This window comes from Bos grunniens, chromosome 8 (genome assembly GCF_055505025.1).
Source record: "Bos grunniens cultivar Pamir isolate PY7600 chromosome 8, Bosgru_T2T1.0, whole genome shotgun sequence".
Lineage (NCBI taxonomy): Eukaryota > Metazoa > Chordata > Mammalia > Artiodactyla > Bovidae > Bos > Bos grunniens.
The window spans coordinates 58,865,952-59,147,260 of NC_141172.1; the positions used below are offsets into that span (position 1 = coordinate 58,865,952).

Consider the following 281,309-nt stretch of genomic DNA (forward strand, 5'->3'; position numbering starts at 1 on the left):
ACTCTATATTGACAATGACCAATCAGTGGATGTGTGCTGCCTCTGGGAAGGGAATGTGACTTTGGGTGAGTAAACTCTCTTGGACCAAGGGCAGGCCAGCAGAGGGACTCACTGTCAGCACTCTGAGCAGCTGAGGCTATGAGAGCTTCAGCCCGAGGTAGGTGAGAGTTGGGTCTGAAGGAACACCGCACATCCACTGTATACTCTTTATATAGAGAGATATATTATTTGTTTATTTGGCCATGTCAGGCCTTAGTTGCAGCATGCGAGATCTTTGTTGCGTTGTGTGGGATCTTTCAGTGTGGTGTGAGAGCTGTCTAGTTGCGGTGAGCGGGCTTAGTTTCTCTGCCACATGTGGGATTCTAGTTCCCGGATCAGGGATTGAATCAATGTCCCCTGCACTGGCAGGTGGATCCTTAACCACTAGACCACTAGGGTAGTCCCCCACTGTACACTCTTAACTAATACTTCCCAATGTGTACTATGCATATGAATTACCTGGGGAATCTTGTTAAAATGTAGATTCTAACTCAGTAGGTCTGGAATGGGCCCCAAGATTCTACATGCCCAATAAGCTCCCAGGTGTTGCTGATGCTGCTGCTCCATGGACCACACTGTGGGTAGCATGGCTCTAAACTGAGTTTGCCCCTCACCTGGCATTACTTCGCATTGGGATTTTCAAGTGACAGTCATCAGAGTGTGCAGATCATATCATGGGACACATCCCACAATCACTGAGTGGAGTGTTTCTGAACCATGAGGTTCTTCACAGCAGCCTTAACATCTTTGTTCCTGAGGCTGTAGATTATGGGGTTGAGCATGGGGGTCAGAAGTCCATAGAAGAGGGAGATGAGTTTGTCTGCAAGTTCCTGTTTGTCTGCCCCCAGGGGGTTCTTGGATTTGGGCTTCCCATACATGAAAAGAATAGTCCCATAGAAGATGACCACCACAGTGAGGTGGGCAGAGCAGGTAGAGAAGGCCTTTTTCCTCCCCTCAACTGAGGGGATCCTCAGGATGGTGGTAAGGATGAAGATGTAGGAGACAAGAATGAACAGAACTGGGACCCCCAGGAAGATCACATTGGCCACCCCCATACTGACCACATTGATGGAGATGTCAGCACAGGCCAACTTCAGGACAGCCAGGATCTCACAGATGAAGTGGTTGATGACGTTGTCCCCACAGAAGGGTAATTGTACTGCAAGAGAGATCTGTACCAAGGAGTTAGCTCCACCAGCCAGCCAGGAGCTGGCAGCCATGGACACATAGACAGCCTTTCTCATGACTATGGAGTATCTCAGGGGGTTGCAGATGGCCATGTAGCGATCAAATGCCATCATGCCCAGAAGCACACACTCTGTGGCTCCCATGGCAAAGGAGAGGAACATCTGTATGGCACAGGCTGAGAAGGGGATAGTTTTCCTGGGGGTCAGGAAGCCATCCAGGACCAGGGGGACTGAGGAGGTTGTGTAGCAGATGTCCAGGAAGGAGAGGTTCCCCAGGAAGAAATACATGGGTGTGTGCAGGTGAGAGTCAGACACAGTCACCAGGATGAGGACCCCATTGCCCAGCAGGATCACCAGGTACATGGACAGGATGAGCACAAAGAACGTTTTCTCTAGTTTGGGGTGGGCAGAGAGGCCCAGCAAGACAAACTCTGTCACGCTGGATTGGTTGGATGCTTCCATTTCAATCTCTCTTTTTCATCTCTAGGAATACTGAAGGCAGAAAATACATGTTTGATTTCTAATGGCTTGCTTATGTCAATACAGGGGGATCATAATATGTATCATGTCTCTAATTTTAAGCCTACACTGTAGGATTCAACTAAAAAACCACTTATCTAAAAGCCAGGTTGTGTTTCAGTCAAAATCATGAAGAACAGACTAAAAATCTCATGAAACTTAATAAAATGAAGGACATTTTTGTGTAGTCAATGATTCCTAAACCAATGTCCTATGTCTATATATGTTGTGTATATCCAGAACTTACCTGCAAATCAAAGGCTTCTGAATAACTTTCTTTGCCATGTAGTTGGGGTCCTCAGGCTATCACAGTTCAGTGATTCTGGCCATTAAGGCCACATGGCCCATTCCTCCAGATCTAGTTCCTGTTTACATACCAAGTTTCTATTTTAATTCGACTTCCCAGATAGTCTTATAGGGAGAGATGTGCTGGCTTAAAAACATGAAGTTTTTCATCTCTTGAGCAGGTTTATTTCTTATACAGTATCTGTTTTACACTTCAATGTTTTGTGAGTTTAACAAGTATGAATTAGTTCATTTGATTTTAACCTTCTTTGAAAAATCTGATGAAATTGAATTTTTGGAGCCTGTAACATAGAGTGTCCACCAGAGTCTCCAGAAATTTGATCCGCAGAGCAGGTCTTGTGCATTGCCCGCATAATCATACCATGCCTGCACCTTGGCTGCTCTCAGACTTGGCCTAAGGGAATAAAACCTTACCTGACAGTCAGAGCCCACTCAGAATTCACATTCCCAGCCTACACTGAGTGGGACCTTGAGTCACAAGCTGTCTAGTGCCATTTAGATGTTTTTCAGACATTATCACATGTAACTCTACTCAGCCTCTCAGAATATCCAGAGTCACACTGTAGATCATCACAACTTCACTGCCAAAGAAATTAGAACACAGATATCACCACACCCTGCTGCATGGTTCCCAAAACAACATGGAACTGGCGGTCTAATAGCTGCCTGAGTGCTGGTTACAAATATAGATTGCTGGGATACAAAATTAATATACAGAAATCTGTTGCACATCTTTACGCTACAAATGAAATATCAGAAAGAGAAAGTTTAAAAAAATCCTGTTTAAAATCACATAAAAAAGAAACATAGGAATAAACTTTGCCAAGGAGGTGAGAACAGTATGCCGAGAACTGTAAAACATTGACAAAGGAGATTGAAGATGATTCAAAGAAATGGAAAGGTATCCCGTGCTCTTGGATTGGAAGAATTAATATTGCTAAAATAGCAATGTTACCAAGGCATTCTACAGATTTAATGCAATCCCTATCAAATTACCCATGGCAGAAGTAGAATAAATTACTCTTAAATTTATATAGAACCACAAAAGACCCAGAATTGCCAAAGCAATCATGAGGAAGAAGAACAAAACTGGAGCCATAACCCTCCCAGACATCAGACAATACTGCACAGGTACAATAAATCAAAACAGCATGGTACTGGCCCAAAAACAGACACATGGATCAATGGAAGAGAATAGAGAGCTCAGAGATGACCCTCCACATCTATCATCAATTAATCTTTGTCAAAGGAGAAAAGTATATATGATGGAGAAAAGACAGTCACTTTAGCAGGTGGTGTTGAGAAAACTGGACAATCACATGTAAATCAATGAAATTAAAACACTCCGTCATACCATATATACAGTAAATTCCAAAATGGCTTAAAGACTTGAATATAAGACATGACATAAAACTCCTAGAACATAGGAAAAACAATCTCTGACATAAATCATTGCAATATTTTCTTAGTTCAGTCTCCCAAGGCAAAAGAAACAAAAGTAAAAATAAATAAATGGGGCCTAATCATATTTATAAGCTTTTGCACACAAAGGAAACCATAAACAAAAGGAAAAGGAAAAAAAATGAAAAAGCAACCTTAAAACTGGAAGAAAATGTTTGCAAACAATGCAACCAACAAGGGCTTAATTTCCACAATATACAAGTAGCTCATACAGCTTAATCTATTTTTTAAAAATTCAATCAAAAAATGAACAGAACTTAAATAGACATTTCTCCCAAAAAGACATACAGATGGCCAACAGGCACATGAAAAAGACGCTCAACATCACTGATTATTAGAGAAATGCACACCAAAACTACAATGAGGTAGCTCCTCATACCTTTCAGATTGACCATGATCAAGTAGTCTACAAATAATACATGCTGGAGAGGGTTTAGAAAAAAGGGAATCCTCCTACACTGTTGATGGGAATATAAATTGGTACAGCCACTATGGAAAATAGTATGGAGGTTCCTTAAAAAACTAAAAATAGAGATATTAAATGATCTAGCAATCCCACTCCTGGGCATAAATATGAAAAAGATGAAAACTCTAATTCAAAAAGATACATGTACCCGTGTTCATAGCAGCACTGTTTACAATAGCCAAGACATGGAAACAACCCAAATGTTCAAGAGGTAAATGGACAAAGAAGATGTGGTGTGGGTGTGTGTGTATGTGTATATACATATATGAAATTGCAACATATATATATATGAATTTCCTATATATATATATATATGAAATATCCACATATATATATATATGAAATATCCACATATATATATATATATGAAATTCATATATATATATATGAAATATCCACACACACACAATGGAATATTACTTAGCCATAAAAAGAATGAAGTATTGCCATTTAGAGCAACATGGGTGGGCCTAGAGATTATCATACTAAGTGAAGTATGTTAGAGAAAGAAAAATATTATATGATATCATATATATGTGAAATCTACAAATAATACAAATGAACTTATTTACAAAATGGAAAAAGACTCACAGGCATAGAAAACAAACTTATGGTTACCAAAGGAGAAAAGTGGGGGAGCAATAAATTAGGAATATGGTATTAACAGATACATACTACTATATATAAAATATATAAAAGGATTTACTGTATAGCACAGGGAACTATAGTCAATATTTTATAATAACCTATAATGGAAAAGAATCTGAAAAACAATATATACATATATATTCATATCCATATATCCATATGGATATATATATATCTGAATCACTTTTCTGTACACCTAAAACTAACACAATATTGTAAATCAACTATAGTTCAGTTGAAAAAAAAAAAAGGAAAAAAGAATGGCAAACCAAAAAAACTGAAAATACAGTGAAAGAAAGGACATATTGCTGAGTCCTGCCTTTACAGATGGTCTTAAAGATCAGTGTTTGTTTTTCTGTTTTAAATAAATGCTCCCCATGTACTTACTTCTGATGTACATCAGTCTCAGGAATCACTGACCTCTTGATTTAAAGGTGGAGAAACTGAGGCCAGGAGAGAGATTTGTGGATTGTACTTGGACCTGAAGAAGAGGTGCTTTTTTTCTACTTGGTGATGATACAGTGTCCAAAAGAGGTTATCTCAGGATACCAGGAATGAAGGGATGCAGAATCCTTTTTAGAGAAAGGCTCCTTTACTATTGGCGGGTGGTGGTGGTGGGGGTGCCAAGATTGGAAGCTTGGCAGAATCTTCAGATATTAAATCAATCCAGTCCCCTCCTCTAACCCACCTGTTACAGGGGCCCTGTCTTCAGGAGGTGATTTCTCGGCCTCTGCTTGAACATTCTGAATAATGATGGCAGCGCTCATGGCCTACAGTGTTGTTGTCGGGAATCTTGAGTTGTTAGTTATTCAGGGACCTGACGTGTACCCTTTCCTCCCTTCCTCCCCTGGTCCTAGGAGAAGGCAATGGCAACCCACTCCAGTACTCTTGCCTGGAAAATCCCATGGACGGAGGAGCCTGGTAGGCTGCAGTCCATGGGGTCTCGAAGAGTCCGACACGACTGAGCGACTTCACTTTCACTTTTCACTTTCATGCATTGGAGAAGGAAATGACAACCTACTCCAGTGTTCTTGCCTAAAGAATCCCAGGGATGGCGGAGCCTGGTGGGCTGCCGTCTCTGGGGTCGCACAGAGTCAGACACAACTGAAGCGATTTAGCAGCAGCAGCAGCCCCTGGTCCTAAGCCAGCCTCCTGGGCACATCCAAAACTGACGAGCTCACTTGCGAGAGTAACAGCCCTCAGAGCTTTTGGAAACAGTTGTCTTGTCCCCCTAGCCCAGTCCTTCTCCCTGCCCCAGCTCCACTCAGCCCTCTTTGCCTGAGACTCCTGTCTTTCCTCCCAGGTGGTGAAGTGTACATGCTCAGTCATGTCCAACTCTTTTCGACCCCATGGACTGCCCGCCTCTGTCCATGGAATTTTCTAGGCAAGAATACTGGAGCAGGGTGTCATTTCCTTCTCCAGAGGATTTTCCTGACCCAAGATTGAACCCGAGTCTCCTGCATTGGCAGGTGAGGTTCTTTACCTGCCAATGCAGGGAAGCCTCAGCTGGTGAAGAACTAGTCCTGAAGGTCATCCAGCACTTACCCAGTATGGGACCCCATGAAGGCTGGGTCTATTGCTGGCAGGGAGGCAGAACATGGAGTAAGCAGGCTGCCAGTTTACTGGGGGCCAGGAGAAGTGACTGTCTCTGGTGTCACCTGCCCATCTGGGTGCTACCAAGCCATAACCAAGAAGGCCATACAGGCCATAGCCTTCCGAGCTGCTCTGGCAACAGCTGGACATGTGCTGTTAACAGGAACACATACCCTTTAACTGTTGTCTAATGTCCTAGTGTCTCCAAGTGACCCTGGGTGTAGAAGGCTCCAAAGTTCAGCCACAGCTACTCAGAGTGCCCTTGCCTGCCTTTGGGGCTTTATGAGACAAGGAGACGAGGGCTGACTCTCAAGGCTGAGGCTCACCCAGGTACCTCCAGCCTGGAGGAAACTGCACCACAGTGCCAGCAGGCAAGCCATGCCCAACCCCCGCCCAGTACCCTCTTCTCTTGTGCTCCGCCCTGCTCTCCAGAGGGTCCCACGATGACTCAGGAGTTTAGATCTGGGTTGTTTCGGGGCCAGGCCCTGTCCCAGAAGCAATTTAAAGTTTGGTGAGAGACTCAGAATTTAGACTTCGCCTCATAGACCCAATTAGGCAATGCTGTACAGTCTACCCAAAGCTCGTCTCTCACTGCAAGGAAATTCCAGCTTAGAATGTTCTCTGGCCAGGTAGTCAGAGTTCTCCCAGGCTTTGATCACAACAGTTGCTCCAACAATTGGTCTAACAATTGGCTCTGTCATTGACTCTCAGAATTGCCTAGAAGGGAAAAAGCTAACCCTCAGTGCTTTGAATATTCCTGGGGATTTTGGACGGATTCCTGGCCACCTAGGCATCTCCTCCCCTCCACTGGGTGACGCAGAGTGCACACGGGCAGGCTCTCTTTCTTTCTCTCTCTCTCCCCTACCAGCCTGCCCTCCACTCTGAACAATCTCTACACTACAAACATGTCATGTGTATCAGGCCTTGTGCCAGGTACCAGAGGTTAGGGGTGGGTGGGGGACATGATGGCCAAAAGTGGGTCTTTGCCTTCAGAGAATGTCCAGCAGAGTGGGACCAGCCAGAGACTGAGACATGTCTGAGAATGTCACAAAGCTGTCCAGGGGGCTGGGCCTGGGAGGGGCAGGCAGAATCAGCCCAGGATGACAGTAACAGGGTTGGAGGAGACAGTGGCCCTGGGAGATATTTAGAAGGAAGAAATTATAGAATTTAGAGATAGATCGGGGTGGGACATGCAGGAGAGAGAAAAATGAACAGTGGTTAAAATCCCAGATCTTGAGACCTGGAGGAAGTTAGGAGAGGCTGTCTGGGCTGGTGGGGGTAGGGTGGCTACACGGTTGTCTCTGACATTTCTGTGTATAGTTTCTCTACTCCTCTGTGCCCAGTTCCAGGCTAGTTACTAGAAATAGAGATATGACTAAGAGATAGTTTCCGTGATTGAAACTGTTTACGGCAGGTTGATTTGTTGTATTTGAGATAATGGTGAGATATTACTAAGGGTTGCCATTAACTTACAGATGTTTTCTAAATCGTATCTAGTGCTCCCCAAACCCCATGAGGCAGGTATGAGGGATGCTTGGATGTGAACAGCTGGAAGGACCCTCCTTTCCTGGGCTGTAGTAACTTGTATTCAGAATGTCTAGCATTTTTAACCTCTGCCCTCTAAGTGCCGGGAGCCTCCCCCTCCTTCACACCTGGATTTCCTCAAGGGTTAGGGGATGTTGTGGGGTTCATGGGGGCAGGGGTGCGGTGGCACCACTGGGCCTCATGGTTAAACAGGCACTGGCCTGTCAATCAGGGTCTGAGTGGCTCCTGCTCATCCCTGCATGGCAGAGTTCTCTGTCCCCCAACTCCTGGGGGTCACTGCCCAGAGTCCGCCATGGTGGAGACTCTGCCACTCTGGTGCAGAGCCTGGAAACAACGTAAGGAACCCCCTCAGAAGGAGAACATGAGACTTCCTGGGACAAAGCGGTGAATCAGACAAGTACTGTTTAGATGACCCAGCGTTCAGACACAAGAGATTACACACTCGCTTCTCCACTGAGCTCTTGCCGCGCGAGTGGGCTCCCTCCATGAAGGAGCAGCGCTTTGGCCCCTCCCTCTACCACCCCTTCCCTTCCCTTCAGGAAAGTTCTGTCTCTCTGACCTTTAGAGCACCTGATTCCAGCCCTGGGATCATCTCAAAATGGCAGTGCTGCTTTTCTGCCTTCATAGAGACCGTGCTGTTACTCCTGATGCCTGACAGAATCTCCAAATGTCTTGAGCAGGGATCTGGTTACAGGCCTTGTGAATTTCATGGGGGTGTCATGTCCACATTTGTCCTCAGAATGTCACAATAAACAGAGATGTCTCCCCAGGGGATGCTGGGCTCGCTGGAGTTCAGACTACTCCTTCAGTCCACTTCTTTTGGCAAACTCATTTACACACAAACACACCTGCAGAAAAGGAGATTTCTGACACACAGCGCTCCCTCTTGTCCAATTAAAACCCAACATCCCCTTGGCTGGTCTGTCCAAGGCTTCCCTAGACAATGAGGAGTAATGAGGAGAAGCATTTTCAGTAATACCTCAGATCTCAATGCCCTGAGACCCCACACGCTAAGTTAGTAAGAAGTTTAGCCCCGGACTACTCAATGTGATGACAGAGGGCAGCATCAGCATCACCTGGAAACTTGTTGATAATGCAGATTCCCGGGCTTTTCCCTGGGCCTACTTAATCTCTGGGGGTGGGTCCCAACAACCTGCTTGTGCACCCATGAGTATGTGTGTTTGTGTGTACCTGTGTGTTTCCAATCTGTGTTTTAACAGGTCCCCTAGGTGATTCTGATGCATGCTACTGCCTGAGAGCACTGGTCTATCTAGACTTCTACAACTGGGGTCCCAGTTATCCCTTTAAGGCCTCCCAGAGGAAGGAGGGTGTTTTTATGCATGGTCAGAGCAGCTGCTTGTAGTTCCTCTGCTCTGGAGTCAACTGCTCTTCCAGTCCTTGCTTGCCCCTCACTCATGAATCTTGACCCTCGACTGTCCACACCCCTGCTGACCTCCTCTGGGCCACTGGTCTCCGTGGCCTTATTCTCTCCCCTGCCAACAAGGAGTTGCTTTTCTATCCTCAGAAATCCACTTCCTCAGAAAGTTCTCATAACAGAGCAGATGGGTCCTTAGTGGCCCAGAGGTCGAGGAAACTGTAGATAGTATGACTGGCACTTCAGGGGTCCGCCAACAATCTCCCATGGCAGTACAGTTAGACTTGTACCTACAGACAGCAGAGCAGTGCCAGCAACTCTCCCTAAGTGATGGATAAGTTGATGAGTCTTGAGCTCAGACGTTTCCCCCATATCTTTCTGGAAGTTCCTCAAACATTCTATACTCCAAAATGAATCATCTTCTCCCCGCAAACCATCAGCTTGATCAATATTCTCTACCTTGGTGATGTCACCATCATCCTCCCATCATCTGAGCTAGAAGCATTGATTCTATCCTCTTTCCTGTCTGTCACATCCAACCAAAATCTACTATTGTCTTTTGTATCTACCAAACATTTCTTGCATCTTCTCATCTTCACCGCTTCATCACTCCCCAGTCAGTATTCTTATCTTCATTTGCCTGAAGTGTTTCTCTGTCTCTTTAGACCTTGTCCTCCAGCCTGCCCCCAGTGTTCTCTCCACTTTGTGACTGGAAGGACCATCCTAAGATGCAGATTTCATGGTGTCAGACCCTTACTTAAGATCCCCAACTGCCTCCTCATCTGCTACAGGAGAAAGTCCTAGCTCCTCAGGATGTCCCCAAAGGTCAGCATGGGTCCAGCCCTGCCTTCCTCCCCATCCAGCCCCTTTGTGCTCTAGCAACACTGCCCTGCTGGCCACTCCTTATTCCAGGGGCTCCTTCTCGTTTCTGTGCCTTGATTTATGCAGCCCTTTCTGGCTGGAATGATTCCCCACTCCCCTTCATCTGGCAGACGGACACTTCTCCACACCAGTGGTGTGCTGACGAATGTTTAACAACCACATCCCCAAGTCAGAAAAAGCCCTGATCTGGAACATTTGCTGATTTCTGTGGTTTAAACACTCATAGGAGGGCCCATTTCAAGCTACCAACAGTCACTGAATGGGAGTTGGGAGGAGATGTACACAATTGTGAGCCAGCACCAGCACACCGAGGACCTTGGGTTACCTCCTCCAGGAGGTCTGGCCCTCGCCTCGCTCTGGGCTATCACGTAAGCGTGGGCATTCTCCCTGGCCTGTGCTTCCTTCCTTGTATGGTAGCTTTCTTTTCACTTTCCTGACCCTGGTTCTTGGCACATGTCTGCCTTCTGTGTAACAGTACACACTCAATAATCATTTGCTGGATAAAGGAAGGTACCCTTTTTCTGGATCCATCCCTATTCTAGGTCGCATCCTATCTGGGGTCCCTATAAGGTCTGGGAGCACATGAGCAGATGATAGGATGCTGAAAGGGCAATGGCTGAGATGGATGCCAGGAGAGGATTCAGGAAGAACATGGTGGGATACTTCAAGGGCCCTAATGCCACAAGTTGAAAATTTGGAAGAGAATATGTCTTTCACTCAGACCCCTATACACCACTGCATAAGCACAGACTTGTGGAGAAGGGAATGGCAACCCACCCCAGTATTCTTACCTGGAGAATCCCATGAACAGAGAAGCCTGGTGGGCTACAATCCATGGGGTTGCAAAGAGTTGGACACGACTAAGCGACTAACACAACATACAAGCACAGACTTGGGGTGATGGGGCTTGACTACAGCGCAGGAGAAAAGACTTGGCATCTGACTGAGTCATGTAATCATTGACCAGCAGGCTGCTGGACTCTATTAATGGGATTATGATATTAAGAGAGAAGGAAGGGAGGGAGGGAGAGAAGGAAGGAGGGAGAAAGGAAGCAGGCAGTAAACTTCCTCCTATGTCTTCAACATAATTGGATCTTGGGGATGTTATCCCAGAAGGATACAAAGTTTCTAAATGTGTCAACTCACTTTCCAAACTTTAAATGACTTCAGGGACAAAATGGTCCCAAGGAACAGACTGGAATTTAAATTATCTTCTAAGGGTGATGGCCAGTCCTTTGGAAATTGTACCCTGAGTGCTGGAGACACAGGGCAGACGATTGGCTGGACCCTTCACCTGTCACACATTCTGAACCCTCACCCTGATACTTCCCACCTGGCATTGCTCTTTCTGATATGTGGCCTCTTCCCAACCCTTAGGAAGCAGATCCTTCTTGCTCACCATGTCTCTGATAAAGGTAAGCGCAGGATTTGGTGACACCAAAAGTTTCATCAGTGCAGTGGCATTTCTGCTTTCAGACTTGACCATAATGGAATAGGGTTGAGAAGCCAAGGTAGGAAGCCCTTCATGGATAAGGTGTTATTCTCACAGAGGTAAATAGACCCATCAAACTGCAAGAGTCTCTAAGGTCATCTAGCCTCACCCCACTTTGTGTAGAGAGGAAAGGGTTGCCTGGGACTCCACAGCTCATAATTTTTTCTCACACAGTTGTCCCTTCTTGATTAAAACTGTGAGGCTTTTTCTTCTTTTGTAGTTAAGAATCCAACATCCAGCAATAATAATGAGCCACGAATCTGGATCTAGTGATGATGACATGGAGGGAATATTTTCTTCACAGAATCCAGGTTTGGGGAAAAGTCTGGAGGGCTGGCTGACATAGAGTGAAAACCCAGCCTGGTACTGATTTACTGTCTCAGCACAGATATCCAGGTGGTACTGTGTTCTGGGCAGGTGAGCCATGCTCAAGTCGGGGGCCATTCTCAGTACTGACCAGCCTATGTAGTCAGTTTCTGGATGGTACATTTGCTCATGAGAAATATGTCTGTTTTAAAGTCCTGGGAGAAAAAGGGAGATGGACTCTTGTTTATCTTCATGCTGAAGCCAAGCTATTTCTGGACATTTGGAGGGCTGTCTGTGGAAGAGGGATTAATGTTGCAAAGAAGCAGATTTCAGCTCAATATCAAAGGGGAACTACTTCAAAGTGAAATGAGCCTCGCCAGGAAGCACAGCACCCCACATCATTCAGGGAGCCAAAGACAGGCCAGAGGGCCACGAGGAACACAGCAAAGGGCTTTCCGCATTGGAAAGGGCACAGATTGCGAAATAAGTCCCAAGGCCTGTTGTCAATAGTGTTAGAGGCATTGTTCTGGTCGAGGATGACATAATTACTTGTGTGTGTGACTATGTGCGTGACTGTTTCCTCTGTTAGGTTTTGAGCCCCTTGAGGTTGTAGGCTGTGCCCTTCTTTGCTGTGATCCCAGCACCTAAAATAGTGCCTGCCTCAGCACAGATGCTCAATAAATATGTCAGCCTGAATTGAATTACTGTGGTGCTGTCTTGGTCACAGCTATAGTGCTGGGCACCACCAGAGAAATGTCTCAGAGCTCCCCAGGCAGGAAGGTTCCGTTATAGTCGAGGCAGGGGCTGGATGACTGAGAACATTTGAAGAGGTGGAGATATGGGAATTCATGAATATTTTAGATACAGAGCAAATAAAGGCAAATGCCCAACATCCTCAGTGTTACCTACCTTTTTTTTCCCACTGGTCCAGAATAAATCCTAGTTTGGGGAGCTCTTAGAAGTCTGAGGGGAGATTCAAGCTTCCCAGGAAGAAGGGCTGACAGGGCAGGACTCAGAACTGTGGAAACAGTCTCAGGGAGAAGCCAGTGCCTCTGGTGAGGCAGATGGAGAAAGAGGAAAAGAAGAGACAGTCCATCAGACTCTCCTTCAGCTTGGCCACAGTGCACGAAAGGGTCACTTGTGCCCCAGGTGTACCAAAGTGTCAACAAGAGGTGAAGGCCTTGGCACTGTGTCTGGGTTAATTCTCTCAATAGGCAACACCAGGCCAGAGCAGCTGTAGTCTCTCACCTTCCCCTAAGAAAGGAGGCTTGGTTTTCTGTTTTTTCCTGTTGTCAGTTTTCATTTATGTTGTCTTGTCTCCTGTGTGACTTACTCTTTTTCAATGTGTGCCAGGCGTTGTATTTGCAGAATTATTTGTGGACCTGATTTAGAGGTAGTGATGATGTTGCCTTCCTTCAAAGTAGATTTGTGTTTGCTTCTGGTAGGTATTTGGAAGCATCAAAAATTGGGGACCACCTCAGTCCAATTTCAGAGCTAGAGAAGATTTGAAGATAAGCTGCAGCACCTGTAAACACCTGTTTCTTTCTGATTAACTCTTATTCCTATGGTGTTGCCCTTTGGTTTGTTTCCAAAGGGAGGAGGCTTAGTTAGGGGTCCTTCACAGTGGGCCTTGCACTTCAGACCTGTTTCTACCTCCAGGAGGCTGTGAGTAACACTTCTTGGTCTCTCAGAGGCCACCTCCAGAAGGTGCAGATGCCCCAGCTGACACATAGCCTCAAAAGCCGGATATACTTCTCCGAATTCCTTTCTTCCTCCTGAATCCTGACTCTGTGATTCCTTGTCATCTTATCTGTCTTGCCAAGTACTTTACACAAAAGTTTTAAATCATTTGCCCAATTTAAAAGATTTTTCATCTGCAGATGAGTTAGTCCAAATTAACTCTTCATTCTTGCTGAAAAGAGAAGTAAAACACCGATCTCTATCATAATTTTTCTAGAGCCCCTTAGACATGACCAGATTGTCAGAGCTCTTCTCCAGTTGCTCAACAGGGCAGAGATTTTTGCCCTTATGCCCAGGCACTTTTGGAGTCAGAGAGTGCTGAGGTTGACTGTAGAGAGTCGCTGCAGGTGACAGAGCAGAGGCACTATGGACAGGTCCAATCAGACCTCCCCGCTGGTGGAGTTCATTCTCCTGGGCCTCTCAGCCTACCCAACGCTGGAGAAAACACTCTTTGTGCTCATCGTGCTCATGTACCTGGTGATCCTGCTGGGCAATGGGGTCCTCATCCTGGTGACCATCCTTGACTCCCGCCTGCACAAACCCATGTACTTCTTCCTGGGGAACCTCTCCTTCCTGGACATCTGCTACACAACCTCCTCAGTCCCCCTCATCCTTGACAGCTTCCTGACACCCAGGAAAACCGTCTCTTTCTCAGCCTGTTTTGGGCAGATGTTCCTCTCCTTTGCCATGGGAGCTACAGAATGTGTGCTTCTGGGCATGATGGCGTTTGATCGCTATGTGGCCATCTGCAACCCCCTGAGGTATCCTGTAGTCATGAACAAGGTTGCCTGCAGGCCTATGGCTGTTGGCTCCTGGGCAGCTGGTATCACCAACTCTGTAGTTCAGACATCCCAGGCTGTGAGACTGCCATTCTGTGGGGACAATGTCATCAACCACTTCACCTGTGAGATCCTGGCTGTCCTGAAGTTGGCCTGTGCTGATATCTCCATCAATGTGGTCAGTATGGTCGTGGCCAATGTGATTTTCCTAGGAGTCCCAGTTCTGTTCATTTTTGTCTCCTATGTGTTCATCATTGCTACCATCCTGAGGATCCCCTCTGGAGAGGGGAGGAAAAAGGCCTTCTCCACCTGCTCTGCCCACCTCACAGTTGTGGTCATCTTCTACGGGACCATCCTCTTCATGTATGGGAAGCCCAAAAACAAGGACCCTCTGGGGGCAGACAAACAGGACCTTACAGACAAGCTCACCTCCCTCTTCTATGGGGTGGTGACCCCCATGCTCAACCCCATCATCTACAGCCTCAGGAACAAGGACGTGAAGGCTGCTGTGAGGAACCTGGTGAGTCAGACACACCTAACTGAGTGACCATCACAGATTCCCAGGCTGCCAGAGTACAAGACCCCCAAATTCCTCATTGTCTTCATGGGGAAATGGTAACCCAGGGATGTCCTTAGGTTGTCAGTGGAAAGAGCCTTTTCATTTCTGGTACTGCTGGTCAGCTTCTTGGCTTCACCCAGAAACATACTGTATCATATCACAGCTGTATTTTGCTGCCTAAGTCTGAAATCCTCTGATACCAGAATTTGGTAAATATCCATTAAGAAGTTATAAATATAGTCAAAAGAGACAAATGGAAATTTTAGTGGTACTGAGACTATCAAGTATTTTGTTTGTTTGTTTGTTTTCTGTGTAGAACTGTTAACCAAAAGTGAGGTCTGGCTGCTTGTCGCTCAAAAGCCAATAAAGGGGCAAGTTGGGTAGGAAGGAAAGATTGCTTTATTTTGAAGTTTGGCAACTGAGGTAGGGGATGGCAGACTCCTGTCAAAGGTCAATTTCCACCCCACTCCCCCAACTGACAATCAGTGGGCAAGAACTTTTACAGGTGGGGAAAGGAACTACATGAAAAAACAGCACTGTCATCTCTTGACAATTGTCTTGAAATTGATAATGGGGTGGTCTAATCAGCATCACCTTGATTAAGTACAGTTAGTCTTCAGCTCCAGGGTCCATTCATTCTTATTTCTTTAAGGCCAGTTCTTGGAGTTGTGGCAGCTTATGTCATGGCTACAGTCTGGTCATCAAATTAACTTCTTCCACCTGGTAGGGGTTTTAGTGTCTATAAAACAGCTCAAAGGATATGGCTCAGAATATTATCTATAGCCCTTGAGAAGTAACTTTTAGTTACTTACAAGGGCTTTTAGCCCTTGACTTTTTTTTTAATGATGAAACTATCATTTTTTTGTCCTGTTTGTTTTCCTTGTATCAGTTTTCTCTTCCTGTGTAGCAAATCACCACAATATAGCAGCTTAAATCAATGCTCATTTATTAGTTCACAGTTCAGAAATCCAGCATGACATGACTTGGTTCTTTTCTCAGGGTATCAAATGGCTAAAATCACAAAGTGTCAGCTGCATTAAGTTTTCATCTGGAGGCTCTGAAGAAAAATCCACTTTCAAGCATATTTATGTTGCAGAATTCAATTTTGTGTAGCCATAGGATTGAATTCCCCATTTCCTTTTTGCATGGCCCCTCCATCTTCATGTCAGTAATGGTGCATCAAATTCTTCTAGTGCTTTGAATCTTTGGTTTCTCTTTCTGCTACTAGCCAGAGAAAAACTCTCTGCCTTTATAGGATTCATGGTTAGGTCAGGCCCACCTGGATAATCTCTATGTTAAGGCCAATTATGTCATCATTTTTTACAGTCCTGGGGATTATACAGAGTGTGTACACCAGGGAGGGAAAATCTTGGGGACATCTTAGAATCCTGCCTTCCACAGGTGTAACCCCTGTTCTTCTGGGCTATGCACAGTGGATTTCCATAGAATTGGAGAAGGTCTGGGGCAGAGAAGCAGAAAGATGGATGGTGTTTGAAGTGGAATACTGTTAGCTCAAGGTGAGTCTAACTTGCACAAACTGTCCACACAGCTGTGGCTGAAATCATAGTGGGACTGAAAGATTGGTAAGTGAGGTACTGTAGCATTTGCTAATTATGGATAGATGGATGGAATCAAACTCATATTACATCATAAAGATGCCATAGAGCTTCCTCTATACACATTGCTTCCAAAGGGATCTATTCCATCTTCAACCCAGTGACACTTGCAGTTTTCCTGTAGCCATAGTTCACTGGACCGGAGCAACTGTGACCCCAGATGAGGTTATCTATAGATTTGAGAGTAATATATCCGACTGAGGGCTTCCCAGATGGTGCTGGTGGTAAAGAACCTGCCTGCCAATCCAGGAGACATAAGAGAAATGGGTTCGATCCCTGGGTTAGGAAGATCCCCGGAGGAGGGCATGGCAACCCACTCCAATATTCTTGCCTGGAGGATCCCATGGACAGAGGAGCCTGGCAGGCTGCAGTCCACAGGGTCACAAAGAGTCAGACATGACTGAAGTGACTAAGCATGCATGCACTCACATATAGACTGAAGCGAAAGGGTGAATTGGGCTAGTTAGTGTGATCTTTTCGGAACTTGGAATTAAGAAACAGGGAGACAAAATCAATTTGCTGCTGCTGCTAAGTCACTTCAGGCATGTCCAACTCTGTGCGACCCCATAGACGGCAGCCCACCAGGCTCCCCCGTCCCTGGGATTCTCCAGGCAAAACACTGGAGTGGGTTGCCATTTCCTTCTCCAATGCATGAGAGGAAAAGTGAAAGTGAAGTCACTCAGTCATGTCTGACTCTTAGCGACCCCATGGACTGCAGCCTACCAGACTCCTTCATCCATGGGATTTTCCAGGCGAGAGTACTAGAGTGGGTTGCCATTGCCTTCTCCCAAAATCAGTTTAATGAGACCCAAATCAGAAAGGACCCACCAAAGATTCCATGAGGTAGGGTTGATATTATGGTGGTAGGGTGGGAAGCAAAAGCTATCAGTCAGCAGATGAAGCCCATTAGAAAAAAGAAAAGAAAAACAAAAGAGAAAAAAAAATGTAGAAAGTGTCTGTCTCATTAGTAGAGGAGATTCAAAAGGTGAACCCATGAATTCTGTTTCTGGGTTTCCTGGAGCTTCTTGCTATCAAAAACATTCTTGAACTTTCCTGGCAGCGCAATGGATAAGAATCTACCTGCCAATGCAGGGAACATGGATTTAATTCTTGGTCTGGGGAGATTCCACACGACATGGAGCAACTAAGCCTGTGCACCACAACTACTGAGTCCATGTTCTAGAGCCTCCAAGCCGCAACTGCTGAGCACACAAGCCACAGCTACTGAAGCCCAGGTGACCTAGATCCTGTTTGCTGCAACAGGAGAAGCTACCATGATGAGAAGCCTCTGGACCATATTGAAGAGTAGCCCCTGCTTGTCTCTGCTAGAGAAAGCCTGTGAAAAGCAACGAAGTCTCAGTGCAGCCAAAAATAAATACATAAAATTTTTAAAAAGAACATTTTCCATTTCTCAATCCTTTCACTTTTCCCTGTTAAGAATCTTGTTCTTTGATTTATATAAAATTCCATAATTGCCCCCAAATGCATCTTTTCTTAGAACCACCACCACAATAGAACTTTCCCTGAGATAGCCTGAGTGGATCTTAGTTTCTTATAACCAAAAGAGCAAACCTAGGTCAGGATAAGAGTTATTAAGAACCCAGCTGCTCACAACCAATTCTGGCTCCCAATAGGGATACTCAGGCTGATCTGCTTGGTTGCAGTTAATGCTGGTTCAGTGTTCCCTTGAGAATTAATTTAGAGGACCCTGAATATTATGAGGAGGAGACTCTAAGTATTACAAGGAAGAGGAGAAGAGAATGGGAGGTCCATTAACCATCCCCAAGTAAATTACTACAACAGCTACTTCTATCCCCGCCCCCTCAAATTGGCAGGTGGCTGTTCAGGAAGGTAGACATGAGATAGGTTTGGTGTCTATCAGACAACAGAAACCATCATAGACCAGACTGATTCACTTGCCCTTCTTTGTTCCAGTAGAGGAAGTCATATCCCAGACTATACAAACAAGAGCACCAGTGCCTTTTAGTTCTGCCTCTAGCATAATATACTTGCCTCATGAATGTATTGCTATGATTTATGTCAGAGGTTGTTCTGTTTGTGTTTTCTTCTAAGACTTTTATGGTTTCAGTATTACATTTAGGTTTTTAATCCATTTTGAGTTTATTTTTGTATATAGTGTGAGAAAATGTTCTAATTTTGTTATTTTATATGTAGCTGTCCTGTTTTCCCAGCACCACTATTAAAGAGACTATCTTTTCTCCATTGGATATTCTTGCCTCCTTTGTCATAGATTGACCAAAAGTGCATGGGTTTATTTCTAGGCTCTCTATTCTGTTCCATTAATCTATGTATCTGTTTTTGTTCCAGTACCATACTATTTTGATTACTGTAGCTTTGTAGTATAGTCTGAGTCAAGGAATGTGATACTTCCAATTCTGTTCTTTCACAAGATTGTTTTGGCTCTTCAGGGTCTTCTGTACTTCAATAAAAATTTTAAAATTATTTATTTTTGTTCTTGAAGAATGCCATGTGCATCTTTTTAAAAGATTGCTTTAAATCTGTAGATTCAATTCAAAACATTTCCTCTGGTATCAGGAACAAGACAAGGGTTCTCACTCTTGCCATTTTTATTCAACACAGTATTGGAAAACCTAGTCATGGCAACCAGACAAGAAGAAGAAATAAAAGAAATCCAAATTGGAAGGGAAGAATACAGCTGCCACTGTTTGCAGATGACATGATATTATACATAAAAACAAAGACACTGCCAAAAAACTACTAGAGCTTATCAATGAATCCAGTAAAGTTGCATAATACAAAATTACTGTACAGAAATCTGTTGCATTTCTACACACTAACAATGAACTATCAGAAAGAAAAATTAAGGAAACAGTCCACTTATAATCACATCAAAAAGAATAAAATACCTAGGAATAGGCTTGCCTAAGGAGGTAAAAGACCTGTATAGTCAGAAAACTATAAGACATAGTTGAAAGAAATTGAAGATGACATTAAACAGATGGGAAGATATACTGTGTTCCTTGATTGGAAGAATTGATTGTGTTAAAATAACCATACTACTGATATTATCCTGCTAAAAGAAAATCTGTGTTGATCATTTTTTTCCCCTTTATTGGAGTAAACTCATGACAGATTGACATGAAAAAAAATCTGAGGAAATAAATAATACTACCCGAGGCAAATCTACAATTCAGTAAATTGCCCTTAAAAAAAAAAAAAGTACATTTGTACATCCCTTGGCTGAGTAATCTGAGAGCATTTTAATCCAGCTCCAATTTGCCAAAGATTACAATAAGGCTACTATTATGAGCACATCGGTTTTAGCTGTCAGAATAAGATGTCTCTGATGAGAGGCCGTTGTCGTCACCCTTTGTTCTCACCCAGCCAACGCCAACCTCCTTCCACTTACATAAACATTGTTATAAAAAGGCCAACTGTCATACTCCATCCTTCGTTATGGATCTGTAATCAGTTTGCACTCACAATCCCAGATATATCTTTCCTTTGGCTCTACTTCATAGTGATGAATGTGATTCCTGTACCTGGGTTCTACATTCAATGAAGAATCTGCAAAATTCACATCACAGTCATGGGTTCATCCATATTTTCCTTTGGTCTTTCCCATCCAGTAAGTTCTCCTCTTGTACCACTTTGTCTAAATTTATCACTTATATGATGAAGTTTTAGAAGTATGTGCTGGAAAAAGCATTCAAGTTCCTTATGCTATTCTTGAGTTAACTGAAATACTTGGTTCTAGTGTCATTGGAGATCAGTTGTTGCCCAGTATTTTCCCACATCTCTTGGTACTGTTTTTGTTGCACTCTATAAGTTTTGGCATATTGTATTTTATTTTTGTTTGTCTTGAGATATTTTCTAATTTCCTTTTTTTATTTCTTTTTTGACCCAATGGTTGCTTACAAGTGTGTTGTTTAATTTCCACACATTTGAATTTTCCAGTTTTACTTCTGCTATTGATTTTAGTTTCATTTGATTGTGATCAGAAAAGATACTTGGCATAATTTCATTGTTAAGTTTGTTAAGACTTGTTTTGTGACCTAAGATATGATCTATCCTGGAGAAAGTTCCAGTTATACCTGAAAAAAAACATATATTCTGCTACTTTTAGGTAGAAGTATTGTATTGATAAAAGATATCGAGACTGAGAAGTCCCATGGTCTGCCATCTACATGCTAGAGCACCAGAAAAACCAAGGTATGATTCAATGAGAATCTGAAGACCCAAGAATCAGGAGCTCCAATGTCTGAGGGAAGAAGATGACATTCCAGCTCAAGAAGAGCCATAATTAACTTTTAACTCATTTTTCTCAATACAGAGGGTGAATGCCCTGAAGACTGAGCCAGTGTGTTACTCCTCTACATGTGGCTGCCTCCCACTCCACCTTGAATAACAGTGTCCATAGTGATGGTCTCTCATGGAGCCTCAGGGCTCTGTACCCATGCCTGGCCTGTGTTGTACTGCTGTCAGTGACTCAGATGAAGAATTGAGGATGCACAGAGGAAGGAAGCTGAAGGATCCAGAAAGAACACAGCATGATGCTTCATGGAGCCTAACCACTCTGGGGATGAGTAGTCATTCTAAAATCAAACTCTAACTCTCCTTCCAAAACTGCTGCAAGTCCAGGCTGAGGGTGACAGAAGCAATTCTGTCACCCTCCTTTCAGGGGAAAGGACCTGGGGGCTGAGTGAGCTGCAGGATGATTTGCCATCAGGCTCCAGGCTAAGGCTGATGTCTTTATCAGAATATGTTGACCAAAGAAAGGAGAAGAAGACATGAAAAGGAGGGAGGGAGGCAGCAAGCAAAAAACCTTCTTCAGGGCCTTCAGTGTAACTGGATCTTTGGGGTTTTATCCCAGAAGAATACAAAGCTTCTAAACTGAGTACAACTCACTTTCCAAACTGTAAATGACTTTCGGGACTAAACTGGTCCCCAAAAGGAAACTGAGACTCAATTTCCTTTCTATAGGCAATGGCCAATTCTTTGGAGATTGTTCCTGGAGCACCAAGGCAGGAGGACTGGGGAGGCCTGGACCTTCACCAGTTGCAGGGCCTGACACATTCCCACTCTTCCTGCACTGGGTGCCTTGGATCCAGTGTGGCTATTTCTGACAACTGGCCTGTCCCCAACCCTTAGGAGAGTGATCACTCTTTCACACCATGTTTCTGATAAAGGTAAGTGAAGGTTTTGATAAAAGGACTCAGATTCTCATTAGCACAAACTCATTTCTAAGAATAGATTGTTTTTAAAAAATCTTTTGGGGTTGTTTTTTCTCCTTGTACCTTTAAAAAATATTTTATGTATTTTTTTTTTTTTTCTGTGCTGGGTCTTCATTGCTGCCTGGGCTTTTCTCTAGTTGCAGCAAGTAGGGGCTACTCTCTAGTCGCAGTGCATAGACTTCTCATTGTGTGGCTTCTCTTGTTGCAGAGCATGGGCTCTAGGGAGAGTGAGCTTAAGTAACTGCAGCATGTAGTAGGCTCAGTAGCTGTGGCTCCCAAGCCCTAGATCACAGGCTCAATAGTTGTTGAGCATGAGATTAGTTGCTTTGTGGCATGTGGGATCTTCCCAGATCAACCTGTGTGTCCTGCATTGGCAGGATTCTTTACCACTGAGCCACTAGGGAAGCCCTAAGAATAGATGATTGTTCAGTGGAATAGGTCTCAAAATGGGGGGAAAGAGATGATTTCAGTGGTATGGCAAGTGCTGGATGCAGCACAATCCAACCTGGTGGAACATAATATCCAGAAAGATATCTCATAATTATTCAGAAACTGTGGACAGTTCCTCTAAACTATATGACATTTTTTTTGGATGCTGTAAGAGTAACAAGATTGGTTCTATATCATCTTATTGCCAAAACCAACCTATTTCTAAATATTTAGAGGGCATGGGGAAAGAACCAACTTTGAAGGCTGCAAAGGGTAGAACCAGATGGAATTTGTAGGGAGGCAGAACTGTCTGTCTATGGGAACTACTTTAAAATGAAATAAACCTCAGCAAGCAGAGAGCCTGCTTCACTCAAGTATTCCAGCTGAGGCCAGAGCACCATAATCAAAGAAGTAGTGGACCTGCATTCTTTGAGAGTGGGATGGGGAGATTGGTTTATTTAGACCCTTAGGACCCTGCAGCACCTGGGTCTACAGTTGTCTGTCAAAATAATGAAAGCCAGAATTGAAGGATGGCCAGTATGGTGTGTTTTAGGAAGCCCTGAATAAGCAGGTAGCTTCCACCCCATAACTGTTTCTACAACTATTTTTGTGCATCTATTTAAAAGACATTTACTCCTTGGAAGAAAAGTTATGACCAACCAAAGTTATGACATTACTTTGGCAACAAAGGTCCATCTAGTCAAGGCTATGGTTTTTCCAGTAGTATGTATGGATTTGAGAGTTGGACTATAAAGAAAGCTGAGCACCAAAGAATTGATGCTTTTGAACTGTGGTGTTGGAGAAGATTCCTGTAAGTCCCTTGGAGTGCAAGGAGATCAAATCAGTCCATCCTAAAGGAAATCAGCCCTGAATATTCATTGGAAGGACTGATGCTGAAGCTGAAACTTCAATGCTTTGGCCACCTGATGCGAAGAACTGACTCATTTGAGAAGACCCTGATGCTGGGAAAGATTGAAAGCAGGAGGAGAAGGGAATGACAGAGGATGAGATGGTTGGATGGCATCACCGACTCAAAGGATGTGAATTTGAGTAAACTCCGGGAGTTGGTGATGGACAGGGAGGCCTGGCGTGCTGCAGCCCATGGGGTCACAATGAGTCAGACATGACTGAGCGACTAAACTGAACTGCACTGGAAGAAAGTATTTTGGAAAATCTTTTCAAACATGAATTACTTCCAAATCAAATTTATTGGGCTTAAGTGATGGAAAAGGGAAACATTCCTCATCTTTATTCTTATGACAGGAAGGAGGAGGTTGGAACCGTGCTTCCACTCATGAATAAACCATATGTCTTCCTTCCTCCAGGGGAAGAGGAGCTGTTCAAGGGGATTCATAACATCCAGCCCCTGGGTCAGAGAGGGACTCTGACCTCAGAGGTACAGGGCCCCTGACAGAGTTCCTGCAGACCCCACCTGTGTGGGGAAGAGATCAGGGGAGACAGGCAGTCAATCATTTATGTCATTTAAGTCATTCTGACCTTTGCATTTAGGGGCAGAGGGTATAATGTGACTGGTAATAGGGCCTCAGAAATGCCCAAGGAAGGTGAAGATGGCTTGTCTTCAGAACCTATCACTGAATATTGCTTATTTCAGGAAAGTCTTTTGATCAAGCAAATGTCCGGCAAGAAATCACGAAAGTCTCTAAAGACTTTGATTTGTTTGTCTGTTGGTGTCTGTTTTTTAAAAGTCCTAAGGGCAGAATGGAATACCTGGGATACAAAGTTAGGATCGTGTTCTCAACTTTGGCCAAACATTGAAGCCATCTGGGGAGTTTTAACAAGACCTGATGCCTGGATTCTATCATAGACATTTGGATTTTCCTGGCGCAGGGTATGACCCAGGAAAAGAGGAGAATTAAGAGAATCATCTTTATCTTTAGATCTCTGATGAGCTATTATGGGGCAGAAAGGGGTGACATGCTGTATGTGTCCCCAGAGAGCAGAACTAGAATTAGAATTAGGAAGATATTAAGAGATTTGACCCAAGAGACAAAATTTTCAGATGATACAAGATTTATAAAGCTTGAATGGGCTTCCTAAAAAGGTAATGAGATCTTCATTGGTGGACAGGAATATTGCTTAATAATCCTGTTGGATTATTGGATGTAGCTTGGATGTACAATGAAAAAATCAGTGAGACTAGATGTTTAGAATTCTCTTTTCTAAGGTTGAGGTCTTCAGAGTCAGGGATGAGGCATTAGCCTGACTTCAGTGGCAATGGACTGAGAAATCAATCGGGGAACTGGGGCTCTCCAGAGGCTGAGATGGTGGCTGTTAAATGCAGCCTGGTTTCCCGGAGCATCAGTTCAAACTGGCCAGGATGGCACTGCAGCCAGGGGGATGATTAACATCTTAGAATGCATCCATACTCCATAACACAGCTGCCCAAATCCAGCCCTCACCCTCCTTACCTTCCCCAGGTGACCTTTCTGTCCAGCCTGCCCTTTCAAAGTGACCCATCAGTATCCTCTCCCTGGAACTGTTGTCTCTTTTGGAGCCAGTGCATCATTCCTGAAAGGCTGTGGGGTTTCAGAGTCAAGTGTGAGTGAGTCATGTTGGCTGATGAATGGAGAGAGGAAGACAGGATAGGGTGAAGGGACAGATGAGAGATGGCCTGGGGCCTGGTTGTCTATTACAGGAGGAAAGGGGAAAGTCAAAAGATATTTCTATGAGGATACCATGAAGCAAAGAAAGCCTGCCAAGAGCCGTGGCTTCAGGGCTGATCATTTCACCAGCCTTGGACACCAAGGGAGAAAAGCATGAAGTGAACCTGGTCTCACTTTTCTGACAAAGATTTTTTTTTTAATTTATTTATTTTTAACTGGAGAATAATTGCTTTACAATGTTGTGTTGGTTTCTGCCATACATCAACATGAATCAGCCATAGGTATACGTATATCCCCTCCCTCTTGAAACTCCCTTCCAACTCCCACCTGCCACCCCATCTTACCCCTCTAGGTTGTCACAGAGCACCAGATTGAGCTCCCTGCATCATACAGCAGATTCCCACTGGCTGTCTATTTTACATGTGGTAATGTACATGTGGAAGCAAACTGTGGAAAGCTCTTAAAGAGATGGAAATACAGACCATCTTACCTGTCTCCTGAGAAACCTGTATGTGGGTCAAGAAGCAACAGTTAGAACCCTGTATGGAACAACTGATTGGTTCGGGATTGAGAAAGGAGTATGGCAGGGCTGTCTGTTGTCACCCTGTTTATTTAACCTATATGCTGAGCATATCATGAGAAATGCCAGCCTGGATGAGTTAAAAGCTGGAATCAAGATAGGTGGGAGAAACATCAACAACCTCAGATATGTGGATGTTACCACTTTAATGGAAGAAAGCAAAGAGCAACTAAAGAACCTCTTGATGAGAGTGAACGAGGAGAGTGAAAAAGCCAGCTTAAAACTAAATATTAAAAAAAAACTAAGATCATGGCATCCGGCCCCATTACTTAATAGCAAATAGAAGGGGAAGAGGTGTAAGTAGTGACAGATTTCCTCTTCTTGGGCTCTAAAATCACTTCAGATGATGACTGCAGCCATGAAGTCAGAAGACGATTGCTTCTTGGCAGGAAAGCTATGACAAACCTAGACAGTGTGTTGAAAAGCAGAGACATTACTCTGCCAACAAAGGTCCATAGAGTCAAGGCTATGGTCTTCCCAGTGGTCACATATGGTTGTGAGAGTTAGTAGAGCACCAAAGAATTGATGCCCCTTTGAACTGTGGTGCTGGAGAAGACTCTTGAGAGTTCCTTGGACAGCAAGGAGATCAAGCCAGTCAATCTTTAGAGAAATCAACCCTGAATACTCATTGGAAGGACTGATGCTGAAACTGAAGCTCCAGTATTTTTGTCTCCTAATGCGAACAGATGACTCATTGCAAAAGTCCCTGATTCTGGGAATGATGGAGGGCAGAAGGAGAAGAAGGTATAAGAGCATGAGACGGCTGGATGGCATCACCAGTACAATGAACACGAACTTGGGCAAACTTCAGGAGATGGTGAGGGATAGGGAGGCCTAGCACACTGCAGTTCATGGGGTCGCGAAGAGTTAGACTCAACTGGGTGACTGAACAACAATTTATGTTTCAATGCTACTCTCTCTGACCAAGATTTAACAAGAGAAGTCCACCATCTAGGATATTTCAGTAGAAATGAGTATGTCTGATCAGGTAAGTTAAATCACCACAGGGGCATCTCAGATGTCTCTTGCACAGAGGGTGGCTTAAGATGACAAACTAGATTCCTTCTAGTCCCCAGAATCTTACTGAGAACCGCAGAGAAACCATCATTGTTAAAGTTGTTTTCCTCTTGCTCAGCAGAGAGGGCATTCCTCACTAGCAAGCCAGCACTTCAATGAGAGAGTGCTGAGGTTGAGCTTCTGAGTTCCTGCAGGTGACAGAGCAGAGGCGCTGTGGACGGGTCCGATCAGACCTCCCCACTGGTGGAGTTCATTTGCCTGGGCCTGTCAGCCCCCCCAGAGCTGGAGAAAGCTCTTTGTGCTCATCCTGCTCTTGTACCTGGTGATCCTGCTGGGCAATGGGATTCTCATCCTGGTGACCATCCTTGACTCCCGTCTGCACACACCCATGTACTTCTTCCTGGGGAACCTCTCCTTCCTGGACATCTGCTAAACAACCTCCTCAGTCCCCCTCATCCTTGACAGCTTCCTGACTCCCAGGAAAACCATCCCATTCTCAGCCTGTGCCATGCAGATGGTCCTCTCCTTCACCATAGTGGGAACAGAGTATGTGCTCCTGAGCATGATGGCACTTTACCGCTATGTAGCCATCTGCAACTCCCTAAGGTACTCCGTCATCATGAGCAAGGCTGCCTACATGCCCATGGCTGTTGGCTCCTGAGCAGCTGGTATCACCAACTCTGTAGTTCAGACATCCCAGGCTGTGAGGCTGCCCTTCCGTGGGGACAACATCATCAACCACTTCACCTGTGAGATCCTGGCTGTCCTGAAGTGCCATGGCTTGTGCTAACATCTCCATCAATGTGATCAGCATGGGGATAACAACTGTTATTTTCATGGGCATCTCAGTTCCGTTCATCTTTTTCTACCATGTGTTCATCATTGCTACCATCCTGAGGATCCCTTCAGCAGTAGGGAAGAAAAAGGTCTCCACCTGCTCTGCCCACCTCACAGTTGTGGTCATCTTCTACGGGACCATCCTCTTCATGTACGGGAAGCCCAAAAACAAGGACCCCCTGGGGGCAGACAAAGAGGACCTTGCAGACAAGCTCACCTCCCTCTTCTATGGGGTGGTGACCCCCATGCTCAACCCCATCATCTACAGCCTCAGGAACAAGGACGCGAAGGCTGCTGTGAGGAACCTGGTGAGTCAGAAACACCTAACTGAGTGACTGTCATAGATTTTCAGACTCCAGAACACATGGTCTCCAAACCCCCATTGTCCTGGTAGAGAAGTGAGAACCCAGCAAACAGAAGGGAGTCTCCCAAGGTTCACATTGTAGACCATGTGACTAAAACTAAAAAGTAGACTGACCATTATGCCTTTGTTTCATAGGCAATGGAAGCTCCTATTTAACAACCTAGAAGGAAGGAGCTTTGAATTTCTAGAAGTGCTGGCTAGAAATTGTTGACTTTGTGCATAACCACAGTGACATCACATCACAGCTGCTTTATGCCAATGAACTTGGGTGGCCAGAGGTGTCTCTGGATACCTGTGCCTGCTGCAAACCTGCCATCTGGTGGACATTTCTGCAAGCTCCTGAGGTCAGTACTTGTGAAACCTGAAAAGGTTCCTGAGTCACCTGGGGAGGTTGTGAAAATGCTGATTAAGATTCATTGAGTCGGAGGTGAGGCTGGAGATTCTGGATCTCTGCCCAGTTCCTAGGTGACACTGCACCTCTGAGTAGTAGGCCCTGCAAGACTGGGGACTAGGGACAAGGGACTGAGGAGAGAGGCAAGGAAGCAACTCCTGCAGGTACCAAGTCCTCCAGCATCAGCAACCCAGGCTGCTCTCTCCAATGTGGGGGTAGCAGTTTGCCCTGTGACCTCATTTCTCTTACAGGTCTAAGAAGAATTATTGGTTTATCAATAAGTCTGTTCAGATTTTTGCTTGTTAGTACAGTATGGCATCTCCCAAGCTTCTTCCATGCTAGACCAGAAACCAGCCATTCCCATTTCAAATAGCACTAAAGTGCAGTCAAGTGCTGCTGCTGCTGCTAAGTCACTTCAGTCGTGTCCGAGTGCAGATAGATATAAATATGTTGTCAAGTACAAAATAAGAGGCATTAACATAGCAGAGGAAGAAACAGATGTCAATTTCTACAGAAAACATAATGATTGTATTTCTAAGTATTAACTAGAAAAATATTATCAGTACTAAGAGTTCAGGAAAGTTAAGAATATAGAAATAACTTCTCAAATGTCAATTGTATTCCTACATTCCATCAATATAGAGCAAAAATAAAAACAGAAATAATATCTTATTTACACTAGTAAAAGTACCAAATAATTGGGAACAAAAATAATTCTAGACATGACAGACTGTGTCAAGGAAAAAATGATGAGTGTTTTGGGAGTATAAAGGAAGGCAGAGTGATGGACCAGGGGCTTGAGAGTATAAATATAAGACAATAACCTTAATTTTTAAGTTGGAAGCTCTCAAATTGTAACAGATGGAAGAACTTCTTTAATATTCACATTCCTGGTCTCTGCTGCTGCTGGCTGCTAAGTCGCTTCAGTTGTGTTCGACTCTGTGCGACCCCATAGATGGCAGTCCACCAGGCTCCACCTTCCTTGGGATTCTCCAGGTAAGAACACTGGAGTGGGTTGCCATTTCCTTCTCCAATGCATGAAAGTGAAAAGTGAAAGTGAAGTCGCTCAGTCGTGTCTGACTCCTAGAGACCCCATGGACTGCAGCCTACCAGGCTCCTCCATACATGGGATTTGCCAGGCTGGAGTGGGTTGCCATTGCCTTCTCCATCTCCTAGTCTCTACCCTACAACAATTCAAATTTCACTGTTTCTGTGGTAAGACCAATAGGAAAATTGGGCTTAGAAACAAAGTTGTTTAGTGTTTTTAATTCCCCAGAAGATTCTACTGAGCTTATAAAGTATAATTGAACAAGGATCTTTTGAAGGTAATGATGTTGGAGTCTTCCTGCCAGATTTGAACTTACTAAAATATAACAATTACTGAACAATAGACCATTGGCTTTTTTTTTTTAAGTGTTGTTATTTTTTTGTGTGTAAAATCAATGGTTATGAGATACCAGAAAATTAATTCCAACTACAAGAATTTAATACATATACACATCAGGTCAAAATTAATAGCATGAAGAGGAACCAGTTTTTAATAAACAGTGGGACAACAGCGACATTCAACTGAATGAAGGTTTTTCCTTTGATCCATACATCACACCACACGCTGCCAGAAACAGGATGGATTAGAATTAAACGTAAACACCATCATGATTATACAAAGCAAAAAAAAGACAACCGAATGACATATTTATTCCAGCTGTGGAAGAGAGCATGATTCATTATTTTGGAAGGGAAAGAGGGTATCAGAATTAAAACAGACATGTTCCAATATACAAAACTCTTGTATAAAACTCTTGAATAATATAGTCTAACCAAGCAAGAATCAAGCTGCTCCCAAATGGAAGTTTGTTGGGCTCTACAAATATTTGATTTGAGCTTCTTTAATGTATAATCTAAATAACTAAATAACTTTTAAGTAAGACCATGGACACACACAAACTTGCATTTTGATTTTTGACACACAAGAAACCACTATCACAAGTATGTGTGTTGTTGAGTTGATTCCTTTACATAGACCTCAGAATAAATCTTTTCCTACCGTCTCTGCATATTTCATCTTCTTTGGATGTGTCCTTGATTAGAAAAAGTGTAAATCTGCACTGATCATTTCTCAAATCCAAGCCTACGCTCAACTGCTTACGTACAGTAGTACCAAGGAATACAAATGTGCACTGTTTCCAATTAAGCATTGGTCAAAGCTCAGAATCATCTGCCTGGTGCATGTTCTCATCATAGTGTCATAGCCAATTGCACAATGACAAAGGAACATGTAAGCGGTCACACAGTAATAATGTCACATTATATATAGTATTGGAGTTAACTAGACATTTGGGGGTGTTACTTCTCTGACTACATTTATGATAAGGAATTTGAGCAATTATCCAAACTTTATTAGTGAATCAATATTTTTTAATTTTTAATGTCGAACTGGCATTTTAAAAATCAATACAGTTTGTTTTTTAGAGCAATTTTAGCTTCACAGCAAAACTGGGCAGGAGGTACTGAGAGTTCCCATATGCCAGGTCCCCCTCGGCCCACATCCTCTCGGACTGTCAACATCCACCAGCAGAATGGTATCTCTGTTACAATGGTATCAGTGAATCTATATTGACACATCATCACCCAGAGTTCATAGTTTAGAGTTCACTCCTGGTGTGTGGGTTTGGACAAATGTGTATATTAACATGTATCCAGCACCCATTGGAAAAGACTCTGATGCTGGGAGGGATTGGGGGCAGAAGGAGAAGGGGACGACAGAGGATGAGATGGCTGGATGGCATCACTGACTCGATGGACGTGAGTCTCAGTGAACTCTGGGAGCTGGCGATGGACAGGGAGGCCTGGTGTGCTGCGATTCATGGGGTCGCAAAGAGTCGGACACGACTGAGCGACTGACCTGATCTGATCTGATCTGATCTGAGCATTATAGTTTTAAACAGAGCACTTTAACTGACCTGAAAATCCTCTGTGCTCTGCCTCTTCACCCTGCCCTCCCCCTTTAGCCCCTGACAATCCCTAATCTTTTTATTGTCTCCATAATTTTGCCTTTTCCAGAATGTTATTGAGTTGGAATCTGAAGGTATGTAACCTTTTCAGATTGGCTTCTTTCACTCAGAAATATGCCTTTTTAAGTTTCATCCCTGTCTTTTTGTGGGGTGTTTTTTGCTGTTGGTATTGGTTTTCTTTTTTTTTTTTCTAACATTGTGATTATTATTCTGTTCTGTTCTGTTCAGTTGCTAAGTTGTGCCTGACTTTTTGTGGCCCCATGGACTGCAGCATGCCAAGCTTCACTGTCCTTCACTGTCTCCCAGAGTTTGCTCAGACTCATGTCCATTGAGTTGGTGATGCTGTCTAACCATCTCATCCTCGGCTGCCACCATCCCCTTTTAAAAATAGTGGTTAGACGCCACAAAGTAGGTATCAATGCCTTAACCATCTGTGTGTTGTCAGGCCCAAGGGCCTCTTCCATCCTTGTAAAGGCGGGTGCTAACCTTCTCTCCTTCCATACAACACTCTGTGGTTTGACTAGCTCATTTCTTTTTATTGCTCAACAATCTTCCATTGTATGGAGGTATCACAGTTAATTTAACCACTTACCTACTAAAAAACATCTTGGTTGCTTCCAAGTTTTAGCAGTTATGAACAAAGCTGCTATAAATATCCATGTGCAGATTTTGGTATGGACATAAGTGTTACTGAATCAGTATTGAAACAAAAATCTCTCAATATTTCTTTTTCAAGGTACCATGTTAATTTGAACAAAGAGTAGTCAGAGAATGCAAGGTGGGCTAATTCAAAAACCAAGACCCTTTGCAAACTACTCATCTGTATGAAGCAGGATTTTCTCTACAACAGGCAACCAAAACAAAGTACAGAAATGGAAGCCAAAACTGGTATGACTGCAATTATCATGTTGTGCTGTGCTTAGTCATTCAGTCGTGTCCAATTCTTTGGGACCCCATGGACTATAATATAGCCTGCCAGGCTCCTCTGTCCATGGGGATTCTCCAGGCAACAATACTGGAGTGGGTTGCCATGCCCTCCTCCAGGGGATCTTCCCAACCCAGGGATCGAACCCAGGCGTCCCACATCGCAGGCGGATTCTTTACAATTTGAGCTACCAGGGAAGCCCAAGGATACTGGATGGCCTATTCCTTCTCCAGGGAATCTTCCTGAGCCAGGAATTGAACCGGGGTCTCCTGCATTGCAGGCAGATTCTTTACCAGCTGAGCTACCAGGGAAGCCCACAATTATCATACATAATTCCCAATTGCAAGTTTTTGTGTTCATCAAAATTTTATTTATTATCTGAATTCTCATTTATTGTCTTTGAACCAATTATTAATTATATATTTGAACTGAGAAAATAAATGTAGCACTGAAATATAGCTTTTTTAATTCTATTTTATATGGTAGGACTCTGTAAGATTTTGTTGGGAAAAGGGTTCCATTGCTAAAAAATAAAAATAATATTTTTTAAATTTGAAAATTGCTGAAGTAAGCAAGCAAGGAAAGTAGAGAATGGGGACAATTTCATACTCACAGGCTCATATGTTTAGAGGGCTTACTGGACGCTGGCAAGATATTGTACCAACATCACAGACTGAGGTCACAATGTTAAGTTTTATAATGTGTTCTTATTGAATGACTTTGCGTTAGGGCTTCTCTCTGTCCTGTGAGATCTCAATATAGGGGCAATGGGACTGTCAAATACACTGATTCTGCTCCAAGGCATGGGATCCTTTGTTCTCCAAGGTTATAGTCACAGGCAGTAAACGAACAGAGAACATGATAGCACTCAGAAAATGTTTGCTCTGGCTGGGCAGTTGCTTCTAAGCCACAGTTTCTAGCAGGGCTGCACAAATCTTGATCAACAGCTACTTGTCTCTGCAAGTCCCCTTCCTGCCGAACAACTGAAACTTAATCTCAGTCAATTCAGTAGGATCTCAGCTGAGTCAAGGCCTCTCCCCAACCCCCTCCATAGTTTTGAGAGGAAAATACATAGAGTCAAACCCACCAGCTGGGACTGGGGAAGAAGGCAGGACATCTGGTCCTCAGTTGTCATAATCAATCCCCATTGGTACCTGCATTCTCATCTGGCATCCAGTTGTACAGACCATGCAGATACCAGTTACAGCCTCCTTGTTCTGATCTGGAGGCCTCTTTGGGGTCTCAGCTCTCTCAGCTCCTGTTTTAGTCACTCAGTTGTGTCCAGCTCTTCGTAACCATATGGACTATAGCCCGCCAGGCTCCTCTGTCCATGGAATTCTCCAGGCATGAATACTCGTTGCCGTTCTCTTCTCCAGAGGATCTTCCTGACACAGGTATCGAACGCGAGTCTCCTACATTGTTGGGCAGATTTTTTACCATCTGAGCCACCAGAGACAGAAAACATTTAGCTCCTCTTCTGTGTCATTCTCGGTGGGGAGCAAGGAACAGGACACATTTGCCACCAAAGGGCAGGGGAACATTATGAGGTGTCTCTCTTCTCTGAGCTCCATGAGACAAGGCTCAGATCCCCTCTTATCTCATATTTTCAAGCCCCTCTGGGGTTCCGTGTCCCAGCCCACTACAGCCTCCCTTTTCCAGGGGCTTGCCTCCTTCCCCATCCCAGTGAGTCAAGTTGCTGGGGACTGATGGGAGTGGAGGGACTGTCTCTGATTGATAAGAAAATGTGTTTAAGCTAAATAAACCTAGAAAAATGTGGCATTGAGGCATGTGATGTGAAGTGTCATGTGTGAGGCGGGGTGCCAGTCCGGGTTCGGTGCACGGTGCTGGATGCTTGGGACTGGTGCGCTGGGATGGCCCGGGGGGATGGTGTGGGGAGGGGGGAGGGAGGAGGGTTCGGGATGGGGAGCACGTGTATACCTGAAATTTAAAAAAAAAAAAATTAAAAAATTAAAAAAAATTAAAAAAAAAAATAGAAAAATCATTTCCATTAAAAATTAACTTCAGAAATGAATTAATAGTATGCATAAACCCCTAAAACCAATGTCTGGGGTCCTAGTTAATTAAAATCAGCAAAATCTGCCATGTTCTTAATCAAAATATTTATCTTCCTCTAGATACCAAAGAGAAATCTGGAGTTACATAAAGAAATGAAGAGCATCAGAAATGCTTGACATATGGGTAAATATAAAACCCAGTTTCTCATTTTATAATCTCGTAAATAATTGACTATTTAAAGCAAATAATAACAGAGCGTGGAAGCAAAATGTATGATAACGTTAGCACAAAAGATGGGAGGAGAAAGTGGAAGTATATTGGTGTCACATCTTACATTTGACATGAAGTGATAATTATTATTTGAAGGTGGACTGTAATAAGTTAAACTGTATACTAAACTCTAGTGCACCTACTGAAAAATAAAACAAAGAAGTAGAGCTGATAAGCCAATAGAAGAGATATAATGAAATAATAAAAACAACACTCCAAACACTTTATTATTCTGAGAGAAGGTAGGAAAAGTAGGAAAAAGGAAAAAAGAACAACTGGAGTAAATAGAAAACAAATTGCAAGATATATTTAAACTCAACCATATATCAATAGTTACATTAAATCCAAACACTCGCATTAAGAGGCAAATATTATCATATTAAATTTTTTTTAAAAAAGCAACCAACTATATGATTTCTGCAGGAAGCTTACTTGAAATACTTTATAAAGAAACAAAAGTAAAATGATGGGGAAATCATAGTACACAAAGATGAATCAAAAGATTTGATGGGTTTTATTTATCTGAAATATAGAAAGATGTTTTGAGCTCAGGACAAAATCATTGATGAGTAACATTTTTAAAAGTGCCACTTTAAAGATGCTCTCTGAGCATTAACCTTTGTTTAGAATGAAAAGTAATTACACCAGCACTGTACAATAGAACTATATGAACCCCAAAGTGAACCATATACATGATTTTAAGTTTTCTAATAGTCACATTAAAAAAAGTAAAAAGAATAATGGTGGCTACATGTCATTATACATTTGTCAAAACCCACAGAATGTGTAAAGCCAAGAATGAACTCTAAGGTAAACTGGGGACTTCGGGTGATAATGATGTGTCAGTGCAGCTTCATCAGCTGTAACAAATGCACCACTGAGGTGTGAGATGTTGATACTGGAGGGGTCTGTGAGTATATCGTATGTTGAAGCATGGGGTTTATGAAAAATCTCTGTAACTTCTGCTTAGTTTTTCTGTGAGCTGAAAACCACTCTAAAAAATAAAGTCATTTTAAAACAAAAACAAGTTTTTAAAAAAAGGTGAAATTAGTTTTAATAACATTTTCAGTTCAGTCGCTCAGTCGTGTCCAACTCTTTGTGACCCCATGGACTACAGCACACCAGGCTTCCCTGTCCATCACCAACTCCCAGAGCTTGCTCAAACTCATGTCCATCGAGTCGGTGATGCCATCCAACCATCTCATCCTCTGTCATCCCCTTCTCCTCTTGCCTTCAATCTTTTCCAGCATCAGGGTCTTTTCCAGTGCGTCAGTTCTTCGCATCAGGTGGCCAAAGTGTTGGAGTTTCAGCATCAGCATCAGTCCTTCCAATGAATATTCAGGACTGATTTCCTTTAGGATTGACTTGTTTGATCTTCTTGCTGTCCAAGGGACTCTCGAGAGTCTTCGTCAACACCACAGCTCAAAAGCATCAATTCTTCGGTGCTCAGCTTTCTTTATGGTCCAACTCTCATATCCATACGTGACTACTGGAAAAACCATAGCTTTGACTAGATGGACCTTTGTCGGTAAAGTAATGTCTCTGCTTTTTAATACGCTAGGTTTGTCATAGCTTTTCTTCCAAGGAGCAAGCATCTTTTAATTTCATTGCTGCAGTCACTGTCTGCAGTGATTTTGGAGCCCAATAAAATAGTCTGTCACTGTTTCCATTGTTTCCCCATCTATCTGCCATGAAGTGATGGGACCAGATGCCATGATATTTGTTTTTTGAATGTTGAGTTTTAAGTCAGCTTTTTCACTCTTTTTCACTTTCATCAAGAGGCTTTTTAGTTCCTCTTCACTTTCTGCCATAAGGGTGGTGTCATCTGCATATCTGAGGTTATTGATATTTCTCCCTGCAATCTTGATTCCAGCTTGTGCTTTGTACAGTCCGGCATTTCGCATGATGTACTCTGCATATAAGTTAAATAAGCAAGGTTCTTGTTTTCATATTAAGTCTTCCAAATCTGGTTCCATCATATTTCAGTTTGGAATTGCTATGTTTCAAGTATTCAACAGCCACATGTGGCTAGTGGCTACCGTATCAGCGCGACTCTAGGTTTTTTGACTCTTCTCTCCTAGAGAGGAGTGGGATGTAAGGCGAGATGAAACTGGTAAAGGTGATTGGGTTTAAATGCTGAGAGCCTCTGATATCATGGTGAATAACTGTACATCATTCCATCCTGTAAATAAAGAGGTGGTCTCTCAGAGAAGCAAGAGGGTTGTTGCCAGAGCAAACGTTTTAGAAAGATTATTGTAACTTATTCACATTTTCCTAAAGGAGAGAATATATAGAGACCTAAAGGACATACAAACTAACTCCTATACATGGACTTCGGTTGGCACTTGAAAACTGTAAAAGGAAATTATGAGACAATAAGGAAAATGTAAACACTGGATATTTAATGATATTCCATATTTAAAAATGTAACTGTGGTTATGTTTGCTTTTTGCTTTTTTAAGGAAGAGGAAAGGAAAAAATGTATTACATAATTGACAAAAGGAAAGGAGAGGGAGAGAAGGAGGGACACAGGAACGGGGTGGGGGTTGGAGAAAGCTTTGATAATAAGCGTACCCACCTCCAAATTGTCTCTTGAAGTCTAAACCCAGCCTGGCCTTCGAGGCTCTCCATATTTAGATAAACAAGCATTCTCCTCTCCACATTCTCCTGATGGCAACATCAGGTGTCCTTAGAACATCAAAGATACAGTGAGGCTACACGTGCAGAAGACGTTTGGTGGCGAATTCTTGCCTCGGGCTCTTGTCAGGAGATTGTCAGAGGCAGAGCCCCTCCGATTTCAGGGGAGGCGGAGTTGTCCCAGATGACACGCCCTCATGGGGTGTGGGGCAGCGTCGGGCAGAAAGGATATTAAGATCATCGAAGTACGTGAAAGGGACAAGTCCCTTTGGTTCAGCTTTGGCCTGTGCCCCAGTTCTCAGGAGAACTTGCGGTGTGACCTTGGGCTGATGGTCTCTTCGCTGAGCCTCAGTGACCGCATCTGCAAACCTCGGGAGGCCGAGGCGTTCTTAGGACCCTCCCAACCCTGACATCCTCTGACTCGCCTCTTGGAGAACGCCGGCTGCCAGATTCCGCCGCAGAAGCGGACAGATAGCTAGCTTGGCCTTAACAAAGAGCGGGGTCTCGGGCAGGTTCCCGCCCCCAGCAGGTTTTGGAAAATCCTTGCGGCCGACGGGCGGAGTTTCGCGCCGCAGCCAATCACCAAGGGTCCGGGCCACGGGGGCGGGGCCTCCGCGAGTTGCCGCGGCGGGCAGGCTGGGTCCGAGCATCAAGCTGCCCTGGAGCCCCAGGCCTGGACATGGCGACCGTCCGGGCCTCCCCGCGAGGCGCGTTGCTGCTTCTCCTGACGGTGGCTAGGGTCGCGGAGGTGGCAGGGGGCCTGGCCCCGGGCAGTGCGGGTGAGTAACTTCTGGAGCAGGGGTTCGGGGAGGTCCAGAGCGGTCGCCTCAGCGCTCCAAGATGGCGCGGAGCAGGGGGCGGGGGTGCCGGCGACCCCCAGACCCAGTCCAAGTCTGATGACCCAGGGTCGGGAGGTCTCAGCAGGCGGCAGGAGGGACTGAGGCTGGACGAGCAGGACCCTTCTCCACCCTCTCTCTTTCCGCCCAGATCCCCTGAACTGGGAGCCGTGACCTGGGTTCGAGGCCTTCCTCTGTCACCCACCGAGCAGGAGCCCTCAGCTCCTCATCCGGCTCGGGTCTGTGTCCGAAGAGCGCGAAATGCCTTCGTCCAGGACTGTCGCGAGGGTGGGACGGGATTTTGGAGGGGCCGCCGCCTTACCGCCACCCTGGCCAGTTACTGTTGCTTGTTACTTGACCCTCGGTTCTGAAAGGCCGACCTCGGACAGCGAGCACTTATGTGCTCTACACCCTGACTGACTTCTGAAGTCTCAGGCAGAGACTAGGTCCAAGTCTCCTAAACCCGATTCTGCTGCTCTTCGCTGTGGGTATGCAGTGTGTCCAAGACAGCGCTGGGCTATGCCAGGAGAGAGATTAGAAATCAGGGAATTCTGTCTGTGGGGGCTGACTTGAGGAGAGTTTTGTTCTTGCTCTGGAGAAATTAGACCACGAGTGGATAGGAAGCTGTTCAGTGCTTACTGAGTGTCTCCCACGTGCTGGGTTTTAGGAGTTGTTGCCAACTCCTGCCCTCCACCAGCTTTAGCTAGAGGGTGGGGTGCCACAAGACAGGAGCGGCTCCAATTCCAGGCAAAAGTATCCACATGAAGCGATGAGGGCTGTGAGTGCACACAGGGAGAGAGATGATGATGTCCACTCAGGTTGGGAAGATATAATTGAGTGATGCCCCAGCTTCGCTAGATATTGAAAGATGGCTGGGATTTATACATGCGAAAGTGGAGGAGAAGTGCATTGCTCACAGGGAGACACACCTAGAAAGAGCAAAATCAGCCTCAACAGGTTTCAAGGTAGCTTACAGAGTTAAAGGATTTTGTTTAAGTCAAGAGTATTTAAAGAAGGGAAAGAATTGTCAGGAGCCTGGGGTTATACAGTTAATTATAATTGAGTTCTAACAAAGCTGTCAATTAGACAAATCAAAGGAGAAATAAAGAATGTTGTATATTTGGGGCTAAATCAGCTTACTTTCCTGGACCCTATTTTTCTCAAGTTAAAGAAATTGAATTAAAGCACTTTCAAAGTTTTGATTCATTAGAAAACTGCTACTACTACTGCTAAGTCACTTCAATCGTGTCCGACTCTGTTCGACCCCATAGACAGCAGCCCACCAGGCTCCCCCGTCCCTGGGATTCTCCAGGCAAGAACACTGGAGTGGGTTGCCATTTCCTTCTCCAGTGCATAAAAGTAAAAAGTGAAAGTGAAGTCGCTCAGTCGTGTTGGACTCTTCTCGACCCCATGGATTGCAGCGCACCAGGCTCCTCTGTCCATGGGATTTTCCAGGCAAGAGTACTGGAGTGGGGTGCCATTGCCTTCTCCGCATTGGAAAACTAGTTGCCTATTATCCCACAGCTGGTTAGTTCTGTGGGAAATAGTAGAGTAGAATATAGTTAAGAATATTTGAACAAATTTAGTTAGCTTTATTCTTTGTGCTTTAATATCCACATTTATTGTATATAAAGATTCTCATAGATTTTTATTGTGATAATTGAGGTAATACATGCATATTAGCTATTAAATAAGTTTGGGAAACACTGTACACTGTACCCCTCTCTTATAAATTCACAAACAGGTTAGGTTCACAATAATTTGCAAAGATTCCTGTGGTTAAGAAACTTGTTGCTGGGAGAATGGAGAAATGGGGAAATGACTGCTGATGAATATGAGGTTTCTTTTCAGGATGATGAAAATGTTTGAAATTGAAAAATAGCACAATTCTGTGAATATACTAAAAATAACTGAATGGTACACTTTAAAAGGATGAATTTTATAATGTGTTACTGTTAAAAGATAGATGGGGTCATATTAAAATTGAAAGTTTATTTGAGCAAAAATTGATTTGAATTTGGACAGTGTCAAATGGGAAGTAACAGGAGCTCAGGAAGGACTTTTATAGAAAAGGTGGAGACGAAGCAAGGAAATATTTGATTGGCTATAGTTTGAGCAGGTGTCTTATTTGGGAAAGCCCAGGTGATTGTTGCTGATTGATTGTCCTTAGGATTCTGATCTCTTAACCTTGGGGGATTATAGGCTTAAGTTTAGGTTTACTTAGGTATGCTACTAGGGAACTGATGCCAACTCAGTCTAGTGGTCTCCTTGTTTTATTAATTTAACGTGACTTTTATTTCAGTAAAATTGTTATGCAAAGAAAGAAAGAAACTTTTTTGCTTAAAGAACTGTTTTTTTCTTCATAGCACCTCAATTCCAATTTAGGAAATTCTAGGCTAGCAGATTTCTAAAGGCCCTACCAGTTCAAAACGTCCATGACAACACAGAACTTGCATTGTTTGGTAAAAAAGGAAAACCCCCAAGTTTGATGTAAAAGTGAGAATTGTCTCTTGTACTAAATTCTTAGGCATATATTGCCTGCTTCCTTACATAAAAGACATTGAGTAATATAATGAACAAAGGCTTCCACTGTGGATTTGTATAAAGTGTGGAAAATGTTCCTCAATCCTAGACAAAATTAAGAAAACAATATTAAATGTGTTTCAATGAAGGCCTGACTTGTATTCCTGCTCAGTCTTCATTCTCATCTCCTTACCCCATCCAAGGTTGGGTTATCCTGTCTCCTCTGGTATAAAGCATTTTACAAGTCTTATTTGTTCTGACTTGGAGATTTCATTCCTGTTGGAGAGGGAAGGAGTGATTCGACTTGCTAGTTATTATCTCTTGTGAAGTTTGGCCACACCCTGTACACTGGAGTAACGCCACACTTCCACAGTGTACTTTCTGGTCTCCTTGACCCTCGGCTCTGCTCCCCAGCACCTCTAGTGTTTCCTTTGAAGGATGGGCTGGAACCCTGTGTTACAGTCTGAGAATCTGTGTGTCATGGCACCTGATACTAGCTCTGTTTCCATCTAAGATATTTTCTAATTGTACTAAAGAGAGAAAGATGTAACATTTAAGGTCTAGGTTTCAATAAGTTGACATTTAAGGAATTATGTAATAGCCTAGGATCCTGAAAAAGAATGTAATGAATTTTAAGTTAGAAAAAGTGACCGCCTATCTGGAGGAATGTAATAAGAAACAGATTCTCTTTCCTTTCAAACAGAACTGTCTTGGCCCACACTGTAAAAGGAGTGAGAAACCAGATATAACAGTTTATTCTAGTATGCTACTAAAAGTTCCTGTCTTACAGTCGTAGATTTAAACAGTCTTTCATTAATCATACCTTTCATCCTTTGCCACTTTTTGAAGAAAGTAGAATGATATCAAACAGGTGGTTTTTATATATTATAAATGTGGTTTTTTTTAAAGAGCAAAATAGATACTGCAAGAGTTTATTCCAAAAAACTTGCATGCTTACTATATGTCAGGCACTGTTTTAGGTTCAGGGTTACTGCTTTCAAGGGGCTTAGATTTCTAGTAGAGGGGGAATAGACTGTTATTCAGTAACTAAGTCATGTCCAACTCTTTGCGACCCCATGGACTGGAGCTTCCCTGTCTTTCACCATCTCCTGGAGATTGCTCAGATTCATGTTGATTGAGTCGGTGATAGACAATAAACAGATAAATAAAATGATTTCTAGTAGTGATAAATATGCTGTGAAGGAAACTAGAGGGTAGCATAAAGAATTGTGTGAGTAGTGAGGACTGGTTCTTTCCATAATGATGTCAAGAAAAGCTTTGAGAGGGTTAAGTTCTGAACTGAAATGTGAAGACCAAAGGTGCTGTCCTTAGGAAAGATCAGGGTGGGGACCAGAAAGTGCACAGGCCCTGAAGCAAGAAGAAACTGAAGGTCAGTATGGTTCCAACATCCTGAGCAGGTGAATTTGCCAGGGCTAGGAGAACCCCAGGGACGGGGAAGCCTGGTGGGCTGCCGTCTATGGGGTCGCACAGAGTCGGACTCGACTGAAGCGACTTACCAGCAGCAGCAGCAGGAGAGTCAGAAAGCAATAGAATGGGAAAGACTAGAAATCTCTTCAAGAAAATTAGAGATACCAAGGGAACATTTCATGTAAAGATGAGCACAATAAAGGACAGAAATGGTATGGACCTAATAGAAGCAGAAGATATTAAGAAGAGGTAGCAAGAATACACAGAACTATACAGAAAGATTTTCATGACCTAGATAACCACAATGGTGTGATCACTGGACTAGAGCCACATCCTGGAATGTGAAGTCAAGTGGGTCTTAGGAAGCATCACTTCAAAAAAAACTAGTAGAGGTGACAGAATTCCAATTGAGCTATTTCAAATCCTAAAAGATGATGCTGTGAAGGTGCTGCACTCAATATGCCAGTGAATTTGGGAAACTCAGCAGTGGCCACAGGACTGGAAAATGTCAGTTTTCATTCCAATCCCAAAGAAAGGCAATGCCAAAGAATGCTCAAACTACCACACAATTGAACTCATCTCACACGCTTGCAAAGTAATATTCAAAATTCTCCAAGCCAGCCTTCAATAGTACAAGAACCATGAACTTTTAGATATTCAAGCTGGTTTTAGAAAAGGTAGAGGAAACAGAGATCAAATTGCCAACATCCGCTGGATCATCAAAAAAGCAAGAGAGTTCCAGAAAAACATCTACTTCTGCTTTATTGACTGTGCCAAAGCCTTTGACTATGTGGATCACAACAAACTGTGGAAAATTCTTAAAGAGATGGGAATACCAGACCAACTGACCTGCCTCCTGAGAAATCTGTATGCAGGTCAAGAAGCAACAGTTAGAACTGGACACAGAACAACAGACTGGTTCCAAATCAGGAAAGGAGTACGTCAAGGCTGTATACTGTCACCCTGCTTATTTAACTTATATGCAGAGTACATCATGTGAAATACCAAGGCTGGATGAAGTACAAGTACAAGATTGCTGGGAGAAATATCAATAATCTTAGATACTCGGACAACACCACCCTTATGGCAGAAAGTGAATAAGAACAAAAGAGCCTCTTGTTGAAAGTGAAAGAGAGTGTAGTAGTTGGCTTAAAACTCAACATTCAGAAAACTAAGATCATGGCATCTGATCCCATCAATTCATGGTAAATAGATGGGGAAACAATGGAAACAGTGACAGACTTTGTTTTGGGGGGCTCCAAAATCACTGCAGATGGTGACCACAGCCATGAAATTAAAAGATGCTTGCTCCTTGGAAGAAAAGCTATGACCAACCTAGACAGCACATTAAAAAGCAGAGACGTTACTTTGCTGACAAAGGTCCATCTAGTCAAAGCTATGGTTTTTTCCTTGGTCATGTGTGGATTTGAGAGTTGAACTATAAAGAAGTCTGAGTGCTGAAGAATTGATGCTTTTGAACTGTGGTGTTGGAGAAGACTCTTGAGAGTCCCTTGGACAGCAAGGAGATCCAACCAGTCAGTCCTAAAGGAAATCAGTCCTGAATGTTCATTGGAAGGACTGATGCTGAAGCTGAAGCTCCAATACTTTGGCCAGCTGATGCGAAGAACTGACTCATTGGAAAAGACCCTGATGCTGGAAAAGATTGAAGGCAGGAGGGGAAGGGGATGACAGGAGATGAGATGGTTAGATGGCATCACCAACTTGATGGACACAAGTCTGAGCAAGCTCCAAGAGTTGGTGATGGACAGGGAGGCCTGGCATGCTGCAGTCCATGGGGTCTCAAAGAGTCTGACACAACTGAGCAGCAACTGAACTAAACTGAACTCAAGAGAGTCGGACACAGCTGAAGCGATTTAGCACACACGCATGCAGATAGTACTGAGCTGTGCAAAAACCCACGTAAGGATTGTGGATATTATTGTATGTGCAAATAGAAACCAATGGACCTTTAAGAGATGTATGCTTTCATTTCTGTTTTAGATCACACTGACTGCTGAATTTAAAAAAGTTATTGTAAGAGGGTAGGAATAAAAGCAGAGCTAATAGGCCACTGTAGTAGTCAAAATAGGAGATAATTCTTAGAGTGATGATGGAGATTAAAGAGGACAAATTCAGAATATATTACTAATGGATTGGATATGGAAAGTGAGGGAAGCAAGAATTAGAGATTATTTCTAGATTTTCACCTTGAGCAACTTAGTGGAAAATGTTGCTATTTACTGAGGTCAGGATGATGGGGAGAAGTAAGTTGGAGGTTTGGCAGGTGAGTCAGGAAGAGAATCAAATTTTCTGTTTTCATATATGTTTAAGGTAGATATTAGGAATAACTCCCCTTGGTCCATTGCTTACTAAATTAAATGTCATACCTGTAAGTATTCCATTCAGCAAATATTCATTGAGGGATTAATAGTGCCAGACACTGTGACAAGCATTAGGTACATAATGTGGTAAACAAAAACAGACGTGGTCTCTGCTTTCATGGGGTTTATGGTTTAGTGAGAATGTCAGACATTAAATATCACCAAAAAATGTGTATATCTGCATTACTAGTATTATGTAGTTATATTTGTACATATCCATTTATATTCTAAATCTGAATATATTTGAGGAAAAATCATACAATTTAGTCAAATTTGTAGTACATAATGTAGAGCACATAACTTACATCAAGAAAACTTCAAGAAAAGTGTAATAAGTATTAAGAGAAACATTTTCACCATGGAATATATCATTGGGAGCCAGACACAAATACTTTGAGATCCCTCATCTGATAGATGGGAGTAGATGGCATAGAATGGAGAGGGAATTATCTGAGAATACTGGCTATTAGCGTCTATGGAGTGGGGGCACATCTGAGGAGTCATTTGCTTAGTTGTTTCATAATAACGTATGATAATGTGTTTAGGGTCTTTGGACCCCCCCAAAGAACAGAAACTAAGGTAGCTCAGGAGTAGGGAGCTAGCTAGATAGCATCTAACAGGGAACATGGAAATCCAAGGATAGGAAATTGAGCACAACCTCAGGGACTGCTGTGGGAACTGGAAAGCTGCCAGGAACCAAGGCTACTTTTTTTTTTTAATTTCAGGTTTTTTTTTTTACTTACTTTACAATATTGTATTGGTTCTGCCACACATCAACATGAATCCGCCATGAGTGTACACGTGTTCCCCATCCTGAACCTCCCTCCCACCTCCCTCCCCATACCATCCCTCTGGGTCATCCCAGTGCACCAGTCCTGAGCATCCTGTATCCTGCATCGAACCTGGACTGACGATTCATTTCACATGTGATATTATACACGTTTCAATGCCATTCTCCCAAATCATCCCACTGTCGCCCTCTCCCACAGAGTCCAAAAGACTGTTCTATACATCTGTGTCTCTTTTGCTGTCTCACATACAGGGTTATCGTTACCATCTTTCTAAATTCCATATATATGCATTAGTATACTGTATTGGTGTTTTTCTTTCTGGCTTACTTCACTCTATATGATAGGCTCCAGTTTCATCCACCTCATTAGAACTGATTCAAATGTATTCTTTTTAATAGCTGAGTAATATTCCATTGTGTATATGTGCCACAGCTTTCTTATCCATTCGTCTGCTGATGGACATCTAGGTTGCTTCCATGTTCTTGCTATTATAAACAGGTCATGTGATGAATATTGGGGTACACGTGTCTCTTTCAATTCTGGTTTCCTCAGTGGGATTGCTGGGTTGTATGGCAGTTCTATTTCCAGTTTTTTAAGGGATCTCCACACTGTTCTCCATAGTGGCTGTACTAGTTTGCATTCCTACCAACAATGTAAGAGGGTTCCCTTTTATCCACACCCTCTCCAGCATTTATTGCTTGTAGACTTTTGGATAGCAGCCATTCTGACTGGCCAAGACTACTTTTAGAGACAGTCTCCCTCTGTCTCTCATAGCTTGACTCTGTACATCTCTTGCCTTTCCCATTCTCCACCACTAGCTTCCTCTTCTTACTCATGGTTTCTCTACACCATAAAACTTCCTCAGCTCCAACTCATCTTGACCTGATAGCTGTAGAGCCCACCACCCTCTGGGTACGTACCTCTGTGCCTGTGCATATGATTGGGTCCAGCCTATCTTTTGACGATGTTTGCTAAATTATGGCTTGGTCACCATGGGAAATGTGGTATGACAGTGGTACGTGGGAGAAATAAACTTCTCGTACATTTTTTTCTGATTAAAAATACATTGCATAAGTAGGAAATTATTACTTATTAACCAGTGAATAAGAAAATTTTTTGAGCTGAGCACTTTGCTAAATTGTGTACAAGAAGTCCCCATTCAGTCTGGAAATACCATTAGTACACACATGAAATTATTAGAGTTAAGTGATAAAGTTTTCAGTTCTGACTGGAATAGTAGGACATTAACCAAAAAAACAACATGGCCTGGAGTTGTTAGAGAAGAAAGGCTTACTTAGAGTTGAGATGGGGCTTAATTTTAAGCCTTGAAAGATGTTTGGGATTTATGTCAGCTGGAAAGAGGGCACTAAGCATGACAGTCAGAGGCTGTGTTCAAGGTATTATTATATAAATACAGGCTTTCCTTGTTAAAAATAATAGAGGATCAGGGAGGGGGAGGTAAGAAGACTTAAGAAAATTTAGAACTGAAATAGCAGGACACCATTGTGGACCCTTGATTAAAAGAGTGACATCATGAAAAGTAATTTAAAAAATTAACCTGGCAGTCATATTGATAACAGAAGAGAATGAACCTAATTGGCAGTTGTAGCATTACAGTTTGAGGCAAGCAGTGGAGGATGTCTGTAACTTGTAAATGAGTCAAGAAAAAGGTGCAGTGTTGAATCCAGGTAGTAGATATATAAATAATCATTTTACTCTTTGGCTCTTACTTGGCTGATGATATATTTTATCTGTATACATAGGCACATATCCATCTTCCAAGGGATAAATGTGACAATGGTAAGAATGCATTTATAAGTTAAAGTTGCAGTTGTCATTTAAATGTTTTTAAGGGATGGTCAATTTCCAGGCTGTTTTGGAAATAAAAATTTGAAAATAAGATTTTTTAAATTAACATACCTTTTTTATTTGGAATGATCTTTTTGCAGTATCAGCTCAGATTTAGTTTATTCCCTTTCAGTAGTGCAGGATATATATATTCTGTTTTAGTAATTCTCTAAAAATACATTAATTAGAAAGAATCTTTATTTTCTTTAGAAAAGAAAACAATACTGGCTTTTCATTAACCAAATTGAGGTTTGGGGAGGCTTCTGTAGCAAATTCTCTTTTAACTTCAAATATCCTATAATTCTATGAATATTTTAGTTTTAGATTAGTGTGTGTAATTGTTTTTTTAAATGCTAGTTGGTCTCAGAAGTTGCATTTTTCCCTTGTGGCTGGAGCATGTGCTTCCCGCTTACTTGCCTGTCTTTAGTAGGCACGTGGCCCAAACCAGCAGCCAACCCTTGATGTTTCTAATTACTGGGTAATTCTGCTTGAATATTTCTAGGTTGCACTAATACCCTCTTAAACCCAATATACATGGCTTTTAGTAATCAGTTTTGGGTTTTTATTAATTTTATATTTTCAGAGTTTAGAAATAAGAATGCAAAATATGACACTCATCCTTATGTCTTTAATAAGGATGATATCTGTGCTATTTATTTTCATCCTGTCAATATCAAGTGTTATTTTGAACTAATTTTCCTTTATCTGTTCAATTCCATTTTATGAAAATAACCAGAGTTTTAAACTATTCTTGAAGAACCAGAAATTAGGTTAGAATCAAATTATAAAAACAAAGCATTTCTAAAATTCACTGTCTTCTTTTGTATAAAACATTAGGCCTTGGAGAGTTTTTTGTACTCTAATAGTTGAATGACCCAATTAATCCATTTTAAAAGCTCTGAAAAGACAAAGACCTTTAATTGCCACATTAATTGCATTTGAATCCTTTGCCCTCATTCTTAATGAAGGCATATGACTTAATGTCTATATGTAGACATTTCTCTAAAAGTATGCAGTGTTTAAGAGTCTAGTAAGTTTTTGTTGTTTCAAAGAAATAAAAATGTATACAAATATAATGATGACTAAGGTTAAAAATGAAGTTTGGAAAACGTGATATAGCATAGGTCCCCTAGCCTGTTCTAGGAGGGTGGCAGTTCCTCTCGAGAGAGGAAATGTATTATTACAGAGGAATGCTTGGTTAGGAGGGGGAAGGGCATTACTACTAGAAGACTTCAGGCTGCTCTCTAACCCCATTTTGTCAGAAATTTCAGGCTTTTGTAAAGACTAGAAAGAAATATGTCAAAAATGTCAGTACATGTTCTGACAGGACAGTGGGAATATTAGATCATTTTTCTTCTTTTCCAGGTTTTGGGATTTCTTAATGAAAAAGTGAATCATTTAAAAAATTTAACTTTGGGGGTCACCCCACTATAAATTTGACCTTCACCGTTAAATAGGAAAAAATAAACCTTTATATTTTTAACAAATCTTTCATTGTTATTGGAGTTTTAATTGTGACATATTTCATGTTTCTGTTCTAAATAGACCTTTGCTCCAAGAAACTTTTTTTTCCAAAAATCCCTAGGCCCAAGTCAGACTCTTGCCTGCCTATTTACTTTTTGCTAAGCCTGTGCTTATGGGGATCATGTATTATCCTGAGTTATCTTTGCTTTCCATCAGCTGGATTTTCTGCCATCCTGTGACCTTTGTGTTAGAAGATAGTAGAAAGCGGCAACAACTTGAGCACTTCAAAAGATCACATTGATGTCACACAGAAGATCCCCGGCCCCACCTTTCTTTTCTTGCCTGTCTTCTTCATTCTAATGAGGCTGAGGACATAACAGGATCTTAAAAGGGCAGGGGTTCAACATGATGTGGCATGGCAGAGAAGAGAGGGGTGTTGTGAGAAAGTCTCATTAGTGATTGGGCCCATCCTTGAATACAATGCTTCTAAGAAGGTAGCTATAGCCTGTAAACAAGGAATTTTTTTCATTTCTGAAACTTAATGGAATTTCTACATACTGAAAATGGCAACTCACTCCAGTATTCTTGCCTAGAAAATCCCATGGATGGAGGAGCCTGACAGGCTACAGTCCATAGGGTTGCAAAGAGTCAGATATGACTGAGCAACTTAACTTTCATTTTTTAAGAATTTTTAAGTCAAATGTTAAAAGCTTAAGACACCTTTTTCCATATAGCATTAGAAAGCCTGCCCCACGATAGTGTTTTATGAAACTAAACTGTAGCAATATGTTAGTAATATCATATGCCCTGTTATTGTTTTATGGAGTAACAATATCAATTTTGAGCTTAAAAGGATGTTGGTAAGAGCTAAAAAGAACCTTTTTTATTCATTCATTTCTTCCCAATACCAATCTTACCTTCAATCAAAAAAGCTCTGCTGTCATCTGTTTTATATACTGAGATTATATAGATTTCATTTAAAGAGATTGATACACATATATAGGCATTGTATTGGATCTAGCTGCCTGAAATGAGATATTTTCATGTCCTTGTCACTTTTGATTTAGCACTCTATAAACAGCCCCTGACCAATTCAGCTTTATCTCTTTTCCCAGTTAGCTTCATTCTAGAATAATGACATGCCCCTGCTGATTATCTATATCACTGATTTATTAATTTTTCTGGGCCCATAATGCCGCTTGGCAACATTTTCCTTTTCTGTGATGTTTCTCAAATTGGCATGCTGAGATGTAAAATAAGTGGCATGAGAAAAATATCTTGTGCTCTGAGAAATCTGTCTACTTAGATCCTTTTTAGGAGATTAATGATGCATATTAATATATTAAAGGTTTCATAAAGTCCAGTAAAGAATTCTCTTTAAAGGGAACCCTTTTGCTATTGTTGGTGGGAATGTAAGTTGGTACAGCCACTATGGAGAACAGTATGGGAGTTTCTTAAAAAACTAAACTAGAGCTATCATATCACTCTGCAATCCCACTCAGGGACATATATCCAGAGAAAAACATGGCCTGAAAAGATACATGCACCCCAGTGTTCAAGGCAGCACTGTTTACAATAGCCAAGGCATGGAAAGAACTTAAATATTGACAGAGGACTGGATAAAGAAGATGTGGTGTATATATGAATATATCTATATACACACACGCACACATGCATATATGTATACATTGGAATATTACTTGGCCATTAAAAAGAGTGAAATAAGGCCATTTGCAGCAACATGGGTGGACCTAGAGACTGTCATAAGTCAGAGAAGGAAAAATATATGACATCCCTTATATGTGGAGTCTAAAAAGAAATGATACAAATGAATTTACTTACAAAACAGAGACTCACAGACTTAGAAAATGAACTTATGGTTGGGGGTTGTGTGAAAGAATAGTTAAGGACTTTGGGAAGTTATGTACACCCTGCTATATTTAAAATGGATAACCAACAAAAATCAACTGCATAGCACGTGGAACTCTGCCAGTGTTATGTGCCACCCTGGATGGGAACAGGGTTTGGGAGAGAATGGATACATGTATGTATATGACTGAGTCCCTTCACTGTTTACCTGAAACTGTCACAACATTATTGATTGGCTATTCAGTTCAGTTGCTCAGTCATGTCCGACTCTTTGGACTGTACTCCATACTCCATGGACTGTAGCATGCCAGGCTTTCCTGTCCATCACCAACTCCCAGAACTTACTCAGACTCATGTCCATTGAGTCAGTGATGCCATCCAACCATCTCATCCTCTGTTGTCCCTTTCTCCTCCTGCCTTCAGTCTTTCCCAGCATCAGAGTCTTTTCCAATGAGTCAGTTCTTTGCATCAGGTGGCCAAAGTATTGGAGTTTCAGCTTCAGCATTAGTCCTTCCAATGAATATTCAGGGTTGATTTCTTTTAGAATTGACTGGTTTAATCTCCTTGCAGTCCAAGGGACTCTCAGTCTTCTCCAACACCACAGTTCAAAAGCATCAATTCTTCAGCACTCAGCTTTCTTTATAGTCCAACTCTCAAATCCATACGTGACTACTGGAAAAACCATAGCTTTGACTAGACGGACCTTTGTTGGCAAAGTAATGTCTCTGCTTTTTAATGTGCTGCCTAGGTTGGTCATAGCTTTTCTTCCAAGGAGTAAGTGTCTTTTAATTTCATGGCTTCAGTCACCATCTGCAGTGATTTTGGAACCCCAAAAAATAAAGTCTATCACTGTTTCCATTGTCCCCATCTATTTGCCATGAATAGATGGGACCGGATGCCATGATCTTAGTTTTCTGAATGTTGAGTTTTCAGCCAACTTTTTCACTCTCCTCTTTCACTTTCATCAAGAGGCTGTTTAGTTCTTCTTTGCTTTCCGCCATAAGGATGGTGTCATCTGTATATCTAAAATTATTGATATTTCTCCCAGCAATCTTGATTCCAGCTTGTGCTTCATCCAGCCCAGCATTTTGCATGATGTACTCTGCATGTAAGTTAAATAAGCAGGGTGACAGTATACAGCCTTGACATACTCCTTTCTCAATTTGGAACCAGTCTGTTGTTCCATGTTCAGTTCTAACTGTTGCTTCTTGACCTGCATACCGATTTCTTAGGAGTCAGGTCAGGTATTCCCATCTCTAAGAATTTTCTCAGATTTGAGAAAGAAATTTCTCAAATTCTTAAGAATTTAAGATAGGCTATACCCCAATGCAAAATGTTTTTGGTGTTAAAAAAATAAATTAAAAATGGCATTAAAGTGTAGTCACTCAGTCCTTTCTGACTCTTTGCGACCCCCATAGACTAGCCCTGCCAGGCTCCTCTGTCCGTGGAATTCTCCAGACAAGAATACTGGAGTGGGTTGCCATTCCCTTCTCCAGGGGATAAAAATAAAATAATTTAAAAAAAAATTCTCTTTAACTTTTTAATCGTTTGTTTCCTAATTTATTTGAACGTGAAACATTTTCTCTTGAGGAATAGATATTAACACATCATGAAACAGTGTTTCACAGAAAAAAGTTTGAGAAACATTTATAGTTGCTTCCTTTGTTCTCCACAGTGACCATTCAGAGACATATACAATCTCACCTCAAGCCCTCAACTCTTTTTGTTTTCAAACCTAATCTCTATTTATTTCACTGAGATAATGGAGACTTACATTTAACATGTCCAAAACAAAATTCATTATCTTTTAATCATTTAACCTTCCTTTATAGGAATAATAATAGAATATAGTCCATAGAATAATTGTTGAGGATTGAATGAGATGATCTTAAAACAAGTAGTAAAATTCTGACACATAAAAAGTACACAGTACACAGTAGCAATTATTATTAAATGACAGTCTCCCCTGTTAGATTGCAAGCTTCTTAAAGGCCAAAATTGTGTCCTCAAATAGCACCATCTTTGACTTGAAATAGGTACACAACAAAGGTTTGTTGAGTTAAAATGGATAATAATAGTAATAATCTGTCGATAAGTGATTTGTGTAACCATCTGACTTAGCTTAATCATTGTGTTTTAACAGTAGGCAATATTAGGTGTTTATTTTTTCTCCCTAGGTGCTCTGTGTTGTAATCATTCAAAGGATAACCAGATGTGCCGTGATGTTTGTGAACAGGTAAGCTTGCATGATAATTATAGAGGATATCATTTAGTGTAATTGTTTCAGAGAAATCTGTTGGACAGCACTTAAATGGTCAGTTCACATCAGCAGTAATGGAACAAGTTAACATGAATCTGCAAACGTGGTGGAGCACAGTATCTGACATGGGATTCCTACCCAAAATACATAACCTGAATCCTGAGGAAACAATATGGCAAACCCAGATTGAGGGATGTTCCTCAAAACAACCGCCTGTACCCTTCAGAGATATCAGTGTTATAAAACAAAGGTCAAGAAATGTCCCAGGAATTCCTAGGTAGTGCTAGTGGTAAAGAACCCGCCTGCTAATACAGGAGACACAAGAGAGACGGATTTGATTCCTGGATTGGGAAGATCCCCTGGAGTAGGAAAAGGCAGTGCACTCCAGTATTCTTGCCCGGAAGATGCCGTAGACGGAGGAGCCTGGCAGGCTGCAGTTCCTGAGGCTTCAAAGAACACACAAGAAACTTCCAGATTAAAGGAAACTAAAGAGATGACAACTAAATGCAGTGTATAATTCTGTATTGGGTCCTGGAATTTAAAAAAAAAAAGACTGCTATAGAGGATGTGATTGAGATAAATTGGTGAAATTTAAATATGAGCTATAATGATATTGTACCTACCAGTGCTGTGAACTGAATCTGATGATTGTACTGTGGTTAGTTAGGATGGTGTCCTTATTCTTAGAAGATACATGCTGGAATTTAGGAATGAATGATCATGTCTGTAATGAATTCTAAATGTTTCATCAAAGTAATAAAAATAACATGCATATGTAGAGAAAGTTAAAGCAAATGTTAATAATGGGTGAATTTAGATGAAGGCTTATGTGGGTGTTCATTGTACTCAGTTCAGTTCAGTCGCTCAGTCATGTCTGACTCTTTGGGAGCCCATGGACTGCAGCACACCAGGCCTCCCTGTCCATCACCAACTCCCGGAGTTTACTCAAACTCACGTCCATTGAGTCGGTGATGCCATCCAACCATCTTATCCTCTGTTGTCCCCTTCTCCTCCTGCCATCAGTCTTTTCCAGCATCAGGGTCTTTTCAGATGAGTCAGTTCTTTGCATCAGGTGGCCAAAGTATTGGAGTTTCAGCTTCAGCATCAGTCCTTCCAATGAATATTCGGGACTGATTTCCTACCTTTGAAACTTTTCTGTAGTTCTGCTTGAACCTTTCTAAGGCAAGTTCCACTGAGACAATAGCTGTTCATAATGTCTTACCTTTCTTTCATCATCTTGATAGTGTAGTTGTAGCCTTACTAGTTGAGAATTAATGACCTCAATCATCTTTTGAGGAGTTTTCAAGTAATAACCTGGATTTTATTACTTCCTAAAAATGCGAGCACTACCTAACATAGATGAAAAAGATTTTTCAAGATACTCTAAGTATAACAAGATGTCTTACCTAAATAGCTGCTAGAGAATTCATGTCAAAACACTATAGCAGATTAAGTTTTCTGCAAATTTACTGCCAGAACAATAGCTTTTTAAAAGCAAAAATGTCCTCTTGATGGTGTCAGCATAAGAGAGCTTTTAAAGTAACTCTCCTACTTTTGGAAGCACTCCTTTCCTGACTTTTTGCCTTGTTTCCTCTTGTTTTTTCCACTAATGTTCCATAGGGTAAATTATTTTTGTGAGATACTTGCAACAGGCAAGGACTAATTTCTTAAAATCTAAAGTGTTTGAAATTCTATAATGTAGCAAAGTAAGTGAATACTATAGTCATCCTAATAAAAAAAATTCTTCCCTGACCAAGTTCTTCCCTGACCAAATTACTTTATTTCTGGTTACACAAATGCTGAATGTAGATAGCATTTATCTCTAAGTATGCACTAAACTCCAGATAGACTACTTACTTGCAGAGGAAGAGAGGTAAGAATTGGATTCACTTTCCCTGCTCAGACTCAACAATCAGGTAAGTCAGTCATCCCAATCACTGGAGGAGTGAGAGGCTAGGATGCTAAAACTGGCAGAGCTCACTGACAGAAGAATTGCCAGGAATAAGGAATCTTTAATTCTTCAACCAGCAAGGAATAGAGAAAGGGTATTCTACTGATATTTAGGTTTTGATTTGGAGTGAATACTAATGCACTTGATGGCTGTAGAAAGTTAGGAAGATGATAGTGGGGTAAGTTGCTGAATTGTCAGTGAAAACCACTGTGTGAAGGCAGTTAAAGATTTGGAATTAAAACTTTTAGAATTTGAATTTATATAAGAAGTCAGGGCTGATGTTTTACAATAAAGCACATTTATGAAGGGAAATTGGAAAATATTCTAGACAACTGATAAACCTAGAGGATAAAAAAATTTACCTCTTCCATTTTCTTATTGAAAAAATGCCGTAAAACTTTTTTTTTGTCAAGTAGATATTTTCCTCAAAAAGTGAATCGCGACTAAAACATCTGTTGCAGCGAGCCCCAGATTATTGCCCTGAAACAATGGTAGGTATTGTTTGACTTAACTATGGAAGTTTTTGTCTAATGAAGCACTCTATTGAGTTACTTTTGCTTTAACAAATTTTTCAGTGTGATTGGGGTTTGTGGTCAAAGTAAAATGTTAGATTTAACTGGATACTTTAAAAAGATCTTCATACAAATTGCTGGATGGAATATTGTCTTTCATCTTTTATTGTTTATGATGTAGGTATAAAAACAGTATTATATAAAAATATGTTCTAGTCTTTAAATTTCATAATAATAGTTTCTCTGAAATTGAGACTTTTACTTATTATTTTGACAATTTTATGAAAACTATAACTAAATCTTATATTTATTTTAATTTTTAAGAAGTCAGATTTAGGGTAAGGGAAAATGTGTAATTTCTCATTACTTCTGTCTTCTCATTTTCTGGTATACTAAAAATACATTGCATGCCTGTCTGAATCATGTAACTTAAAATGTCTCTAATGCATGGACCATCCCATGTTTGGGATGCTCATGGCCAAGCTAAAAAAGTCTGAACTGGCATGAGAAAGCCTGTTTAGATAAGGTAGGTTGGGTTAAATGGGAAAGTTGATGATCAAACAGTTCTGACTGACATATTTTACTTCAGTCACTCAACAGGCACTTTTATCTCTGTGCTTGGAAACAGTTATTCCAGTAAACATCCTGAGTAACCATACTTGTCCTTTGTATCCCAGATGGGAAGTTGAGACAACAACAAGCAGTATTTTTACATCTCATTTCTGTTTTTTCTTCCCCAAATAGCTGGTTGATGCTTCTAGATCATTGATTGTATAGAGACACACATAATCAAATTAGCTATACGTAATTTCTGTAGAAATTGTATTTTGTTTTCTACATTAAAATCTTTTGGTGATTATAATTTTAGGTTGACATTTGGAGTTGTATGAATTCATCTTTGCCAGGTAAGCAATAGTATAACATTAAAACTTATTTTGTGATTGTAAAATCTGTGTCATAGTCCTGTAACCTAATATATACCCTTGGATTTCTATCCTCTCCTTCTTGGAGGCATCCAAATTTTCAAATGTATAATTTATTCTCATTCACTCAGTCCTTTATGGTATTCTTGTTTCCACTTCAACTGTTCTGTTGAAACTAGGCTTTGAAAGATCACCAAGATCTCTTGGTTCCTAGATCTTACAGCTTTTTCTCAGTACTTGTTCTTTTTGACTTCCATGTAATAGTTGATACATTGACCACTACCTCCTTGTGACTTCACCTTGGCCTGTGACTTTGTCCTCTCTTATCCCCACGCACCACCCCCAACCTCCACACACACACACTATCACCCCTGTAACTACCATGGCTATTCCTGTGTGTGGTCCTCTTCCCTTCTTTCTCCACACTCACCCTGGTATCACATTCCTTCCCAGAACTGTTATCTAATCAGCTCTGAGAAGATAATTTTCAAATACAAGTTATTATTCATGACTTCGAGTCTTCTCTACTTGGATCTCTGCATCCAGGTAGCATGACTCAAAACCAAACTCATCTTATAATTGCTTTTTGTTATGAATGCCACTAGACTGGAAACCCTCAAGTCATTATCTCTGAATGTTTTTTCTTTTTAGCTTCGTTCACCCTCTTGTAAAATCTTGCATCCATCCTTGCTATTCCTAGATCAAGCCTTTATTATTACACTTTTGGGGTGGATTTTTGGAGTAATTTCATAACTCATGTTTCAACACACCATAGCTGTCTTCCCCACCCTCTTCAAAAAAACTCCCTCAGGGGCTATCCACTTCAGTCGGAATAAAGCCCAAACTCCCTGTCTGGCATTCCCGATCTCCTAGGATTAGAGCTCGTTTTCCAGTCCTGGTTAAAGCCAGTGCCTTGAAAAAAGGGAGTATAGCTTACATTTCTCTGAATTCTAAAGGTTTTCACACTGTTGAAAGTTTTCATTTCAAACTAATTGAACTATTTTCGTCTTGGAATTGCTCACATCCTTGCTTGTTTTCCTAATTATCCCTCTACCTAGTGTCTATAATTATATATGTGTGTGTATTGTTCCTACCAAACTGTAATCTCCATAAAGGGATAAATCATATATTTTTATCTATTTGTTAGCCCACAAAATACCTGATAAAGGGCTTTGTATATAGTAAGGGTTCAGTGAATGTAGTTGCTTGTTGAATAATTTAATATTTTCTAAGAGTAAGAGCTCCTTTTGTGGCTCAGATGGTAAAGAATCTGCCTGCAATATGGAAGACCCAGGTTCGATCTCTGGATTGGGAAGCTCCCCTCGAGAAGGGAATGGCAACCCACTCCAGTACTCATGCCTGGAGAATTCCATGGACAGAGGAGCCTAGAGGGCTTCAGTCCATGGAGTTGCAAAGAGTCAGACATAACTAAGCAACTAAAACACAAAAGGTACTGGATATGTGAAAATAGCAGTATACTGAATTATGGTATAAAAGCTCACAGATATGACCTACATTGGTTCCATTCAAAATTCTTTATAGAATATGTGCAATTCTGAGTAGCAAGCAGCAAAGATCAAGAGGAATCTATGCTGGGCAGTGGGACTAGATGGGAGTCTGCTGCCCTTTAATACCATTTAAACATATAGGGATATAGAATCTTATGATATGCGGTATTCTTAGCCAGTTTGAACAGTTGGAATGGTTTATGATTATATTTTGAGAGCTTTGTCTGTCCATGGGCCATTTGTTTGCTTTTGTTTGTTTTTTTAGTGGAATGCTTCTGTTTTTTATATTAGGTCTTGGTTTCGTATAGAGAACTATGTTACCTATTGCCTTGAATCCCTGACATTTTTTTCAAATGGAAATAATTTAATGTACATGTGAATTTGCAGATCTGTGTATTACATGGAAGCAGCATAAAGCATTTCTTAAAAGAGATAAGGAATTTACAGCATTCCTACAAGTAAATTTTTTCTTTTATCATAATCATTATTTATATCTCCTAATTTCATCTAGGAGTTATTCATTGACATTTATAATTGCAAAAAGGGATCTTAAAATTGCATTAGAACTCTTTATAATTTTACCACCTTTTGGTATCACTGTAATTTGGTTGGAGAAATAGCTACTGTGCATAAATTGCATCAGTGTAGTCATTTTGCCCCACAGTAAAGTGTACCTATCAAATTCAGTCATGGCTCACAAGAGATGTTCCTGTCTGTTTACTAAGTATCAGTTGTTAAACAGCATCATGGGTTTTATGCTATTCTAGGTATTTTGAATACAATAATACTCATGCCCTATTTTGTTTGCTTGCTTATTAAGTTATTAATAGGAGTCCTGCCTCTGGTTCACAGTCCAGAGGTGAAAGAAGTCATTGCTTTCCTTAACCCGTATGTCCTCTGGAGATTTTGTCCACCTTAGAGTGAGAATGAGCTAAAGAGAATTTAAGGTGAGCAGGGAGAAGAGACCCTGAGAAGACTAGATAGCATTGAGAGTCAGGGTGGGAGGAGGGGCTTCATACTTTTGAGACCCTGCTATCTAAGCTAGTTTTCTTACGGAAACTTGCTTTGACTTGAGTGGTATCCTTGAACCAGTTTGTTTTGTCACTTCTTATGACCAAAACATTTGAACATTTTGTTTTTAAGGTGTGTTTAAGAAGTCTGATGGCTGGGTTGGCTTAGGCTGCTGTGAACTGGCTATTACCTTGGAATGTCGACAGGCATGCAAGCAGGTAACACTTAGCAATGAGGCTCTTAAGCAGAGTGCAGTATAGTTTGCATTTTAGCTGTGTCCTGGATCTTGCCTATTTCTGGAGAGGTGACCCATAGCAGCTGCAAATTTAGCATTCCTTGCATAGAATATTTCCTTTTAGACATGCTGCTTTTTCAGTTATGTCTGCTGCATGTAAGACACTCAGCCTTCTCTTGTGCTTTAACTTTTCTCTGCCACACAAAGAAAAAATGTTATTGAAATCAAGGACTTTTGTACTCTGCCTATGGTCATGCTTAATCAGTGCTAAACAACTCCAAATAGTGGTATAAATTTCAGGCGTGCTTGGATGAAAGCAGTTGACACAGTTGGCTTATTTTGCTTTTATCTTCCCTCTGTCTTTCATCATGGATTTACTCTGTGTTCTTTATTCCTTCTCTGCTCCTCAGGTGAGCATGACTCCTACAGTGAATTATGACTCCTCTCTGATTTGATGTATCTCAGGTCTGAATCAAGTTAGACCCCTGAACTCTTCCTCACTATATGCTCATGGTGATTCGTCAGAGTGCTGTGGTAAAACTGGTCTCCAGGCTCCTCTAACTCCAAGTGGTGGGAGCACTCTTAACTGGGAAACTTAAGTGGCCCTGAAACTGCAGCTGCAAAGCCTTGTCTTATTTTCTTCTTCTAGTGACTGGTCTTTGAACAGGAGTATATGAGACACCTTCACTTTCATACAGACTACCAAACCACACTCTTTGGGCAGCACACAGCCTAACTATCTGCTGTTCTCCTGCAGGCATTGAGGTGAAACTGAGTTGTAAGAGGATTTGAACTGTAGTGTATCTCGTGAGACACAGAATAGTTGCCAGTCCATTCTGCTGCTTGCTTTCCCTGTCCTCGTCAGCTGATCTATTAAGAACTGCATGAGCCTAGGTGATAGAAGAGGAGGAAATAGAAAAAGGAACCAGAGCCCATGGCTCTGGGACTGTATTTCTGAGTGGAGACTGTTATCATGTAGAAGAACAGCCACCCCTCAGCAGATGTATTTTGGCTTGTTTTTTATGGAAAGTATATACTTCAGTAAATCACGTTGTTTCTCTGTGTGTCCGTTTCCTCATCTGTAGAAAGGTTAATTTCTTCTTCATAAACTTGTTAAGAAAATTACATAAAAATAACTTTTATTAATTAATTGCCTAGCATTGCCTTTCCTTCTTTAGTTGTCTCCTCTGTTAGGTACAGATTTTTTCTGAGGATATGGGTTCATATGGGAACTTAGAATATGAAGGGTTAAAGAAAAAGCAAACTATAAATGCCCTGGCAGAACTTCATAAGAAAATTCACTGCAGCAGAGCTTCACAAGAAAATTTGTTACAGAATGGAATTTAGACTTTTTAAAAAAAGTCCTCTGATTTACATTTCCTTCAAACTTATCTAGTTTCTGAAATAACAAAAGGACTGTGTTATTATGTGAGATTAAAGCCATAGAAGAATGAAATTCTAGCATATCTGGAGCTAATGCTTGTTTAAAAAATTATATGAGATTTGTTTGGATAATATTTGAGCATGAGGTTTTCCTTGATGAAGTAAAGACTGCTGTGCCAGCAATTACATATACTTATGTTTGTATTCTTTTTGGTTTCATACTGAAGAGCATGTGTAATAAATTAATTGAGGAATTTGTTATCTTTTAGGCATCGTCAAAAAATGATATTTCCAGAGTTTGCAGAAAAGAATATGAGGTATGCATTTTCACAAATGTGGATAAACGAATCAGATGTTATCAGAATTGATAGAATCAAGTTTTAAAAATGAATTCATTGTTAAATAAATTACCTTTTACTTTATAGAAAAGATAATCTTGAGAAAAATGTCATTTACTTTGTTTAGAAATGTTATGACTTTAACTTGTTGCAGTTAAGCATTAATTTGAAAGAAATGCCTAAATCACACATGTAGAAGCTTTAACCTGTGTTTTCATAATATAGCTACTGGTTGTATCCTAGGTTGTAAAATAGTTTTCCTTAGGTTCCATATCTTCTTTTGCCCCTTTTCCTATACCTTGATTCATCCAGGTATCCACCTTTATGAACTACTACTAATTGGAAGAAACAATCACATTGCTAGCGTGAGTAACTTCGTACTTTCCTAGCATCGTACATTGGAGGGGAGAGGTACATACTAAATTTCAAAGGCTGTTTAAATCTCGAGGGACTCTTCCTAGCAGTGGTATTTCAAGCACTGTAATACTTACTGATAGATTGGGTGGGGCATGGGGACACAGGTTGAGGAGGGGCAGAGGTATAGGAAGTATTTCATATCATGTAAGTATGTACAAAAGATTGTCCCTGATGTGAAATAAAAGCTCCTCACTGATACTAAAATTTGGTCAGTTTCTAGAACTTCATTGTTAAATGTGACAATGTGTTTTTTCATAGTATAAAGCTGTATACTCATTCATCATTTTTATATATAAACATTGGGATTCCTATTGCTTTTAATAGTCTGTATTCTCTTGGAGAAGAAAAATAGAACAGCCTCTTCACTGCTTCTAGATTATAGTTCTGATTTTTTTTTCTTTTCTCAAAGCCTATAAATAATCTCTCAATATTTTAGAATTGAAAAAAAGTCTTATTTATCTTTTGTTCCTTTATACTATTGCTAAGTTTTATCTGTTTCTCTGAAGACGAATTTCCAAATTAACTGCAGTTCTTCTCTGTTCTTATTGAAAAGAGACTTTCTACAAAGAAGTAGAAAGATCTTTCTTTTTTCCTTTTCTCTCTACCACTGAAGTAACTTTTAGTTTCTCTTAAACAAGAGACTAACTGTGACGATTCCTTCTTTTCTCCCACATGATGTCCATGACACTGACACTGTCCATCTCCTGTAGCCTGTCCTCCACTATTTTAGTGTGCTTCCTTCTCTTGTCTGGATTTCTGCATTGACCTAGGAAGTCTGCCAGTATGTGTTGATGAAGGACGGGACAGGAAAGGTAAGAGAGATAATCACTGTCCTATGAGAGAAATACTAAGAGTAGTTTCTCTTTTTCAGTCTCTCCTCCCTTATTTGGCCTAGAATTAAGCAACTATTAATATTTTCCAAAAATGTACATGTCAAGATGGTTTTTTCACATATATATAAAAATAAAATATATATGTAATATATATATGTAAAATATATATGTTATATATATAATATAATGTTTACATACGTAAAAAACTGTACACATTATCAAGATAATTTGAGATTCTATTTTATATTTTATATGCTATTTAGAAATAAAAAGAGAGCAAGAGCACTTAAACATGGAAAGAAGGTTCTGCATTATAAACCCCAAATAACAGTCACTCTCATTAGATTGTTAAACTCTAGTGTAGACGTAATGGCCATTTGTTATAAAGTGAAGTGGGTAACTTTGGTGTAGTGCAACCTATTTTAACTGGATCAGTTGTTTATCAACCTGAGAATAGTTTATAAAACATAAAACTAGGTTTTTAGTACCTTTTCCTTAACACTGGAGTGGCCCCTGGAAGTGAACTTCCAAATATGTAAGCTATTACTTTAGGTTTACAATTTTAGGGGTTAACATTTACTCTAAAGGATGGAGTTGCATAATTTGACTAGAGAGTCAGAGAATGAGTGGTCATTTTCGAAGGAGCTAATGTTTATCTTTACTGATAAACTGCTGCAGAATCCCCTTTGAGGAGATTTCCTGAGAAATGTATTTAAATGAATAAAGTTTAAAAATTTTAATGCCATTTAAGATTACTTTGTTCCAGCTAAGCTAAGATAAACTAGTTAAATGTAAAGCATTTTCATATATGATTTTGCAACATCTAGTTTCTTTTTTACACAAGTCAACAAATATTTATTGAATAGTGAGAGGCAATTTTATTATATTAGAAAGCAAACTTTTGGGAATTCCCTGGCCATCCAGTGATTAGGACTCCATGCTTCCCCTGCAGGGACCATGGGTTTCATCCCTAGTTGGGGAACTAAGATCCCACATAGCCACATGGCTTGGCCAAAAATAAGTAAAATTATATAAAAACTTTGGATCAGATCTAGGTTAGAATTATGGTTAAGCTACATATAGCTCAACTTCAAATACTAAAGAATTATATCTAATTGAGTCAAGATAATTAAAATATGTACTGAACACACAAGGGCTCAAGCAAATGAGAAAGCGGACTGAGCATGCTGGGAGTTATCAGGAGAAACTGCAAAAGAGAGGCCTGAAAGGATTTATATAATTTGGGTTAGGAGACTGTATCAAAAGCATGTTAGCAAACGTGCACATGGCTTGTACAGGGGGGTAAAAAGAAGGCAGGCCTATTTAGGGCTGAGAATTCTGCTTGGATAGGTAAAGTGGGACCAGATCCTGGAAAAATTATATTTTGGGGGTCAGTCATTATTAAGTAGAAGGAGATAATAAAGATTCTGTGATAAGAGATCAGCATAACAAATAAGTCAATATTTTAGAAAGCTTTAAGTCTTGGGTGCAAGCTAAGTTTTAGATCCCCCAAATTTCTCTAACTTAGCTAAAAACAAATATGGCCCACAACTAGGATGATAGCAATGGAGTCAAATATTTGGGAATAAATCAGAGATTTGAAGATAAGAGTCCATCATTCAGGATTTGTTATGATGAACTGAGTATAGGAGATGATGTTCAGGGAAGTATAAGAAACAATTAATGAATTGGAAGATAGAACTAAAGAAGCTATGTGAAAAAGCAGCACAGTGGGATAGGCTGAAAGAGACTTAAGGGACATAGAGGATATGAGTGTTCTAATTGGAATACTAGAGGAAGGAGAAAAAACACAGGCCCAAGAAGGATCTGGCAGGATTTTTTTTTTTTTAATCCATACATTGCAGACATACTTCATAGCCAAAGATCTTAAAAACAGTCAGAAAAAAAAAAAAAAAGACATTGTCTTCAAAGGAGTTCAACAGCTGACTTTTCAAAGCAACAATGGAAGCCAGGAACAGTAGAATGATACCTAAAATGTTCTGAGAGAAAATAACTATCATATCCAGCAAAAATATTTTTCTAGAAAGAAGGCAAAATTAAGGTGTTTCTAGACAACAAAGACAACAAAGAATTGCTGTTACTGGACCGTTTCTAAAAGACCTTCTCTAAAGGAAGTTCTAAAATACCTATAATTATTTGAGATGCAAAGGAAAATGAGAACAATAAAAATACAAAGGGACTAAATTAAAACACAAGTTATATGAAAACAATAATAATATTGAATTTTTAAAAAAGAAAATACACAGCAAAGATAGCATGGGAAGGGATTTTAAAGAAATAGAAGTATATTGAGTGTTAGGTCTTTTTTAAATGTAAAAATTGCATATCTCAGAGGTTAAGTTGGACTTCCCAGGTGGCTCAGTGGTGAAGAATCTGCCAGCAATGCAAGAGATGTGGGTTCGCTCCTTGAGTCGGAAAGATTCCCTGGAGAAAGAAATGGCAACCCATTCCAGTATTCTTGCCTGGGAAATTCCATGGACAGAGGAGCCTGGTGGATTGCAGTCCATAGGTTCTCAAAGAGTTGGACACGGCTTAGTGACTGAGCACTCACACACGCAGAGGTAGTTAGGAATACCAGACTAAAAATGAGAGATCATGCCCAAAGTCAACCATAAAGTAACTCTTGAATCTCAAGAGTGAAGGAGAGCTCTGTGAAAGAGGAAGTGTAGAAAAAAGTGAGAGCTGATTTTGAAAATTGCATTTTTAGGGAATGGAAAGAGGAGGAGCCAATCCTCCTTCTGACATTCCAGTAGGAGGATCCTTTCTATGTTCATTGAAAATAGTGGATTGAGATATTCCAAGAAAAAGAGAAATTCTTATTACTGTAAGTGTTCAAGCAAAGATTTACTGGATAAACACACTGTGGAGGAGATTTCTGCAATGGGACAGGAGACTAGAGAGTCTGCAGAGACTTGTCTCTGCAGTTCTTTTATTCTGAGTAGTACCTGAGAAAGAATACTTCCTTCAGTATTTGAGAGTACTTCTTTCAGAATCACACACATTTGGTTAGAGTTGCCAGGATTAACCAGTAGCTTGATAACTCTATCATGGACATGTTCAAGTATCACCGGCATGCTCAGTTCTAGGTTCACCATACGTTTTCACAAACTTGGTCTTAACCCTAGAAGTATTGATCAGGCCACGTCTATTCATGTGTGATATTAGACCAGGGATGACATTTAAAATATTTAACAACTAGAATGAAAGCACTAATAATCAGAACAGATGGTGGATATAAAGTAGAGCCATACTAGTTTAGCCACAGTAGGGCAAATTGGCTGATTAGAACTAAAGTAAAAACGTAGTCATATTTTCCACAAGGTGTGAAACTTTATGCATAGTCTTTGTCTACAGGCTAGCTGAAAACATTTTCTTCTAGCCACCTAGATGGTGGTTAAAAACAAAAATTGGCTGTTGGTAGTTATTTTCTTGAATGTCAGAATAAACATCAAGATGATGTGAGGCTGGTATATTTCCAGAGACTTGGCAATGTCTCTAACATGATGAGACAAATTTTAGTTTTAGGTTGTTAAACCTGTGTCATGCCTTTATGTCAGACCTTACCTGACAGTCTCTTAACATAATGGCCATAAATACATATACCTTTCCATTTGCTGCATGAACTACTAAAATAGAGTGTTGCAAATTTGTCATCAGACTTTTATGCTTTTACTTGTTTATTCCTTCTTTCACAGATCCTTCTGTATGCTTTTCTTTATATCCTTATCAAAAATACAATTTTCAGTTCTCTATTTTCTTCCTAGCTTCCTTCACTCGTTATTTGCTGTTATTTCATTAAGGAAGGTGAGAAACTATGAAGGAAAGCCAGAAGAAGATATTTTTGTGAGGATTTTTTTTTAAGTTAAGCCATTTAAAGTTTTAAACTAAATTGTTGCTAAAGAAAACTAAAATAATGCTATGTCCTGGACTCTGGTTCTGTGGGAATACTGAGGTAAAGTTAAGACTCTAAGGATGTTAAAAAGAGGCTCTCAGAACCACAAGAACAAAGATGGTCAGCCTTGTGAGTTCCAAGCTCACAGCAGTGTCAGCAATGTCATATGAACACACAGCTAAATGCATAAGAGAAGAGTGCAGGTATGTGTTAAATTTCATTTTCTTTTTTTTAGTATTCACATGTTCAGAATTCAAAACCATATACAATAAAGTCTCTTTCCTACCTCTTACACCACAGCCACCCAGTTCCTAAAGTCACCAGAGAGACTTTATGCACATGAAAGTAAATATGTACACATTCTTTTCCACCCTTCTGTGCACAGATGGTAGCTTACCACACACTTCATGGTACCCCGAATGCCACTGTTTGGTGCATTTTTATGTGTGTCTGTATGGTATGTAGTGTATCATCAGGAAATGTCACAATAAATATTCTGCTTTAAAGATTTCTATTTTAATTTTATTTTGTTTCTTTTCTCTCAAAATAACTTTGATTCTAGATTTACTACCAGAAGCATAAAGGAAAAGGGATGAAAAAGTAGCTCCCAAAATTTAGAGCTGGGAGGGCAGGGATCAACAGTATTCTCTGGACAGCTCGAGGCCTTCTATGCCTCGGTGTGATTGGATCTGTGCTGCAGTAGTTCCAAGAATACAGTAGGCCTTCTTGAATGGCAGATAACAGCCTAGGCTGTGGACAGTTGACTTTGCGCAATTTTAACAATAAGAGTCATGTGATTACTTTGCCTCAGCAGAGCCTTTAGCACCTAAATGTAAAGCTTCTTTTAGTTAGTACCAAGGAAACGCCAAGGATTGTCAGAATATAATAAATAGAAGATGGTGAATGGGAGGCTTTGTAATGGTAAAATGCTCTACAGGTGTGCTGTATGGGACTAGATTTGAGCCGTTACCTGCAGCTGATGAGCTCCAAAAAGAGCGAAACCTATTAGGTCCTGCAGTACTGGCTTAAGATAGTATAAAATCTTGATTATTCTCCATTTGTATGCTCTTTGGTTTTGCCATATTTTGTATTGGGGAAGCTAATGGAATTAAATGGAATAGAAGCTAAATGGAATAGCTCCCATTTAGTCTGATGAGCTTATGTATTTCCTCATTAGTCCATTCTTCTCAGAAGTGAACTGAATAAGATCATCCCCAAAGGGAAATCTGATCAAGTCTGATTAGATTATGACCCCATCTAATCCAAATGGCCAGGTTTTTCTATCTAGGCAGTCTCATCTACTGCTGTAAAAGTGCTGCACTCAATATGCCAGCAAATTTGGAAAACTCAGGATTGGCCACAGGACTGGAAAAAAGTCAGTTTTCATTCCAATCTCAAAGAAAGGCAGTGCCAAAGAATGCTCAAACTACTGCACAGTTGCACTCATCTCACACGCTAGTAAAGTAATGCTCAAAATTCTCCAAGCCAGGCTTCAACAGTACGTGAATTGTGGACTTCCAGGTGTTCAAGCTGGATTTAGAAAAGGCAGAGGAACCAGAGATCAAATTGCCAACATCTGCTGGATTATCGAAAGAGCAAGAGAGTTCCAGAAAAACATCTATTTCTGCTTTATTGACTATCCCAAAGCCTTTGACTTTGTGGATCACCACAAACTCTGGAAAATTCTTAAAGAGATGGGAATACCAGATCACCTTACCTGCCTCTTGAGAAATCTATATGCAGGTCAGGAAGCAACAATTAGAACTGGACATGGAACAACAGACTGGTTCCAGATCGGGAAAGGAGTACATCAAGGCTGTATACTGTCACCCTCCTTATTTAACTTATATGCAGAGTACATCATGAGAAACCCTGGGCTGGATGAAGCACAAGCTGGAATCAAGATTGCCAGGAGAAATATCAGTAACCTCAGATATGCAGATGACACCACCCTTATGGCAAAAAGCAAAGAACTAAAGAGCCTCTTGAAAGAGGAAAGTAAAAAAGCTGGCTTAAAACTCAACATTCAGAAAACTAAGATCATGGCATCTGGTCCCATCACTTCATGGGAAATAGATGGGGAAACAGTGGGAACAGTGCAAACTTTATTTTTGGGGGCTCCAAAATCACTGCAGATGGTGACTGCAGCCATGAAATTAAAAGACACTCCTTGGGAGAAAAGTTATGACCAACCTACACAGCGTATTAAAAAGCAGAGACATTACTTTGCCAACAAAGGTCTGTCTAGTCAAGGCTATGGTTTTTCCAGGAGTCATGTATGGATTTGAGAGTTGGACTATAAAGAAAGCTGAGTGCTGAAGAATTGATCCTTTTTAACTGTGGTATTGGAGAAGACTCTTGAGAGTCCTTTGGACTGCAAGGAGATCCAACCAGTCCATCCTAAAGGAAGTCAGTCCTGAATATTCCTTGGAAGCACTAATGTTGAAGCTGAAACTTCAATATTTTGGCCACCTGATGCAAAGAACTGACTCATTAGAAAAGACCCTGATGCTGGGAAAGATTGAAAGCAGGAGGAGAAGGGGACGACAGAGGATGAGATGGTTGGATGGAATCACCAACTCAATGGACATGAGTTTGAGTAAACTCCGGGAGTTGGTGATGGACAGGGAGGCCTGGCGTGCTGCAGTCCATGGTGTTGCAAAGAGTTGGACACAACTGAGCAACTGAACTGAACTGAATCTCATCTACCCTGATTGCTTTGATTGCCCCAATAAATCAGCCAAACTAACTTATCTTCCCTACCTCTCCTTCCCTCCACGCTACTACTACACAACGCCACATATACACTCATCCCCAGACAAAAACTTACCATCTTTCTTATATTCCTCACTTGGTTGTTCAAGTACAGTCCTCCCAGATACACAAACTAAAAACCTAAAAGGTATTGTCTACTATTTCTTCTTTCTCACCACCTCCCACAAAAACAAAGAACAACTAGCCATAAAACCCTAAAGATTTGCCTGTGGAATATGTCTTAAATGGGCCTACTTTCCAGACCCTTAGTTATAGCCTGTTTCAGGCCTTTATACCACTTTGAGGAACTACTACAATAGCTGCCCAGGTAGCTTCCCTGTCTCTACTTTCTCCTCTTTTTTTTACTATCTCCACTTCTTCTAGGGTGACCTCTTTAAATATCAGATATGGTCATAACACTCCCTTCCTTGAAACTCTTCAGTGGCTCACCCGTAAGATATAGTTCATGTTCCTCAGCCTGGTGTACTTAAGCTTTTCTTGGTCCTAACTCTTCCCTCCTTGACAGTTCTACAGGTTACTGCTTATACTTCCCAGATTGGCTGTGTGTTTTGTTAGTTAGTTGTGGCTGTACCACCCATTGTCCTGGAATTCCTGCTCCCTGAATCCATCCTATCGTTCCCATCCAGTAGTAGGCTAGAGCCAACTCCTACCTGCTAGGGAGAACTGGTCAGTTGTTAAATATTCAGGAATTTTGCAAGCCAGTTTTTAACTTGAAAAGCAGCCATGTTGGGGGTATTTATGCCATACATATCAGCAAATATTACAAATCAGAACTCCCTTTTACCCACACGCCTGTGAAATCCCACCCTACCGCAGAATACCAAAACCCCTATCCAAATTCTGGCTTAGATGGTACCTCTTTAAAATCTTGTCTGCTTAGCCCTCTTCCCTCCACACTCAAAAATATTACTTGCTACATATAAACACTTTGCATACTTCATTGTAGCATTTTGTCACCTTATAGTGTAACTCTTCGTTTGCCTATCACTTTTTAATGCTAATTGCTTGAGTTCCTTCCAGCAGAGTCCATGTCTCACTTTTCTTTGCATCTGTCATTCATTCATTCCTTCAATGTTCATTGAGTTGATACATTTAATATGTACCAGGCACTGTTCTCAGAGTACAAAGATGGAAGGATCTTTGTACTCTGAGAACAGTAAGAAGTCCATAGCCTAGTCCTTGGGAGGAGGGAAATTCAAATAGTCCATTATAATACAAATCCAAGTACATTGCTAGAAGTCTGTATAAGACACCTTGAAGCCTGGAGGAAAAAAACCCTGCCCAGGGTAATGAGGAAGTCTTCACAGAGCAGGTAAGACTTAAAGGATGAACAGAAATCTGTTGCCTGTAAATAGGTGCTACAGTTAGTATTTTTATAGATAGAATTTTTAATAGAAAATTTTCCCACTCTGGGTAGTACACAAGGTTCTTTGTTTCAGAGTAAATAGCAGTTTTATGTGAAAACCCTGTGTAAATGTCTATGAATTAGTCATTCTTTGAATGAGCAGAGAAAGCACTGAATACTGTATCTGTAATCACAGTAATGTTGTGTAGCAAGCCATTCCTAAACCCCATAGCCGAGAACCATAACAATTTATTATTTCTCATGCATTTAGGCAGTTCTGATTTGAGCAAGCTGGGCCCACTTACCCATCTGCCATTACCTGGCAAATCAGCCAGGGCCTGGCTGGTTTAGGATGCCCTCGGCTAAGTCAGCTCAGCTCTATTCCATGAGTCTCTCCCAGCACTCTCACAGCCTGGGTCTGACAAGTTCCCATGGTGGCGGCCCAAGCCCAAGAGAGGAAGTGAAACCTGCAAGTATTGATACATGGGCAGGCCTCTACTTTCCTCACACTTAGTGCTGTCCCCTTAACTAAAGCAAATCACACGATTAAGTCCAGAGTTAGTGTGAGAGAAATAGACAGAGAAGTGTGAAAAATCGAAACCATTGCTGCAGTCAGTCTGCCACAGACACATACTGTATGTAAGCTCTGTTCTAGACCTTGTGTTACTCTGCAGGTGTTATAGTACTTGCCAGTGAATTTGCTTCCAGTTGGTTGGATACTCTGTGGTAATCATGAACAAACTTCTCTGAGTAGTCTAGACCTGTTAATCTTAGTTTAGGGTCTCATTTTTGTCCCACTATTGAAATGACATTATTTGAAATGCTGAAGAAATTGAAGAATCACTTGTTTAGTGATGTCCATGTTGCATTAAGGGACTTTCCTGGTGGCTCAGCAGTAAAGAATCCACCTGCCAATGCAGGAGAGACAGGTCCAATCCCTGGTTAGCAAAATCCCCTGCAGGGGGAAATGGCAACCCACTCCAGTGTTCTTGTCTGGGAAATCCCATGGTCAGAGGACCCTGATGGGCTACAGTCCATAAGGTCACAAAAGCGTCAGCCATGACTTAGTGACTAAACAGCAACAATGTCATATTAAACTCCTTTACGTGTTCTAGTCACTTAGATTTTTTTTCACTAAAAAGCCATGGTGTCCACAACAAGGAGAAAACATCTTGTAGAGGTTTAAAAAAACATGTTTTTAAAGTTCCGTTGTTGGGGAATTCCCTGCAATCTGATGGTTAGGACTCAGTGCTTTCACTGCTGTGGCCCAGGTTCAATCCCTGGTCAGAGAACTAAGATCCCACAAGCTGTGTGGTGCGACCCAAAAAAAAGGTCAAGTATTTAATCTCTGATTTAACATTTAATAAGCTAGATTTTTCATGCAAACCTTCAAACTGGGAGAAATTTCAGTCCATCTGTGCAAAGCAAACTGATTTTATTTATTGAGGTCTTCAGAACAAAATCAGTCCCTTTTACTTTTAACTAGTAGCCTTGGGAATAGGAAACATTAACATTTCATAGAATGTGTTCTTTTGGGTCTTTCTCCAGAAGTGGCTAAAACATCAAAGATTCAAGCTTGATTTTGTTTGTTTTTAATAAGATTCATATGATCCTTTTTTTTTTTCATCATCATCATTGGTGAGAATGGGAAAGGGAGCTGGAGGGACCAGTTATAGTAGAAAGGCAGTGGGACAGAGACAGGATTGAGACAAGTGGACAAGTGGAGAAATGTTAGAAGGGGTCACTGAAGTGGAAAAGCAGGTGACCAGGTCAAAAATAAATCTACAGAGCTAACTTATGAACAAGAAGTTGGAGCTGCAGAATGTGCCTCCTACTTGGACCCCAAAAGGAAGGTCGATGTGACATGAAAGATCACATAGGGTTCTTGTTGATTTCACTCTGTATCTTAGTTTTTCTACTAGGTTTGCCCACAGGTTACCTGCTCCCAGTACTAGGTGGAAGGGCTTATTGCAGTTCTCAAAAACCATTGAAGGTAGGGCAGGGAACTAGTTAATGAAAGCAGCTGCCTGAAGAAAGACTTCATGTTCAAAATTTTTTAAAGGATATAATAACCAAGAAGATTATTTTTTTTACAATTTAAGATGTTGATTTTAAAAACAGGAGACTGTTAAGATAGATCACTCTATGGACATAAATTCAGCTTTGCATTGGCTACTTTCAAAATAATAATCCAAAGTCTTCTCACAGGATAGTGTCATAGGAGAGCACAAGCAGAGCACTCTGGGTTCTAGCCCCACCCAGCTCTGCCCTTTGCTTACTGTGTATATCTGTCTTTCCACCTATATCGTGAAGGCTTTGGGACTTAAAGATCTTTGGGGACACTGTCAACTCCCACATGCTGGCTTGTTCTTTGGGTCTCTGAGGTTGTGGTAGGTTCTCACCTCAGTTACCCTGTAATTTTGATCTCTTCTAGAGTAAAATGAGTCGGGTGGGGGAGGTGTTTATATGAGTATAGTATTGGTGGCAGGAGGTCAAAAGAGGCTCCATATAAACCCAAGTATAAACCCTCAGTTACTGCCTGCTTTTGCCACTAGATGGCGATAAGATATTTGATCCCTTCACCAGACTTAAGACGAGTTTAGCCAAGACTCACAAGATTGACCGTTTAAAGAAATGAAGAAACTAAGCCGGTGCTGCAACTCATGTGTGTCCTGAGCCCTGTCAAACTAACCAGCAGTAGTTTAAGCAGTGAAGGGCTTCCCTGGTAGCTCAGCAGTAAAGAATCAACCTGCTACTGCTGGAGGCCTGGATTCAATCCCTGGGTCAGGAAGATCCCCTGGAGAAGGAACTGGCAACCCACTTCAGTATTCTTACCTGGGAAATCTCAAGGACAAAGAAGCCTGGCAGGCTACAGTCCATGGGGTTGCAAAGAGTCAGACACAACTTAGCAACTAAACAACAATAAGCAGTAAAAAGGCAGAGTTACTGGAACTTCTCTGGCAGTCCAGTGGTTAAGACTCTATGCTTATAATGCAGGAAACACAGATATGATCCCGGACCAAGGAACTAAGATCCCACATGCTTTGTGGCCCCCCTTCCCCGCGCCCCCCCCCCACCAAAAAAAGTTACCTATAGTTTATACTTTAGGTGTAGTTACATATGGTTAGGAATCTTATCAAAGAGAAGGATATGATAAAATCATGATGCATATAAAGTAAGCAACAGAGAATTGATGAATTTATCAAATACCAGTATACTTGAGTGAAGGACCATTCTTTTATTTTTTAATGTAAGTTTTAAATTTAATTTTATATTTTTATTGAAGTATAGTTGAATTACAGTGTTGTGTTACTGCTATACAGCAAAAGTGACTCAGTTATACATGTATATACATTCTTTTTCCCATTATGGCTTATCACTGAATATTGAATATAGTTTCCTGTGCTATACAGTAGGGCCTTGTTTATCAATTCTGTATATCCCAATTTGCATCTGCTAATCTCAAACTCCCAATCCAGCCCTCTCCCACACTCTCCCTCCTGGCAGCCACCAGTCTATTCTCTGCAAGGACCATTCTTTGAAACCTTAAAATTGATAAAGAAAGAGATGTAAACATGTTATTAACACTAGAGGTGCTGCCTTGCAGAAATATGAAAGTTCATATTTCTTTAGTTCAGTAAGTTAGAGTAACCGTATGCCTGAAAGGTCTATCAGTGAACATTAAGAGAAATGAGAAATGCTTAGGGAATATCTCTGAGCTCTGGATGTGACATCAAGAGAGACATCTGAGTCCTTCTATGTCAGGGGTTAGCGAACTTTTTGTGAAGAGTCAGATAGCAAATATTTTAGGCATATAGACCGTTTTAGGCTCACTGTCCATTCAACTCTGCCATTATTGTGTGAGGTAGCCATATACGATATGTAAATGATGGGTGTGGCTGTGTTCTAATAAAACTATTTACAAAAACAGGCAGTGATCAAGATTTGGCCCATGTGCCATAGTTTGCTGACTCATTTGTGGGTGAAAGCTAGGGTTCAGACTTTCTGGACTTCAGTCGTTGGCTTCTGTCAAATAAGGAATTGGATTAGATGATCTCTGCTGTTTTTCAGATTTTATGTCCTTTAGTACCTCTCGCTGAAGCTCAGTGATCCACAAGAGTGACCCAGAGTGGTATTTCTTTTATTTTTAAGATTGAGGTTTTTAAAAATCAAGCTTGAAAAAGTTTGTAAGTTTCTAGAGCACGATTTCTCAACCTTCACACAGTTGACATCTGGGGCTGGATTGTCCTTTGTTGTAGGGGAGCTGCCCTGCACATTGTTGGATGTTTCACAGCATCTCTAGACTCCTCTACCTACTAGATGTCACTTCAGTAGTGCACCCCAACCCCATGAGTTATGACAACCAAAAATGTCTCTAGACATTGTCAGATGTTCCCTGGGAAACACAATCACCTCCACTTCAGAACTACAGCTCTAGAGAATTTAAGAATAACTGGAAGAAGAACAAAAATGGAAATCAGGCCGTGCAACCTAGGGTGGCCACCAAGATAATAACCATACTTCCTTAGAAACAGGACCAAAAAAGCTAAAACCTAAAGGAACAACCAGCATATTAGAAGGAGAAAGACAATGAGAATTTTATTGATTTTATTTTAACCCAGTCAAGAGGGGCTGGAAAGTTGGTAACAGATGACTTTTTAATATTGATTTAGGTCATTTTATTGAAAGTGTTCATAAAACCATTGAACCAAAATTGAGGGCTACCTATAATAGGTAGCTAAAAAGTTAAACTAAAATACAGAAACATGGATGAAGAGAAATATAAAACAGACCACTACTAAAGAATACCAAAAATACTTACTTTTCACTATTTTATATTGTTTGATGAGGCCTCTAGCAGAAAGAAGTCATACTGAGTGAATTATTGACCCTTATCTATGGGTCCTAGTATTTTGTTTTGCTTTGGATAAGTCAAAGTGTGGTTTTTTCCTACAGTAGAATATTATATAGTAGAGAAAATGCAGCACAGCTTCATACAACTACATAGATGGATCCTTGAAGCTAAGTTTTAAATGTCAGTAAAGCTGGTCCCTTAATAAGTCCAGATCACATAGGCAGCTTGGAAGTTAGTTACAATTAAAAGCCAAAATCATCTGTATTCATTAATAAGGGTACCCTTGATTTCTATCTACCTTTTATTTATACCTATATGCTTTCGAACTGTGGTGCTGGAAAAGACTCTTAAGAGTCCCTTGGACAGCAAAGAAATCAAACCAGTCAATCCTAAAGAAGATCAACCCTGAATATTCATTGGAAGGACTGATACAGAAGCTCCAGTAGTTGGGCCACCTGATGCAAAGAGCCAAATCATTGGAAAAGACCCTGATTCTAGGAAGGATTGAAGGCAGGAGAAGGGGCAATAGAGGATGAAATGGTTGAATGGCATCCCCAACTCGGTGCACGTGAGTCTGAGCAAACTTCAGGACATAGAGAAGGACAGGGAATCCTGGCGTGCTGCAGTCCACGGGATCACAAAGAGTCAAGGCATGACTTAGGGACTGAACAACAACAACATATTTTTTTAAGAATTCATCCTCTTTCAAATGTGAGTGATATTAATCTTAGCCAACAAGCCCTGATCATCCGACTCACTTTCTACCAGAAATTTTTTTGTCTTGTTTCTTATTTTCCTTACAATGATTTTAAGCCAGGGTGATGTTTTCATGATCTAAGAGATCTAGTTACGTTAATTGTAGTCTCAGGTTCTAGTTTTGACTTGCTCTGTGACTTGGGGCTGTCTCTTCCTTGCTGAGGAAATGTTTTATTTATCTGTAAAGTAGTAGAGAGATCCCCCAACTGTGGTCCTTAGGATGGCTATAGAGGAATCATCTTTGAGGGCTTGTTTAAAATTTAGATTTCTGTGCTTCGTTCCTGATTTCAATTCTGTAGTCTAGGGTAAAGCCTAGGAAGCCCAGGTGAGTCTAGTGTATGGCCATGTTTGAGTATAATTAGAAGTGATCTCTAAGGTCCTTTCAACTCTTAAAATACTGTGGTTATATGAAATATATTAATGTATTTCCCTAAATATCCTTTATTATTTTCTAAAAGCTTTTTTATATTCTTAATGTATTTGAAGATGGTTTCTCTTTTCACCAGGATGCTATATCATAGTTTCTTTGTTCTCAATCTTGGATTTCGAGAAAGATTAAGTAGTTTGATATCCAGATTTCTGTATAACTATAAAGTGGAATAAAATTAGAAATTCTGTGTGGTTGTTAATTTTTTATTTGTTTTTCTTTAATTTACAGAATGCTCTTTTCAGTTGCATTAGCAGAAATGAAAGTAAGTATATTATCAGCAATACCAGCAATCCAAAGAGCAAAACACAGCTTACAGAATATGATTTAGCTATTATAAATATTGCCAACACTTTGCTGTTATAACAGACTGTTGCTAAACCATCTGAAGGAATGTGCACAGCAGGATTCTGATAGGCTGCTTCCTCTGGAGCGTCGAGCCATTCATGAATTCTAACAATTCCCATGTCTTAGTTGGAGATTTACAAAGCAGATAATAGTGCTGGGTGTTTTAGAGGAAGATCATGCCCCATTTGGATAACTTTCAGAAGTTGAGCACACATAATATGATGTAAAATAATGTAGCAGTTGCTGAGTGCTACCTCTCAGTTGCTTCCAGATATTCACTGACTGCTTGCCCTGCTTTGTGCAGGGCAGATACACATCTTGGAGGGCATAATCTGTACACAAAGAACCCTGGGACGTGGTAGGTATGGGCTTGAGTTACTGAGAACGTGCTGTGGGAGTTCAGAGGAAGGAGAGATCACCTCCTGCAGGGTGCTTAGAAGTAACTTTGTGGAGTTGGTATCTGAGCTGGGCCTAGAAGGACAGACATGATGTGAACAGTAGAGATGGGAGGAAGGACATAGGTGAAGGAAACAATGAGAGCAGTTGGAAATGGGGAAACGCAATCAAGGAACAAAGAGTTGTTTAGATGAGCTTGGTAGTGTGTGTATTAAAATACCAGAAACATTATCTGTCTGTACTTTATTTGCTACCCTTTTTGTATTGGGATTTAGTTCAACATTTCCCAGATAGTCTTTGACACATAATTTTATGTCCTCCCACACTGCAGGGAAGCCAGCCTCATGGGGGACTCCTCCTCCCATTCTCTCTTGTCTCTTTGTCCTCAGCATCCATCACCTCTACCCTCAGTTTTAGCCTCATTGAGGTTGACAGTGATAAATGTAGCTGTGAATGAAAACAGGCTTGTCTTGCTGTTAGTTTAGTACTAGTTTAGTTCATTTGTATATAATTTTATCATTATTATTATTTCTGGAAGCCACCTGAATTCCCTGTTCTATAGAAGTCACTGAAACCTGAGTCTGGTTCCTATATAACCATCCCTAATAATTATCAGAGATTTCCCATCTGCCTTTTTCTTAACCTTTTATGGCCATCCCTCTACCTTTTTGGCTCCCTTTGGCCTCCCACAGATCCCTTAGCCTTTCCTGTGAGGGCCTCTTGCTCCTCTTCATTATAAATCCCACATCTTCACCCCTAGCCACTCATCCTGGTCTTCCCAGATAAATTAAACAGTCTACTTTGATTTTTAAAAATATGTAAATCCAGAATCACTTATTTCAAATGTGGGTTTTACTTTTCAGTATTGAAGCAGGTCATATCAGTTATGAGTTGAGAACTTTCAATTTAGTCCTAATCTTGGAGATGTTTAAACAGCATAGAACTTTAGGGATTTTATTTCAAGATAGGCACATATAATTTGCAAATTTATGAAATGATCCTGATATCTCTTAGTTTTTATCGGTCCTATTTTATAAAGGAGCTATTTGGAGCTTTGTTGTTTTGGTATGTTCAATTTTTTTTTTTTTTTTTTTTTGCTTTGCTTTGCTTTGTTTATGAATCTCTACTAATCTGACATGGAAAGAAACTGTCTGGTGGTTCTCACCATGGGTGAGACAGTTTGATTGTATGAGACTGTCCTGTACATTGCAGAGCATTTAACAGCCCAGACCCCCATGTATTAAATGCCAGCAGATATCCTCAAGTTATTATGAAAACCAGAAATACTTCCACATGCATTCAAGTTCTCCCATGGGCTGGTACTGCTCCTGCTGAGGACCACTGCATTATAGACTATAAGTTGACAAAAAATGACTTTCTCAGACCAGTGACCACCTGAATGTCCCCATGGCTATGCTTACAGTAGTTCTGACTTTAAGTACATGTCTTCCATGGCATGGTTTTATTTCTCAAATTCAAAAAGACACAAATTGTTTCATCATTATTATGATGATTGAATGTTAGCGAATGGCTGATTTCATTTCACTGTCATCTTTTTTTTCCTCTAGTGGGATCAGTTTGTTGCAGTTATGCAGGTCATCACACAAACTGCCGAGAATACTGTCAAGCCATTTTTCGAACAGATTCTTCTCCTGGTCCTTCTCAGATCAAAGCAGTGGAAAATTATTGTGCCTCTATTAGTCCACGATTAATACACTGTGTGAACAATTACACCCAATCTTATCCAATGAGGAACCCAACAGATAGTAAGTAAAAGCCATATATATTCCTCTCATTTCAATCTTTGGTAAAATAATTTGTAAAAAGGAAATAAATTCTTGAAGATATCTATAGTCTGGGTCATTTGGGAAACCCAGATCTCCTTTGGTCTTTAGATTTGGCAGATTGGTCATTTTTGTCTTAGCTAAAAGATGCCAAGAAAGACAGAGCTGTTGAAGGTATGAAGGAACAGGCCCTCTCTATCCTGAAGGGGGAGAATTCATTGGTATGGGTGTTTTGGGGAGGGGGCCAGAATTTGGGCTATGACCATGAGCATTTCAAATAACCATACCTTTTAATCTAGTAATTCCATTTCTCAGAATTTGTCCTTTAAGAAAACACAAATTTGTAAAAACACATCTATTCATATAAAGGATGTTTACTACAACATTGCTATTAATAGAGAAAAACTAGAAATAACCTAAACATCCACCAATAGGGTGTTGATTAAAATTGATTAAATAAACTACATATCTCTATAATAACAACATTATACAACCTGCGAAAAGGGAGATGTATGTTATGTAAATCCATGAAGTTAGAATACTGCCTCCCACCATACACAAAAATAAACTCAAAATGGCTTAAAGATTTAATTATAAGACATCATGACATAAAACTAAAAAAGAATATAGGCAAAATATTCTTTGACATAAATCATAACAATGTTTTCTTAGATAAGTTTCCCAAGGCAAAAGAAATAAAAGCAAAATAAACAAATGGGACCTAATGAAACTTATAAGCTTTTGCAAGAAAACCATAAACAAAATAAAAAGACAACTTACAGACTGGGAGAAAAACATTTGAAAAAGAATGTGACAACAAGGGTTTAATTTCTAAAATATGTAGACAGCTCATACAACTCAATATCAAAAAATATAAACTAATCAAAAAATATACAGAAGGCCTAAATAGACATTTTTCTAAAGAAAACATACAGATGGTCAACAGGCACATGCAAAGATGCTCAACATTGCTAATTATTAGAGAAAAACAAATCAGAACTACAATGAGAGAAAAAAAACCTACAGTGAGGTATCACTTCACACCAGTCAGAATGGCCATTATCAAAAAGTCTGCAAATAATACATGCGGAATATAATATATATATATATATATATATATATAAAATACATGCGGAAGAGGGTGTGAAAAAAAGGGAAGCCACCTATACTGTTGGTGGGAATTTCAATTGGTACAGCCACTATGCAGAACAGTATGGAGGTTCCTTAAAAAACTAAAAATATGAACAGCAATTCCACTCCCGGATATATATGTGGAAAAAATGAAAGCTCTAATTTGAAAAGAAACATACTAGCACTTGTGTTTCATTTGTAGACAAAGACTTTTATAGACAGGTGCAAAAATAAATCCTCTTTTGCAACCCAGTACTCATTGTTCTGTATGAGATTCGTTACAGATAAGAAGCATCATGATACACAAAACAGATATAATGGGTGTCTTTTGGTGAATGTAAAGATTTTTTCCAGGGCTATAGAGCTGATACTTTGCTCTCATATATTAAGATTTTAAATTATTACCTGTATTGATCTAGTTGTTTGTTTTAATGTTGACATAAAACAAGAAAAGAAAAGAAAAGAAACATGCATGCCAGTGTCCAAAGCAGCATTATTTAGAATAACCAAGACATGGAAAAAACCCAGGTGTTCATCAACAGATGAATGGATAAAGAAAATGTGATAACATACAATGTAATATTACCCATAAAAGAGAATGAAATAATGCCATTTTCAGCAACATGCATGGAGCTAGAGGTTTTCATACTAACTGAAGTAAAAGAGAAATAGTATATTACTTTTATCTGGAAGCTAAAAAAAAATAATACAAATCAACATTTTATAAAACAGACTCACAGACCAATAACAAAATTGTGGTTATCAAAGGAAAAGGTTGTGTGGGGAAGGGTAAATTAGGAGTATGAGATTAACAGATATACACTACCATATATGAAATAGATAAGCAACAAAGATTTACTATATAGCACAGGGAGCTATATTGAATATCTTGTACTAACATGGAAGAGAATTTAAAAATATATGTATAACCAAATCACTCTACTGTACACCTGGACCTAACACAATTCTGTAAATCTACTACAATACCAGAAAAAAATGTATATTTATTATAGAAGTCCAAGATGTAATAAGCAAGGAAAGGAAGTTGCAGAACTAAATGTATATAGTAAGATTCATTTTTAGTTAATACCTAGTTGTTCCACATTGTTTGGATGTGTAATATTTGAATTTTACCAATGAACATTTGCTACTTTTATAATAAAAATATCAGTATAAATGAGATTCTCATACTTTTCAAAAGTCAGGGCCTCCTGATGAACTTGCACCTTATGGGATCTTCAGAATCTCAGCTTTGTAAAGCCTATAAATCATTTTCTTCATTTAGAGGTGATCAGACTTAAAGTAACTGACTAATTAAGCAAAACCGGCAAAAGGCTTGTAAGCCAGATGCCAGTGTTTTGACTTACACTGGGATATTCAAAGACTTGTTTTTGTAAACTCAAAAGCAGTGCTATGCCTTGTTTGGCCAGATTCTAACTAAGGCTTATGACATTTTGTGATTGTGTGAGGAAAATCAGAGGGTGAAGCACTTGCTGCAAATAACATTCATTTATTTTAAAGAGAGATCTGTCTTCACTGACATTTAGGCTATGGAGAGGTGCTGCTGAAGCAAAGTTGATAGCAGGTCAAAAGAAAAAAAAAGGCAGAAAATGTTTTAAGGGTAAAAGAACAACCATCTCAAATGTCTGTGCTAATATATAGGAAAACTGGAAAAGAAAGCTACAAACAGATATTCCTGAATAGGCTTCTTAAGAAGTCAAACTCCTAAGAAAACTACTTCAAAGAAGCCCTTTGAATTCTATAGTCTGGTTGAAAGTGTTCACTTGCTTTCTAGTTTTTTATAGAAAAGTATAACAAACTTATGCCTTGTCAGAGTTTGTTATTGTATTATTTAAATTACTACTTAGATTAATTTGTACAGATTTATAAATCTTTTTATCCCAGAATGTGATGAAATACAGTATTTGTGATTATTGCTATTAAAATTAGTCATCTTTCTCATTATGTCAAGAACATGATCCTTTTACGTAGTTGTTTCTAGCATGAAATAATTCCAATTTGACCTACTGTATCCTTTCCAGGAACATAAAACACCTTGCAGGTAAGGACCTCTTTGGTGTAAGAGGATATTTCATTTATCTAGGAATGATGCTAGAGAGCCCATGAATGAGCACAGTGGAGAATCTGATAATAGATACCTAGTCCACCTTTAGCTTTTCACTTGTTTGCTACACTGCAAAGCAATGGAAAGAGAATTTGGTAGGCTTAATATCCTGGAGATGTTGACATGACTCAGAGTAGTAATGGATTCCAGTATACTACTTGATTCTTCTGCCTGAGCAGTGCATGCTATAAAACCAGCTAATTAATCCACTTCTATTCCAAAACTGTAGGTTTGTATTGCTGTGACAGAGCTGAAGATCATGCTTGCCAAAGTGCCTGCAAGAGAATTCTGATGTCTAAGAAAACAGAAATGGAGATTGTCGATGGCCTCATCGAGGGTTGTAAGACCCAGCCTTTGCCTCAGGATCCACTTTGGCAGTGTTTTCTTGAAAGCTCACAGTCTGTTCACCCTGGAGTCACTCTGCATCCTCCTCCCTCTACAGGCCTTGATGGTGCTAAACTGCATTGTTGTTCTAAAGCAAACACTTCAACATGTAGGTCAGTATCTCATTTTCCTTTATTAAAACCAGTAGAAAATAGCATTTTAATTAATGAATTTAAGGAAATGTGTGTTATATTCTTGCACTGTGTAAAGAGTTCAGAAGATATAAAATCCCTCATTCTTTCATCCAGCAGGTGTTTATTGAGCATCATGTATATATAGAACATTGTTTTTGTACATTGAGCTAAAAGCACTATGTTTTAGAGTGAGAGGAATAGCATTGGCAGGGCATTAAATATTTAAAGATGATGCAATATGAATTCTACCCTCGAGGTTATCCTCAAGTAAGCCTACAATGTAGATGTTGTGACCTGACAGCTAAGAGATATTCTTTTTGTTAAACTATGAAACTTTGAACTTAATCAACTCTTTGTGTATATTGGTGAGTAACCTGAGTTGACACTTGTATCCGGAGTTAGACAGCAGTGTATTGGCATTTATTTAGGTGATACACTTAGGGATAAAAAACTAACAATACTATTTGTGTAGGCTTGAGGAAACACAATCTAGAGACAAGAATAAATGGAGATAAAGTAATGGTAGAACACAGAAGTTTGCTTTATTAGAGATATTTTGGGTGAAAATGTACCACATGTTACTGTAATATCCTGAATAAATATGACATACAAACAGTGAAGCAGTCTTTTGCCGGTGGTGGGGGGGGTGGGGGGTGGGAATCTTCGTTCCTGAGCATAGATCGAACCCAGGCCCCCTCCAGTGGAAGCATGGAGTCCTAAACACTGGACCAACGGGAAATTCCTCTGTGTTTCCTAAATTGGATAGACTTTATCAAAAAATTGTGCCTAGAATAGCTCATTAAACTTTGCCAAAGATATGAAAAACTTGGAAAACATCCAAAGAAAATTAACAGAAGGGCTAAAAGAGAAGTTAAGTTGGTCCTATAATTGGAAATTGGGTTACTGATAGGAATTATAAATGTATATATTTGGGAAGGATCCTGAATAATTCTTTGAGTGTCTACTAAAGAGTTGTGCCCTGTAATCAACTGGAGATTGGAATGGCTGTGTCATCCAAGAAGAATTTTGGTAAGAAACACTACATCTCTTATCTTGATGTAAGGTTTTATGGTTTACTGAATGCTTTCACTTTCATCTTGTTCATCTTCATGAAATCTGACAAGGCCGGTATCATCTTATGACTGATGTCAATTTGTGTTAATTCTTGTTTATATATAGAAAACTAACTTGAGATATTAAACAAGGTCCAAGGTCATACAGAAAGTAAGGACTAGAGAAGGTACTGATTTTCCAGATCCAGGTGCCTGTTGGATCTTGGTACCTCAAGGTACCTCAGCTTTCTCATCCCCATGATGTGTAAGCTCCACTGAGAGTAGGGACTTTGTTTCTTTTATTCACCACTGCATAGCCAGTGCCTTGAACAGGGCCTCACATAAAATAGGCATGCAATAAATGTTGGTAAAGTGAATGAGCAAACTTATAAAAGTAAAGGTACCCTCCTCATAGAGGTAATTATGAGAGTCAAAATGTGACAGAGGTGGAGAATTTTTACTTGTGACTTTGTACATTCTGGTAGTATTAAAATTTTATATTGCGTATTACTTTTTTTATACTTTTATTACATTTATCAGTGTTAAAAATTAATGAGTATAAAATGTGAAATCACTTTGGAAATGATCCTGATTCTGTTTCAGCTATATATATATGCACCGAAGTTGCTTTATAATTAGCGAGTACTGAAATAAGAATACATGCATACTACAATAATATATATAGTATATATTGCTATATATAATAGTTTATAGCAGCTTTGAAATTCTTAAAGCCTATATATATAGGCTGTCTTGGTATATCTTAAGGACTATAAGTTGCTTGGGATACTTTTTCAGGGAGAAGCTAGTGAACTTAAGTCTATAATGCTTCTTAAAAGGAGTCTGAGGATCAAGTTACATTTTTGCCTCATGTGACGAACATAAATATAGTGGACTATGTCTTGGTAGAAGCAGAACCATGTGCTTTACATTTGCTGCTGCTGCAAAGTAGCTTCAGTCGTGTCCAACTTTTTGCAAGCCTATGATCCATAGCCTGCCAGGCTCCTCTGTCCATGGGATTCTCTAGGCAAGAATACTGGAGTGGGTTGCCACGCCCTCCTCCAGGGGATCTTCCTAACCCAGGAATCAAACCTGCATCTCTTATGTCTCCTGTATTTGCAGGCAGGTTCTTTAAAGGTAAAAGAGAGATCAGAAATATAGAGGGGAATACTTGTGCCAAGAATAAGGATGTACAAATATGATTAAACATTAAATTGAACACCAAGCTTTCTAGCAACCATGGCAAAGAAAAGAGATCGATAATAAAAGAAAGCTAACTTTTTCATGTAAAAGATTACTTTTGGGGGCTCTAAATTCTAGAAGATAGGTCTTAGTCTTTTGATCTTTGTATATTTTTTTCATTTATGTTCTAAAGCACAGTTCATAGAGTTTAAGTTTTATGCAAATCAAATATTCATTTGGCTGATCTGTATGTTTCTGTATTTGTGCTTTTGTTTCAGAGAACTGTGTACTAAACTCTATAGCATGAGCTGGGGCAATACACAGAGTTGGCAAGAGTTTGATCGCTTTTGTGAATATAATCCAGTGGAAGTGTCTATGTTGACCTGTTTAGCAGATGTCCGGGAACCTTGCCAGTTGGGCTGTAGAAACCTCACTTACTGCACTAATTTTAACAACAGGTAAGAGCAAATTACTATACATGGAATGGAAGTATTTTGTCATTAATTGACTTATTTTTAAATAAGTGAAAAAAGATCATTTTAGCAGGAACTCTGCTAAAATGTTCCTTAGCAGGAGTTCCTTAAGAACTCTGATTTTGTTCCTGCTAAGTTAAGAGGAAGTAGTATATCTTTATCATTTCATCTTTAAAGGCTGTATTCACCTGGTAAATCACCACTGGGAAAGGAAGCACTGTAACAAAGCCACTTCTAATCTAAAGATGCTTCAGACTTCTAGAATGCAGAGTCCTTCTGCCTTCAATCTCCCATTCTTCCTCTCTCCCTTCCTCTGCATCACCAGTGAAAAAATAATTCAGTGCAGAGTAAAGCAATGTGAACAATTTACTCATCCAAATACCCTCTTATGACAGCTTGCTGTGAAGGACCTTCAGATTGGTTGAAGTTCACACTCAGTGAGTCCCCTATGACATACAAAAGCATTCTTTACAGGAGCAATTAAATAGGTGTTTTCCTGAGATATCCATTATGATAAGAAAAATAAGAGCCAAGAACTGAAGTAATGGCTGAAGAAGGAATGAAGAAAACCAGGAAAGGGGCATCCAGAAGCATACAGAATGCTGTATCAGAGAAGCCAGAGAGGGAGAATTTCTAAAGAAAAGGGGGCTAGTTGATTTGTGAGGCACAGCCCAAAGATCAGGAGGGCAAAAAGACAGAGAATCAATCAGTTGATCCAGAAGGAAGTTCATAGGATGTTTACCTCAAGCTAACACACCTCAAGCTAGTTCTATCCTCTTAAAAGTATTCAGATTATTATTTCAAGAAAGAAAATTGAGATATCTTTACAGCTAATATTAGCCAATAAAGACCTGGCTTAGAGGTTGAGCAAATTTGAGATCTATCAAATGTTTAAAGTTAAATTTGGATATATTCCTAACTTATGGTAATGGTAGAGCAGTTTGTATCAGACTAACACTCCTGTCAATACCAGTTATGGCTCTCATGGCGGGGTTGCTGAAGACCGCTGACCTTGTGGGATTAGCTGTATGTAAGACTCCACATGAGAGGCTAAAAATATTGTATACAAAGTTTCTTGATGTTCTTGGACAGATCCCTAAAAAATGCAGCATATAGGAAGTATACAGAACAGATTAAAAATGAGAAGCTGAGTATGGTTAAAGCGGAACCAGATGTTAAAAAACTAGGAGAGCAACTTCAGGGTGGCCAAGTAAAAGAGGTAATTCTTCAAGCTGAAAAGGAACTAAGCCTGATAAGAAAAACGGTTCAGTGGAAACCATGGGATCCTTTAGTGAAAGAGCCTCCTGCCAACCATGGAAATGGCCAGTATAAACAGCCTTCAATGACTTGTTTGTTGATAGGAAACTGATATAATTAAATATTTTTATATTTAAAAAATACCAATTATTAGCCCTATACAAACTACAAAAACATAATTGTTTTGAAGGCCTTTGAGAGTGACCTAATGCAGGAAGAACTACATCTCATGAAAGATAGAGACCACACTGAGTGAGGGCCACTTTTATCCAGTTTTTCCTTCATAGGCACTCTTAGTCCCCTGGCATGGCATATAGATTTCAAGCAAAAAGCAGCAGTATTGGACTGAGGAGTTAAGAGATCAGAGTTTGGGGCTGCCAGAGTAGCTGGATGTGGAAATAGAAAATCCCAGAAAGGAGGGAACTGCAAAAGGAGATGACATAAAATCTGCATACAAACTCCCCTTAAATCCTTGAATTTGACAGAGTCATAGGGTATAAGGTTAACATAAAAAAGCAAATTGTATTTCTGTTTATTAGCAAGAAACAATTAGAAAATGAAATTTATAAAGAAAATCTATACAACTGCATAAAAAATATGAAGTACTTAGAGATAAATTCAACAAAAGATGTACAAAAACTCTACTCTAGAAACTAGAAAACTTTGCAAAAAGAAATTAAAGACAGAAAATACATGGAGAGAAGTACTATGTACTTCTCTATGTAGATTAGAACATTTTAATATTGTTAAGATGTTAATTCTCTTGAAACCAATCTGAACTCTAGTCAGTGCAACCTCAATCAAAATCCCAAATGACTTTTTAAAATAGAAAGTGGCAGTCTAATTCTAAAATTCATATGAAAATACAAAGAACCTAGAATACCTAAAACAGTATTTTTAAAGACTAAATTTGGAGACCTTACAGTACATGATTTCAAGACTTATTATAAAGCAATAGAAATTAAATCAGTATGATATTGGCATAAATTTAGACAAACAGATCAATGACAAAATAGAAAAGCAATAGTATACCCACACTGTGCTGAAACTTGATTTTCAACAAAGCAAGGCAACTCAGTGCAAAAGTAACAGCTTTTCGACAAATAATGGTGGGACAGTTGAATATCTGTATGAAAATAGAAAAGAACCTTAACTTCTATCTCGCACCATAAACATTAATTCAAGATGGGTCATAGAAATAAAAATAAAAGCTTCTGGGAAAAAAAAATAGGAGAATCTCTAAACAACCATGATATAGACAAAGATTTTGTAGACAGGACACAAGATACTAATTATAATAGAAAAAAAATAATGAACTGGAGTTCAACAGTAAACATTTTTGTTGATTTAAAGCCACCATTTAAAATTTGAGAAGAGAGGCCACAGTCTGAGAAAAAATATTTCCTACTTCACAAAGGCACACATACACACACATAATCACACACAGATGCATTTGACAAAGGTATTATATCCAGGATATATAGATAATTCCTATAACGGCATAGTAAAAGTCAAATTGAAAAATGGGCAAAAAAACTTCCAAGGACACTTCATCAAAAAAGACATCAAAAAAAAAAAAAAAAGACATCAAAACAAACACTTAGTATAGAAAAAGTTCATTACCATTAGTCATGCAAAAATGCAAATTAAAACCCCAATGAGATGCTCCCTCACACCAAATAGCTAAAAGCAGAAGACTGCCAAGCATGTGCATGAAATGGAATTTTCATAATTTGCTGCTGGGAGTATAAGATGTGTTTAAGCACTTTGGAAAGTTTTCTTGCAATTTCTTAAAAAGTTAAATCTGTACCCTAGCAATTTCATTCTGAAGCATTTATCCAAGACACATGAAAATATATGTTCCCCCAAAAGGCTTACATAGCACTCTTATTCATAAGAACTCCAAAATGGGGAGCTGCTGCTGCTGTTGCTAAGTCACTTCAGTCGTGTCTGACTCTGTGCTACCCCGTAGACAGCAGCCCACCAGGCTCCCCAGTCTGGGGGATTCTCCAGGCAAGAACACTGGAGTGGGTTGCCATTTCCTTCTCCAATGGGAAGCAGGGGTGGATAAATAAAACATCCATCAAGAAGAGAATGAAAGAACATACTGTGGTATTTAAACAATAGAATAGCTAGTACCTAGCAGGAGAGAAAAAAAAGCCAAAGTACTGATAAACCCCAAAACACAGATGAATCTTATGTTGAGTGAAAGAAGCCCAACCCAAAACACATCCACATGTATGAGTTCAAGAATAGAAAAAAGTAATCATTAAGGATTAAGATCAGAAAGTCCTTGCCTCTGGCAGAAAGGGAAATCGCCTGGAAGAATGTATAAGGGAACTTTATGGAGTGACAGAAATGTTCTATATTTTATTTGGGGGTTGGATTATATAGATGAATATAATTTTCAAAACTTACTGAACTGAACTTTCAAGATCTTCACATTATATTGTATGTAAATTATACCCCAATAATATAGTATCTCAAATAAATTTTTAAAGTTAAAAAAATTTGTTCATCGAAAGACACCATTGAGAAAATGAAAAGGCAAACCACAAGCTGACAGAAAATATTTGTAATACATATGTCTGACAAAAAACTTAATGTCTGGAATATATAAAGAATTCTTACAACTCAATAGTAAAAAGACAACTTTAAAAAAAGTCAAACGGCTGGAAAGATGCTTCACAAATGAAGATATCAAAATGGTCAATAAGTGCATGAAAAGGTGCTCAGTGCAATTAGGCATCAGCAAAATGCAAATTAAAACCAGTGATATACCACTACACACAATTGAGTGATTAACTACAAAGACTGACAAGCATGTAAAGCAGCTGGAATTTTCATACTTGGCTGGTGAGAGCAGAAGATGATGTAACTACTTCTGGAAACAGTTTGACAGTTTCTTAGAAAGTTATAACCCAACAGTGCCATTCATAGCCAGGGAAAAGAGACATGAAAACTAGAAGCAACCTTAATGTCGCTAAACCAGTGAATGAATGAATAAACCAGCATTTCTCAAAGTGTGTTCTGTTTTCCCAAAACCCCATGAGATTAAAACTATTTTTATAATAATACCAAGACATTATTTGCCTTTTTCACTCACAAGAGTGAATAGTGAAGTTTTCCAGCTGCTTTAAGGCGTGATATAGCAACAGATTGAATGCAGGGGCACATATGAAAGTGCAGCTGTCTTTTTAAAGCCAGACATTAAAAGAGATTTACAAAACTGCAACAGACCTACCCTTCTCTTCCTTTTGTTATCGTGAAATGGATTTATCATTTTAAATGGATTAATAAGTACTTTAAAAATCTCTCAGTTTTGATTTATAATATGATAATGGGATATTGGTGTATATAGTCTACATAAACAAAAGCTTTTTGAGAACTCTGTAGTTTCAAAAGTGTAAATGGGTCCTGAGATCAAAAAGTTTGGGAACCACTGGGATAAACAAATTATGATACATTTATTAATAAAATATGACTGAACAATAAAAAGAATAAGCAATTTATATGCACAACATGAGTACATCTCAAGATTCTTTAGCTCAAGACACTAGACCCAGAAGACTACATACAGTATGATTCCATTTGAGAATTAATCTCTGGTGATCTGAATATGAGTGGTGGTGGCCTCTGGGGTGCAGTAGCAGGGAAGGGCATTGACTAGATGGGGACACAAGGGAACTTTTTAACAGGATAGAAATGCTGCTCATTGATTTGGATATGCCCATATGAATGTATATGTTTGTCAAATTGAACTAACCATAAGATCTATAAATTTTATTTTTATAAATTATACCTCAGTTTTTAAAACTTGAACTTATTTATTTTATGAGATGAAAGAAATAGTATGGTCTGAGATGATAGTCTACAGTGTTTTGAAGTTTTTAAGTGCCTCACAAAAATCTGTATTTTAAAGAAAAATTTCAATCAGAGTCTTAGTGCTGATGTCTACTTTGAATCTTCATACATTCAAAGCTGACATTCTTTGATGGGTTGTATGCACTTTCTTCTTTAAAAAAATATATTTTCCTGATACACTGGCATGTCAAGATTTTACACGTAGCTTCTTTCTAGAAAATAATTGCCTCTTGATTCCTTCTGGCCTTTTTTCTCTTCAGGCCAACAGAACTTTTCAGGAGTTGCAATGCTCAGTCAGATCAAGGAGCCATGAATGACATGAAGCTGTGGGAAAAAGGAAGCATAAAGATGCCATTTATCAGCATACCTGTCCTTGACATTAAAAAGTGCCAACCAGAAATGTGGAAAGCAATAGCTTGTTCGTTGCAGATTAAGCCTTGCCATAGTAAATCACGGGGCAGTATTATTTGCAAGTAAGTTTCTTTCATCATAATGACTCTCCAGTTTTGGTTTGGACCCTCTATGATCTCTACCCACAGCCTGTCTCTAGAGTCATCACCCCCACATGTCAGATGTTCTCCCAATTTTCCTTCTTTACTGAAAATACTCTTCCTCCTACCCTGTATCTGTACTCGCCCACTGCCTCTCCCTCTTCAGTTCAGTTCAGTTCAGTCACTCAGTGGTGTCCGACTCTTTGCGACCCCATGAATTGCAGCACACCAGGCCTCCCTGTCCATCACCAACTCCCAGAGTTCACCCAAACTCATGTCCATCGAGTCGGTGATGCCATCCAGCCATCTCATCCTCTTCTCCCCCTTCTCTCCCTGCCCCCAATCCCTCCCAGCATCAGAGTCTTTTCCAATGAGTCAACTCTTCACATGAGGTGGCCAAAGTATTGGAGTTTCAGCCTCAGCATCAGTCCTTCCAATGAACACCCAGGACTGGTCTCCTTTAGGATGGAATGGTTGGATCTCCTTACAGTCCAAGGGACTCTCAAGAGTCTTCTCCAACTCCACAGTTCAAAAGCATCAATTCTTCGGCACTCAGCTTTCTTCACAGTCAAACTCTCACATCCATACATGACCACTGGAAAAACCATAGCCTTGACTAAACGGACCTTTGTTGGCAAAGTAATATCTCTGCTCTTTAATGTGCAGGTCGGTCACAACTTTCCTTCCAAGGAGTAAGTGTCTTTTAATTTCATGGCTGCAGTCACCACCTGCAGTGATTTTGGAGCCCAAAAAAATAAAGTCTGACACTGTTTCCACTGTTTCCCCATCTATTTCCCATGAAGTGATGGGACCGGATGCCATGATCTTAGTTTTCTGAATGTTAAGCTTTAAGCCAACTATTTCACTCTCCTCTTTCACTTTCATCAAGAGGCTCCTTAGTTCTTCTTCACTTTCTGCCATAAGGGTGGTGTCATCTGCATATCTGAGGTTATTGATAGTTCTCCTGGCAATCTTGATTCCAGCTTGTGCTTCTTCCAGCCCAGCGTTTCTCATGATGTACTCTGCATATAAGTTAAATGAGCAGGGTGACAATACACAGCCTTGACGAACTCCTTTTCCTATTTGGAACCAGTCTGTTGTTCCATGTCCAGTTCTAACTGTTGCTTCCTGACCTGCATATAGGTTTCTCAAGAGGCAGGTCAGGTGGTCTGGGATTCCCATCTCTTTCAGAATTTTCCAGTTTATTGTGATCCACACAGTCAAAGGCTTTGGGATAGTCAATAAAGCAGAAATAGATGTTTTTCTGGAACTCTCTTGCTTTTTTGATGATCCAGCAGATGTTGGCAATTTGATCTCTGGTTCCTCTGCCTTTTCTAAAACCAGCTTGAACATCTGGAAGTTCACGGTTCACGTACTGTTAAAGCCTGGAGTGGAGAATTTTGAGCATTACTTTACTAGCGTGTGAGATGAGTGCAGTTGTGCAGTAGTTTGAGCATTCTTTGGCATTGCCTTTCTTTGGCATTGGAATGAAAACTGACCTTTTCTAGTCCTGTGGCCACTGCTGAGTTTTCCACATTTGCTGGCATATTGAGTGCAACACTTTCACAGCATCATCTTCCAGGATTTGAAATAGCTCACCTGGAATTCCATCACCTCCACTAGCTTTGTTCATATTGATGCTTTCTAAGGCCCACTTGACTTCACATTCCAGGATGTCTGGCTCTAGGTGAGTGATCACACCCTCGTGATTATCTGGGTCGTGAAGATTTTTTTTGTACAGTTTTCCTGTGTATTCTTGCCACCTCTTCTTAATGTCTTCTGCTTCTGTTAGGTCCATATCATTTCTGTCCTTTATTGAGCCCATCTTTGCATGAAATATTCTCTTGGTATCTCTAATTTTCTTGAAGAGATCTCTAGTCTTTCCCATTCTGTTGCTTTCCTCTATTTCTTTGCATTGATCGCTGAGAAAGGTTTTCTTATCTCTCCTTTTTATTCTTTGGAAATCTGCATTCAGATGGGAATATCTTTCCTTTTCTCCTTTTCTCTTCTCTTCTTTTCACAGCTATTTGTAAGGCCTCCTCAGACAGCCATTTTGCTTTTTTGCATTTCTTTTCCATGGGGATGGTCTTGATCCCTGTCTCCTGTACAGTGTCACGAACCTCAGTCCATAGTTCATCAGGTACTCTGTGTCAGATCTAGTCCCTTAAATGTATTTCTCACTTCCACTGTATAATCATAAGGGATTTGATTTAGGTCATACCTGAATGGTCTAGTGGTTTTCCCTACTTTCTTCAATTAAGTCTGAATCTGACAATAAGGAGTTCATGATCTGAGCCACAGTCAGCTCCTGGTCTTGTTTTTGCTGACTGTATAAAGCTTCTCCATCTTTGGCTGCAAAGAATATAATCAATCTGATCTCGGTGTTGACCATCTGGTGATGTCCATGTGTAGAGTCTTCTCTTGTGTTGTTGGAAGAGGGTGTTTGCTATGACCAGTGCATTTTCTTGGCAAAACTCTATTAGCCTTTGCCCTGCTTCATTCCGTATTCCAAGGCCAAATTTGCCCGTTACTCCAGGTATCTCTTGACTTCCTACTTTTGCATTCCAGTCCCCTATAATGAAAAGAACATCTTTTTTGGGTGTTAGTTCTAAAAGGTCTTGTAGGTCTTCATAGAACCGTTCAACTCAGCTTCTTCAGCGTTACTGGTAGGGGCATAGGCTTGGATCACCGTGATATTGAATGGTTTGCCTTGGAAACAAACAGAGATCATTCTGTCGTTTTTGAGATTGCATCCAAGTACTGCATTTCGGACTCTTTTGTTGACCATGATGGCTACTCCATTTCTTCTAAGGGATTCTTGCCCACAGTAGTAGATATGATGGTCATCTGAGTTAAATTCACCCATTCCAGTCCATTTTATTTTGCTGATTCCTAGAACGTTGACTGTCCGTCTTAGCCCCTCTTAAATTCCAGTCATTGCTATGGAATCTTCCCAGATTTCTCCAGCTGATAGTAGTTTATCCAAACTACAAATTTCTGTAGACTTTCATTTGTACTTTTCTCATGGAACTTAGTTCAAGAAACAGTGAGTATCTTCAATGCACTATTCTATTCGTTTACTTTAATATGTGTATTTGTCTTATATCCTGTTAGCTTTGCTCTTCTTGAGGATAAACACTCTTCTTTGAACCTCTTTTTTTCTTATATTTTCTCTCTTCTTTTTCTTCTCTTCAGGAATGAGCATAATCCTAAAGTGCAATAGATATTCCAGAAATGTTTGATGAGTGAAAGACTTAGTAAATATAGTCAATAGGGTCTGTTCCTAATAAACATTTCTGAATGGTTTACTTATTAAGATCTATTATAGGATAAAGTTTAAGGACCTATTGTATAGCACAGGGAACTATACTCAATATTTTGAAATAATCTATAAGGTAGAAGAATCTGAAAAACAGTGTATATATATATAACTAAACCAGTTTGTTGTACATCTGAAATGAACACAGCATTATAAATTAACTATACTTCAATTAAAAAATTAAAAAAAATTTAAGTAAATAGGAAGACAAAAAAAAGGGGGATCTGGATAAAATAAAGATGAAACTTTATAGAGGGGTCAAATTTCTATTGAAGACAGAAAATTTTAAAGTAGTGGGTTTTCCAGTTGTTACAGGCCAAACACTTTAATGTTGATATAAACAGATATTTAAAAAGAGAAAGGCAGGAAGGCAGTGAGGGAAGAAGAAAGGAAGCCCTGAGAGAAAGGAATATGATTTCACAAAGAGCACATCAGACTAGCCTAGGTTAATTTCCTTTCAATGACAGTGGAAAACCACATTGATAGTAGTGGCAGTAGGTATGAGTGTAAAATTTGAGCAAGGCTTTTGATCTCAGGTCAGAGAAAGTTAGGGCTGCTTTGATAGTGAAATATGTTACTTACTCTTCAACCGAAGGTCTGCTGTCACCCCTGTTCCTTTATCATGCACCTAACAAAGTGCGAAACATTGTTGAGTTGTAAAAACTCACTTTCTGAAAAGCTTCTGAAACAGAATTGATATTGGCTAGGCAACCTGGGGAGTGAGGAGGTTCCTCAAATCCTAAATTTGTGTGTATTTTCCTTTTCAAGATCAGATTGTGTAGAGATTCTCAAGAAATGTGGGGACCAGAACAAATTCCCTGAAGACCACACAGCTGAAAGTATTTGTGAGCTTCTGTCACCCACAGATGACCTGGAGAATTGCATACCTTTGGATACATACCTCAGTAAGTACTTTTTTTTTTTTAATTTAAAGGCTTCTCCCTTCTATCTCTGCCCTTGATGTTTGCTTTGCATGAGCATCTATCTGTTGAGAACATGTGGTTTAATGATAATATCTCATCTGCAGACTCTTACCTTATTTGCTTGCCCTTTTCAGCCCAGGAAAGAATTGTCGTCTTAAAATATATACACAGAAGCAACTATCATTAGCAGTCTGAGTGGGTAGTGAACTGTTGTCAGTCAGGAATTCTTAGTGATGAGTCATGTGTCCGCATTCTCAGATAACCAGCTCTTTATCATTGCTGTCTCCTTGCCATGATTTGATCAAGTAGAATTTCCCCTAGGGAGTCTTTAGCTTCTTGTCATCTAATATCAGTGGAAACTGAGCCAGGCATTGGCTTGGACTTACCCACCAAATAGGGAGTAAGGAATGATGGTCTGGGTTAGTACATGAAAATGGAGTTTTTCTCTGTACCAAATACTCCTACCAAGAGCTAGAAGAATAAGTTTGTATCTCCTTGATGGACTCTGAAGCTAAGCTTCCCAGCAGGAGGTGACTGTGTGGTAGAAACCAGGGGATAAAATTCATAGACACTATATAGTCAAGGGGCTTTCCTGGTGGCTCAGTGAAAAATCTGCCTGCAATGCTGGAGACCTGGGTTCGATCCCTGGATTGGGAAAATCTCGTGGAGAAGGGCCTGGCAACCCACTCCAGTATTCTTACCTGGAGAATCCCTGTGGGCTGGTGGGCTATAAGTCCATGGGGTCGCAGAGAGTCAGACACGACTGAGAGACTAAGTACATATAGTTAAGAGAAGTGTTTAGGCTACCACTAAGGGGCATTAGTGCTGTGAGCTGGCTCAAACTAGCTTTATTTTCCTGTGTTAAGATAGGATTAAGTTCACCTGCAAATAATAGAACAGATGGAAGCAAAAGAAAGCCCAGAAGTAAATAGTCTAGGGCTGTTACAGTGGAATCCAGGTTCCCTTTTCTTTCTCCACCATTCTTAGTGCTTGGCTTCCATCATCAAGGTTACTTTGTGTACTTTACCATCACAACATGAGTATTTTAATTCTAGCTACTTCATGTAAGGGAAAACCACCCCTCATTGTATGGGAAGCTGGGAAAGATTTTTTATCTGTGGGCCCATTGCCAACCTGGTAGTAAGTAAAAAGAAAAAAGTGGGTACTACATTTGCAACTCCCAATATTCACTATATTTTAATCAAGACAAACAGACTGTGTCCCTTAACCTTAGTGACAAGTGTGGAAAAAAAGAGAGCATTGGACTGACTAGAATCATAGGCCTCTCTGATTTTAAGCAGATGACTTCTGTGAGCCTCAGCTTTCCTATTTATAAAATGATTGGGCTGGATGAGATAAATTCTATAAGCCCTGATTCTCTATAGCCTTAGAGTCTAAGTCTGGCCTAAAATCATGTAAGCAAAATGAATGTATTCATAATCCTGGATGCCATTAGAGTAGTCAAATATATGTGTAAACAGAGACTGTTTTCAGTGGGAGGAAACTTAAAGAAATGCTTTTGTTTACATTTCAATACTCTTTTAAAATGTCACACAGAGTTTGCCCTCCATATCCACAGGTTCTGCATTTGCAAATTGAAAATATTCAGGAAAAAAAAATTCCAGAAATTTCCAAAAAGCAAAATTTGAACGTTGTATACCTGGCAACTATTTACATAGCATTTACATTTTATTTATAACTATTTACGAAGAATTGATGCTTTTGAACTGTGGTGTTGGAGAAGACTCTTAAAAGTCCCTTGGACTGCAAGGAGATCCAACCAGTCCATTCTGAAGGAGATCAGCCCTGGGATTTCTTTGGAAGGAATGATGCTAAAGCTGAAACTCCAGTACTTTGGCCACCTCATGCGAAGAGTTGACTCATTGGAAAAGACTCTGATGCTGGGAGGGATTGGGGGCAGGAGGAGAAGGGGAGGACAGAGGATGAGATGGCTGGATGGCATCACTGACTCGATGGACGTGAGTCTGAGTGAACTCCAGGAGTTGGTGATGGACAGGGAGGCCTGGCGCGCTGGGATTCATGGGGTCGCAAAGAGTCGGACACGACTGAGCGACTGAACTTACATAGTATTTACATTGTATTAGGTATTATAAATAATCTGGAGATAATTTAAACTATGCAGGAGAGTGTGCTTAGGTTATATGCAAATACTACACCATTTTATATAAAGGACTTGAACATTCTCAGAATTTGATATCCATGGGAGTGTTGGAATCAACCCCCCACAGATACTGAGGGATGACTGTATATTAAGTGAGATTTTTCCTTGGTCATTATTTAATAAGTTCACCAATATGATCATGGTATAGGGTCCATCTTACCATAATATATTATCATTATTTATGGTGAATGTGCTAAATTATCGCTTTTAGACATAAGCATCTATTTGACCACCTTATTTAAAATATATGTTACATTCCATCCCTTTATACTGCTTATTGTTATCTGACTTTTTACTTACATTCATACACACACACGCTCAGAGTCTATTTATTGTCTATTTCCTGACCAAAATGTAAACTCTAGAGAGATTTGCCTTTTTTATTCACTTCTGTATCTCCAGAACCTAGGACCTTGCCAGGCATTATCTTTAGTTCAGTCACTCAGTAGGGTCTGACTCTTTGCGAACCCATGAATCATAGCACGCCAGGTCTCCCTGTCCATCACCAACTCCTGGAGTTCACTCAGACTCACGTCCATCGAGTCAGTGATGCCATCCAGCCATCTCATCCTCTGTCCTCCCCTTCTCCTCCTGCCCCCAATCCCTCCCAGCATCAGAGTCTTTTCCAATGAGTCAACTCTTCACATGAGGCGGCCAAAGTATTGGAGTTTCAGCCTCAGCATCAGTCCTTCCAAAGAAATCCCAGGGCTGATCTCCTTCAGAATGGACTGGTTGGATCTCCTTTGCAGTCCAAGGGACTCTCAAGAGTCTTCTCCAACACCACAGTTCAAAAGCATCAATTCTTCGGCACTCAGCTTTCTTCACAGTCCAACTCTCACATCCATACATGACCACTGGAAAAACCATAGCCTTGACTAGACGGACCTTTGTTGGCAAAGTAATGTCTGTGCTTTTCAATATGCTATCTAGGTTGGTCATAACTTTCCTTCCAAGGAGTAAGCGTCTTTTAATTTCATGGCTGCAGTCACCATCTGCAGTGATTTTGGAGCCCAAAAAAATAAAGTCTGACACTGTTTCCACTGTTTTCCCATCTATTTCCCATGAAGTGATGGGACCAGATGCCATGATCATCGTTTTCTGAATGTTGAGTTTTAAGCCAACTTTTTCACTCTCCACTATCACTTTCATCAAGAGGCTTTTTAGTTCCTCTTCACTTTCTGCCATAAGAGTGGTGTCATCTGCATATCTGAGGTTATTGATATTTCTCCTGGCAATCTTGATTCCAGTTGTGCTTCTTCCAGCCCAGCGTTTCTCATGATGTACTCTGCATATAAGTTAAAGAAGCAGGGTGACAATGTACAGCTTTGATGTACTCCTTTTCCTATTTGGAACGAGTCTGTTGTTCCATGTCCAGTTCTAACTGTTGCTTCCTGACCTGCATATAGGTTTCTCAAGAGGCAGGTCAGGTGGTCTGGGATTCCCATCTCTTTCAGAATTTTCCACAGTTTATTGTGATCCACACAGTCAAAGGCTTTGGGATAGTCAATAAAGCAGAAATAGATGTTTTTCTGTAACTCTCTTGCTTTTTCCATGATCCAGCAGATGTTGGCAATTTGATCTCTGGTTCCTCTGCCTTTTCTAAAACCAGCTTGAACATCTGGAAGTTCACGGTTCACGTACTGTTGAAGCCTGGAGTGGAGAATTTTGAGCATTACTTTACTAGCGTGTGAGATGAGTGCAATTGTGCGGTAGTTTGAGCATTCTTTGGCATTGCCTTTCTTTGGCATTGGAATGAAAACTGACCTTTTCCAGTTCTGTGGCCACTGCTGAGTTTTCCAAACTTGCTGGCATATTGAGTGCAGCACTTTCACAGCATCATCTTCCAGGATTTGAAATAGCTCACCTGGAATTCCATCACCTCCACTAGCTTTGTTCGTAGTGATGCTTTCTAAGGCCCACTTGTCTTCACATTCCAGGATGTCTGGCTCTAGGTCAGTGATCACACCCTCGTGATTATCTGGGTCGTGAAGATCTTTTTTGTACAGTTCTTCTGTGTATTCCTGCCGCCTCTTCTTAATATCTTCTGCTTCTGTTAGGTCCATACCATTTCTGTCCTTTATCGAGCCCATCTTTGCATGAAATGTTGCCTTGGTATCTCTAATTTTCTTGAAGAGATCTCTAGTCTTTCCCATTCTGTTGTTTTCCTCTATTTCTTTGCACTGATCACTGAGGAAGGCTTTCTTATCTCTTCTTGCTATTCTTTGGAACTCTGCATTCAGATGCTTATATCTTTCCTTTTCTCCTTTGCTTTTCGCTTCTCTTCTTTTCACAGCTTTTTGTAAAGCCTCCTCAGACAGCCATTTTGCTTTTTTGCATTTCTTTTCCATGGGGATGGTCTTGATCCCTGTCTCCTGTACAATGTCACAAAGCTCCATCCTATCTATCAGATCTAGTCCCTTAAATGTATTTCTCACTTCCACTATATAATCATAAGGGATTTGATTTAGGTCATACCTGAATGGTCTAGTGGTTTTCCCTACTTTCTTCAATTTAAGTCTGAATCTGACAATAAGGAGTTCATGATCTGAGCCACAGTCAGCTCCTGGTCTTGTTTTTGCTGACTGTATAAAGCTTCTCCATCTTTGGCTGCAAAGAATATAATCAATCTGATCTCAGTGTTGATCATCTGGTGATGTCCATGTGTAGAGTCTTCTCTTGTGTTGTTGGAAGAGGGTGTTTGCTATGACCAGTGCATTTTCTTGGCAAAACTCTATTAGCCTTTGCCCTGCTTCATTCCGTATTCCAAGGCCAAATTTGCCTGTTACTCCAGGTGTTTCTTGACTTCCTACTTTTGCATTCCAGTCCCCTATAATGAAAAGGACATCTTTTTTGGGTGTTAGTTCTAAAAGGTCTTGTAGGTCTTCATAGAACCATTCAACTTCAGCTTCTTCAGCATTACTGTTTGGGGCATAGACTTGGATCACTGTGATATTGAATGGTTTGCCTTGGAAACGAACAGAGATCATTCTGTCGTTTTTGAGATTGCATCCAAGTACTGCATTTCGGACTCTTTTGTTGACCATGATGGCTACTCCATTTCTTCTAAGGGATTCTGGCCCACAGTAGTAGATATAATGGTCATCTGAGTTAAATTCACCCATTCCAGTCCCTTTTAGTTAGCTGATTTCTAGAATGTCGACGTTCACTCTTGCCATCTCTTATTTGACCACTTCCAATTTGCCTTGATTCATGGGCATTATCTTAGGCACCCAATAAATAAACAAATGAATGAATGTTTGTTTATGGAAATGCACAGTTGATCAGGAAATCCATTTCAATAACTCACTTGAATCATACCTCATGTTGTTGTTCAGTCCCTCAGTCATGTCCAGTCCTTTGCCACCCCATGGACTGCAGCATGCCAGGTTTCCCTGTCCTTCACTATCTCTCAGAGTTTGCTTAAACTCATGTTTATTGAGTTGATGATGCCAACCAACCATCTCATCCTCTGCCACCCCCTTCTGCTCCTGCCCTCAACGTTCCCAGCATCAGGGTCTTTTCTGTTGAGTCAGCTCTTCACATCAGATGACCAAAGCATTGGAGCTTCAGCTTCAGCATCAGTCCTTCCAATGAATATTCAGGGTTGATTTCCTTTAGGATTGACTGATTGGATTTCCTTGTTGATCAAGGGACCCTCAAGAGTCTCGTCCAGCACCACAGTTTGAAAGCATCAATTCTTTGGTGCTCAGCCTTCTTTATGGTCCAACTGTCACATCAATACATGACTACTAGAAGAACCATAGCTTTGACTATACAGACCTCATGAGCTGTCCATTTGTTTCAGATGTCATTAATTCAGACAATTTACAGACCTCTTCTACTCTTTTGGGTGTTTAAACTGATCTGTTTTTGTATTTTCAGGGCCAAGTTCTTTAGGTAACATTGTAGAAGAGGTGACTCATCCTTGTAACCCAAACCCTTGCCCTGCTAATGAACTCTGTGAGGTAAACCGGAAAGGGTGTCCATCTGGTGATCCCTGCCTTCCATACTCTTGTGTTCAGGGTAAGAGGTGGGATGGGGTGTGGGATGGGCAAGGGTATGTGCTGCTGTTGTTTCTTTATAGCAGTTATCTTTGGAATAAGATCATTTTCTAAATTATGTTTTTCAAATAAACGTGTATTATATATGTAAGCAGAGGAAGACAAAAAAATAATTTTCAGTAGTCATTTAGATTGTAAACTTATTTCACTTTCAAAACCAGATTCTCATAATGAGTCATAAGGTTCTTGACAACCAAAGGAAAAAAGAACCTTGGGCTAGTTTTTAAACATGGGAAGTAAAAAGGAAAAAAAAAAAAATTAAATAAGCGTATCTCAAAGGGCCACTTATAATATTTGTATAATACTACATAAGCTATAGCATCATAATAAATCTTGTTAAAATTGAAAATAAACGGGTTTTCCCTAAGTCCAATCAAGTATTCACTTTTCTTTGAATTTAAGATGTGTCTTTATTCTATCACTAAAAGTTTTCTGACCAGATTATTCTAAAATTACTCTCAGTTGCCATGTTACATTTAAAAAAATACCTGTGTTTTTAAAATATATTTGATAAGCCTTAAAAAATTTTAAGAACTACTTATCTTACAGCATTTTTGTAAGAACTATTTCTAACTTTGGGGTATGTGTCCTTTAATCACCACCACTTCACAGACTGAACGTGGAATTTTTGTTTGTTTGTGGCCAGTTGAACCAAAGCAATTCCCTAGTTTAGTGAAAGTTCTATTACGTAATCTTTAGTGGCCACACAATATCTATAAAACTTATGTGAAGTGTATCTGATATCACAAAACAATATCAGGGAACAGTACCAGCTCTCTCAGCTCATTTTTGTCCCTACAGGCTGCAAATTGGGAGAAGCATCTGATTTTATTGTCCGTCAAGGGACACTGATCCAGGTGCCATCATCTGCAGGGGAAGTTGGTTGTTATAAAATTTGCTCGTGTGGGCAAAGTGGACTCTTAGAAAACTGTATAGAGATGCACTGTATAGACCTTCAGAAGTCTTGTATTGTTGGAGGAAAAAGAAAAAGTGAGTCTTGAACTGTTTTTGTTTTTTTGTTTTGTTTTGTTTTTAACACAAGATTAGTTTTATTAACTTGGTAGGGAGAACATTGGATGGGTTCTCACCAGAGAGTAAAAGTCTACAAATCAGATATTCTAGGGAAGTATTTTTCAAACTCTATGGAACACAAGGACTTCTAAGGAACCTTCTTAGAAGCCTCATCAAGAAGGGACTACTAACAGCTGATAGTAACTAACACTTACTGAACTCTTTACTGTGTGCTAATACTGCGCTAAGTCTTGGCCTGTGTTATCTCATTAAATCCTCCCAGTTGTTTGATATGGGTACTAATAAGGAAGCTGATGCTTAGAGAGGTCACCCAGCTAGTAAATGACCAAAGCAGAATTCAGTCCTAGGCCTATTTGACAATAAAGCCCTTGCGCTCCATAGGCAAGGACACAGGTCTGCTCCTTCCCACCCCTTTCTCAACAGTCTGTCTCTGCTTTGCCCCTTTCCCAGAAGTAAAACCCAGAGGTTGACATCATGGAAACCAAAGGGATGGGAACTACACTGTTGGTTAGGGGTTGGGAGAGAGCACATTAAGAGTACCTCCCCGTTTGATCACCTTCTCTAAAAGTCTGAGGATCTTGCTTTCTCAGTGCTTCCTTAAACCATCTTTTGCTTATAGCCCTTAGTAACTCTTCATATCAATATATAACCTCAAAAACTGTGAAAAAAAAAACCACTTTTGAGAATGTGCTCCCCACCCCACCTGCTCATTCTGCTACCTCTACATCCATCCCCCTCCCCATCAACTAGAGTAGTTCAGCTTTTATATGCCTCTTGTTTTACTCTTCTGTGTGAGATCTTACTTTAAGAAGAGTACTTTTGACTAAAAAGAGCTTGCAAATTTCTGCTTAGACCAGCAAGTCAGGTATTCATTGCTTAGTCCATATTCTAATTAGCTAAAATGTAACATAGGTACCTTGAATCACAGAAAACATCAGAAGATAAACTCATTCTTTCCATAAACTTTCACTGAGTAAATACCTTTTCTGTACAAAAGAACCTCGGATGAGGAATTGAAGTCATGCTTTCACTGAGTAAATACCTTTTCTGTACAAAAGAACCTCGGATGAGGAATTGAAGTCATGCTTTACATGATAAGATAGGAGAGAATTTGGAGCAGTCTAGTGAGATGAGCATATTAGGGGTTTGGAGGGGATATGGTGGGAGGTCAATATGAAAATACCAGTATTACAAGTTTAATTCCCTAGTTTATATATTCAGAAGTCATCTTTTAAGAATTTCTATTTTAAAACTTTTTAAACTATGTAATTTTTAATTTGTGATTTATTTATAAATTCATGACATAAATTAGCATTTTATTTCTCTTTCTCTCAGGTCATGGAACTTCCTTTAATGTCGACTGCAATATCTGTTCTTGTTTTGCTGGCAATTTGGTGTGTTCTACCCGCCTTTGTCTCAGTGAGCACAGCTCAGAAGATGACCGTCGTACCTTCACAGGTAACCGTGGTCATCCAGCAGCTTTCCTCATCCTCTGTACCCATTTTCCCTTGAAGGCAGCATCTCATTAACTGCAAATGTTCACAGTAAAGTAAATACATAACCTGAGAGCAAGGTACTTTGCTCTCTGGATCGCTTCCTCCTCTATAAATTGAAGGCATTAAAGTAAGTGGTTTCTTAAGGTCCTTTTGGAATTCCGTAAGTCAAAAAGAACAGGGCCAGTGATTGGTATAGTTTTAGTTACATGGAGTTTTTCTACCTGCTGAAATACCCATTTGCCCCTACCACTATAGTCCAAAGTGTCCCTGTATTTTGTAAATTTGTTTCTGTGTTTGTTTTCTTTAACCATGTTCTTCCTTGTCCTACCTTGGCTTTCTGGATTCATATAGGCAGGGACCCCTATAAACAAAGCTACTGGAAGAAAAAGTAAAGAATGTTTCTCCCAATCTAGATATAAAATCTAGAATTTAGGTATGTCAAGTCTGGGAGTTTTCTGGAATGTTGAAGGGTGATAACAATAGCAAGACAAAGACAGAGGTTGTAAACACCTTACATAGATTCCTTCCATTCATATCTCCTTAGGGAGGGGGAAAACAGGAAAGTAACTTGGGAAATTATTGTAATTTTGAAACTTAATTTTTATGAACAGTCAATCAAGAATGTTACTTTCTTGACTTTCCTAGGCCTTATGCTGCTGGTATTATGCTCACATCAGCCACAGTAAGTGACAAGGTTAGTGAGATGAGATGCTCTTTTCTTGAGAAGAAACTCCAGTTGTCAACAGCAACAGCATAGTTGCCAGTATTTGCTGGTATCTACTTTTTTCCCAAATCTGGTTCTGGGCAAAGAGGAGTTAGGTAGTTGCCCTTAAACCATTTCTTCCTGTTGCAGCAGCAGCTTGACTCTGAGTTGGTATTACACATGGAATAGGGTAGGAAGAGAACAGAATAGGGTTTACCAACCTTGTATCTCCAGCACATTGGAAATAAAAGGGAGATCAGAAACAAGAAGTGAATGCAGACTGATGGGGAAGTAGAGGCAGGACCAGCTCCATCCCATCCTCTATCCACCCTAATGAGTACCAGGGTTTGCTACTTTATTGTCTTGTTGTTGTTGTCCTTTATTTTTATCCTTTATCTGCTGTGCTCTGATGAGGACAATTCATTCTGCCTAGAGAAACCGAAAAATGATGTGGGATGAGAAATGAGCTAAAGATTTACAAGGAAGACTTTTACTTATTTACATACATCACAATGTTTTTAGAAGTTAAAGTTTACAACTAGTAGGACCCTTTTTCCCTGTAGTGTGTAGCCCCTCATGTCCTGGGATAAGTTACATCAATGACTATTTAATGGGATTTCCCTGGTAGTCCAGTGAATCCCTGGTCAAGGAACTAAAATCCCATAAGGCATGTGGTACAGACAAAAAAATAAAAAAATAAAGAGTATTTAGCTAGCAGACTCTAAGGAGATTTTACTGGCCACAAAGTATACACATCTGGGGGACTCAAATAGGGCCACAGTCTACACAGGACTCAGAAGGAGATGTTCATAAAAATTCTTAAGTTTTAAGTTACAATATCTTTCCAAGTTACTAACTTCTTGTTCTTTCTCCTCCCTAAGGAGGTAGAAAGAACCTATGTGAGGTGTTTACAACCTTCATTCTTTGTCTTGTTTTTTGGTATTATCCTTGAACATTCTGGAAATCCCTTAAACCAGAATCAAACATCTAAATTCCAGATTCTATATATAAAATTGGGAGAAACATTCTCCTACCCGTAGTTTAGTTTGCAAGGATCTCTACCCCTGGGATCAAGATCTGGAAACCCTCAGTTAGCAGGCAATAAGTGGAACAAAGGAAAGTCATTGTGCAGACAAATGGCTTTTCAGAGCCTTGCCACCTTTAAAAACACTGAGATGGGAGGATATGCCCCCTTCCATTCAGCTCCCCATCCTCCCCCACCCCCCTGACCTAATGTTAAATTCTGTTTTAACCTGAGACCTCTGGCTGCTTGTCAGTGGTTTACCTTAATGAGGAAACAGAGGAAGGGGCCATACAAGAGCAGTTGCTGAGGTGCTGTCCCCCTGCAGGTCTGCCCTGCAACTGTGCAGATCAGTTTGTCCCCGTTTGTGGGCAGAATGGACGCACTTACCCCAGCGCCTGCATTGCTCGCTGTGTGGGCCTCCAGGACCATCAGTTTGAGTTTGGATCATGCATCTCAAAGGATCCATGTACTCCTAATCCCTGCCCAAAAAACCAAAGGTAAGTCAAATGCCTCCTTGTCTTTTTCAACTGAAGGTCACCACTTACTCTATACCAGACAGTGAAAATACAAAGATGAATTAAGATGCTCTCTCCCCTGAGAAGTTAGAGTCTCGAGGGAAAGATCCAGGTAAAGCTGCTTGGTAATATGCTGTGATTGGGGGCCCAGAGGTCAAGCAGTTGACACAGCCTGGAGGAACCTGGGAAAGCCTCTAGAGCATGTGGTAGTTAGCTGGGAAAACGAGGAGGAGACTGCCAGCAAGGTTTACGGTAGAGGAGAAGTGGTGTTCATGAAGGCAGAGAGAGTAACCAGAGCAAATCTCTTGGCTGCTAATGAGAGAGCATGGTGTATGCCGGAAGCTAGACCAGTTCTGTAAGACAGAAACAAAGTGTGAGGCAAGGAGAAGCGGCAGCTAAGACAAGAGAAATGGATGCATTCTTATTATTAGTTACTGATGCCTGGTAGTAATAGAAAATAGTCTACTTAAAACCTGCCTCCACTGTACGGATTGAACATGAGAAATCTCTGGAAGTGCACTTGCAGTATTTTATGAAGACATTTGTTTAGGGACTCCTCTCTCTGTGGTTTCCTCAGGAGCTCAGAGTGCAGTTGACATCACCTTAATGATGGATTTCTGCTTGTGGTCGCAGGTGAAGGGTACTGCTGATTCTCTTAGGTTTCAAGCTTCTGGAATTGAAGTTTTCACTGACTGCCTCAGACAGCTGAGTAAGACATGTCCCAGCACCACAGTCCTTGCCTTTTGAAGGTTTTGTGGAGAATAAGCAATTGCTTCTCCATCCCGAAAACCTTGGTGCAGTATGAAGGGAGAGAAGGAAAATTTTCTCTTGTGTTAAATTTATTTTAACAAATTCTCTTTTACCAAAGAGAATTGGTCCCTGTCTAGCAAAGTTTACATCATGAAAGCTAAGCCCAAAGAGTTGTTCTGCAAAGAAGATAGGGTGTTATGCATAAGAAAACATGATAAAGAAATAAGTCAAAAGGATAATATAGTTGTGTCGGGACATAGAATTGAGAGTTGTTTTGGTATCTGTTTATCTGTTTGTTTCCTTCTGTTTGGTAACCTTTCTGAATAAGATTGGCTTGCTTTTATAATAAAACCACAAATCTCAAAAATGGGAAGGCCTGGCTGGGTATAATACAAAATCAATATAAAAGAACAGTTTGAAAAATACAACTACATGAAAATGAAGTTTTGCTGCATGGTAACAAATGACAAACTAAGAGAAATCTTAAGAGAAAGGGATTTCAGTACAATCTCTGATAATATAAAGAACCCCTACAAATCAATATGAAAAAGATGAACAACTTAATATATTAATAAAAATAGGCAAAGATCTATAACCAGTGGAAAATGGACCAAGGACATAAACATAGGAAAAGAAATACAAATTCTTCTTAAACACTTAAAAAGATGCTTTTATTACTTGGGGGGAGCAACTCTAGCTACTGTATACAAACCCCCAAATATCAGTACTTCTACATAGTGGAAGTTCAACTACAGTCCATTTGGGTGGTCAGCAGGTGGCTTTCCACATGTGATTCAGAAACTTAGGATCTTTCCATCTAGCAACTCAGCCAGCTCCTACAGCCTCTAGTCCTCCTCTGTCAGGCAAATAAGAGAAGGGACATGATGGAGGTTGCTCCTGAAAAGCTTTTATAAGCCAAGTTAAAATTCATCTCTACTTCTAGCCACATTCCATTGTCTAGAACTTTTTCATTTGACCAATACTTCCAGGGAGGCTGGGAAATATAATCTAGATGTATGCCCAGGAAGAAAACTAAATGAATTTGATGAATGAGCTCTAGCCAATCTACCACAATGCTTAACCTCTCTCATATTAAGAGAAATATAAATTAAAACTACAGTTGTGTACCATTTTCCATCTACCAGATTGGTAAAGATAAAAAAGTTTGATAGCAAAATACAGAGAAATAGGCACGCCTATACAGAAGAGGATTGGGGCAAAGATTGGTACCTCCTCTATGGAGGGCAGTTTGGCCAAGCATATCAAAATTTTAAGTGCACATGCTCTTTGAATCAGCATGTAAAAATGCTTGTTCTTATATAAAATATCTCTGGAAGAATAAATAAGAAGTTGGTAATAAGTGATTACCTCCAGGGAAGGTGGCTGGGATACAAAGAATAGGCAGGAGACTTACTTTTCATTATATACAATTTTGTCTTTTCATTTTCTCCATGGGCTTATATTATCTGTTCAAAAAATAGTTGTTTAAAAAATAGAAATTTGAAAATAAATGAAGCTGTGTTCATTCATCAAGTATCTCCTGTTGTACTGATCTTTCTAATCACTAAGACACAGTAGTCAACAAGACCAAGTCCCTGCCCTGATAGTGTTTTTTGTAATTTGTTGCCCTCTCCTTGATTCTCAGCCTTTCCTGTTGATCCTCTTATTTCTGTGTATTCAAATTAGTAATGTTTTTTCTTCCAAAATTACCAAATTTCTCGTGATATTCTTTGTCCTCATTCCTTCATGTTAATAGATAGTGAAGTTCTAAATAGTCTTCTTTTTCATTTCTCTTCAAATGTCTTAAATTTCTATAAAATTGTAACTTAATGCATTCCAATTTCTTTCTTCTAGTTTTTTTGAGATAGACTTGACATGTGGCCCTGTATAAGTTTAAGGTGTACAGCACAATGATTTGATTTACATGCATCATGAAATAACTACCATAGTAAGTTTAGTGAACATCTATCATCTTGAAGAAATTGAAAAAAAATTTCTTCTTGACGCTAAGAGCTCTTGGGATTTAGTCTCAATAACTTCCATATATAACTCTCAGCAGTGTTAATTATATTTATCATGTTATACATTACATCACTATGTTATAACTAGAAGTTTGTTATCTTTTGACTCAGTTCCATTCAGTTCAGTCACTCAGTCATGTCCGACTCTTTGCCACCCCATGGACTGCCAACACGCCAGGCTTCCCTGTCCGTTCGTCACCAACTCCCAGAGCTTGCTCAAACTCATGTCCATTGAGTCAGTGATGCCATACAACCATTTCATCCTCTGTGGTCCCCTTCTCCTCCTGTCTTAAATCTTTCCCTGCATCAGGGTCTTTTCCAATGAGTCATTTCATCACATCAGTTATTTCAATGAATATTAAGGACTGATTTCCTTTAGGATTGACTGGTTGGATCTCCTTGCAGTCCAAGGGACTCTCAAGAGTCTCCTCCAACACCACAGTTCAAAAGCATCAATTCTTCAGCACTTAGTTTTCTTTATGGTCCAAATCCCACATCCATACATGACTACTAGAAAAACCATAGCTTTGATTAGATGGATTTTTGTTGGCAAAGTAATATCTCTGCTTAATATGCTGTGGTTGGTCATAGATTTTCTTCCAAGGAGCAAGCACCTTTTAATTTCATGGCTGCAGTCACCATCTGCAGTGATTTTGGAGCCAAAAAAATAAAGTCTGTCACTGTTTCTGTTGTTTCCCCATCTATTTGCCATGAAGTGATGGGGCCAGTTGCCATGATCTTTGTTTTTTGAGTTTTAAGCCAACTTTTTCCACTCCTCTTTCACTTTCATCAAGAGGCTCTTTAGTTCTTCTTTACTTTCTTCCCTAAGGGTGATTTCATCTGTATATCCGAGGTTATTGGTATTTCTCCCCGCAGTCTTGATTCCAGATTGTGCTTCATACAGTCTGGCATTTCACATGATGTACTCTGCATTTAAGTTAAATACGCAGGGTGACAATATACAGCCTTGACATACTCCTTTCCCAATTTGGAACCAGTCTGTCGTTCCATGTCTGGTTCTGACTACCTTCATCTAAGTCTCCCTCCCCTCACCTTTTGCCTCTGGCAACCACATATCTGATCTTTTCCTATGAGTTTGTCTGTTTTAAAGTATAATTGACCTACAACTCTGTGTTAGTTCCTGGTGTAAACATAGTGATTCAGTATTTCTATACATTTTGAAGTAAGTTTAGTTACTATCTTTCACCATATAAAGATATTACATAATTATCAACTCTGTTCTCCATACTGTACATTTCATATCTATGATTCATTTATTGTGCAACTGGAATTTTGTACCTCTTGGTCTTCCACACCAATTTCTGTCCTCTCCCCACTCTCCTCCCCTCTGGCAATCACCTGTTTGTTCTCTGTACCTACACATAGATACAGATACACATAGATGCAGTCCTTTACTATTCGTCCATTTGTTTCATTTTTTACAGTCCACACGTAACTGAAATCTGTCTTTCTCTTTCTGTCTTATTTCACTTTAGCATAGCGCTCTCTAGGTCCATCCATGCTGTAACAAGGTTTCATTCTTTTCTATAACTGAGTAATATTCCATCCTGTGTGTTCACATGGGTGGCATACATCACATGCACACAGAAGGGTTTCCTTTTCTCCACCTCTTCATCAAGACTTATTTGTTGTCTTTTAGATAATAGTCATTCTGACAGGTATGAGGTGATATCTCATTGTGATTCTGATTTGCATTTCCCTGGTTACTGAGGATGTTGAGCATCTTTTCTTGTGCCTTTTAGCCATCTGTATGTCTTCTTTGGGAAAATGTCTCTTCACATCCTCTGCCCATTGTTTGATTGGATTGTTTAGGGTTAGGGGTTTTTTTGTTTATTTGTTTGCTTGTTTGTTTTGATTTTGAGTTCTTTGCATATTTAAGATATTAACCCCTTATCACATATATCTTTTGCAAATATATTCTCCCATTCAGTAGGCAGCCTTTTCATTTTGTTGATGGTTTTCTCTGCTGTGCAAAAGCTTTTTAGTTTGATGTAGTCAACGTTTGTTTATATTTGCTCTTGTTTCCCTTGCTTGAGGAGACATACCTAAAAAATATTATTAAGACTAATGTCAGGGAGCATACTGCCTGTGTTTTCTTCTAGAAGTTTTATGGTTTCAGGTTTTACATTTAAGTCATCGATCCATTTTGAATTTATATTTGTGTATGGTGTGAGATGATGCTAAAGGTGAAACTCCAGTACTTTGGCCATCTCATGTAAAGAGTTGACTCACTGGAAAAGACTCTGATGCTGGGAGGGATTGGGGGCAGGAGGACAAGGGGACGACAGAGGATGAGATGGTTGGATGGCGTCACCAACTCAATGGACATGAGTTTGGGTGAACTCCGGGAGTTGGTGAAGGACAGGGAGGCCTGGTGTGCTGCGATTCATGGGGTTGCAAAGAGTCGGACACGACTGAGCGACTAAACTGAACTGAACTGAACTGATGGTGTGAGAAAGTGGTCCAGTTTGGTTCTTTTACATGTAGTTGTCCAGTTTTCCCAACACGATTTATTGAACAGACTATCTCTTACCCATTGTATATTCTTGCCTCCTTTGTCATAGATTATTTGCCCATATAAATGTGGGTTTATTTGTGGACTCTCTGTTTTGTTCATTGATCTATGTGTCTGTTTTTGTGCTAGTACCATATGGTTTGATGGCTATAGCTATGTAGTATAGTTTGAAATCAGGAAGGGCTCTGTTCTTCTTTCTCAAGATTGTTTTGGCTATTCAGGAACTTTTGTGTTTCCATACAAATTTTATAATTATTTGTTCTAGTTCTATGAAAAATGCTATTTGTATTTGATAGGGAGTGCATTGGACAGTTACCTTGGGTAACTGTCATTTTTAACAATAGTTCTTCTAATCCATGAGCATAGTACATCCTTCCACCTGTTTGTGTTGTCTTCAGTTTATCAGTGTCTTATAGTTTTCCTTAGTTATTTGTGCTTGTAAATTGGATTGTTTTCTTAATTTTTCTTTACATACATCCTGATTTTAAATCTCATCAGAAAAGGTAGCCATAGGTAGTAGTAGTGATGGTGGTGGTAATTTTGTGTAAAAAGAAGTAATTTCCTTTGGAATTATATGATGTTAGCTAATATATTCTTCACCTTTTATGTTATAGGTAAATATTTGTGTATCCTATTATTTTAAATACCCAGTAAAAGTTAAACATTTTCTTAGGTCCTGTCTTCTTATAGAAAATTATAAATACCCTTTATAGAAATGAGAGAGGCAAAATAGTCTAAAAAAGAAAAGAACCATCCTCCCTAACCCCTCTGAAGAAGTTCAGAGATTGAGAATGAAGCCAGATCTGGGTATTACTAGGAAAACCCAGCTTCATGGTGTGGCATTCTCTCAGTGATTCACAACCAGCCAGCATCAGGTCCTCAGCCTTATAAACACAGAAGCCTGAAATTTTCAGCGTATGCTGTGAAGTTTTCTCTTAAGATAGACTCATATTAGCCAAGCTGATAATTAAGTCCCTGAGAAATGCTTCATTTATTATTGATAAGAACGCCTCCAGCATTGGACCCTGACCTGTCTGGTGGTCTCGTATCATGCTCTTCCACCCCGAGCACCCTTCGCTTCTGCCCTCAGGGCCCCCTGCCCTCTCCCCCAGCACCACAGGGTCTGGGGCATCACACGCTTGCTCTGCTACTCCCTCTGACTGGCAGGCCTTCATCCTCCAGGCTCCACCTCCTCCATGCGCTTTCTCCAGGCTCCCCAGTCAGAATGACTCATTCTCATGAGCATTTGGCATGTGGTTTTCTGCCTGAGGGCCTGCGTTACATGCGCGACTCCCCAGTCTCCATAAGCTCTCAGGCACAGGGACTGTTTCTGATTGCGCTCTTACTTTCTCTTCAGCCTCCTGTGCCCCACCACTGCCTGCCAGCCCCACTATAGTCTCTTACAACATTGATTCATGGTGCTGCATTTGTGTTTTTCAGATGCATACCCAAACCACAAGTCTGCCTGACGACATTTGATAAATTTGGATGTAGCCAATATGAGTGTTTGCCAAGACAGCTCACCTGTGACCAGGTCCGAGATCCTGTTTGTGATACAAACCACATGGAGCACAGCAATCTCTGCACTTTGTACCAGAGAGGGAAAAGCCTCTTATACAAAGGCCCGTGCCAGGTACCGCTGTTGGCCTGACAAGCCCAAGTACACTGAGCATGAAATCAGCTTATGATCTTTTACATGTAATCAGCAGTGAGACCCCCATTGAGGGTCTTCTGTGAATCCCATCAAATCTAAAGCACTCAGTCCTCTATCAAAAATGAACCATCTGAGGCTGGCTTTTCCTCCTAACACTGGAGGGCCCCCTTGCTCATGACCCTTGGCACCTCTAGTGTACAGAGCAAATAGAGAGGCTTCTTGACACCAACCACTAGAAAAGAATTTAAAGCCTTGCACCCTTGGCATGAGTCAGCAGCATCTTCACTTCCCCTAGTTCTGTGGGCCCAGAACTGTTTCGTTAGAAAACCGCACAAACAAAAATAATAAAAAAAAAAAAAGAAAGAAAACAGCCCAGGAAGAATATGAGGGAAAACAACCAAGAAAAGAGCTTTTCCCCCACTCTTTCCACTGAAGTTCCACCCAAGGTCCTGAAAACTTCTCTAAAACTTAGTGTCTTTTTTTTTTTTGGACATATTTTTTAGATTTATTTAGAATTTTATATTTACTTAGTATAATTTACAAAATTAGGCTTTGTCTTCTATAATTTTTTCTGTGTTTATTTTTAATTGAAGGATAATTGCTTTACACTATTGTATTGGTTTCTGCCATACATCAACATGAATCAGCCATGGGTATACATATGTCCTGTCTCTCTTGAACCTCCCTCTCACCTCCCACCCCTTCCCACCTAATATATATAATTTATTTTATCTTAAAACTTAATGTCTTACATCAGTTTACTTTAGTCTTTGAGGGTTGTGAAATTGGTATTCATGTCAAAAAATAACCTTGAGGACAACCCCACTGAGACCTTACATACACACCAGTGATCTGTGTGCTGGGCCGTCTGCCTGGAGGAAGCCCAGCCGTGGACCAGCAATCCCTGCCTACAGCCGGCTGACACCTGACATGCTGACATGCTCATTTCCTGGTTTTCACTGAAGGAAAGTCCCTTCAGCTCATCTCCCTGGGCTTGTTTCCCCTCAGAGCTTGTGTTCGAAGTGCACTGATACCTTGACTCTGAATTCCCTCTTGTTGGTCCCTCTTCCTGGCTTCAGGTTTTCTCTTACATGTTCTTCATGGATGCAGAGTCCATCTGCTCTCCTCATCCCTCCTGTCTTCCCTCTCTATCCTATTGTTGTTCAGTTGCTAAGTCGTGTCTGACTCTGCAACCCCATGAACCAGTGTGAAATGATAAGGCCTCTGAATTTGCATCAAGATTGGTCTTGTTCTCTTCTAACAGGCTCTTCTGGAATAATGGAAGTCGAGAGGAAGGAAGGCTTTTTATCTCATATCCGTTCTCAGAGAATGATCACCCAGGTCCCTGAGAGGCTGAGAAAAGTAGTCTCTTCAGTCAGTCTTGGGATGGTCCTGTTGCACCTAACCCCACGCCCTGTTTAGAGTGTCCAAAAATTTATACTGTCTTTTCTCCTTCTTGAAAGTAGGGAGACCTATTCTTGGTTAGGAAAAGTGTGCCATAGAAGTTTACAGCTAAGTATGCTTTCTTGCCCTCAGCCTTTTTGCAGGGCCCCGGAGCTCGTCTGTGGGCACAACGGGGAGACCTATAGCAGCGTGTGTGCTGCCTACTCGGACCGGGTGGCCATCGATTACTATGGGCCCTGCCAGGCTGTCGGAGTCCTCTCCGAGTACAGTTCTGTGGCTGAGTGTGCTGCTGTGAAGTGTCCTTCACTCTCGGTGACTGAGTGCAAACCCATCATCCCACCTGGTAGGCTGGCAGTGCTGGGGGTGGGGTAGGGGCAGGATTGGGTGGATTTACTTATCTGTCTTCAGAGAGTGAGTCACTAAAAATAAAGCTGACTTAAGTGTGTTTAAACTTCTCAGAAAGTCTTGACTCTACCTAATGCTGATTGGATGCATTTCTCTGGGCAGACCTTAAAAAGTAGTGGATCTATCTTAGACATCATCTAGTCTAGTGGTTTTAAAACAATATGGAAAACTTATTTCAGTCTTACCTCAAGCACCAATAGATAAACAGCAATATTTAACTGCTAGAATTATGGTTATTAGTTCAAAGGCATAATGTTTGCCTGTTATAAAGTTAATGAATAAAGAATTGGACATTAATGAACAATTGAAGTATTTTTGATGAACACAAACATTTTAAATTGAGAAAAACAAGATAGTTGTTGCCTTAGACTGGCCTTAGCGTCTAATTTAATTGTTTCAGTTGCATATAATCAAGAAGTCTTGTTTCAAACAGGCTATTATAAGCAGTAACAGTTTTCAAACAGCTTACCTTTCAGTTTCATACTCTTCAGTTAAGCAGAGGTAGCAGAAGAGGCTTTATCCCAAGTCTGCACAGAACAGATTACCTGGAGTCTAACAAATTCATTCCTTTGTCTAGGAACTTAGCAAATGTTTCTTGAGCATCTACTATGTCCTAGACAAGTGTCTAGGTGCTGGGGGCACAGCAGTGAGCTAACATAGCCTCCTTCCTCCTGGAGACCATGGTTTGACATGTTATTATTGTTTTTTTAACAGTTTAAATAACTTTTAAAATTCAGTTTGAATCAAACACCCATGGAATCTCTGAAACACTTGCTCCTGTGTTTTGCCGACAGGAAACACTTGCCTGGGATGACACAGTTCTGAGTAGGGCAGGGTCTAGGCCCCGTGTCTCTGGAAAGGCCAGCTCTCCCTGTGCTGTATGAAGCCACAGCTGCCCCACCTGAGAAGTGGTACAGGAGGAAAGCAGGAATGGAGGAAGGATTTTGGTAAATGTGTAGATCATTAGACTCCAGGTTGATCAGGGAACATATCTGAAAGTGCAGTCATCAGGAAGGACTTCGGTAACTTTCCCAGCACAAAATGAAGGGCTGGTAATTTCACCAACTGTTTTGAATTTTCTTTATTTCTAATTCTGAACACAAACAGAATGGTTTCTGTTATACAGGTGCTTGTTGCCCACTATGTGCTGGAATGTTAAGAGTTTTGTTTGACAAAGAAAAATTGGATACTATTGCTAAGGTAAGTTGCTTTATGTGCCATGTACTATTGAAACCTTATTAATAAGCTTGTCAGTAATCATACAGACAGAACGTGTCATCCCTTTCATAGTTGAAGAAACTAATTTGCACGGGAACGTCTTGCCCAAGGCTGTACAGTAGCTCCCAACCAGGAGGCTTTGAGCTCAGGCCATCTGCCTCCCCGTCCTGTGTTCCTTCCCTGTACAGCCTGGCTGTGCAGTGACCTTGCTCTGCAACCAGGTAGCCTGCACTTGTTTAAAAAAGGTCTCCTGCCAGCATAGTGAGCAGAGTGAGGGCTGGAGCCAGAGCCAGGCAGCCAGCAGCTGGTAGACTCCCAGATAGTTTCAAGGTTGCCCGCCCTCAGGTGGTCCCCATTCCTCTGGGGGTATGTCCAGAATCGACCATCTTCCCGTGATGGTTTTACCCCTTTTCCTTTTTTGTACCATTACTTTTGCTGCTCACTTTTGTGAAGATGAGATTGCAGAAGTGTAGCAACCAACACCTGCCACCACCTAAAAAAATTACACCCATTTCAATGAAAACAACTGTATTTTTACAGGAAGGCTTTAATTATTTCCCCATGGTGTCCAACTCAGAACTGTCCCTTAAAAAGTGCTCCTGGTGAGAGTGTTTATGTCAGCCAGAAAACTCAGCAGTCAGAAAAAACCCTACTGGAATGGGTTCTGTGGATATTTAGAATTCATCCAGCAAGGCCCTGCCCCACACTTAGGATTAAAAGAGCCTTCTTGTTTTAGGCAAGGTAAAAAGGCAGCTTAGGCAGTAGTAAGGAATTCTTTTTTCAGGTAATAGAATTGTTTTCTCTTTCTAGGTTACAAACAAAAAGCCAATCACAGTTCTGGAAATACTTCAGAAGATCCGCATGCACGTGTCTGTCCCACAGTGTGATGTGTTTGGGTACTTCAGCATTGAGTCAGAAATTGTGATCCTTATCATTCCTGTGGACCATTATCCAAAGGCTTTACAGGTGAGGTCAGCACGTGTCGTACAGCCATCCTGTCACGCTGAATTGGGTGGGCGGAAGGGAGGAAAGCACGGCAGCTCTGAGGACAAGCTGCTCCAGGGGAGTGGCTTCCAACAGAATGCGGGGGAGGCGGGGGTGAGGTGCAGGTGCTGTGACTCAGAAGGTGCAGACATGAAAGGTGTCTGCTCATCTTCCAGATGAGGCGCTTGAGGCCCAGGGAGGGCAGGGACAGACACCAGCCACTCAGTGACAAGGCCAGGCAGACTCCTGTCTCCCAAGGGCTATGCTCCTACTGGGGAGGAGGAGCCCACCAGAACTGATCTGATGGGCCCCGAGTTTTCTTCTTCATAATCTAGAGGTGAAACTCACTCAGGAGGCACAAATTTCAGCATCAACATAGGGAGGTCCCAGTGACGGAAGTGAATACAGTGGTTTCTAAGCTGCCACAGTGAGGAAGCTCATTCTGTCTCAGCGCTCTCCTCTTCTCCTGATGTGTAGGTGGCCGTGGAGAGGCCAATCCCTGTGACTGTGTCTAAGCGTGAAAAGATAATGTCTAAACGTGAAGAAGGGGTGAACAGGATTGTGGGGAAAGAAAGGGCAGTGGCTGTGTGGGTCATGGCTTTTCTTTTCATTTGATTTCCATTGATGCTGTTATTATTTGTGTAATAAATTAAGACTTTATTAGAATATCACTTTGCTAAAAAGAAGGATAAAGAGAAGACATATTCCGTGTGTTGGGATATATATGGAATTTGTGTGACTTGACTTTTTCGTGGGTTCTGTGACTTATATTAAAAGGATCTGATTATCCTCTCCCAGATTGAGGCCTGCAATAAGGAAGCAGAGAAGATCGAGTCTCTCATCAACTCTGACAGCCCCACTCTGGCGGCCCACGTCCCTCTGTCTGCCCTGGTCATCTCCCAGGTGCAGGTCTCCAGCAGCATGCCCTCAGCCGCCCCCAGCGCCCGGCCTCCCCATCACTCCTGCCTCTTCCTCCTCAGCCTGGGCCTCACCTTCCACAGGGTCTGGAGACACAACTGATGCCCATGAAAACTGCAAAATAGTCCTTGATCTAATTTTCTCACTTTGGAAAAAACATATAGGACTGCTGGTTTGTAGTTGAATAGTGGCCAAGGCAAAGCACTTGTCACCTCTAACCTGTTCACCATACAGTATTTTTCTTAATTACCAGTATTAGTAAGGGTTTTTCCTTGTTTCTACAAGTGTTACAATATATTCTTCCAAATACTAAGGAAAAGAGGATGTTTCCTTCTGGTGGATCACTGACTGCCTTACAATTTACATTTTGCTCGTTAGATGGGTCCCCCACCCAAAACAAATTATATATCATTGATAAATGAGATGATCACTTTTTAGAAAGACAGCTCACTTTAACTATGGACTTCGTATCACAGAAACTTCATTTCAGAGTTCTTTCAGTATTAGGGTGCCCCTAGTGCGTGTGTGTTTGTTTACAGATAATTCCCTACTCTGTCTAGAAGTGAGGAGTCACAGTGAAGAGCCACTGTTATTAGAGTATGAGAAAAAGATAAGGCATCTTTGGAATTCATATAAGTCATCAGGCAAATTTAATTTATAGAAATCTAATTCAGAATCCATTTAATGTGTTAAGTAAGCAAAAGCAGGCTAAGTAAATGGCACTCACATGATATATTGTACCTAAGTGATAGTCTCAGTGGTTCTTAAAGTGTGTCTGTGACTTCTGTGAAAGGGAGAAGTTATATTGCATCAAAGCATCTTGTATTATGCATTTTTTATATTAACAGATGTATATCTTTTGGTATCATCCAAGTTAAATGTTGAGTTTTTAAACATTAACCTTTAAACCAATTGCTGCTACTTATGTAATTGCCAAAAAGTGAAATAATTAGTAGTTCATGTAAATAATACATGATTTTTCTATTTTATTATGAAGAAGGTGAATAGCCATATTTGTAAAATGACAATCATGTGTGTTAACCCAGTACTTTCCGTTCATGAAGACACATTTGTTTTTTGTGATATGCACAATGTAGGTAAGTGTTCTGTTTTTCTTTTTTGATACAGATTTATAAAGAAGTGTGGTTTATATATTTAAAAGTGTCAATCTAAGTATTAAAATGTTTGCATGTTGTCTAAGAAATTGAATACTTTGAATGTGTTTCACAGTTTTAAATAAGCTATTCAGTGTAATACTTCTTGTTTATATGCACCTAAACTTAGAATTTACATGAAGTGTTTTTCTCAGTGTTATATATATGTACCCTCTGAAAGATATAGGGTTATGCTTATTATACCAAAATGTTGTTTAAAAGTGGGCACTTAAAGCTTTCAGAATTTCTCAGTGCTGATGTAGCATGTTTGTTGCAATTGCTATAAATCTCTTCAATGCAATATACTGGAAAGCTTTTCTATTTTAATAAAATAATTTTATATGATTATGTGTATTTCTAAGCAAAGTGCACGTTTAGAATGAAACCACTGATCACTCTTCAGCGAGCCATGTCCTTTGCTCTGACTAAGAAGTTATGGGAGTGTGATTACTTCAAAAATGGGAAAACAGAGCAGCTGGGACAGAGCTGGTCAGAACAGACCCTGGCATGTTCTTGGCAGAAGGGTCAAGGACAAAGACCCCGGCTTCTTCAGGACTGAGAGCTTCAGGCACTCCAAGACCAGGAGTAGGTTAGGCAGTTCTTCTCCCCACTGGTTCATCCCGATACTTCAGCCCTATGGTATATCCTAGAACAGAAAGAACTTTGCACTGTGAAGACAGAGGGCCAGCTGGTCAGGGCCTGAGAGGTTCTATCAGTCGGCTGAGGCTAAGGCCCCAAACCTCCATCTTGCTCCCGTCACATGTCTGCTGTGCTTCTTCTCATTGTTGTCTTCACTCCAGGACCCATGCAGTGTCCTCACAAAGGGAAGAAGGAGATGAAGGAAACCACAACTGGTGGTTAGGTCTCTGCTCAGAAATGACGCTGTCATTTCTGCCTACGGCTAACGTCCAAGCAAGTCACATGGCCGCCCCTGACTCCAAAATGTAGCGAGGAACATACCGTCCTCTTGTGTATGTGTGTGTATCTGTGTGTTGCGGGGAAGAAGAGAAGAAGCTGGGGCAGACCATGAGTATTTTGAACAATGATACAGTCTACTGCAGAGGCCCTTTCTCATCAGGATAGGGCAATAGCCAGGAATGACTGAATTTCTTATTAAAAAAGCAGTAGAAGTTTTTGGTCTGAGAAGGAAATGAGAAATAAGAGAGGTGCTTGGGTTTGATGGAGGGGGCAATATCAAGGGAGGAAAAGATCTAAAGGTTGGTCCTGCCCCAAGGACAGAATCACAGTCTTGAGAACTCTGACCATAGGTAGTCACAGGCGAAACAAGCCCAGGTCCAGTCAGTTCAGGAGATGGCACTCCTCACTAGCCAGTGGCTGTGGTGAGCACAGCCAGGCTGCCTTGGGGACCAGCTGTCAGTGGCCTCAGAGCAGGACACAGCCCCTGTTGGTTAGCTCTGTCCAAGTGTATTAGGCTAGTAGAGGCTCTGCGGGAGACAGGGGGCACAGGCGAAAGAGAGAAATGTGGGCCCTGCCCTTCTGTAATTCTGCCAGGAGCTAGAGGCAGGGAGGACCTGGAAGTCCGGAGAAAGCGGTTCTGCGGGAGGTAACTTAGCAGATGAGATAACTGCGTGAAAAGTGGACTCCAGAGAAAGGTTCAGAGGCTCCCATAAGGTCATGGGTAATGAAACTAAGACACTAAGAAAACATAGGAAATAACCTCCTGTCTGGCCTACGGGAAGTAATTGGGCAGCAGTGGACCCTAAGAGGTCATAGGCCTGGCCTGGGTCATATGCCCACCTCTGGCAGAGAAGGACAGTCAGGGGAGCTTCAGCCCCACTTAAACCAGACAGAATGGATTTCTCACAGGAAATGACTCAGTTCCTAGAAGAAGGTGGCTGCTAGATATATCCTCTGGGGAGTATACGTCTCTCTAACTGGCCGTTAGTCAGTCTGGGAGCACACAACAGTGCCTCACCTTCAGGCCAGGTGCCCACCTGGAACTGTCAAACCATCAGCCACCAGAGCCCAGGGACAGCCAACAGGGTGCTTTGTATGAGAGACCTATTAAACAAGGGAGTTATCCAAAGTGACTGGTAATAAAGTAAATCATCTTCAGAGCAAAAATGGCAATGAAGAGGAGAGACTGTGATGAATGTAAACATTTTTAATCAGGGCAAAAAGAAGTAGGAGAACTTGGGAAAGATTCTTCTTATCTCCTGGAATCCTCACTCCACAACCAGCTCTGTCAGGGGTCTTCCCAAGGGCTCCAGGACAGAGGATCCAGGCTTAAGGCTCGATTGTCACAGGGTGACACTAAATTGTTGGTCTCTCATAAGTCATCATTTACTGTAAACCAGGGACAGCAAATGTGTGTCATTCATGTGACCAAATCCTCATTGGATGTCCATGGTAAAGAGATCACAGTTCCATCATGGTCTCCTGGTGGTGGCGACAAGCCCAGCTTCAAGCACAGCATTCTGAGTAGGAAGAAAGGGCACTAGAGTACCTTCTTTGCTGCCATCGTATCTTATGAATAAAAAAATGCTTCTCAGGAATCCCTCAACAGTTGTCCCGGGTATCTCCTTGCCCAGGACTGGGTAGTATTTGCCAACACTAGACAGTTGGCCAAGGGGAGCAGGATGGCCGTAGCTGGTTGGCTAGTCAGAGGCAACGCACTGCTGCCGCAACCAATCTGAGGTGCAAGAGGGCAAGAGTAAGTTGGCCAAGGCCGCCAAGAGCATTTACCCTAAGATAAAGTCAGTTTTGGGTAGTCTCAACTTGTTAGAGTATAGATATGAAAAGTTTTGTTTAACTACCTCCAGCTGTGATAGGTGTTTCTAACTAGGTGATTGTTCAGTTGCTAAGTCGTATCTGACTCGTTGTGATCCCATGAACTGCAGCTAGTTCACTAATAAGGTAGTGAAACCCCATAACAACAAGTGTCTGATTTCATAACTTTAGTGCTTTCCTCCAGTTACTTAAACAGCCCTGCTTCCATTCCTCAGGCCTCTGACCTGGTTATTTTAAAACTTCCATCCCATATCCAATGCAAAGGCCTCTTCACCTCCTCCAGCCTAGACTAGATGTTTGCTCAAGAATAGGGTGGTTAGAAGGGATGGTCTTTTTGCCACAAACATATGCAAGGCTCACATCTCAGAGTCTGTGAGCTTGTCTAGTGGCATTAGTCACAGACATTAGGGTGTCTTCAGTACAAACTCTGGAACATTCATTTCTAGTAAGAAAGTTTGTCAACCAAGAGGTGAGTGGTGTTGCCCTCAACTGTGGTTAGCCTGTACAAAACAGATGTAGGTCACCTAATTGTACAAGGCAGTGTGCCATGGGAAGTGTCAGGAGTGGGAGAGAAAATCTAATAAGGAGCAGACAGAGGGCTGTGCAGGGCTTCATTAGCACTGGGTCTGTCCCAGTGGTAGTACAGTGGAGTTAATGACGTGGGAAGGGGTGGTGAGAGGAAGCATAAGGCAGGTCAGATTTGGAGCCTAGGCTTCCAGGCCGGAATGGCACCCAGAGCTGTTGGCCTTGCCCTCCCAGCTATACTGCCTGGGATAGTTCCCAGGCATAGAACCGTGGCCACCCAACCTCAGTGACTGGAGAGACCTTCAAGGTCACCCACTGATCTCGTTATCTCATGCTCCCTTCTTCTGTCCTGTGAACATCCTGGACTCTACTGAGGAAACATTAATTGAGCCAGGCTGGGTGCCAGCTTTCCCTGGAACTTGCCCCCTCCTTCAGGGTTCAGCCTGGGTCTGTTTCAGCTGCACCTTGGGAAGAAAGTTAAACCCGCCAGCAACACTGATGGCCTTCACACAAAATCCATAGAAGACATTTCATTTTCTTTCATTTGATTGAATGGTTTTCCTTTAACCCTGGCTGGCGGGAGTCAAACCCACACATTCCCACTGTATTTCTCAAAGGGACCAGAGGCCCTGGTCCTCTCTCCCTTTCTCCCAGCTGCATTGTGAGCTTTGCCAGGCGAGGGAAAGGGAAAGCTGCAGAATCATTCCTAGGGAAATTCCTTTCCCCAGTCCAGCAGACTTTCATTTTGTACACAGAGGGCAGTGGGCCCGGAAAGCAATATAAGCCCGGGGTCACACGGCAAGTCAGGTCAGAGCCAAGCCAGAGGCCAGGTCTGGGCTTTCCCTGGCACAAGGCAGCTGGGCAGGATTTGTGCTCCTGAGGGATGGAGCCAACCATGCAGGAGCGCTCCGTGAAGGTGGATACTGTGAGTGGCCCGAGTGAACTAGGTTCAGTGTCAGACTGACAAGGCAAGCACCTGGGTGGGGTCTGACAGGTCCAAGGAGCAACAGGGATCATAAAAGTAACGGACACAGCCCTCCTGCCCTTTGTGTGACAGTCTGCACAGTGCCCTCCACCTGCTTCTCTCACTGGCCCACAGCAAAAGGGTGCACAGAGAGGGCATATACCGAGTCCAAGGTCAGGTTAGGTTCTCAGGAAGTGAGGCTGGTAAGGGTAAGGCAAGGGTAAGGCAGGAGCCTTCACATGGGGAAGCTTCCTAACACCCCTGCCCCCAGCTCCACCCACTCTTTCATTTTTCCTAAATGAAATTTATTGTTTTCTTATTGTGAAAAATAACTTTGTGTATTCCCCCCAAACCTGGAAATATACACAGGAAAAAGTTACCCTCAGTGCACCATCTTCCCCCTGCCCCTACTAGAGAGAGTGGACTCTTTCTACCGCCATCTCTGTACCCAGTTGGGTCAGGGTCCTTTCTCCTTGTGCTTGGGGGCACAGGTGGTTAACTCAGAACATTGGTTTCATATTGAGGATGTTGCCTCCTGATTGACACTTCCCTGCCTGATGGTTCACAGGTGGAAGCCTCACTCAGCCAGAACCTCTCCGGGTCCCCTTCCTGAGGGCTGTCTTCCCTGGACAATCTCCCGCTGACCTTGACTGGAGATGTGAGCCACAGTTTTAGGGAGGAGTCATGGAGGCATTCATGTTGGTCAAGACCCAGCAGGAAAACAGGTGGCCCACCCAAATCAGGATAATTTGAGGAAGGCTTCATAAAGGAACTATTTATAAAGGTGTGAGCAGTATGTAAGAAACCAGAGGAAGAGTACAGGGCACGAGCTGTTAACACAGGTATGTTAACACCTCTTGGCACAAAGTGGTGAGGTGATTTCCAGAAGCCAAGGGCACTGCTGCACAGAGCAGGCATTTCCTCCCCCTCCCTCGGGTGTCCGCCCATTGCTGAACCCCATCAGAAGCCAGAGGACAAGGGATTCTGTTGCAACTATGCAAGTCAACCTTCCCCGCAGGGCACAGAGTGATTTAGGGAAGGAAGTGGAGCAGAAGAAGACACCAGCACAACAGATCAGGGCAGTACCTTGTAAGAGGAGGGGAGATGTGACAGTATCTGCCCCCTCATTCCAGCACACCCCAAGATGGCAAGGCCTCTTGGTTTAAACTTTTGGAAGGGTCCCTCTGAGTGCAGCCTCCACAGTTCCTCTCCACCCTCCTCTTGTGGCCGTTCTTCATGCCACATTTCCCAGAGTCTCTTCCCAACTCCCCAAGAATGACCCAGAAATGTCATCTGGCTCAGGATCCAGCTCGCCTTCCCTGTCAGCATGGAGCTGCCCAAGAGCAAGCACCCTCCTCAACGTATTCATTTTCTTCCTAAAGCAGACAAGGCTGTCACATGTAAGGAAGCGACATAATCCTCGTAATAAAATGAATTTGATCATGTGCCTAGTGAAACAAGTCCATACTTGGGTACTTTTAAAATGGGTTGATGTCAGGACTTCCTCGACAGTCCAGTGGTTAAGACTTCACCTTCCAGCCCAGGGAGTGCAGGTTCAGTTCCTGATCAGGAATCTAAGATCCCGCATACCTCAAGGCCAAAAAACCAAAACATAACAGAAGCAATATGGTAACAAATTCAATACAGACTTTAAAAACTAGTCCACATCAAAAAAAAAAAAATCTTAAAAAAAAGTAAGTTGCTATTACTGCTGTTAATCAAGGTTTCGCCCATGATATATTCTAGTAAGGTTATGCTCAAAATCTTCAAGCTAGGCTTCAGCAGTACATGAACAGAGAATTTCCAGATATACAAGCTGGTTTTAGAAAAGGCAGAGAAACCAGAGATCAAATTGCCAACATCTGTTGGATCACAGAGAAAGCATGAGAATTCCAGAAAAACATCTGCTTCTGCTTCACTGACTACGCAAAAGCCTTTGACTGTGTGGATCACAGCAAACTGTGGAAAATTCTTAAAGAGATGAGACTACCAGACCACCTTGCGTGTCTCCTGAGAAACCTGTATGTGGATCAGAGGCAACAATTAGAACTGTGCATGGAACAACTGGTTCAGAATTGGGAAAGGAGTACAAGGTTGTATGTATCACCCTATTTATTTAACTTCTATGCCAAGTACATCATGTGAAATACTGCACTGGATAATTCACAAGCTGGAATCAAGATTGCCAGGAAAAATATCAGCAACTTCAGATGTGTAGACAATACCACTCTAATGGCAGAAAGTAGTATTACTCAGCCATTAAAAAGAATACACTTGAATCAGTTCTAATGAGGTGGATGAAACTGGAGCCTATTATACAGAGTGAAGTAAGCCAGAAGGAAAAATATAAATACAGTATACTAACGCATGTATATGGAATTTAGAAAGATGGTAACGATAACCCTGTGTACGAGACAGCAAAAGAGACACTGATGTATAGAACAGTCTTATGGACTCTGTGGGAGAGGGTGGGAAGATTTGGGAGAATGTCATTGAAACATGTGAAATGTCATGTATGAAACGAGATGCCAGTCCAGGTTCAGTGCACGATGCTGGATGCTTGGGGCTGGTGCGCTGGGAAGGCCCAGGGGGATGGTATGGGGAGGTTGGGAGGGAGGAGGGTTCAGGATGGGGAGCATGTGATTTTTTTTTTAAAAATAAAATTGAAAAAAAAAAAAAAAAAAGAAAGTGAAGAGGAGCTAAAAAGCCTCTTAAGGGTGAAAGAGAAGTTGGCTTTTTTGAATTCAACATTCAAATAATGAATATCATGGCATCTGGTCCCATCACTTCATGACAAATAGATGCGGAAAAAGTGGAAGCAGTGACAGATTTTCTTCTTGGGCTCCAAAATCACTGCGAATGGTGACTGCAGCCATAAAATTAAGAGACTCTTACTCCTTGGAAGGAAAAACCTAGACAGCATATTAAAAAGCAGAGACATCACGTGGCCAACAAAGGTCCATCTAGTCAAAGCTATCATTTTTCTAGTAGTCATTTACTGATGTGAGATTTGGACCATAAAGAAGGCTGAGCCCCATAGAAGTGACGCTTTCAAATTGTGCTGGAGAAGACTCTTGAGAGTCCTTTGGACTGCAAGGGGATCAAACCAGTCAATCCCAAAGGAAATCAACCCTGAATATTCATTGGAAGGACTGATGCTGAAGCTGAAGCTTCAATACTTTGGCCACCTGATGCGAAGAGCCATTTCATTGGAAAAGACCGACTGATGCTGAAGCTGAAGCTTCAATACTTTGGCCACCTGATGCGAAGAGCCATTTCATTGGAAAAGACCCTGATGCTGGGAAAGATTGAAGGCAAAATGAGAAGAGGGTGACAGAGGATGAGATGGTTAGATAACATCACCAACTCAATGGACATAAATTTGAGCAACTCTGGGAGATAAAGGACAGGGAAGCCTGGTATGCTGCAGTCTATGGGGTTGCAAAGAATCGGACACGACTTAGTGACTCAACAACAACATTCTAACTAGGTATTGATGCCATGTGAAAAAGTTGATTCTTAAAAATATTATTCTTGGACCTGGCTATCATTTGAAGGTTTTTATATTAATTTAATGAATTTTCTTAAGTTTTTCTAGGAAGAAGCCATAATTAAAACTTCACTCTTCCTTTACCAATATTTATACCTCTTACATCATTTTGTTGCCCTAGTATGAGCTAGAACTCCTCAGACAGTGTTGGATAACAGTGGTGATAGCAAGAAACCTTATGTTCTTTATTTTAATGGCAGTGTCCCATTGTTTTACTGTTAAGCATGATGTTTTAAGTATGATGTTTTACTATTTGTTCTGGAGGTTTCTCTTGATTCTGCTAAGGGAAAACAGATTTTTTTTAACTCCTTAGTGGATATTGAATTGTATCAAAGGTATTTTCTGCATCCATTTAAATGACATTTTTCCTTTGACTTATGAATATATTTCTTAATAGCCTTGAAATAAATTTTACTCTAATAATATGCTTCTAGGTTCAGCTTGCTGACATTTTATTTAGGACATTGATATTTATATTCATAATGTTTTTTTGTATTTGTTGTATTTTTCAGGTTGTGGAATCAGGATCATTTTAGCTTCATTAAATGAGAGGGGAAGGTTTTCTATGCTTTAGAACATGTAAATAGTACCAGAATCATCTGTCTATCAAAGCTTTGATAGAATTTACCTGTGGGCTTATCTGGGTCCAGCTCTTATTTGGGTAAGCAGTCATATTTTCATTTTTTTAATGACCATATTGGTTCACTTTTATTTTTTTCTCTTCTTAAATACTTTTTTTTTTCCCCTAGAAAATTGCCCAATTCAGAAAATCTACTAGTGGAGAGTAGATACTATTTTTCTAAAAAGAGGTTACCTCCTCTTTTTATTATTAATGTAGTACATTTGAATTTTCTCTTTTTAGACTTTTTTTTAGTGATTTGATTTTGTAGAAATTTATCTATTTGATATCTTCCAGCTCTAGGATATATTTTTTCACTTCTGCTACTTTTCTGTTTTATCTATATTAATTCTTTATTCAGTTAATTTGAACACTTTATTATGAAAATTTCAAACTGGCAGACAATGTGAAAGTGAAAATCCATATACCACTGTCCAGATTCTATAATGAACATTTTGCTAATTGCTTTATCACTATTTATCCATCTCGTCTTCTATCCATACATCTTATACTTTATGCATTTCAAAGTAAGTTACAAACATTAATATATTTTTACCCCTAAACACTTCAGCATTTATTCATTAATTAGAATTCAATATTTTTTTATGATTCTTTATTTTTTATAACTTGTCTAACTCCTTTGGCCCAGCATTATTTATTTTCTCTTTTTAAACAACTCTCAATCCCATAGATTTCCTTTTTTCTAATCTTTTATTTGTTTTGATGTGAACCATTTTTAAAATCTATATTGAATTTGTTACAATATTGCTTCTGTCCTATGTTTTGGGGGTTTTCTTTTTTGACCCCAAGGCATGGGAGGTCCTAGCTCCCCAACCAGGGATCAAACCCGTACCCCTTGCATTGGAAGGCAAAGTCTTGACCCCTGGACCAACAGGAAAGTCCCCCCCATATATTTTCTACCAACAGTAATAAAGAGAGCATAACTCAATAAAATGAGACTTTCTGCCAAGGTTTTACTTTCCTCCACTTTTCTAGCTGCCATGATCTCTACCCATCAAACTATTACAATGAATTTTTTATTCCCCAGAACTGCAGATCAAGACCCAAAGGCTGAAGGGCTTAAAGCATTATATGTATCTTAAACCATAGTTTAGGGAAGAATTTATAATAATATAAGACTTTAGACACTAAGAAGGACTGAATCATGGAGTGCAGCACATTCTGGGGAAACATTTAGGACAGAAACAAAATTTCCTTTTGTTGAAGGGAAGATAAGGTAGACATCTTCTGGGTTCTGGCTGCTCAGCATGTGGCGAGGTCTCTATTTGAGAGTACAAGATCCTGTATCTAACTATGGAAGCTGAAGCGGGGCAGACATTCCTCTGTTCTCTTTCTGAAAGCTTGTGGGAAGTCATGTGACCCCGGTTCAGCCAAACAGGTGCTGCTGCCCAAGAATCTGAGTCTAGAAGAGTTGACCCAGAGGCATAGCGAGGGACCAGGGAAGATTCTGGATTGCTTGAATATTTATCCCCAAGAGACTAAAGTAGATGTGACAGTTTCCGTCAATTTGCAAGTTTAAGTTTTCTACCATCAGCGGAATTTCGAGTAGATCTATACAGTGACCGTTTTACATATCTAAATTGTGACTGTGAAATATTACCCACACACAAATAAGTGATGTTTAAAGGATGCTTTAGTTATCATCTCATTTAATTAAAAAAAAAAAAACTCTGAATTAGGTATTACTGTTATTTCAAGCACCTGGATGAGAATCCCAGTCAGTGGGCAGCAGAGCTGGAACACGGACAGGGGCCACGTGACTTCAAGGCCATGCCCCAGGCTCTTAACCAAGCATTCTTAATTGCCATTCATCTCTGAACACTTCTTTTGACTTTGCCTTTCAGTCCTCTGGGAGGGACTTTTTTCATTTCAAAAATTATCAGTTAATCTTTTGTTAAATTTTAGTTTTATTACATTGTGTTCAGAAAATTTAACTGGATAGTTTCTACTTTCTGGAATTGTGGTTTACTTTAGGGCCTAATATTTGGTCAACCTTTGTATTTGTTCCATAGAAATTTGAAAATAATGTTATCAAATATAAATGGTCTTATTTGCCTGGCACAGGGGAGGAAGTAGAGGACAGCGCCCAGTCTTACTTAAAAATCAACCCTTATAATCAACAAGTCAGTCCACTTCAGTGCCCACTTATTGAAAGATCTTAAAATTAGCTTCTTTCAGTTAGGGTTTACTGAATCCCTTCCCCCATAAGGAGTTACTCTGGGGAATCTCACCCAGGCTGCATCTTAATTTCCTTGCTTGTCTCACACGGGTGGGGCCATGAGTGAGACCAAGTCTCTTTAGTGCCAGGTGTGTACTGACCACTGCCCCAAGGCCAAAAGAGGTCAGGACCTCTGGAAGTTGAAGGGACCCATACACCCTAAGGGAAGGGTAGGATTTGAATGGGCAGAGATGGGCCAGCACACCAGACTGAACAAATAGCCCAAGGAAGGCAAGAAGGTAAGGAATCTCTGAACATGTTTGGGGAATATCAGAAAGTCTGTTGTTGTTCAGCCACTAAGTTATGTCCAACTCTTTGCCACCCCATGGACTGCAACACACCAGGCTTTCCTGTCCTTCACCATCTCCTGGAGTTTGCGCAAACTCACGTCCATTGAGTCGTGGTGGCATTCAACCATCTCATCCTCTGTCGCCCCCTTCTCCTCTTGCCCTCAATCTTTCCCAGTATCAGGGTCTTTTCAGATGAATCAGCTCTTTGCATCAGGTGGCCAAAGTATTAGAATATCAGCTTCAGCATCAGTCCTTCCAATTAATATTCAGGGTTAATTTCCTTGAGGATTGGCTGGTTGGATCTCCTTGCTGTCCAGTTTAGTGCAGTTCAGTCGCTCAATGGTGTCCAACTCTTTGCAACCCCATGGACTGCAGCACGCCAGGCCTCCCTATCCATCACCAACTCCCGGAGTTTACCCAAACTCATGTCCATTGAGTTGCTGATGCTATCCAACAATCTCATCCTGTCATCCCCTTCTTCTCCCGCCTTCAGTCTTTCCTAGCATCAGGATCTTTTCACATAAGTCAGCTCTTCACATCAGGTGGCCAAAGTACTGGAGTTTCAGCTTCACCATCAGTCCTTCCAACAAACACTCAGGACTGATCACCTTTAGGATGGACTGGTTGGATCTCCTTGCAGTCCAAGGGACTCTCAAGAGTCTTCTCCAACACCACAGTTCAAAAGCATCAATTCTTCAGCGCTCAGCTTTCTTTATAGTCCAACTCTCACATCCATACATGACTACTAGAAAAACCATAGCTTTGGCTACTTGGACCTTTGTCAGTAAGATAATGTCTCTTCTTTTTAATATGCTGTCTAGGTTTGTCATAGCTTTTCTTCCAAGGAGCAAGCATCTTTTAATTTCATGGCTGCAGTCACCATCCGCAGTGATTTTGGAGCCCGAGAAAATAAAATCTACCAATATTTCCACTTTTCCCCTATCTATTTGCCATGAAGTAATAGGACCGGATGCCATGATCTTAGTTTTTTTAGTTTGAGTAATTCCCTCGCAGTCCAGTGGTTGGGAATCTGCGGTTTGGACCCTGCCATGGGCTGGGTTTGATCCCTGGTCTGGGATCTAAGACTCTTAAGAATCTGCAAGCCACTCGGCGAGGGCTCCCAACCCCCCACCTCATAAGTCTAATTTGACTGGAGCATGGGATGAAGTTAGGAAGCTGAGGAGACAGGTCTGCCCCCAGACTTCAGGGGTGGGGGATTTGGCTTGGTCTGACAGGCAACGAGGGACAGAGGACAGGGGAAGAAGCCTCTGCAGAAGCCTCCCTGGGACGGCCACGCGGGGAAGGGGAGTGTTGGGAAGTGCCCAGACCCGCACCAGAGGGTGTGTGCTGCAGAGAGGACAAGACGTACATCGGAGCCCGGGGCCTCAGGGGTTTGTTGGGGTCAGGCCGGTGCAGGGAGAGCACCAAGCCCTGGTGATGCGGGTCGGAACCGTCCCTCACTCCCCGACAATAAGCCCTGCGGAACCCTTAGCGTATCAGTCTCTGAGCATCTACCAACTGTGTAGGAAGCGCGGGCTTCCCTCCTCACCCCCATTCGGTTTCCGGAGAGGGGCAGCTCGGGGCCAGTAGCCTGGGCTCCCGTCCGCACTTGGAGAGCTCTGAGCGGCCCCATGCTGGCAAATTTCTCCGGAGTCGGTGAGAGGCCCGCGCGGCGCCGGGGTGCGGTGCCTCCTCCAGGCAGCCGGCGGGATGACCCCAGGCAACTCCTCCTGCAGCTGCCACTGCCATATAAGGCGGGGGCCGGGCGGCGCCGGGGGAGGGGCTGCAGCCGCCAGGCCTCCTCCTCAGCTCTGAACGGCGCTGGGCCGGGAGGGAGCGCAGCGCAGCGCAGCGGGAGCGGAGCAGCGTGCCGAGCCTGCCATGGGCAAATCAGGTGAGCCCGCCGGGCCAGCAGGACCGGGGTGCGGTGATGGCTCGGGGCTCCGAGGTCCTCTCTGTCACTCTTTCCGAAGCTGGCTGGATCCCCAGGGGCAGTGGGTCGACCACCTCCGCCGGGGCGACGCGGCTCTGGCCGCGCTATGGGACCACAGGGTGCGGGATGGAGGGGCTCACAGAGCTGGCAGTTTCCGGGGCAGCCAGGAAGCCGAGGTGGCCGTCGGGCCACCGGGAGAGAGGGAGCGAAAGCGAGACAGAGGGAGGGTCCTCCTGTCTGCGAGCCAGAGATTGCGTCAGGGAGGGCTTCCAGGCGCTGATGGGATTAGCGCTGAGTCCGGCCAAGGCGTGGCTTTTGCTTTGTTTCAGGACAGGGTTAGAGTTGGAAAAAGCCACAGAACTGTGACAACATCTCTTGATGCAAAGCAGCTTGCCCGGACCAACCCTGCGAAAGACAGCTCTGAGCATCCTTTTCTTCTGTCTTTGTGCCTTCTCCTCTAAGCACCCCCCTCCCACCCCGTGCCAGACTCAGGCTACACAGGAGTACACACAACGGCTTCCCTCTTCTCTGACCTGTCCGCTGCCCAGCCTCACCACCGTGGCTGCCACGGTGAACTTTCTAAAACCCAGATCTCCTCTTGTTATTCCCGAACAACTTCCATCCCATAGTCTGAAAGAGTACACACTCTTCAGCTCTACCGTGGGGCTCTCAGGGGCTGGCCATCACCCCTTTCTTGCCTCTGCACTCAGCTATGGCACTGGATCCTTCCCCTGGGTTCCCCTTCCCAGCGTTCACCACCACCACCACTTTGCCTCTCCCACTTCGGTGAAATTGAAAATCCTCCCCATCCTTCTAGGCTCAACACCTATACTAGTACCGCACCCCGATTCCTGACCTGGTGTCTTCTTCCTTGCAGCCCTCCCAGCTATCAGGTTGGGACTCTACCCAACCAAAAACCTGCTCCCCACCAACTCCTCACTTCTGACAGCCAGGAGCCGTGTCTATCTCAGTATAGTTCGTGCCTCACAGGAGGCTTTTGAATGAAAGATTTTGAACAGAGTTCAAAAGCCCCACTTCATGGAAAGTTGAGGTTGTCAGCCTCAGATGGTTTAAGGTTGGGTCTCTTCCTGAATCTGTCCTCTACTTCTGAGGTACCGGTGTTGGAATAAGTGACTTTCTCTGGCATTGGGCCTAGCCTGCCTTATCTGTAGTGGCAGCTCTGGCTTTCAGCCCTGGCTCTGCTAACCACTTGCTGTGTGATCTTGAGCAAAGCCCTTTCCTTCTCTGTGCCTGTTTCCTCATTTATACAAAGAAGATGGCCGGTATCATCCCCAGGGTCTTTTGCAGACTGGAAAGGTGGCATAGTTATTATGCCGTTGGCTAGTGGGGGGTAGGGGAGAGCATGGCAGATGTGAGAGGACCCTTTGAAATTCCTATCTGGGGAAGTCCCATTCTCTACAGATTAGGAGAAAGTCCACAAATTATCTAAAGCTACATTCTAATCAGTTGTTTCTGGATTCTTTCCTAAGAAACCGTTTTCCAGAACTGCTGAATGCCCATTTTTCTCTGTTCATCCATCCCTCTCTCCCTCCCTCCATTTTTCCTTCCCCCCCTTCATCTTTCCTTCCCTCCCTTGTTCTTCCCTTCCATCATCTGTCAGCTCTGTATCAACCTGCAGACCTAGTGCTGCAGAGGGCATGGCCCCTGCCCTTAGGAGTGTTTGTGTGGATTATGAAATGCATCAGAAAGCTGGTTGGGGGATAGACAGGCACTACACTCTAGCAAGAGGTGGAAAGTGATCCATGCCACAAGACAGGTGCAGGTGAAGAGCAGTGGGAGCTTGTGGTGTGTTGGGGGTGGGGGGTGGATCTCTTTCCCAAGCATCCAGTGAAGATTCTTGGAAGAGATGGTCAGACTCTCGAGTGTCTTGGAACTTTGGACTTTCTCCATGAGACCTGGGGGGCCACTGAAAGGTGTTGATCTAAAAGCTGCGGGACCAGAATTGTTCCAGGGTGGAGGGTGAATTAGATGGAGAGAGAGTGGAGGTAGAGATCAGGGAGAAACTGTTGCAGTTACTCAAGCAAGAGATAACAGAAACATCTAAGGGACTGGAGAAGAAGTGGGGATGGATTTTCAAGATGGTAGCCTCAATAGCACCCCACTCCAGTACTCTTGCCTGGAAAATCCCATGAATGGAGGAGCCTGGTGGGCTGCAGTCCACGGGGTCGCAAAGAGTTGGACACAACTGCATGACTTCACTTTCACTTTTCACTTTCATGCATTGGAGAAGGAAATGGCAACCCACTCTAGTGTTCTTGCCTGGAGAATCCCAGGGACAGGGGAGCCTGGTGGGCTGCCGTCTATGGGGTCGCACAGAGTTGGACACGACTGAAGTGACTTAGCAGCAGCAGCAGCAGCCTCAAGCAGACTTGGTGACTAACTTGTGAATAAGAAGGAAAGGTCAGCGGTGTGAGTCTGGATGCAGGAAAGTGATGACACCTTCTAGGACTGGAGATGCAGAGTCTCCAGGATGGTGGCAGAAAGCAAGTTAGAGCCGGTTCAGGCAGTTTCCGCCCCCTTCCTATCGTTAACCTCCTCAGACCTGGGGACCTTCCAGAATACTGGCCCTTAGCCACATGCATTCTATTCATCTCCTTCCGAAGACTCTGAGCCCCCTGGATAGTATCCGGGTCCCCTAAGGATCTGCAAGAGAAAATTACTTTCCTGGGTTACACAGGCCTAAACTTGTCATTCCAGGCTACCAGCCTGAGACTGTCTGTGCCCAAAGGACAGGCAGCATCACAGACATGCATCCACAGAGGGGCCCTTTGTGGTTCCATAAAGACCTTCGTAAGGAGCTTGCCTCTTCTGGGCCTCAGTTTCCTCATCACTGCATGGGAGCCCATCTCTTTTTAATCTTTAACCTCAGATATACAGCAGAGCTACTGGGGTAGTGGGCATTGCTGGAAAAGTGTCTCATAACCAACACAGCTTAAATTCTGGAAGTCCAGTGTTCAGAGACTCCTAGGTCCAGCCCCTGGCCCACATCTTCCTGCTGGGCTTCAGTTTGTAGCTGAGCAGAGAAAAGAAACAGCCTGGGGCTCAGTGGAAGCCTCTAATATGGTCCCTAATAATAGCAATTGCCAATTATTCAGCTTCTACTGTGTGCCAGGCTTGAAGCTGGGTGTTTCATATGTGTTATCAACTTTTATAACAGCCTATGAGGCCCTTATTATCAGCTGAATGGATTTACAGAGATTGAGTACTTTGCCCAAGCTCACACCCTGGACAAACAGATTTGCACCCAGTTCTCTGACTTCCCAGCTGGGTGCGGACCTGTCTGCCACACTGATCATTTGTCACCCTGCTTCTCAGCCTGGACTCCAGCCCTGAAGGACAACCACACACTCTCTATCGCTAAGAATCTTACTGTCCCTCAATCCACATCTCCTAGCCCGAGGTCATCAGAGCAGAAAGACCTCCAGGGACCAAATTATCCAGGAATTTTCTACAGAGCAGGGCCTTCACACCTCTGCAGGGGAAGGCCACGTGGGCAGGTTAGTCCCCACAGTTTTGTTTTCATCTGTTGATTCTAAAGAAAGGTTCAAAAAAGGGTTTCCCTGCTTTGAAGCTATTTTGAAAACCACAGATGTCAGCCTTCCTTCTAACACAGATGAGGAAACAGGGCAGCGTGCTGGCAAGCAGGCCTGGGTGGCGGCGGGCAGGACTGGAGAGAGACCGCCTCTCTGCTGGCAGAACAAGCGCTCTCCCTGCCCTGCCTCCCTCAGTTCTGTGACCATCATCCGCTCACACAGGGGCAGCCTAAGGCATACCCTGGGACATCTTTGTCATTCTCGCTTAGGGACAGAAAGAAGTATGTAAGGTGGAAAGTGTGAGATCCAGGGCAAGGGAGGGACATTTTTGGATCTGAATGTCCAGTGTGGACTCATCGTGTGACCTCAGGCAAGTCACATGTCCTCCCAAAGACCAAAATTTCCTTGTCTATAAAGAAGAATCATGTCCTCAGGCTTCCCCAGTGCTGGTATGAGAATCTCATTCATCTGCTCTTGTGCTCACTTTTTCACTCAGTAAGTACCTGAGCTCAGAGGTACTGAAAAAGGTCATCAAAGACCAAGTTAAATACCAGCAGTCCTGCTCCCATTAAAATCAGGGAGGGGAGTTCCCCACAAAGCCAGGAGGCTAATGGGTCTCTGCCCAACAGTAATGATTTATAGGTGACATTTAGTTGAATTATAGTTTGTTCACTCTGTTCCAGATCTGATCTAAAGCATTTACAAAGATTGATTTATTTAATTCTCACAACAACCCTGTGAGGTAGATACTGTTATCCCCATTTTGTGTATGGAAGAAATGAGGCACAGAGTGATTTAGCAACTTCACCAAGATCACACAGCTAATAAAAGGCAGAGCTGGGATTTACCTCTTGAATTTCCTGGAACCCAGGCTGAAAAAGCTACCCATCTGGAACTCATTCTTTTTATTTTTTTAAATCAACTTTTTATTCTTTCCTTCCTGATAAACTAGCAAAACCAGCTTTGCCCCAAAGGCTTTCTAGCCTCTTGCCAAGGGACAGAAGGGGCCTGTTCATAATTCCTGCTCTGGCCCCTGCCGGTCCTGGGCCTCTTTGATGCGGAGTTGGGAGAGGGCTGAGAAATGAGTCAGCTGGGCTCTGGGAGGCCAGAAGAGGACGAATGCTGAGGGAGGGGCCTGTTTCAGCCAACAGTTGTGAGGGAGGAGAGGCACGGACCTCCTCAGAGTCTATTCCATAGTTAGAAGCTCTGCCCTAAGGACCTTTGAGAGCCCCTACCCAAGACGCCTTTGTCTTCCACCTAGCAGAGATGCCCTGGCCTGCCACCACCCCTTGGCCGCAGGAGCCAGGCCCAGGCAGACCCTTCCAGCAGCTCTGACCTTAAGCCCCAGTTGTGCCCCCTGGAGCTTCTACTCCAGAGCCCCTGGCTTTCCTCTGGGACGACTTGGGCAGGTCTGTCTACAAAGGGCTTAGCACAGAGGAGGCTCTTGAGAAATCTTAGTTCTTTTCTTCTCTTCCCTCTTCCTCCTCTTTCTCCTCAAAGATTTGAAGGCAGCTGTCAACCTCACTGGGACTGATGCTCCTCCTGGGTCTGGTGGCCCCCTTTTCTCAGTGATTTCCTCTGTCTGGTGACCCTTGGAGTGGGCTGGGGTTCAGGGCGGGGTTCCCCTCCTCATGGGCCTACCCCTAGACCATCTGTGGGAATGTGGACAGAGTATGTTCTTGAGCCTGTTTCCTCATCCAAAAAATGGGTACAATGGTGAAAGCTCCAGCAAAGGTGGTGAAAAGTAAATCAGATGATGCACAGGCCTGGCACCCAGAAATGGTTGGCCAACAAGCAAAAGGAAGGCCCTCCCTCATTCCAGGCTGGTACCCTAGGGCTGTATGACCTCTCTGAGCCTCAGTTTGTGAGCGTGTGTGCTCAGTCGCATCTGACTCTTTGTGACCCCCCTGGACTGTATGTAGCCCACCAGGCTCCTCGGTCCATGGGATTCTCCACGCAGGAATACTGGAGTAGGTTGCCATGCCCTCCTCTAGGGATCTTTCCAACCCAGGGATCTAACCCACGTCTCCTGTGGTTCCTGCATTGGCACATGGACTTTTTTTTTTTTTTAATTGCTAAGCCACCTGGGAATGCTCTTTTGCCCTCCTACAAAATGAAGCCATAACCCTCCCTCCCCCATCGTGGGATGGCTCTGAGGTCTCTCCCTGCCTGATGTGGGGATGGGTGGGTTTTCTTTGAGGCCTCTTTTTCTGATGTTTATCTGTCCTCAGGTCTTTTTACAGAAGTGGGTGTGTCTCTTGCTGGGTGTGGTCACTGGGAGGTATCTTGCCTCCGTGGGGCTCGGTTCTGCTCAGAGGGGCCACCTGGGCTGGGACTGGCTGCTGTGGTGGGAGGGAACCCCTGCGTCAGCCAGGGGTGTGGTTATAGGGCCCCCAGTCTTTCCAGTCAGTGGCAGGGAGAGAGGGCGACCCTGCTGACTCCTTCCTAGAAACCCTGGTGCTGGAACTTTCACTACTTTCAGTACTTCCCGCGTTCTGGGAATGCAGTGACCTAGTTTTTAGCAGCCTTATATGTCCCTCTCTGCCAAGGAGACGTCAGGGCCTGAGCAGTCCAGGGTCCATTGTATCACACAGGGCTATCTTTAAACTGGCTTTGCCTTAGTGACCCACCCATTCCCCTTAACTCCACCTCTTTCTCACAGCACAATTTATACCAGACCCCTGCAATCCTGGCCCTTTCTGCACCTTTGCCTCCTCCTCATCTCTTCCAGGGAGCCCTCCCTGATACATCCGTGGTCACCACTGCCCGTGCCACTCAGTCCCATGCTTCTCTCATGGTGTCCCACCGTGGCCTGCCTGGTACATAGAGCTGGAAGGGACTGCAGGACGGGCCTAGCCAGGCCTGCCACTCAGAGCCCCTCTGCTACTTTGTGTGCATCCACACTCGCCCTCGCGTGTACACACACACTGAACTCCTGGAAGTCCGGGGTCAGTCGGTCATCTTGCCTCCTCTCACCCTCACCCTCAGGATAGGAAGTGACTTAAAAGTCATCTGACTGGGCCTCTGTTGCCTGAATTCCTCTGAGAGGCATCACCTGCTTGTATGCCCTCGTGCTGGAGAGCTCACTACCATGTGAGGTAGCACATTCAGTCTTCAGAAAGCTTTGATGGAGACAGAGATCTTTCTTAGGCTGAGCTGAAATCTGTCATCCTGCCTTTCCACCCACTGTTCCCAACTTTGCCCGGTGGGGCCCCAGAATTCAGCAGGGCCCTGTCCTGCATCTTCCAAAGTCTGATCTTCTCTAGTTCTTGCTACCATCCCTTATGAGACCACATATCCAGCCCCTTCTTCACCTCATCACCACCTCTGTACACACTTCAGACTGTCACTGACTCTAATGCAAGGTGGGGGCTGGGCTGGGTGAAGAATTGCAGCTGGACACTGGCTTGTGCAGGGCAAGCAGCACAACGCCCAGGAGCCCATGGATTTCTGGCCACCATGCCACCCTGGTGACTCCTTAGCGTCCTGTTAGTGAGGCTCCAGTGTGGTTCCCATAAGTTGCTGTGATTCCTGCCACTTCCACCTGAGATATTCTTTAAAAGCCTCTGTGACTCCATTATCCAGAGTAACATGTGAAACCCCAATTTTTTCTCTAATATTTATTTGTCTGTGCTGAGTCTTAGTTGTGACACATGAGATCTTTAGTTGTGGCATGTGGGTTCTGTTCCCTGACCACTGCACATTGGGAGTGCCAAGTCTTAGCCACTGGAGCACTACGGAGGTCCCCCAAAATCTTTTTTTTAATTCTGGTAAAAATCACATGACAGAATTCACCATCTTGACCACTTTTTTAGGACTTTTTCATCTTGCAGATCTGAAACTCTGTACTCATTCAACAGCACCTTCCCTCTCAGTGGGCCTCCTGGCCACAGAGGCCTGAGGACTTTAGGTGGTAGCTCCACCCTCTGCCTTATGACTTGTTACCATGGCCATGGTTTTCACCTACATGCCTTTGTCACAGCATCTCCCCATCTCTGCCTGTCAATCCAGACCTCCCAGATCCTGGCATTTGGCACCCTTTTCCCACCCTGTCCCACTCCCCATTACTATGACCGGACCCCACCAGACTGCCCCACCAGTTCCCAGAGTGTGGAGGTTGTGACCACTTGCCCACCACTGGCATGGCCTGCAGTTTCCTTCCCTCTCCTGGTCAGTGTCTAGCCCAAAGCTCTGGAGGGCAAGCCCTGGGTCTTCTTCCCTCAAGTCCCCTAGCGACCCAATGGGATTCAATCTGAAGGCCCGGGAGACTTGAGGGATCTGGCTGAGGGAGGGGAAGAGGACCCCTGCTGGTTAATCTCCATGGCCTCTGGAGGAAAAGACCGCAGAGGAGGAGAAAGGTGGCTGGTGATGGTGACTTGGGCCAGTGGATGGAGGGAGGCTTCTCTCATCCTCTGGTTTATACCCTCTGCCCACAGCAGGCTTCAGGGACAGGCTCCTGCCAGAGGGGACTAGCTCAGTTCTATGGACCCCCCTGTGGCCCTCACACATAACTCAACCATTTCCATGGTGATGGCAGGGGGTCCTCCCAGACTCCTAAGGCTGAGGTCAGCACATTCAGAGTCTTAGCCTAACCAGCGCCTGTTCAGACATCTGCGGGGCCTCAAATCAGGCCTAACCATGTTAGGCTGCTTTTCTCCAAGTTCCTCTTGAACTGTGCTCACTTGCACCTTGACCCTGCCACACTGTTGGCTGTTGTTTTCAAGACTCTGTCCCTTCTGGGTATGAGCTCTTTGAGGGAAGGACATAGCTAACTTGTCCGAACCTCTGGCGTATGGTATGGGACTTGGCACAGCGGACACACTCGGAGAGCAGATGAACAGATAGATGAGTTGGGGTTGGATGGATGATAGATGGGTGATTGGATGCTGCTACTTACATCATGAATCAATAGGTGGATGGATGAGAGATGGATGGAGAATGTGGGATAGATGAAGTTCCATTTCAGATTCGAATTGATATGACCTCTGTCCACTACTGACCTGGCCTACCTTTGACTTCACCACTTCTCCCCTCCCAGTTCCAGCCCCATTGGTTTTGCCCCTTCTGAGGTTGTGACCCAGTTGGGTACACCTTCCTTCACCTGCTGAGCCAGCTGAACACACCCCGCCCTGCCCCCCCCCACCCCCACAGCATTCTTTCCCACACTCTCCCCTCTCTCCACTTCCTGATGCTGTCCTGCCCTGGTCAGTCCTCCTCTCTCCATCTGTCCCTCTGTCTTGGGGCAGTGCAGGTACCCCTGCACTCCAGCCAGGCCTGTTCTCTCTGAGCTCCCTACTCCAGCCCTTCCCAGTCCTCCCCTAGCATGCACCATAGGTCCCATCTGAGATATCCAGTCTCCTTCACACATTTTCTTTCAGATGTTCTGCTCTTCCCTGTCCAGCACCCCTCTCTCCATCTGCTCTGCGCCTCCAGCCCATCCTCCACTCAGCAGCCAGCAAGGTCTTCCAGAAACAGAGGTCTCCTTAGCTCACCTCCCTTCCCTCAGTCAGTCACTTCCCATTGTCATGAATAAAGACCCAGATACCTTACATGGCCCATGGGGCCCTACACAGTCCTGGGGGTGTTGGTGTGCAGAGATTGGGGCAGCAAGCCTGGCCCTGTGGCCTCAGGTCTGAGCTGGGCCATGCTCTGAAGCCTGCAGGGTACTTTCCTACTTCCTGTGGCTCTTTTCTCCTCACTGAGATGGTCTCCATCTTGAACTCCTTGCAGCCTCCAAGCAGTTTAACGACGAGGTCCTGAAGGCCCACAATGAGTACCGGAAGCAGCATGGTGTCCCCCCACTGAAGCTCTGCAAGAAGCTCAACCGGGAGGCTCAGCAGTGAGTGCCCCCCAGTGCCCAAGGCCCTTCATGGTGCTGCTGCTGCCGCAGTCATGGATGGGCGCTAGGATGCAGGAGAGATGTGGGCTTGGGGGGCAAACACAGCCATACTTGAATAGCCCCTCTGCCATTTACCTAGGTGGGTCCCATTGTTCCTCTGAGCCTTAGTTTGCTCCTCTGTAAAGTGGAACTGGAGCAGGGGCTTAGAAGCGATGCAGGTGTGATGTTCCTGATTGCCTCCGCGAGCCTCAGGGCAGGGACGGAAGCTCAGCCACGCTAGGTTAGGGCTCCTACTTTTGAGGCTTCCCCAGGCTGTACGCACTCTAAGGAAGCACCGTGGACTCCTGCAGGTATTCAGAGGCCCTGGCCAGCACGAGGATCCTCAAGCACAGCCCAGAGTCCAGTCGTGGCCAGTGTGGAGAGAACTTGGCATGGGCATCCTACGATCAGACAGGTGGGTCATTTCTCAGCCCCCCACCCACTGCCTGAGCCGGGCCTGGGACATCCAGTGTTCAGGCTCCTCCTGGCCCCAGTGCCCTCATAATGCCCCCATGATGCCGCTACCTGCCCAGAAAGGGGAAAGAACCCCAGAGCTCTCTATCTGCCCCCAGGGGCTGACTGCAGTTCACCACAAGGGCTCCAGGGGCCAGCTCAGGGCCAGGCCTGTGCGGGGTGCCAGGGACACAGAGATGAGTCAGACTGCCCGCCCCCGCACTCCCTTGAAAAGAACTCCCAGCTGAGAGTGGGGGCGGGGGAAAGACTGTTTGTGTGCTGAGTCTCAGCCTGACCCTGTGGGCACTGCAGCATCCCCAGTTACAGAAGAATTTTACTTTCCTCATGTTCTGCTAAAAGTCTTTTCAGTGCTCGTGTATTAACTGTTTTCATGAGAAAAGTGCAATAGAGCTTTTTTCCATGTTGGACAAAGTAATAATAACGGGAAAGGCAATTCCTCACCCAAGGTCACAGCCTGGATGGTGATCCCACCACACTGACCAAACATTGTGGAGCTTCCTGGCTCTGACAGGGCTGGCGTGGCTTTTTAGGAAAAATGCTGGAGAGAGCCACCTCGCGCTCTGACCGCCTCCCTCCCCTGCAGGAGAATGACTGTTCCCTCCCTGGCCTCACATTCCTGGGGGTTCCCCAGGGAGGCCCTGGACAGCCTCTATGTTTCCAGGCAGAGCTCTCCACGAGAAGCATGGGCCTGCCCCTGAGGAGGGTGGAGCCCAAGGCCCGCAGACCCTCCCCAGGCTCAGGCTGTGGGCCTGGATGGGGAGAAGGGAGGGGGGCGGGAAAGAGCCAGCAGGAGATGAGGCTCCCTCCCAGCCTCACGATGGCTCCCCGTGGAGCCTTGAGCAAGTCTGCTACCCTTCCTGGCTCCAGTGTCCCCATCCCTACAGAGAGGGGTTGGGTGGGTGGTCTCTAGGGCAGCAGTTTCCCATCTTGGCTGGACCCTGATCTCTCCTCCAGAGACACTGATACAATCAGTATCAGGCATCAGTAATTTTGAAAAACTTCCCACTGCTCTCAGAGGCCCTGCCACTCCAGGTGTGGTCCATGGATCAGCCACATCACCTGGAAATGTGTTAGCAGTGCAGACTCAAGGCTCTACCTAGATCTGCCGGAGTCCAAAGCTGCGTTTTAACAAAAGCTCCAGGTGATTCGTGCACTTGTTAAAGTTCAAGACTTACTGCCCTGAGGCCCAAGGCTCCTAGCTCCCTGGCCCTGAGTTCAGCTGCTCCCAGGGGAATCCTGTGACCAGTGGATGCTCCAGGAGAGGGCCCTTCTGCCTGCAGCAGAGACCCTGGCCCACCAGCCCAATTACACGTCCTCCTGTGGATGTTTCAGGAGCAAGAGTTGTGGTGGGATGAGGGCAGAGTCTCCGGAAAGCTCACAGCATTGTTAGAAGCCCTTGGAGTATGTTGCATTCAGGCCTGTTGTATAGAGGCCCAGAACTGGGCAGGCTTTGCCCAGAATTGCACAGCGAATTGGTTGCAGGGCAGGGACACGATGCAGGTCCCCTGACCTCAGGTCAGGGCTCTTCCCAACCCCCAAGAAGGCCCTCCCTTCAGCCTGGATGTGCTCACGGGCAAGAGTCCCCATGTCAGCCCGTTGGTGCTTCATGAAATGTCTGATTGAGGGATGGGTGCTTCGGGGCTAATGGGAGATGGAAGGAATAGGGAGTCGGTTAATTTTGCTGCTGAGTTGTCAGCAGGGTCTTCTCCTTACAGGAAAGGAGGTAGCTGATAGATGGTACAGTGAGATCAAGAACTACAACTTTCAGCAGCCTGGCTTCACCTCTGGGACAGGTGAGTGATGTGGACACAGCAGTGACCTGGCCCGGGGTGGGGTTGTAGTCTGGGTCTGACTACAGAGGAACTAACCCCCTAAAAATCAATCACTTTCCTTCTGTTTTACTTCCATATTTCTCTGGTTTGACTTTGCCCAGAGGGCAAAACCATCCCCACCTCTTCGAAAACACACACATACACACACATACACACACACGTAACACACTCCTCCATCCAAGAGCACCCAAGCTGCCGGTTCCTGCCCCAGTCATCTTCAGATGACTGGAGTGTGGCATGAACAGGCTGTGGACTGTAAAAGCTGCTGAGTGTGTCTTTTCAGGAGTGGTACCTCAGCACTTGTCATCTGTCATCCTACTTCTGGGCCTGCTCTCCAGGAGCCAGAGTATTCTAAGACCTTCTCTGTTCATGCTGCTCTTCTGATTAAACTGCCAGTGGCTTCCTGGGGCCATCAGGAAAACTGCTGAGCCACTGACTCTTGCCCTGGTCTTAACACCCTCCTCCCTCCTGCCCTCACATCCTCCCCCCAGCCCCTCCCCACAACGTCCCAGTATTCTCCCTTCTCCTTTACACACTAGTCTGTGGTTCAGGTGAGCTTGGAATGCAGAGATTTTTGGATCTAGTCTCAGCTCTGGCACTATGAGTTGCATGACCTTGGGTCAGCACCCTGTCCTTCCCTGACCCCAAGGGAGAGGCCCAAGGTGGTGGCCTCTATGGGATGTTCTGAGAGCTGGGATTTGGACACAGGGAGCCGGCCATGGGACCATCCAGACTTTCCCATGGACCTCCATGTGAGCAGCGAATGGTTAGCCTACCAAAGCCCTGGGCAGCCGCTCTGGGTTCCCCCTGCTCCTCACAGGCCTCACCAGGCTCGTCTTTCCTCAGAACTGACTCACGTCCACCCAGGGCCCAGGATGGTTTCAAAGGAGCTGGGAGTTCCTCTGACCAGAAGGCACCAGAGGAACTGAACAGAGGATTCTCTGTCCATCCTGCTATTCCTCTACCCAACCCCATCCCACCCATGGGTGGAGACACTTACAGCCTCCCACCCTCTGCAGGACTCTTCAGAAGCAGGAAGTGACATGTTCCCAGAGCCAGTCACCATTTCCTGTGGTTTGCGCTTACCCTTTGGGGCAGGGGTTCTTGCAATCGTGTGGGTAGAGATAGCAGCATCTGAACCGAGGCGTTTCCTCTCAGTCCTGTGGGGCAGGACCAGGAGGCTGCAGCCAGGCCCTGGGAGAGAACTGCTGGTTCTGTGGTAATTAGATTTGAGAGGTGAAGCAGGAACAATGACAACCTCCTAACAGTGATTAACAATGTGTAGGCAGAACTTGGTCTTCTTTTCATAAAGATCAATGTCCAGAAGATGTTTTATTTCATCCTGTGAGCAAGATTCACGAGCAATCACACATGTGTCAGAGCAAGTTATTGGTGTCGCTCGTGTGTACATGCCACTTGATAGTAAAAAGCGTCTCCACCTCCACGGCCACGTGACCTGCAATACCTTTTGGAGGTGGGACTTTATTCCACCCATTTTGCAGAGGAGGAAGCTGAGGCCCAGAAAGAGGAAAAGACTTCTCTTTACCTTCTATCTTCAATCTGATGCTTTTTCCATGGTCCCTGCTGCAAGGTAGGAATCTCTCAAGTGTCAGAGCTGGGGATTGGTCTCAACTTTCCATGATCACTGACCCTCTGTCTTGTCTGTTATCCTACATCTCCCATCCCTCAAGAGGAAAAGCCTAGAGCCAACAGCCCCTACTCCATCCCAGGCACCAGTGGGCAGTGCGTGGGGTCACACAGAGCCTGACCCTTGGACAGAAGCACAGCTTTGGGTGGTGATAGAAGCGGGGGTTTTACAAGACTCTTAAAGATGCTCAGGCCTGTCCCCCCTGCGTCAGCCACCCCTGGAGCTGCTTCTCACTGCATCATGGTTCAGGGAGTCCTTGACCTGGGCCCAGGTTGTAGGTGAAAGAGCCTTCAAAATATCCCTGACCCCACCCTTCCCCTACCCAGGTCAAAGTCTTGTGATGAAGGACACAATTCGGTTTCTGCTGAGTAGAGAGAAATAGCTTCTTGCAGTTCCTTTATTTTGTTTGTTTGTTTTTTTAATGCATAGGCTTGTTGACTTATTCTGAATAAGTAATACGATATATGACATGAGATTTGCAAGCTGTATAAGGTGGAAAGTCTTCCTTCCATCCCTGACTTCCAGCGCTCTGCCTCCCAACCAGTAATACCAGTTTCTGTGTATCCTTTAGAGTCATTCGAACCAACATTTGTGGTTTTCCCTTTTGTTATTCTCTGGTGTCAGGTAGATGATCTCTTTCACACTTGCTTTCTTCACACAGCAGGTTGACAGAGATTGTATCATATCAATTGGGAAAGAGCTTTCTCTTTTATTCTCTTGCAAGGATATACTGTAACTTATTTAATGTGTTTTTCAGACGTATATTCTGGAAAGTTTGGGTCCATAGCAGGAAAGAGGATGTGATCCTTTTGGGAAAAAAAAGAAAAAGAAGGAAGCTGTTAGTAATTTAGGGTTAGAAACCAGTGTGTATCTGATGGTTGCTAAGGAAGTTGTGTCCTCTCTAATTCATCTCTAAATACCCAGGCTTAATTATCTGTGTGCAGACTGAAACCTCCAAAGTCAGAGGAAAGATGACTTAGTTTTATCTGTTTGGAAAGGGCTTCCATGGACATTCATACTGCTAGTGTGCACGTGTGCAGTAGTGCTAGACACCCTGCTGCTAGGGCGTCTGTAATCATTTTCTTGGCAACCAGTGGATAAATGGCAGCTCTTCCTTGTCTGGGTGATGGAGACAGTGGGTAGGTCAGTGGCCAGAGCATGTGGTCTCTTGGAGAAAAGGCTTGTGGGCAAAAGGGTGTGAGCCTTAATGAAAAAACAGTCTATAGAAGCAGTGACACCTGGCAAAGCTGCTGAAGAGCTGGAGATGAAAGAAATGTGATTAAAAGTTTAAGGACCAAGGATGAATTGGAAAATAGTGCTTCCTCTTTTCTGAGATGAGACTCAGGGTGTATTGAGCAACAGTTAACATGAGCTTAAGGGTAAATGGTCAGGATGCATAACTGTAGTTAATGTTTCCTTTTAATTCTTGTTTTGATTAGATCACAGCAGCCCCGGAGGTTAGTGTTTATGTTTGGTTGTTTTCACAAAGAATTTAGTAATCACAAATCTTTTAGAGATGTAGACAAAGAAATAATGCCTAAATTTTAAAATTATAAAAATGAGGACTTCCCTGCTCGTCCAGTGGCTAAGATTCTGAGCTCCCAATGCAAAGGGCCCAGGTTCCCTGTTCAAGGAACTGGATCCCACATGTTCCAACTAAGACCCAGTGAAGCCAATAAAAATAATAAATAAAATTTTTAAATTATAAAAATAGAGTTCATCTACAGGAGAAAACCAGTTTAATCAATGAATGTTGATTTAGTCCTTATCAAATACAAGACACAGTGGGGAACTTCATCTCTTCCCTGACTGGAGAGTGTGGACACCAGCCCTGTCTCCTTCCCTCCTTCCTTTACTTCATTGTGTGGTGAAACACACTTAACATAAATTTACCATTTTAACCATTTTGTATAATTTTTTAAAATTTTGTTTGCTTTGCTTTTGGCTGTGGTGTGTCTTCCTTGCCACACGGGCCTTTCTCTAGTTGCAGCGCGGGGGCTGCTCTCCAGCTGGATACACAGGCTTCTCATCACAGCGGCTTCTCTTGTTGTGAAGCACAGGCTCAGCAGTTGTGGTGCGCGGGCTTAATTGCTCCAAGGCATGTGGGATCTTTCCTGACCAGGGATCAAACCCACATCTCCTGCATTGGCAGGCGGATTCTTTACCACTGAGCCACCAGGGAAGCCCCATTTTAACCATTTTTGAGCACACGGTTCACTGGGATTAAGTACAGGCATATTGTTGTGCGGCTGTCACCACCGTCCATCTCCTGAACATTGTCATCATTCCAAATTGAAACTCTGAACCCATTAAACAATAACGCCTATCCCTTCCTAACACCCCCTGCCCAAGCCTTGGTAACGACTATTCTACTTTTCTCCACGAATTTGACTATTCTACTTATATAACAACATTGTTTATCCATGGGCAGTGTTTTCTTTCCCCCTTTTAGCTATTATGAATAATATGAACATTGGTGTGCAAATATTGAATCCCTGCTTTTTGTTCTTTTGGGTGTATGCCTAGAAGTGGAATCATCGGATCGTATGGTAATTCTATATTTAATTATTTTAGGAACTGCCATACTGTCTCCCACAGTGGCTGCACCATTTTACATTTTCATCAGCAAAGCAAAAGGGTTCCAACTTCTCCCCATCATCCCCATCAACAAATAACATGTTATTTTTTTTAAAAAATAATATCCATCTTAATGAGTATAAAGTGGTTACCCTCTTTCTTAACCACCCAGTGGGAAGCTTAGCTACTCTGATCACAATTTTTCTCCTTCTTCCTTCCCTCTGTCTCTTCCTTTCTTCATCAGATATTAATTAAGCATCTACTGTGTACCAAGCCCACTGGTCAAGAAGACAAATATGGTGCCTGCTCTCAAAAAGGAAACATAATCTCTTCGGGGTTGTTTTTAGAAAATGAATGCCATACTGTGACATGGAAGTAAATATCCCACTGACCTGTCAAAGGATCTCTCTGAAATCTTCAGCAGTAAAGGTGGAAAGGATGAACTCCTGATCTCTGCTCCCAGGAGATGAGAATTTATGGTCATTGAGCAAAGAGTACATTACAGCATCAGTTCTTTGACGCCAAAACAAGAGCAGAGTTAGAGGCTAAGCTATGTTAGCAGCTGGAAAAGACCAGTGAGTGCGGGGCAGGCAGCCTGGGCAGTGAGAGAATGATGCTGGGAAGCTTCAGCAGCCACAGAAGTATCTGGAGGGGCCAGCAATAGCTTGAGAAGGAACTTAGCTATGTGGCTGAGAGCAGAGGAAACTGAAGGAGGCTCTAACTTGTCTGGGTCTCAAAGAGCTCAAAACATACAAGGCCTGCACTTTCAGTGACGGCAGAACTTAGTCCAAGTTGGTTCTTCCATATGCTTTCATTGATTCATTCATTCATTCATTCCACAAAGTTTTATTTCACATTCCATGTGTCAGGCTGTGCCAAGTACTGCACATACTTTCATAAATAAATCAGTTTGGTTCCTGCCCATATGGGGCTCATAGCCTAGTGAAGGGGCCAAGTGCTTCGCAAGTAATCAAACAAATATATCACTGCAAATGGTAAGAATGCTGTGAGAGGGGAAACAGTACAGTAAGGCCATCTTGAGAGGGAGGTGTTCAGGAAATAAGAGTGACTGAGAAAGACCTCTCTGAACAAGTGGCATCTGGGCCAAGACCTAAGGGATAAGAAAACACTGGTCATCAGACGAGCATTGCATACAGTGGCCAGTGCGTGCAAGGGCTCCATAGTAAGAAATATCCGGATGTGTTCAAGGGATGGAAAGGAGGCCACTGGACCAAAGCATTCAGTTTCATTTTAGGTGCAACTAGAAGCAATGGAAGGATTTTTAAGTAGAGAAGTAAACAGATATGATCTATGTCTCAAAATGATCACTCTGGCTACATCAATGGAAAGTAAATTGAGGAAGCAAGGGTGGATGCTGGAGAGTCAGGCGAAGGCTATCACAGTGATGCAAGTGAGAAAAGTTCATGCTTGAGACCATGGTTTTGGGAATGAAAGGACTAGAGATGTATTTTGAAGTTAGATTCTTCAGGATTGAATGAGTGTTTGTGGGGAAATGAAGGTGAAGGAGGAATGCAGAGCAACCCTGAGGATTGTGTGCACAGAGGTACTGGTCATGGAAACGGGAGAGACCAAAATCAAGAGTGAGGTTTGGGTAGGTTACATTTGAGATGCCTGTGAGTCATCCCAGTGGAAATGTCAAGTAAGTAGTTGTGTTTGGAACACAGAGGAGAGATTTGGGCTGGACAAAGATATTTGAGAGCCAAGGAAAGATGAAATTGTCTGAAGAGGGCAACAGGAAAAGAGAGCCCAGGACTGAACCTTGGGAAATGCAGGTCCTCCAGTATTCACAAGTGAGATGGAAGAGGAGGAGGAAGAGAGTGATGTGGGGTGAATGCCAAGAGAGGAAACCAAAAGAGGAGAGTCCTTTGAAAGGGGCAGGAATCTATTCTATTAATGTTCCTGAGATGTCAAGTAAGATGAGGACAACCAGTGACCACTGGGAAGGAACACAGAGATCGTTGGTGACCTTGAAAGTGTGGTTTGGGGCGAGGGGTAGAAGTAGGTGCCAGGTAGGGTGACCTTCTAATTGTTGGGGTCACTGGGCTTTGCCATAATCTCTAGGAGACCATGAAACTTTTGAGCATTGGATAGTGAGATGAGTAGGGTCTATCTGGCTGATTGAGAGCACCCAATGTGTTAGAAAATTAGTCAGTGTCTTGTGTCTCCTTCTGATTGGCAGTTGAAGATCAAGCTTCCCCCCGCATGGCAGAATGGTGCAGGAGTTTAAGAGTCCCTTGGAACACCATTCTCCAGGCTTTGCTAACTAGCCTGTTTCCCTCTCCCCATGCCTGTTCCTACAGGACACTTCACAGCCATGGTATGGAAGAATACAAAGAAGATGGGAGTGGGGAAGGCATCTGCAAGTGACGGGTCCTCTTTTGTGGTGGCCAGATACTTCCCAGCAGGGAATGTCGTCAACCAGGGCTTCTTTGAGGAAAATGTCCTGCCTCCAAAGAAGTAATTTGTCCAGTGGAATGGGAAGGTGGCAGACTCAAGAACTTGGATATGAAGTGCCTAGAACAACAAAACTCAGCTGTGTGCCTGTCCCTGTGGGTGTGTGTGCTTGTGTGTGTGATGCTGAGTCTCTTGCACACACACTTGGTTAGACACTTGTGCATGAAATCATTCTCATCAAAGAAATGAGCATACAAAGCCTTTATCTCGATGAGTTCCTAAGCTGCAATTATTTGGACTTTGAGGGGAAAAATTCAATTTTTAAACTTTTTAAAAAATTTTTAAAGCAAACTTTTTTTGTACCTTACTTATATCCATCCCTAATCCCTGGACTTTCTGTATTCCAACTGTTTGTGATGCTGAGAAAGTGAAGTTCATCTTATGGGACCTTCATGCATTGTAATCTACTTTTGGTAGATATTTAAGAATATTAAACCCTCATTTAAATGTGACAAAAATACAGCTTTAAACATGTCAATACAAAGCAGTTTCCATCCGAAATACAGGGTAGGCAGGGACTCCATTTCACGGAATTACTGAGATTTCTCAGTTGTAAGACATGATGTCATCTGCACGCCTCCTGGAATTCTCTAGTGGGATTGCCAAAGAACAAATGGAGAAAAAAGCTTGACTTCCTTGCATTTTTCTATCTTCCACCACCCTTGGCCCACCCTCTTTTTCTAAAGATCCTCTGGCATTTCAGAGCTCTCTATGCCGCCCCTCCACCACCACCTTGGTTTCTGGGGAGCAGCGCTAGGCCTGCAACTCACCCATCCCCCACTCTGCCTGGTGGCCCGGGGCCTGTTCTGAGAGAAAGCCCCTCACTCTGCCTGGGCTCTTGGCCAAGCAGCCTTGGATGATGAAGTCAGTGAGCACGGGGGTGAGGGTGAGCTCACTCAGAGTCCCCAGAGGAAGCCCTCCAGCCTGTGCCCTCCCCCCACACAGGGTGGGAGCCCCAGCCTGTTCCTGGCAGCTGTGACTGCAGCTGCGCTGCTGCTCCTCCAGGAATGTGTCACAGGCCCAAGTGTTCCAAAGAGATATCCCATGCGGGGGCTTAGAGGCGCTAACTTAGCTCTGCATTTTGCCTCAAACTATACAAAGTCCTCTAAAATCAGGACTCCATGTGGTCCAGGTGGGAAAGGCCAAGCTGTGAGTCCCTGAAATCATGACATCTCCAGGTAGTGAGATAGCAGGGCTGGGAGTCTGTGCGGGCCAGTCTTTGAGACGTGCTTCCTGAAGGTCTCTGTTGTGAACACAGGCTTCTGCTGTGCCCTTCATCTCACCCAGGGACAGCAATAAAATCTTTAGTGTAATATCTTACTCCCATATGATTCATGCCTGATTCTTAAGGTTTTCTTTGGTATGAACTATTTTTAAAATCTTTTATCAAGTTTGTTATAATATTGCTTCTGGGTTTTTTGTTTTATGTTTTTGGCCCCAAGGCATATGGGATGTTAGTTCCCTGACCAGGGATCAAACCCACATCCCCTGCATTGGAAGGTGAAGTCTTAACCACCAGGGAAGTTGCTCATGCCTGATTCTTAACCAGTAACTAAGGTAATCAATAACTCTGAGTTCCCATCTTAGGTAACTCAAGATTCTGAATACCTCCAACCCCTCCCCTGTAGACTTGTTTTGAGTCACGTGACCTACTGTCACATAGCTGACAGGACTAGAGTGGACATGTGATTCATGGCAGCCAATCCCTAGCCTGGCCATGGACCAGGAATTTGAGCTAAGAAATACAGAGAGAATTGACCAGTGGAACTGAAAAAATAAGGATGCCATGAGTTTGAATTAAGACCATGGCAAGTCAAAGCTATGTGTAAGCCCAGTTATGAGTTGGAAATATATGGAAGTGAGAAAGCCAGTTGTTAGAGGTATAAAACTGGTGGAAAGACAGGAAGACTCTTATCCTTTCCAGTTCCAGGCCAAATCTATGTTTAAAACATACCCTTCATTTTCTTCAGGGCTTCCCAACAAATTGATATATTAATTGATGCTCCCCAGAAGGATAGACTATTAGATAGAGGCCCCCCAACCCCCGCCCTCCAGGGAGTTTCCAGCAACAGAAAATGCTGACCTGTGCAAGAATCTGAGGGCCTTGGCCATACCTGGGCAGCTACCACAAACAAGACAAACTCAACGACCAGTCATTGAACATCCCGTAGCTCCTAGGGACATACTCTACTCAATACACATATACCTAACCAACTGATGGACCGTGGCAGGCAGCCAGCCCCTTTAGGTTGGAGTCTGTTTCTTCAGTTGGCTGGAATAAGGAACAAACTGACCAGGGGAGCTTTCTAAGCTGAAGATAAGCCAGAGAACAAAGCTGGCTGAGTGAGTGGGCACAAATCTAATTTCTTACAATGGATTTTGTAAAGATGACAACTCCTACAAGTTCAAGGGCTTCTCTGATGGCTCAGTCAGTAAAGAATCTGCCTGCAATGCAGGAGACTGCCTGAAATATGCAGGAGATATGGGTTCGATCCCTGGGTCACACAGATCCTCTGAAGAAGGAAATGGCAACCCACTCCAGAATTCTTGCCTGGGAAATCCCATAGACAGAGGAGCTGGTAGGCTACAGTCCATGGGGTCGCAAGAGTTGGACACGACTTAGGAACTAAATCACCACCACCATAAATTCCATGTAAGCAGAAGACAAGCCAGATTGCCATCTCTCCTTTGCAGCCAGAGGGTAGAGGAAGGAGTCAGGCACCCTGGCTTCCAGTCCTAGCTCTGTGAACTGAGTTGAGTGCGCCCCTTCCCCTCTCTGGGCCACAATCTGTCTAGCTGTACAAGGTCTGGCACATGGAAATAAGTCTACTGGGTCCTCTAAGTTCTCCAGGACACCCTGTAAACCTAACTTTCTTAAACCAGAAGGAAGCATCTGATGAGAGATCTTCTGGCCATGGTTTCTGGGACCTGAAACAAAAACAGAGGGGCATGGCCACCTCCTCCATCAACGTGGGGGTGGGGGCAAAGGAGTGATGAATGACCCACTCATCCCCTACCCCTGGGTGGGCAGGCCTAGAAGCCAATGGAAATGATAAGTGTCTGGCCTCAGCACCAAGAGGCTTCATCCTTCTCCATCTGAATCACAGCGGCCTCTCCTCTCCAGAGATCAGAGCGGGAGAAGCAATTAGAGCTTAATTATCTTCACAAGGAGAGACGGGACCAGGTGGAACTCACCTAAGCCACAGAGCTAGTCCTGGAAGGGCAGAAAGCCAAACCTTCTTCCCTTGGGGAAAACAGAAGGTTCTAGCCTTGTGCAGACACGTATCTCAAGAGACTGAGCGCTTCTCACCCTGGAGACGTCAAGGTGAATAAATATAGCATTAAAAGGTAAGTACTCTAAAATAATTTTCGAATTAAGAAAAAGCCAGATCTGGAATGAAGGGAGGAGGGAGAGACCGGCAGTTAATAATGAGAACTTGACAACACCGGGAGGGAAAGAGCTGGCAGGCTCACATTTCCAAGGTTGCAGCGTCAGTTTTCCTAGTAAGGACGCTAAAGACGGCCTGACGGTCAGGAGTGGGGCTCAGGGATCAAGGGTGCGGTCCGAGCCCAAGTCTTCTCTGTTCGACCTTGCCGTTGCCGCCAGGGTCTACGTTGTTGAGCCGGGTGCTGGGAGCCCCCGAAGGCTGCTCCGGCTGGGACTCGCAGGAGTCGGCCCTCCTCCGTGGGAGGCTCCGGCGGGTCCTTATCCCCTCCTGGGCACAGCAGCGCCACGGGAACTCGGGGAGCCCCACGCCGGCTAGGAGGCGGGGTGGGCCGTGGACGTGGCACCCGGTGGGGCACCAAGGGGGACGCCTAGAGTTCTGGATGTCTCCTTTCTAGCCGCTCGGCCGTGCGCCCGCTATCTAGGGCTTTACCTCTGTCTGAAAAATGGGCACAGGGTGTTTTGCCGCGATCCGGTCGGGGAAGAGGGGGCGGCACCGGGGTCGGTAAGGAGCTCACCGTTCCCAGGCTGGAGATGACTCTAGCGCCACCGCGTGGCTGAGGCGGCGCACGGAGCCCACCCCGAGGCGATGGGGATTTCCAGACTTGCCAACGATCACAGAGAACCACAAGTGTTTACGAAAGGAGCAGCCAGCCAGGAACACCGAAACTTGGCGAACTAGTGAAATGGCAGCTAGCTGTTGAACGATTGTTGCGAACCAAACACTGGGCTTAACATTTTCCGGTCCTTTTCTCTTGTAAACTCTTAATCATCTTTTAAGCGGATGCAGCTATTATTCCCATCTCACAGCGTTTCTCGAGAAAACTGAGGTTTAGAGAGAATGAGAAACTTGTCCAAGTCCCCAGCTGATGGGGAGAGCTGACCTATCCCAGCCCCCAACATTTTACAAGCTAGAGACTTGGCAGTGTGGACAGAATGGCCCGGTTTTCCGTGAAACTGAAATAATCAGGGCTTCGAGGGCCCTCCCATCCCCCGGTCCGAGAGTAACTCCTGCGTCCTTGCTCCCTGAGGGGCCGCCACCTCTCCGTTTAATTGGGTGGGTCAAAGAGTTCATTCGGAATCCGAACGACCTTTTGGGCCAGCCCAATGTGAAGAATGATGTCTGTAGCCGTAAAGGTCAGAAACCAAAGGACAGAGCTTTTTCTTCTCTAATATCCAGGAGCCTTGGCAGTGAAAGGTGCTTTGGGGCTTGAGAATCAGAGACAGAGGAAAGCTGAGTAGTTAGGAGCATCCCAGGAGGGTGGGTTCCAGAAGGACTGGGTTTCAGGCCCTGCTCTGCTTCCAACTAGCTACGTGATCTTGGGCAAGTTCATGCTCTTCTATGGGCCTCGGTTTCCCTCCTGTGCAATGTACATTCCTCTAGATGATGTAAAAATCCTTACCCCAGCCTTCCTAATAGCCCTCCCCATACTAGCCCTGCCCAGACTGGCCCTGACATTCCAGAAGCGGCCCTGAAGTGAGGTTGAAGGTCCCAGGTGGGAGTTGTGACCCATCTCTGAGTTTCCTCCTGAGTTCTGGGCCCTGGACTAGGTCCTGGCAGGGTATCTGGCCTTGGCAGATCAGAGCCATCAGAGGGGAGAAAAGCCCTGTGCCTCTGAGAAAGGCCTCAGGGAGGGGGCCTGCATTGTGATGACCTCATCCATTCTATGACATCATCCTCTCTCTTATTCCCACTCCTCCCTGGTCAACTGCTCTGCAAACAACCATCAATCTGAATCCCAAAGGCCTGAGAAAGTCTGTTCTCCAGTACCTGCTGCTGATCTTCTGTCTCACCCAGCAAGAAGCACCATGAAATTGGAATTCACCGAGAAAAACTACAACAGCTTCGTACTGCAGAACCTGAACAAACAGAGAAAACGCAAAGAGTACTGGGACATAGCCCTGACTGTGGACCACCATGTCTTCTTTGCACATCGCAATGTGCTGGCTGCAGTCTCTCCGCTGGTGAAGAACCTCATCTCCAACCATGACATGAAGACCACCGATGAGCTCTTTATCACCATTGACCCCAACTACCTGAGTCCGACCACAGTGGACCAGCTTCTAGACTACTTCTACAGTGGCAAGGTGGTGATCTCAGAACAGAATGTGGAAGAGCTCCTTCGTGGGGCCCAGTATTTCAACACACCCCGCCTTCGAATTCACTGCAATGACTTCCTGATCAAGTCCATCCGCCGTGCCAACTGCTTGCGCTACCTCTTCTTGGCTGAGTTGTTTGAGCTCAAAGAGGTGTCAGACTTGGCCTACTCTGGCATCCGTGACAACTTCCACTACTGGGCCAGTCCTGAGGGCTGCGTGCACTTCATGCGCTGTCCACCTGTCATCTTCGGCCGCCTGCTCCGAGATGAAAACTTGCATGTACTCAATGAAGACCAGGCTCTCAACGCACTCATCAATTGGGTATGCTTCCGGAAGGATGAGCGGGAGAAGTATTTCAAGAAGTTCTTCAATTACATCAACCTCAATGCTGTCTCCAACAAGACGCTAATGTATGCCAGCAACAAGCTGATGGGCATGGAGAACAGCTCAGCCCACTCAACCCTGATTGAGAGCGTCCTTGTGGACCGCAAGCAGGAGAGGCCAACCAGCCTGCTGAGCTACCAGCGGAAAGGGGCCCTGCTTGATTCAGTGGTCATCCTAGGTGGCCAGAAGGCCCACGGAAAGTTCAACGATGGAGTGTTTGCTTATATCATCCAGGAGAACCTGTGGTTGAAGCTCTCAGAGATGCCCTACAGGGCAGCAGCACTGAGTGCCACCTCTGCTGGTCGCTACATCTACATCTCTGGTGGAACCACTGAGCAGATTTCAGGGCTGAAGACGGCTTGGCGGTATGACATGGATGACAACTCCTGGACCAAGTTGCCCGACCTGCCAATTGGGCTTGTCTTCCACACCATGGTGACCTGCGGGGGGACAGTGTACTCAGTGGGAGGCAGCATTGCCCCAAGGCGCTATGTCTCTAACATCTATCGCTATGATGAGCGCAAGGAGACCTGGTGCCTGGCAGGGAAGATGAGCATTCCTATGGACGGCACAGCCGTGATCACCAGGGGTGACCGGAACCTGTATATTGTCACTGGGCGGTGCTTGGTGAAGGGTTACATCTCCCGGGTTGGGGTGGTGGACTGCTTCGATACCAACACTGGGGAGGTGGTCCAGTGTATCACCTTTCCTATTGAGTTCAACCACCGGCCCCTGCTCTCTTTTCATCAGGACAACATCCTCTGCGTGTACAGCCACCGGCAGAGTGTAGAGATCAACCTGCAGAAGGTAAAGGCCAACAAGACAACCACCTCAGTGCCTCTTTTGCCCAACAACTGCCCCTTGGATGTGTCCCATGCTATATGCTCTGTTGGAGACAACAAAGTGTTTGTGTGCGGAGGTGTCACCACAACCACCGATGTCCAGACAAAGGACTATACCATCAATCCAAATGCCTACCTTCTGGACCAAAAGGCAGGCGAGTGGAAGACCCTGGCCCCCCCACCGGAAGCATTGGACTGTCCTGCCTGCTGTCTAGCCAAGCTACCTTGCAAGATTCTTCAAAGGATTTAAACAACTTTTTAAGTGGGAGAATAAGTAAATGCATTATTATTCACAATTTAATGAGAGAGAAATAGAGAGGAAGGTGTTGGTTCCTTTTTAGTCTCTGTTTGGCCCTGAAGGTGGAGATGCTGGGCTCTGGCTACTCCCAGTGTGGGGAGATTCAGGGCTGCCCTGTTACTGAAGGGATCCAAGCTGAGGCTGAAAAAGTCTCTGGTGGGTGGGATTGAGGCATATCTCGGGCACTGGCTCCCAGTGGGTGAAGATTCAGGGCTACTCCATCATTGAAGGGATCCAAGGAGAGGCTGGAAGGGGATCCTGGGTGGGTGAAATCAAGGCATCTCCCAGGCCCCGGCCAAGGTGATGTCTGAAAGGCCCCCTATCCTATACCCTTGAGGTCACCTTGAAGACACATGCTAGACTGACAGGTAAAGCACCTGCTTAGAGTTGTGAAGCCTCAGGCTCCTCCAACACTCATTTCTGAGTCTGCCCAGGAAGGCAGGGGAGGGCTAATCCCAGGTCTGGGAGAGGAGCCTCCTGGGTTAGGGAGGGAGAAGGTGGTGTGAGCCAGGCTCGAGGATGTGGGCAGAGGGTGTGGGGTTGGGACAGGAGAGAAGGCAGGGTTGCTTGGCTATTGGGATGGACCATGCAGCTATGGTGTGTCTCATTTGTGAGCAAGTTGTAGGGTTACTTACATGTTTCCAGTAAGCAAGGTTCATTGGGAACTTTCTCCAGGAATACAAGGTCTGAGGAACTGGGGGTGGAAGAGAGGCAAGTAAAGGGAGAAAAAAGAAACCCACATCTCTATTGGAGACATAAGGGAGATGATGGGATGACAGTCAGGATGGTTTAGTAGTTAGGGGCCTGACTACTGGGGACAGATGGCCTGGTTCAAATGCCAGTCCCACCACTTACTGGGTAATCCTGAGAAAGTTATTAACACCTCTGTGCCTTAGTTCCCTCATCTGTAAAGGGGGGACAACAAGAGCACCTGCCTCACTGGGTGATGTGATGTGCAAAGTGCCGAGGACAGTCCCTGGCATATGTTAAAGTGCTGCAGGAGCACTTTTATAAAAGAAAAAAAAGGAAAAGAGGGATGAGGCAAGGGTCTAGGTTCTTGGACGCTGATATTAAGTTAGGTTCCATAAAATGTTCTTTGGGACTCCCTGCCTCAAAGCCTAGTGAGCTCTCCTGAATTCTAACTACTTCTGTTTCCCTTTCATTTGTGTTTCCATAGAAGCCTAAACAATTTAGAAGAAACTGACCAAGTCCTTGAACACCACATATAATCCTCATTCATCCATTCACTTGTCCCTTCATGAATTCACTTACTCATCTGCTCATCAGTTCACACACACAGACACACGCACGCTCACTGGGGCCTCTCTGCAGGTCTCTGTGCTGGGTGCTTGGGCGATGACACAGACAGTCCCCGTCCCTGGGAGAGTGTCCACCAGTGCCATGCAACAAGAGTAGTACACAGGCCACATAGGGAATTTCATTTTTTCTAGCAGCCACATTAACAAGGTAAAAAGAAATGAATGAAATTAATAATATATTTCATTTAATGCAATATACCTAAAAATTAACATTTAAACCAATAGTCAATGGAAACATTTATTAATGAGGTATTTAACATTTTTTTTTGCATATTGAGTCTTCAGAACCCAGTGTGTATTACACTTACAGCATGGCTCATTTTGGACTGACTACATACCTCAAGGCCCACGAAGCTAATGGCTACTGTATTATACATGTGGGATACTTTACATATCCTCATGGTTCACATCTGCTCCATCCCCTTCATTTTCCCACTCAATCCTGCTGCACCCACTCAGCTGCAGCTTCCTGACTTCCCTGAAGGGTGGCCTCTCTCTTCAAAGCCTACCCCTCTGTCCAGGTCTTACTTCGCTCCCTCCAGTCCAGGACCTTGGACTTCACAGCTGACTCTCTCTCCCCTGGGAACTTACCCCACATTTCTCTCTTCTCCAATGCTGGGCAGCCCCCACCTCTGCTCATCTTATTGCATCTCCCAGCTGGAAGAAGAGGGTCCCACAGACCCACACAGCTAAGCCCAGCTGCCCCGCCCCCACCCCACCAGGCTTCACTAACCCAGTCACCTCTTATGACACCAGATGGCCATTCCCTTCTGCTGATTCTCCAACCTTCTCTGGTGTCCTGGGGCCCTGCCCTCCTTTCTGTTTCTTCTCAGCCACTTACTTCTCATTTTGCTGCCAGAACTCTAGAGAAATAGAGGTCAGATGATCTGGCGCCATAAGTAATCTGTTGTCCCCAGAAAAACCTCTCCAGAGCTTCCACTGCTTTTATGCACCTCTGAGGAAGAGGTGTCCTTCCATGACTCAAAGCAATCTCCTGTCTTGTCGTTCTGTTTCCTTACAACTTGCTAGGCTCCCCAGTTCCCTCCCTCTCCACATTCCCTTCCTGATGTCTTCTCTTCATTCCAGAAATATTCTCAAGGTTCTTCTAACCTGAAGACAAACCCTCCTCAGTTTTGAGGTCCAGCTCTTGCTATCTGCCTGTCGCTTTCCTCAGCTGAGCCTCCTGAATGCTGCCTCTGCTCTCCAGTTCCAGACCAAACTCTAACCCACTCAGTCTGGCTTCTGTTCCCAGCACACCACCAAACTGTCTCCTGATGACACTGTTGTCTTTTTCTCAGGATTCTTTCTTTTCCTTGCAGTGGGATTTCCTTCCTTCCTTTCCTTTTAGAATGCTGCTGCCGCTAAGTCGCTTCAGTCATGTCCGACTCTGTGCAACCCCATGGACTATAGCCCACCAGGCTTCCCCGTCCCTGGGATTCTCCAGGCAAGAACACTGGAGTGGGTTGCCATTTCCTTCTCCAATGCATGAAAGTGAAAAGTGAAAGTGAAGTTGCTCAGTCGTGTCCGACTCTTCGAGACCCCATGGACTGCAGCCCACCAGGCTCCTCCGTCCACGGGATTTTCCAGGCAAGAGTAGTGGAGTGGGGTGCCATTGCCTTCTCTGTCCTTTTAGAATAGAGAGATTATAATTTGATATATTAACCAATGTGGTCCTTCCTTGCTCCTTCAAAGTTAGACCATGAAGCTGAAGCTTCAAGGTTTATTGCCCTGAGGAGGTTGGCACAGCTGAATGTAGGAATCAGAGCTCAACTCTTGGCTTCTGTTGCTAGAAGAGCTTCAGCAATTCATAGCAGAGATTATGGTCTTGAAAGACGTGACTTTTATACTATAATCCATGTCTTCAAACTGGAATACATGAAGTCTTTCCAAGGGAAATTCAGACAAGCATAGTTTGAAGGGAATTAGTTTTCAGATCCTCAACTTTTTCCCTAAAATTGGCCTGAGAATACACCTGTGGTGGAGATTTCATTCTAGTTCTCTTTCCCCATCTTCATTTTCAAAACGATCTGTCAAACATTTTACACACACAGAGAGCAACATTTAACCACTCCAAATCTTCCCAGGGTGCACCGCCCCGGATGCCATATGGGGATATAAGCTAGTGTCAATGAAGTGTCAGCGAAGATTCCTTTCATCAAGACACCAATATCCAAAGAAGAGTTTGCGGTATTAATACTTTTCTAACTTATCTAGTGTCTGTGTTGACATGTGAAGCCCGGTGTTTTAAACTGGGGTATTTTGGTCCAAGATAGGTCTTTAAAAATGTTAAGTAGCACAGTGCTATGAGGACATATTTTTAAAAATCATCACTGACTAGTAATTCACCCGTTTAAAGTATAGAATTCAATGGCTTTTATATATTCACAGAGTTCTCCAATTATTGCAACAATCAATTTTAGGACATTTTCATCACTCCAAAAAGAATTCTTGTACCCCATAGCTCTAACTCTCTAGCCCCCTCAATTCCCTAGCCCCAGGCAGCCAATAATTTAGTTTCTGACTCTATGGATTAGTCTATTCTAGACATTTCATATAAAATGTGACCTTCTTTTCTGGCTTTCACTTAGCATAATGTTTTCAAGTTTCACCCATGTTGTAGCATGTAATTCATTCCTTTTTACGGCTGGATACTATACCATTGTGAGGTTATACCACATTTTATGTATCTGTTTATCAGTTAATAGATATTTGGTTTGCTTCCACTTCTTGGCTATTATGAATAGTACTCAATGAACATTTGTGTACAAGGTTTTGTGTTCACACAGGTTTTCATTTCTCTACACCTAGGAATAGAATTGTTAGATCAAATTTTAACTCTGTGTTTAATCACTTGAGGAACTGCCAGACTGTTTCCCAAAGCAGCTGGTGGCATTCCCACCAGCAATATATGAGGGATCCAACTTTTCCGCCCCCTCACCAGCACTTCTTATTATCTGTCTTTCCACAAACAGTCATCCTAGTGAGAGAAAGCGGCATCTCATTGTGGTTTTGGTTTGCATTGCCCTGATGCCTAGAGATGCTGGATATCTTTTCAGGGGCTTATTTTTGATGACAGTTGTTATCAGAGAAAGTATTATTCTTGAGGAAGAGTTCTCAAGGTACAAAGGTAGTGGGACTCAGAAACATGACAGTCTTTGTGCCATTATTTCATTCAGGCCACAGAATCGTAACAAGTATCTATTCCTTCCTACCAAGCCATCTATCTTAGAATATTAAAGATTTTTTAAAGTGTGTGAGAAAATATCCACTACCAAGCACATCCTCTCTGCATTTTCACCATTCTCAGTAATGAGAAAAATGCTCCCATTCTCCTGGGTCTATTTGGTACAATTTAAAAGATGACATAAAAAATTCTACACTTACGTTCAAAAGAACAATGTTACATCTTTGAACAAAAGTAAATATATCACGTTAGAACGCTTATTATTAGAATGCTTTATTCAGAGTTGTATGAAACATTTAAAACCTTTTTAATTAGGAATATATAACCCACACAGAAAAGCAACAATACGTAATTGTATAGCTTAATGAATTATAACTATTGTAAATATCCATGTAACTATTACTGAGTTCAAGCAACAGAATATTGCCAATATCTCAAAAGTCTCCAATGTGGCCCCTTCCTGATTACACCTCTTCTCTGCTCTCTGAGCTTTATGATAATGCCTTCCTTGCTTTTTTTTCATCATCGTTTCCTGACCAGGGATCTAACTCAAACCCTCAGCAGTGAAAGCACAGGCTCCTAACCACTCGATCACTAGGGAATTCCCTGTTTCTTGCTCAGTATTCCTGCCTGGAGAATCCTCGAGGACAGAGGTGCCTGGCCAGCTACAGTTCATGCTGCTAAGTCACTTCAGTCGTGTCCAACTCTGGGCAACCCCATAGATGGCAGCCCACTAGGCTCCCCATCCCTGGGATTCTCCAGGCAAGAACACTAGAGTGGGTTGCCATTTCCTTCTCCAATGCATGAAAGTAAAAAGTGAAAGGGAAGTCGCTAAATCCCTCAGTTTATGGGGTTGCAAAAAGTCAGACACGACTGAGCGACTAAGCACAGCACATAGCTTTACTGTCTAAGTAGGCATTTCTAATACATAGATTAGTTCAGCCTGCCTTTGAACTTTACATAAGAGACTTGTGCTGTATGAATTATTTTGTGTCTGGCTTCTTTCACTCAAATTGTTTTCACAATTGATCCATGTTGTTGTATCTAGGTATAGTTCTTCCCATTCATCTTCTGTATAGTATTCTGTATGAGTATATCCTTTTATTTATCCAGTCTCCTGTTCATGGATATCTGGGTGGTTTCCACTTTGGACAATTACAGACAATGCTATTCTTGTGAATGTATCTTGATACATGTGTACTCAACTTTATCTAGAACATAAGTGGAATTGCTGTCTTCATTTCTAGATAATGCCAAATTATTTCGCAAAGTGGTTGTGCCAGTTTTACATTGCCATCAGCAGTACTTGAGAACTCATGTTGTTTCTACATGCTTCCCAATCAATACTTAGTATTGTCAGACTTTTATTATTGCCAATCAGATATGAAGTATTATCTCAATGCAGTTTTAATTTCCATTCTCTTGATTGATAATTAAAGGTTAAACACCTTTTAATGTTTATTGGACATTTGGATTCCCTCTTTTGTGAAATCTTTTTTTCTATTTGGTTATTTTCTCTTTTTGACTTGTTGGAATTCTTTTTTTTTTTCTTTTTTCAATTTTTTTGAGTTAGACCATTTAAAAAAGTTTTCTGTTTTAAAGTTTGATTTGGACCATTTTTAAAGTTTATTGAATTTGTTACAATATTGCTTCTGTTGTTTATTTTCTGGTTTTCTGGCTGGGAGGCATGTGGGATCTTAGCTCCCCAACCAGGGAACCATCGAACCCACACCTCTGCGTCGGAAAGTGAAGTCTTAACCACTGGACCACCAGGGAAGTCCCTGGAATTCTTAATATAGACTAGATACGAGTCGTCTACCAGTTTCAAATGTGGTAAATATCTTCTCCCATTCTGTGGCTTGCCCTTCCACTCATAATGGTATATTTTAATTCTAATTAGTCTGATTTGTCTTTTCATTTTTGGTTACTGCTCTTGATACTTGAGGAAACCATTCTTTACCCTGAGGTCACAAATATCCCATATGGATACATAATTGTCCCAGAACCAATTTTCCCACTTCTCTGCAGTGCCACCCTTGTTGTAAATCACATGTCCATACATGGGGACGTGCTTATGAGCTCTCTTATTCCATTGGTCTATTCCTCTGACCTTACACTAATAGTACAGCCTCCAGTTCTATAGCTTTGTCATATCCGATGTGGTTTAGAATTTGTTTGTCAAGATCCACAAAACTGTTGAGGTTTTGATTGTGATTGTGCTGAATTTATAGATCAATTTAGGGAAATTTCATATATTTACAATATCAGTTTTTAAAATTCATTGACATGGTATATTTCCATTTTAGGGAGTCTTCTGTAATTCTTCTTAATGTTTTATACTTTGTAGAGGTCTCACATAATGTTTGTTAGATTTATTCCGGACATTTTAAAATTAATATATTTTATTAAAAAAATATATAGTCATATATATTAGATATGTTCTTTTAAAATATATAGCATTCTTTGAAAAATTCATTTCTTCTTTTTAGTCTATAGAAATACATTGATTTCTGTATATTGATTTTGTACTTAGCAGATTGTAGGGGATCTTTCTATATTCCAGATGTGAGCTGTTTCAGTTGTACATGTGGTAAATATCTTCTCTCCACTCAATATGAATCATAGCTCTAAATGTAAAATGTAAAACTACAAAACTTTTAGAAAAAAACATGGACCAAATCTTTGTAACTGGGGGTTAAGCAAAGATTTTTTAGATATGACATGCAAAAAGCATGATCCATTTCAGTTCAGTTCAGTGGCTCACTCATGTCCAACTCTTTGTGACCCCGTGGACTACAGCACGCCAGGATTCCCTGTCCATCACCAACTCCCAGAGCTTGCTCAAACTCATGTCCATTGAGTCAGTCATGCCATCCAACCATCTCATCCTGTATTATCCCCTTCTCCTCCTGCCTTCAATCTTGCCCAGCATCAGGGTCTTTTCAAATGAGTCAGTTCTTCACATCAGGTGGCCAAAGTATTGGAGTTTCAGCTTCAGCATCAGTCCTTCCAAGGAATATTCAGGACTGATTTCCTTTAGGATGGACTGGTTGGATCTCCTTGTAGTCCAACGGACTCTCAACAGTCTTCTCCAACACCACAGTTCAAAAGCATCAATTCTTCGGCACTCAGCCTTGTTTGTAGTCCAACTCTCAAATCCACGCATGACTGGAAAAACCATAGCTTTGACTGTATGGACCTTTGTCAACAAAGTAATGTCTCTGCTTTTTAATATGCTGTCTAGATTTGTCATAGCTTTTCTTCCAAGGAGCAAGCGTCTTTTAATTTCATGGCTGCAGTAACCATCTGCAGCTATTTTGGAGCCCAAGAAAATAAAGTCTGTCACTGTTTCCATTGTTTCCCCATGTATTTGTCCTGAAGTGATGGGACCGGATGCCATGATCTTCATTGGGTTTTTGAATCTGTAGATTTATATCTTTGCCAAATTTGGCAAGTTTTCAGCTCTTATTATTTCAGATATTTTTTCCAGCTTTGTACACTTTCTATTTTCTTTCTGGAAGTCTGATGCAACAAATGTTACACTTTTTGTTGTTGTTGTTCCACAGGTTCCTGGGGCTCTTTTCAGCTTTTTTTCCTCACTGTTCAGACTAATGTCTTCTGATCAGTCTTCATATTCAGTAACTCTTACCTCTGTCATCTCCATTTTGCTTTGGGATCTATCTGAGTTTGTAAATTTTTGTTTTTAAAAGTTTCCAGTTCAAACATTTCCATTTTGTTATTTATATTTATAATTTCTTTACTGAAGTTTTCTAATTTTTCAGTTGTTCCAAGGATGTTTACAATTATTTGTAAGAGCACTTTTATAATAGCTGATGTAAGTCTTTGTCAGATAACTCCAATATCTAAATCATCTTGGTATTGATATGTGTGGATTGTCTTGTGTGAGTGTGTGTGTGTGTGAGTTGAGATTTTCCTGGTTATTCATATGCTAGGTAATTCTAGATTGTATCTTAAATATTTTGAATACTATGACATGAGACTTTGGGTCTTATTTAAAGAATAAAGAATGTGGATATTTTTGTACTAGTATTTAATTGACCAAACTAGTTTCAGGATATAAGTTCTAACTGACCTCCTTTGGACTGTGGTTAGAATTTCATCCCAATCTTCAAAGGTTTTGTACCGGTATTTGAATCTGTCCCATGTTTGGGCCACCTAGTGACCAATCTGGGACGTCAGTTCAGTTCAGTTGCTCAATCATGTCCCACTCTTTGTGACCCCATGGACTGCTGCACTCCAGGCCTCTCTGTCCATCCCCAGCTCCCAGAGTTTACTCAAACTCATGTCCATTGAGTTAGTGATGCCATCCAAACATCTCATCCTCTGTCGTCCCCTTTTCCTCCTGCCTTCTATCTTTCCCAGTATCAGGGTCTTTTCAAATGAATCAGTTCTTGGCATCGGGTGGCCAAAGTATTGGAGTTTCAGCTTGAGCATCTGTCCTTCCAATGAATATTCAGGACTGATTTCCTTTAGGATGGACTGGTTGGATCTCCTTGCAGTCCAAGGGACTCTCAACAGTCTTCTCCAACACCACCGTTCAAAAGCATCAATTCTTCAGCATTCAGCTTTCTTTATAGTCCAACTCTCACATCCATACATGACTACTGGAAAAACCATAGCTTTTACTAGACAGACCTTTGTTGGCAAAGTAATGTCTCTGCTTTTTAATAAGCTGTCTAGTTGGTCATAACATTTCTTCCAAGGAGTAAATGTCTTTTAATTTCATGGCTGCAGTCACCATCTGCAGTGATTTTGAAGCCCCCCCAAATAAAGTCAGCCACTGTTTCCACTGTTTCTCCATCTATTTCCCATGAAGTGATGGGACCAGATGCCATGATCTTCGTTTTCTGAATGCTGAGCTTTAAGCCAACTTTTTCACTCTCCTCTTTCACTTTCATCAAGAAGCTCTTTAGTTCTTCTTCACTTTTTGCCATAAGGGTGGTGTCATCTGCATATCTGAGGTTATTGATATTTCTCCTGGCAATCTTCATTCTGGCTTGTGCTTCATCCAGTCCAACATTTCTCATGATGTACTCTGCATATAAGTTAAATAAGCAGGGTGACAACATACAGCCTTGACATACTCCTTTCCTATTTGGAACCAGTCTGTTGTTCTATGTCCAGTTCTAACTGTTGCTTCCTGACCTGCATACAGATTTCTCAAGAGGAAGGTCAGGTGGTCTGGTATTCCCAGCTCTTTCAGAATTTTCCACAGTTTGTGGTGATCCACACAGTCAAAGGTTTTGGCATAGTCAATAAAGCAGAAGTAGATGTTTTTCTGGACCTCTCTTGCTTTTTCAATGATCCAGCGGACGCTGGCAATTTGATCTCTGGTACATTTGCCTTTTCTAAAACCAGCTTGAACATCTGGAAGTTCACGGTTCACATACTGTTGAAGCCTGGCTTGGAGAATTTTGAGCATTAACTTTGCTAGTGTGTGAGATGAGTGCAATTGTGCGGGAGTTTGAGCATTCTTTGGCATTGCCTTTCTTAGAGATTGGAATGAAAACTGACCTTTTCCAGTCCTGTGGCCACTGCTGAGTTTTCCAAATTTGCTGGCATATTGAGTGCAACACTTTCACAGCATCATCTTTCAGGATTTGACATAGCTCAACTGGAATTCCATCACCTCCACTAGCTTTGTTTGTAGTGATGCTTCCTAAGGCCCACCTGACTTCACATTCCAGGATGTCTGGCTCTAGGTTGGTGATCATACCATCATGATTATCTGGGTCACGAAGACCTTTTTTGTATAGTTCTGTGTATTCTTGCCACCTCTTCTTAATATCTTCTGCTTCTGTTAAGTCCATACCATTTCTGTCCTTTATTGAGCCCATCTTTGCATGAAATGTTTCCTTGGTATCTCTAATTTTCTTGAAGAGATTTCTAGTCTTTCCCATTCTATTGTTATCCTCTATTTCTTTGCATTGGTCACTGAGGAAGGCTTTCTTATCTCTCCTTGTTATTCTTTGGAACTCTGTATTCAAATGGGAATATCTTTCCTTTTCTCCTTTGCTTTTTGCTTCTCTTCTTTTCATAGCTGTTTGTAAGGCCTCCTCAGACAACCATTTTGCCTTTTTGCATTTCTTTTTCTTGGGGATGGTCTTGATCCCTGCCTCCTGTACAACATCAGGAACCTCCGTCCATAGTTCTTGAGGCACTCTATCAGATCTAATTCCTTGAATCTATTTGTCACTTCCACTGGATAGTCATAAAAGATTTGATTTAGGTCATACCTGAATGGTCTAGTGATTTTCCCTACTTTCTTCAGTTTCAGTCTGAATTTGGCAATAAGGAGTTCATGATCTGAGCCACAGTCAGCTTGTGGTCTTGTTTTTGCTGACTGTATAGAGCTTCTCCATCTTTGGCTGCAAAAAATATAATCAATCTGATTTCAGTATTGGCCATCTGGTGATGTCCATGTACAGGGTCTTCTCTTGTGTTGTTGGAAGAGGGAATTTGCTATGACCAGTTCATTCTCTTGGCAAAACTCTGTTAGCCTTTGCCCTGCTTCATTCTGTACTCCAAGGCCAAATTTGCCTGTTACTCCAGGTATTTCTTGACTTCCTACTTTTGCATTCCAGTCCCCTATAATGAAAATGACATCTTTTTTGTATGTGTTAGTTCTAGAAGGTCTTGTAGGTCTTCATAGAATCATTCAACTTCAGCTTCTTCAGCATTATTGGTTGGTGCTTTCCCTGGTGGCTCAGATGGTAAAGCGTCTGTCTGCAATGCTAGAGACCCAGGTTCGATCCCTGGATTGGGAAGATCCCCTGGAGAAGGAAATGGCAACCCACTCCAGTACCCTTGCCTGGAAAATCCCATGGACAGAGGAGCTTGGTAGGCTACAGTCCATGGGGTCTCAAAGAGTTGGACACAACTGAGCGACTTCACTTTCTTTCTTTAGGCTTGGATTACTGTGATATTGAATAGTTTGCCTTGGAAACAAACATAGATCATTCTGCTGTTTTTGAGATTGCATCCAAGTACTGCATTTTGAATTCTTTTGTTAACTATGAGGGCTACTCCATTTCTTCTAAGGGATTCTTGCCCACAGTAGTAGATAAAATGGTCATCTGAGTTAAATTTACCCATTCCAGTCCGTTTTAGTTTGCTGATTCCTAAAATGTCAGTGTTCACTCTTGCCATCTCCTGTTTGACCACTTTCAATTTGCCTTGATTCATGGACCTAACATTCCAGATTCCTATGCAATATTGCTTTTTAAAGTATTGGACTTTACTTCCATCACCAGTCACATCCACAACTGAATGTTGTTTTTGCTTTGGCTCTGTGTCTTCATTCTTTCTGTAGTTAGTTCTCCACTGATCTCCAGTAGCATATTGGGCACCTACTGACCTGGGGAGTTCATCTTTCAGTGTCCTATTTTTTTGCCTTTTCATACTGTTCATGGGGTTCTCAAGGCAAGAATACTGAAATGGTTTGCCATTCCCTCTCCAGTGGACCATATTTTGTCAGAACTCTCCACCATGACCCATCTGTGTTGGGTGGCCCTACATGGCATGGCTCATAGTTTCACTGAGTTAGACAAGGCTGTGGTTGTGATCAGATTGGTCAGTTTTCTGTGATTGTGGTTTTCAATCTGTCTTCCCTCTGATGGAGAAGGATAAGAGGCTTATGGAAGCTTCCTGATGGGAGAGACTGAATGAGGGGGAAACTGGGTCTTGTTCTGATGGGCAGGGCCATGCTCAGTAAATCTTTAATCGAGTTTTCTGTTGATGGGTGGAGCTGCATTCCCTCCCTGTTATTTGACCTGAAGCCAAACTATAGTGGAGGTAATGAAGATAATAGTGACCTCTTTCAAAAGGTCCCGTGCATGCACCGCTACACTCAGCACCCCCAACTCTGCAGCAGGCCACTGCCGACCCACACCTCCACCAGAGACTCCAGGACACGCATGGGCAAGTCTGGGTCAGTCTCTTGTGGGGTCACTGCCCCTTTCTCCTGGGTCCTGGTGCACACAAGGTTTTGTTTGTGCCCTCTAAGAGTGTTTCCCCAGTTCTGTGTAAGTTCTGGCGGCTCTGGTGGGTTAATGGTGACCTCCTCCAAGAGGGTTTATGCTGTACCCAGGTCTACTGCACCCAGAGCCCCTGCCCCTGAAGCAGTCCACTGCTCACCCTTACCTCCTCAGGAGACACCTGTTAGGTAGGTAGAATAGGGAAAAGGAGTCCAAAATGGTGGTGGCTAAAAGACAAGGAAGGTCCGAGGACCAGAGTGAAGACTTCAGGCAGAACAAACAGAACAAACAGCACTCCTGGCTAAGCCCATTTTGCATAGGGCAGGCCCAGGTGGAGGAAAAAACATAAAAGGAGGAGCCAAAGCGCTTTCTCTCGGACTCTCTCCTGCGTGCATGTGCACGCTCTTTCTCTCTCTCTCTTTCTCCCTCCCCACGCACTCCTCCACTCTCTTCTCTTCGAGTCTTGGATTCTCCTGCTATCTTCTAAATAAAATGGAGCTGTAACACTGATTTGCCTAAGAGCTGTAACACGGTTTGTCCAAGACCCGAGAGCTGTGATGCGCCCAGGGCTTTAATGTCCGTTGCTCCAAATCTTTGTTGTGACGAGACAAAGAACCGAGGAACATACACTCGCATCTATGGTGCCGTGACTCGGATATAACCTGGCTGAAACAACCTCTGCGTGGAAGAGGCCAAGCACAGCAGGAGCCCAACTCAGGGAAGCTCCCACGCTAGAAGCGGAAGGCGAAGAAACCCAGCGCAGGGGAAGGCCCATCGTGCTGGAAACCGAGACAGCGAAGAACGAACTCAGCAGAAAGCTCACGCGGCCCAGTCTCAGATTCCAGAAGACCTCCGGTTAAGGTAAGAGGTCCTCGCTCCTATGGCTGGAGGGACCTTTACAATCTCTCGTTTCTTGTTTCCTTGAACCTCCCGCAAACAGGCGGGCGGCAGGGGCACAATTGAGGGACTCTGGAGAGGCTACTCCTCAGTATGTCCCAAGGGCGCTATCTGTTGAGCCCCAGTAGCTGTTACACAAGTCGGTGGGGGTTCGTCTGTCCTTTCTCTTCTCTGTGCCAAAGATCAGACCAATGATATCTACCAACGGTCAGATATTTAGCAAATCTTCCAGTGGGCTATGAAGGGGATTCCTTGGCATGTTTTTCCCACTGCTTTTTCCTCCTGTCCTTCAGCCCTCTCCCGGGACTCAAGCCCAGCCAAAACTAATGAAACTCAGGCTCTGATGTCTCATTGCAAAAATTCACCGAGAGACAAAGCAATAAGAGGTAACTTGTTAGGATCCAGAGAGAAGCCACCCTTCAGGGTGTGAACCATTGCCGAGGGCAAGGGCTGCGGCCATGGAATTAGGCCTGGCTAGGTTTTGTGAGGGGATGGAATTTATATGCTAATGAGTGAGAGGAACATCCCAACCATTGGGGAACCACCCACTTCTCCCTCTTCTGACCTTGTGCCTTGGAGCTGTCTTGCCACCTCTGGGTGTGTCTGTTGGCTTATAGACTGGGGATTAAGGTTCACTTGAATTTGACTGGTCATCTTGGACCCAATTGATTTTAATTGGTTTACATTATACCCTTGTGCTATGTCATTCTTTCAAAGGTTGTGCTCTGCCCCCTTCCCTCCTGTTTCATGCTCTTTTCCTGAGCCCCATCCAGACCCACAAGACTGCCTCTACAATCTTCTGGAGAGACAACCAGAAAATAGCTGGCCTTGGGAGGGAAATACTCTATAATATCCAACCCCCTAATCCTACCCAATACTGATCACACTGGAGATCTTGGGGACGCCCAAACTCCAGTCCGGGGGGGTCCCAGGAGGTCACCACGCCTTGACCTGCCTAGGGATCGGTCTTCAAAAGGTTGTCACGCCTCAACCTGTTCGGGGATCCTTTAGTCCCAGGGGACCTAGGAGGTCGTCACGCCTCGACCTGCCCAGGGACCCAATCCTCGGGAGGCCGTCACGCCTCGACCTGCACGGGGATTCAATCTCTAGGAGGCTGTCACGTCTCAGCCTGCCTGGGGATCTGCACCCTGACCCGGGGACGCCTGGCTCTCAGGTTACAATAGTTCTGGGTAAGATGAACTTACATCATATCTATTCCCGTCAAATCTCTTAATTCTACCCAGTACTGGTCACACTGGAGATCTTGGGGACGCCCAAACTCCAGTCCGGGGGTGTCCCAGGAGGTCATCACGCCTTGACCTGCCTAGGGATCGGTCTTCGAAAGGTTGTCACGCCTCAACCTGTTCGGGGAGCCTCTAGTCCCAGGGGTCCCAGGAGGTCGTCACGCCTCGACCTGCCCAGGGACCCAATCCTCGGGAGGCTGTCATGCCTCGACCTGCCCGGGGATTCGATCTCCAGTAGGCTGTCACGTCTCAGTCTGCCTGGGGATCTGCACCCTGACCCGGGGACGCCTGGCTTTCAGGTTGCAACAGTACTAGGTAGGATGAACTTACATCATATCTATTCCCATCCACGGTGGGCAAAACAAACCTCTTACTTCTACCCAGCATTGGTAACACTGGAGATCTTGGGGATGCCCAAACTCCAGTCCGGGGGGTCCCAGGAGGTCATCACGCCTTGACCTGCCTAGGGATCGGTCTTCGAAAGGTTGTCACGCCTCAACCTGTTTGGGGAGCCTCTAGTCCCAGGGGTCCCAGGAGGTCATCATGCCTCAACCTGCCCAGGGACCCAATCCTCGGGAGGCTGTCACGCCTTGACCTGCCCGAGGATTCGATCTCTAGGAGGCTGTCACGCCTCAGCCTGCCTGGGGATCTGCACCCTGACCCGGGGACGCCTGGCTCTCAGGTTGCAACAGTTCTGGGTAGGATAAGCTTCAGAAAGACTCACCCCTAAGGAAGTCTACCTATGGAAACAGAAAGAAGCCTATTACTTGTGGGACTGTACCCAGTCTCAGCAATAACTCAGGAGCCCAATGAGAACCCCATTGCCTTTCTGGAGAGGCTAAAAGAGGCACTCCAAAAGTTTACCAACCTGGACTTAGACTCTTATGAGGGATGGGTGATTTTAAAGGACAAATTCCTGTCCCAATGTGCATCAGATATCAGAATTAAGTTACAGCAGCTACAACAGCAGGACCCTGCTGCCTCTTTAGATGAGATGGTCCAGACAGCCAGCAATACCTTTTATAACAGAGAACAGGAGAAGGAGGCCAAGGCCAAGGAGAAGGAGAGAAAGAAAGAGACAAGGCATACCCAGATGCTGGCTGCCCTCCAGAGAAGCCCTATGGCAAACCTCGAGTCCTTGAGGGAAGAGGCACGAGACAGATGCCTGATCTGTAGACAGGTGGGGCATTGGGCCAAAGAATGTCCAAACCATGACAAGTCTCCTAGAACGGCTTGCCACAAATGCCATCAACTGGGACATTGGGTGGCACTCTGCCCTCGGGACCCAAGAGCCTCAAGGTCAAGTGCCAAGCCTACCCTCATGATGGTTCAAGAGGACTGAAGCAGCCCGCTCCAGCCAGCCCGCCTGTCACAGATAACCATCATGGGGCTGGAGCCAAGGGTGCAACTGGATGTGGCAGGTAGGTCTGAGAATTTCTTGGTTGACACAGGGGCTACCTACTCTGTCTTGATCTCCTACTCCGGAGCCTTCTCCTCCCAAACCTGTACCATTTTGGGTGCTACAGGAAAAGCAACTACCTAAAGATTCACCCGAGCACTTCTTTGTTGCTGGGATGGACAAATATTTTCCCACCAGTTTCTGGTGGTCCCTGAGTGTCCTACCCCCTTATTGGGAAGAGATATACTCACTAAACTGGGGACCACCCTTGTGATGGGAAGTTTTTCAGCCCCTAGAGCTCTACAGCTCCTGGTTACTACTGAAGAACCCATTACACCTTCAATAGAGAGGGACCAAAAACTATGGGAAGACAAAATTAACCCCAGGTGTGGGATCAGGGGATTCCTGGACGAGCCCACCAAGCTGAACCGGTCATCATTATCCTCCGAGATCCCACCCGGTTTCCTAACCGGAAACAATATCCTCTCAAAAGAGAGGCTCGGGAGGGACTACAGACTTTAATAAATACATTCCTTGCTTGTGGGTTATTGGTCCCCACCAGTTCGCCATGTAACATCCCAATCCTCTCAGTAAAGAAAAAAGACGGAACCTGGAGAATGGTTCAAGATCTCCGGATTATAAATGAAGCTGTAGTCCCCCTCCATCCCACAATACCCAATCCCTATGTAATCTTGGGAGAAATCCCACCCAGTGCCAAATGGTTTACAGTCTTGGATCTCAAAGATGCATTTTTTTACATACCACTGGCTAAAGAATCCCAATACCTTTTTGCCTGTGAGTGGGAGGCCCCAGGAGAAAAACACCAACAGATGACTTGGACAGTATTACCTCAGGGGTTCAGAGATAGCCCCCACCTGTTTGGACAGGCCCTTAGCCGGGATCTACTAGATCTGGACCTGGGACCTAATGGGAAAATATTACAATATGTAGATGACCTACTAATCTGCTCTCGAGATGAGAAAAGTGCCCAACAACATGCAATTCAGGTTCTAAACTTTTTTGAATGCTGAGTTCATGCCCATTACTTTCTTTCCTAGGTGTACATACTCAAGGGAAATAAACATATATGCACACAAAAGCTTGTACATGAGTGTGCATAGCACTATCATACATAATAGTTTAAAAGTGCTCATCAACTCGTAAGTAAAAGTGGTATATCCATACAATGGAATATTATTCAGCCATAAAAAAGAATAAAGTACTGGGACATGCTGCAACATGAATGAATCTTGAAAACATTTGCTAAATGAAAGAAGTCAGTCACAAAGGATCACATGTTCTATAATTCCATTTTTATAAAGTGTACATAATAGGCAACTTTGTAGAGACAGAAAACAGAAAATTAGTGGTTGTCTAGAGCTGGAAGACATAAGAGTACTGAGAAGTGGAAACTAAAAGTTCAAAGTTTTTTGGGTCGGTAAAGAATCTGCCTGCAATGCAGGAGACCCTGGTTCAGTCCCTAGGTCAGGAAGATCCCCTGGAGAAGAAAATGGCAACCCACTCCAGTATTCTTGCCTGAGAAATCCCATGGGCAGAGGAGCCTGGTGGGCTACTTTCCATGTGGTCACAAGAGTCAGACATGACTTAGTAACTAGACCACCTCCACCACCAATACTGTTCTAAAATTTATAGTGGTGATACATGCACAATTCTGTGAATTTACTAAAAGCCACTGAACTGTATACTTTAAATGGGTGAATTATATGGTTTGTGAATTTTATCTCAATAAAGTTATTAAAAAGATACCATGCCTCTATCTTGGTCATTCTTTCTTTCTTGGATTACTCACTCTGGAGGGTGTCAACATCTGTGTCATGGGCAACTCTTTAGAGACGCCCATGTGGCAAGGAACTGAGGCTTCCTGACAACAGCTATGTGAAACCGCCTCATGAGAGATCCCCGTTAGATTCCCGACCCTCTGAAATTGTAAGAAATAATGTTGGTTATTTTAAGGTACTAATTTCTAATTACACTGCAATAGATAATACAAGCCCATCAAGATCTTTTAAGACGTGAAGTTCTAATAAAGTCTTACTTTTTATATTTAATAATTATAAAATTTTCTGGTTTATTTTGTTGCTTTGATTAAATGTATACTGCTAATAACGATGTCAATGCAAAACTAAATTTTAACATTCAGAGTTTTATTATAGTAATGGGGTATTTTAAAAAGTTAATTATATTACATATTTTTATTATCAGGAAGATGGGGCAAGTGTTCATGGAGCAAAAGTAAGAATCTGAAATTTCTTAATGAAAAGCTATCATTTTAAAATGGATTATGGTGAGTATAAAATTACTATGGTTATTTAGATGCCACCAGATACATTTTAAAAAGCAATGCAACAATTTTATTTGAAAGGATCAATGTTTACAATAATTAGAAATTATATCCCTAGCAACTAAATAAGTTTTGAAAAAATTTAGATGACAAGTAAAAAATGCATAAGAGGCATGTAGATTTTAAACAATTCTTTCAGGGAGGGTACTTTCTATCTTGCTTGGAGTTCATGGTGATTCTCTTGAATCTTTGGTTTGATTTCCTTTACCCTCACATACCGTTTTTTAAAAAATGCTCTTTTTTGTGTTTTTCATCCTTTTGGTTCTGTTTCAGCTTGGATATTTTTCTGCTCTATCTTCTGGTTCACTAATTCTCTTTTCAACTATGTCTAACCACTATTAAATAACTTGCTCACCATTGCTGCAATTAGACCCTCCTCTCTCCCAAACCTCAGACTTAGATTTCCAACATCCTGTTGAATGTCTCCTGAATATCTCACAGGTCACTTGTGCTCGATACGTCCACACCTGACCTCTTCATTTGTCTCATCTCCTTCCCCATTCCACACAACCAGCTTTTCCTGTTGTGGCTATTTCTGTTCACGGTTTTCCAAGCTATAAAACTTATCAGTGAATCTCCTTTTTCTCTTTCTGCCTCCTAAAAAAACAGAAAAGAGCATTAAAAAAAAACATGGGATATGAGGGATAGGTTTTATAATGTAATTTTAGCAAGGAGAATAAAGAAAGACTGGAGCAATGGCAGAAGAGAAAATGGCTAAGAATTTCCCAAATTGGTAAAGGAAATCAAACCACAGATTCAAGAGAATCACCATGAACTCCAAACAAGATAAAAAATACCCTCCCTAAAAGAACTGTTCAAAATCTACATGCTCCTTATGCATTTTTAAAGTGACATCTAAATTTTTTCAAAACTTAATTAGTTGCAAGGGACATAATTTCTAATACATTGTAAATATTAATCTCTGCTTCTGCCTCCCACTTACCAAATACTATGTATATTATCTGCATTATTTTCCTTCCACCTAAGCTCACTGCTCTGTTACCTAGAATCTGTTACCTATCAGCCCTGGCCCCGTGCCTCTCCTCCTGAGCCACTGAAACAGTCTTTCCTAACTGTTTTCTCTACTTTCAGAATCCTCTTCTAGCTAACTGCCTAAGCTTCCAGAAGAGGGTTCTGACTGAGTCCCTGGCAGGGGAAAATCCTTAAAAGGCTCCTCACAGCTTCTGCAAATTTAATAACTCTTACCTGGCACTCAAGCCCTCCATGATTTGACTCCCACACACTTTCTTCAGCTGTGCCCATTTACTTTCCTGCTCTTACATCATCTAGCCGAATCATTCCCAGAGGATAGCCTGCCTTTCCTCCTCTCCATCATATATATTGCACGACCTGTCTCCTTTGAGACCCATCTCAAGTGCCATTCAAGTCCAGCAACAAATATTTATTGAACACTTGCTATGTGCCAGGCATAATGCAAGACCCTAAGAATACACAGATAAGTAAGGCATACATGGCCCCTGCCCTCCCCTAAAGGTCTAGTGGGAGAAACAGATACTCAACTTATCTCCTGTATAAAACTTTTCTAGGACTTCTCAATCAAATATGACTTGCCTCCCTTCTGTCTTTTCAGTTCTTTGCTCACCACTGTCCTCTTCACACTCCTACTGCACCATCATCTGCACCAATCATACAGTAATTTGTAAGGCTTCCCGGGTGGCACTAGTGGTAAAGAACCCGCCTGCCAAAGCATGAGACGTGAGAGATACAAGTTCAATCCCTGAGTTGGGAAGATTCCCTGGAGGAGGAAATGGCAACCCACTCCAGTGCTTCCAGACAGAGAAGCATGGTGGCCTGCAGTCCAAAGGGTTGCAAAGAGTCAGACACAACTGAAGCGACTTAGCACACATGCAATTCTTACCACCCTTCTTCTGGATCAGATCTTTTCTGGCTTTTGAGAGTGAGCTCTGTGTATTAATCTCTCAACAAAGACCCTTCAGACATCACCATGTGGCCCTCGGTCAGGCTTTGGCAGAGTGCTGAGGAAGGACCTGAGCCGTCTCATCTCTGCCTCTCCCCAGAACCGAGCGCTCTTCCCAGCTGTGTCACCCAGTACTTCCCTCTCCCGATCTCTCCCACTCCAGGCCAGGAGCTCCCCTCCTTGTGTAGACTTGTAGCTACCTCCTGTGTATCTCCTAGGTCTTCTCTGTCTCCTGTCAATCACTGGAACTCCCCAGAAGTAGTAAACTAGTGGCTTTGGCGACTGCAGATATACTTTATGATTATTCTTTCCTCCTTGCATCTCTCCTAGCCCCTACTTCCTGTGGTAGTAGGGACTTCCCATCAATGCTCCCCAGCCAGCTCTGTACTATTGCCCCATCTGGACCTTCATCATGTCATTCCTCAACTTCTTTCCCACAGCCTCTGTCCCTATCCATCCTGCACATAGGGACAAGATTAATCTCCTAAGTAGCACCTTGATCAAAGCATTCCTTTTTCTGGAACCTTCCAGAATTCCCTGTTGCTAAAAAGACTCCTTGTTTTATTAGCATTCAGGGTGCCAGCATGTGTCTCTAAATTTACCTTCAATTATTCCTCTTCTTAAGCCCTTCAGGCCCAGCGAAACTAACTTACTCTCTGTTCCCCAAACATGCCAAGCTATGAAACCTTACACCAGTGTAGTATTAGGCCACCAGGAGTAACTCTTCTAGTTCAGTTCAGATCAGTTGCTCAGTTGTATCTGACTTTGCTACCCCATGGATCACAGCATGCCAGGCCTCACAGCATGCCAGGCCTCCCCATCCATCACCAACTCCTGGAGTTTACCCAAACTCATGTTCATCGAGTCGGTGATGCCATCCAACCATCTCATCCTCTGTTGTCCCCTTCTCCTCCTGCCCTCAATCTTTCCCAGCATCAGAGTCTTTTCAAATGAGTCAGCTCTTCACATCAGGTGGCCAAAGTATTGGAGTTTCAGCTTCAACATCAGTCCTTCCAATGAACACCCAGGACTGATCTCCTTTAGGATGGACTGGTTGGACCTCCTTGCAGTCCAAGGGACTCTCAAGAGACTTCTCCAACACCACAGTTCAAAAGCATCAATTCTTCAGTGCTCAGCTTCCTTCATAGTCCAACTTTCACACCCATACATGACTACTGGAAAAACTATACCCTTGACTAGACAGACCTTTGTATGGATGTGGAGGGAGGCCTGGCATGCTGTGGTTCATGGGGTCCCAAAGAGTCGGACACGACTGGGCGACTAAACTGAACTGAACTCACATCCATACATGACTACTGGAAAAACCATAGCCTTGACTAGACGGACCTTTGTTGGCAAAGTAACGTCTGCTTTTGAATATGCTGTCTAGGTTGGTCATAACTTTCCTTCCAAGGAGTATGCGTCTTTTAATTTCATGGCTGCAGTCACCATCTGCAGTGACTTTGGAGCCCCCCAAAATAAATCAGCCACTGTCTCCACTGTTTCTCCATCTATTTGCCATGAAGTGATGGGACCAGATGCCATGATCTTAAGTTTTCTGAATGTTGAGCTTTAAGCCAACTTTTTCACTCTTTCACTTTCACAGGGTGACAATATACAGCCTTGACATACTCCATTCCCGATTTGGAAGAAGTCTGTTGTTCCATGTCCAGTTCTAACTGTTGCTTCCTGACCTGCATACAGATTTCCAAAGAGGCAGCTCAAGTGGTCTGGTATTCCCATCTATTTCAGAATTTTCCACAGTTTATTATGATCCACACAGTCAAAGGCTTTGACATAGTCAATAAAGCAGATGTTTTTCTGGAATTCTCTTGCTTTTTCAATGATCCAGCAGATGTTGGCAATTTGATCTCCGGTTCATTTGGCTTTTCTAAAACCAGCTTGAACATCTGGAAGTTCACGGTTCACATATTGCTAAAGCCTGGCTTGGAGAATTTTGAGCATTACTTTACTAGCATGTGAGATGAGTGCCACCCTGCTTATTTAACTTATATGCAGGGTACATCATGAGAAACGCTGGACTGGAAGAAGCACAAGCTGGGATCAAGATTGCCGGGAGAAATATCAATAACCTCAGATATGCAGATGACACCACCCTTATGGCAGAAAGTGAAGGGGAACTAAAAAGCCTCTTGATGAAAGTGAAAGAGGAGAGTGAAAAAGTTGACTTAAAACAAATAATAAATGCTGGAGAGGGTGTGGAGAAAAGGGAACCCTCTTACACTGTTGGTGGGAATGCAAACTAGTACAGCCACTATGGAGAATAGTGTGGAGATTCCTTAAAAAACTGGAAATAGAACTGCCTTATGATCCAGCAATCCCACTGCTGGGCATACACACTGAGGAAACCAGAAGGGAAAGAGACACGTGTACCCCAATGTTCATCGCAGCACTGTTTATAATAGCCAGGACATGGAAGCAACCTAGATGTCCATCAGCAGATGAATGGATAAGAAAGCTATGGTACATATACACAATGGAGTATTACTCAGCCATTAAAAAGAATACATTTGAATCAGTTCTAATGAGGTGGATGAAACTGGAGCCTATTATACAGAGTGAAGTAAGCCAGAAGGAAAAACACCAATACAGTATACTAACGCATATATATGGAATTTAGAAAGATGGTAATAATAACCCTGTGTACAAGACAGCAAAAGAGACACTGATGTATAGAACAGTCTTATGGACTCTGTGGGAGAGGGAGAGGGTGGGAAGATCTGGGAGAATGGCATTGAAACATGTAAAATATCATGTATGAAACGAGATGCCAGTCCAGGTTTGACGCACGATACTGGATGCTTGGGGCTAGTGCACTGGACGACCCAGAGGGATGGTATGGGGAGGGAGGAGGGTTCAGGATGGGGAACACATGTATACCTGTGGTGGATTCATTTTGATATTTGGCAAAACTAATACAATTATGTAAAGTTTAAAAAAAAAAAAAGTTGGCTTAAAGCTCAACATTCAGAAAACTAAGATCATGGCATCTGGTCCCATCACTTCATGGGAAATAGATGAGGAAACAGTGGAAACAGTGTCAGACTTTATTTTTGGGGGCTCCAAAATCACTGCAGATGGTAACTGCAGCCATGAAATTAAGACGCTTACTCCTTGGAAGGAAAGTTATGACCAACCTAGATAGCACATTCAAAAGCAGAGACATTACTTTGCCAACAAAGGTCCATCTAGTCAAGGCTATGGTTTTTCCTGTGGTCATGTATGGATGTGAGAGTTGGACTGTGAAGAAGGCTGAGCACCGAAGAATTGATGCTTTTGAACTGTGGTGTTGGAAAAGACTCTTGAGAGTCCCTTGGACTGCAAGGAGATCCAACCACTCCATTCTGAAGATAAGCCCTGGGATTTCTTTGGAAGGAATGACGCTAATGCTGAAACTCCAGTACTTTGGCCACCTCATGCGAAGAGTTGACTCATTGGAAAGGACTCCGATGCTGGCAGGGATTGGGGGCAGGAGGAGAAGAGAACGATAGAGGATGAGATGGCTGGATGGTTCACCGACTGGATGGACATGAGTTTGAGTGAACTCCTGGAGTTGGTGATGGACAGGGAGGCCTGGCGTGCTGCGATTCATGGGGTCGCAAAGAGTCGGACACGACTGAGCAACTGAACTGAACTGAGATGAGTGCAACTGTGCAGTAGCTTGAGCATTCTTTGGCATTGCCTCTCTTTGGGAAAACTCTTCTAAATCTCTTCTAAATCTTAACCAAATTCCATATCCAAGCTCCAAGCCACCTCTGTCATCCCTAAAGCCCTCAGCCGATTTCCCCAATTTTGATTGTATAAACACCTATTGACTTTGCATGATGAAAAGTGCTTCCTCCTTTAGCGAGTGACTCTCCGGATGGCTTTCCCAGAGTTATGCCCTTGCCTCCAAAAGAATGCTGTCTGTCCCTCAGGTACTACTGCTGTAAGCAGCCAAAGGTTGTCTTCCTTGGACCCTCTCAGGGTAGTCCCTCTTCCTTATCCCCGTAACAGGGGCAGGATATATTGTTTCAAAGAGAAGATGAATATGAAACTGCTTCATGCATTGTTGCAAATTTATGTTAGAGATGAGCCAATTCATGTTCAGGGATGAGCATTAAAACAAAAAGCGGGGAGGGAATTGAGTAAATTTCAGGCCCTACAATTTTATGTTCTTTAATGTTTTTCTTCAAAACTTTTCTACACTCCACACTTTAAATGATTTTAAAGGTAATACGTGCATTAAGGAAACAATTACCCTTTTGTGTCAATAAGTATTAGTGTATATATTTTAGAAACCACTTTGTTGTCCCTTGCTGACTAGAGGCAACTTAGACCTCTGGCGGGTTTCTTGGTTTGTTTCTGTTTTTAACATTTTATTTTTTGGCGTGATGGTGGTGAAACAGAAAGGTCCTTCTTTTCACCAGTGCATAAGACCCCGCCTCCACATGAATATGAGTAACTGGAAATCACTGCATTATCCTCTCTATGCTGCTAAGTCACTTCAGTCGTGTCCGACTCTGTGCGACCCCATAGACTGCAGCCCACTAGGCTCCGCCATCCCTGGGATTCTCCAGGCAAGAACACTGGAGTGAGGTGCCATTGCCTTCTCCCTCCTCTCTACAGTATAGGCAAAATTAACTATCCATGTTAACATACTGACAGAACTCTGTTTTTAAACAAAATTCCTGCAGTCCTTAGTTGGGAAAGGTGTGTGTATATTCAAGATGTTGTGGCTAGCACCATTTGGAATTGCCTAGGAGACCTAGGTTTCCTCTGGGACTGACTCCTTCCTACACCGGGCGGGGCGGCGGAGGGGGAACTCAGTTTTCCTAGGAACCAGAAGATCCTTAAGGAATTTTTCAGTTTTAGAAACTTCAGTCTAGCTCTGAAAAGACTAACGGCTGCAAAAGGAGTTTGTAAAAGGGGATATATTCGTGTTTTTATAATAATACTGTTCTGTTACTTGCTCAGTCGTGTCCGACTCTTTATAACCCATAGACTGCAGGCCGCCAGGCTCCTCTGTCCACAGAATTTTCTAGGCAAGAATCCTGCAGTGGGTTGCCATTTCCTTTACCAGGGGATCTTCCTGACCCGGACATTGAACGTGGGTCTCCTGCACTGCACGCAGATTCTTTACCATCTGAGCCACCAGGGAAGCCCTATAATAATACCATGGGGGAGAAAAGTCAGAGTGGATTTGAATTGATTACATTTAAGTCAGGCGGCACTAAGGGAGAAAACCACCCAGAAGGAGTGAACGGGTTAACAAACACTTTTTTTTTTTTTTTTTTTAAGAAAGCCAGTACATAGCCATAAAAGGATTCAGTTTTTCCAGTAATCCTATGAGGGAGGTAGTGCCGGATTCTTGTTCCTATTTTTCAAATGAGGAAACTGAGATTCAGAAAGCCTACGTGGCTTGACTCTTCTGCAGTCGGCCAATCATCGCCGCCCTAACTTTACCTCACTTCCCAGTTCAACAAGCGAGTCCCGTCCGAGATGGCGGTCCCGGGTCAGTACAGCCCCAAAGCCGGATCAAGCAAGGCTACCTTAAATCACTTACTACTTCCGCCTGCCCAGTGCTGGCTCGGCGCAGCGCCCTCCACGCAGGTGCTTCCCGAGTCACGAGTTTTACTCGGGGGTCCGCCTCTCCTCTTGCTGATTTGCTAACTCTGGAGCTACTTCTGCCCTCTGATTGGGTATTACCTTTTCGGCTCTCCAACACTGCCTGGACCGACCGGATATTGGGGCCGGGTTTCCGCTTCCGCCTTCTCCCTCCTCCAACTTGCCTCTGATAGCAGGCGCAAGCACAGCGGCCGCTGCTGGAGTTGGTGTTTGCTGGTCGGTTGGTGTTTCTCTGAAAGTAGGTGCCGTCGAACTTTCCGCCATGGCTGAGTTAGATCCGTTCGGCGTCCCCGCTGGCGGTCCCGCCCTGGGGAACGGAGTGGCCGGCGAAGAGGATCCTGCCGCGGCCTTCTTGGCGCAGCAGGAGAGCGAGATTGCGGGCATAGAGAACGACGAGGCCTTCGCCATCCTGGACGGCGGCGCCCCCGGATCCCAGCCTCACGGCGAGCCGCCGGGGATTCCAGGTAAGTGTGGGTGCTTTCGGGGCGGAAGCGCTGCTCCGGAAACTCGGCCCACAGTGGGTCTGAGAGCTCTATGTAACTCTTGTGCCTCTCCGTCCGGGAGGTTGAGTGCGAAGAGGAAACGAGCCCCGGGCCCAGTCATCCGGAAACCCAGGCTCGGCAGGCTTAGTCCGTCCAAAGAGTGTGTTTGAGCGCTCTTGGGCACGGACGGGCTAAAGAAGCCAAGAAAACGGGATGACAAGCTTAGGAGCCAGAGGAAGCCCATCCAGTTCAGGAACTTTTCCTTGAGCAATTGCTGTGCCCTAAGCCTGGCCTCAGAGGCGCAACCGCATTGGCGCAGTTGGGCCAGACTTAAGGCAAATCTGAGCCTACACAGACCAGTTAGTAGGAAGGAGGGCAGGCACACAGTATGTACACAGGAATGTGCAAAAATTGCACATCCAGCTGCAGAGGTCCTAGATAGAATGGCAGATCTTGGCGACGGCAGTTTGGAGAGGTAAAATGGAAAGAGTATAATTGGACACACGGATCCCTTGGTCATCAAGCTTTCAGCAAAGGGAAGGAAGGGATGATTGCTGACTTAGTTCCTAGGAAGGGCTTTCTTAGTGAACTAAGCATTTAGAGACTTAAAGCCAGATCTCTTGACAGTGTAGTTGAGGTTGGTAACAGTGTAGTGGTCAGAAAAAAAAAAAAAAACAACGTGCAGTGGTCAGCACTTCCCTTAGGGATTAGAGCACTAGTTGGACATGTTTTCTTTTTCTCTCTCTTTACTCCTCTCTCTCCTCTTTCTCCCTCTGTCTCTAGTGGTGAAGATCCTGTGCTGGCCTGGACTGCTTGAGGGCGGGTTTAGCTCTGTGGTCTCATACAACTCACATAACCTCCTACTGCCCTGCCTCAATGTTCTTCTTTGTTAAAGGTGCAGATAAACACCACACAGGGTTGGATTATATTGGAGAGCATCTGTAAAGTGCTTATACACAGAACCTGGTATGTTATTACTATACACAGTTCCTGCTGTGTACAGTAATTACTGTACACGTTGTTATTATGTGTATACACATTATTCTTTGGGAGTGAGGTGAGAAGGGTGTTACAAAGCTGATAGGCTTTGGGGTGCACTGAAGAAACAGATTTTAAGAGGGAACTCTGTATCTGATGTGTTACTGTACAGAGCTATACAGACAGGAGGCAGTAACAGAGACGGAGGAAAGAGGAACATATCTGAACTCCCCCAGACTTGGGGAAAATGTCCATGAAGGAGGGGCTAAGCCTGAGCCTTGGATGCCCTCAGTCGTTAGGAGATGAGAAAAACATAAGTTTAGAGGTGGGAGGTAACCAGCTGAGTGAAGTGGCTCCTGGATACTGAGGAAGAACAAATGGTCAGGAGAAGGCAGAGTCTAGAGCTGAGGAAGGGAGAAGGCAATTGCACCCCACTCCAGTACTCTTGCCTGGAAAATCCCATGGACGGAGGAGCCTGGTAGGCTGCAGTCCATGGGGTCGCTAAGAGTCGGACACGACTGAGCGACTTAACTTTCACTTTTCACTTTCATGCACTGGAGAAGGAAATGCAGCCCACTCCAGTGTTCTTGCCTGGAGAATCCCAGGGACGGCAGGGCCTGGTGGGCTGCAGTCTGTGGGGTCGCATGGAGTCGGACACAACTGAAGTGACTTAGCAGCAGCAGCAGCAGCAGCAGCAGCAGAGCTAAGGAAAAGCCTTCAATCCTGAGCACTAAGGATGGAGGAGGAGAAGAGAAGCGATCAAGGAGCTGCTGAGAGAGTAAGGCAGTGAGGTACTCACAGTAAGAGAGGCATGTGAATTTAAGGAGAGTGATTTTCTTGGTAGCAGTGGTGGAGGAAAGTTCGGGGAAATTGCAGGCATGATACTTAGTGATACTCACATTTGCTGTGCCCAGGTGCCCTGTACTTTGAGATCCATGCAGTAACTCTGGTGGTGGTGTCATTCTGTTTCAGGGGAGAACTGATCATTGTGGAAATTAAGCAGTGTTCAGAAAGTGGCAAGCTAATACATGACTCCATAGGAATTCAGACCCAGGTCTTCCTGACTTGCAGTGGTTGGGGAAAATGAAGTTGAAGTGGGCTTGGGATAGTCTTTCATCTCTGGAAATTTATTCTGGCCCTTGTTTCTGTCTGAGGTGCCTAGAAAGTTTCCTTCTGGAGCATTAAGTTGCCTAGCTTAGCTGTCCTAATGAATCAAGGCCCTGGGGTGGCCTTTCTTCTGCATGTTTCTATAGCAACAGACAGGCCTTTCATTTGAGCCAGTTGAATGTCAGTTAAGTACAGTAGAAGAGTAACTAATGAAAGCTCAAAGGACTTGCCAACGCTGGGTGAGTCTTCAGACCTACAGGACAAGCAACATGTGACTTGGAGCTATGGGATGAGAATTGTTGTGTCTGGAGTAGTGATCAAAGTCTCTCCTACTGCGTGGCCCTGGGTTGGAATATATTAACTGGATAATTGTTAACTATAATATACTAACCAGAAAGTAGGCCTGGCTGGACTAACCATTGAGGCTCAAAGATTTACAGTTACTTCACTTTATTAATTTTATACAAAAATAAACTCCAAGTGGATGGAAGAGGCTTTTTTTTAAAGTACCAGAAGAAAAGTAAATACCTTTTTGTTTTCCTAAGAGTAGGAAAGGCCTTCATCATAAGAACAGATAGAGAACTCATAAAGGAAAAAAAGCCCAATAATGTCTCATACAAGTTAAGTAGTTCTAGGTATTAACTATTATAAATCATACAAAAAGATAATGGGGAAAATATTTGTAATGTGAGAGAGCAAATAGTTAATACAGAAAGAATACTTAGAGATCAAAAGATAGCAGAAAAATGGGCAAAATGCAGGCAGTTTAGTAAAGAAGAAATTCAAATATCAGGTAGTTACCTCAGGATAGAAGTTTGGCACCACAAGGGGACCTTAAAGTTGTTTTCCTGCTGTCACCTTAGTAAAAATTTTAAAACATGCTCAAATTCAAAAGTAAATTTAAGAGGGAAAACAGTCACCAATTACCTGCTCCTTCAAAGAACACTTTACTTACCTCTCAAGGAATCAACTATACACATATTTTAAGGTCATTTGTGAATTGCTGATACATAGATATTTGTTGTGAGGATTAAAACTTAATGTATAGAAAGTGTTTAATTAACATTGTGCCTGGCACATTGGAAGCAATAAGTAGTGGGTGTTTCATTCTTAAAAAGTTGAGAATTTAATGATATAGATAAATGGACTACTAAAAGCACCTGTTATAGGAGTCTAATTTTGCTCAAAGAAATTTTATGTATATGCATTAGATAAACTAAAAAAAATAGAAACCAATAGGCCGAGTAATGAAATTATGTGGCCTTTTCTTTTGTCTCCATTTTCCTTCTTTTTTTTTAAAAGTGAGGAAATGAAAGTTTTCAGTGCTCCCAAAGCCAAGTGGAGGGTAATTGGGAGAAGCAAGACAATGAAGTTGATTTGGAAAATAGGCAGTTAAGTTGGATTTAATTATCGTAGTTAGAAACCAAGAAGACTGGAGGAGTGGTTTGTAACCTCTGCCTGTTCAAAGGAAAGAATGTGGCTGAGGGCACCTTGCCTCTGGCTGCTCGGAAAAGCTCTGATGTTTCTGAGGGCCTTGTGATGGTGGCTTACACCAGCTCCTCCGCATTCCTTTTCCTCCTTGGGTTCTTGTATCTTTTAGGTTCATCTCTTCTCTCTTACACAGTAACACAGTCATGGTAGTTTGAAAACAGTTGGACAAAATACTAGAAGTCCTGCATGGTAAGCAGTAAAGATAAGTCAGCCAACAGATAAAGAACACGTAGAATATGTAGGTGGACACTGCATTTTATGGTGCCTGTATTGAAGCTTTCAAGGGAAGGCAGAGCGGCCACTTTGAAGGGCTGCTGTGCGGCCCTGTACAGGTAACTTGAATTAGTGACACACAGAATGGGTTAAAAACATAAAATGGGGCCAGTGGGGACTGGCAGGCTGTCCAGAGCATGCTGCACATAAAGGCTGCCTTCATTTAAGGAACGTAGGCCCAGTATCACCAGATCTTGTCTGTACACCCTCCCTCGCTCCACACTTACACACGTATGCGCGTGCACACACACACACACACACACACACACAAGAAATCCTGATTTTGTGGAATTTCCTGATTAAGTACTTTGTATTTTAAAGAAAATATGTTCAGCCTGTGGACCTTCATTTTATACTGTATGGATTGAAAATGTCGAGGTCTTAGACATTTTTCATATTTCTGAGATCGACTTTCTCATTTAGCTCATGAGTAATTAATTGTGCTAATAAGATCAGATTGTATATACTTTGAGTTTTTGTAACTTGCATCCTTGAAAACACTGATTTTATTTTGATATGCCCAAATCTTACTGTTCTGGACTAATTGCAAGAGAACTAGAGGAATTAGCAAGAAGTCTCAACTATAGACCCTCCCTCAGGTGCCAAACCTGCTCCAGCCAAAGGATGGAGAGTCCTGACCTCCAAGAAAGCAACTTGGTTGAAACATGAAGCTGCATATCTCTGCTTGCTGTAAAGGATTCTAGGCCACCCTTTCATACCTTTGCCTTCTCTAGAACCTTCATAGAGAAACTTGCTCTGTGAGGCTCTTCTGCCAGGCTTCTAAGTATTATCTCTGTAAGCCAGAAGATATTCATGAAAAGCTTTTAGACAGATTTGTCCACATTTTAGTGAAGTCATTTGTGTATGCACATCTTGGTTTCATTGACTAGAAAGTTGTGCATTGTTCTCTCTGATATCTCGCACGGGGATAGTGTTTAGTAACTTAGAGTACTTATAACACATGATATTATGTCATACCTTATAACCCTTTGGCCCAGCATTTGCCCAGCACTCACTGACAGATTGAAATCTTATGTCTTGCAGATGCTGTTGATGGAGTGACGAATGGAGACTACTACCAGGTACAGACTTTGTACAACAGCTCTGATGATGTTGAATGATAGTGTTGAGAGTCTTCCTTCTCTGTGGTTTGAATTGACTGACCTAGAAAGGATGCCACTCCTTTGACTTTCCTGGGTGTATCAGTAACTGATATGTTACCTGCCAAAGTGGAAGGATTTGAAGAGAGACATTGATAGAGCATTCTTTTAAAACGTGATTGGCCTGGCTCCAGCGTTAGCAACTTTATTCTCAAGAAATGACCCTTCATCATGATGGTGGCAGTGGCGACAGTGGCTGCCAGTGTGCCGTGCGGTGTCAAACACTGTACTGAATTTTCTTTTAATTCTCACAGCAACCTGAGGGGTCTATGCTGTTGTTATTCCCATTTACACATAAGGCATACAGAGGTGAAATCAGGAGTTTGAAAGTACAAAGGTAGTCTGTGGTAGGACCAGCATTCGAACCATTTAGCTTTTAGATTATAGTGATGCTGGGGGTGGCTGGTGTTTGTGATGACTACCATTATTTTCCCTCTGTGTTGTTGAGCTTTTGGTTACCAGCCCAACTTGTTTAGTTACTATGTCCAACTCTTGCGAAACCATGGACTGTACCCTGCCAGGCTCCTCTGTCCATGGGATTCTCCGGGCAAGAATACTGAAGCAGGTTGCCATTTCCTTCTCCAGGGGATCTTACCGACCCAGGGACTGAACCTGTGTCTCCTGCATTGGCAGGCAGGTTCTTTACCACTGAGCCACCAGGGAAGCTCACCAGCCCAACTTGACATGGGCTTAAATACAGAGAATTTACTATTTCTTATAATTGAAAGAACTCTGATAGGCCAGGGGTCCTCGGACCAGGATTCTGACTCAGTTCCTCTAGGATTCTGGTTCCGCTGGCTGACTGTGCAGTTTTATACTCTTTCACTGTGGCAGAATGACTACAAGCACTTCCAGGTCGCAACATGTGCATGTCACACCATCTAGAACAGCATGAAGGTTTCTCCCAACCACTCAACAAAAGTCCTCTGATCCCTTTTGACTAGATGTTTCCCTTTCCACTGTAGTCCAGGGAAACAGCTTGGTGCTTTGCCTCTGCCTGGGTTTCTGCGCAGCCTTAACCAGTTAACTGTCAAGAAGGATGAGATTAGTCTTAATTGGTTTACCCCAAGGGTGGACTGACTTTTTCTGTAAAGGACCGATATTAATAGTAAACATTTTAAGCTTTGATAGAGTGTAAGTTCTCTGTCAGACTACTATGTTGTTATAACATGAAAAAATCCATGGACAGTATGTAAATAAATGGGCATGGCTCTATTTCAATAAAATTTAATTCTAGAAACAGGTGGCTGAGCTGGCTGTAGTTTCCAAACCCTGGTTTAGAGCTTGGCCTTTGGAGGGAGATGGAATGGGGTTCAGTCCTGACTCTGTCTCTTACTAGCTATGTATTTGGACATGTCATTTCCCTGGGTCTCAGTTTAATCCTCCAGCTGTGCCATGGGAATAAAAATTTGCCTTGCACGGTGTTTGGGAGATAAAGGTTTTATGTGGCTGAAACATGGACAGTGCTAATAATAAGTAAATACTACTGTAAGTAGTTTGTTTACATCTTTGTTTATAGTCTGCTGAGGTTAAGCTGGTCATGTTCCTAGTTCAGTAGGTGCAATAATTCTCTAAAGATTAGATTCCATTTGAATCTTCATCAACTTGTTTACTAGCTCCCCAATCTTAACCACTATAAAGAAGAGTCAGCCCCCTACCCACCCGCTCCCTCCTACCCCCCTGCCACATACACTGTGATTCACATTTGCCTGCCTTTTTTTCTTTTTCTTGGTATGACTGTACTAACTATGCGTTTTCTTTTGGACTCTCTTTTCCCTAGAATCCACTGTATTTTGCCGAGGTGGTATTAAGTGAACTTTTCCCTGTATTGTATAATAAGCATTTGGAAGTGTCAGGTTCTGGTCCTTACTGTACTGTGTATTCATCTTTGTTACTTTGAAGATATTACAGTCTCTTTGTCAAGTAAGGAAAGCAAAATTCATAATACTGTTTTCCTAGTAAGTCCATTACCCACTTCCCCAACTTTGCTTTCTCCCACTCATGTCTCATTTAGTAGCCGGATAACAACTACTCTGCCTCCCTTGTGGGTTGTAAGGCTTGAGCGCATCACGTTGAAAGCTTCCTACCAGCATGTAAGGCCGCTGTTGTTGCTCCTTTACATTTAGAGCAACCATCAGTGTGGTGCGCAACCAGGGGTTCTAACTTGGGTGAAGAGCATGTCTGGGAGGAGGCTTTGGTACTGATAGAGCACACCTGTGTTTTCTGTTAAGGAGAGTAATGGGCCGACAGACAGTTACGCAGCTATTTCACAAGTGGATCGATTGCAGTCAGAGCCTGAAAGTATCCGTAAATGGAGAGAAGAGCAAACGGAACGCTTGGAAGCCCTTGGTAAGGAATCCCTTTCTGTCTTTGGGTGTTTGTTTTCAGTGGAATAGTTGACCTTGACTCTACTGTTATCCATTTTTAACTTGAATTAGCCGTAATGTCCGTGTCCAGTTTTGGGGAGGGTATCTTTAACAATGAGAAAATCACACCACCACCTGCGTGGAGATGCTTCATCACAAGCCCAGAGTCACAAGTGCATCCTCTCTTCTCGGGAAGGGCAGAGTGGTGCTGTGGAGTCTTCGAGTGAAAGGCTGGGTTCCAGGCCAAACCGTAACTCTACTAGTTGCAGGCACTTGGTTGCTCAAACTTTAGAGCCTGTTTCTTCATCTGTGAAGTAAGATCAGTGTTACCAACCCCAAGGGTAGTCTGAGATGGTATATATGAAAGTGCTTCATAAACCTGAAGATGTTATATCCATGCGAGGGACTGCACAGTCCATTGACAATTTGAAGGCTGAATTTAAGGTAATGCTTAAGAGGAAAATGTGAGGAATGTTAGGAAGTACATACAATTGGGTCTTCTTACCCTAACATCCTGTGAGTTCTTACATTTTTATGGGTGAGGAAAAGGAGGATCATAGGAAGAGTAAGTTTTTGAATCACACGGCTAAAAGTGGTAGAGTCAGAATTTCACCTTAAGTCTGCCCTGCTTCAGAATCCATACCCATCTCTCAGCAGCGTTGCACTTAGCTCACAACATTTTGGGGGCAGGCCGAGCCTGAGGTCAGTGCCAGTCAGCCCAGCCTTTGGTGAAGAGCCTTCGCCATGGAGTGTCAGCTGTTGGTCAAGATTAGGAGAGACTTGGTATCTGTCCATGCGTGTTGAAAAGGTATAATGGGGCAGGGGATGTTAACCATACAGTACTGTTCTCAACTTCTTATTAAAATTTCAAACACAGAAAGAGGGAGAGTAAAACGTGCCCCTTCCTTCAGGTTCAGTAGTGAACATTTTGCAATATTTGGCTGTCTTTGTATAAATGAGGTGTGTGTATATGTTTTTATTTTTAGTATTTAAATATTTGTCTGTGGCAGGTTTTAGTTGTGGCACGCAGGCTTAGTTACCCCCTAGCATGTGGAATCTTTGTTCCCCAACCAGGGATGGAACTCATGTCTCCTGCATCGAAAGGTGTATTCTTAACCACTGGACCACCAGGGAGATCCTGTATAGGTTTTATACACTAACGTGAAAGTGAAGTGAAAGTCGCTCAGTCGTGTCCGACTCTTTGCGACCCTGTGGACTATACAGTCCATGGAATTCTCCAGGCCAGAATACTGGAGTGGGTAGCCTTTCCCTTCTCCAGGGGATCTGCCCAACCCAGGGATCAAACCCAGGTCTCCTGCATTGCAGGCAGATTCTTTACCAGCTGAGCCACAAGGGAAGCCCACTCACATGCCCACACATTTATATGTGTATTGTGAATATACACATAATTTTTTCTCTGATCCATTCAGATATAGACACCAGATACTTTACGCATAAATATTTTATTGTACATCTAGAAATAGCAATATGCATCTGTAACCACAGTGACAGCATTATTATTCCTTCTTGAGAATGACTGAACTAGTAAAAACATGACTCAGACGGTGTAACTGACACCTAGAAATAGGAAAGGACTTGACCCAGATAATACAGCCAATTAGTGTCTCTCCAGTGTAATTTATGTGGCTTTCCAAACAGCGGGCACGCTTAATCTCTCGGCATTATTCAATAGCAGTTTCTTTGATGATGTAAACGTTCTGTGTCAGTGCTGATCTGTCTGTAACCACTAGCTGCTTGTGGCTAGTATGACTGAGAAACTGAATTTTAAATTTTATTTAATTTTAATAAATTTAAATAGCCACATGAAGCTAGTGGTCACTGTACTGGATAGTGTAGTTTTTAAAAGGTGAAGGTTGGTCTTCGTGGTGCTAGCAGCCTTGCTCCTTCCTATTCTTCCAAGTATCTCTTCTGAGTAGACTTTGAGGCAAGACTTACGTAGCAACTATTATTGCTACTGGAATCTTCTTCGTGTTGCAGAACTCAGGTATATCTTTTCTCTTTCCCCAAAGTTTAGCAAAGTTGACTTCTACATGGAGAAGTGTACACTTTGGTGTGTGGAAAAATTTCATTTTCTTTTTCAGTTAACAATTTGGGCTCTTTGGGAATATTCCACAAAGTGTCGTTTTCTGAAGATGCCTTCCTGAGGGAAGTCAAATATTTGGCCTCATGTTCCAATGGAATCGAATTAAGTTGGTCCATGAATTAGGTGTTCCTGCAGTTTCACCTTTTTCCTTGCAAGAACTATGAGAAAGTGCGAGATGCTAAAAATAGAGAAGCAGTATCCCTGGTTTTCAGCTTAGCTATGGGAAGTGTTTTCCAATAATTTGCTGTGAACAGTAATGAGCATGACCAGAGAAGACAGCTGTCCGTGAACCCTGCTCTACCTTCTCCCTCCCAGATAAAAAAGGATATTACAGCTTAGATCTTTGCTGCATCAAGCTAAGCATTTAAGAATTCTAAATTCTTATTGCCAGTGTCACTTCTTAAATCTATAAAAGCAAGAAGATGGTTTACAGACACTATTTTATGCATTAACTATAATCTGTGCAAATGGACACAGTTTTTGACTACTTTTTCAGAGATAAATTTCCATATTTTGATTCTAATATATAACCTTTATTTAAAAAATCATTAGATGACACAAAAGGAAAATACTCCCCAATCCAAAACTAATTTTTTGGAAGTAATTTCACAACTCCTGAAAAGGAGACCTTATGTTTTAAATTTTTTTCATGTCCACAGGGTACCATTGGCCCACAGCATCTTTCCCTGCATCACAGTGCCCTCCATTCCACATACACTTAATGCCATGGACAAACATACATCAGAAGTTTACTGGTATACTTATCAGTGGAAAATTTTGAGTGAAATAATTCTCTTGAGTGTTAGGTTGGTCACCTTCTGATAAGTTAGGAAACCGGGTAAAAGTTCTTTATAAGAGGAAACTTTGGGGGATCTTTTAGCTGCTACCAGGCTATTTCTAGTAGTTACAGACAGTGAGACCTTTCTTGCAAAGGCCCTAAAATTGCCCCTGAAAGCGTCATTTCTTCCTTCAAGAAGTTGTTTGCTTTCTATTCTCCTCCTCAAGGACACCCGTTACATTTTGGGCTCTGGCTCTGCATTGTCCAGACTCTAGCCCGGGATCACTGGTGCCCGTTGTGATTACTGTTGGCTCTGCCTCCCTTTCCGTCCCTCCCTGTGGAGACAGCACAGTGAAGTAAGAACGTGTGAGCTTTAGAGTCAAATCTTCGTGTGAATCTTGGTTTGGCCACTTAGAACTTTTGGGAAAGTTACTCAGACTTGCTGAGCTGTAGTTTTTCTCACTGTTGAAGATGGAACTAGTTTGCTTTCTTGGGATTGTTGTAAAATTAAATGAGATGTGTGTGAAGTAACCTGCCAGCGAGGACATTCTTGAGAATGTGCTTAAAGTGGAGTCGCAGGGTGACTTCAGGGCTCAGCTGTGGCAGTAGTACGATCTGTATTTCTTTCTCTCTACCGTTTACTGACGTGTCTTTAGCTCAGTATCTTAGGGGAGCTCATATTTAGTTCTGAGAAACTTGATGGCTGAGAATCCAGTGTAGCAGGCCTGGGTGTGCTTTTGCGCTCTCGTCTAGAACCTTGTGGAAAGCCATTAATAACGATCTCTCACCTCACCCTACAGTTCTCCCCATTGGAATTTTTCTCTTCTTTCCTAGCTCGGCCACAAACTCACTCTGCTGTCTAAGCAGGAGTAGATATTTTGTGGTCCCCTCAATTCCATCTGTATTCTGCTCTTGCCTGGTTCTGGAATCATCTCTACCTTTAATAGGTTTTCTGATATCACACTGCTCTGTAAATGTGCATCTGGTGAAGAGAGTGCTGCCTTCTGTTCACAAAACCATTAATTATCCAACTTGGGGTGTGGAATATAGTTTGTGAGGAGATTTTATTAGAAGATGACCTAATATGAATAGTCCACCCTGACCTGGCAGCATTATTAAAGAATCATCTGTAGTTGCTTCTTACCCAGTTGGTGTCTCAAAAGCCTTTTTAAAAATTAAGTCAGTATTTCCACTTGTCTCTACTCAAACCCCCAGACTAGTGATCCACTAAGGTGTAGGTGGACTGGGATAAATTGTGCTGAAACACCTTGAGTAGAATTGCTGATAGAGAGAGCTGGACACACAAATGAGGAAAACAGAATTTTATCTTTCTTCCCTACTGTTCGCCTTCTGACATGCACCCACACACAGCATGAGGTTAATAAGCCCCAAATAAATGAACTTTAGTTTGTATTTTGCCTCATTTGTATTGTCTTTCTTTTCCTTCCCTTAAAGATGCCAATTCTCGGAAGCAGGAAGCGGAGTGGAAAGAAAAAGCAATAAAGGAGCTGGACGAGTGGTATGCGAGGCAGGATGAGCAGCTACAGAAGACAAAAGCCAACAACAGGTCAGTCTGCGCTGCTTCTTGTACGGTCAGGTCCGTCTCCACAGCCGTTGTAGGTTTTCAGCTGCCGCCTCTTTTAGTGTGAAATGTCTTTGCAAGTTTTAAAAAATATATGTGAAACATGAAAGTTGCAAGTCTCTCGGGTCTTTACAAGAATAACTCAGCCTGTTTTTTCACCACCCTAGTTGCAGTGAATCTGGCTCTGCAGCTGAGAGTTTGGTTAGTCTGCACTGCCTGTAATGGTATGATTCCACAGAAGGCAGTATCATCTCATGGATAAGTCCGTGTCTAAAAACCTAACCCTGAAATGAAAGGCCGCTTTCATCACTATTCCAGGATGTCAGTACTTCAGAGATGATTATAGACTCCGTCATGTCCCTGCCCCTAAATCCAGCTTAGATCTCTGAGGGCTGCTCCCCACAGGGTCCAGTAGTGGGGATGTGTGCTGTCAGCAGGTGGCCAAGATGTTCCCACACAGTGACTTCAGGATTAAAGGTTCTCTGGGTGCTTATCATCTGTGTCTAAGAAAATCTTGAGGTGACTTTTTAAAAATGCTCTTTTCCGAATTTCCATGCTCACTGAAGGTTGAGTAGTTGGAGGGAGTAAACATGGTCACTCTCCTATGACCACCGACCAGAAACTATGGTCTTTAAAAGCTCTGAGCTCGGAGTCCACTTGGAAGCAGCTCAGAAAGAGAAACGGGGGCAGCACCGTCTACCTGGGTGCAGGCAGTGGGCTGGCTTCCCCTGCCAGACCTGGAACTGGCTGTCACTGCACTGTCATTCCACTCACTTCAGTGTAAAGATAGATCAGATTCGGCCTGCAGCTATTTGTACTTTGCATGGGAAAGAACCTTTGTGCCCTTGTCTCTGGTAGCTCTTAGCTGGAAATCTTCCAGACAAGAGGGAGCTGACCTTTTTGCCATTGTGGGGCAGCCACGGCAGAATGGGTGGCCTGTGTGTGCAGCAGCCTTCACCGCCTGTCTCCCATTGGCCATTCTCAGTTCTGTCACTCCCTCGGGCGCCAGGCTTGAGCCTCTGTCCTGGCCACCTTCCTGTGGGGCATGGACTCTGCAGGCGTGCTGTCCGGTTCCCCCTGAAGTTCTGTTGCAGATATGGTGGGGCTGCTCTCTGGTTGGAGTTGAGTTGCTAAGAGCAGCATTAGCTACCGGGGCTTCTGCTGAGAGATTGTGGTTAGTTTGAAGCTGATGGGCCCCGGTTCCTTTATAATGTACTCATTCAAGATTACTTCCCCCAGGTGCAAGTTCAGATTTCTGAAGAAAGAAGGGTGGGTGCTTTGCACACACACTGTGAGAGGCCCCCTTTACCCTAGTGAGTTGCCTCAGGCTGGGTCTGCTCTGAGTACTTGGTAAAACCCGGCTGACCCTCCACGTTCAGGGTCCCTTTCTGCCTTGCCTAAGGATTGCTGCTTTCAGGCCCTCTGTCTGGTGGGTAAAGAACAAAACAGATAGAAGGGCGCCTGAGCTGACGTGTGTGGTTTTCCTTTTGTTCTGGTGCTGTGCTGTCCTGTTACCAACAGCTCCTTCGTCTCAAGCTAGCTGCAAAGGAGTAAAAGCCTGACACAAACTTTTGTCTTAGACACGCCTTGAACAGGAGTCATTAAACCTTTATTCTCTCCCAGTAGAGGCAGACACAAGTTGAAATTGATTAGGTTTCAGCCTTTGTGTAAACTGAAAGGATTGGGGCTTTACAAGCTGGCCTGCCTTCCCTTTCCCTCCCACTCCGTGTGCCCACAAACTACTCTGTTTTTCTCCTGACTCACTTGGGAGTTACAATCAGGCTTTCTTTAAATGTCCACAAAACACCTCCTATGTATAAACCAAAATGGGAGCAAAGCAAGGGTCTGAGTTTAAAAATAAATTACTAGAATTTCTCTTCAAATAAATTTGTGAGCTTAGGTTAATGACCAGTCATGACTGTCTTTAAAAACCTCCCTCCCACTCCTATGCCCCAAACTCACCAGGCAAAGGACAGGGTAAGACTCCTTGCGGGAGGTTCCCTGTCCACCTGTGCTGGGCGAGGGGGGCCGGCCAGCCCAGGGACTGAGCCTCTCCCCTGCTTTGTGAACTCCTCCACCCAGCTCACCCCCCTTCCTCCTTGTCCCAGAGTTCCCATTTTGACCCATTCCAATGTGAGAGTTCAGGATGAGGTGCTGGTTTCTGGGCTGTACATCGTCAGCAGTCAAGTCCGGCAGGAACTGAGTGGACAGACAGTTGTGTTCAGGGACCCACAGTTCACTGGTGCTGGAGCCAGGACCCTTGTCTGCAGGTCTCTCACTGCTTGCCTCCAGCTGCATTTTTCTTTAAGGTGCCATTTTGAGATGACTGTGTGGTCCCAGAATACAGAAAATTGGTCCCAGCCAGTCAATGTGCGGAAGCAGTAGTTGGATAATCCAAGATTAAGCTGGCTTTGGGCCCTAGCATGCCTAGTGTCTGGCAGCATTGGTACCCAGGGATGTTTACTGAGGCTGGCAGGAAGGGGCATGGCTTCCCGAGTGTGGACCAGTTGGGGAGCAGCAGTAACTACAAGGAAGAAATCAGGCAGCCTTGGTTGTGAGCTCTGCTGCCCCTGTTGCCACTTATTGCCTAACAGGTTTGCTTCATCCTATCACGTCATCTCTAAAGTAACATTCAGTGGCCCTAGGTTGCTTGGTGTTGAGGATAGAACGGACACAATGTCTTGTCAAAAGGCTCAGCCCGTCAGTGGATACTTAGGAGATGCTCGTCGTTGCTGGGGTAAGGCCTGGGGGTGAAGTTGACGGCACTGTCTGGAGAAGCCTGTGGGGAAGGCCAGCAGGGAGCCTTACCTGCCGAGTGTCAGTGCTAGAACCTTCGCTGGGTTAGGATGGAGCCTTGGGAGCAGCTCCCCAGAGTACTTGTGCCCCTACTGTGGATTTGAGATGTTTCTGCTTCTCAATGTTCTCTCTTTTTTCCTGCCTGCTTGCCTGCCTTTTGGACCTCTTGCTGTCTAGGGTGGCAGATGAAGCTTTCTACAAACAACCCTTCGCTGACGTGATTGGTTATGTGTATGTTGCAAAACTAATTCCTTTTCTTGTTTTAATTCCTACTTTTTGTTTAGAGTTAATGCTCCTTTTATGTCACAAGTTGCTTTGCTTTTTAAATTATTTCAGATTGGCACTGTGGGGGCTGCCTAAGAGTTGGTAGGCTGGGGGTATGTTCCATGATCACAGAATCACCGCTCTCTGCAACTCTGGTTGCCATTTTTCATTTTGGGGTTTTGGAGGGAAGGAAGCTAACACTTTACAAATGTGGGTCATTTGTGATCTCATCTGGGAAGGTTTTGGAATTGGGGGTTGGAGACTCTGACCTCTTGTTGCTGCCACCCTGCCCCAGGTGGGAAGGGGCGGGGAGGGGAAAGTCCTGGGTTAGGAACCAGTGTGGGCAGCATTTTCCACACTTGATTCCTTTGAAGAACATGGGGTTGGTTGCTTCTCCCTCCAGGCAGAAGAGTCAGAGCAGAGGGGGCTGTCTCCTCTGGGGGTCTGCAGTTGTTTCTCTGTGGCCTCATATCAGAAATAGTTGTTTAGTTGCCAGCTTCTGATGTCCTGTCCCCCACACTGACATAGAGAGACCCCCAACTTTGAGGTCAAGATAGCCAAAGCTGTCTGATACAGGCCATGGTGGCTTTTACCCCCGAAGAAAACTGCATCTTCTCTGGGAGAGTTTGTTTTTAAGAATTCCTGTTGTCAAAGCAGTATTGCTCAGCTGTGTGTTTCCTCTTTTTACGACTAGCTTACTAGCCTTTTGACATAAGGGAGGTGAGGGTGGAATGGAGGAAGAGAAGAACTTGTGGGAAGGGCAGACCACAGGCTGAGGTCTGGTAGACCCTCTTAGGGCCTTGACCTTGAGCTCGTCAACCAGCTAGGAGGTAGAGCTGAGTTTCCTGGGCCCCTGGGTGCGTTTGCAATGAGACTTGTGAAATGCTGGACTTACAGGTGGTGTTGGGTTTGCTTTTTGCACAGTCTCTCTGGAGTAGAGATGGAGACTAGAAAGGTCGAGTCTGGGTTTGCTGGGCAGCAAGGTGGCCCAGCAAAGCCAGCTGCACGTCCCTCAGAGTACAGAGTGGCAAGGGCATGTCTAGCTTACTGACCATCTGCATTGAGCTCATTCTCATTTTCTGTATCTGACCTAAAGTTTTTCTCGTTTTTCTTCTCTTCACCTTTAAGCACAAACATAAACCATCCTTGCTACAGCCTAGAACAGTTAAGTAAACCTTCCTCACTGCCCCTGTGTGTGCCATGAAGTCGAGTGTTGTAGTGGCTCTGGGCTTCAGCGGTGTTTGCCACGGCCATCCCTGTGAGAGTGCCACCCCTCTGTTGCCACAGACCAGTCATCTCCATTGCTTTTGCTTTGCCCGTGATGCCTGTTGGAGTAGATGAAATAGTGTGTCTTCCCTCCTCTTACCACTGTCCTTTTAGGCTGTAGCTCCCACCAATTAGTGCCCAGCTGGGGTGGGCTGACTTTGGTGTGAACGAATGTTGGAAGAGCATCCCACCAAGAAGCAACTCACACTGATCGGCTCTTAGCCGCTGGGTGCCCACCCCTGCCAGAGTGTCCCGAGAGGCCCACAGCACCTGGCTGGAGGGAAAATGGCAAAACTTTTGGCTGAACTGGAAAATGTCCTAGCAACCCTTCTAGAATGGCTTTAGTCTCTAGTGCCTGCTAGCATGGGCGCTTTGTCTTGAATTCTTTTTGATCTGCCCTGTTTCTCTCCAGCCTTTGGAATAAATCCAGAGGCTGTTGTGCAGAGTGACCTGTGGGCTTCTTTCGAAGTCTCTAAATTTACTTGAAATTCAGTACAGGCCAGCATAAACTGCTGTTCAAGTTCTTGGCCAGCCTGCTGCTTTGCCCTTGCTAATGAAGGCAGTGGGTAGCTGGCTAAGGACTTGCTTTAATTCTCTGTATCAACAGAGAGGGAGAGAGCCCTGAACCAAACACCTGTATTCCAACATTTTACACAGCAGTCCGGGCACCCTGTGCCTAGGAAAGCTGGCCATGTGTCTACTCCTGAGTTTGACCTGGGCCAGGGCTGTTAGTCTTCGGAAAATCAGAATGCTTTTAGGTTAGGCATTCAGAGGCAGTTGTTTCCATAACTAGGTAGCTCACGTGGGGAGTCTGCGTTAAATCAGCATCTTTTGTTGTTGCTTCCAGGGCAGCAGAAGAAGCCTTTGTAAATGACATTGAGGAGTCGTCCCCAGGCACTGAGTGGGAACGGGTGGCCCGGCTGTGTGACTTTAACCCCAAGTCCAGCAAGCAGGCCAAAGATGTCTCCCGCATGCGTTCTGTCCTCATCTCCCTCAAGCAGGCCCCCCTGGTGCACTGAAGAGCCGCCCTGTGGAAACACTACATCTGCAATATCTTAATCCTACTCAGTGAAGCTCTTCACGGTAATTGGATTAATTATGTTGAGTTCTTTTGGACCAAACCTTTTGTCTTTAGAGTTGATCATTGTTTGTGATTGCATGTTTCCTTCAACTGTGTTCTCCCTGGCATTCAAAGAGGAGGGGAGGTGGCGGCAGAGGAAGGGAGGGAGGCCTCCCAACGGCAGCCTCAACCTATGCTTTTGTGCATTATTCTGAGAATAAATTTCTGTTCCAAGAAATAAACATGAAGCTTCATTATTGATCTCAAGGTGTGCTGCAGTTGGGAGTGAGGTCAGTGAGGAATTTCCTTTTATCCTTTCTAGGGCTAAGGAGGCACAGCCATTGGGTGCCCACCCTGCCTTGAACTAAAACAGCTCTGAGTTTCTGCTGTCTGTAGTAGGAGTCTGTGGATGTTTCCATTTGAAAGAGGACTGCTACTGCTAAGTCACTTCAGTCGTGTCCAACTCTGTGCGACCCCATAGACGGCAGCCCACTAAGGTTGGCTAAAAATTAACCTCTCACTGCCCACTGAAGATAGAGCTATGAATCCCCTCTTCACCCTGGACATTTTCTCCCAGGTGGCTCGTTTGTCACTGTCCCTGACTGTAGGAGCCTGGGTAGTGTATTTCAGCAGGGTTCTCCCTGGGCAATAGAACCTAGTGAGACACTTGCTCCTTAGGATTCAGCCAGGTAAACCTGAGTCAGGATGGCATGAGCATGCCTGGCCCTGTTTCTCTGAATCCCTGTAGTACACACTGAGATCTGTGCCATTCCTAGCACTTTGCTCATATTCCTGTTGTCAAATCCTTCATCTAGACCTTGCTGGCCAGTACAGTAGCTACAGTGGCTATTTAAATCAGTCAGAATGAAAAACACAATTCTAGCCCTAGCTCCTTTTCATATGTGCTGTGGCCACATGTAGTTAGGATGCATTTGGATTGCACAGGGCAGACTATGGAACATTTACATCATCACATAACATTCTGGACCACATGGATCCACATAACAGGTACCTGTAGGAGACGTACTCCCGTTTCAGGCATCAACACATTCACTACTTGCTCTCAGAACCTGTCACATTATAGGTGATGGATGGAGTGACTAATAAAACCGTATTTCAGAAATGTGCTAGAGTTACCTGATACTAGTTCCAGGATACAGACTGGTGTAAACACCTGTAGTGCCACACTCAGGAGGTGGGTGAGCAGGGTTAGGTCTTGCCATTGCCAAGAAGGAAAGTCCACCGTCTCTTCTTTGGTAATTATGTCTGGGAGGGACAGGAATGTTTACTTTTTTGGCCTATCTTCCCCTCGCCAAGCTACTTAGTTGGGCATTCCTTGATCTGGGCTGCATTGCTGGTCTTACTGCTCTTCCTCCCCTTTAGCCACCCGAGATTTCAGTCAAGCAATTGCTTGCTGCTGTTCACCAACCATTTGTTGCTTCTAGGCCTTGTTAATGTCATTGAAAAGATCACAGTCCAGTTTAAGAACTAGCTCAAAGGCCACTTAACGTGATGCCTTTCCTTTCCCCTGAGCTCCCATGACCCTCTCTACGTGGGACAGCTTACCTTTTGATAATGTCTTGATGGTGTCATCTGGCCTGGTTTTGCGTCTCACATAGGATGGGTGTCTTGAAGGTAGATGTGGCAGTTAGGTCCGTGAAGTCTGACTTTTCTCCAAATTAAGGGTAACTGCATCATATGACAGAAGTAATGCTATATGCTTTCGAGGCTAGGTTGTAAAGGGCAACATAGTTTACGGCTGGTTTGTTGAAACAAACAAGCTGGTAGTCCTTGTGCCACCATGTAAAAATCTCTACCACCCTGAGGCCACCATGCTATGAGGAAGCCCAGACCAGCCTACCTGGAGAGACCCTGAAACTACAAGCAAAGAGATGCATGGCCAGCCCTGTTCCAGCCCCAGCCACTGCCTAACTGCAAGCACATCAGATGCCCTGAGTCAGAATTGCCAGGTAGAGCCTTTCCAAAATTCCTGACCCACAGAACCATGAGCGAAAATGATTACTGTTTAAGCCTCTTAAGCTTTGAGGTGGTTTGTTACACAGCAGTGGTAACTCTGAATTGTCTCCAATGCCTACATTACCCACGTGGGGCTTCATAAAAAAGGAAGGGGTTGGTCCAAGAACTCAGTGAGTGCTCAGCATTTAGTTTCTGCGCTTAAGCAAGGAAAAAAAAAAAAAATGCCCACATTGGAAAGGAAGAAATAAAACTGTCACTATTTGCAGATGACATGACTTTATATACAAAAAACTCTAAAAACTGTTACCAATAACAACTAATAATTAAGTTGTAGGGTATAAAAACAATTACAGAAATTTGTTGCATTTCTGTATACTAATAACAATTTCAGGAAGAGAAATTAAAACAGTCCCATTTACAACTGCATCAAAAAATAAAATACCTAAGAATATAACCAACACTAAAAACTATCAGACACCAATGAAAGAAATTTAAACAGACTTCATGCTCATGGACTGGAAGAATTAATACTGTTAAAATGTCCGTACCACCAAAAGCAATCTACAGATTCAGTGTAGCCTATCAAAATTCCAATGGCATTTTGTTCACAAAAATGAAAGTCCTAAAATTTGTGTGGAAATAGAAAAGACCTCAGTAGCCAAAGCAATCTTGAGAAAGAACAAAGCTGATAGCATTACTCTCCCTGATTTCAAATTGTATTACACAGCTTTAGTAATCAAAACAATACTTGGCATAAAAACAGACACATGGGTCAACGGAACAGAGTAAAAAGTCCAGAAATAAACTCACGTATATGGTCAGTAGCAGGACCACAGCAAACAAACACGCTTCTGCACAGCAAAACGAAAGCAACAAAAAGACAACTTACGGAAAGGGTGAAAATATTTACAAATCATATATACAATAAGGGGTTCGTATCCAGAATATATGAACTCATACACTCAATAGCATAAAAACAATTTAAAAATGAGCAGACGATTTGAATAGACATTTATCCAAAGAAGAGATACAGCTGGCCACTGGGGAAATGAAAAAGGTGCTCAGTATCACTAATCATGAAAGTGAAAACCACAGTGAGATACCACCTCACATTTCTTAGGATGGCTGTTATCAAAAAGACAAGAAATAACAAGTGCTGGAGAGGAGGAGGAGAAAGGGAACCCTTGTGCACTGTTGGCGAGACTGCAAACTGGTGCAGCCACCATGGAAAGCAGTATGGGGGGACCTCAAAAACTGAAAGTGGAACTCCCATATGATGCAGCAATTCCAATTCTGGGTATTTATCTAAAGAAAACAAAAGCACTCAACTCCAAGAGGTACATGCAGCCTTACACACACAGTCAAGATAACGGAAACAACCTAAGTGTCCATTGACAGATGAGTGGATAAAATGTGTAAATATATATGACAGAATAGTATTCAGCCATTAAAAAAAATGAAATCCTCCCATTTGTGAATGATGGATAGACCTTGAGGGCATTATACTAAATAAGTAAACAGCAGACCAAGAAAGACAAATACCATTATGATCTAAGTGTTATGTGGAATCTTAAAAAAACAAAACCCAGCTCACAGAGAACAGATTAGTGGTTGCCACAGACGGGGTTGGGAAGTGGGGAATGGGTGTAGAGGGTCAGGTACAAACTTTCAGTTATAAAAGTCACAGGGATGTAATATACAGCATGGCGACTATAGTTGATAACACCATAAGGCATATTTGAAAGTTGCTACTAAAATCAATCTTAAAAGTCCTCATCACAAGGAAAAAAACTTAACTGTGGATTGTGATGATGTTAGGTAAACAGTGTGGTGATCATTTTGCAATATATGTATTTTTAAAGTTATATAACAATGCTTTTCTATTAAGGTTTTTTTTGGGGGGATTGTTAAGTCAATATTAAATACCTTAAAGACCTTCAAATAGTAAGCAGTATAACAAATCTCTTGGGGAGGGAAATGTTTTTAGCTAATGAGCTAATTAAGAACAAAACAAAATAGAAAAATGTCAGGATTTCCACAAGGAAATAATTTATTTTTTTCTTTAGAATTTGGCTCAGAACAGTAACATAAAAATATTTACATTAAAATAAGTTATGTGATTTTAGCTAGTTGTAATAATTATGTTGGAATATATTAGCCTTTCCATGAATTTAATAAAAACTGAGATCTGATTTTATAGATTCAGTACCATTCTTCCAAATATTTGGTATGAAACTTGATAGCAATGCAACTGTCTGGTATATACAGTGGTTGCAGATTTCACCAAGGAACAATGGATGCCCCTTCACAGTACACTGACTGGCCCCAGACACTGATGGCCAAGCCAACAAGCTTCCTTCCCAGGAGTCAACATGGAATGTTTCAACCAGGACCTGGAGATTATTTCAGAGCTGACAGACTTCTAGGAATCAGCCAACCCATTTTTTCACATTAACCCACAAGGAAGGAAGGAATTCAAATACAATCTTGATTCCTTTACATGTGAACAAGTGAAATAATATGTTGTAGAAACCTTTAGGTTTCCCTAAAATAATAAATCTGAAAAACATATGCTAATTTTTAGATTGTCTAAAAGTACCCATAAAAACCTGTCACTAGATGAAATACTATATTGGCAAAATTTCCACAGCATACAAGAATATTTTATTAAATTCACCACTGAGAGATAGTGTCAAGGATAAATCAGTTCATTTGCTACTGAGATATTCTTGTGAAAGCTTTCGGTAGCCTGGAGTAAATCAGAATATATTTGCACTTTGGAAGATTTTGATATGACTAGAGGTTGTGTAGCTTAGCAGAAAAAGCACAGAGGGACCCGCCTCAAACCTTATCTTTAAGACTTATTAGCCACGTGGTTCTAGGCACACCACTTAAGACTTAGTTTGGGGTTCTATAAAATGGGAATTAAAACACCTACCTTACTGGTTATGAGAATTTAGAATAATGTATATGAAGCACCAAGTTCAGAGCCTGGCACACAGTAGGCACTTAATAAGTGGTGGCTATTAGTATTTCTTCCAGGTTGAAATTGATAGCAAGAACCTTGGCCTCTGCATCTTGACACTAATACAAACATGGAATCTTACTTAGCCAGAATCCAGATTCACGGATGTGGGCTCTAGGCAAAAGTGAAGTCGCTCAGTCGTGTCTGACTCTTCATGACCCCATGGACCGTAGCCTCCCAGGCTCCTCCGTCCATGGGATTTTCTAGGCAAGAATACTGGAGTGGGTTGCCATTTCCTTCTCCAGGAGATCTCCCCGACCCAAGGATTGAATCTGGGTCTACTGCTTTGTAGGCAGACGCATTGTAGGCAGATGGTAAGTCTGAGCCACCAGGGCTCTAGGTATATAACACACAATAAACACTGCCTTTATCAGTACTCCAGTCATATTCAACACAATATGAAAAGCTACTGAAGAGAGACATGTCTGTTCTCAGTAGCAAAGATCCTTCTGGGACGGTTAATCTCCTTTCAGAGACTGTAAGTCCTAGTGGCTTCTCAGCGGTCCTTAAGAAGATAAGGACACTAAGGACACTAAGGCCACTGTAATTCAGACCTCTGATCTACAGTTGCTCAAGATTCTGAGAGAGTAATAGCAAACGACGTCTTTCAGCAAGTAACGTACGGCAGTGAGAGATACGCCTGATGTCTTGATTGTGGCCATGATTTCATATAGATGTCAAAACTTATCAAATTGTGCACTTAAAAAAATACCTCAATAAAACTGCTTTTTAAGAGTTTACTTAAGCCTTTCGTGGTGAGATTTCCTTCCATTCCCTGACTGGATCCCTTTCTGTGTTCTGAATTTAGGGTCAGAGGAGGAAGGATTAATAACCAAAACTCCAGTATCAAGGTCCCATCCCAAGCAAGGCCTGCAGGTCTGAGTGGTACATCTAGTAAACGGAGTCCTAAGGCGTCCTTGGCTACTGTTGTAGCTCCTTTTGGCACAGAAGAGTATGACAAGGTTTGAGCTGAAATAACCCCAGGAGGAACAGCATCTACAAGATCAGGTTGGGAAAACTGACTTTGGAAGAGGAGACTAAAAGCAAAAACTTCTCTGCCATAGTCACCTGCCAGATTGCCTAATAAATGCTCATCTAGAAGACAACTTGATTCCACCAAGGAGCTCTCGAGTCTCTGTCCTCGTGCATTCCTGGGAGGCCTAGTAGATCCTGCGAGTCGTGTAGTCCAGGACCATGCTGGCGGCGCCGAGCAGAGCAGGTTCCACCAAATCGGAAACCACCACGTCCACATCCTGAACCGAGGACAAGGCTTGCTGGCGGATGACGTCTTTGACAGTGTGGATGTAGTGACTGGCTAGGATTCCAGAGAGGATCACAAGGGAAGGATTCATAGTGTGGAGGATGTTCACAACCCCAAGACCTAAAGCTGTTCCAGCTACAGGAAAACAAAAATTAAAATAAGTTTTGGGGAGAGAGCTCTATCCAAAGTCAAAGAGGAATGTGAAAAAGGGCACTAGCCAGGAATAGTTCACCTATACGGCCTCATGGGAAGTAGTGCTTTTAAAGCTGTTTATGGACTTTCCCGGTGATCTGGTGGTTAAGAATCTGCCTGCCAGTGCAGGGGACACAAGTTCGATCCCTGATCTGGGAAAATTCCACATGCCACGGGGCAGCTAGGCCCATGCGCCCCAACTACTGAACCTGTGCTCTAGAGCCCATAAGCCGCAACTCCTAAGACATGCACTGCGACTACTGAAGCCTGTGTGCCCTAGAGCCCGCACTGTGCCCCGAGAGAAGCCACTGCAGCGAAAAGCCTGCAGCTGTAGAGAGCCTGAGCAGCAGTGGAGACCCGACACAGACAAAAGGAAGCCGCAGACGATACTACAAATGACCCAATCAGACAAAGGGCAGGAGACCTAGACAGACATTTCTCCAAAGAAAACATACAGATGGACAATGAGCACACGAAAAAATGCTCAGCATCACTCATTATTACAGAATGCAAATCAAAACTACAATGAGGTATCACATCACACCAGTCAGAATGGCCATCATCGAAAAGTCTACAAACAATAAATGCTGGAGAGGGTGTGGAGAAAAGGAAATCTTCTTGCACTGTTGGTGGGAATATAAATTGATACAACCATTACAGTACAGTACAACCAGGACAGTAAGGAAGGTCTTTAAAAAATTAAATATGGAGAACAGTAGCAGTTCCTTAAAAAACTGAAAATAAAACTACCACATGACCCAGCAGTCCCACTACTGGGCACATACCCTGAGAAAACCATAATCGAAAAGACACATGCACCCCACTGTTCACTGCAGCACTGTTTACAACAGCCAGGACATGGAAGCAACCTAGATGTCCATCAGCGGATGAATGGATAGAGAAATTGTGGCACATAAATATAATGGAATATTACTCAGCCATAAAAAGGAACTGAATTGAGTCAGTTGTAGTGATGTGGATGAACCTAGAGTCTGTCATACAGAGTGAGGTCAGAAAGAGAAAAACATCATGTATTAACGCATACATATGGAATCTAGAAGAATGGTGCTGAGGAACCTATTTGCAGGGCAAGAATAGAAGTGCAGACAGAGAATGGATCTGTGGCCACAAGGGGTGGGGGAGAGGAGAAGGTGGGACGAATTGACATGTATACACTACCACGTGTAAAATAGACAGCTGGTGGGACGCTCAGCTCGGTGCTCTCTGACGACCTAGAGGGGAAGCACAGGGGAAGTGGGAGGGAGGGGATACACTCACACACACTTAGAGCTGATTTACACTGTTGTACAGCAGGAAATAATGCAACACTGTAAAGCATTTATACTCCAATTAAAAAAAGGCAATGCTACCAAATACCTTGAATGCAATTCCTTGTCTCAGTAAGCAGAAAAACTACCTCTTCACAGACATGACAGAGCACTGATCCTGTGGCCAGCTGGGCGCCTGCGGGAGCTCCAGGCTCCCCCCAGGCAGAGCTGCCCAGAGCTGTGTGCTCACCTGTTCTCAAGATGCTCTGGGCCTTTGCGTTGCCAAGTTTTGCAGCCTGGATGAGATGGAGTGCGCCCACAGCTTCATCTTTTGGCACTGACATCCCTTCCACCAAGAGCTGGTCTTCTGTTTGGGCAGAGGCGAGAAGGAGCAGCAGTCATTCACAAGCTGCAGCAGCCCCGTGGGAAGGCCACACTTAGAACTGTGTCTGTGGGCAGCAGGCCCCCAAGTGGGAAGTTGATCATCTTTTTTTGTACTTGAAAAGCTTTGCAATCATCATAAATATCCATATACTACATCTGCCAAAGAGGCCTTTGCAGCCTGGTTATACATCATCCAAAACTTCTCTAACTAGAAATCCTCCCTTGCTTCTCCATTCCGTATTAAACAGTCATGAAGTGTTTTTTCCTGCAAATTACCAGCACTTCTCTGCATTCATCTCCTTCCTTGTCTAGCTGAGATGCAAGGCTGCTGCCAGTGCCCCACAGCAGCAGGAAGGCCCAGCGCCTCCGAAGCTGACGGACCTGGGTTCAGCTGTCAGCTCCACTCCCACTGGCTGCACGCTACCCTGCCCACATGCGTCACCTCCACGCGTTTCTCTTCTAAGGCTAGGGTAACAATACCTACCCTAGCAGGATTCCAGGTGCTGGCCAGAGGAAATGCTAAATGTATATATTTCTGTTGTTATCTACAGTCCCTGTCCTCTGCCCCGACGCTGCCAAGTCACCAACCTAGATCACTCTCCCTCCTCATCTGCTATTACTCCATCTCTGATGGGAGAAAATCCCAACCAAGAAGACGGTTATCTAGACAAAAGCTGGGGGCTTCCTGTCTTCAGGGGCCCTCACAGCTGCCCTGTCCACTCTGCCAGTCCCCTTCAGGGCCCTTCTAAGCCTTCATCTCCTCAGACTGTCTATCCCTGCCCCCACTGTCAATATCTCTGGCCTCTTAGGGAGAGGACACCTCCAGGCAGGAACTCCCTTTACTCTTCTGCCCCTGCCTATAAACAGGGCTGTGTTCTCACGACCTGGCTCCTCTCCTTCTCGAACCCCCACCTGGGCTTCGCAGCCCACTCCTCCCTGCCTCCCCAGGGCCTGTATGGGCTCCTCCCCAGATCCTCTCCTGTGTTCTCAACCCCCACTTCCGCTCCCACTGTCTCCTTACACCCTCGCTGGCTCCTCTCCGCCCGTGCAGGCACCCAGATGGCTCGCGCTCAAGGCATTCTTCTTCCCTCCTACTCAGGGTAGTTAGTTTTCTGCTCCTACTACCTGACCAAACTTTCTTTAAGATAAGCATTTATCCCCATGGGGGCAAAAACTGATTCTTAGGGGCAAAAAAATTTTCTTTTTATACAGAGAGTACATAAACAAACAACGTATCTGTGGTATTCAAGTTTCATGGTGTGGAATGACTAGGAAAAAGTGTCTAAGCATTTAGACTTCTTAGTGGGGGTGATGATAAAAATGAGGTAGAAAATCAACACTGTTTTCAGGGCTTCAGATGGTGTCCTTCCTCAGGGTCAAACCAATGAACTTTCCGGTTTCCTTCTGCTCAGCACTTGACACTACCCACCACTCTCTCCCTGAAACACTCCCTCTTTGGTTCCTGTGGCTTTACCCTTTCCTGGTTTTCCTCCCTGCCTACAAGTACTCATGTTTCACAGGATTCCACCCTCAGTTCATCTCACTCCAAGTCTCATTCACAGGCATAATACCCACCTCAGTGCCAGGGATTCCAAGTCCAGCCCCGTCACCTATCCTGAGCATCGGATCCCTGTGGCCAGCTGCCTTCTGCGCATTGCTCCTGCACATCCCACTGGTTCCCAACCATCATCATCTGCCAGACTCTATTCCTTCTCTACATTCCCAACCACAGTTACCCAACCAGAAAACTGCAAGTCATACAGAACACTGTCCCCCTTAAACCCATCCTCCATTCAACTATCATTGTCTTCCTAGAAAACAAGTTTTGTGAACAACCTAAAATTCAGATCTGTCTTTTTCCCTAAACGTTTTTTAGTGGCTTCTCCATTAGCTGCTGGTCCTGGCAAACCTCTGGCTACACTATACCCTGCCTTGCCCTTATGCACCAACACCTCTGTTTCCTATGCTTGGAAGTGCTGCCTGGCTCATCCAAACTTGCCTCAGTAATTCTGTTTACCCTCTGACTCAACTAGACAGCCTAAAGCTCCCTTCACTGTTTGGAGAGGGAAGGGAAGGGACACTGGTGTCCTTCCTATATGCGTCTATGTTCCTTGGCCATCATTCTCATTGCACTTGACACACCATATTATAATGATATTAAATGATTCCCTCTTATATTAGACTGGAAACCATCTTGATTTTTATAACATGTCCAGGAACAGCTGTAATTCAAATGACCGCTCAGACTTGAAAAATTGTGTGTTTATCCATTTACTTCTCCATTACATCTGTAATAAGATACCCAACCTGTGCTAGGGGTTGAGAAGACAAAAATGACAGAAATCTCCCCTGCTCTCCTGGAGCTCAAGACCCTAGTCCCTGTCCACTGCTGGACAGGAAGAGTGTTAATAGGGGTCAGGACCAGGGGGGCTTTGAGCTTCAGTATGCGGAGTCCTGATTTTCCTCTAGAGAGTAAAAAGCTTGAAAGTTCTGGCTTCCAGCATTTAGCTCTTTCTGGAATATCTATTTTGAAAATACTACCACTTGGCTATTTATCCCTCAGATGAAAGAAACCCACCATCATGTAGCTTTTTTGCTTCCCTCTGCAAGGCCATTCCAGAGGCATATGCTTCAATGCACCCGTGGCTTCCACAGGAACAATCAGGCCCATCCAGGGACACCACAATGTGGCCAAGCTCTGCAGCACAGAAGGAGCTGCCGTGGATCAGTTCATGCTGGTGGACGATCCCCCCGCCGATCCCTATAGTGAGAGATGACAATCACTGAAGTGGCTCTGAAAACAGAAACCTGAGCTAATGGCGATGCCTCCTCTGTTAGCAGACTTCGGAATGTGAGGTCCTGTATGGTGCCTACTTCCTTAAATAGCTAAAACTTTACTAAGTATCAAAACTTCACCTGGAATCCTTTTGGATGGAAATGTTTAGCTGGTCCTCTGATGCCCTCTGTTGCATCTGCTTGGAATCACTGTGATTTCAACTTGGTTCTCACCAAGGTCTTCTCTAGCACTCAAGTAAGAGCCAGCAGCCATGGAAGCACATTGCCCAGAGGCAACCTTCAACAAGGAGAGACAGGAGCCAGCAGATGTAGTGGACAGCTCTGGGTGGATTCTACAGGCTTCCAAGGTAGCTTTGATAATGCATCTTCTAAAAGTTCTCCTGCTCTGCTCTACTCTTTACACCGCCTCATTCCTGTGTCTCAGAATCACCTCCAAAATAAAATACCCACACCAAACTCCTTGCCTCAGGCTCTGCTTTGGTGAAAATCCGAGATAAGATAATCTTTTTAAAAGGTTTCATACACCACCTGTTTTTTTTTTTTAAACACCTGCTTTCTTAAACAGAATATTAAATAGTTTTGGCTCTTCTTAATGCCACCTTGTCTAAAAATGTATGATTCAATAATTATGAATATCAGTGAATTTTGTCATGGAGCTAAGGAGTTAGAAAGGGCATTTTGCCTTAATAGGTGTTGCATTTTAGAACTGTCCTCTCTTACTTTCTGTGGCACCTACTCCTCAATCCGCACTCCTCTAATTTGCAGGTTATTACTGGAGAAGGGAATGGCAACCCACTCCAGTATTCTTGCCTGGAGAATCCCATGGACAGAGGAGCCTGGCAGGCCATGGCCCATAGGGTTGCAGAATTGGACATGACTGAAGTGACTAAGCATGTACTCCTCTGAACTAGGAAATGATATCCAAGCTGTTAAAACTGTGTCCGAGACTAAGTGCATGCTCCATTTAGGGAGGGAGTCTGACGTGGAGCTGAAGAGCACACAGGGTTTGAAGGGAGAAACATGTGAGACCAAGTGTTGCCTCCAACACTGACTAGCTGAATCTGTTTCCTCGTGTAAAAAACGAATTGGAACATCAGAAGTGAAGAAGTAGGAACTCCAAAAGTCCACCCCTCCACTAAAGCAATGATAAACTAGTAAAAATTGTCAGAATCAACTTTTTTTGGAACTCTGGAAACTAACCAAACGTTTACAGCAAACAGGGGAATTGAGAGAAAACAAGCTGAATCTTAGAGATTTCTGGCATTTTCTGGTCCCATCACCCCCACCCTTTACCTCCCAGCTTGGCGATGGCCATGAGTAACAGCCTATATTCCCAGTATGTAGTATTGCCCAGGATGGCAATACTGGAGGGAGGAGAATGAACTATTCTCAAGACACTGTGGTGCTTTGTTTAGACCTGCTTGGTGGCTCCTGGTGGACTAGCTCAAAGGGCTGGTCTTTATCTCACCCTCCTCAGAACTCTCCCAGGGCTGAGAGGCTACCCAGGGGGCACTTGTCAAAGACATGTAAAGGAAGACATACTTACTAGTTTCTACTGCTGAGGGCAATAGATGGTAGTTGTGACAAACAATACACTAACCAGAGTGGGAAGAAAGGCTGGGGAACTAGCAATGAGAAGCTCTGCAGAATAAGGGCTTAGAAGAGCTCTGACAGTTCCTGGCAATTTAGAAGGTCACATTCGTGCCCAGGGCCTGGCACATGCTCAGGAAAGACCTGGGTATTCTCAGCTCTCACCTTCAGGCTTTACAGGAAGGGAAGGTAAAAATTGCCTGAACCGAAGCAGCCTTCTCTACTCTTACCTGTGCCTGTGATAAGTGTCACAAAGTTTTCAAGGCCTTTTCCTTGGCCAAATTTCCTTTCTGCCAGGGCAGCACAGTTGCCATCATTGTCTACCCACACGGGGAGATGCAAAGTGTCAGACAGGGGGCTTCTGAGGTCCACGGAGTTCCATTCTTGAATCAGTTTGGTTGAATGCAGCACAATTCCTTCCCGAGGATTTACACGGCCACCTGTAGAAATGCCTGAGCTCCACAACAAACACAAGGAAAATAATTTTGTTGAGCAATCTCAGAAGACTATGCTGGCTTTCTGGGCTTAGAACACAAATTATTCACCCAAGATCTCCTAAAACAAACATTACCAAGGACTGCAAGGTAATGGAAGGCTAAACCTGTGCCTCCCCATAGACTGAGAGTTCCATCAGTGCTTTTCACAATGTTTGCTGAGGGCCCATAGACAGGACTGGAGCCATCTACACATACGACAGTGAGCTGATGCTCCGCGTCGTGCATCAGAACTTGGCAAAATTTGTATATGGGAGTGAACATGCTTGGATATGTAATTCACAATCTCACCTACTCCCAAAATTCTGCAGTTCAGTTTTACAGCTTCTGCTGCGGCTTCTACACACATCTGTAGGATTAAATTAATCCTCTCTTCATACGTTTTAGGATTGAACTGAGTATACTTCTTAACTATTTCACCCTGAAAGAGAAAAACCAGATCTGTCTCACTGGTCTTAGCTGAGGAGTATACAGTGAATCTCTGACCTTTCTCATGATAAATCAGACATTGCTTTAGCACAGTACTGCAGACTCAGATAAGCCCCTGCTGGCTTGGGCCAGCCCTTGGTTACACCCAACTAGTTTCCAGGAAGCCAACCTGGCATATGGCCACTGCAGCAATGACAACTCCACAGCCAACCAGAGGGGCCCTCACTTCTGGCTAATCTGCCTCTTCACTAAAAGGTCATATTTTACTCTTTCAGGTTGACAAAATTCCCTTGTTTAAATACTGAAGCAACTAAATAAAAATGCTAAGTAAACTTTAATCATCTTCTATAACTGAAGCCAATAATGGTATCAAACCGTGATGTTTATTAAATTACTGTGCTTGGTGACATGTTTCAGTACCAATCAGGCATAGTCCCTTGCCGGGAGCTGGTGAGGCATTCCACTTGTGACAAAGGTCATGAGGAAGGAGGCTCGGCATACGCAAAGGCGGGATCAAGCCTCAGGAGTCCCCCTGGATATTCTCGAGCATCTACCCCCAAAAAACCGGAGTCTGCCTACTTTATTGCTTTGTGCTCTCACCTCTGACTTTACTGGGGGCTGTCCCCCACCACCATCTCACTCTCTCTGTCAAAGAATTAACTTACAGCTCCAATTAATAAAGTTCCTGGGCAATTAGGAGTGTTTAAATCCAAACCCCTCAGATAGCTCTCTAATTCGCCTGACAAGTTTACCCGGACTCCTACAGCTATGCATACGATTGTTTACAGTCTCCCAGCCTCGAGAGGCATGGGAAGCTTAAGATATTCAAATAGCTTAGAGCCTCTCAGAGAGTTAGAAACTGTCAGAATAAAACTAGTAAAAGATTTCATTGATGAGCCAATGCTTGCTGCCAAGTTTTCACATCCCCTGTATTGTATCCTTGAATGTGTATTAATTAATATAGTTGGTATGTAGAATAAATAAGTAGTGGCCTTAGTGTTAGCAACTTTAGACCCTTAAGGTAATAAATTCTTTCCTTTGTTGTAAACCCATTACACATCCGCCCTATAGGAATGCAATTTTATCTAACACCTTCGGAAGATGGCGCCAAACCTTAAAATAATTACTCTTAGAGAAAATAAGTCTTTGTCAAGAGTCATAAAATGTTAATAGGCCTTCTGGCCAGAAGATGATGTAAATCACCTAAACCATTTGTATACAATAAATTTGCAGGAAAGAAACCCTGGTTTTTGATAAGGATCAAAGACTGCTGACTTTGCATCCCCTATTATCCTCTATGTGTAACTTAGGGTATAAAAGCCTCTGTTGAAAATAAAGCTACAGGCCTTGCTCACCAAAGCTTGGTCTCCCCATGTCATTTTTCTCCTTAACTTCCAGCTGAGTCTCCATCTGGAGTGCGGAAATCCTCTGCGACCATTTATTTGCCTGGGCTTCTAAGACCCACTCGAGAAGGTATCTAAGGTGGGGCACCTTCTGCTATTCGAGAGGGCACCTGCGGCCTCCGTGGTCAGAGCTAACCTGGTGTCACAGGTTATATTGATTTTCCGCGTAAACCAAGCTACTCAGCCTCTTTTCTCCACTGAATTTTCCTACTGAGCTATCCTCATTCTATTACTCCTTATATCTTTGATAAATAAATAAATAAATAGGTCGCCGAAGCCGTCTCTCCTTCGAATACCCTGGATCAGCCGGGGCTGGACCTCAGCAGTCCCTCCTAATTATTCTTGTTTTTAATTTTTTTTTCTGTGCTCTTCCCACTTGTGTATTCTAAGTAAATTTCAGAATGATGTTGTTAAACTTTAAAAAGCCTCACTGAAATGTTGACTAAAATTACGTTAAACTCGATTCAATTTGGGAACTCCTGGCATTTAAAAAATACTCAGCACTCCCATCCAGGAGATTTTTAAGGCTTTCTATTTTATAGTTTTTAGATGTTCTTTATATAGGTCACATAGTTTTCTGGTTTAGATTTTTCTTAGAAGTTATGTTGTTCTAAATATGATCTCTTTTTCCATTCTTCTGTTACTAATGACTTAAAAAATTTCTTTTTTTTATTTTTAGCTGTGCTGGGTCTTCATTGCCGTGTGGGCTTTTTCTCTAGTAGTGATCTGAGCTACTCTCTAGTTGTGGGGCATGGGCTTCTCATTGCGGTGGCTCGTTGCGGAACACAGGCTCTAGGGCTTCGGTAGTTGCAGCTCCCGGGCTCTAGAGCACAGTCTCAATAGTTGTGGTGCACAGGCTTAGCTGGTCTGGCATATGGGATCTTCCCAGATCAGGGATCAAACCCATGTCTCCTGCATCGCCAGGTGGATTCTTATCCACTGAGCAACCAGGGAAGCCCATTAATGGCTTTTTATCCATTTACAAGGGTTAAAACTGTCACTAACGATTGTCATTAAAAGTAAACCTCATTGTGCTTCTTGACCTTCACTGTGCATCAGAATCACCTGGACAGCTTTGAACAAATATTGATGCCTGGTTCCTACCCCCAGAGACTGGCATCTGTCTAGTCTAGTGTGGGGGCCAGGCATCCATATAATTTTTTAAAGCTTCCATGTAACACTAATAATGTGCAATCAGGGTTGACAAATACTCACCTACAGAAAAACTCAAATCTTTATCTGCAATTTCATATAAGTTATTGATACTTACATATTTATCATAATATCTAACCATTTTACTCAATTGTGTTATTCTGCAAGCTTGTTGGTTTATTCATATTATCTATAAGTAAATTTTTTTTTTTTATCCTGTGCACAATTGCCATTTTTGCTGTTCATTCCTTGCTTTACTCCCTTCCTAACTCTGAGAATTATGTTAAATAACATTGCAGAAAATATCCTTCTTTTCCACTTGATTTTAATAAGTGTATCTTTGGACCTGCCACTATTGAGGGTGTTGGTCATTGATATGGAATATATGTTAAGAACCCTGGAGAAGGAAATGGCAACCCACTCCAGTACTCTTGCCTGGAAAATCCCACGGACGGAGGAACCTGGTAGGCTATAGTCCATGGGGTCACAAAGAGTCAGACACGACTGAGCGACTTCACATCATCATCATCATATGTTAAAGAAAACATTTTTCTAGTAATATTTTTAAAATTAGTTTATTTAGTTTTTGGCTGCTCTGGGTCTTTGTTGCTGTGGCACTTGGGCTCAGCAGTTGTGGTGCACAGGCTTAGCTGCTCCTAAGGCATGTGGAATTTTCCTCGAGCAGGGACTGAACCCATGTCCCCTGCATTGGCAGGCATATTCTTGGAAGGAATCACCAAGGAAGTTCCCTAATAATACTTTTATAGGGAGTTCCCTGGCAGTTCAGTGATTAGGATTCCACACTCTTACTGCCAAGGTCCTGGGTTCAATTCCTGGTCAGGGAACTGGGATCCCACAAGCCACGCAGTGTGGCCCCCCGCAAAAAATTTTATAAAGGAGGCCCTTTGGCTTCACTAGATAAAATCATGTTTTGTTTTGCTTTTTTTTTTTAATTGATCTAAACAACTTTGTGTTTAAAGTCCTTTATATTTCTCATGGACTCCTGAAACGTCATACACCTATAATGTTTCAAAGATTTTTCTGGTAACTTTATTCTTCCTTGTTACATCATCAAAGATTATTTTATCATGGACGTTTTGGTGTTTTATAAAGGCACTGTCAACGTTATGGTGCTGGTTTACTTAAGAGATTGAAGGTATGCTGAACTCAACTAAAATCGTGATCCAGAGGAGAAGCAATTCCCCTCACCATCTGAAGATACCCTCCCCAGGGCAGTGAGAGTAATCAACATGCTTCATGCTCCAAGCTGTTACTGAGTATAGAATTTCAGGTCTCCTGCATGGTAGGTGCCCTCTCTGGTGTCTAATGGGTCTCCCATTGTCAGCTCAAATCTACAAACTTGAATTCCTTGAGAATTTTACCTCTTTATACACAATGGAGTATTACTCAGCCATTAAAAAGAATACATTTGAATCAGTTCTAATGAGGTGGATGAAACTGGAGCCTATTATACAGAGTGAAGTAAGCCAGAAGGAAAAACATAAATACAGTATACTAACGCATATATATGGAATTTAGAAAGATGGTAACAATAACCCGGTGTACGAGACAGCAAAAGAGACACTGATGTATAGAACAGTCTTATGGACTCTGTGGGAGAGGGAGAGGGTGGGAAGATTTGGGAGAATGGCAATGAAACATGTACAATATCATGTAGGAAACGAGTTGCCAGTCCAGGTTCGATGCATGATGCTGGATGCTTGGGGCTGGTGCACTGGGACGGCCCAGAGGGATGGTATGGTGAGGGAGGAGGGAGGAGGGTTCGGGATGGGGAACACATGTATACCTGTGGCAGATTCATTTTGATATTTGGCAAAACTAATACAATTATGTAAAGTTTAAAAATAAAATTAGAAAAAAAAAATAAAAAAATAAAATGTTAGTGATTAGTAAATAGTAAGACAAGCATTGTAATGGACCTATACGTCAATACTATTGGCAAATGAGTCCAAGCTCTTATGTATGTTTATAGTCCTACCTTCCAACCATATTTTAAGAAAATCAACTACTCATGTGGGATGTAAAGTTATAACCTTAGGGGTTATTTTACCTTCATGCTGACTATTGCAACTCGGAGGTTCGTCCCGCCAAGATCAACAGCCAAGGCACTTAGAGTTTCAAGAATATGGTCAATATCTTGAGAGATGTTATCCTTCACAGGAGGAAAACAAAATTTCTTTTGTAGTGGCTCTTGAAGATCAATAGATTTGAGAAACTTCAAAATCCTTGGAACAGCATTTCCATCCCCATATATCTTTGAACTGCAATGTCCAAAAAGTCAACTAAATTAAGTGTTTCCTTGCACATATTAAATTATATGGAGGACATGGTATTATTGGAATCTGAAACTTCAGGTAATTAATAGTTTGGGCTTTTTCCCTTTAAACTATAAAACAACACCTGGATCTCTTCAGCAACACTTAATTAAGGACCTTCATATTATCAATGGAATATCTAAAACTGCTGTTGATTGAAATACAGCTACTTCCAGCCTGAGATATCATTAACAAAATCCCAGTAAGATCAAAGGAAAATTACCTCTTTTAAGCCAATATATCATAGTTTGGGATAATAAAAAAGTTTTTTTTTTTGCTTTTTATCTTTACTTTTATGGGGAAAAAGTTATTTTCAGAAAAAAAGGTTCAAGTAAAGGAAAACATCTTTAATTTGAAACAGAAAGGATAGTCTAAATTAAAACGCTGAAGTGTATTATTTTTAAAGAAAATCAGTTACATTATTTTCTAATACTTACAGAAATTCAAAATAGGCTAAAGCAATATTTCCTGGTAGAAGTGCTACATTAATTAACTAAGACAAATAAATTATTCTCCACTGGAACCCTTGGTAGAGTCATAGCGGGTATTAACAAGCCCTATCTCACCAGCAGACAGGGACCCCTAAGAATGCAGAGTGAGAATGCTGTTAGGATAAACAGCTTGAACATGGTGCCCAAGGCAACTCCCCTTTTAAATCACTTTAAAAGTATACACTCACCAAGGGTACTGTTTACCAAACTGAAGGTGCAACGCTTGCAATATTTTGTCTTGGGTATCAGCATCCCGGACATGAAGGACATTCTCCCCTAGGTAAGTCCAGTGACGTCATGGTGATTCAGAAGTGGGAGAAACCAGAGAAGACAGAAATGAGCAGTGTGTCGTGCTCATAATTAGTCCTGAAACCCAGAAGGCTTCAAACAAGTCGTCTTCTATTAGAGAAATGCACTTTTCTACTTTATACCTTTGCAAGCACTCGCAGAAATATGTCCATATATCAAATACTTGAGGGCCATAGATTCCTTTATTCCCAAAGACAATAAATCAAACTTTGGTTTCTTTATTGAAATAAATAAAGTAATTAATCCAGTATCCACTTGTCATTCATAAAGTCATCCAGCACATCCACTCTCTTCATCTGCCCTGACTTCCATCTACTCAGCCAGTTGCTGGATCAGCTGGTCAGGCCAGAGTATCAGTCAGATAAGCCAGTCAGCTGTTGATACAGTCACATTCTCTCCATACATTTTCTGACCAATTTGAGGGAGTAAATACAGTGACAATGACATGTTTTTCAACGGACTTGGCTATGAAGAAGAGCAGAGCAGAAGGGTGGTGGCTGGGGAGAGTTGTTGGGTGAGAGAAGGGGTTGTTTTATAGTTTTAACATACCAGAGGCCCAGGCATGTTTAAATGCTAAGGAAGCAACATGGAAGAAAAAGGATGACTGATAGTCCTTGAGAAGCAGGAGGGTGGGGATCTAGAACACAGAAGGCTGAGCAATGGACAGGCAGGGGTGACCCCATACCCCACACCCTCCCATGTAAAGAAGGCAAGAAGGAAAGGATGGAGGGCATGTGTTTTTAAGTGTGGTGGCAGAAAGGACACACTGCTTTTGCTAGACAACCCTGGTGCCAAATCCAGTGTTCAATTCTCTGTTCATGTCTTACTTGAACTCTCAGCATCATTCAACACCATCTCCTTGAAACCCTTTCTTTTCTGGGCTTTAATATCACACTCCAGATTTTCTGGTAGTTCCTTTTCAGTCTTTCTTCCTGGCTCTTCCCTCCTCATCAGAAAGACTCCAGAGGTTGGTCTTGGGCTCCATTCTTTTCCCTATTTACATGATCCCCTCTGGGTAATCTCATTTCACCCTTGGTTTTAAATGTCAGTATCATTCCTGGCAGAGTGTGGCATTATCCTCAATATCCTTTGTATCAGTAGCAGAATTTTTAGTTTGACATCTGATCACCCAGTTAAAGATTATACATAAATTTCAGCTTCCCTTGGATGTGGCCACGTGACAACATTCTATAGGATGTAGGAAGAAATACTTGCAACTTCTAAGTTGTGCTTTTAGAGGGAAGGGTATCTTCCCCTCTACTCCTTTCCCAATGGCTAAAATGTGCCAATGTGTCAAGTGACAGCAAGAGCTGGAGCAACCATCAAGAAGACAGAAAAAAAAAAAGATAGATGGAAGCTAAGTCTCTGATGACTTACCAGTGAGAAACAAAGAAAATCTATTTGAGGCACTATTTTCTTGTGTCTGTTACAGCAGCTGAACTGATATCCTAACTAACACCACCCATTTGCCAATCACTCTCAAATTTGTATCTTCAATTTCAGCTCTTCCTGGAACAATATAGGTGCTAACCCACCATCTCCACTCTAATATCTAAAAGGCATTTCAGACTTAACATGGCCATCAGAGAACTCTTGGGCTTGCCTGGTGGTTTAGCTGGCAAAGAATCCTCCTGTAATGCAGGAGACCCTGGTTCAATTCCTGGGTCAGGGAGTTGCCCTGGAGAAGGAAAAAGCAACCCACTCCAGTATTCTTGGAGAGTCCCCATGGACAGAGGAGCCTGGAGGGCTGCAGGCCATGGGGTCACAAAGAGTCGGACACAACTAAGCGCAGCGCAGAGAACTCTTAATTCTACCCCCTCCCAAACTGTCCTTCCTCAGGGTCCTCCGTATCAGGAAAGAGAACCCCCCACTGCTCAAACCAAGAGTGTAAGGGTATTGTTGATTCCCTTCATTTTACTGGACCCAGGAAGATGAAAGGCTAGCATTCATATACTTAAACAATTCAATCACATTCTCAAACACAACTATTAAAGACCATAATTAACTAAGAAACTTTTAGCTCTGCTATTACAAAGACAATAAAAATACAAGAAGGGCCCTAAAAACTTTGGTAATATGTGTGCTATCTACAGGTTTCAGGCTACAGTTGGTCATTAACCTCATTTACTCATTTATTCATAAACACATATGACAGCACTGATACATGCATACCTGTAATAATGCAAACAAATGTAGTAAGCCTAGTCAGTTGAAAGATAAAGGTAAATACCTGTTTCTCTTCCAATCTGACGTGTTCCTAAGTTGATCACAGGTGTTCCAAAAGCTCCAACTTCTCGTACCCCACAGCTGCTGTTCCCAATCATACAACCAGCATGGGCAACCAGCTGTATAAACTGGTCAAATGGGACATGTTTAACTGCACGAAAATTGGGATGATGCTCAATGCCCTTCTTCCGCATCACTCGAACCATCTCTTTGCTTCCTATGGAAAGAACCAACTGTTAAATGGTTTACAAGATAAAGGAAAAATTTTCACAAGAAATACCTAATGGCTATTCTACTGTGGTCAACTCAACTTCTAAGGTTTATATCTCTTGGCTACTGCATTTTCTCATGAATGGAAACTGGAGGGAAGAGACTAAACATGAAAATATAGAGTGGAGATTTAGAAGTATTTCTTTCCTACTAAGTTTCTACTAGATTTGACAATAATATTGCAAACTCTTCAATCTACTGAAAAATTGGTCATGACCCTTTGAAAATCAGAATACATTTCAGAATAGAATGGCCTTCAATGATAAGATGAGCAGGACAGGAATGTCAGTCAAAAGAAGACATGATAGAAGCAAAAAACTGGAAAGGTAGGTGGAATATTTTCAAGTTCAATTACCTGCATCAATATTTGGAAACAGAACTAGGGTCCGCTTGTTAAATGAGATAAGTGCATCCAATGTTAATTCAAACATTTTTATAGAATGCTTAATGTCAGTGGTCACAGGGTGCTGAAGTGCGACAATGTAATCTTTAGGTTTTACATCATCACCTGTTTAAAGAAAATCAAATCACATGGCTTCATTAATTAAGAATCTTACAGGAGGAAGAAGCAATTTCTGAAGAGCAAGACCCCCAGGTCTATGCTTTTAAAAATTCTAAGGAAAAAACAGTTTGTCACAATCTAAGCAGGGCATCCAAATTAGGATCTAACAATAAGAACTTTTAGCAACAAGTCCAAGGATTCTTCAGCAAACTTAACATTTTACAAAGGTGCTTGCTACCACAAACAAAATATAAAACTTTAAATAGCAGACACTAGACTTCATTGTTTTAAAATCCAAAATATTTCAAAGTGTTAGAAAAATGCGATTCTTTCCAGTTTCTAACTGGTGTTTCTAATGACTTATCGTCAATGAGTAATAATGTGTTGCAAATCAGAGGGTTCAGAGACTGACTGAACATTAAATAAATTTCATATAATGCACAGGAGCTTCCCCACTCTCAATCACCAGATTCAATAGAATGCCAGTGTTTCTCTGTTCAGAAGACTAGAAAGGCTTCACTCATCCCCAGGGATCTCAAGGACAGTTCCTCAGCAAAAATGTGAACTGTAAAAATTTGGATGAAGAGTGCTATGTCAAATAATACAAACCATTTTGCAACAGTGCCTATATTATCCCATAGAACTGGAAATTAGTTCTACTTGCTAATTTTTAAAAATTATTTATTTTTGGCTGTGCTGGGCAGCAACTGCTATTGCTTCATGCAGGCTTTCTCTTGTTGCAGTGAGCGGGGACTACTCTTCATTGTGGTGCTCAGGCTTCTCCTGTTGCAGAGCACAGGCTCTAGGGCACCCGGGTTTCAATCGTTGCAGCTCCTGGGCTCTACAGCACAGGCTCAGTAGCTGCGGTGCAGAGGTGGTCCGTGGGATGTGGGCTCTTCCCAGACCTGGGATCAAACCTGTTTCTCCTGCATCGGCAGGCCGATTCTTTACCATTAAGCCGCCAGGGAAGCTCCTACTCACTAAGTTTTAATGAAAGAAAATATATCTTTGTGATATTAATTTTAATGAACAACTTTATCATGAACTATGATTATCATTAATCCAAATTCAACCAGTAGCAGTTATTTTTTATGATGTAATAGTAACACAGAGTTGTTACTAAGAATCTTCAGTATTATTCAAAAGACTACAGGCTCCAAAATTTTATTTAAAAAAATTATTGGACCCATCATGTTCTAAACTGGGGGTGGCATGGGGATATCATCATTACATTTTGGTACAAAGCAGAAAAAAGGTCTAAAGGCCTAAGAGACTCTATCAAAAACATAAAGATGCCGTCAACACAAACTCAGGCCATCTGTTAGATATAGATCAGGGCCATTAGAAAGAAACTAGTGCAAAGAGAATTAAAAACTTGGGGAGAAGAAAACCAACTAAAGAGGTGTCTGCTGTAACAGATATGGAAACATCATGTGTATGCTGCAATCTGGCCGCAGGTACAAGTTAGTCCCACTATGATGTGTTGCTTCTACAATGTGAATTAGCTCATCTGTGACTGGCAAACAGAAGAATGATGTCAACCTTTAATGCAGTAGTTGAGTTATTCATTCATGATTCCCCAAGGCTGACTGCTAAGAACCTTAAAGGAAATGTATACAACAAGCTGTAGTGAAATAGTGTGTTTGTCACAAGCCCCCCTCAACCCATGGTCTTTCTTGGAGTTCAGTCTGCCGATTTACTCTGTCTTGAGAACACTTACTGGATGAGTCTCTTTGATCTTTGTGCCTTTTTTGGTAGCAGTTGTTCTTTGAGAGTGGGGATGAATGGAGCTTTTGTGGTCCCACGCAGAGGATCATTCTACACAACTTACTGCTAAGGAGCAAGTGGAAGGTGAAGAGGAAGAAAAATTCCAGCAGTTTACCCCATGAGAGCTTTTCTTTATCTTCTACTTTAAGTGTGATTGAGAAATATTTGTAGTATACAGAAAATAACCCTATAATGCAGAATGAAGCAGGACTGCACTTTGTAACTTAAGGCTCTATATGGAAACATTTAAGCAGTTTCTTTATTAAAAAAGGAAAACAGAAGAGCAAAAACTAGACATCTTAAAAAAAAAAAAGGAAAAAGGAAACACAGGACAATGAGCTGCGGCTACCCATCCCTAGCAAAAACATATTCTGTGCAAATCCCACACTGGTTCCTTAATGTGATGTAGGACTTTGACATTATCTGCCTTTGTCTCCAGAACTCAGCAGCTTCAGTCCTTCCACACATTTAAAGCATTTATTTAAAGCCTTTCTATTATGGTACCATTACTTGGTTTTGTGTCAAAAGTTCTATATTTACTATGGTATTTCTTTCATTATTAGAAATGTTAACATGTCTTTTTAACTTTTCTAATATTTTTATTAGGGCTGTTATTTATTAATATTCTGGTTACAAAGCTGCATGTTTGAGTGGCTTACCCAATGCTATTTTTCCTATAAGGAGAAGGATGACATCAGAAATTGTAGGTCAAGAAGCAGGTAAAAGCTTTGCAGAAAATGTCTTCTTTTCCCCCACTGGCTTAAAAAAAAAAAAATCCGGTTTTGGCTATTTTGTCATTCTTCTTTTCACAGAGAAACTGCTTTAGTTCAGTCACTCAGTCGTGTCCGACTCTTTGTGACCCCATGAACTGCAGCATGCCAGGCCTCCCTGTCCATCACCAGCTCCTGGAGTCTACCCAAACTCATGTCCATTGAGTCGGTGATGCTATCCAACCATCTCATCCTCTGTCGTCCCCTTCTCCTCCCGCCCTCAATCCTTCCCAGCATCAGGGTCTTTTCAAAAGAGTCAGCTCTTCGCATCAGGTAGCCAAAGTATTGGAGTTTCAGCTTCAACATCAGTTCTTCCAATGAACAGTCAAGACTGATCTCCTTGCACTCCAAGAGACTCTCAAGAGTCTTCTCCAACACCACAGTTCAAAAGCATCAATTCTTCTACGCTCAGCTTTCTTTATAGTCCAACTCTCACATCCAAACATGACTACTGGAAAAACCACAGGCGGACCTTTGTTGACAAAGTAATGTCTCTTCTTTTTAATATGCTGTCTAGGTTGGTCATAACTTTCCTTCCAAGAAGTAAGCCTCTTTTAATCTCATGGCTACAATCACAACCCGCAGTTATTTTGGAGCTCCAAAAAATAAAGTCAGCCACTGTTTCCACTGTTTCCCCATCTATTTGCCAGGAAGTGATGAGACCAGATGCCATGATCTTAGTTTTCTGAATGTTGCACTTTAAGCCAACTTTTTCACTCTCCTCTTTCACTTTCATCAAGAAGCTCCTTAGTTCTTCTTCACTTTCTGCCATAAGGGTGGTGTCATCGGCATATCTGAGGTTATTGATATTTCTCCCAGCGATCTTGATTCCAGCTTGAGTTTCTTCCAGTCCAGCGTTTCTCATGATGTACTCTGCATATAAGTTAAATAAGTAGGGTGACAATATACAGCCTTGACACTCCTTTTCCTATTTGGAACCAATCTGTTGTTCCATGTCCAGTTCTAACTGTTGCTTCCTGACCTGCATACAGGTTTCTCAGGAAGCAGGTCAGGTAGTCTGGTATTCCCATCTCTTTCAGAATTTTCCACAGTTTATTGTGATCTACACAGTCAAAGGCTTTGGCATAGTCAATAAAGCAGAAATAGATGTTTTTCTGGAACTCTCTTGCTTTTTCCATGATCCAGCAGATGTTGGCAATTTGATCTCTGTTCTTCTGCCTTTTCTAAAACCAGCTTGAACATCTGGAAGCTCATGGTTCATGTATTCCTGAAGCCTGGCTTGGAGAATTTTGAGCATTACTTTACTAGCGTGTGAGATGAGTGCAATTGTGCGGTAGTTTGAGCATTCTTTGGCATTGCCTTTCTTTGGCATTGGAATGAAAACTGACCTTTTCCAGTCCTGTGGCCACTGTGGAGTTTTCCAAATTTGCTGGCATATTGAGTGCAGCACTTTCACAGCATCATCTTTTAGGATTTGAAATAGCTCAACTGGAATTCCATTACCTCCATTAGCTTTGTTCGTAGTGATGTTTCCTAAGGCCCACTTGACTTCACATTCCAGGATGTCTGGCTCTACATGAGTGATCACACCCTCTGGGTGTGATTATCTGGGTCATGAAGATCTTTTTTGTACAGTTCTTCTGTGTTTTCTTGCCACCTCTTCTTAAAATCTTCTGCTTCTGTAGAAGAAACTGCTTAAATGGTTCCAAATAGAACCTGAAGCCCTGCAATTACAAATTTGTTGTATTCTGCTTTATAAGGGTTATTTTCTTTCATTACAAGTTTTTCAGAAAACATACAAAGCTAACAGTATAACCAGAACAGAGTGCAAGAATGCTTGCTTAGAAGCATGCAGAAAGGGGAGACTGATAATGAGTGATGTTGAGCATCTTTTCATGTGTTTGTTAGCCATCTGTATTTCTTCTTTGGAGAAATGTCTGTTTAGGTCTTTGGCCCATTTTTTGATTGGGTCGTTTATTTTTCTGGAATTGAGCTGCAGGAGTTGTTTGTATATTCTTGAGATTAATTCTTTGTCAGTTGCTTCATTTGCTATCATTTTATCCCATTCTGAAGGCTGTCTTTTCACCTTGCTTATAGTTTCCTTTGTTGTGCAGAAGCTTTTAATTTTAACTAGGTCCCATTTGTTTATTTTTGCTTTTTTCCCCAATATTCTGGGAGGTGGGTCACAGAGGATCCTGCTATGATTTATGTCAGAGAGTGTTTTGCCTATGTTCTCCTCTAGGAGTTTTATAGTTTCTCATCTTATGTTTAGATCTTTAATCCATTTTGAGTTTATTTTTGTGTATGGTGTTAGAAAGTGTTCTAGTTTCATTCTTTTACAAGTGGTTGACCAGTTTTCCCAGCACCACTTGTTAAAGAGATTGTCTTTTCTCCATTGTATATTCTTGCCTCCTTTGTCAACGATAAGGTGTCCATAGGTGCGTGGATTTATCTCTGGGCTTTCTATTTTGTTCCATTGATCTATATTTCTGTCTTTGTGCCAGTACCATACTGTCTTGATGACTGTGGCTTTGTAGTAGAGCCTGAAGGCAGGCAAGTTAATTCCTCCAGTTCCATTCTTCTTTCTCAAGATTGCTTTGGCTATTCGAGGTTTTTTGTATTTCCTTACAAATTGTGAAATTATTTGTTCTAGCTCTGTGAAAAATACCACTGGTAGCTTGATAGGGATTGGATTGAATCTATAGATTGCTTTGGGTAGTATACTCATTTTCACTATAGTGATTCTTCCGATCCATGAACTCATTATCAGAAAAATGCAAATCAAAACCACAATGAGGTACCATTTCATGCCAGTCAGAATGGCTGCGATCCAAAAGTCTACAAGCAATAAATGCTGAAGAGGGTGTAGAGAAAAGGGAACCCTCTTACACTGTTGGTGGGAATGCAAACTAGTACAGCTACTATGGAGAACAGTGTGGAGACTCCTTAAAAAACTGGAAATAGAACTGCCATACGACCCAGCAATCCCACTGCTGGGCATACACACCAAGGAAACCAGAATTGAAAGAGACACGTGTACCCCAATGTTCATTGCAGCACTGTATATAATAGCAAGGACCTAGATGTCCATCAGCAGACAAATGGATAAGAAAGCTGTGGTACATATACACAATGGAGTACTACTCAGCCATTAAAAAGAATACATTTGAATCAGTTCTAATGAGGTGGATGAAACTGGAGCCTATTATACAGAGTGAAGTAAGCCAGAAACAAAAACACCAATACAGTATACTAACGCATATATATGGAATTTAGAAAGATGGTAACGATAACCCTGTATGAGAGATAGCAAAAGAAACACAGATGTATAGAATAGTCTTTTGGACTCTGTGGGAGAGGGAGAGGGTGGGAAGATTTGGGAGAATGGCATTGAAACATGTATATTATCACATGTGAAACGAATCGCCAGTCCAGGCTCGATGCATGATACATGATGCTCAGGGCTGGTGCACTGGGATGACCCAGAGGGATGGTACTGGGAGGGAGGTGGGAGGTGGGGTTCAGGATGGGAAACATGTGTATACTCGTGGCGGATTCATGTTGATACATGACAAAACCAATACAATATTGTAAAGTAATTAGCCTCCAATAAAATAAATAAATTTATATTTAAAAAATTAAAAAAGAAAGGGGAGACTGAGAGATGGAAGTCTGTTACATCAGCATTATCTCAACAGGTTCCCTTACAGCTATGAATCTGTCCAGGGGTAAGAAATACACAGAATGGGCTAAACTATAGAGTAAAAAAAAAAATCCAATTTCATTCCTGTTCTAATGTGATCTGGATTTAAAATCTTAAATTATACTACCACTAGATCAATTTATTATCATTATTCAACTGATCTACCTTTTCACAGAGAGTCCTAAATACCTAAACAGACAATTAGTTCTGATTTAGCCTCAAGATAGTACACTCATTATAAATTAACCAACTGACATTGTTTGCAAACCTTTTTTATTTGCCTCTGATTAGCAAAAAGTAACTTCCAGGAATCTAGATCATTGATCTGAAGATAAATGAACAACCTTCCTTAAGGCTTATTTACAGGGCTAACAAACTCTAATCGTAGAACTATGACTTCTGCTTTTTAACAATAATCATAATCCCTTATAAGTACTTATGGCTTACTGCTTTCAACATTATCTGAGTATTTCAACAAGCCTGTAAGAAAGGCATTAAAATTAATTTTTTTCATTGTGCTAAAAAAACAAAAGGAAAAAAGATACCCATAATTCTACTAACCAGAAGTAAATATTATAAATGATTTGGTGTACTTACCAACTTTTCTATTATGCTATTATTTTTTATAAAAATAGCATCACATTATACAATTTGTAGCTTCCTTTTTTTCCCTTTTTGATATGTCAGGATCTGTCCCTGCAACTAAATATTCACCTGTAATGTTGTATTTAACAGATGAAAAGCATTCTGTTATATAAAAATAGCATAGATTTCAAAAATTCAGTCCATTAAGCCTATCTTTTAGAAAAGATGAGTCTCAGAGAGGTGAAGTCATACTACAGGGCAAGATTTATGAATAAAATTTTAGCCTTCCGACTGCTAATGTACAACAGTTACCAAAAGGACTGAAACATAACCAAACTGTGGGACAAAAGCACCATTAGACTGAATAAAGTCTGACACATACCTAACCACATCCGAATGATGCTCATGTAGTCTTTGTTCTTGGCGGAGAGCAGCTTGTCGTAGGAAGGGCAGCCTGCCAGCAGGATGCGGTCATGGTCCTCACACATGGATATCAGGTGTTGCTCTGCACTTCGGGTGCAGCACACGTGATAATGAGCCAGTTTTGTTATGGCGTGTCTGATAGAGTCATCAATGGTCCCACTGACTTCCCCCCCTTCAATGTGAAGGATTCGGATGTTCATCAAGGCAGCAGATGTAGCCAGAGCCAGGGCGTCAAACCTGTCTCCATGAACAATCATGATATCAGGTTTCAGGCGATTAAGGACATCTGGTAGCTTCACAAGGGCCAGGCCTACTGACTCCACCATGGCTGCCTCATCTTCCCCTCTGACAATCGTGTGTAACCTGGTGTTAATGTCAAAGTCATCTTGTTCAATCATGCGATACGTGTTTCTAAAGCAGGGAGAAATAAAAATGTGAGAGCATGTTCTTAAATATAGGGCTATAAAAACATAGCCCTATTTTAACTATTTATTTTAATAAAACATTAACTCTGAAGGGAGAAATATTTCACGAAATTTCCTTGTTAAAATAAACTGAAGTATAACTTACACACAAAAATTAAAAGCATAGGCCATAAATATACAGATCACTTGATTACTTTTTCTACACAAACACCCCTATAGTCACCACCTAGACCAATACCTCCCACACCTTGCAGGTCTCACCTGTGCCCTGCTTCAGTGAGCACCTGGAGGGAGAATGTTTTTATTAGGAAAAAAGAGACTAAATTTTACAGTGATCACGACTTTTTCTTTCCTTTTAAAAATATTATATGCCAACAAAGGTCTGTCTAGTCAAGGCTATGGGTTCTTCCAGTAGTCATGTATGGATGTGAGTTGGACTGTAAAGAAAGCTGAGCACCCAAGAATTGATGCTTTTGAACTGTGGTGTTGGAGAAGACTCTTGAGAGTCCCTTGGACTGCAAGCAGATCAAACCAGTCAATCCTAAAGGAAATCAGTCCTGAATATTCATTGGAAGGACTGATGCTAAAGCTAAAGCTCCAATACTTTGGCCACCTGATGCGAAGAACAGACTCATTAGAAAAGACCCTGATGCTGGGAAAGATTGGGGGCAGGAGGAGAAGGGGACAACAGAGGATGAGATGGTTGGATGGCATCACCGACTCAATGGACATGAGTAAACTCATGAGTCTACTCATTTGAGTAAACTCCAGGAGTTGGCGATGGACAGGGAGGCCTGGCATGCTGCAGTCCACGGTGTCGCAAAGAGTCGGACACTACTGAGCGACTGAACTGAACTGAAAAATATATATACATTTTTTAAAAGAAATCATGCTACTTAATAGAAAAAAATGTTACTTATAAATGCTCCTAAAAAAGTAGTATGGAACTGGGATACCCGATACAGTACTATATTATAAATTTCTGAATGATGAAAATTATCTCCTGAATTCTTTTCATATGGTACCACTCATGCAGCATAATTCTGACTGGGATGAAAATGTAGGCTTAAATTGGCTGTAAAATGCAGTTTCACGTCTGTTTCATGCTTAACAGCAATAGCAATTCTCAATGCTTTAAAGTTTCCTGTTTGTTATGACTAGATTTTAAAAGATCTGATTTTTTTTTCTGGAAATATATAAAACATTACTTAAAAATTAGAAAAATACAGCAAATTATCATGCATAAACCTACCACTCAGCACCATCAGTATTACCATGATGTCTTTCTTTTTTTTGTTGCCACACCATGTGGCATGTGGGATCTTGGTTCCCTAACCAGGAATCAAACTGCACCCTCTACATGGGAGCATGGAGTCTTAACCACTGCACCACCAGGGAAGTCCCTCTTTCTAACCACTTTATACATAATTTTTCCCATAATATTTTTAAATGGTTGAGAATACATCATAGTACAATTTTGTAATCTATTTAACCCATATAATACTATGATATTTTCTCAGATTATGAAGGATTTTTTACATACATCCTATAGATGGCTTAGCAGTCATTTTATAGATTTCTTTGATTTTCCTACAAAAGCTATGACATTGTAAATAAAGAAAATCCTGTGAGAATTCCCATAGGAATTTAATGGGATCTTAAATGTTTGATAGGATTCAAAAGTGAAGGTCTCTCTGTAGGAAGTTATTTTTATAGGGTTTGATAATGAACCAAATTTCTTTAATATAAAGCTATTGAGATTTTCTATCTTTTCTGTAGAAAAAAATACTGTAAGCTGTATTTTTCAAAAGCTTGTCCATTTCGTCTAAATTGATTGTCAATTTACTGGCCTAATATCCTCCTTTTATTCTTTTAATGGCTGAGATCAGTAGTGACATCCTCTTTGTTATCCTATGTTGGTAATTTCTGTGTTACCCCTTCCTTGTTCTGCAGAAGCTTGTTGATTTTATTATTTTAAACAAATAACTTTTAGCTCAATTAACTTTCTTTATTGTTTAGTCTACTTTTACATTTCATTGATTTTGACTCTATTGGCCCTTGGTCCTCCCTTCTACTTACTTTGGGCTTCATTTTCTTTCTTGTTTATTAAAGTGGAAATGGATCCTTAACTAACCTCTAACCTCTAACCTCGTTTTTCACATAAGTATTAATATTTAAAATGATAAATTTCCCCATAAGCCCTGATTAACCTATACCCACAAATTTTGATACACTGTAATATTTATTTAGGTCAAAATATTTTCTAATTTCCCTTAGGATTTCTTGTTTGGCCCCTGAGCTTAAAACTCAACAATAAACAACCCAGTTTAAAAATGGGTTAAACCAAAGATGATACAAAGATGGCAAATAAGCATATGAAAAGATGCTCCACATTATGTGTCATCAAGGAAATGCAAATTAAAAAGAGATACTCCTACACACCTATTAGAATGGACAAAATCCAGAACACTGACAACACTAAATTCTGGCAATGATATGGAGCAACAGGAATTCTCATTTACTGTTGGGGAAATACAAAATGATACAGCCATTTTGGAAGATAGTTTGTCAGTTTCTTGCAAAACTAAACATACTTTTTTACAAGGAGCAATCATGCTCCTTGATCTACCTAAAGGAGCTGAAAACTTACATTACACAAAAATCTACAAAAATATGCTTTATTCATAATTGCCAATACTTGGAAGCAATCAAAATATCCTTCAGTAAGAAAATGCAGAAATAAACTATCATACATCCACACAATGCAATATTATTCAGCACTGAAAAGAAATGACTATCAAGCTATGAAAATACATAAAAGAAACTCAAAAGCATATTACTAAACGAAAGAAGAGGCTACATAATATAGGATATTCAAACAATATGACATTCTGGAAAAGGCAAAAAATCTATGGAAGTGGTAAAAAGATCAGTTACTGCCAGGAAACAGGTTGGGGGAGAGGAAGGGGTGAATGGGTAGAGGAGATGATTTGGGAGGCAGTGAACAGTGAAATGAGCACTGAAGAATTGATGCTTTTGAACTGTGGTGTTGGAGAAGACTCTTGAGAGTCCCTTGGACTGCAAGGAAATAAGTCCTGAATATTCACTGGAAGGACGGATGCTGAAGCTGAAACTCCAATACTTTGGCTAGGTGATGCAAAGAACTGACTCATTTGAAAAGACCCTGATGCTGGGAAAGATTGAAGGCAGGAGAAGGGGATGACAGAGGATGAGATGGTTGGACAGTATCACCGACTCAACGGATATGAGTTTGAGTAAACTCTGGAAACTGGTGATGGACAAGGAGGCCTGGCATGCTGTAGTCCATGGGGTCACAAAGAGTTGGACACAACTGGTTGACTGAACTGAACAGTGAAATGACTCTGTGATACTATAACGGTAGATACGTATCAATATACATTTGTCCAAACCCATAGAACTTACACCACCAATTCGAACCAATTAAACTATGACTTTGAGTAATAATGATGTGTCAGTGGAGGTGCATCGTTTGAACAATATGTACCAATGAGGTATGGTAGGGGATGCCAACAGTGGGGGGTGTTATGCATGTATAGAGGAAGAGAGGTATATGGGTAACTTCTGTACCTCCTGCTCAGTTTTGCCGCAGGACTTAACACTATTCTAAAAACTAAAATCTATTTTTTAAAGGCATTCTTTCTTTTATATATACGCATGTATTTTACCATTTGTAGTTACTCCTTCCTGTAGATCTAAGTTCCCAACAGGTATCATTTCTCCTCAGTTTCAAGCATCTGCCTTAGCATTTTTAGCAGCACATACCTGCTAGTGATAATTTGCTTAGCTTTTCTTGAAAATATCTTTACTTCAACTTTATTTTTAAAAGGTACTTTCACTGGATGAAAAAACTCTGTGTTAGCAGAGGTTTTTTCCCCTTTTCTGAGCACATTAAAGATGTTCCATTGTCTTCTGGCCTCCACTGTCAGTGAGTTAATTATTCTTATCATTAGTTCCCCTGTAAGAAATGTAATTTTTGGTCTTGTTGCTTTCAAGATTTTCTTGTCTTCGGCAAACTGACTAAGCTATGTCTACATGTAGTTTTCTTTGTATTTATCTATTAAGGGTTGTTGACCTTTCTGTATATGTACATCAATGTTGGGTTTTTCTGGGGTTGTTTTTTTACCAAATTTGGAAAGCTCTGGCAGGTATGTCTTCTAAGATTGCAACACAGCTTTAATTCTGAGACTGTCCTACCTACAGAATGTTCATACCTAACCATCTGAATCAGGAACCATAATCAAAATCCCTTTGAAATAAAGCACAAAACTAGAAATCAATTATAAGAAAAGAGGAGAAAAAATGATTTCATGGATACTAAACGACATGCTACTACAAAAAGGTGGGGGGGGTAAGTGAGAAAATCAAAACAATTAAAAAATACCTTGAGACAAATGACAATGAAAACACAACTATACAAAAATCTATGGGATGCAGCAAAAGTAGTTCTTAGAGGAAAGTTCATAGCAATACAGGTCTTCCTCAAAAAAACAAGAAAAAGCTCAAATAAACAACCTAACCTACCACCTAAAATAATTAGAAAAAGAACAAACAAAACCTAAAGTCAGCAGAATGAAGGAAATAAAATATAAATTTATCAGAGAGGAAATAAAATAGAGATTTAAAAAAACAATTGAAAAAAAAATCAGTAAAACCAAGAGTTGATTCTTTGAAAGGGCAAACAAAACTGACAAATCTTTAGCCAGGCTCACCAAAAAGAAAGACAGAACTCAAATTTTTGAAAAATTAGAAATATAAAAGGAGAAATCTCAACTAATACCACAAAATACAAAAACCCCTAAGAGAATACTATGAACAATTATACGCCAACAAATTTGACACTCAGAAGAAATGTGCAAATTTCTAGAAACATACAAAACATAGAGCCCACCAAAATTGAATCAAGAAGAAATAGGTAATTCAGGGAATTTCTGGGCAGTCCAGTGGTTAGAACTTGGTGCTTTCACTGCTGAGGGTCAGGATTCAATCCCTAGTCAGGGAACTAAGATCCCATAAGCCCACATGGTGTGGTCAAATTAATAAATGAAATGGAATATGGCACAGATGAACCTATCTACAAAAACCAGACTCACAAACAGAATAGACTTGTGGTTGCCAGGGCGATCAGGGAAGGCAGAGGGATGGACTGGAAGGCTGGGGTTAGTAAATGCAAACTATTACATTTAGAATGGATAAACAAGATCCTACTGTATATATAGCACAGGGAACAATATCCAATTTCCTGGGATAATGGAAAAGAATACAAAAAAGAATGTATATGTGCATATAACTGAGTCACTTTGCTATATAGCAGAAATTAGCACAACATTGTAATCAACTATACTTCAAAAAACAAAAAAAAAACCTATAACACCAATCTGAAAAAAAAAATGTGCTGAATAAATGAACCAATGAATTCCTAAGGAGTCTGTTATTCATTTGAATTTTTTTGCCCAATTCTTAAGAGTATAAAAATGATGTTTTTTTTTAAAAATTCAACTAGCTGAGGTAGAAAGGTAGCTAACTGCTTCTGTTGATTTAACGTCTTCTTTTTTCCCTATAGTTTTTATTTACGTATTATTTTTTGGTGTGCTGGGTCTTCGTTGCTGCGTGGGCTTTCCTCTAGCTGCAGCGCTCAGGCTTCTCTCACTGTGGTGGCTTCTCCTGTTGTGGAGCGTGGGCTCTAGGGCACTTGGGCTTCAGTAGTTGCAGTTCCCTGGCTCTAAGCACAGGCTCAAGAGTTGTGGCACAAAGGCTTAGCTGCTCCATGGCATGTGGGATCTTCCCTGACCAGGGATCAAACCCACATCTCCTGCAGTGGCAGGTGAATTCTTTACCACTTAGCCACCAGGGAAGCCCTAATGTCTTCTTAAATAGTATAATCGCATGGTTTAAAACTCAGTATACAAAGGGTTATAAGTGAAAAGGCTACTTCTCACTTTTGTTTTCCAGTTATCCAGTGCTTCTCCCCATGAGCAACCAGTTTCTTGTGCGAGAATGCACTACAGACAAGTATTTCCAGTACCAGTCAAGTTTCCATTTTGACAGTCTCACCTGACAAACACTACCTTCCCCCTTAATTACTGTGGCAGGCAGGTAAGAGACCTACCGCCATCTCTTTGAAAGCCTCTCCCCTACCAGTCTTCTGCCAAACTTTTCTCAAAGAAGTAAAAGAACACACTTAGATTTTTACCTCAGTTTGTAACTAAAATTTCTCTTCTACTTTGTCCAATTTCTGTTCAACAATGTAAGAACACTCAAGCGGATTTTCTTAGATAGCCAAAATTCATTTCACATTTTAAAAATCTATGAACTTTTAAGCTATCCATAAGTTTCTTCTCTAGTCTTTAAAAGTGTTTTCTTATAGCAAATTGCCAAATTTGTTTTTGGAAGCAGGTTTTTGTTTTTGCTGTCATTATCTTATTGTTAAAGGACAGTCTGAAAAAGACAATTTTACCTTAACACAAGCTTCTTTCATATTGTATTTTTTACCTTCTTCAGAGGCTGCATTAATGTTTTCATGCCACAAGGGTGCACTAAAGCCACTTTATTATTAACACATAACAAAATCAATGTTCATCTTTGGTATATACATTCTTTCTGCTCCCTGAAAGATTTCCCAAGTTTCATCTTTCATATTTAGACTGTGATCAATAACAAACCTAATGTCATCAAAATAAGTATCAATGGTAATGGTAATTCTACTTTATCTTATAGATTAGATTTTTAAAATCCTATTCAGTATCTACTACTTTATACAGTTTTTTCATGTAGGATTAGCATTAGAACTCACAAAACAGATTATATAAAATCACATTATAGTCACACAATATACATTTATAAATGGCATTTCTGAATGTAGTGGCAAATAATAGTAATAATAATGGCTATAATTTACTAGCATCTAATAGGCAGCATCCCTGTATAGACATTTTATGTCACTATCTCCATTCTTCACAGTAACCTGCAATACAAGTTCCTACTGTTTTATAACTGAGGAACCTGAAGCTCAGAAGTGCTAGGCAACTCCTCCAAGGCCACCTAAAAACTAAGTGGTAGAACTGGCGTTTGAAGCTGGGTCCACATGGCTCCAGGACCCAAGTTCTCAGTAGTACACCATGTTGCGATGAAGAATACCATAAGAAAATGCTTTCATCTTACCCATAGTCATCTATCAGGTGAGAGCCAAGTACCACCACGTCAAGTTCAAAGAACTCAGGTTCCATTTTAATGCCAAACATGATGGGGGCAAGTTTAGAATAATCAGCACGGTTACAAGTAGCAACACAAACCCGAAGCTTCCGGTTATTCTCTTTCTTCTCCATGATTTGTTTTCTTTTTGAGAGGTTCTGAAAATAGAGTTCCTGAAGTTGCAAAAATAAAAATTAATATCCTGTGATAAACCATAATGGAAGAGAATATGAAAAGAACATATGTATGTATAACTGAATCACTTTGCTGTACAACAGTAATTAACATATTGTTCAACTGTACTTCAATAATAAGACATTACAGAGACAAAAAGTTTATTTATAATCAGAATGATAGATCCAAGATATAAACATAAAATTTTGCAGTCTTAAATCTTTAACCATCATTAAGTATAGTGATAAAGGGAGGGACTTTTAAACCTGAACCATTTCTTCAAAAGAATACCCAATGGCAGCCCCCAAAGTATGTTTCATGACCAGAATCTATCATCCGAATGTAGAAAAGTTGGGAAGAATGTTTAGATATTTTGAAAGACAAGTAGTCCCCAGCATTGCAGATGTGCATAGTTCTGCTATCAATCCAGTCTTTGTTAAGTGCTCCCAGTCCAGATGATCCATTAACAAATGATGTAGCGGAGCAGTGGAAGACCAACGAAGCCCAAGCCATAGAAACAGCTGAAGCATGGACTAGGCTGTATGCCACAGATAATACTTAAATCCACTGATCATCAAGTATGCATCACTTCCGCTGTTCTGCCAAGACTTCTTCCTTTTTTGTTTACATTTAATGGACACAGTCTTAGAAATATTACAGAATAAAAGCCCAGACACTGCCAGTCCTTTGCTGATTAAATGCACATTAGCAAATCTATGTCTTGTCCTCATTCACTGTTGTAAATTAGCATGAGCAGAGGCTAGAAGTATCATCTGGATTGTGGTGAAACGTTTAAAAGCAATAGCCTCTTTCTGCTTTTATTCATTTTCCCCATCATGGTTTAAGTATAAAGCTCCTGGAGAAGGAAATGGCAACCCACTCTAGCATTCCTGCCTGGAAGTCCCACGGACAGAGGAGCCTGGTGGACTACAGTCCACGGGGTAGGAAGAGTCAAACACAACTTGGTGACTGAACCACCACCACTGTGAATGAAGGTAGTTGTCAGGATTAGTTGCAGGGTGTGACTGTTTCTCTCTCTCTCTTTTTTTTTTTTTTGGTGAGGGAAAGATAGTTTTGTTTTAATTTTATGGGCTCCTTTCCCCCCTTTTATGGTAATCTAATTGCACTGGTTAAAAGCAACTAATCAGTTCTTTAGAATATGGTCTGTAATCAAGTCTAACTTTATTTAGACGCTATAGCTGGACAAGCTTGATTGAACCAAAATGGGAACATTAAACAAACTCACTAATAACACTGTGACTTAGCTGTCAAGTGTAGAATTCTCCCTTTAAGCAAAAGCTTGTGACCATTTTGTATGGTTTGTCTGGAAAGAGTAACAAATCATCTCTCATTTAAAAGGCAAGCAAACATCAGCTCTTTATTATTAATTAAAAATCACTTGCCATTCCTCACAATCAATCCCAACATACCAGACTAAAGCAAAAGTTTGGTTGAGAGCCACTGATTTAGTTCAACTTCCCCACTTGCAGAAAGAGAAAGACAAGCCTTGGGGGAGGAAATTACTTCCCCAAGATTCAAGAGCACATCCTATAACAAATGAGTTACTCACTCTAACACTACACACAAAGCACTGTGATTAGTGCTGAGGAAAAGATGAGTAAGACGAAATAAAACCCCCTATCTTCAAGGCCTCATTCACATCCCTAGCCAGTGCCTACAAAGTTGACAACTCCAAATGCCTACCAGCTATCTCCTTCCCCATAGGCACCTCAAAGTCACTGTCCCAGATGGAACTCATTTTCTTTTCCAAACCTGTTCCTCCTTCCTTATTCTCTAACTCCGTTATGAAATCCCGTTCATCCAAATGCCTTGACATGCTTGTCTTCTCTGTTCCTCACCCAGTACTTCCTCAGCCCTGTCAATTCTACCTTCTGAATATCTTTCAAATCTATCTCCTCTCCATCCCCACCCACCAGGACATCTCCTAGTCCAATACCTGACCTCGGGTCAGAACAATTCTAATAGCTGTCAAAGTGGATTGTTGTTTAGTCTAAGTTGTGTCCGACTCTTTTGTGACCCCATGGACTGTAGTCTGCCAGGCTCCTCTGCCCCTGGGATTCTCCAGGCAAGAATACTGGAGTGGGTTGCCATGTCCTCCTTCAGGGCATCTTCCAGACCCAGGGAATCAAACCCGTGTCTCTCGTGTCTCCTGCATTGGCAGGCGAGTTCTTTACCACTAGGGCCATCTGGGAAGCCCCTCAAAGTGGATTACCTGTCTCTGGTCTTGCCCTGACTCCCACAAACTTTCAGGGTGATCTCTCCAAGTTTGTAAACCTGATCACATTGCTAAACATATATCACCTATGGATAAATTCCAAATTGCAGATCTGGACCTAGTCCACTCTTCCAACCATTATAATTACCCTTACTCTGAGCCAAAGCCATGCTGAAGTGCATGTAGTTCAACCAGTGGGTCTTCATATTTCTGTGCCTTTTTTAGATGCACGTTCCTCTGCCTAAAACTTCCTTTCCCTCTTGCCTGGATTCTTCCGCAACCTTTAAAATCAGTCTGAGCATCACCTCTTCTGGAAAGCCTTCACATAAACCTCAATTCCTCCCTGCTCCACCCCTTTTCATCGCTGCCTCCCTCTGAGCACTGTGGCCTACCATACACATATATTGTTGTTGTTTAGTTGCTAAGTCATGTGCAACTCTTTGTGACCACATGGACTATAGCCCTCCAGGCTCCTCTGTCCATGGGATTTCCCCTGCAAGAATATTGGAGTGGGCTGCCATTTCCTTTTCCAGGCAATCACCTCAACCCAGGGATCAAACCCGAGACTCCTGCTTGGCAGGTGGATTCTTTACCACTGAGCCACCTACTACTGCTCAACTCCTCTGCCCCCCTATCCCCCACCATCCTGTACTCTCAGTTCAAAAAGTAAAAACCAGGGACAAGGTGTAAGAGTTATGTTTCATGGAGTTTTTAAAACTTCCTTATATCAATGTAAAGTTTAACTTCATGGACTAATCTCAATGCTTAGGTCTCAGGAAGTGTATCAACATTTAGAATTTGTGATCAGGAATCCAGAGAAGCTTGAGTAAGGGTGCCAATAAAAGGGGAGCTGCCTTTTCAATCAAGGTAGACCCAAACTCAGTGGAAATACTGCCAGTAACCTTCTGCTGTTGATACCTCATCTCTCTTATGCTGGAACTTCTATAATCACACAAACTGCCCATCATTAGGCCCACTCAGAATTTATAATCTCCAGTAAGAACTAATTCCACCCAATGGAAAGCATTTATAAGATAGTGTAATGAACATTCTGTCAAGAGAGTTGTATTTGTAAGGTCTAAGCATTAGCTATGGCTCAGAAGGTAAAGAATCTGCCTACAATGAAGGAGACCAGGCTTCAATGCCTGAGCAGGGAAGATCCTCTGGAGAAGGGAATGGCTACCCACTCCAGTTTTCTTGCCTGAAGAATCCCATGGACAGAGGAGCCTGGTGGGCTACAGTCCATGGGGTCACAAAGAGTCAGACACAACTGAGCGACTAACACTTTCACATTTTCTTTTCCCACAAGCACTACCTAACCAAAGAGACAAAGATATTTTTCCAAAACCAGCTGGCCTAAGTGTTCTTGTACATAAATCTTCTTCCACTCATTAAATTTGAGCTGAATAAATTGCTGGTGATATTTAATTTGCTAGATGAGGCAAAGCAAATGGATTTTTTTACCAACCAAATGGTTGGTAAATTTGTATTTATTTTAGAATAGTAAACTTTCTATCTGGCAATTCTAAAATGCTTAGTGCTTATCAGATAATTCAAAGGTTATTCTACCAAAAGTGAAAGTAGCCATATTACACAAACTATGAAAAAAATACAATAATGTTACTAAGACCAAAAGTTTTTTAAAGAAAAAAGCTAAATCTTTTTTTTTTTTTTGAAGTGTAATAATGGTAAAAATCCTTTTTTTAAGGGGAGAATTATTTTTAAAAAATAATTTTAATTTAACTAACTTTTGATTAGATAGTACATTCACACAGTTTAAAACTGAAAAGGCACAAGAGGCTCTAAAAGTCTTCTCATCTGTGTCCTCAGACGTGGAGTTCTCCCTGGGTGCTTAGAGTTGCTAGTTACTTATCCATCCTCCTACAGATAAACTATATATACAAAAAATACACATATATTTCTTCACATATATAAATACAAATATATTTTATAAATATACAGAGAGTGTATTAGGCAATTAGCAATATATTCTACAAATTGTTGTCACATACCTTGCTTTTTAATTGTTCTTAATTACATTTCTGAATCAAGTGGTAAAATGGGAAACTTTAAAGACATTGTTGTTGTAGTTTTTTAGTCACTAAGTCATGTCCAACTCTTTGGTGACTCCTATGGACTATAGCCGCCAGGCTCCTCTGTCCACAGGATTTCCCAGGCAAGAACACTGGAGTGGGTTGCCATTTCCTTCTCCAAGGAATCTTCCTGACCCAGGGATCAAACTCACATCTCCTGTATCGGCAAAGGGATTCTTTAACCACTGAGCCACCAGGGAAGCCCTTAAAGGCATTCAGTCCAGTTCAATTCAGTTGCTCAGTCGTGTCCAACTCTTTGCCACCCCATGAACCGCAGCACGCCAAGCCTCCCTGTCCACCACCAACTCCTGGAGTTCACCCAAACTCACGTCCATCGAGTCGGTGATGCCATCCAGCCATCTCATCCTCTGTCATCCCCTTCTCCTCCTGCCCCCAACCCCTCCCAGCATCAGAGTCTTTTCCAATGAGTCAACTCTTCACATCAGGTGGCCAAAGTATTGGAATTTCAGCTTTATCATCGGTCCTTCCAAAGAACACCCAGGACTGATCTCCTTTAGAATGGACTGGTTGAATCTCCTTGCAGTCCAAGGGACTCTCAACAGTCTTCTCCAACACCACAATTCAAAAGCATCAATTCTTCGGCGCTCAGCTTTCTTCACAGTCCAACTCTCACATCCATACATGACTACTGGAAAAACCATAGCCTTGACTAGACAGACCTTTGTTGGCAAAGCAATGTCTCTGCTTTTGAATATGCTATCTAGGTTGGTCATAACTTTCCTTCCAAGGAGTAAGCATCTTTTAATTTCATGGCTGCAATTACCATCTGCAGTGATTTTGGAGCCCCAAAAAATAAAGTCTGACACTGTTTCCACTGTTTCCTCATCTATTTCCCATGAAGTGATGGGACCAGATGCCATGATCTTAGTTTTCTGAATGTTGAGCTTTAAGCCTACTTTTTCAGTCTCTTCTTTCACTTTGATCAAGAGGCTATTTAGTTCCCCTTTACTTTCTGCCATAAGGGTGGTATCATATGTATATCTGAGGTTATTGATATTTCTCCCATCAATCTTGATTCCAGCTTGTGCTTCTTCCAGCCCAGCGTTTCTCATGATGTACTCTGCATAAGTTAAATAAGCAGGGTGACAATATACAGCCTTGATGTACTCCTTTTCCTATTTGGAACCAGTCTGTTGTTCCATGTCCAGTTCTAACTGTTGCTTCCTGACCTGCATATAGGTTTCTCAAGAGGCAGATCAGAGAGATAAAATCTAAAAGTGCAAGTCTGGGCTTCCCTGTGGCTCAATCATAAAGGATCTGCCTGATCATGCAGGAGATGAGTGTTTGATCCCTGGTCTGGGAAGATCCCACATGCTGCAGAGCAACTAAGCCTATGGACCACAACTATGGAACCTGTGCTCTAGAACCTGGGAACTGCAACTACAGAGCCCACATGCCACAAACACTGAGGCCCACATCCCACAGAGCCAGTGCTCCACAAGAAGAGAAGCCACCACAATGAGAAGCCTGCACACCCCAAGTGGACAGTAGCCCCCACTCTCCACACCTAGAGAAAAGCCTGCACAGCAATGGAGATCCAGCACAGCCAAAATAAATAAATAAAATTATATTTTTTATAGTGAAATTTTGAAAATTGCTGGCCATCAACTTTTCAAATATATGTAGGGTTATGAGAGCCCTGAAAGTAAAAGTGTCACAAACGTTTATTGAGAACTGACTGTGCAGAGCAACGGAAAGCAGAGATGTGGAGCTGAGGAAGATCTCACCTCTGGTTTTTAGGAACTTAGAATCTAGTACATGCCACCAAGCCACATTAATAGATCACCTTCCCAACAGAAGCACTAGGAACAAAAGTAACAAATTTTCTTTCACTGCCCAGTATAATTATTATTTGTTCTGGATAAAAGGGAATGTCTAAGGATCCATTTTTACACCAAGAACTGTGATCAGAGTCTCCACGACCAGTATGAAATGAATAAATGTGACATAATGGACTTAAACTATACCAGGAGTTTTTAAGTTGCATAAAGTGCAATGTAAAACAAGATAAAACTTTTTATTTACACAGTGGACTCTCAGAGAGTAATGAAAACAAATGGACTACATTGAAATGTGTCAATATTAATAAACATCTAAAATATAATGTTAGATGACAACAGTATATTCTAAAAAGATACAATAGGGCACCATCTAAAAATATGTAAAACATTACTATATGTTGTTTACTGATCTATAGTAAAATTATACAGCAACTCAAGAAAGTAGTTACCTCTGAAGGAGGAGGGAAGGGAAAGGAAAAGAGGGCTTAGAGGGTTTCTGTTGTCTATGTAAACATTTTTTTAAAAATCGTTTAAGTAGAGATCTGAAACAAACATGGTAACATATTAATATGTATTAAATCTTGAGGATTGGTGGAGGGTGTCATGTTGTCTTCTGTCCTTTTCAGCATATATAAAATATTGTATGGAAAACGAGAAATCTTTTAAATGAACAATGAAGATGCACTGTCCACAGTCCTTAAAGCCTAAAGCTCAGAAAGCAGATAGACTGGATATTTACATTCATTTCACTCAATTCCATGAGAGTAACCAGAGCTACTAAAACATAGATACTGGTATGAAAATAAGACTTCACCTCAAACTCACTGGCAATCTGAGAAACCTACATTCTCTCAAGACTATTATAAATACTGACAAAAAGGTGAGTGACCCTTTCCAGGCAAATAAATACTGTGGTCCCGTTTAACTATCGAAAAAGACACTTGGCTCAAGCAGTTTCTGAGCAGAAGCGAAATGAAAGTTGCTCAGTTGAGTAACTTTGCAACTATAGTCCATGGAATTCTCCAGGCCAGTAATCCTGGAGTGGGTAGCCTTTCCCTTCTCCAGGGGATCTTCCCAACCCAGGGATCGAACCCAGATCTCCCATATTGCAGGCAGATTCTTTACCAGCTGAGCCACAAGGGAAGCCCTTCTGAGCAGAGGAAACCATCAAAGTAAACAATTGCCAAGCACATGTTAAGAACTTTACAAGCATTAACTCACTTCATCCTCACAGCCCTATCTTATTATGTCCTGTTTTACAAATGGACATACCTCAGTGAAAACCAATTTACCTGCCCCAAATCATAGCTAATAACTGCCAAAACCAAACACCATATCAGCGCTCAAGATAGTCCTCATATCCAGTGTTTGCCTGTCCATTTCATAAGCACTCATGAGTGCAAACCTTCCTGCCAGGCACCGCGTGAGTCAAGGGCACATATGATGAGTCCCTCTCTTCCCTCAGTGCAGACCGGATGACGCTCACAAGAATCAGGAGAGGTCTATCTTGAAGTGGTCTGAAATTCAGAACTATCTTGAGCTATGCTAGGGTGTGACTCCTTCCAGAGCTTCCACAGTCGACTCGAACAGTTATCTCTAAATGCCAAGCTGTACCCTACGCCTCTTCTCCATCAGGATTAAAAAAAAAAAAAAAAACTTTCGTGCTCTAACAATTTTACAAGTGTGCTGGGGCGCGCGGCGGGGGGTGGGGGGTGGGGATAGTGAAATAAATGCATATCAAGCTTCCAAGGAAGCTCAGACTCAGAGTATAGTCAGGGTTAGGCACAGACCTTCAAGATCATCTTTCGTCCGACACTTTACATCCCAGGGCCACTCATCTTTACGGAGCTCCCTGCCTTCTCCTGCACATCTCCGTGAGCAGCTGCTCGCTGTCTTTCAGGATAGCCGGAGGAACAGAGTGCAGCCGGCCTTCCTCTGAGACCCCGAGCCCCACTCCGGGGTTACTCACCCGGGGTCCGCACTCAAAACTGCTGCACCAGCCAACAGCTGAGCCCACAGCTGGACTAAGGAGCGGGCCTGGCGTGCAGGCCCACGGGAGATAGCGAGGCCCGGGCCTGGGGCGGACCTACGGCGTGATGAGGTGCGGAGCCGCCGGCCGGGGATCTGAGGCCTCCGGATGGAGGCCGAAAGAGGAAGGCCCTGGGGCCCGACAGGTGGCGTTCCCTGAGCCCGCGTCCCCTCCCCCGAGTCCCTGGCGGCACGCAGGTCTCACCAGTAGCGGGTCCGCTGTTTCTCCCGCGTCGCCGCCGCCAGACCTCGCGGGTGAGAACTGAGGGCCGAGCTGGAACGCAGGCCGGCGCGAGACAGCCCCTTCGGCTTCCGCCACTCTGCACCGAGAGCGATGACTCGCCTCTACCCGCTCCTGGCGCACCCCGCGCGCCCTGCACGCCCACCCGAGCGCCAAATCGGCCGACGCGCCCTACGTCAGCGGCGAGGAATTCTGCGATTGGCTGAGCGAGGACGACGGGCCGGGGCGGCGCCTTCCGTGGACGTGGCGTAGCCCCCAGGCGACAGCTCTTGTTCTCAGTCGGTGTTCCCGCCCCTGGACAGCTTCTCCGCCTGTCAAGTGAAAGTTCGGAACCCGAGCGCCTCACGGGTAGTTGTTTTGGCCTTGAGCCCTAGAGGCAATGTCTCAGGCCTTCTCACGCAGTCATTTCACAGGCAGGACCAAAACAATACGGTCGTGTGGCGGTCCACCCAGAGCCGTCTCCCGAGTGAAGCTGTGCCCCTCCAGAACCGCGTCTACTAGAAGGATCTGTGGATGCTGATGACCAGGGCAAGGCGGAGACCTGCTGATCCTTATGATGCGCGGAACCCCCAGGCCGTCCTGCCCCAGAGACTTACAGAGAGGAACATAGAGGTGGCAGAGAAAGTGGCGGGAAAGGGCTCACACAGCTCCTGATGAACACTTTCTAATGATTGTTTCAAACTCCTTAGTCACCACTGACAAGCTTTGAGTTGGTGATACAGTATATTAAAATATTTTTACATCTAGTAAATAATTTACCACAAGTGAAACTAAACAGCTTAATGATTCATTGTCAGTTCTTGCTAAAGTGAATTTCAAGCCCAATAAACTTTTGCACTTAATTTATTTCAGTTAATGATGCTCTAATTTACAGAATATATGTGAACCGTTAGTTCCCCTGCAGCTAGCTTGATGTCACCAAGAGGTCACATCAGCCACAAAAGGACAGATATTAGGGGATTTCCTTCCTGCAAGGAAGTACCAGCAGATTTCTTTTTTAAATATCACTTTTGCTATTCTGTGGAAAATGGACTGGTTGAAAGTTGAGAATTGTGGTAGTGAAAAAAAAAATCTCTGAAAGGATACACACACACACATATACACACAAAACCCATACCACTAATTGCATTTGGCAGAGCTGGGAAGAGATAGACTTTTCACTGAATTTATTTTTATAATATCTTTTGTATTGTGTAGTATATACACGCATTCCATATTAAAGAAAAGAAAATTGATGGTAAAAAAAAATGGTGGCAGTGAAACTCGATTGAAGTGGTTGGATATGATATTTAGTTTGGAAGTAGAATTGATGAAACTTAATTATGAATTAGGTATGAAAGGACGGGGCTTCCCAGGTGGCTCAGTGGTAAAGAACCCGCCTGCCAATGTAGGAGACGTAAGAGACATGGTTCGATCCCTGGGAAGATCCCCTGAAGAAGGGCGTGGCAACCCACTCCAGTATTCTTGCCTGAAAAATTCCATGGACAGAGGAGCCTGGCGAGCAACAGTCCATAGGGTCACAAAGAGTTGGACATGACTGAAGTGACTTAGTACACATGCAAGGATGACAGAGAGAACGAAGGTTGACTTCCAGATGTCTGGTATTGGTAATTGGGTGATTGGTGCCATTTACCAAGATGAAAAGCTGGGGGAGTAGTCAGGTTTAGGGATTTAAAAGTAAAGGTGTAATTTGTGATGTGTTAGATTTGAGATGCCTACGAGACAGCCACATGAAACTATTATAAAGGCAATAAGATATATGAATCTAGGGCTTCCCTGGTGGCTCAGTGGTAAAGAATCTGCCTGCCAATGCAGGATACACAAGTTCGATCCCTGGTCCAAGAAGATCTCACATGCCAAGGAGCAGCTAAGCCCAAGTACCACAATTATTGAGCTTGTGCTGTAGAGCCCGGGAGTTGCAAATACTGAAACTCATGTGCACCTAGATCCCATGCTCCACGAGAGAAACCACCACAATGAGAAGCCCCCACTCTCTGCAACTGGAGAAAAGCCTGCACAGCAACGAATACCTAGCACAGCCAAAAATAAATTATATATACAAAAGATATATGAATCTGAACACACAGATTCACTGGACTCTAGATGAACTCTACTGCTACTATAACAAATTACACAAAACTTAGTAGCTTAAAAATATAATTATATTATCTTCCAATCTGGAGGTTAGAAGTCTGAAATGGGTTTTTGAGGGGCTAAAATAAAAGAAGCAGGATAGATATCATCATCACAAGAGAAAAATTTATAACTATGTGTCATGATCAGTGTTAACTAGATTTATCATGGTGATCATTTCACAAGATCCTTGTGTTTTACACCTGAACCTAATGTAAAGTTATATGTCAAATATACCTCAATTTAAAAAAAAAAAAGGTATCAGTAGCTTTGTCTTCCTTAGGCTGCAGGGAAGAATCTGTATCTTTGCCTTTTCCAATTCTAGAGGCTTCCTTCAGACTTCCCTGGTGGGGCTCAGTGGTAAAGAATTCACCTGCCAATGCACAAGACATGGGTTCAATCCCTGGGTTGGGAAGATCCCCTGGAGAAGGAAAAGGCAACCCTCTCCATTATTCTTGCCTGGGAAATTCCATGGACAGAGGACCCTGGCGGGCTACAATCCATGGGGGTCGAAAAAGAGTTGAACAGAACTTAGCGACTAAACAACAACAGCCTAACAGAAGGCAAAGACCTAACAGAAGCAGAAGAGATTAAGAAGAGGTGGCAAAAATACACAGAAGAGCTGTACGAAAAGGTCTTAATGACCAGGATAACCATGATAGTGTGATCACTCACCTAGAGCCAGATATCCTGGAGTATGAAATCAAGTGGGCCTTGCTGCTGTTGCAGCTAAGTCACTTCAGTCGTGTCTGACTCTGTGTGACCCCATAGACGGCAGCCCACCAGGCTCCGCCTTAGGAGGCATTAATACGAACAAAGCTAGTGGAGGAGATGGAATTCCAGCTGAGCTATTTCAGATCCTAAAAGATGATGTTATTAAAGTGCTGCAGTCAATATGCCAGCAAATTTGGAAAACTCAGCAATGGGCACAGGATTGGAAAAGGTCAGTTTTTATTCCAGTCCCAAATAAGGGCAATGCCAAAGAATGTTCAAACCACTGCACAACTGCGCTTATTTCACATGCTAGCAAGGTAATGCTTAAATCCTTCAAGCTAGGCTTTGACAGCACATGAACTGAGAACTTCCAGTTGTACAAGCTGGATTTAGAAAAGGCAGAGGAACCAGAGATCAAATTGCCAACATTTGTTGGATCATTAAAGAAATAAAGGAATTCCAGAAAAACATCTACTTCTGCTTCATTGACTACGCTAAAGCCCTTGACTGTGTGGATCACAACAAACTGTGGAAAATTCTTCAAGAGATGGGAATACCAGACCACCTTATCTGTCTCCTGAGAAACCTGTATGCAGATCAAGAAGCAAGTTAGAACCAGACATGGAAAAACGGACTGGTTCAAAGTTGGGAAAGGAGTACACCAGGGTTGTATATTGTCACCCTGTTTATTTAACATATGCAGAGTACATCATGAGAAATGATGGGCTCAAGCTGGAATTAAGATTGCTGGGAGAAATATCAAGAACCTCAGATATGCAGGTAGTAGTAGATAGTACGCAAGTAGTACCATCCTAATGGCAGAAAGCGGAAGAGGAACTGAAGGGCCTCTTGATGCTTAAAACTCAGCGTTCAAAAACTAAGATCATTGTTGCATCCAGTCCTATCACTTCATGGCAAAAAGATGGGGGGAAAATGGAAACAGTGACAGACCTGACTTTCCTGGGCTCCAAAATCACTGTGGATGGTGACTGCAGCCTTGAAAGTAAAAGATGCTTGCTCCTTGGAAAGAAAGATATGACAAACCTAGACAGCATATTAAAAAGCAGAGATATCACTTTGCCAAGAAAGGTCTGCATAGTCAAAGCTGTGTTTTTTCCAGTAGTCATGTATGGATGTGAGAGTGGGACCATAAAGAAGGCTGAGCACTGAAGAACTGATGCTTTCGAATTGTGCTGGAGAAGACCTTATCCAGAACAGTTTTCTTTTCTTGAATAAAAAATAATATCAAAACAGTGTTAATGTTCAGTTTTTATCTGGCGGCTTATTACATGGATGTGTTTAGTTTGTAAAATTTCATATTGTACACTTAAAATATGTGCACTTTTTGTGTTTATATTGTAAGTACAATATGTTTCTGAAATACTTAATGCTTAAGATGATAGCTGGGGAAAATGTAACTAGAAATATAAATACTTGTAGTAATAGGAAATATAATTTTGACAATTTATACACTTATTAAGCCACTCATAGATTTTGTGGTTTTTTGACCAATATTGAGAATTTTATAGTTTCATATATAGTTGAATAGTTCTGTGTTCATAGAATCATTTAACCCTAAATTATCCCTTTTTAGGATTTTCTTCTATGTTCTCTTGAGATGAAGTTGCAGCAAGAAGCTGTAGGAAGCATTTTCTCTTGGGTTTTTAAGATCACTTTTCTATGGGTAAAGATGACCATTCTGGATTTCTGGGTCTCTGCTATAGGGGAGCATTATCTTTTCTAATACTTAGTATTTTCATTTTCTGCGGATAAATACCCAGAAGTGGAATTTCTGGATGGTATGGTAGTTTTAATTTTTTGAGAAACCTCCTTACCGTTTTCTATAGTGGCTATGCCAGTTTATATTCTCACCAACAATACACAAAGTTTCTTTTTTCTCCAAGTCCTCACCAACAGCTGTTATTTGTTATCTTTTTGACAGCACATGCTAACCATTTTGACAGATGTGAGGTGATATTTTATTGTGGTTTTGATTTTAATTTCCTTGATGATTGGTGACATTCAGCATCTTTTCACATGCTTGTTGGCATCTGTATGTCTTCTTTGGAAAAATGTCCATTTAGGATCTCTTGCCATTTAAAAATTGTCTTTTGATGTTGAGTTGTATGAATTCGTTATGTGTTTGGGGCATTAATTGCTTATTGCACGTATCACTTGAAAATATGTTCTCCCTTTCAGGAGGCGGCCTTTTAATTTTGTTGATAGTTTCCTTCACTGTGCGCAACTTTATAGTTTGATGTAGTGCCACTTGTTTATTTTGGCTTTTGTTGCTCTTGCCTGAGGAGATCAGATCAGATCAGATCAGATCAGTCTCTGTCGTGTCCGACTCTTTGCGACCCCATGAATCGCAGCACGCCAGGCCTCCCTGTCCATCACCAACTCCCGGAGTTCACTGAGACTCACGTCCATCGAGTCAGTGATGCCATCCAGCCATCTCATCCTCTGTTGTGAGGAGATACATCCAAAAAAAAATCGCTAAAGCCAGTGTCAAAGAGTGTAGTGCCTATTTTCTTTCCAGAGTTTATGGTTTCAGGTCTTACGTTTAAGTCTTTAATCTACCCTGAAGTGGCGCTGGCCTGCTAACAGATGGGCCTGGTCTTGACATGGCTGGCAGCGGTCCGTGTGACCCCAGCGTGGGGCAGCCCATCGGTGTGTGGGGCTTGGGCCCAGGGCTCCCAGGGCTGGCGCCCATCCACTAGTGGATGAGGCCAGGTCCTGCTGCTCCTGGAGTTGGTGTTAGCCTGCTGGTCTGTGCACCAGGTCCTGACACAGCTGGCTGCGGGGTCTTGGTGTTCACGGAGCTGGTGTCTACCAGAGGTGGGTGAGGCCTCTTTCCAAGACTAGTGTCAACCCACAGGTGGAGCTGTGTCCTGGGATCCCTGACTGACGGGCTGAAGGTTCTGTAGCTGATGTAGACACACTAGGTGGGTGGGGCTGCGTCCTGGGCCATCTGGTAGGTGAGGGTGTGTCCTGGCGCAAGGCTGGAGCCTCAAGGAGTCCTTTCTGCTAGGGGGTGAGGTCAAGACCCTGCCCATCTGGGGCACCTGGCCTCAGGCATCCCTGGACTGCTGCTGACTGGCTGGTGGGCAAGTAGTTTCCAGCACTAATAAGCTACAGGGAAGACTCTAAAGTGGTGCTTGCCAGCGCCAGTGCCCTCCTGGTAGGTTGACCTCCCTGAAATGGCTGCATCTATGTCCCTGGGGTGAGTTTTAGTTGCCTCCTGCCTCTACAAGAGGCTCTCCAAGATCAGCAAGTGGGTTTGCTCCAGGCTCCTTTCCAATGACTGCTTCTGCCATGCATCTTGGAGTGTGTGAGATTGTGTGTGTGCCCTTTAAGAGTGGAGTCTCTATTTCCCATAACTCTCTGGGTCTCCCTAAAGAAAGTGCCACTGGCCTTCAAAGTTAAATGTTCTGGGGGCTGGTCTCCCCATTACAGGATCCCTGGGGTGGGAAGCCCAATGCAGGGCTTGGACCCCCTGATTTTGGGGGAGAACCTCTGCAACTGTAATTATCCTCCCAGTTGTGCATCACTTACCTGGGTGACATGAGTCTTGACTAACCGCATCTCCTCCCCTCCTCCCCTCCTCACTGTGGTTCCTTCTTTGTAACTTTAGCTTTTAGAAGACCTTTTTTGTTAGTCCTCAGGGTGCTCTTCGGAGAAGGCAATGGCACCCCACTCCAGTACTCTTACCTAGAAAATCCCATGGACGGAGGAGCCTGGAAGGCTGCAGTCCATGGGGTCGCTAAGAGTCGGACACGACTGAGCGACTTCCTTTTCACTTTTCACTTTCATGCATTGGAGAGGGAAATGGCAACCCACTCCAGTGTTCTTGCCTGGAGAATCCCAGGGATGGGGGAGCCTGGTGGGCTTCCGTCTATGGGGTCGCACAGAGTCGGACATGAATGAAGTGATTCAGCAGCAGCAGCAGGGTGCTCTTATGGATACTTTGTCTGTTCAGTTCAGTTCAGTTGCTCAGTCGTGTCCAACTCTTTGCGACCCCATGAATCACAGCACACCAGGCCTCCCTGTCCATCACCAACTCCCAGAGTTTACTCAGACTCAAGTCCATCGAGTCAGTGATGCCATCCAGCCATCTGATCCTCTGGCGTCCCCTTCTCCTCCTGCCCCCAACCCCTCCCAGCATCAGAGTCTTTTCCAATGAGTCAGCTCTTTACATCAGGTGGCCAAAATACTGGAGTTTCAGCTTCAGCATCATTCCTTCCAAAGAAATCCCAGGGCTGATCTCCTTCAGAATGGACTGGTTGGCTCTCCCTGCAGTCCAAGGGACTCTCAAGAGTCTTCTCCAACACCACAGTTCAAAAGCATCAATTCTTCAGCACTCAGCCTTCTTCACAGTCCAACTCTCACATCCATACATGACCATAGGAAAAACCATAGCCTTGACTAGACGGACCTTTGTTGGCAAAGTAATGTCTCTGCTTTTGAATATGCTATCTAGGTTGGTCATAACCTTCCTTCCAAGGAGTAAGCGTCTTAATTTCATAGCTGCAGTCACCATCTGCAGTGATTTTGGAGCCCAAAAAAATAAAGTCTGACACTGTTTCCACTGTTTCCCCATCTATTTCCCATGAAGTGATGGGACCGGATGCCATGATCTTCATTTTCTGTATGTTGAGCTTTAAGACAACTTTTTCACTCTCCTCTTTCACTTTCATCAAGAGGCTTTTTAATTCCTCTTCACTTTCTGCCATAAGGGTGGTGTCATCTGCATATCTGAGGTTATTGATATTTCTCCCGGCAATCTTGATTCCAGCTTGAGTTTCTTCCAGTCCAGCGTTTCTCATGATGAACTCTGCATATAAGTTAAATAAGCAGGGTGACAACATACAGCCTTGACGTACTCCTTTTCCTATTTGGAACCAGTCTGTTGTTCCATGTCCAGTTCTAACTGTTGCATCCTGACCTGCATACAGATTTCTCAAGAGGCAGGTCAGGTGGTCTGGTATTCCCATCTCTTTCAGAATTTTCCACAGTTTATTGTGATCCACACAGTCAAAGGCTTTGACATAGTCAATAAAGCAGAAATAGATGTTTTTCTGGAACTCTCTTGCTTTTTTGATGATCCAGCAGATGTTGGCAATTTGATCTCTGGTTCCTCTGCCTTTTCTAAAACCAGCTTGAACATCTGGAAGTTTACGGTTCACGTATTGCTGAAGCCTGGCTTGGAGAATTTTGAGCATTACTTTGTCTGTAAATAATTGCAATTTTGGTGTGCCTCTGGGAGGAGGTGAACACCAGGTCTTCCTGCTCCATCTTCTTGGCCACTCCTCAAGTCATTATGTTTTGTTTGGTTTGATTTCCTTTGGTTTTAATCTGAGGGCTCTACAAACTGCAAAAAAAGTACTGATGGCTTTGTAATGTAATAAAATCAGAGTTTTAAAAATTTAGCAAACATTTATTGCAAACAAAGCAAGGCAGTTACCTTGATACTCTTGGCAAATCACTGAAGGTGTATGTTTGTTCCTTTTGAGCCTAAAGTACATTCCAGATGATGGCTAAAGCCAGGTGGTCATTTTAAAGAAGAAATGAAGCAGACAAACCTCTCTGTTTCTTTCTTGATTCTTCAGTTTTACAGGTAGTTGTTTTACACAAGCTTGGGGCTATTGAACTTTCTCATGTTTTCACCTAACGTTAGATGGATGAGCTACTGGTTCTCCGGGTTCTCAGATGTTTCCAAAGCACACCCATTTTGTTATGGGTGACTCCAGCCCTTCTTAGTGAGAAACTATAGAATTACTCCATAAACAGAATTTAGTATTCAGGGCACAATTAGATCACCAAAGAATCCTTGAGAGATGATCTAATTCAGCCTTCTCATTAACAGAAGAGATCTCTCTACAGCATCCCTGACAGATGTTCATCTGGCACTTTGGGCACATTTATCCTAACAGGGACTTGTATTGCTCTTTAACTTGGTGACTTAATGATACAGTGCTCTACCTCTACCCACCTCTACATCTACTCTACCTTAATGATAAAGCCTCTCTGCCCACATGTTAGTAGCCTGCTATTCTGAACACTTTATGTTCACTCAGTACCCCTAACCATCTTAAGATGTATACTCTATCACCTCTATTTCATAGATAGAAATACTGAAGCACAGAAGGAAAAATTCCTTAAGGTCAAACAGCTATTAAGCAGAAAAGCCCAGCCCTTGATCCCACATACTCGACCTACATTTCCTCTCTGTACTGGAGAACCCGCATACATCATGACAGAAAACTGTCTTCAGGGTGATCTTAATTGTCAATTTTTGGGTAAGTTGTTAAGAATTGACATAACTACTATACAGCCCATATCTCTCTGAATTACACATAATGGTCTTAGAAAATTTTTAAAGATATCTTTAAAATGAACATATATGCCTGGACTTTCTTCTGATGTGCTTCAAAAAAGAGAATGAGATCAGTTTGGCATAATTAAAAAAATAAACTTATTAAAATACAACAAAGAAAGTTGCACATAACAAGCATGTGTTGAATTTTGGGTTTTCATGAACTGAACACACTTGGATAACTACCACTAAGATAAAGACAAAAAGTACCAGTATCCATGGGCTGCCTAACCAAGAGCTGCCTATCCATGACCCATGACAGAACCTGGAACCAAAGCTGTGCTTAGTAATAGATACAATGGTAATTAAGGAAGCATGTTAAACTGACTCTCTGAAGCATTTAGACTGTGGAATATAAAGAAGATTGGTCAGTCAAGGAATGGGAGCACAGATATATTACGAGAGGTTGAACAGGGGGGCCATAGGGCAAGAATCCAGTCTCTGACTTGCCTTGGATCCTAAATAACTCTCTGACTTCAAACTATGTGTATCCTTAAAATAAACCCTCTTTTTCTTAAGGTTCCCTATTCCTTGGAGTCAGAAGATACTAACACCAAACTCCGAGACTTAGTCCAATGGAAAAAAAAACTGTGGTGTCTTCCACGTGGGTTTTTTGGGGGGAGGGGGGAGGGTGGGTGGGATGTGTGTGGAAAAGAGGTGGAAATGGTGACATGAACTTGCCATTCCTGCTCTTGGCCCGTATCATGAAGAAATCGACCTCAGATGGGAAAAGCTGAGCAATTAATCACCATATTATCTGGATGTTTCTGTTTAATAAATATCCTTGCCTTAGCTGTTCCCTCTACCCCACTCTGTATTTCAGCCATGACCTTTTAATTGTCAGAGTCTCCTGAGTATATAAAGAGATAAAGCACACCTTACAAAGAAGTATCACTGCATAAGCCAGATTGCTTACAGCCTAACCAAGTCAGGTGGGTACTTCCTCACAAGAGAGAATTACTTCTGTGACACTGATGAGGCTTCACTATATAGAGGAGAAAGCACTTCTTTTCCTCTTGGGAAAGTCATGTGAGAGTTGTTTATACTGGCTGAAAATAATTCAGTAACAATGTGAACGAACTGTATGGGTCAACTTCAGGTTTGTAAGAGCATGAGACTATAAGATATGCTTACAAACATCCTGATTAAAATATTTGTGACAAGAAGAGGAGCCTTTTTCAGGTTCATATTTGGGGATAATATCATCACTGTTCACATCCCCAGTTACTAATCATGTCAGCCAATTAGCTTTTTAGAGTGCCTGCCATGGTGAGCCATGCCTGTGCTAGTTTTCCCAATTATAGAAGAAAAGTACAAATAAATACAATGACCATGTGTGTGTTTTTGTGAAATATTGCCCTTCATTGGACAATTTCATAATGTATTTTTGTGGGCTATGAAAGTATCATATTTTGCACTAATAAATACTTTTGTTTCTTATCTGTCTTGCTAGGGCAATGAGCTAAGCCAGAGAGAGCTCAGTCATCCCTGACCAGCAGGATCCAGAAAGCTGAACTGGCAAAGTTATTCCAGCTGAACTGGAAAAGTGTTAGAAACTAGTTCGTTTTTAACTTTGATCCTGTTATAAAAAGTTGGATTAACAAAATTACATTCCTAAATAACTGCTCATCAAAGAGTAATGTGGGAAGTATGTTCTTTTGGACTTTAAAGGATCTCCTAAGGAATAAACCTTCAGAAAAATCTCATGATTTCTTCACAACAGCTGAGGAACCAGCCCAGGTATATGTCCAGAACCTCTGGAGCTGAGGAACAGCCCACAGTTAGTACTTGGCATCCAGCTAAGGATGAAGGTGCAGGCCCACATGGACGTTCCTTTGGATGCCACTGTGGGCTTCTTCATACCTGTGTGAATACTTAGAGGTGTGCATGCTCAGTCATGTCCAACTGTTTGTGACCCTCATAGACTGTAGCCCGCCATGCTCCTCTGTCCATGGAATTCTCCAGGCAGGAATACTGGAGTGGGTTGCCATTTCCTCCTCCAGAGGATCTTCCTGACCCAGGGATCGAACCAATGTCTCCTGCATCTCCTACACTGGCAGGCAGATTCTTTACCACTGTGTCACCAGGGAAGCCCAGACTGTGAATACTTAAGACACACTCAAATATACATGGTGAACGACAATAAATTCTAAGCGTGAAAAGAAGACCTCAATCTCTCCTCATGTTTTCCATGCTCCTACTCTGGATCTAAGTCAAACTTTCAAATAATTTCTGTTTTTTTTCTCCTACCCTCCTTTCTGTCCTGAAATGTGGGCACTCCCTTGCAATGACACCTTTTCCCACTGGTCTTCTACACACTTGGTCTTTCAGAATGTCATTCACTCTCAGCTTTCCATCCCAACTATGACTTGTATGTAGGTAATTCCTTGGATAATACTCTGGCCTGATCTTTCTTCCTAGTTCTAAGCCAATATCTTATATTGGCTTAGATATTTCCTCACCTCCAACTCTACATAAAATTTAGTTTGGTTTTTTACTTCTTGACTTTGCCACTTCTTTTAATGGTAACAATTTGTCACTTTCATTCAGACTCAAAACAATGGAATCTTATTTTAACCTCCTTTGACTTTTAATATCCAAATTCTTCAAGATTTTTTCTTTTTTGCATCTACTCTTCTCATTCCTTTCATTATCACCTTAGTTCAGATCGTTATCTTATGTTCTTAATTCTGAGATGCCAGCATTTTTGTAATTTTATATACCTAAAATTGTATAATCAGTGTAGACATTTAATGTAGAGCTTTTTATTACAAAAACCTATTATTCAATAGTGTCTTAGAATAAAACACTATGACATCTCAGACCTAGATTACTGTGCTACTGCTCTTTCAGCCTGAATTCCCTTTCTTTTCTAATCTGTCCTGCACACTACTGCCTGATTAATCTGCTTAAAAGACTGCATTCACTATGTCCGGTGGTTAAGACTCTGTGCTTCCACTGCAGGCACAGGTTCATCCATTGCCAGGGAACTAGGTGTGACTAAAAAAAAAACAACAACTTCAGTGGTACCCATTCTCTGCTAGGTAAAGTATGTAGGTATGCCGAGGGGTCAAGTACACATTGAAGGGACCCCACAATCACACCCTGACCTCTTCCTGTCCTTATCAATATAATTCCCCTACCCAGATTCTTCTGCCCTGAACACATCCTCTTCTGCCTCTGTTTGTGTCATTTCCCATAATTAGAAGGTTATTCCTCCTGCTACGTATGCCCTACTCAGGCTGCAAGTTCTATCTCTGTTGTAAATGTAACCTGAACACTCTATCCCCAAATACTCTTGTCGTCCTCCAAATTCTGTAGGACTTGTCTTGATCCCACAGCCATCCAGGATGATCCACTTTCCTGCCACCATGTTTCACATATATTATTATTATACTAATACTAATATTATGCTAATATTATATTAGCATTATACTAATTATAATTAGTTATACTAATTAATTAGTACATTGATCAGTTAATTATACTAATATTATACTAATATATTATTAGTTATCTAGTATCTTTGAATGTCTGTATATATGTATGTTGTTGCTGTTCAGTTGCTAAGTTATGTCCAACTCTTTGCAACCCTGTGGACTACAGCATGCCAGGCTTACTTGTCCTTCACTATCTCCTGGAGTTTGCTCAAACTCATGTCCATTGAGTCAGTGATATATTTATGAGTGTAAAGCAATTAATCTGACATTTTATAATGAACCTAGGAAAAATCAGTCACATTAGTTGCCTCATTCTATGTCTTATTTCTCTCATCAAATTACAAATTCTTTGACATTATCTCTATTAGATATACTTGTTTCCCTTGAATTGTGATTTATTTAAGAAATACAGTCTAATAAGCACTGAGTTCAATGCAGGATCACATCTCTTAACGAAGGTCATGGCCACCTCTATTCATTTCTCTATGGCTGGTCCTAATCACTTATATTCAACTTCTCCCATTCTGCCCTCTTCCAGCACCCAAGCTAATGATCTTAGTAGAACAATACTATTGCTCAGGCTTTAGTGTAAATCAAATGTAAAGGAACATGGTGAGTTAAAGAACAAGGAGAAACTTAGCAGTGTTAGAAGGTGGATGTGAGGAGGCAGAAAGTCTTGAGATGCAGCTAAGATGTGGGGCAAGGCTGGGTCAGCAGGTTAGGCTGGGTCAGCCAAGATGTAGGGCAGGGCTTGTTAGCATGATGTCATGCTAAGCAGGTCAGACCTTCTTTCTCATCAGTGGAACTGGGAGGTTTTTTTAATTAGCCAGCTATGTCACGGAGGGACCTGATCAGATTTACTTCATTAGAGTTGTGGGAGATGGATAGGGAAGAGGAGGAAGAACTAGGAGAGGGTAGGCCAGTTAAGAACACTATTTCAGTACGGTAGTGGTGGTGGTGGGACTGAAAAGCAAGAGAATGGAGTCAAAAGAATGTAGAGATTTGCAGCCCATTGAGCCAACTGTTCTCTTTTCCCCATGGGGGCCTAGTGTGCAAGGGCTGCAAACAGCAGCCTCCTTAGTGTTGGAAGCCTGTAGCCTGTGCAGGTTGCCCTAAGGTATTTTGGAGACAGCCCTTTCCAGTAGACATTTATGATTGACATGCTGTCCCCAATCTAGGTTCCAGACAGGTGTGTGTAGTGCCTTTGGAAAGCCCCAGGGCAGAGTGGCCAGGGTCCACATTGGCAAAATCATAATGTCCAAGTTGCAGAACAAGGTGTACATGATCAAGGCCCTGTGCTGTGCTTAGTCACATAGTCATGTCCAACTGGGAGAAGGCAATGGCAACCCACTCCAGCACTCTTGCCTGGAAAATCTCATGGACAGAGGGGCCTGGTAGGCTATAGTCCATGGGGTTGCAAAGAGCCATACACAACTGAGCACTTTAACTTTTCATTTTCATGCATTGGAGAAGGAAATGGCAACCCACTCCAGTATTCTTGCCTGGAGAATCCCAGGGACAGAGGAGCCTGGTGGGCTGCCATCTATGGTATCACACAGAGTCAGACATGACTGACGTGACTTAGCAGCAGCATGTTCAACTCTTTGCAATCCCATGGACTGTAGCCCTCCAGGCTCCTCTGTCCATGGGGATTCTCCAGGCAAGAATACTGGAGGGGGTTGCTATGCCCTCCTCCAGGGGATCTTCCCAATCCAGGGATCAAACCCAGGTCTTCCACATTGCAGGTAGATTCTTTACTGTCTGATCCACCAGGGAAGCCCAACTGAGGCCCTACACAGGGCCAAATTCAAGTTCCTGGGCTGCCAGGAGACTTGCATCTCCAAGAAGTAGGGATTTACTCAGTTTAATGTGGATGAATTTGAAAACATGGTGGCAGAAAAGCGGCTCGTCTTGGATGACTGTGGGGTCAAATACATTCCTAATCGTGACCCTCTGGACAAATAGCGGGCCTGCACTCGTGAGAGCTTTGACACTATTCCCTCCTTACTCACGCCCACCAATAAATCATACTTTCCTGTCCAAAAAAAAGAATGTGAAGAAAAAATGAATGTAACTTGATGGCAGAGATGAGATGGAAAAGATGACAATGGAAAAGAATGAATGACACAGGTTTCCACTTTTAGCAATGGGGTAGCTGGCAGTGCTTGTCCCTGAAGTAGAGAAGCAGGTTGGGGATGGACTGGAGTAAGTGAGAAGAAAATGAAATCTGATCTGGATACGTTGAATTTGTGATTGAGGACTGAAGCAAGAGATGGGTTGGAGAGACAGACCTGTGATAGGCATAACTCACCCAATAAAATGTGTATCTGTCTTGAAATACACTGTTCACTCTTAGCCTAATGCAGCCAACTACATTTCTTGCCCTACCTGTTTCACCAGATTTTTATTATGTTCCTGGCTCCCAGTTTGTTATGCTTTTACTCTTGGCCAGTTCAGAACTCTTTCTGTAATATTTTATATAGAGTAGTTACATAAGTCTTAAATAGACTCTTCGACATTGTTTAATTGCATGAGGAGTAAAGTTCCGTGGAAACCCAGTTTATTGCACCTTATGTTACAATAAACGGTGGTGTTTCCTGGCCAGGTTCCCTCTTTTCCAGCTCACTTCATCCAACTGCCCATTGCACAGAATCTTCTCTGCCCTCCACCTTCTATTCTCTTAACCCCTTCTTTACACTTATGGTCACAGCTCTATCTTTTTTTGTTGTGGTTGTTAATCAGTTTATTTGACTGTGCTGAGCATTAGTTGCGGCACACGGGCTCTTCAGCCCTCGTTGCAGCATGCGGGATCTGTATTTGTGGGATGCGGGATCTACTTCCCTGACCAGAGATGGAACCCATGCCCCCTGCATTGGGAACTCAGAGTTTTAGCCATTGAAACACAAGGGAAGTCCCCACTGCTTTATTCTCAAAGCTTTCTTCTTCCTGGGCTTCATGATATCTCCTGATTTGCCACCCACCTCCAATTTCTCTGTCTGCTATATGTCACCAAACCCCTACTTAAAGGTTCCTAGGCTTATATGTCACCAAACCCCTACTTAAAGGTTCCTAGGCTTCCCTATTTAGCCTTCCTTTCATCTCATTTTAGTGCACGATGTGATCTCATCTACTTGCGGGGCTTAAAAAACAACCATTAACATTATTTCTAAATCTGAACTTGTGGCCCAGCCTTCTCAGTCCAAATCCAAATATCCAACTCCTTTTAGGATACCTTTTTCCGCATGTGTTCCATGGGCATTTCAATTCAGTTTGCCGCAGTGAAGTTTTCCTCTTCTCCCACACCTGGCCTTTCTCCATTCTAATTTTCAGTGGTGGTAGTCACCCTCCCAGTAACCTGGGAGCTGCTCCTGACTTCTCTTTTCTTTCTCAAACTCAGTCTGCCATGAAATCCTACCCATTTTACAGTTTACATGAGCATTTTCCTAGATGAGAATACAGTGTGGTTGAAGATAATAAGGAGGGATTGAGACTAGCCCTGACAGGAGAAGTTCTGTTGAGAAGTATTGGAAAACATGGTTGGACTATCAAGTGGGAGAGTGACTTGAAAGCTGCCATACTCCATGTGAAATTTCACAGCTGATGTGGTGGTAGAACAACCAAACATTAGGCAGATAGATGAAATGGTCATTTCAAAGTGAATTTTAAAAAAGCAGTCACTTGAAAAATAGGAGTAACTTTGTAACCAGAGACAACCATTTCTCACATTTCATTGATGACATGAGGAAAAAAAAAACCTACAAAGTTCCAACTAGAAGATCAGAAAATCTGACCCTGAATTTAAATGGAAGTGCTATTAAAAAATAATAAATTCTCATTGAAGAAGATAAATTGAAATTAGGCATTAGTGATATAACTAGTAGACTGTGTTGAAAATAATTGTAAGAATGACATAATTTGATTGAAAGGTGCTTATAAATCAATTCCTTAGCTATAAATGATCTTTAAATTGAATATATATAGACATATTTTTTAATAAATCACCAAACTGAATTGTGATGATGATTTTCTGAAACATCTGCATTTCCATATTTCTCAGTAAAAATTTGAGGCTAAATAAGCTATGTTATAATATAGCATATGATATGATATATATTATATATAGATAAACATAAGTAATTTCCATTTAATTTGGCTCAGATACTAATTAAATTAAAAAATGTACTTCCCTCACCAGTATAGTCAGTCAATAGGTAAATAGCTGGGAGAAAAAGTACTACAAGTCAGGCAGCTCTATATACCATGTTTCAAAAGCAAAGGAAAAAATAAAAGTAATTGCAGTAAACACTGCACTTATGGGAAAAAACTACATTTATGAAGCAGATGTTTCAAAAAGTAAAAGCTTACCCTCTTTATGTGAGGAAAGCATCAGGAATCTTATGGAAATATTTCATTTTCGGTTTTTTGTTTAGAATTGTTAAGAGGCTGTGAGTTTCAACACAGGAACTTAGAGACAACTAGCAACCAAAGAATTACTGCTACCAGGAGTCAGCAGTTAAAAAAAAAAAAATCACATTAGAAAAACTTCTAGGTGTGATAGATTTAAAACCAAAGCTTTTCCTCTTCCTCCTGACCATTTTCTCCTTTTTTTCCCTGATTGCATTTTCAATGATAAAATTCTATCAAATCGCTAAGTTACTTACATGGGGGCCTGGAAAGCCCAAGGCATGGTGAGGATACACGTTAATTTCCATCCCAGAGCTCTGTATCTGGTGTCTGAATCAGTGAGCAGAGCAGCCGTTTGTTCTCTTGGTTTAACTACCACAGAGCAGTCATAAATAGCCGTCTGAATTTCAAACTAAATCTTGAGCTCCGCCTCTCTGAAAAGGAAGAAAAAAAAAAAAATGTGACTCTCAACTCTTCCTGTCTGCCTGGGACAGTAGCTTAGAAGTAGGACAGTCAGTGTCTGAGTGTTAGTTTCCTGTTTTGGATGCACTATTCTATCTGATGATTTTATTTTCCACTAGAAAAATTTTCTTCCTCTGAGTTTCTTAAAGGTGGAAACAAAAATCTACGATCAAAATCTCAATAGTGTTCTTCATATTGGTTCACACACAGGCAAAACATTTACTGATGTATTGTTTAGAGCAAAGAAGGAAAATAAAGAGATTAAACAAGAGAATTTAAGGTTCCTTCACAGTCACAGGCCTCAAGATACTTAAAACCCTTAGTCTCCTGAGACTGAAGGAAAATCAGTACCGTTGCACTTTATCTAAGCTGCATCAGGACTGAAAACTGTTGATACATTTTATAAGGGAGGAATCTTATATTTTGGGGGCTCAGGGACCCCCCCATAGCCAGATTGGTGGCAAGGGATATAAGCTGATGATTTATTTTGATTTCACTGGTGTATGTTCATTTGAACACATCACCGTCCTAGCCTTATCTACCACATAACTGTACATTCTACTTAAGGAAAGCTAAGATTAGAAGTAATCTATTTGGGGGAATTTCCTGGTGGTCTGGAGCTTTCACTGTGGGGGCTTGGGGTTCTATCCCTGGTTGAGAAGGTAAGATCCTGCAAGCTGCACAGCCAAAAAAAAATAATCAGTTTTTAAGAAGAGAACACTCTATACTGCTGTTTTTAAAAATGAATGAATGGAGTGGGGGAGCATATGGCTGAGCACAGGCTAGCACATTTACTGAACTATCACAGGCGGGCACAAACTGAGAAGTGAAGTTGACTTAAAGAATAGTACATAAAATCTAACTATGTATGAAAAGAATGATACCAAACGACCAAATGTTGGTCTCTGGACTGTGAGGGTGATCCAGCTTTAGAGGTCTTTTGATATGATCTGTTACATTAACAAAAGAGAAAAATTACAAAAATTAGATTTTGGAAAAGTGTTTGCTCCACCTGTTTCCAATTTAAAAAAATGGAAACCAAGAGAAAATCTCTTTTTGTCATGTAGGATATCTGGAAACTTCCTTAACTCATTAAAGTACAACAACCAAAATCCAGAGCAAGCATCACATGTGACGGTGAAACACAAAACCTCTTATGCTCCTGCCACTTCCCAGTGAAGGTCCCACTTCCCAAGACATCATATTTGGGGGGAGTTCAACATGTGAGTTTGGGGGGCACAAATGTTTAGTTCATAACAATGCCTCTCAGGATGGGGCCCCTTTACTCAGACCATCAAGATGACTGCAGGAGTGAAATAAACATTATGACAGGGTTAGGCTGAGGGAGGCTGGAGCTGAAATTCCCAGGTATTCTCCGTCTACCTCTGGGTGGCAATCATTCTCAAGGGAGGCGGTTCCATACCTCAAAGGGATGTATTACAAAATGTGTATGGGGGGGATAATCTTTATTTGTCACAATGAGCAACAGATGCTTTTAGTTTTACTGGATAAGAACTTTTTTGCAATGTCAGAAATTGTCCTGCACGATAAAAATTTCTTCTGCCCCAAATGATGGGATTCCTTGATGGCTTAGCAGGTAAAGAATCTGCCTTCAATGCAGGAGATGCAAGAGTTGCAGGTTCGACTCCTGGGTCAGGAAGAACCCCTGGAGGAGAAAATGGCAACCCACTCCAGTATTCTTGCCTGGAAAATCCCATGGACAGAAGAGCCTGGCGGACTAGGGTTGCAAAGAGTCAGACGCGACTGAGCACAATAGCAAATGATGGGAATATTCCTACTAAGAAATTCCACTGAAATATTTACATGTAGAAAGCTTATGGAATTTATAATTACATAAAAAATAATAGAATTGTCTCCTGCAATTTGGTTGGGAAGTTCAGGAGTGTTAGGCATCATGGATTCCCCTCCAGGCACAGAAATTCCTAGTTAATCATTACATATCAGTATTTATGGACTCTGAAGCAAACCATGGTCTGGTCTTGAAGCAGTGCTGCAACCGGAGAAACCAGCTGGACCACCAAAGAGTAATTCTAAAATGACTCAAAAATTTTCTTACATTTCCCAAATACGATGAAGGGTATTCATAACCCTCAGCAGCATTTTCTGATTAATGTCCACTCTTCATTCCCATTCATCTCTTCACATCCAGTTTGCTTTTTCTCACATAAAAACTCTGTTTTAAAAAGTCCTCTCCCTTCTTTTCTAGTCTCTATCAGTAAAGCCCAGCACTGAGAGCTGACCTGGGAAATAGTTTCATGGCTAGTTTTCAGGCTGTGGCTCTGGGGGCCCCATGGCTCAGCTGTGAGCAGTGTCCCTGGGCAGGCAATTCATGCAACAGCTGCCCTTCGGTTGCTCATATTTGTTAAGCACGCATCAGGCCAAAGATGGGCCTGGCTGGTTGAAGAGTAAATATACAACAAGTTACTTTTAGGGTGCCAACTCCCTTGGTCCCTGTACAGACACCAAAAATGACAACACAGAGACAAAAAGGGCCCAGAGACTGCAATGTGGGATGTGGGACATCTTACTGCTGAAGCCTGCTCTAGGCTGCAGCAAGGAGTTTCACACTCTGAAGACCTATTTTGAGGGGACTGGGGCAGAAGCCCCTTCCTCCTCAGAACCTGGAAGGCCTGAGAAATCATACCATGATAATCTCCCAGGGAAGGTAGGGAAGTAGATGGGAGATGTCCTCAAAGTTTCCCATTCTCTCGCAGTAAGTTGTCTTTTAAACAGAAACACACACCAAACAAGGTTATATATCAATCAGTTGACAAAAATGTTGTGACCAGAGGCTTGCAGGAACCTAATCTTTTGCTTCTCTTAGATGCAATGAACAGTTTGTTATTCACTACCTTGGCCTTCACAGCAACCGTATAGACCCTAAGTACTGCAAAAAAAAAATGAGAATAATCTGTATTATGATGAACACAGAAATACATTTGGGCTTCACACACAGCTGTTTTCAGGGACTCCTCCTCCCTTACCAAGGGTCCTGAGACCACTTTGAGAACTGCTGCCCCAGTACCCAGCAGTTCAACAGGCTGACACTGGGAGTAGACTCCATTAGGAGCACCACAGCTATTTTGTTCATCTTTGTATTTCCAGAATCTGCACAGTGCCAAGCACATGAAAGTGAAAGTGAAAATGAAGTCGCTCAGTCATGTCCGACTCTTTGCGACCCCATGGACTATATAGTCCATGGAATTCTCCAGGCCAGAATACTGGAGTGGGTAGCCTTTCCCTTCAGGGGATCTTCCCAGCCCAAGGATCAAACCCAGGTCTCTTGCATTGCAGGTGGATTCTTTATCAGCTGAGCCGCAAGGGGAGCCCCAAGTACATAGCAGCACTCAATAAATATAGTAGCATTCAATGAATTGTGAATTAAATTAAAATGGGCTAGGATAAAGTATTCATGAGATGGCGAAAGAAAGCTGAGACAGACAGAATGGCCTTTTTGGAGCTGAAGTTCAGTTCAGTCTTTTTATTTGTTTTTGTGTTTTTGGCTGCACTGGGTGGCTTAGCTCTCTTAGATCAGGGATCTTAATTTAATTCCCTGATCAGGGGTTGAACCCAGGCACTTCGCAGTGAAAACACCGTGTCCTAACTACTGGCCGCCAGGGAATTTCCCAGTTCAGTCTTAATCTTCATGATTTATGTCTAGGGTAGATTATTTGAACTATTAAAAGTGATTCAACATGTTTTAGATTACTGAAAGTGAGAACAACTATACCAAAGATATGAAAGAGGATTTTTTAAAAGAAATTCAGATGTAGAGAAAGCATACTCGTACTCAAAGAATATGATACATTGACAAATAAATACAAATCTATACTGATGAAATATCTTGATTATTAAAGTGGCTTTTGCAATGTGATTTGTTTTTTAAGATGTAAGATTTAAAATCAGGCCTCTCCTCCTGTTTTTCTGGTGACCCTGTTAACACTTATGTAAATTTTAACTACTCTAGGTTGGGAAACATTACATCATTGTTTCTTATCTTTTCTTATACAAACATAGCTAAGCATTGTATTGATGAAATAACATACAGCTTTGATGAAATAACAATTTGTAACTCCAAATTTGTGTTAAATTTAGCCCCTGCCTTACTTCCGTTTGGCCTATGGCTTCTTCCATAGGAAAGATCAACAAATAACACTTCAAAGAGGGCCCACGATTAGATGCTGGTCCTAATATTCTGCACAGTGGGACCCTTGCCCCCAAAAAGTCAGAGGAGGAGCAGGTACAAAGCAGATTGCTAGAAAGGGTGGCCAGAGGCCATGTGTTCCAGGAGAGGAGGAGATGGGAAATTACTGAGCAGAGGGTAAATTACAGACGGCAGAGACTTTTAGGTGCCTCTAGAAATTTGAAGGAGGTCTGATTCCTAGATTACACACGACAAATGCTGCTGACCTGAGTGACGGTACCAGCAGGTGGGGCCAAGGCTGAGTAGAAGGATAAAGTACTCCAGTGAGACAATCAGAACCATGTCCTTGGGGACAGGCAGTCTGGGAGGAAGCAGGCACAGGGGATTGGGGTGCTGAGCAGGCAAGAGATGCCAGCTAGCAGTGGGGAAGCAGAACTGAGCTGTTTTGGCATAGTGCGGCCTGGGCAGGAGATGGAGAAGAGAGGCTAAGGGTCCTGTTACGGGACTGGGGGCCTGGAGTTGAAGTACCCAAAAAGAACAAGGAGTAGGGGAAGACTGCCTCTCGCCTTCCTTCTGTGTGTGCAAGTTTGAGGCTGAGGAACCACAGCACGCAAGCAAGGGAGAGAGGCACTCGCCGCTGCCCTGCTGAATTTGTTTTCCGAGGCAGTTGTAAGGAATCACTGCAGACTGGGTGTTTTCCAACTATATAAGTGTACCCCTCTGTCTAGAGGCTGTAAGTCCAAAATCTGGGGGCTGGCAGGGTTGCACCCCCTCCGCAGGCTCCAGGGGAGTAAACATTTTTAGTCTCTTCTTACTTCTAGGGGCTGACTGGACTGTGGTTTTGTCACTCCCGTCTCCTGTCTCCGTGTGGCCTCTTTCCCTCCTGTGCATTTCTCCTCTGTGTGTCTCCTGTAAGGACCCTTGTCATTGGATTAAAGGCTTGCCTGGATGGTCCAGGATCAAATACCTAGTTCCCAAAACTTTTTTCAGATAGGGTAATACCCACTGGTTCCAAGGGTTTGACGTGGATATACCTTTTTGGGGATGTGATGGGGGTGAATTTTATGTGTCAGTTTCTCTGGTCCATGGTGCCTAGATATGTGCTCAAACATCATTCAGGGATTGTCCTCCATGCTCCATGATTGGGCCTCACGCAATCAGTTGAACGCCTGAATAAAACAAAGGCTGACCTCCCCAGAGCAGGAGGGACACTTCTGCCAGCAGACAGCCTTTGGACTTCATCTGCAGTATTTGCTCTTCCTGAGTCTCCAGCCTAACTGCCTTTGGACTCAACTGCAATTCTTCCCTGAGTCTCTGCCTGGCACTTCCCCCATCAGATTCTAGACTTGCCAAGCCCCCACAATCACATTTTCCAATTCCTTAGAATAAACCTCTTTCTCTCTTTGTAAATCAATACATCCTATTGGCTCTCTTTCTCTGGAGAACCCTGACCAACACAGGGGACCACCATTCAACCTGCTACACGAGTACCTACTCCAGGAAAGGAGGGGACTTGTGAAAACTTGAGACTTCCCCCTGAATGTGGGGATAAGTGTAAAGGTATCTTGCAGAGAACAAATCCACAAGTATTAGTTCCTGACACGGGATGCCATGGGTGTTCCGCCCTTTCTAAGGTTCTTCCTTTCCCAGTTCTTTTATTTCTTTTCATTTTCTAGCAGTTAGGGTGTTTTCTTTTCAAATCCCCCACATGGCTCAGCAGATGGACCCATCACTGACTTCATGGAGAGAGAGAACCTTCCAAGGAAACTCCCTCCTTCTTCCTACCCTAGGCTGAACATTTGCTGTAGACTGACTCACTCTTCTTCGTGCCTGGAAGATAGTGACAGGAGTGGGGCTGTGAAGTCAGCTGGAGCCAAGCTTGAATTCTGCCTCTGTCATTTACAGTTGACTGATCTTGGACAAGTTATTTAACTTTTCTAAGGCTGACAGTACCTCTGAAGAGGTAACATTCAGAAGGCTGGTACCAAGTGGAAGGAGACACCAACGCAAAATGTACACGCAGCCCCTGACGCTCAGTGAGTTTCCTTGCTCTCTCCAGACCCAGACAGAATGATGACAAGGCCCTCATGAGTGGTGACCACAGTGGTGGAGACAGTGTATGTTGTCTGATGACTGCCTGTCCGATCTGCTTGTAATTATGCTGCTTTGTTTCTCCTGAAATCCACTTTAAATCAATTCTTTTTCTAAATGTAGCCTTGTCCTAGATAATATTTGTGAAACCATAGGTTTAACTTGCTAATTATATACATTTTCCAGTGCACAGTAAATACACTTTGTCACTCATTCAATGGTGCCTTTTATGATCTTAATAGGATTAACATGCTAATTATAGATCTTTTTTCTAATATGCATCAAAATGAATACATTCAGGCAGTCATTCATTCAGCAGGTATTAGAGTGTCTTTTTATTGGGTTGACCCAAAATTTCGTTCAGTTTTTCCATAACATCTAATGGAAAAACCTGAACAAACTTTTGGGCCAATCCAATATGTACAAACAGGCTGGCAGAGCTCTAAGCTCTGAGCACCAGGCAAGGCCGTGGATCCCAGACCCTACTCATTCCCAGGGCTGAGAGGATCAGTGGATGACCTGCTGCACTGGTTAGGAAGCTCTGTCGTGTGTTTACCAAGACACCTAGTCAGGGTGCACTAAAGTCCAGACTGGAGGCTTTCTTCTGCTCTGCCTTTGCCCCTGTGCAATGGGAGGCAGGTTAGAAAGGACAAGGGTCTATTTTAACCCTGGGTGTTTTCTTGCTTTCCATCTAATTCTTCCTTATAGGTGACTGAAAGAAAAATTCATGACTCATGCCTGCTCTGTGGGTTTGGCTGTCGTGTGTGTGTGTGTGTGTGTGTGTGTGTGACTCACCCTCTTCCTTCCCCTGAAGGGCCCACATTCTTCTCACAAGGCTGCCCTGCGGTTCAGGAGAGGCCCTGTTAAAATGGCGAGACTCAACTTTGGGGGACACTCAGCTTTGGGGAGAGCATAGGAGGTGCCACCTTGAGACTCTAAGCCAAGGGCCTTAGCGGGCCTTACCTGAGCCCGTCAGTCACACCTGTGCTTCCACAGGCTGCCTCCCTCCCACCTGCAGTGTGATCTGGGGACTGGGCTTTGTCAATATGTCCTTTGTAACACCTTTTCAGCCTGTCCCTTTCTCCAAGGGCTTCCTCTCTGAGTATCTGCATGTGTCTCTAGGGCAAAAACAAACACAACCAGTGCAAACCAGTTCTCCCTGTTAATGTCCCCTGCATGTCAGCGCCCCGCCTCTCCCTCCTCGTGAAAGCATATTTGGAGAATGGGGTACACTTAGGGTCTCCGCCTGCCAACCGCCCACTCGTTCCTGACTTTCCCCTTCTGTCTTCAGGCCCTGCCACACTCCTGAAACGGCTCTCCTAAGAGCCATCAGTGATCTTCCCAGGCCCCTCGTTGACCCCGGTAGCCTAGGACGTGTGGATCCTCCCCAGCCACCAGCACCAAACGGCCGCAAGCTACCCCATCTCAAGGTTTCCCGACCCATCTACCCCTGCCCGCAGGTCCAGGGCACCCAGAGTCCAGGGCCGTCTGGCCCTCCCGTTGCCCGCACTCATATTCTCCTGCAGCAGCCCCTCTGTGTCCCCCTTTCTGCCTGGCATTGGCCCTCGGCCTCAGTGAGAGAGAAAGGCTGCCCTCTCCTCCTTTCTCAGAGCCCAGAACTAAAAACAGAAATGCCCAAAGCCTCATGACCAGGCCTCTCTGGGAAGGCTGGCGGGAACAGCTCAGGGTTTCAGAAAATAAATGTGAGCCTGGGAGCAGGTGGCCCGAAGAATGAGGAGATTCATAAAGAACAGGGTGCGGCAGACCGGCCGCACTGCCTCTGTTGACAGGGAGCCAGCTGGGGAGCTGCCAGGGCCAAGTGCAGACTTGGGTGCCTAGGTCGGGGCTGGGGGAGGTGACAGTCCCAGCTTATCATCATAGACTATGGACGGGAAGGCAACCTGGGTGCCAGGTGAGAGTGAAGTCAAGCCTTCAGCTTAAGCACCCATGGAGGGAACACAGGGAGAAGACAGGGCTCCTGAGGCACCAGACTGTGTCAGGACGACCTGAGTGAGGCTCCCCCAGTAACAGTGACAGGGAGACAGAGGCCCCGGAAAGTGTCCCAGGAACAGCCCGTGGGCAGGGCCTTCTCCCCGCCGCTGCTTCAGGCTCCCCCAACCACCCACACTGTACCAGCTTGGAGGCCTTTACACACATGCTCCTTTTATCAAACAGTGGCAATACCTGCTTTAAACAGCAGCGGGTTCTGAATGCAACCAGTAGAAGTTTCTCCACTCTTCAGGAAACAGGCATCTTGGGGAGGAACAAAGGGTGCTTTCCCAGAGCTGTGTCCCAGTGCCACTGGAACAGGAGGCCCAAATTCCTCAAACACCTGAGCAGACGCCCTAGAATGTAATGAGGGAGTAGGAACAGGTGGCTCCCATCTACCTGATTACGGTGGCAGCTTCCAGAGGCAGAGGAGATGTGTCAGCGTCAGGCAAAATTCCCGCCCCAGGCTCTGTTTCTATCAAGAAATATATGTCAGTAAGTTGCAGAACCCCTAACACACTAGTCTGGGCTGTATGTATGTGTACGTGTCTTTGATGGGGGAACGTTCATGAGAATATAAAATAAAGCACGCAGGCACAGAGAGGAGGCATAGAAGACACGGACGGTAGGGTGGGTGACACCTGTAGGCAGGACTCGAGAGTCAGAGGAGGACATGAGGCCTGAAGAGACTCCTGGGGCCATCCCAGATCTTATGCTTGAAAGGTCTCCCGAAAGTTGTCCTGCGTTTTGAGGAGATGGTGTCCAAAAACAGGAGTGTTGATAAAGTAGAAGTAAAAAGCACTGTTGATCAGGAAGCCACACGGATGAGAAGAGCCTGGGGTCTGGCAGCAGCAGGGCAGTGATATGGTTCAGCTAATTAGGCACACCTGGACCCGTCCCTGCTTTCCCTCTGCCTCTGTCTCTGCTCTTAAGGGGTGGCTCAAAATCAAAACTGGACTTTCCTGGTGGCTCAGCTGGTAAAGAATCCACCTGCAATGTGGGAGACCTGGGTTCGATCCTTTGGTTGGGAAGATCTCCTGGAGAAGGGAAAGGCTACCGACTCCAGTATTCTGGCCTGGAGAATTCCATGGACTGTATAGTCCATGGGGTCAAAAAGAGTCAGACACAACTGAGCAACTTTCACTTCAAAATCAAAACTAATAAATTAAACCTTTTTCCGTCCAGATTTTCCTTTTTTACTTAATGATAAACTTATTTTGTATGAGATATGAGGCAAGTATAGAAGAATGCAACAACCCAGGTTTACAATTTTAGCATTATGCCATTTTGCATCAGATCTTGCAGTTGAGAGAGGAAATATCGCAGATGCAGTGGATCTGTGGATCCAGTCTTTCTAAGAAGCTGCTTCATCTCCATCAGCCACATGGTCAGTGGGGCTGCCTTGCGGGAGTGGACCACACAATCCCTTTGAGAGTGATGTAGGAAGGCAGGCATTGACGTGGTCCTAAGTTCCCTCTCTCTTGCTCAGGAAGGCCAGCAGACAGCAGAGGGTGGATGTGTGGGCAGGTCTGTCGTGAGGTGAGGTCTAAAGAAACAGGATATCTAAAGAAGCTTTCAAGCCGTACCCATGTATTTAAGAGCTCCCGCCCAAGCACTGCCACCAGTTTTTCTTGTTCAGGACTTTAGTCTTGCTGGTTGTCCTTTCACTCACATCTTTTATTGAATTTTATACCCTTATTTACCATGTACCCTTTTAACCACCGTGGTTTATGAACCATCACTGTAATTTTCCACTTATGTGATTTGATCTGCAGATAGGCGCTACAATACTTAATCAAATATTTCCTGTTTATTCACCTACAAAATTAGGACAATAATACCTAGTTCAAAGATTTCCCAAGGGTTACGATAATATATGTAAATCACCTAGTGCAGTAATTGGCAATATAATAGTAAATGTTTTTTCCTTTTTCTTTCTAAATTCTCATAAAGCATTTGTTTTAAAACTCCATTTAGAATTCTCAAAAAATTGCCAACAAGCATCTCAGAATTTCTGGAAACAACTTTTGGCTCACTAATGGAAACTGTGGCATTTCCTTTCTTCTGATTATCTTAGATGCTGGAAAACCTGCAGGAATTAGCAGTGTTAAAGCATGATTTTTAATCATTTTTTTAATGTAAAAATACAATGGTCCCACAGTAAAGATTAATTAGGGGGCATCTTACTGGTACCCAGAAATGAATGAAGGCACCAGAAAGATGTTAAGACTGTTTCAAAGGAGAATTTGAGGATGAGGCAATGAGGAAAGATAAAATGGTTCTATTAATACATGTAAAACTGGTTAATATCTTCATGCAATAAAATGTAATGTGTGGGGTTACCTTTTCTACAGAAGAGAAATCAGTTGTATCTTCACCAGACAAAATTCACTTGCATTGCTATAAACGAGAAACGTTTGCATTATTATAATTTTTTCTACAAATTTACTTCAACTCCTCCAGAGACAGAAAAATAGCCTGGCCAATAAGAAATCAAATTGCATAAACCTATAGAATCAGAAAATCACAGCGATTACAGCAGGCAGTAATAAGCGTTCCACTGAAAGGAAACCTAGTAATCTCCCCTGTCCATTTCCAAATCTTGGACAGTTTTCCCCAGTGATATGTGGATCATTAGACTGCAGTCTGGAAGAGAGGCTTTGGAATTTTCTCACTCTGAATCAAGGGAATCAATAGGCTCCTATTTCCAGCCAGTGCTTTCCTCCTAGCCTCTGATTACAGGGAGCTCTCCTCTCCCTAGGCCATGATGTGGATTAGGAATAAGGTGCTAGGGAGCCAGATCCAACATTAACCATTTTGTTCCTGTTTGGTAGCTCAAGGGCTAGCCGCTTATGTGGCACCATGAACTTCTCCAACTGGCTCCCCAGACTGCTCCCCTACTTTGCCCTTGCAAACCCTCAACCCAAGCCAGAGAGAGAACTAACAGACCCTGAAATTTGCCAAATTTCACAAAATGGTTTGTTGACCAATTCCTCATGTACTGCCTTGGAACACCTCCTGTCATATTTTTTAATGTGGTACAGTTTTTTGAAGTATTATTTCCTGCGCCTTCAATTAAGGTGTACTTCTTTGATAGCAGAAACAATTCCCCTCTACCAGCACTCAATATTAGGTGTTAAATTAACTGTTCAAACAGGTGTTTAATTAGATGTTAGTAAGTATTGATTGAAGGGATACATAGAAAGTGTTAGAATGGAGCCCTTCCCTGCTCAGAAAAACTCTGACTTCCTAACACCTTCAGAATAATATGAAACTTAGATCTCACCCTCCCCACCCACTCTGTCCGCCTAATCCTGCTAGCAACTGCTTACCCCCATTACAGTTTTTTTTTTGCATCTCTGTATCTCCCCTCTCAACCTGGAATGCTCTTTCCCTTCACCTTCAGGGCTTAACCCAAATACCACCTCTTCCACAAAGCCGTCCCCAATTCCTCTGGTTAGAAGCGACCTCAACACTTGCCTCATCTTCCCAACAGCTGGAGTGAGATGATGAAAGATCTCATCCAGCTCCATAGCCCTGGAGCCAGACGGTCTAAACCCATTTATTAGTTCTGTGATCTTCGGTGAGTGATGAAACCATTCTGCGTCTGAATTTTCTAAGGTAAACGTAGGGAGAAGGCTACTGTTCTCCTCAAAGGTTTTGTGAAGATTAAATAAATGAATACGTGTAAAGCACTTAGAAAATGCCTGGAACGTAATGAGTGCCCAGGAAGATTATTTGTTATTATTCATTTTGGATACTCTCCTAATTCTTTACTGGGGCCTCTTCCAATTCATTCCATCTCAAATAGCTTTTATTTACTGGTTACTCCCCTGTCTCTATGGCTGACGTAAGCTCCTTAAGGGATGTTTATGGAACTCTGCTGAATGAATGAACAAATTAAAGAATAAATGAATGGGTAGAGGCTGTCCTGACTTTGAGTAAATAACTCTTACTCAAAAAGCAGACTTTCTGGTTATGGTATGTGGAACTATTTTTTTTAACCACCAGACCTTTTGAGCGTCTTTTGTAATTCCGGGCCTCTGTTTGCTCAGTTCGCTCAAGTGCGATGTTTGCATGGCCCTGACACCTTCTAGGCCACCAGGATCTTTCCGGCATAGACTATCTTGGGCATATTTGTTTTCTGGGTGTAATTGAGAGTAGTAACTTGATAGTTAATTTGTCTTGCCTTCTGAAGTTCACATATATAGTTAATTTTTTCCTAATGCAAGTCAGGTTGGAAGGAAGGAATATTACTGCTGGCAAGTTATGTGACCTTGAGCGATTCGCTTCCACAAGCTGACGTTCTAGTTCTTCAGTTTTAAAAGGGGGGTGATTTCACTGTTTTTGAGGAGTGAATTATTTGAACCACACATCTAGGCCCCCCTCTACAACTTTTTTTTACATGGAAATTGTATTTTCACCTTATTTGGAATTTTGAAGAATCTGATGATTCTGTCCCTCTATTCCCTCTAAGAAATACTGGCTGAGGCTGAACAGAAGCTGTGAGCCAGATGGGCCCTCTCCAGACTGCCATGGTGCCCCCTCCAAACTGTTTCCATGATGCCCCTTCACTTCTTTGTATCATTCTCCAATTGCTGCTGCAAGGAATTACCACCAATTTAGTAGCTTAAAATAACACAAACTTATCATCTCAGGGTTCTGGAGGCTGGAAGTCCAAAATGGGTCCCACTGGGTTAGAAACAAGGTATCCAGTCCCACAACTTTTAAGACTCCCACCTGAGGGACAGGCCCCCAGAACACCCAGATCTGAAAGCCAATGGGGCGAGTGTCCACAAGACTCCCAAGACTATGGCAAAAGAAAAAACTTATGGGTCCCTTGGCACTCAGTTTATTTAGGCACTTGATGCTAAATAAATGGTTATACTCAGGGAGGAAGAGAGAAGGTGTGAGCTAACTGAAAAACAGGTTCAGATGTAAGAAATATTACAAAGAAGCACCTTCAGAACTTGGAGAGAAGACCTAGGCATGGCTGAATTAAATAACTTAGCAATGTTAAATGCATGCAAGGCAAAAATATCATAAAACTCATGTGACCATCTTCAAATAAAACGCATAGGCGGTTGGTGAGCCATCCAGAAAAAGGTCTAATGAACAGGTTTTTAAATTCCAGGCAAAGAGAACAGAAGCAGACGTGTGCCTTTGTGGTTCTGCCTTTGTTCAGCCTCAGAGTTCTGTGTGGGAGACAGAGACCTTTATTTCCTCTGTGTCCAGCCAAAGAGGCTTTCTGATGAATGCTTACAGGACACAGAGACGATAAACACAAGCAAGTCTGGCTTTGGGAGTGGGAGGTTTGGGGTTGGATCCTTTTTTTCAGTTTTGGTAGTGACCTTGAAGGGGAAGGCACTTTTAAATCTTTGCTAAGTGACATTTGGAAGCCCCCACTTGCTGGGGTGTGCCAGGCCAGAGCCCTTGAAAAGACAGGCAAGGCCAAGGGAGGGTCCTGCTGCCCGAAGGGCACTGGCAGCCTTGAAAATCCCACGATCGTAGGCCCAGCTCTTGGTTTAGATAAACACTTTCTAGAGCCAGAGGGAGGCAGGGACATCATTGCTCTCCTGGAGGAAAGAGCCCAGGCCTAGTGGGAAGAACATTATTTTGGACACTGACAAAATACTGTCCGACACTCACTACCTGTCCATGTTACAGGGGTCATCAGGTGAGTTATTATATATACAACTCCTGCCTCTTGCCAAGTAAATCTTAATCTGAAAATGTTAACCCTCAGCCCTGTGTGAATAGCACCCATGAGAGGCCAAAGGAGGGGAGAGAGAGAGTGGGAAATAAGAACAAAGTGGGGGTCAGGCTGTGAGACCCAGGCCAGCACAGCCAGGCAAGGAACCGCTACAGGCAAAAGCCTTGACCTGGCTACTCACAGAGACCCACAGAGAGAACTGAGAGGGTCTGTTTTTCCTTGTTGTTCAGTCACTAAGTCATGTCTGACTCTTTGTGACCCCATGGACTGTGGCACACCAGGCCTCCCTGTCCCTCACTATCTCCCAGAGTTTGTCCAAGTTCTTGTTAATTGAGTCATTGATGCTATCCAACCATCTCATCCTCTGCCGTCCTCTTCTCCTTCTGCCTTCAATCTTTCCCAGCATCAGTGTCTTTTTCAATGAGTTGTCTCTTCGCATCCGGTGGCCAAAATATTGGAGTTTCAGCTTCAGCATCAGTTCTTCCAATGAGTATTGATTTTCCTTTAGGATTGACTGGTTTGATCTCCTTGCTGTTCAAGGGACTCTCAAGAGTCTTCTCCAACACCACAGTTCAAAATCATCAATTCTTCTGCACTCAACCTTCTTTATTGTCTAACACTCACATCTATACATGACTACTAGAAAGACCATCAGTTCAGTTCAGTCACTTTTTCGACCCCATGGACTGCAGCATGCCAGGATTCCCTGTCCATCACCAACTCCCAGAGCTTTCTCAAACTCATGTCCATCGAGTCAGTGATGCCATCCAACCGTCTCATCCTCTATCATCCCCTTCTCCTCTTGCCCTCAATCTTTCCCAGCATCAGGGTCTTTTCTAATGAGGCAGTTCTTCACATCAGGTGGCCAAAGTAATGGAGTTTTAGCTTGAGCATCAGTCCTTCCAATGAATATTCAGGACTGATTACCTTTAGAATGGACTCTTTGGATCACCTTGCAGTCCAAGAGACTCTCAAGAGTCTTCTCCAACACCACAGTTCAAAAGCATCAATTCTTGGGTGCTCAGCTTTTTTTATAGTCCAACTCTCACATCCATACATGATTACTGGAAAAACCATAGCTTTGACTATACAGACCTTTGTCAGCAAAGTGATGTCTTTGCTTTTTAACATGCTGTCTAGGTTGGTCATAAATAGCATTCCTTCCAAGAAGCAAACGTCTTCTAATTTCATGGCTGCAGTCACCATCTGCAGTGATTTTGAAGCCCAAGAAGAGAAAATCTGTCACTGTTTCCACTTTTCCCTCTTCTATTTCCCATGAAATGATGGAACCGGATGCCATGATTTTAGTTTTTTGAATGTTGAGTTTTAAGCTAGATTTTTCATTCTCCTCTTTCACCCTTATTAAGAGGCTCTTTAGTCTTTAGTTCCTCTTCATTTTCTGCCATTAGAGTGGTATCATCTGCATATCTGAAGTTGTTGATATTTCTCCTGGCAATCTTGATATCAGCTTGTAACTCATCCAGCCTGGCATTTCGTATGATGTACTCTGCATATAAGTTAAATAAGCAGGGTGACAATATATAGCTTTGATGTACTCCTTTCCCGATTTGGAACCAGTATGTTGTTCCATGTCTGGTTCCAACTGTTGCTACTTGACTCATGTATGGGTTTCTCAGGAGACAGGTAAGATGGTCTGGTATTCCCATCTCTTTAAGAATTTTCCACACTTTGTTGTGATCCACATAGTCAAAGGCTTTGGCATAGTCAATAAAGCAGAAGTAGATGTTTTTCTAGAATTCCCTTGCTTTCTCTATAATCCAACAAATATTGGCAATTCGATTTCTGGTTCCTCTGCATTTTCTAAACTCAGCTTGTACATCTGGAAATTCTTGATTCAAGTACAGCTAAAAGTCTATCTCAAAGGATTTTGAGCATAACCTTACTAGCATGGGAAATGAATGCAATTGTCTAGTAGTCTGAACATTCTTTAGCACTGCCCTTTCTTTGGGATTGGGATGAAAGCTGACCTTTTCCAGTCCTGTGGCCACTGCTGAGTTTTCCAAATTTGCTGGCATATTGAGTGCAGCACTTTAATAGCAGCATCTTTTAGGGTTTGAATTGGCTAACTGGAATTCCATCACCTCCACTAGCTTTGTTTGTAGTAATGCTTCCTAAGGTCCACTTGACTTCATACTCCAGGACATCTGGCTCTAGGTGAGTGATCACACCTTTGTGGTTATCCGCATCATTAAGACCTTTTTTGTACAGTTCTGTATATTCTTGCCACCTCTTCTTAATATCTTCTGCTTCTGTTAGGTCCATACTGTTTCTGTCCTTTATCATGCCCATCCTTTCATGAAATATTCCCTTGATATCTCCAATTTTCTTGAAGAAATCTCTACTCTTTCCTATTCTATTATTTTCCTCTATTTATTTGGACTGTTTATTAAGAATCTTGTTTTCTCTACTTGCTATTCTCTGGAACTCTGCATTCATATCTTTCCCTTTTCTCCCTTGCTTTTTGCTTCTCTTCTTTTCTCAGCTACTTGTAAAGCCTCCCCAGACAACCGGTTTGCCTTCTTGCATTTCTTTGCTTTGGGATGGTTTTGGTCACTGCCTCCTGTACCATTTTATGAACCTCTGTCCATTATTCTTCAGGTACTCTGTCTACCAGATCTAATCTCTTGAATCTATGCGTTACCTCCACTGTATAAGCAGTCATAAGGGACTTGATTTAGGTCATACTTGAATAGCCTAGTGGTTTTCCCTACTTTCTTCAATTTAAGCCTGAATTTTGCAACAAGGAGCTGATGATGTGAGCCACAGTCAGCTCCAGGTCTTTTTTTGCTCACTGTATACAGCTTCTCCATCTTTGGCTGGGAAGAATATAATCAATCTGATTTCGGTATTGACCATTAAGGGAAAAAATTACACTCTGACTTTCATTAACCTCTAATTGCAGTTTACATTTCCCTTCAGTTGAGCATGTAGGCAACAAACCAAATGCTTCAGAGAACCTATGACCTTGTCACAACTAACCATCACACTCTGGTCATCACAGAGACCCTCAAATATCATTTACATCCATCACTTCTTCAAAACCTCAGCCATAATTAGACTTATTGCTAGATCTTGTCATTTAATGCATTAGTAAACTAGCATTTTTTCCATATCACACATTTGTTTATATTTTAATAACTATATTCTAATATGCTTCGTTCCCTGTATTGTGCTTATTCTGCACTAGAATCAGCATTGTGAGACTCAGTCCATAGACTCACTGCTGCCAGAGGGGGTGAGTCAGGGCACACAGAAAGATTTAGAGCCGAGAACAGCAGCCAGAAAAGGGGAGGTTGTGAAAACACATGATATTTGGTTTGTTGAGTTCCGTATCAACATCCTTTTCAGAAAACACAAAGCCCTTTGTTGCTCATGTCTTTTGCCTCCAAAGTTGATCAAGGGCCAAATGAGAACAGGATGGAGATGGTGGGAGCGGAGTGGGTGGTAGGCCCAGGAGACACACAGAAAGCGAAGGTCACGGCTGACACTCCCCACCGCCACCCCCCAGCACACCGCACGGCCAAATCCAAGCTTGTAAGTCAGGGCTGAGGCAGCAGAGGCTCTGAGCCTACAGCCTTGGGCACGTCTCACCACACAGCAGCTGTGTGCTCAAAACTCCTGGGCTGCTCCTAACACCTGCCCTGCCTCCTGAAAACCCCCAGATCGCAACCATCTTTTCCTCAAGAAGGCTGAGATGTATTTAGAGTCTTTGTTTGATGAGACTACTGCTGTTTGATCACTGAGTGTATGAGCCAGAGCTCAGTAGTAAACACCCACTTGAACTTTACAGTTTCCCCATTTCGTTAAGAAGGCTGTTGTCTGGCCATGTGTCAGGGACACATTGACTCTGGGGCCACTGTATTTTTCTG

The 281,309-nt window shown here is 42.6% G+C and overlaps 7 protein-coding genes, 3 long non-coding RNA genes, 3 other non-coding genes and 2 pseudogenes across 29 annotated transcripts; 10 read left to right on the forward strand and 5 right to left on the reverse strand.

Annotated features, from left to right (window-relative positions):
* Positions 1–489: 489 nt before the first annotated feature.
* On the reverse strand, positions 490–1,688 carry LOC147367155 (olfactory receptor 13C7-like). The gene has a single exon (XM_086414385.1). It carries the CDS (start codon positions 1,686–1,688, stop codon positions 732–734), a length of 957 nt encoding a protein of 318 aa, XP_086270511.1. The 3' UTR covers positions 490–731.
* A 12,192-nt stretch (positions 1,689–13,880) lies between these two features.
* On the forward strand, positions 13,881–15,042 carry LOC147367156 (olfactory receptor 13C7-like). The gene has a single exon (XM_086414164.1). The coding sequence runs from the start codon at positions 13,926–13,928 to the stop codon at positions 14,883–14,885; it is 960 nt and encodes a 319-aa protein (XP_086270290.1). The 5' UTR covers positions 13,881–13,925; the 3' UTR covers positions 14,886–15,042.
* Positions 15,043–26,338: 11,296 nt separating this feature from the next.
* On the forward strand, positions 26,339–27,689 carry LOC147367157 (olfactory receptor 13C7-like; annotated as a pseudogene).
* Positions 27,690–31,367: 3,678 nt separating this feature from the next.
* LOC147367158 (U6atac minor spliceosomal RNA) lies at positions 31,368–31,493 on the reverse strand. The gene has a single exon (XR_015132216.1). It is a non-coding gene; the product is annotated as a U6atac minor spliceosomal RNA (small nuclear RNA).
* Positions 31,494–32,257: 764 nt separating this feature from the next.
* Positions 32,258–37,052, reverse strand: LOC147367159 (uncharacterized). The gene is made up of 2 exons (XR_015169885.1): positions 36,775–37,052; positions 32,258–33,848 (listed from the first exon to the last, which is right to left on the reverse strand). It is a non-coding gene; the product is annotated as an uncharacterized LOC147367159 (long non-coding RNA).
* Positions 37,053–37,345: 293 nt separating this feature from the next.
* Positions 37,346–118,680, forward strand: RECK (reversion inducing cysteine rich protein with kazal motifs). Its single transcript, XM_086415846.1, has 21 exons — positions 37,346–37,612; positions 52,151–52,209; positions 54,601–54,675; positions 55,565–55,601; positions 58,271–58,356; positions 60,026–60,073; positions 75,647–75,680; positions 77,728–77,925; positions 81,429–81,696; positions 84,230–84,409; positions 89,806–90,018; positions 94,124–94,260; positions 100,343–100,483; positions 101,323–101,511; positions 102,889–103,011; positions 105,102–105,273; positions 112,039–112,231; positions 113,789–113,999; positions 115,188–115,261; positions 116,090–116,245; positions 117,062–118,680. The coding sequence occupies exons 1-21, from the start codon at positions 37,513–37,515 to the stop codon at positions 117,281–117,283; spliced, it is 2,916 nt and encodes a 971-aa protein (XP_086271972.1). The 5' UTR covers positions 37,346–37,512; the 3' UTR covers positions 117,284–118,680.
* LOC147367161 (small nucleolar RNA SNORA40) lies at positions 79,255–79,373 on the forward strand. Its single transcript, XR_015132214.1, has one exon. It is a non-coding gene; the product is annotated as a small nucleolar RNA SNORA40 (small nucleolar RNA).
* On the forward strand, positions 85,284–85,756 carry LOC147367162 (NADH dehydrogenase [ubiquinone] 1 alpha subcomplex subunit 5 pseudogene; annotated as a pseudogene).
* Positions 118,681–131,080: 12,400 nt separating the features above from the next.
* GLIPR2 (GLI pathogenesis related 2) lies at positions 131,081–150,102 on the forward strand. 2 transcript variants are annotated; one of them, XM_086415857.1, is made up of 5 exons: positions 131,081–131,167; positions 140,491–140,599; positions 140,950–141,053; positions 142,828–142,905; positions 149,491–150,102. In XM_086415857.1, exons 1-5 carry the CDS (start codon positions 131,155–131,157, stop codon positions 149,649–149,651), a joined length of 465 nt encoding a protein of 154 aa, XP_086271983.1. In that variant the 5' UTR covers positions 131,081–131,154; the 3' UTR covers positions 149,652–150,102. The 2 variants fall into 2 exon arrangements, with proteins under 2 accessions (XP_086271983.1, XP_086271984.1); XM_086415858.1 differs by lacking the exons at positions 140,950–141,053; positions 142,828–142,905.
* On the reverse strand, positions 144,962–182,783 carry LOC147367164 (uncharacterized). 2 transcript variants are annotated; one of them, XR_015169895.1, is made up of 2 exons: positions 182,621–182,783; positions 144,962–145,398 (listed from the first exon to the last, which is right to left on the reverse strand). It is a non-coding gene; the product is annotated as an uncharacterized LOC147367164 (long non-coding RNA). The 2 variants fall into 2 exon arrangements; XR_015169894.1 differs by lacking the exon at positions 182,621–182,783 and adding an exon at positions 153,119–154,738.
* On the forward strand, positions 152,248–156,748 carry CCIN (calicin). Its single transcript, XM_086415853.1, has 2 exons — positions 152,248–152,992; positions 154,835–156,748. Exon 2 carries the CDS (start codon positions 154,899–154,901, stop codon positions 156,663–156,665), a length of 1,767 nt encoding a protein of 588 aa, XP_086271979.1. The 5' UTR covers positions 152,248–152,992; positions 154,835–154,898; the 3' UTR covers positions 156,666–156,748.
* Positions 169,936–178,881, forward strand: LOC147367166 (uncharacterized). Its single transcript, XR_015169896.1, has 3 exons — positions 169,936–170,074; positions 174,977–175,058; positions 178,661–178,881. It is a non-coding gene; the product is annotated as an uncharacterized LOC147367166 (long non-coding RNA).
* Positions 182,784–182,819: 36 nt separating the features above from the next.
* CLTA (clathrin light chain A) lies at positions 182,820–200,631 on the forward strand. 3 transcript variants are annotated; one of them, XM_086415854.1, is made up of 7 exons: positions 182,820–183,146; positions 188,058–188,095; positions 190,405–190,522; positions 194,877–194,988; positions 197,977–198,030; positions 199,192–199,227; positions 200,177–200,631. In XM_086415854.1, exons 1-7 carry the CDS (start codon positions 182,945–182,947, stop codon positions 200,346–200,348), a joined length of 732 nt encoding a protein of 243 aa, XP_086271980.1. In that variant the 5' UTR covers positions 182,820–182,944; the 3' UTR covers positions 200,349–200,631. The 3 variants fall into 3 exon arrangements, with proteins under 3 accessions (XP_086271980.1, XP_086271981.1, XP_086271982.1); XM_086415855.1 differs by lacking the exon at positions 197,977–198,030; XM_086415856.1 differs by lacking the exons at positions 197,977–198,030; positions 199,192–199,227.
* A 3,761-nt stretch (positions 200,632–204,392) lies between these two features.
* GNE (glucosamine (UDP-N-acetyl)-2-epimerase/N-acetylmannosamine kinase) lies at positions 204,393–272,062 on the reverse strand. Of its 13 annotated transcripts, none has more exons than XR_015169886.1 (14): positions 271,902–272,062; positions 263,257–263,433; positions 237,329–237,531; positions 229,663–230,114; positions 222,348–222,500; positions 221,727–221,939; positions 219,376–219,463; positions 218,432–218,642; positions 213,668–213,797; positions 213,113–213,334; positions 211,413–211,569; positions 211,075–211,257; positions 208,363–208,479; positions 204,393–206,787 (listed from the first exon to the last, which is right to left on the reverse strand). XR_015169886.1 is itself a non-coding variant. In XM_086415847.1 (13 exons), the coding sequence occupies exons 2-13, from the start codon at positions 263,305–263,307 to the stop codon at positions 206,552–206,554; spliced, it is 2,259 nt and encodes a 752-aa protein (XP_086271973.1). In that variant the 5' UTR covers positions 263,308–263,433; positions 271,902–272,062; the 3' UTR covers positions 204,393–206,551. The 13 variants fall into 13 exon arrangements, 6 of the variants coding, with proteins under 6 accessions (XP_086271973.1, XP_086271976.1, XP_086271974.1 ...); XR_015169887.1 differs by lacking the exon at positions 204,393–206,787 and adding an exon at positions 208,024–208,076; XR_015169891.1 differs by lacking the exon at positions 213,668–213,797.
* LOC147367169 (small nucleolar RNA SNORA70) lies at positions 259,598–259,729 on the forward strand. The gene has a single exon (XR_015132200.1). It is a non-coding gene; the product is annotated as a small nucleolar RNA SNORA70 (small nucleolar RNA).
* Positions 272,063–281,309: the final 9,247 nt, after the last annotated feature.

Coding starts and splice junctions, on each gene's coding strand:
- LOC147367156 (XM_086414164.1), top strand. CDS start 13,926: ATGGACAGGTCCAATCAGACCTCCCCGCTGGTGGAGTTCATTCTCCTG.
- LOC147367155 (XM_086414385.1), bottom strand. CDS start 1,688: ATGGAAGCATCCAACCAATCCAGCGTGACAGAGTTTGTCTTGCTGGGC.
- GNE (XM_086415847.1), bottom strand. CDS start 263,307: ATGGAAATTAACGTGTATCCTCACCATGCCTTGGGCTTTCCAGGCCCC. Junction 219,464..221,726: donor TCAGATTGGAAGAGAAACAG/GTATTTACCTTT, acceptor GGACTTACCTAG/GGGAGAATGTCCTTCATGTC. Junction 206,788..208,362: donor CCAGAGCATCTTGAGAACAG/GTGAGCACACAG, acceptor GTTTTCCTGTAG/CTGGAACAGCTTTAGGTCTT.
- GLIPR2 (XM_086415857.1), top strand. Junction 140,600..140,949: donor CTCAACCGGGAGGCTCAGCA/GTGAGTGCCCCC, acceptor GGACTCCTGCAG/GTATTCAGAGGCCCTGGCCA. Junction 142,906..149,490: donor TGGCTTCACCTCTGGGACAG/GTGAGTGATGTG, acceptor CTGTTCCTACAG/GACACTTCACAGCCATGGTA.
- CCIN (XM_086415853.1), top strand. CDS start 154,899: ATGAAATTGGAATTCACCGAGAAAAACTACAACAGCTTCGTACTGCAG.
- CLTA (XM_086415854.1), top strand. CDS start 182,945: ATGGCTGAGTTAGATCCGTTCGGCGTCCCCGCTGGCGGTCCCGCCCTG. Junction 183,147..188,057: donor CGAGCCGCCGGGGATTCCAG/GTAAGTGTGGGT, acceptor TATGTCTTGCAG/ATGCTGTTGATGGAGTGACG. Junction 194,989..197,976: donor AAGACAAAAGCCAACAACAG/GTCAGTCTGCGC, acceptor CTTGCTGTCTAG/GGTGGCAGATGAAGCTTTCT.
- RECK (XM_086415846.1), top strand. CDS start 37,513: ATGGCGACCGTCCGGGCCTCCCCGCGAGGCGCGTTGCTGCTTCTCCTG. Junction 52,210..54,600: donor GCCGTGATGTTTGTGAACAG/GTAAGCTTGCAT, acceptor TTTGTCAAGTAG/ATATTTTCCTCAAAAAGTGA. Junction 105,274..112,038: donor CCCTGCCCAAAAAACCAAAG/GTAAGTCAAATG, acceptor TGTGTTTTTCAG/ATGCATACCCAAACCACAAG.